This window comes from Cetorhinus maximus, chromosome 17 (assembly GCF_964194155.1).
Source record: "Cetorhinus maximus chromosome 17, sCetMax3.hap1.1, whole genome shotgun sequence".
Taxonomy (NCBI): Eukaryota; Metazoa; Chordata; class Chondrichthyes; order Lamniformes; family Cetorhinidae; genus Cetorhinus; species Cetorhinus maximus.
In genome coordinates this window covers 19,768,245-20,001,613 of record NC_135895.1, presented here as the reverse complement: position 1 = coordinate 20,001,613, position 233,369 = coordinate 19,768,245, and the positions used below count along the sequence as shown (strand labels likewise).

At 45.1% G+C, this 233,369-nt stretch overlaps 3 protein-coding genes and 1 non-coding gene across 6 annotated transcripts; 2 read left to right on the top strand and 2 right to left on the bottom strand.

The window, feature by feature from the left end:
* Positions 1–8,255: 8,255 nt before the first annotated feature.
* On the bottom strand, positions 8,256–119,547 carry LOC144692729 (very-long-chain enoyl-CoA reductase-like). 3 transcript variants are annotated; one of them, XM_078561813.1, is made up of 13 exons: positions 119,415–119,547; positions 59,558–59,608; positions 59,117–59,168; positions 55,571–55,615; positions 39,397–39,500; positions 35,266–35,381; positions 31,445–31,550; positions 23,917–23,989; positions 23,782–23,825; positions 13,619–13,676; positions 11,085–11,173; positions 9,096–9,141; positions 8,256–8,970 (listed from the first exon to the last, which is right to left on the bottom strand). In XM_078561813.1, exons 1-13 carry the CDS (start codon positions 119,436–119,438, stop codon positions 8,843–8,845), a joined length of 936 nt encoding a protein of 311 aa, XP_078417939.1. In that variant the 5' UTR covers positions 119,439–119,547; the 3' UTR covers positions 8,256–8,842. The 3 variants fall into 3 exon arrangements, with proteins under 3 accessions (XP_078417939.1, XP_078417940.1, XP_078417938.1); XM_078561814.1 differs by lacking the exon at positions 119,415–119,547 and adding an exon at positions 76,498–76,515; XM_078561812.1 differs by lacking the exon at positions 119,415–119,547 and having other exon boundaries at positions 59,558–59,822.
* A 12,109-nt stretch (positions 119,548–131,656) lies between these two features.
* gclm (glutamate-cysteine ligase, modifier subunit) lies at positions 131,657–156,456 on the top strand. The gene is made up of 7 exons (XM_078560808.1): positions 131,657–131,834; positions 131,998–132,063; positions 139,468–139,552; positions 141,831–141,887; positions 148,140–148,342; positions 151,429–151,543; positions 154,648–156,456. The coding sequence occupies exons 1-7, from the start codon at positions 131,700–131,702 to the stop codon at positions 154,815–154,817; spliced, it is 831 nt and encodes a 276-aa protein (XP_078416934.1). The 5' UTR covers positions 131,657–131,699; the 3' UTR covers positions 154,818–156,456.
* Positions 156,457–159,311: 2,855 nt separating this feature from the next.
* Positions 159,312–178,351, top strand: dnttip2 (deoxynucleotidyltransferase, terminal, interacting protein 2). Its single transcript, XM_078560807.1, has 8 exons — positions 159,312–159,434; positions 164,560–165,044; positions 165,171–165,413; positions 169,011–169,149; positions 174,317–174,412; positions 174,598–174,762; positions 175,453–175,562; positions 177,292–178,351. Exons 1-8 carry the CDS (start codon positions 159,378–159,380, stop codon positions 177,383–177,385), a joined length of 1,389 nt encoding a protein of 462 aa, XP_078416933.1. The 5' UTR covers positions 159,312–159,377; the 3' UTR covers positions 177,386–178,351.
* Positions 178,352–188,653: 10,302 nt separating this feature from the next.
* On the bottom strand, positions 188,654–188,742 carry trnar-ucu (transfer RNA arginine (anticodon UCU)). The gene is given in 2 exon segments: positions 188,654–188,689; positions 188,706–188,742. It is a non-coding gene; the product is annotated as a tRNA-Arg (tRNA).
* Between the last annotated feature and the right edge of the window lie 44,627 nt (positions 188,743–233,369).

Genomic DNA, 233,369 nt, shown 5'->3' with positions numbered 1-233,369 from the left:
CGATCCTAGACTTTCCTCTCCCGCTCCCCAGCCCATCTTCCTCTCCCAAAAACAGCTGGACCTTCCTCTGCACCCCCTTGACCATCATCCGTTGCGAGCAGACCCTCAACGGTGACTTCCCAACTTCCGCGAGCTGCTTCGCAGTGGAGCCATGTCCGTGAGAATCCACCCAGCATGTCATGGACGTATCCCCCAGAGTCTCGTTGCTGTCGGGCTCCAGCACCTTCTGCTCCTCAGATGTCGATGATGTGAGCAAGGCCCTGGCGGTAATCCCGGCTTCTGCGCGTCACACTTGTCAAGACGTGTTCTGCACTGGCCGTGCAATCACTCCGACGTGGGCGGACAATCCATCAGGGGGCTGGGAGACGATTCCGACGAGCTGGCCTTAATAATGATGTGCTGATGTATTGCAATGAGGTTCCCAACACCCGATGGCAGGAAACACGGTCCCCCCCATCAACGGGCTGAGCAGACAATCGCAAGTTGGTTTCACCACCTCTCGCCATATTGTCCGCCCATGCCGCTGAGCACGCCCTATGCCAGCGGCCATGGAAGATTCCGCCAGTAGTCTGTCATACCTACAGGTCAACTGAACATCCTGATGTGAATAAAAAACTGCTTTGAATCTTTGTGAAGCTCCTCCTTTTCAGGCACGTTGTTTTTCCAAGTTTTGTAACTAAGTAAGTTCTGAGCTTTTGAAAAATTATAACAAAGTGTAATATATAGATATTTATTCTCTTTTTAAAATGTTTGTCCATTTGCAACTGATAGCTGATCTCACGTGCCTCCCTATCCCATGAGATTGGTATATAGCCACCCATATACCTAGCTTTCCCACTTAAACACATAGCGCTTCCCAATTTAACCCTCTTCTATTCCTGTGCCTCCTTTACCATGCTCAATTAGTAGCACATTCACCTCTGAGTTAGGAGGATGAGGATTTAAGTCCCACTCCAGAGACTCGCACACAAAAACCCAAGCTGACGCTCTAGTGCGTTGCTGAGGAAGTTTTGCACTGTTGGAATTGCAGCCTTATTAATTAAACCAATTAAACCAAACTGGCATTAAACCAAGGCCCTATCTGCCTGCTCAGTAGATGTAAAAGATCCCATGGTACTTATGTCAAAGAAGAGCAGGTGAGTTCTCCCCAGAGTACTGGTTAATATTTATCCTTCAATCAATATCACAAAAACAGTGAATCTGGTTATTATACATTCCTGTTTGGGAGAGTTTGCTGTGTGGACTTTGACTGCCAGGTTTTCTACATTACAACAGTGACTACACTTCCAAAAAAAGTATTTCATTGGCTGTAAAGCACTTTGAAACCGCCTGAATTTGTGTAAGGTGCTACATTTGCACGTTAAAATGCAATTATTTCTAAATGCTAAATGCAATTATTTCTCTTTTGTTTAGTTTTTTCTTCGCCAGTAACTGGTATATTCTCAGCAGCTGCTGCCCCCATCCCCCAGTATCCAAGAACTAAATTACTCATGGGTCAGATTTTATTCATAATACAATAAATATACTGGAAACCTTGAAATACTTCTGAATTTATTATTAGTATACCTATCAGAGGGGACAGGCCATTGATAGCAAGATGGGAACCTGAATGTTTAAGGAATCGTTACAAATGCAACAGAAATCAGAGATTTTCCAGAATTAGCTTATTGAACCTATTCATTACGTATATTTGTATATTTACTGGGTATCCAGCAACTGTGTAGTTTGTCCAGAGATGGGGTAACGCTGCCACGTTAGCTCTTGGCTTCTTCTTAAATAACATGGGGCAGGATTTTAAGTCTCGTGGGCAGGTGCATGTCCGACCTGATCGGGCGTAAAACAGCACACGGTGACATCGGGCGAGCGTCCCGGAGTCACTTCCCGGCGAAATCACACACACAATATTTCGGGGCACACGAGAGTTGTCAGCGTGCCCGCCGACAACTAAGAGGCCTAGGAAGGTCCTTAATCAATTAATTAAAAGCAAAATTTCGCTGCCCGTCCAACCTTACGGGGTTGGCGGGCAGGTGAGTCGGCCAGGCGGCCTTTGGATTTTTTATGAAACCTCATCAGCTTTCCAACAGGAATTAAAAAAAGAGTAAAAATTTTTAGACATCATTTTTAGTATGCCCCTGTTCACATGACCGAGTCATAGGCGGGGACATGTTTCTCTCATCTTCAAAATCTTTATTCCTGTTTGCACAAATCCTCAGCTCCCTGAGGCAGCTCCCTGCTTTCAGTGCACGCTTCCCCGCGCATGGGCAGACTTAGCGCTCCCCTTCCTCCAGCCCCCACCCCGGCAGCGCTGAATTTCTCAACGCACATTTCACGCAGACTGGCTGTTAATTGGCCAGCCCACGTGAAATCGCGGGCGGGGGCCAATCGCGGGCGGGGGCCAATCGCGGTCAGGGGCCAATCGCGGGCGGTGGGCCATTTCGCGGCTGCTCCCAGGCCCGCCCACCCGAGGACCGGAAGATCCTGCCCATGGGGCTCATTGTGTCGAGTCAGCTCTGACACCCTGCAAACTCCCTGTCGATTTCAGTCAGGTCTGAAGCTAGTTTGCCATCTGTTTCCTGAACTAATTTGACAGCTTTGCTCTGCATTTGTTTAACTTCACACTTCTCCAGCCAAGTTGGGTCCCATTTCTAATCGGCATCAAGTGACCTCTGCACATGTGCAGACAGTTTTGGTCTTATCTGTGGTACTGCCAGCTCCAGATGACTGAGCAACAATGATCAATACCATAGGTTGGCATCTTTTGGAAAGAAGGGAAGAGAGTTAAAGAGGGAAGAAGTGACCACGGTTTCCTCAACTGCTGATCTCCAGACGAAGACAAAAGTTGGGATCTTATGAGGCCCCCGAGGCAGGTTTGGAGACGGGGCTGGGAGGAAATAGAAAAGATCCTTGTCGGCTTGAAGCATTCCTGCCTTCAGTCGATCTTGCCAGATGCAGAGTCATACCGCGCCGCAGTGGTGGGTAACCAATACATTGTAATTGGGAGGCTAATGAAGGGAATGGGGAAGACTCTGTTGGGATCTTCCCAGCATCAGAGAGGCCTCCTGCTGATTGTTGAGCCTGGCAGCTCAGTGGAGGGAGCCACCCGATTGCAGCCAGAGTGGCCATCAGAGCTGGAGGTCCCGTGCTCCAGTGAGGGGGCCATGGGCAGGAAAGGCCGCACCCTTGGCCCAAACAAATCCACTCGGCTACAAGCGGCCAACTGGCATCAGCCCTCACCAGTTTTAAAGTTGACGCACGCCTCCAAGGCCACCTCCATGTTGAGGCGCCCTCGCACTCTCCTCGCTGCATGAACATCACCCACCTCTCCTGGTGGAGGTGGCGGCCTTCCAAAGCTGCAGGTCCTCTGATTGGCCAATTAATTGGCCACCTCTGGGAAGATTGCACAGGAGGGCTGACAGACCATCGAGGTCAGAACTCATGTTTATCCTCAATGGAAGAATATTTGCAAAGGCAGTAAGATTTCGCACAAAACGTTTTCTGATCAACTATGATGGCACCCCCTCCGCACACCCCATCCCTCAACTACTCATCTTAGATAACTAGGATATGGGCCATTTACACTCAGTCCATCTCCACGAGCCATACAAACTCTTTCTCTAAATTATAGCAAGTGTTCTTGAATATTTATATGCGGGTTGTGCAACATATGTTTGTGTTCTACCAGGGCCATTGAGCTCCTGACCTCATTACAGCCTTGGTTCGAACATGAACAAGAGATCTGAACTCCCGAGGTGAAGTGAGAGTGACTGCCCTTGATATCAAGGCAGCACGTGACCGAGTGTGGCATCAAGGGGCCCTGGCAAAACTGGAGCCAATGGGAATCGGTGGGGGGGATCTCGCTGCTGTTTGAAGTCATACCTAGCACAAAGGAAGATGGTTGTGGTTGTTGGAGGCCAATCATCACAGTCCCAGGACATTGTTGCTGGCATTTCTCAGGGTAGTGTCCTAGGCCCATCTTCAGCTCCTCCATTAATGACCTTCCTTCCATCATAAGGTCAGAAGGGATGTTCGCTGATGATTGCACAATGTTCAGTATCATTCACAACTCCTCAGATACTGAAGCAGCCCATGTACAAGTGCAGCAAGACATGGATAATATCCAAGTTTGGGCTGACAAGTGGCAAGTAACATTCACACCACACAAGTGCCAGACAATGACCATCTCCAACAAGAGAGAATCCAACCATTGCCCCTTGACATTCAATGGCATTACCATCGTTGAATCCCTTACTATCCAAAATCCTTGGGGGTGGGGGGGGGGTTACCATTGACCAGAAACTGAACTGGACATGCCATATAAATACTTTGGCTACAAGAAAGAGAGTGTAAACTCTGAGGCGAGTAACTCAACTCCTGACTCCCAAATCCTGTCCACCAGAGACAAAGCACAAGTCAGGAATGTGATGGAATACTCTCTACTTGCCTGGATGAGTGCAGCTCCAACAACACTCAAGCAGCTCGACAGCATCCAGGACAAACCAGCCCGCTTGTCCAGCACCCCATCCACCACCTTAAACATTCACTCCCTCCACCACTGATGCACAGTAACAGCAGTGTGTACTATATACAAGATGGATTGCAGCAACTCACCAAGGGTCCTTCGACAGCACCTTCCAAACCTGTGACCTCTACCACCTAGAAGGACAAGGGCAGCAGACACACAGGAACACCACCACCTGCAAGATCCCCCACAAGCCAAACACCATCCTAACTTGGAACTATATTGGCGTTCTTTCACTGTCACTGGATCAAAATCTTGGTACTCCCTTCTGAACAGCACTGTGGGTGTACCCACGCCAGATGGGCTGCAGAAGTTCAAGAAGGCAGCTCACCCCCACATTCTCAAAGGATGGGCAACAAATGCTGGCCTTGCCAGCAACATCCGTATCCCATGAAAGAATATAAAAAAATGTGACAGGTCTTCACTATTCAGTGTTACAAAGTTCTGTTGGAAGTATTTATTGTGCCTGTCTCCAACTGTGTCGTCAAGTGAGAGTCGGGAATGACAGGATAATACTATTCGCTCAAAATCCCACCTCAGTTGTCTGACACTATGCAGGAAATCCTTGCATTGTATAATGCCTTTCATGACCTCAGGAAGTCCCAGCGTGGCTTACAGGTTATGAAGTGCATTTAAAATATAGTCAATGTTGCTATATGTTGGCAATTTGTGCACCACAAGATCCCACAAACAGCAATGAGATAAATGTTCAGATAATCTGTTTTATCCAGTGTTATTGGTTGAGGGATTGATGTTGGCCGGAATATTGGAAGAACTACCCTTTTCTTCAAGCAACGCCCTGGATCAACTGGCCTCAGTTTAAAGTCTCATCTGAAAGATGGCACCTCCAACAATGCAGTACCCCCTCCGAGCCACACTGAAACCTCAGCTTAGATTCAGAACTCACTTTGCCGGAATGGGGCTTGAACTCATGACCTGGTGACTTGAGTGGTAAGGATGTTCCCACCAACACAAGCTTGACACCTGCAGGTGTAACACACGTGTCAGGATACGATCCTGGTGGGAGTGAAACAGTGTATTATTTAAAATACTTCTTTCTGTACAGCAATTGGTTGCAAAAACATTGGGAAGGTAGTAATTTTGACATGCCTTTGCTGCAATTACCTGTAAAAGATCTTCAGCCCCTTGCATTGCAGCAAGACCTGTGCAACCAGCCACCGTGGGGCCTGTAACAAAGGGGGCTGAGTGGTAGTTCTGCTCCTGCTTCTTCTTTTTCTGCTTTTAGCCTCTTCCATTTTACTTGGAGTTGTCACAATGCTGCCTGATCACCCTTCACCATCGCCTGTTAGTCATTCATTCCTCTTCCAATCCCACTGTGTTTGAGTCCCTCGCTATCACATCTTTCCATCTGCTGTTAGGCCTTCCTCTTCTACTTCTTCCTCGCAGTCCCATCTCCATCCCTCGCCTCACCATATTTCCTCTCTCTCTCCTTGGTCATCCTCCAGATGACCATACCATTTCTACTTGGCCACTTTCTTCGATGCTCCCACAATCTTCACTGACCCCCTGATGCGCTAATTCCTGATTTTGCCCATTCTCGTTACTCCGCGCATCCATCTCAGCATTCACATCCCATTAGTATTCAGTCACTCTTCCTCTTTCCTTGATGTTGTTCTAGTTTCTGCATTATTCTGCATTATATAACAAGACTGGTCTCAGAATGTCTTATACATGCTTCCTTTCAGTTTCAGCAATACTTTTCTATCACATAAAACTCCATTTTTTCCAATTACTCCAACTAGCGCTACTCAGTTGTTTCATTTCCATTTCCACACTTCCATCTTCTGCCACCACTGACCCCAGTTACTTGAACCTACTCACATTTTCCAAGTCTTCACGAATAATCTTTCCACCTTCACTCTGATCCTATTCCCTGGGCCAGTCCATAAATTGGGTCTTTGGTCTACTGATCTTTATACCCCCTGTCTTCCAGTGCTTTTCTCCAGTTCTCCATATACTCAGTCATGTTCTCATCATCCTCATCACATAGCTCAATGTCATCTGCAAACATTATTGTTCAGGGGACTGGTGCAGACAAGTCAGTTTGTATTGGTGATCCACGACATGATCTTATCAGGTGGCGTAGAAGGCTCAAGGGGCTAAATGGCCTACTCCTGCTTCTAATTTATATGTATGTTCAGTGCCAGTCTCAAGCCCGGATAAATAGGGAGGGCAAACAGCAGGCAGAGGTTTTTCAAAATTGCTACTTTCCCAATGCTTTTGCAACCAATTGTCCAACTGTTGTACAGAATGAAGTCTCTTAAAAAGTACACTACCTCACTCTCGCCAGGACATATCCTGACACATGTGTTACATCTGCAGGTGTCAACCTTGCGTTGGTGGGAACATCCTTACCACTCAGTCACCAGGTCATGGGTTCAAGTCCCACTCCAGCAAAGCGAGTTCCTGATCTAAGCTGAGGTTTCAGTGCGGTTCTGAGGGAGTTGGTGGTGCCGTCTTTTAGATGAGACATTAAACTGAGGCTATTTCATCTATGACATTATTGGAAGAAGAAAAGGGTAGTTCTTCCAACGTTCCGGCCAACATCAATCCCTCAACCGCCCACCAAATCCAAATGATGGTTGATAGGAATGGGCGAAGTTCTGCATCACTCCCAATTTGCCCTGATGAGGCCTGGAGAGAAATTTCTAGGGTTGGGTGTTCGCTAAAGTCCCTTCACATATAGCTACAAAGTGGACTAACTCCCTCCTGGATCATGGACCCAAGTACCCCTTGTACTCCACTAAGAACAAGATCTTGAGAGGTTTCTTCGATGGGCAAAAAGCATTAGGCACTGAGGGGGCTCCTCCCTAAGACAGGATTTATGTTTAACAAAATGACTCACCCAGCCAGCTTGCTTTCCAGCCGTCAAACCAGCAGAATTTGTCGGTACTACCAAAAAATATGATGCTCACAATGTTTGGTGTCGCAAATTTGAAACATTCACCATTAGCGCCCTCCCAGTTCAACTATAAAACTCTGCCACTTACCATCGGATGAGGTGTTAAACCAAGGTAGCATCTGCCCTCTCCGGTGGGTGTAAAGGGTCCTGTGGCCCTAATACGAGGAAGAGTTGAGGAGTTCTCCCTCCTGTGCAATATTTATCCCTCAACCAAGAATAAAGAGACTATCTGGCCATTATCAAAAAAATTGCCCTTGGTGAGAACTTGCCGTTTGCAAATTGGTTGCTGTATCTCCTACATTACAACAGTGATTACACTACAAAAGTAGTTGATTGGCTGTAAAGCACTTCCTGGATATCCTGAGGTTGTGAAAGGTGCTATATAAATGCAAGTCTTTCTTTATGTGCACATTTAACTGGATGGTATTGACTATACATGTATTACCAGGCCATAACTGCAGCAACTCACCAAGGTTCCTTCGACAGCCCCTTTCAAACCCGCGACCTCTACCACCTAGAAGGACAAGGTCAGCAGATGCCTGGAAACGCCGCCACCTGCAAATTCCCCTCCAAGCCCCACGGCACCCGGACGTGGAACTATATCGCCGTTCCTTCGCTGTCACTGGGTCAAAATCTTTGAATCCTTTTCCTAACAGCACTGTGGGTGTGCCTACACCACATGGACTGCAGCGGTTCGAGAAGACAGCTCACCACCACCTTCTGAAGGGCAATTAGGAATGGGCAATAAAAATGCCAGCCCAGCCAGCAACACCCACGCCCGCGAATAGAATAAATAAAGCGAGCACGAGAACATCTCATTTCTTCCTTTATTTGGCACTTATGGCTTTGAAAAGAGGAGAAAACATTTCAGCTAAACTTTTTATTCAGAGACAAACAGTGTTAGCAAAGGATCTGCAAAATAACACGCATAGGCTTGCCCTTAATTTGTTGTCAGCATCTGTGTATATAAAGTCTCAGTAACAGTGAAGTTCTCCATCTCTACACTCAGTCAACAGCAAACATGCTTAGCAGACAGTAAAGGATCAAAGGCTGTGATTGTGCAGCGTGAGAAGTGATTAAACATTTGAGCACCACCGCAAGGCAAAGTTAATGTAAGATAATGAGGGAGGTTCGAGCCTTGGATCGACCTGGTTTATAATGCAACGGTGAAGAATAATAAGATAACCAACCAACAATGTTCTTGAGTTGGGGGAGTGTGCTACAAGCAGAGACCTGAGTCAATAACACAGTCGTGAGCAGTTTAATTTGGCGGTCCCATGCTGAAGATTGACATGCATTGAAAGCCCTGGTACAGAATGTCAGTACGTCGAAAAGGTTCAGAATTTCTGCCAAGGAGGCTTTGTTCCTTTTGCTGCTCTATGGCTTCAAATTGTGCTACATTATAGCAAAAAAGGAATTATTGGCATGCGGAAGGTGGGGTAATCCTTAAACTCTTTCAGGTACATGTGGTGCTTGCCTTTAGCCCAAACGGTCATTTGGAAGAAACCTATCAGGGTAAAGAGACCAACTGAAAGGCAAAGTAAAGAAAAGGTTAAATGGCAATTGCGTACATGTATTTAGAAGCTCTTCTTCTGCGCGTGTGTTGAATTTTTTTTACAAGGAAATTCAAACTACTGCCATATAATGTCTTACCTGGAAGACACTGCGTCATTATAGTAAAACCAATCCAGGATCCCACCTGTAGATCAACAAGCAAAGGAAGATGATCATGATTTGAATCGTGACTATTAGCCAGTTTTAGGTCTTTGCTTTGAACTGCAATATAGCAGGTTGCATAGTCAAAAACATCATTGTAGTGTTCTTCCTTGTTAGGGCCAAATCCGTGTAAAATAACTAAAAGTGAATTAATCTGTTCCTCAGAGTTTTAGTTTGCATTAAGTGCGGCATCCATGGTTAAAGCAAGTGATTATTATTAGCGATCTGGTCATGGGATTCAGGTGTTGACATAACAAAGAAAATTCTTAAGGGAACATTTTCTCCCCTTCACTACACATAAGAGGGCAGACAAACAATTCCAGCCAGATTCCTGACCAGCTCACTCAGCTGCCAGCCCCAGTCTGATAGACGGATGTGATAGAAGCAACAAGTTTGAGGGCAGGATTTTCGAATCCTGCCGAGATCAGGGGCAGAGGCGGAACGGTGTCTGAAAATGCCGGCGACGGCTAGCGTGCCAGCTTCCCGACACTGTTCCCGGCACCAGCCGTTGTGGGGGGAAAGGCCGGCTCAGGGGGCACAACAAGACAGGCAGCCGATTGGGCTTATTAAACGCCTTGCTAGCTGAGGTTTAGAAAGGCCAACTGGAATTTCCCAGTTTCCTGACGTGACACGGAGGGGGTACGTTCAAATACCTGGGGGTGGTGGGGGGGCACCCAGTGGGAACATCCTTACCACTCAGCCAGTGCTGCACACAGACTTACAGACCCTCTCTGCCTGCCTGGGCACAAAGGCCATCCTGTTGAGGGAATCCACCCCTCCCTCTCCCCCCTGCAACACATGGTGGCCTAGCTGCTGGATCTTTTATTATTTAAAGTTTTTTTAAAAGTTGGTGCACAGCGCCACCCCCCCATGTTGAAGTGCTCTCTTAGTTACTTAGGGCGGAATTTTCGCCAGCAGGGTTTTAACACACCCGCCGAAGTCAGTGGGCCTCTGAACGGCTCGCCCCACCGCGGTGGGGGCCACATAATCCCACCCTTCATCTGCACAGCAGCCTGCTACTCCTCTCCAGATGGAAGGCCTCTGATTGGGCCTCCAGCTTTGACAACCCGCCTGCGACCCTTAACCGGACAGTGAACTGTCTTCATGCCAATCATGCCAATCCTAAAGAATGGCCGTTTGGGGCAGGGGGAGGGGCGGGGCCCGGAAAATCCCGGCTCCTGTTTTCCCACTCCCAAAGTAAACATTCAGCCCCAAGATTCAGGAAGGTGAACCCGTTTATGCGAATCACGCTTCAAACACCCGGGCATCGCTGGTATTTTTTTTTTAAATACAGCTTTTGAGGTATAATTACTTAAAGTCTTCACTATTTTCCGAAGAGAGGCTGAGAGGTGCAGTATCACCAGAAACCCACGGGGTTTCTGATATCATTGATGCAGTGTTACAGAGTTCTGCCCCGAATGCAGGCAAATTCTACATCCAGCATGTTAGATGATAAGGGGTGTTAAGAGGGAAATTAATACTGTCAAACCCTGCAGCAGTGCAGTCTAATGCAGGAATTGATGTAATTACTGAAAAAAGAGGTGTGACCAATTAGGGTCAAGCTGCCTAGTCTAAATTTCAAACAATGCTTGGCAGTTAACTTTCAGTCACCATCACTGGTGCATTCTCCAAGGCAACGTCTCTACCAATCAGAATCCACTTGCCAACCAATCGGCACTCTCTTCACATACAGTATAAATTGTTGTTTTCCCCTTATATTGGTGTTCTTGCAAAGGGTCTTGATGGGTGCAAGACAAAAAGCTTTGGCATGTCTCTTTTTTCAGCAATACTTAAGTTCTGTGCTACCAAACAGGAACTTAAGCAGGAACTTACATTCAATAAAGGTTATTTGAGAGGTGCGCTGTTAGTTTCATGCAACATCTGCGCAGGCTGTAAGTGTGTGAGCGCTCCCAACAGCAAACATACCTCGTAGGTGTAATTGGGGCAGGACACAAAGAAAAACAACCAAGTGAAAGGATTCTTCGTTGGGTAAGGAATCTTGCGAATCTTGGCTCCTGTGATGGGGTGGGGGGAGAAAAATAGGCACATGCTCATCATAAATAGGGATAATGTCCAAACATAAGGGATTGTCTCCTCGCCCTGAGACCTTGAACAGGCTCCCCGTGTGACGTACGCTCCACCCTCACATTAGGCTTAAGATTTTGATAAGCTGGCTTAGGTAACAATCTTTTTAAATCCCTGTAATGTGAATTAGAGAAAACAGGAGCCAGTGATTACAAGAATCTAAAAAAAGAAACAGAACAGGCTGTGAGGAGCAAGCAGACCCAGAAAGAGAATACAACAGGACAAATTAATATCAACTTAAGTAGTTAAGACTTCATTTTTGAAAATGTTCTACTCTTGACAGCTGGTCCCTACAACATTCTGTCAAAAGGTACAAGATACCTATTGACGACCTTTCTGAGCAAGGGGGATAATGGGAATTGGTCGTATGGTGTCGGTGTTGTCTATACTGTAAAGTGCACGTACAGGATCAGAAGATTATTTTTTTCCCTTTCTGGATTTTGAACCCGGTTGTCAGGATCAAATGGGTGTTTTCACTCAGTGATTTTCCCCCAAATTTCCCCCAATTAGCGGCCAGAGGGCAGGCTCGCCGTCCAAATAAGGATGGTGGGTGGGCTCTCGAAACTGAAGGGCCAATCAGAAGCGTTTCAGCTTGAAAGAGGACAGCAGGACGTCATGGAGGTAAGTGAGGGAGAGGGCACTTCAAAATGGAGGCGTCCTCTCTCCAACTCTTTAAAATTTGAACTTAGGTTTAAAATAATTTCAAATCTAAAATGGCCTTTACAGCCGGGCCACGAGGACCATCTCCACAGACCGGCCTGTGGCTGCTGCTGCTGCACCCAGGTAGGCTGGGGAAGGCAGTGGGGAGGACCTCTAAGCCTCAGTGAAGCTCCAATTCCCACCGGTCTGTCACCGAGACATCGCCTGCAGTCGGCTGAACTGATTCCCACTGCCTTTGGGAACGTGCAGGCTGACTTGAAAATCCCACTCCTTTAATTGGCCTTAAGGTGGCCTTTAAGTGTCTTAATGGAGCACCCTATCGGCCTCCCATACCCCCCCTTCATATTCCACATCTGGAAAAATGGCCTGGGGCAGGATGGAGCCAGTGGCGTGGCATTCTGTGTCCACCCACTTCAGTTCCTGCCCCTGGCTAGGGCTAAACGTCCAGCCCTATGAGGTCCATCCTAAATGTCAGCCATGTTTCAGTGGGGACGATCTTGCCTCTAAGCCAGAATGTTATGGGTTTAAGTGCTGGCTGGGTTTTCGGCAGTGGCTGAAAAACAGCCCCACCAGTCGGCCTGCTGCTTTCCCAGCAAAATGCTGCCTCCAGGCCATTTGTTCAGAAGGCGGGATTGGGGCCAGCAAGGATGGCCGACTAGGCTTGTTCAGAGCCTAAACAATTCCCATTAAAGGGACCACGAGTGGAATTTTCCAATCAGCTTCCAGTTTCCCACATTGGTTTAGGTACCTGTCGGTGGGACCCCAGCAGCAGACCTGGGAATCAATGTGGCAGGTCCAGAGGCCTTCCCTCCCTGCCTGGGTGTGAGTCCAGCCACAGGCCACCTTTACAGGGATTCCTGTCCCCACTCCCCACACCCTCCACAGTGGTGGCCTGGCTGCAAGATCCATTTTTTTTAATGAAATATTTCAAAATGTTAGAGGGGGTGCCTCCACCTTGAAGCACTTGCCATCCATTAAAGTTTGCTGCTCTTCTGAAGCTGGAAGGCATCTGATTGGCCCGTTGGCTTCAAGAGCCCACCCACTGTCTTTAACTGGACAGAGAAGCAGTCTTCGTGCCAATTAAGGGGATGCCCCCATGAAGATCTCAATGAGTGGCTGCTTCCACCCCACCCACCACCTTGTGTTTCCCACCCTCAGAGTGAAAATCCAGCCCTAGGTCTTGAGGACATAAACCAGGCTCATCCTTTGGAGCTGCCTTTTTGGTGGGATGATAAACCAAGCCCCATCTGCCTGCTCAGGTGGGCGCAAAGGGTTCAACATCAGTATTCCAAAACGAACAGGGGAGTTGCCCTAATGACCTGACCAACACTTGTTCCTCAACCACCAGCAGAAACTGGTGATTTATCTCACTACTGTCTGTGGGGCTTCGCTGTGTGAATATTGTCACATTTGGTATCTACAACAGTAATTAAATGGCTGTTAAGTGCACTGGGACATTCTAAGGATTTGAAAGGCACATTATACATCAAAATTATTTCACCCTAGTTGTTCTGTTTCTGCTGTTCCCATTCTTCTAGCAGAACATTGAACATACAAACCACTTCCTAATAGAATTGTGCAGAGAAGTTACATGTAGGGTGAGGTGGAGTGAACTTTGAAAAGGTGATATTTTCTAACTTAACCTCTTGACAGGAACACATTGTTGGAAATAGGTCACCACCAGAAAAGCAACAGGAGGTTAGAGAGGTGCTTACCCTCTGAGCGCAGGTTCCTCAAGGCTATATGGATCGAGAAATTTCCAACTTCACATACCTACAATGATGCATAAATCACCATGATATAGTCACTGTCTGATCATAGTCTACAAAACATACAATTTCAGAAGTTCTAACAGTCCATTAGCTGTACCAGAGTGACAGCTTCATTGTCCCGTTTGAAATGTGAATTTATTTTTAATTTCCAAGGGTTGTCTGTTTCTAAAGGTGATAAATACTGCCAGGCCATTGCATTCAGGCTAAGACCAGTCCAATTTATTAAAAGTAAATTAATTACACAGAAGCTAAAAACCACAGTAAAATACTAAGAGCTCAAATAATGATAAATGACAGTTGATGAATCAGTCCGTGGGCATTCAAATATCTTCTTTAGATTATATCTCTAACACAGTGCAATAATCTACTAGATTTTCTGAAGGGTAGACTTGCCCTAGACTCCCTTACATGATGCTTGGATGTGTGTGATGCTACATTCTCACTTACTGCATGGATTTGAACCGTCCACTTTAAAATTCATTAAAATTAGAGGAAAGGATGCTATATCTATTCCACAAATCAACAGATCCCTGAATACAGAACTGTTATTCAGACCTGTTGAAGGTATATTCATTATCCAGCATAATCTGATGAAATGACATTTACATTTTGCCCAGGCTTCGTATAACTATTGACGCCCTTACTACATGCAATCCAGTTATCTGTCAAACATAGCTTTTAGCATCTTTAGTTCCTTCACTGTCACTGGGTCAACATCCTGGAACTCCCTTCCTCACAGCGCTGTGAGTGTCCCTAAAACACATGGACTGCAATGTTTCAAGAAGGTACCACACACCAACTTCTCAAGGGAAATTAGGGATGAGCAATAAATGCTGGCCTAGCCAGCAACGCCCACATCCCATGAGTAAATATATAAAAAAAACAATCCTGGTTAATCTAACCACTTGCATCTGGCAGGTTTCTGGGCATCCAGCCCTTATGTGTATCATGGCAAGTGAAGACTCAATTTCTATCCCTTGGCTATTTATTAAAAAAATACTCACGCATTACTCTGAAACAATGGTTTTGTGTAATATATACACTACAGGTGATTTCTCTACTTAAGGTATGATGAGGCTCAGTTAACCTCCCTATATAGTAAAGTGTCTTCAGCACAGGAGAAGCAGCTCATTGGTGAGTAGCTGGTGAGTCTTTATCTATATATGTAGTAAGTTTATTAGTCTAAGAAATAGAGACATGGCAAGGCAACTCAGACACATGGATTGCACATCCTGTTCCATGTGGAATTCCAGGTCACTTCTCTGTCCTGGATAACCAGAGGCACAGGGAGTGTTGCCTGCTATGACAGCTTGAGGAGCTCATCCATGAAGCTGAGAGCTTCATGGAAAGCATGCTTAGAGATCTGATCACCCCACAGCAGAGAGGGAGTGGGTGACTGTCAGGAAATCGGTAAGGATCAGGCAGGTAGTGCAAGAGTCCCCCAGAATGCATCTCACTCTCCAACCAGTACTGGTGAGAGTGATGGTTCATCTAGGGAGTGCTTCAAGAGCCAAGTCTATGACACCAGCTGCACAGGGAGGCAGGAGGAAGGTTGGAAAAGCCCAAGTGATAGGGAATTTGATAGAATAGACAGCTGTTTCTTCAGCTGCAGACGTGAATTCAGTGTGTTATGTTGCCTCCTTGATGCCAGGGTCAAAGATGTCACTGAGCAGCTGCAGAGCACTCTGAGAACCGAGTGTAAACCGCTAGCCATATAGTCCATATCGGCACCAATAATAAAGATAGAAAGAGGGATGAGTTTAGGAAGCTAGGAAGGAAACTAGCAAGCAGGACATCAAAGGTAATAGTAATTTCCAGAACACTCTTGCTACCGCACAAAAAGGGGATTTATGTACGGAGGCAGAGGAATAGCTGAGGTATTAAATGAACACCTTTGCATCCATCTTTACCAAGAAAGAAGATGCTGCCCAAGTTGTGGTGAAAGAGGAAGTAGTTGAGACACTGGATGGGTGAAAAATTGATACGGAGGAGGCATTAGATATGTTGTCTGTATTTAAAGATGATAAGTCACCAGGACCAGATGAGATGCATCCAAGGATACTGAGGGAAGTAAGGGTGGAATTTGTGGAAGCATTGGCCTTAATTTTCCAGTTCTCCTTAGAGAGAGTGGCAGTGTCAAAGGACTGGAGAATTGCAAATGTTACACCTTTGTTCCAAAAACAGTGTAGGAATAAGTCCAACAACTATAGGCCAGTCAGTTTAACCTCAGTGGTGGGGAAGCTTTTAAAAATGATAATTCGGGACAAAGTCAACAGTCACTTGGACAAGCATGAATTAATTAAGCTAAGCCAGTACAGATTTGTTAAGGGCAAATTGTGTTTAGCTAACTTGCTTGAGTTTTCTGCTGAGGTAACAGGGAGGGTGAGTAAGGATAAAGTGGTTGATGTAGTACATGGATTTCCAAAAGGCACTTGATAAAGTGCCACATAACAGGCTTGTGAGTAAAATTAGAACTCATAGAATAAAAGGCATAGTAAGCAGCACAAAATTGGCTGAGCGACAGGAAACACAAAGTAGAGGTGAATGGTTGTTTTTTTCAAACTAGAGGAATGGGATTCCCCAGAGGTCACCATTAAGACCCCTGCTTTTCTTATTATATGTTAATTGGGTGTACAGGGCACAATTTCAAAATTTGCAGATGACACAAAACTTGGAAGTATTATGAAGTGTGAGGATGATAGCATTAAACTTCAAACTCCCTTCCTAACAGCACTGTGGGTGTATCTGCACCACAGGGACTGTAGCTGTTCAAGAAGACAACTCACCACCACCTTCTCAAGGGCAAGTAGGGATGGGCAATAAATGCTGGCCCAGCCAGTGACCCCCACATGCTGTAAGTTAATGAAAGAAAAGGTCACCAATAGGCTGATGGAATGGGTAGACAAGTGGCAGATGAAATTCAATGAAGAGAAGTGTGAAGCAATTCATTTTGGAAGGAAGAACGCAGAGAGACAATATGAAAATGAAGGATGCAACTCTAAAGAGGGTGCAGGAGAAGAGGAACCTGGGGGTATGCGTGCAGGTGACAGGGCAGATTGAGAAAGTGGTTAAAAAGGTATACAGGATCCTGGGCTTTATAAATAGAGGCATAGAGTACAAAAGCATGGAAGTCCTGATAAATCTGTATAAAACCCTGGTTTGGCCTCAGTTGGAGTATTGTGTCTAGTCCTAGACACCATGCTTTAGGAAAGATGTGAAGGCATTAGAGAGGGTACAGGAAAGATTCATGAAAATGGCTCCAAGGATGAGGAACTTCAGTTATGTGGATGAACTGGGGAACATAAGAACATAAGAACTAGGAGCAGGAGTAGGCAATTCAGCCCCTCGAGCCTGCCCCGCCATTCAATACAATCATGGCTGATCTCATTTTAGCCTCAACTCCAATTTCCCACCCTCTCCCCATAACCTTTCAACCCATTACTAATTAAAAACCTGTCTATCTCCTCCTTAAACTTATTCAGTGTCCCGGCATCCACTGCACTCTGAGGTAGTGAATACCGCAGATTCACGGCCCTTTGAGAAAAGTAATTCCTCCTCATCTCTGATTTAAGTCTACCACCCCTTAGCCTAAAACTATGGCCTCTCGTTCTAGAATGCCCCACAAGGGGAAACATCCGCTCCACGTCTACTTTGTCTATCCCCTTTAGCATCTTATATACCTCCATTAGATCTCCTCTCATCCTTCTAAACTCTAGCGAGTATAGGCCTAAACTACTCAATCTCTCCTCATAAGACAAGCCCCACATCTCTGGAATCAATCTAGTGAACCTCCTCTGAACCGCCTCCAATGCAACTACATCCTTCCTCAAGTAAGGGGACCAAAACTGTGCACAGTACACCAGGTGCGGTCTCACCAATGCCTTGTACAGTTGTACTCTATTCTTTTAGCAATAAATGCCAAAATTCCATTTGTCTTCCTTATTACCTGCTGTACCTGCATACTAGCTTTCAGCGATTCATGCACGAGGACATCCAGATCCCTCTGCACTGAAGCATTCTGAAGTTTCTCTCCATTTAAATAATAAGTCGCCATTTTATTCTTCTGACCAAAATGGATAACCTCACACTTATCCACGTTAAACTCCGTCTGCCAAATTTTGGCCCGTTCACCTAACCTGTCCATATCCATTTGTAAATTTCTTATTTCTTCATTGCAACTTCCTTTCCCACCTATTTATTTGGGGCAGCTGAGGCCGCTGTCCTCGGAGAAGACAAGGTTGAGCCAGAGGAGATTTGAGGTGTTCGTAAACATTAAGGGTTTGGGCAGAGTAGATAGGGAGAAACTGTCCCATGGGGGAAGAATTGAGAACTGGAGGACACTGATTGAAAGTGTTTGGCAGATGAAGCAATGGTGACATGAGGGAAAACATTTTTATGCAGCGAATAGTTAGGATCTGGAATGCCTGAGCGTGTGGTAGAGGCAGATTAAATCGTGGCTTTCAAAAGAGAATTGGATAATTTCCTGAGGAGAAAAGATTTGCAGGACTATGGGGATGAGGCGGGGGAGTGGGACTAAGGGTGGAATCATCCCAGATTTGCACAAAGTGCAGTAGCGGGCGGGAAAAAAGGACATTTTACCCAAGGCTGCAATGGCGGGTTTTCAGGCCATATCGTCCCATCCCTGGCGCATCCTGCCTCATTAATAATGCATTCCCAGATCCGCCTCTGATTCGCCCTCCCTGCCGTCTCCACAGGCCTTCAGTAATCCGGGCGCCATGTTTAAAGGGTGACCCTGCACAGAGCCAGCACTCTCTTAAGCATCAGAAGCTTCTGCAAAGTCATGGCTGCCAAAGGGAGGAGACATGCTGCCCCCATATTTAGTGAGGTCTCCCTCGGGCACCTACTGGAGGCAGTGGAGGTCCGCCATGAAGTCGTCTACCCCCGCTCTGGCCGAAGACCAGCAAGCAAGGTCACCAATCCAGCATGGGAAGCGGTGACAGCGGTGGTCAGCGCCAATGCCCTGCAGAAGAGGACAGCCATCCAGTGCCAAAAGAGGATGAATAGTCTCCTCTATTCCGCCAGGATAAGTCACTCTTCTCATCACTCTTAACTCACACACTCACAAACCCATCATCACTCACTGCCAGTTCAAGGGACATCAGCACTCACTCTCTCACACCCACCTTCATCTTCCCTGTGGATCGTGTCCTTATCATGTCCTTGGCACCACTCACCACCCACACATGCCAGCTATCCTTCTCATCTGGCCTGGCAGGCATCCCACTTACATTCTCCATCTGTATTCATGCAGGACAAGCTAGCACACAACAAAAAGGAGAGGTTGCAGACTGGTGGAGGAACGCCCGACATCAAGGTCCTCACAGACTTTGAAAATAGAGTCATCCAGTTGGCCGGTGATGATCTGGAACGTTCCTGTGCTGATGGTGAGGTCGGCGGTGCTCAACCAAGTGAGGATCCAGCAGTGCAGCATCCATCAGACAGCCAAACCGTGAATGATGTGTCCTCTTTCACAGGCCACTGCCATGCACTAATTATCTCTCCTTGCTTTCGCAGGCACATCTGGGAAACAGCAAAGGGGCCCAGGAGCCAGGTCCTCGACTCAAGCCCCGAAGACGCCTTGGAAAAAGAATCTGATGACACCCTAATTGAAGACCCATCACAGCGCTCACCCACACCCTCCACCAGCACAGAGACACACACCTTGGTGGGACCTAGTTCTAGGGTAGCCTCGGGGGTCACAATCTGCTGAGCACATTGCACTGTCTGATCCACAGCAGGCAGTGGCAGGGGCTTCCCAGTTTTCCAGCTCTCGGGGAACTGCTGGTGGCCAGAAATCTTATGAGTCTGAGGCAGGTGAGGAGCATCTGGACTCGGTCATGTTGCTGGAGCTGCAAAGGCAAGCTCGGGAACATCAGGAAGGGATGTCCGCTGCACTCCTCAGATTGCAAGGCACAATGGACGAGGCCACCCACCTTCTGTCTGTGGTGATAGCGCTGGCATGTCAATGCACCAAGGTCAACACTGGTAGGATGGTGACTACCATGGAGACCTTGATCCAGGGCATTGCTCCTGCACTGCTGCGTGGGTTGAGCTCCATCTCCTACACCATGGTTGGCCTTCAACAGTCTGTACGCGAGAGGGGTGCAGGGCAGCTCGATCTCACTCCAGCTACCCTTTCTCCTCAAGGAGTCAGCCAGGGGCCCTTGGGCACCCATAAGGAGGAGGATCAGCAGGTGCACACCCCGGGGCCATCTACCCAGGTGACTCTGGGACTGTCCAGCCCGTCCCAATCCCCTCTTCCTGTCACCTCAGCAGCTCCAGCTCCACCGGCTAAGGAGGGTGTCACTGCCACACAGCAGGACCCCGAAAGCAGGCTGGGGCCCTCCAGGTCTCAGCCCTCCAGAGGACGCCCACCAAGCTCATCACAGACAGGGCGCCGCAGTCAGCAGGCTGCCTCCACCTCTGCTGTGGATATCCAGGGAGCACCAAGACATAGCGGCAGGGTTAGGAAGGTTAAGAAGATGTAGTTGCACAGCTGGGGCATGGGTGTTAATCACTTGTACTCAATGTTCACTATTGTAAATAAACTCCCAAGAATGTCTCCCTGCCTATGGCTCCTTGTTATGATGAGCAGTGTTCATGTCACTCAAATGTGAAACCTTGATTCCTGCACAAGATAAAGGCAGGTGTCTCAGTCCAGGGCCACTTCCCTGTGCAGTGTGTAACCTTCAGACCAAAGAGATGATCCGGCTTCACACTCACTGGACACATTACTGACGCCTGCACCTCGATGGTGCTGGTCATTGCTGCCAGAATGTCGTGGGCAGGCGCCACAGAGTTCTCTCATTCTCTCTGTATGCTCTCAGCACTTTTAAGATGGGGCTGGCCCCCATCTCTTCAGCATCTGTGACCGGGGATGGTGTGTTCCTGAAGGGGACAGGTGCTAAAGGCTGGCAAAAGATCAGGTGCATTTAAAATTTCATGGGCTGGATCTCCATTATATGACTGATCACAGAGCACAAGTGAGATGACCTCGGCCAGACAGGAGTCAGACATTCACAGAGGCAATGTGAAGATCTATGGAGTGTCCTCACTGCATGTCACCATAGTCCTCTGGGAATCTAGTGACTATTAGGGCCTCTGCTGCATCTCCATGACATGAGCCTGAGCACTGATAGTATGTGCACTACCATCAACCACACAGGAGTCAAACATTTGCAGATGCAAGGGGAAGGTATCAGGACTGTCCTCACTGCATCTTGTCATGAACCCTTATGAAGTTTGCGGCTATGAGGGCCTCCCGAGTGCGTCTGTCTCTTCTGGCCAGTGCGATGGCCTCATCGCCGGCATTCTGGCCTTTGAGGACCTCATCACCACCATCCCCTTTGTTGTCCTCCTCATCAGAGGAGATGTGCAGCTCCTCCATCCCGTCTTGAGCCAGGTCCTAGCCCTTGTTCCAGCACCAGGTTATGGAGTGTGCAGCAAGCGACGATGAAGTGCGACACACTCTGGGGACTGTATTGCAGTGCTCCACTAGACCTGTCCAGACACTGGAATCTCATTTTCAAAATGTCTATTGTTTGCTCCACCCAAGTCCGGATCACGGCATAAGCCTCGTTATACCGTCGCTCTGCTGCAGTCTGAGGCCGCCGCACGAATGTTATCAGCCACACCCTCTGTGGGCAGCCCTTGTCCCCAAGGAACCAACCCTGCAGCCTCTCTGGACCCTGGAAGATGTCAGGGACCTGAGACCTGCTAAGGATGTAGGAGTCGTGGGCACTCCCTGGGATTCGTGCGCAGACCTGCAGGATGGGTTTGTGGTGGTCACACACCAGCTGAACATTCAGCGAGTGGAAGCCCTTGTGGTTGATGTAGCTGTCTGCTTGTTGCCATGGAGATCTAAGCACCACGTGAGTGCAGCCGATGGCAACCTGCACCTGTGGAAAACCTGAGATCTACCCAAATCCCAGTGCTCTTACTTCCTGATCCAAGGCAAAATGCACAAAGTTCTGTGTCTTCGCGAAGATGGTGTCCGTGATCTCCTGGATACATTTGTTCATGGAGGCTTGTGAGATCCCGCACGGATCACCTGTGGAACCCTGGAAGGAGCCACTGGTGTAGAAATTGAGCACCATGGTCACTTTCACGGCCACTGGCAATGGGTGCCCTCCATGTCCCCGTGGTGCCAAATCCTGCAGCAGGTGGCCTTTGTGACCAACCAGTTCCCTAGACATGTGCAGTCTTCAGCAACACTGGTTCTCAGTCATCTGCAGGAATGATAGGCGGTGTCTATAGACCCTGCGTCTAGCGAGGAGCCTACAAGCAACAGCACATTGTGGATCTTCAGCTGCGTGTGCAGCAGGCCCTGCCGCCCCTTCATCTTGACGGAGGTGCTCCTCCCTTTGCCGACCCAGGCACCTCCACCGCTCTCTTCTTCTTCCCTGCTCCCTGTAAGCCATGAGGCATATCCTAACTCACCAGGCTCCATGATCCTGATGTTCCCCTCCTGCAGGATCAAAGAGAGAGATGCATGGGTTAGCATATGTGCCCTAAGAACCTCTCTTGGTTAAGTCTGAAGGCCCCTTCATGCATGCAGTAGTGTGCTGGCCAGTGTGTAGTGCACTCATTGGCTGTCTGAAACCCCACCAACCTCCGCCCCACTCCACTTGACCGATTGGCAGCAGCTTCGGCCACTGGACTGTATGCTGTGCTCTCAGCTCAGACGCAGGCATTCTAACCTGCACTGCAAGGCTGCCCTGTTAGCTTGAACCATAATGGATAGTGGTCCAAACCTTAATAAAGACGTTGCAAGGGCCTGTGAGCGCTTCCACCAGTGACTGCGCCATGGTTATCTTCGCAAGGGGATTGTACAACTTTCCCAGTCGGTCAATTGTTCTGCTGTCCCCAAAAATGCACATTAATTTGCAGCCTGTGCCTGAGGGGTGAAAAGTTCTGGAGCATTTAGTGTCATTTTCATGCTTTTGCGCTGCTTGAGTGGGCAGAAAAGCTTCAGAGGCTCCAGGCATGTCAATGGAGCTGCAGCTGAACGGGTCTCAGCTGTGGAAGAATGCTCACTTTTGACAAGCTTTTCCAAGCGCACGGCCACTCCCCTCACCCCCAACCCCCAACATGTGCTTGTGTACTTCCTTCAGTCTGTGCTGCCTTATAATTAGATGCAAATGTATTAAAATGATGTTCCCGTCCTGTGGCAGTGGGCAACGCGGCCCACCATTGACGGGTGGAGCGGACGATCTCAGACTGGTTTCACGACAGCTTCTCGCCATACTGTCTCCCCCCCCTCCCCCACTCCCCACTCCCCACGCACCCCCCCCCCTGCCCCCCACTCCCCCCCCCCCCCCCCCCCCGCCCGCCATGACGCCCGACACTAACGGGGCCGGAAAATTCCGGCCTAAGTGCGTTGCTCCTGCAGAGAGCCAGCACAGAAACGGCAAGCCGAATGGCCTCTTTTTGTGCTGTAACCATTCTATGATTCTATAATTCTGTCACGTTTGGCCTCAGTGGAGGTTTTGGCTCAGGAGGTGAGAAAAAAAATCAGTCAAGGTGTTCACTCCCAATCACGAGCTTAGTGACGCCTGCCCGCCGGTTGCAACTTTGGCTGCGAGTCTGTGCAGACGGCTTGTTGACACTTCCTCACTATAAAGAGTGAGCACTGATGAATGTCAAGCAGACTACCTTTAGCCATGGAGAGAGCTCTCAGGAGAGGAAACTGATCTGCTTCTTCTGCCCTGACAAACTCCAACCACCGCTGCCCATGAGCAGAAAGATTTCCACAATAAAATCTTAAAACTTAAGAGTGAAGGAGACATGTTGAATTTCCTCATCCTGAGCAACAGAAAACTTCCCCCGCACTTTTGTACCCCTGTTACATGGGGATAAGTCTAATCACTCTGTATGATAATCATTACATGGCCTGTGTCAGTATAATTAACCATTGATTCCCCTTGCGTCTGACAGCTCAAATTAGGTAATAATTAACTGCGGATAACAAGGTCTCATCGCTTTACACATTGTTTAATTTCATTGCTAATGTGACATGTCCGATTTGAAACATATGGCAATGCAGGTAAGGTAAACGGTTCACAATAGAGGTTAACATGACCTACCAGGAAAGTATATAGAGCCAGATGGACTTGTTGGTCACCGTATACTGTAAAAGCCAGAAAACCAAATCAGGATAAAACACAACTGAAGAATGGATTATTGTCAGTTTGCAGCAGGCACAATATTCTGTTACTTACAGGGAGGTGTGTACAGTGGGTGGTTGATGAAATAAGCCAGCCACACCGTGAAACCCCAATAGTAGAAACAGTTCTGTGAAGGCAAAAGCAAACATTCAGACTAGTGGACAGCATCATCCTAAGCGAGTAAGATCAGTGTTTTTACAGTGTTATTCAGGCTGCAGTTTCTGAGGATCCAAAAGTCTTTTTGCACCAGCTCTACTGACAGGTAAGCTGAATCAGAAGCAACTTTGCCAACATAGTGAGAGAAATCTTGTTGGAAAGATTTCAAGTAACTTTACCAAGTGCCTCTCCGTGGTTATTCTAACAGGACTAGACAGGGTAGATGCGGGAAGGATGTTCCCGACGGTGGAGGAGTCATAGAAACATAGAAACTAGGAGCAGGAGTAGGCCATTCGGCCCTTCAAGCCTGCTCCGCCATTCATTATGATCATGGCTGATCATCCAGCTCAATAGCCTACTCCCGCTTTCTCCCCATACCCTTTGATCCCTTTCGCCCCTAGCTCCTTCTTGAAAACATACAATGTTTTGGTCTCAACTACTTTCTGTGATAACGAATTCCACAGGCTCACCACTCACTGGGTGAAGAAATTTCTCCTCATCTTAGTCCTAAATGGTCTACCCCATATCCTCAGACTGTGACCCCTGGTTCTGGACTCCCCCACCATTGGGAACATCCTTCCTGCATCTACCCTGTCTAGTCTTGTTAGAATTTTATAGGTTTCTATCTGAACTCCAGCGAATATAATCCTAATCAACTCAATCTCTCCTCATAAGTCAGTCCTGCCATCCCAGGAATCAGTCTGGTAAACCTTCGCTGCACTCCTTTTATAGCAAGTACATCCTTCCTCAGATAAGGAGACCAAAACTGCACACAATATTCCAGCTGTGGTCTCACCAAGGTCCTGTACAATTTCAGCAAGACATCCCTGTTCCTGTACTCGAATCCTCTGGCTATGAAGGCCAACATACCATTTGCCTTCTTTACCGCCTGCTGCACCTGCATGCTTATCTTCAGCGACCGGTGTACAAGGACACCCAGGTCTCGTTGCACATTCCCCTCTCTCAATTTATAGCCGTTCAGATAATAACCTGCCTTCCTGTTTTTGCTACCAAAATGGATAACCTCACATTTATCCACATTATACTGCATCTGCCATGTATTTGCCCACTCACTCAGCTTGTCCAAATCACACTGAAGCATCTCTGCATCCTCCTCACAGCTCACCCTCCCACCCAGCTTTGTGTTATCTGCAAATTCGGAGAAATTACATTTAATTCCCTCATCTAAATCATTAATATATATTGTGAATAACTGGGGTCCCAGCACCGATCCCTGCGGTACCCCACTAGTCACTGCCTGCCATTCGGAAAAAGACCCGTTTATTCCTACTCTTTGTTTCCTGCCTGCCAACCAGTTTTCTATCCATCTCAATACACTACCCCAATCCCACGCGCTTTAATCTTACACGCCAATCTCTTATGTGGGACTTTGTCAAAAGCCTTCTGAAAGTCCAAATAAACCACATCCACTGGCTCCCCCTCATCAACTCTACTAGTTACATCCTCGAAAAATTCCAGTAGATTTGTCAAGCACAATTTCACTTTCGTAAATCCATGCTGACTCTGTCCGATTCTGCCACTGTTTTCCACGTGCTCAGCTATTAAATCTTTTATAATGAACTCTAGAATTTTCCCCACTACCGCCCTCAGGCTGACTGGTCTATAATTCCCTGTTTTCTCTCTGCCTCCCTTTTTAAATAGTGGGGTTACATTAGCTACCCTCCAATCTGTAGGAACTGTTCCAGAGTCTATAGAATCTCGGAAGATGACCACCAATGCATCCACTATTTCTAGGGCCACTTCCTTAAATACTCTGGGATGTAGATTATCAGGCCCCGGGGATTTATCGGCCTTCAATCCCATCAATTTCCCCAACACCATTTCCCTACTGATACTGATTTCTTTCAGTTCCTCCCTCTCACTAAACCCTGTGTTCCCCAACATTCCTGGAATGTTATTAGTGTCCTCCTTTGTGAAGACAGAACCAAAGTATGTATTTAGTTGGTCAGCCATTTCTTTGTTCCCCATTACAAATTCCCCTGTTTCTGACTGTAAGGGACCTACATTTGTCTTCACCAATCTTTTTCTCTTCACACACCTATAGAAACTTTTACAGTCAGTTTTTATGTTCCCTGCAAGCTTACTCTCGTACTCTATTTTCCTCTTCTTAATCAATCCCTTGGTCCTCCTTTGCTGAATTCTAAAGTGCTCCCAATCCTCAGGTCTGTTGTTTTTTCTGGCCAATTTGTATGCCTCTTCCTTGCATCTAATACTATCTCTAATTTCCCTTGTAAGCCATGGTTTGGCCACCTTTCCTGTTTTACTTTTGCGCCAGACAGGAATAAACAATTGTTGCAGTTCACCCATGCGCACTTTGAATATTTACCATTGCCTATCCACCATCATCCCTTCAAGTAACATTTCCCAATCCATCATAGCCAAATCGTGCCTCATACCATCGTAGTTTCCTTTATTAAGATTCAGGGCCCAAGTCTCAGAATCAACTACGTCACTCTCCATCTTGATGAAGAATTCTATCATATTATGGGCACTCATCCCCAAGGGGCCTCGAACAACTAGATTGCCAATTATCCCTTTCTAATTACACAATACCCAGTCTAGGATGGCCTGTTCTCTCGTTGGTTCCTCAACGTATTGGTCCAGAAAAACATCCCGTATACACTCCAGGAATTCCTCCTCTATGGTATTGTTACTAATTTGATTTGCCCAATCTATATCCACATTAAAGTCACCCATAATTACAGATGTTCCTTTATTACATGTGTCTCTAATTTCCTGTTTAATGCCATTGCCAACATCACCACGACAGTTTGGGGGTCTATATACAACCCCCACTAATGTTTGTTGCCCCTTAGTGTTTCTCAGCACTACCCATACAGATTCCACATCGTCGGAGCTAATATCTTTCCTCACGATTGCGTTAATTTCCTCTTTAACCAGCAATGCAACTCCATCACCTTTTCCTTTTTGTCCGTCCTTCCTAAATACTGAATACCCCTGATATTCAGTTCCCATCCCTGGTCACCCTGCAGCCATGTCTCCGTAATCCCGACTATATCATGCCTGCTTACATCTATTTGCACGGTTAATTCATCTACTTTATTGCGAATGCTCCTCGCGTTAAGGCACAAAGCCTTAAGGCTTGTCTTTTTAACATTACTTGTCCCATTCCCACTATTTTTCACTGAGGCCCTGTTTGATTCTTGCCCTTGATTTCTCTGACTGTCACTTTTTTTATTCCACTTTCTGTCTTCTGTTCTTGTCTTTGATTCCCCTTCCTCTGACTCCTTGCATAGCTTCCCATCCCCCTGCCATTTTAGTTTAAACCCTCCCCAACCACTCTAGCAAATGTTCCCCCTAGGACATCAGTCCCGGTCCTGCCCAGGTGTAACCAGTTTGTACTGGTCCCACCTCCCCCAGAACCAGTCCCAATGCTCCAGGAGTCCAGAACCAGGGGGTCAGAGTCTGACGATACGGGGTAGACCATTTAGGACTGAGATGAGGAGAAATTTCTTCACTCAGAGAGTGGTGAGCCTGTTGAATTCGTTACCACAGAAAGTAGTTGAGGCCAAAACATTGTATGTTTTCAAGAAGGAGTTAGATATAGCTCTTGGGGCAAAAGGGATCACAGGATATGGGGAGAAAGTGAGAGCAGGCTATTGAGTTGGATGATCAGCCAAGATCATAATGAATGGCGGAGCAGGCTCGAAGGGCCGAATGGCCTACTCCTGCTCCTAGTTTCTATGTCTCTATGCTAAGAACGTCCAACAAAAACTGTCATTTCTAGATAGGTTTAAATTTATGATGTTGCTAATCTTCATTTATGATTCATAACCACACAGTCCCAGGGTATTACATTCTGAAAGTTTATTTCCATTAAAGCAAAAGTGGATCTAAGTGTTGTGTGTTTTAGTTGGCTCAGTTTCCCTTATAATAATGGCTATTCCGGTACTTATCTCGCTTGAACAGAATCGGGCTGTTTTCCATTTTGCCTTTGTCCTGCCATATCAGCAATGTAAGTGCTTGATGTTCGAGTTGATGACCTCATATTGGGTTATTTGAGACCCACAAGAACGGCTCAGCATCCCATCTCCTAAACCGCCTCCTCACTAAAACCAGTTTCTATTTAGGAGTCAGCTTTGCTTCAATTGGCAGCAAGCTTGCCTCCGAATCACAAAGTTCTAGGTTCATGCTCCTCTCCAGGAGTTGAGCAGAAAAGTTAAGGCTGACACTCCAGTGCAGCACTGAGGGAGGGCTGCACTGTTGGAGGTTCTGTCTTTCAGGTGAGACATTAAGCTGAGGGCCCATCCGCCTGCATGGGTGGGTGTAAAAGATCCCAAGGCACTATTTTGAAGTCGGAGTTGTCCCCAGTATCTGGGCCCAATAGTTATCCCTCAAAATGCATCACAAAAAGCAGATTGTCTGTTTGTGGGAGCTCGCTGAGCGCAAATTAGCTGCTGCAGATCCTGCATTACAGTAGGGACTGCACTTCAAGAAGGTCTCCACTGGCTGTGAAGCACTTTGAGACGTGCAGTGGTTGTGAGAAGCGCTATATAAATCCAAGTCATTTTTTTTAAACATGACTAGTTCTCTCGTAACTGAATGACCTAAAATTGTTCACTCACTCTCATCCGCTCGGAATATTACTCCAAAACTTTGCCCCAAAATTGTTTCCACGGAGAGAATGTTCCCCCGGTTGGGGGGGGTTGTGCGGGCAAGTGTGGGCGGGGCGCAGACCCGATCGGGTCCTCGCCGCCATTTTACATGGGCGGGCCAATTAAGGCCCGTCCAGTGTGACGCGCGCCTGGAAGCGCTGAGCATTCCCTGTGTAGGCCGGGGGGGCGGTGGGGGCGGGGGGGGGGGTCAGGATTGTGCTCTTTTGTGCATGCACACAAAAGAGCGCAGAAATCTCCCTGAGGCACAGCGCTGCCTCAGGGAGATAAGTTTTAAGTTTTAAAAATTTTAATAAAGAAGAAAAAAAACATTTAAGACATGTCCCCTCATGTGACAGTGTCACACGAGCTGGGACATGTCAATGAACTTTAATGAAAAAATTTATTTAATATATAAACCCTTCATGAAACCTCATCCCGCCCGTGGATGAGGTTTCATGATAAGTACGAAGGCCGCCTGGGCTCTTCGCCTGCCGCCAACCTTAAGGTTGGACGGGCAGCTTTCTCAATAGCCTTAATTAGCTCATTAATGGCCTTAACAGGCCTTTCACAGTTTGGCGGGCGTGCAGCCAACTCGGCTGCGCACCCACCGACCTGAAAATCTACATGGCGCGCGGTGATGTCGGGACGCACGCCCGATGTCACCCTGCGTCATTTTACACCTCGGCAACAGGGCCCCGCCTCCGCTCGCTGAGCCGAAAATTCTCCCCCGTGTAATATGGGAACGGGGGAGGCCGTTCTGCCCCTCGAACCTGTTTTCGCCATTCAGTGAGATCATGGCCAACCTGTATCTCAACTCCATCGATCGACCTTAGTTCCGTCACGTTTAGGACACTTGCGAAACTAAATTCTATCAATACCAGTTTGGAAATTTCCAATTGGCTCCCAGCCCCACCAGTTTTTTGGGTGCTGGGAATTTTCCGATTTCCACGAACATTTGTGTGAGGAAGTGATTACTGGCATCACCCCTGAAAGGTCCAGCTCCAATTTTATGATTATGCCCCCTTGCTCTGGACTCAATACCCAATCAATTCCTTCAATCATCTCGAACACTTTATAAAGGCCTCGTATCAATTCTATTCATTGAGTGAATGCAGACAATGGTCAGGAGTTTGTCGTGCTGGGGGGTGGGGGATCTTCACCACCGGTCAGAGAACCAGCAGGGAACCCCCATCAGTTCCATGGGAGACACCTGACGGAATCAAGTGCCCTTCAGGGCCTTAACTGACCATCATCGGGCCTTCCCCGGATTGTGGACCCTGGCAATGGGAAGCTCACCTCCCCCGCACCCTGTTGAGATCTGCCAGTCTTGCAATGGGTGCCAGGTCATTGTTGCCACCAGCGCCAAGCAGGAGCAGTGGCTGCTGCTGGCACTGCACCCACCCTAGGCGCAGGGTCACAGGGGAACCCCAGGCCACAGGTGAGTGAAGGAGAGATGGGGTTGCAGGAGGGTTGGGAGGTAGTGGGGGGAAGGGGTCGGAGGTAAGGCCTAGGGATCGTTGGTTGGTTTTCAGCAGCCATCACCCCCTCCCAGATATTGGTCCCTCAATCGGACACAGGTTGCCTGATAGTGAACGACCTCCTGCCCCACGCCAGGTGGCCACTGACACACCCAACAGGTTTTGTTGGGCCTTCCTAGGGCGTCTTCCATTTAATCCCTGAGTCATCACTAAATTGGGTTAGGCTCAGGGATAATGTGTATCAATTAGGCCCATTGATGAGCCTAACTGACATCCCGCCTCCAGCGGCCGGGAACCCCAGGTCAGTCCCTTCCCTTCTCCGACTTAATGATGGAAGGTTTACCCCACCGCTGGGAGACTGATACAGGGCCTCTCTCCCACGATTAAGTGGGCCCAGTCACCATGGTTCCCACCGTGATGAGTTGCATAAAATCCAGCCCATTGTAACTGACTCTGTCTATCTGCTTGAGTGATTCCAGCAACTTCTTTTCAGATTTAGGAAGACCCCCCCCGAGTGAGAAAGTAGAATATGGCGCTAATCTGGTTCTCAAAGGCCCTCGCATGTGACCCACGTAGTTCCCAACATTGGCTGCCATTACAGAGGTCCAAACTTACTTGATGACAATTTGGTCTACATGCAAATAGAATTCATGTTTTGTTTCCTTTAGACACAACAAAGCCAATGTAGTTATGCACAATTCTCTTTCATCTTCTGAAGTTGGCCTCATGAGGAAAGCTTGGACAGGCTGGGCCTGTATCCATTGGATTGAGGTCGAGAGGTGACCTTATTGAAACACATAATATCCTGAGGGGACTTGACAGGGGGGATGCTGAAAGGAGGTTTCCCCTAGTGGGAGAGACTGGAACTAGGGAACCCAGATTGAAAATAAGGGGTCTCCCATTTAAGACAGAGATGAGGAGAATTTTTTTCTCTTTCCCAGAGTTGTGAATCTTTGGAACTCTCTTCCCCAGAGAAGAGTGGAGGCAGGGTCATCGAATATTTTTAAGGCAGAGGTAGATAAATTCTTGACTAACAAAGGTGTCAAAGGATATCAAGGGGGTAGGTGGGATTGTGGGTTTGAGGCCACAATCAGATCAGCCATGATCTTAATAGATGGTGGAGCAGGTTCAGAGAGGGCAAATGGCCTACTCCTGCACCTAATTTGTATGTTCGTATTTTGAAGGTATTGCTTCCGCGCTCACGCTCCAATAAGGATGCCGTATTTCTAAATACACAGATTCATGGAGAAACGTTTTGAGTTTACGTTGTAGTAAGGGATCATTGCAGGTCAATAGCTTGGAGGCACTTACCTTAACAGTGTTGCGAAGAGGCATTGTACCATGAGAGAAGCGATGCACAAAGAGAGTTTCAATCAACCTTTTGACATAATGGAAAGAGTGGCAAAACCCTGCCAAGCTGGAAAAGACAAGGAACAAAGTTATCCAGCAACAGACAGAAAAACTCCAGTGACTGCCCGGCACCTCCTGCTATTGGCCCCTCCCAGCATGTGAGGAACTCCCTTGCCAGGTTATTATAGGTCTGGCTTTTACCAATTCTGACGAAAGGCCAATAATCAAGAACTTGAGGGGGAATTTTAACTCCCAAAAAACAGGGTGGGGGTTTGGGTCAGGTGTTAACATTAATAACATCTCCAAGCCATCTCGAACCCGCCCACTTCCAGGACGGGTAGCGGGTAACCAACCCACTCCCAGGAGGCAGGTTGGTCATTTAAATATTATAATGAGGCTGCGCGCCTCAAGCCTTCTCAAGGGTAATTAGGGAGGGACAATAAATGCCGGCCTTGTCAGCGGCACTGACATCCCACGAGCAAATCAAAGATAAATGTATTCACCATTGTAAACTTACCCCTGCCTGGCCAGCTTCCCTGACTGCAATATAACCCTCCTGCTCCCTCCCTCCCAGTCTCTGACCTAATGGCTGGGTCTTTAACCCTTTCTCTGTCCACATTGCCTTGACCTGTGGAGTGTTTCCAGCATTTTCTGTTTTCATTTCGGATTTCCTTTTCCTTTTCCTTTTCCTTTTGGTAGATATCGAAAGTAGTCTAATTAGAGCCAAAATACAAACTGACAGAAGGTTTCAGATGGAAGTGCTTACACTACTATCTTAAACGTAAGAATATGTAAATGTGGCGTGAAAGCTGACTTCACCCAAGACCATGTTGGTAAATTGCCTTTTTGCCCCGAAAGCTTCTTAAATTGGAACTCCTCACGATGGAGGATTCAGATTGGATTACCATCATCGGTGCTGACCCCTCCCCCACGATTCTTTAACCTCACCCGTGTGTGCAAATATCTGTTCCCTCGGCTGAGCTGGTCATTTTCACACAGGTTGGAGGCAGTCCCTTGTTGATCACTCCTGATCAACTCCGCAGCTCAGATGGCAGCACTTTTGCCTCTTGAGTCACCACCTTGTGGGCTCAGGCCACGCTCCGGAGACGTGAGGACAAAATCTGGCCGACACCCCAGTGCTGCACCTTTGGAGGTGCTACCTTTCCCACCACAGCATAAACCGAGGCCCTCTCTACTCCCTCGGTTGGATGTAAAGGATCCCATGGCACTATTCAAAGAACAGCAGGACAATTCTCCCTGTGTCCCAGTCTATGCAGACGTCTGGGAAAAACCACCACCCGCAAGTTCCCCTCCAAGCCATACATCATCCTGACTTGGAACGATGTCACCGTTCCTTCACCGTCGCTGGGTCAAAATGCTGCAAGTCCCTCTTCAACAGCACCATGGGTTGTACCTACACCACAGGGACTGCAACAAGCAAGAAGGCAGCTCACCTTCACCTTCTAAAGGGAGATTAGGAATGGACAATAAAGGCTGGCCTAGCTAGCGGCACTAACATCCCATGAATGAATATATATTTTAAAAATTTATCTCTCAGCCAACATTGCTAAGAAACAGGTGATCTGGTCATTATCACATTGCTGTTTGTGGGAGCTTGCTGTGCATAAATTGGTTCCTACATTACAGCAGTGATTAGATTCCAGACTACCTCATTGTCTATGGGATGTCCTGAGGTCATGGTCAACATTTTAACTGTAAGCCTTTCTTTTCTTCAGTAGTTTCAGTCAATTTTAAGGGTACCCCCAATTGTTGCTGTTTTTTTTAAAGGAGCCTGAGATCGACATCACCCACCGCGCAAACATCACCCGAATTCCACCAGGTGGGTTAAATCAGTGATACAGATACAGTTCCCGCAGCCTAAAATCCCAAAGGAGGCTCTTGAGTTGAATACCCTAGAAAGCTTTTACACACAGTCAGACATCACTCGTGACAAAGCAAGATGTGACAGGTTTGTGTGCTGTTGGTTCGAGGTCATAGCGTTAGCCAGGACATCACTGTTATGCAGTCATAGAGGCCAACAGCACAGAAAAAGGCCCTTCGGCCCATCAAGTCTGTGCCGGTCAAACAAGCACCCAACTATTCTAATTCCATTTTCCAACACTAGGCACATAGCCTTGTATGCCAAGGCATCGCAAGTTCACATCCAAATACTTCTTAAATGTTATGAGGGTTTCTGCCTCTACCACCCTTTCAGACAGTGAGTTCCAGATTCCCACCACCCTCTGGGTGAAAAAATTCTTCCTCACATCCCCTCTAAACCTCCAGCCCCTTACCTTAAATCTATGTCCCCTGGTTATTGATCCCTCCACCAAGGGGAAAAGCTCCTTCCTGTCTACCCTATCTATGCTCCTCATAATTTTATACACCTCAATCATGTCCCCTCTCAATCTCCTCTGCTCCAGGGAAAATAACCCCAGTCTATCCAATCGCTCCTCATAATTAAAACTCTCCAGCCCAGGCAACATCCTGGTAAATCTCCTCTGCACTCTCTCTAGTGCAACCACATCCTTCCAGAACTGCACGCAGTACTCTAACTGTGGCCTAACCAGCATTTTATACAGTTCCAGCATAACCTCCCTGCTGTTATATTCTATGCCTCAGCTAATAAAGGCAAGTATCCCATGTGCCTTCTTAACCACCTTATCTAACGGTCCCGCTACCTTAAGGGACCGGTGGACATGCACACCAAGGTCCTTCTGATCCTCAGTACTTCCCAGGGTCCTACCATTCATCGTGTATTCCCATGCCTTGTTTGTGCTGCCCAAGTGCATCACCTCACACTTATCCAGATTAACTTCCATTTGCCACTGATCAGCCCATCTGATCAGCCCATCTATATCCTCCTGTAATCTAAGGCTATCTTCCTCACTATTTACTACCCCACCAATTTTCGTGTCATCCACGAACTTACTGATCAACCCTCCTACATTCAAGTCTAAATTGTTTATATATACCACAAACAGCAAGGGACCCAACACTGATCCCTGTGGAACCCCACTGGACACAGGCATCCAGTCACAAAAACACCCCTCGACCATCACCCTCTGCTTCCTGCCACTCAGCCAATTCTGGATCCAATTTGCCAAATTGCCTTGGATCCCATGGGCTCTTATCTTCGTTATCAGTCTCCCATACGGGACCTTATCAAAAGCCTTGCTGAAGTCCAAGTAATCTACATCAAACGCATTGCCCTCATTCTTCAAAACCGCCCTGGGATGTTTCCTGTCCTGAACCCAGAACATATGGGGAGATTCGCAGTTTAACATTTCATCTCAAGAATTGCACCCCTGACAATGTGGCACCCTCTCAGTGTTGGACTGGAATACCAGTTTAGATTATGAGCTCAGCTGATGAACTCATACATGGCCCTGAATGGCAACTGGAGTATGTCCACCACTCGATGTCACAGAGAAACTTGCATTTATAATCGCTCCCTTAATGTAGTAAAACATCCCAAAACACTTCACAGGAGTGTAATGAGACAACAATAAACACTGAGCTGAAGGAGACAGGACAAAAACTAGGTCACAGGCATTTTAAGGAATATCTCCAGAGAGGAGAGAGTGGCTGAGAGGTTCAGGGAGGGAGTTCCAGAGCTTAGGGACTAGATGGTAAAAGGCACAGGCACCAACGTTGGGGTGAAGGAGCTTATGAAAGCCTATTAAATCCGCAGTCAAACTCAGGTGATTTGTAGGATTCCACTATGCTGGAGCTTGGTGTCGGTTAAGTTAATACCAAGCATCCAAAACTTGTTTACTTACTGCACCACAGTGTGAGGGCTGCTGGTAAATTCATCCTTTTCTTCATAGATAAATGGCAGGCGAGAATAGAAGAGCAGGTAGATAAAGAGCGGACCTGCGTATTCAGTCAGGAACACCTACAGTCAAAGGGCAACACACAGATACATACAGATGGCAGCTTAACATGATGATTGGATAAGATACAAAATAGACACAAGACAAGGGAGTCGAGGGTTAATGGAGGGGGGTGGGGGCAGACAGGTGAGTGGAGTTGAGACCACAATCAGATCAGCCATGATCTTATCAAATGGTGGAGCAGGCTCGAAGGGCTAAATAGCCTCCTCCTGCTCCAAAGTCCTATGTTCCTATGTTAAATTTTGCTTTTCCTTCAATTCCTGCCATGTGCCATTATTGATATGAGAGCCCAGACTGTGAGTATTATCTGACCTGTTGGCAAGGCATTATTAAAGCTGCATCCAATTCTATCCACTCCCGTCATTTACACACTGATATTACCCACTGATGATCATTGGATTGAAATCAGGAGTGAAACCTCAGGGAATATTCCCCCCTTCCTTAGTCAGATGGCACTGAAGTCAATGATAGTGCCTTTCAGTGCCCTGAGTTTGGCCAGGTTTTTGAGACCATAATATATGACAGAGTGAAATACTCATCTGGAAAGACTTGTGCTAATGAAAGCCAGCCAATGTGGATTGAAAGCCCCTACCTACCCTTGGTGAGAGCAAGGATTAGAGATTGGATCTGTTGTAATACGCCTTTAAGGGATTGCAGCATGACATCACTAGAAGGGAAGCATGTCATGTGATCCAGTCTTGGTTTCACTTTTGCCTGTGAGTAGAACACAGCACACACAGCTCAGCTGCTGGTGTCTTCAAGCTTTCTACTTTTGGATAAATGTTCCCATGTGCCCAGTCTCAATAAATGAACCCATTATGTGTTTACCCAATCCCTTATGAGTGATTGCTGCCTTTATACCATTATAAAAACATGACAAGATCAAGCCAGAATTCTCCACCCCCACTTGGGACAAGGATTCTGCTCCTAAACTGAGGAACTCCCCATTCCATTGAACAAGGATTTAGGGTCTGGGTGGGCACTAAACCCACAACAACCTCACCACCCCCACACATCCCTATCCGACCCATCACCACTCAGGTAGTTTCCTGCCCCTTCCACTTCTCTCCAATTCATCCTCAACCCTATTCCCATTCTCTGCTCTTTTCCAGCCTTCAGGCTGCCCAGTCTCATACAGAGGAACAGAAGGAGGCCATTCAGCCCTTGAGTCTGTCCTGCCATTTAATGGCATCATGGCTGATCAGTGACTTACATGCTCCATTGCTCCATATCCCTTAATATCTTTGGTTATCAAAGATCTAACAATCTTTGATTTAAAATTGACAATCGACCCAATATCAACTCACAGAAGAAAGTTCCAAACTTCTACCAACATTTGTGTGTACAAGTGTTTCTCAGTTTCACTCTTGACAGATCTGGCTCTAACTTTTAGGCTATACTCTCTAGACCTAGACTCCCCAACCGACAAAAATTATTTCTCTCTATCCTATCAATTCCTCTTAATATCTTAAACTCCGATCAAATTACCCTTTAATCTCCTAGACTCCAGGGAATACAACCCTAGTTTGTGTCATCACTCATCATAATCTAACCTTCGAAGTCCAGGTATCTTTCTAGTAAATCTGTGCTGCAATCCCTCCATGGCCAATATATCTTTCCTAAGGTGTAGTGCCCAGAACTGAACATAGTACTTCAGGTGATCTGCTGTGTACAGTGTGGGAACATGAGAATATGCGGTGTTTACTTGTCATTGCAGGGTCTGGCCACAGGGTGACACTCTCAACCACAAAACTGCCCTTCTGGGCTCCCACTCTCCACCATATTATTAAATGTAATTTATTAAATGTAATTTTCAGACACTTCCCAGACCTCCTCGCTCCAGGGGCCCTCACTCAGAACATGTCCATTCAAGGTGATTATTTTCATTATTTTTCACATGGTGGAATGTTACTTTTAAATAGACTTTCACATTTGCTTTAATTCACTGAGAATTGGCACCCCACTGCCTTTAACCCCAGTGATAAATAATTGTAGCCCCAAACTCCTCAGCAGAGCTATATCACACTCAGGTACTAAGTCTCAGCCCAATAACAAGAATTATGATAAAAGAAATACCCCTCTCATCCCTGGCATTGCGCTGCAGGTAAGCTGCACTGAGGTAAACTTTCTTCCTCATTCTCCCTTCCCATCCCACTATCCACCTCTTCCTTATTTCTTTTACCATTTCATCCCCTCACCTCTCTTCACTTGCATCCTCTTCTTCCCCCGTTCCCCACCTTCTCTTCCTTTCACCCTTGCCCCTTCACTCTATCTCCTGTCTTCTTCTCTATTCCTGTCTTTTTTCTTCTCCCCTTCCCCTTCCCTCTCCCTGTCCTCTGCTTCGTCCAGAACCTTGTAAGTTCCTTGTTTTCAAGTACCTGTCCCAATGCTTTTTTATATATTATTCGGAGAATCAACTTCCACCACCATTACAGCTCGAGATCTTCAGCCAATGAATTGTTTTTTTTGCTGTCACTCTGCCCAGATTCACATTCCCTGCCCAGATTCACATTCCCTGCCCACATTCACACTCCCTGCCCAGATTCACATTCCCTGCCCAGCTTCACATTCCCTGCCCAGCTTCACATTCCCTGCCCACATTCACACTCCCTGCCCACATTCACACTCCCTGCCCACATTCACACTCCCTGCCCAGATTCACATTCCCTGCCCACATTCACAGTCCCTGCCCAGCAGATGCAGATATTGAACATGGAGCCATCGATGTTCCTGCTGGATAAAGGAACCGCTCTAGTTCCTGCCATTGAACAGGAACAGAAACTCAGCAGCCACTCTGTCCGCTGGTGTGTGCGCAGTACCTCCTGCCTCTAACATAATTGTTGTACATCCATTGTTAACCTCCCGCATTGTCCACTTCTCATCGCTGCTCCCTCCCCCTCTTCATTCCTCCCCATCGCTGCTCCCTCCCGCTCTCCATTCCTCCCCATCGCTGCTCCCTCCCCCTCTCCATTCCTCCCCATCGCTGCTCCCTCCCCCTCTTCATTCCTCCCCATCGCTGCTCCCTCCCGCTCTCCATTCCTCCCCATCGCTGCTCCCTCCCGCTCTCCATTCCTCCCCATCGCTGCTCCCTCCCGCTCTCCATTCCTCCCCATCGCTGCTTCCTCCCAGTCTCCATTCCTCCCCATCGCTGCTCCCTCCCCCTCTCCATTCCTCCCCATCGCTGCTCCCTCCCACTCTCCATTCCTCCCCATCGCTGCTCCCTCCCGCTCTCCATTCCTCCCCATCACTGCTCCCTCCCACTCTCCATTCCTCCCCATCGCTGCTCCCTCCTCCTCTTCATTCCTCCCCATCGCTGCTCCCTCCCGCTCTCCATTCCTCCCCATCGCTGCTCCCTCCCCCTCTCCATTCCTCCCCATCGCTGCTCCCTCCTGCTCTCCATTCCTCCCCATCGCTGCTCCCTCCCCCTCTTCATTCCTCCCCATCGCTGCTCCCTCCCCCTCTCCATTCCTCCCCATCGCTCCTCCCTCCCGCTCTCCATTCCTCCCCATCGCTGCTTCCTCCCAGTCTCCATTCCTCCCCATCGCTGCTCCCTCCCGCTCTCCATTCCTCCCCATCGCTCCTCCCTCCCGCTCTCCATTCCTCCCCATCGCTGCTCCCTCCCGCTCTCCATTCCTCCCCATCGCTCCTCCCTTCCCCACTCCTTCCCTTTGTTGCTCCCTCACTCCTGCTCACCGCCCCCTTCTGCCCCCCCCAGCATTCCCTCCTGCCCTCCCAGTCCCCACCTGCCCCCACTCGCTTGGCTGCTCGCCACTCCCTCTCTCTTCCCGTTCCCGCTCCTGCTCGCCACTCCCATCCAGCGGTAGGGAGCAGGAGGGAGCAGTGAGGGGACCGGCCAGCAGGAGGCAGTGGTGAAGGGACTAGGACAGAGGGGTGAAGGCAGCGACAAGCAGGAGTGGTGGGGCTTGGGAGGGAGCAGTGAGCAGGGGCAGTCAAGAGCAGGAAGAATGTGGTGTACTCTCTTCTACCTTTGTTAGATCAGCCTAAAGGAATACTCACCGTGGTCCAGCCCACTTGTGGACCCAAATCTTTGAAGTAGAATGTCGCAGTTGTGCCAACTGGGAGGGTCTGTAGGATTTCTTCATCCCGCACACACTTTCCCTCTGTGGAATAAACCGACATCAGAGAGAGAGAGAGAGAGAGAGGTGTTCAGGCGCTATAGAAAAGCACTGAATGAGCAGAATGGGAATCAAACTGAAACTATTCAGAAAGTAAACTTCTAGCGACCTGGCTGGATCTGAACCCAGGTTCCAGAGGGGGGAAAGACCAGGGCTCAATGTCCCTTTACTACCCCAGTCCTGCTTAATTTGAGCATAAAAATAAGATTGAATATTTGAATATAAAAACAAGGGTATCTTCTTGGTATCTAAAGGCACTCTAGTTGTCTGAGAGAATGCGACGCTCGGCAGTACAGGAGGATTAATGTACACTCGGGCCCGTGGCTAGTAAAGAGATTTATGCCCATGGAGGCTGCCTGTCATGGCAAATTTAGCAGAAATAGCAAAAAAAATCCCAGGTCCTGTGCCCACACACGGCATTTCCTATTTTTTGTGGGGCAGGGCTGGGTTTGTGCATGTGTATTTTATGGAGGCATTTAAATCATCAGCAGCCTCCACTGAAGTGAGGTTTTGATAGGCCAGGAGTGTGAAACTGGTGTGTGCAGATTAGATCAGGTATGAGCTGGTCTGAACTTCATCGATTCATTTGGATAGCCAGGACAGCACTCCTTTAAGAGGTAAGGTACCCATTTGAATATGGTCCCGGCACATCTTTGGAAGAAGTAAGGCACCTTTTGGGAGAGGTAAGGCACCCTTTGGGAAGAGAAAGCACTCTTTTGTATTGTTAAAAGTGAACATAATTGCGTGTAAAAAGTGCATTAACTCATTGGAACTGTCAAAGCTGTCAAAGAAGTGTCAAGTTGTCAAAGAACTGTCAAAGTTATCAACGAACTGCCAAAGCTCATTGGAATGGTCAAAGCTGTCAATGGATTTAACTCTGCTGGGCTTTAAATTTAAAAAAAAATAAGGTCTGGAGTTTTAAAAAAGTCAGTGCTTAATATTTCAACCCGTCTGTTGACATAAGCCCGAGGGTTATCATTATAGGATTTGTGCTGCAATGACTGCTTTTACAAACTAACATTATCACATTAATTGAGCAGATTGATTGACATCTCCAAATGGTTATAGAATAGAAATGTTTGTTTTCATAGGAGATTAGTTGAAGGAATTTCTATGTATTGATTCTTTTTATCAATGAGTTTTTCTGTTTAAAATAGTGACATCATGAATAGACACGTAACTTTATTTTATGTCAGCATAGCTCCTGAGGTTTACCAATGGTGGATACTAGATGAGTTGGCATGGAGGGGGTAAGGGCAAAGGGTAGTGTGTGGGGGACATGGGTTGGTTTGAATTGGCACAAAGTTGTCATAGGGGCTACAAGGGGCCATAGGATGTGTGGTGCATAGGGGATATGAGGGCCATTGGGTTGGGTAGAGGGGCATAGGGAGTATGAGGGGCCATGGGGGGTGGCTGGGGGGGCATGAGATGGCATAGGTTGGCACGGATGGGGGCATGGGGAGTGTGTGGAGGAGATGAGAGGGTAAGGGGTGAGGGATAAAGGGCTGTTTTTTGTTTGAATCATTTTTTAAAAATTAAATACAACAAATTAAATTCAGCACAGAGGCAGGCCTTTCGCCCAGCCTGTCTTAGCAACCGGCTGCCTCCACACTCATTCTGGGGGTGGCCGACCCGACTTCTAATCCAGCCCACACCGTGCCCTACCACTGCCTCCCCCCCACCACCTCCATCACCCTCTCCACCCCCCCCTTCCACCCCCCCACCTCCATCCCCACCCCCCCACCCCCCTGCCGCCCCCCCCACGCCCCCCACCCCCCCCACCGTTCTCCCCCCACCACCCCCCAGCCCTGAATGAAGATTGGAACTGTGGGCTGCCATTTTTGCGAGCTGGGAATTCGCCTGTTTCTACGCGCCCAACCCAGGGGTGAAATTCTGGGCCTTTAAAGTGTATTCCAGCTCCACCCGAGGGTGAGCAAGTTTACCACATGAGGAGTTGGTTGTGGTCTGTATAGAGTTCACTACTCTCAGTGCTATGGTTAAGGATGTGGCATTCAGCTGGTGCTGCCACTCCTGGGGGCAAAATTTTACAACAGGGGGATTTCACGTTCCCACTGCAGCCAATGGGATTTAGAATGTCTCGCCGCATTTTACAGCCCCCTCCCCACCAAAACGTTCTGTCCTTGGTCACCATATAAAACCTGGTGCGTTTGGACGTTGGACATAAGAAAGGATCAGGTTTCCCTTCATGCCAGGATAGGCTGTCAACACTCACTGTCAAAGCTCACACTAAAAATGGTCATGCATACCTAACTCAGCTTGTCAAAGCATTGCAACATGCCTGTTATTGAGCTACTGAGGTAACACCCAATTTTCGGAGGAGATAGTGGCGTGGTGGCAATGTCACTGGACTAGTAACACTCTGGGGAATGTGGGTTCAAATCAAATTTAAACTCAATTAATAAATCTGGTATTATAAGGCTAGTCTCAGTAATGATGACCATGAAACGATCATCGGTTGTCGTAAAAACCCATCTGGTTCACTAATGTCTTGTAGGGAAGGAAATCTGCTGTCCTTACCCGGTCTGGCCTACATGTGACTCCAGACCCATAGCAATGTCCCTTAACTCTTAACTGCTCCCTGAAATGACCTAGCAAGGTCAGTTCAAGGGCAATTAGGGATGGGCAACAAATGCTGGCCTTGCCAGCGACACCCACATCCCATGAAAGAATAAAGAAATACTCACGGTGGAAACCTGGTAAAAACGCATCAGTGGAAAGAAATGAAATTCTGATTAAATTGCAGTATCTTCCCTGCTGGGCCGTCTTTGACACTAAATCAGAAAAGGGTAAAATAAGCCATTCTACATTTGTGGCCAGAAGGGGTTTCTAGTATAACTTTACTGCGTTCCTCTTTCCTGAGTCCTGGCTCAGCAGAGATGCAGTTAACACTCTGGAGAGTCACACAGACTCGAAACGTTAACTCTGTTCCTCTCTCTGCAGAGGCTGTCAGACCCGCTGTGTTTTTCCAGCATTTTCTGTTTTTATTACAGCTAACACAGTTTGGAACAGTGATAAACCCAGGCCTGAATGTTCACATAGGCATAGAGGATCCCCATCTCCATGAAAATGCCGGCAGACGCCCGAATCTGGAAGTCCCATTCCCTAAGCCGGCCTCTGCCATTTTTGCGGGTGGGAGAATGGGGGGTGGCAAGGGTTCTAAGTTGTACACCAGCTGCCCATAGAAACCAGCAGCTGCCTCCAATCGCGTGACTTCAGTGCAGTAGGTGTCTGGGGAGCGACCTGTGGGAGGAGGGCCGCAGGGCCAGCAGGAAGTCCAAGGAGTTAGGGGCTGCAGAAGACGCCACTATCCTGCTGCCAGGGTTCACAGGCGGCGAAGCAGCTACCTGAATATGTCCAAGGTGCAGTGTCGAAGGAGACTCTGCCTCCCAAGGGAGAGCCTGACCTCCATTTGTCAGATGATCGTCCCTGAGATCAGCTGTGAATGTGAGGGTGGACACCCCATGCCAGTGGCTCTGAAGGTCACAGTGGCCCTCAAATTCTATGTCTCCGGCTCTTTCCAGGGCTCAGTGGGGAATCTGTGTGGAGTCTCCCAATCAGCTGTCCACAGTTGTGTCAAGCTGGTGACAGATCCTCTGTTCAGGTGGGTATTGACTTTCATTCATTTCCATACGGACGAGGCCAGCCAGGCTGAGCAAACCAGAGGCTTTGCAGCTGCTTCCCCCGCGTCCAGGGTGCCATTGACTGCACACATGTGACCATCAAGGCGCCAGCGGGTCAACCGGGAACCTTCATCAACAGGAAGGGATTCCACTCCAGATAATGTGTGATCACAGGATGCAGATTCTGCAAGTCTGTGCAAGGTACCCTGGCACTCCCAGGTGCCGAGGCTCTTCAGTGCTCCAGCCCGACTGGATGGATGGCTGCTGGGTAACAGGGTCTACCCCTTGAAAAGGCGGCTCATGACACCTCTCCGCCATCCAAGAACAGAAGCAGAGCAGCGTTATAATAGGAGTCATGCCTCCACAAGGGCATGATAGAGAGAACCATAGGTCTTCTGAAGATTCGTTTCCAATGCCTGGACTGTTCAGAGGAGCACTACAATACCACCCCCCAAGCGGGTGTCACTGATAGCAGTTTCATGCTGCGCTCTGCACAATCTGGCACTAGCAAGGGGGGACCCACTGGAGGATGAGGATCTTGACGTAGCTCCACAGGCCACAGATGATGAATACACTAGTGAGTCCGAAGAGGAGCACAGTGAGGAGAATGCTGAGGGCGCGGAGGCAGATCTCTGTAACCTCCAGGGAGGCAGGGACACCTTGATCCAACGCTCCTTTAGCCAGGCTGCCAAATAAGTGCTACCACCTCATACCATGGCTGCCGCCTCCATTCCTGGATATCTGAAATGATCCTTTCCTTTGACCCCAAAGTCCACTCAGTGCCTGTGCAATTAGGTTTAGAGCCACCCACGTCCAGCATTACACACTGGCGTACCCTGCACCATATCAAATGATAAAGGTGAAACATACTCAGGCTGTTACGACAAAAGAAAATTTATCTAATTTTAACAGTCCAAACAAATTAACAGAACCTTCTCTGGTCTTCAACCCCAGACCAGTACAGATAAAACATTGCACAACAGGAGATCACCTGTCTTATGCTCATGGTGCCTTAAACTTATGTTTGCGAGTGTTACGTCTTGGTGCCCCCGCCTCACTGGCAGCAGCATTGGAGACAGGCTACTGACTCTACTGTCCTGTTGGCCTTATGACTTAGATGGTCGTCCTCTGGCCAGTGGAGCCTGGGAGGGAGCGACCAGTGCCATAGCTGGCATCTCCCCAGTCATCGCAGCCTCATCAGATTCCACGTTCACTGGCAGAGGGGCAGAGGAGCTGCTCCCATCATCCAGAGCGCCCTGAGAGGAGCCCACAGAGAGGACAGGCAGCTCGTGTGATAACATGAGGTCGCTCTGGACCTCCCTGCACAACATTGATGGATGGGCGCCTAGCTGGAATACTGGGTACCTCATCCTTCTCCTGCACTGGCACTGACCTACCTGAGGTCTGAGCGCAACCCCAGGCACCACTCATTCTGTCCCTGGAGCTGCCTCTCCAGGAGAGTCACACTCTCCCAATGGAGGAAGCAGTGCGCTCACCCAAGACATTCAAAGCACTGCTTATGCTCCTTATGGACTCCTCCATCATGGAGACCATGGAACACAGACCCTCATGGATCTCTGCCAGATCCTCCCACACATCTCACTGGACATGCAGCATCTGCCCCCTAATGGACGACTCCAGAGGCTCATCATCAGCCTTCGACTGAGCATCGTCCAGGTCCCCAGCAGCCTTCTGACTGCCGGCGCCCTGGGAATCTCCTCCATCTGCACCTCAAGCGATTGTGAAGTGCCCTCACAAATGTGCACCAAGACACTAGCCGCCACTCTAATGCCCACTGATGTGCTGGTATCTATATTGGTGCCTGCTTCAGAGAGCGGGTGTGGCACAGGTGCAAATGACACTCGGTGGTCCTCTGGTGTCAGGGGTGGCCCTTCGGGGTCTGGAGAGCGAACGGCTGCTGGCAAACCTAAAAGGGAGAAGAAGGACATGTCGTTAGTTACAATCATCAGACTGTCACTGAGCATGTCAGGCACCCTGGTGAGACAACGGAGATCTGCATCATGGCACCCTTGTCCTCCAATGATCAATGGGGACTCCAGATTCGAGGTTCCCATCAATGAAGAGACTACACTAGAATGGTTGCACAATCTGAAACTCTCATCTCTGTGCACTGCACTCTTACCTCTGTCTGGCACCCCGGCCTCTCCACGCCCGGATGCACACGGGGCCTGCTGGCTCTCAAGTTCCAAGGTATCTTGCTCATATCTCGAAAGGATTAGGAGGCTAGCGGGGCCTCCGCTGGTCCGTGACCTTTCTATATTGTTGTGGGCCGTCTTCTCCTGAAACAACAGAGGAGCATTGGTGAGTCCGCTCTGTACCTGCAGCGCCATTGCAGCCTGGCCAACCCCAGCTGAGGAACACCTGGCAGGGCACATCTGACTTGTGGACCTCGTGCCACAAGGGACTCGGTGCAAGCAGCCAGGGCTCACCCCCTTGGCCAGCTTCGGCATGACTGACAGTTTGGCACTCAGACTCCAGCACCCCTGAGGTCCATGGGGGGGGGTGGCCAGGCCTTAACACAACTGCGCACTGACCCGTGCCAACAGGGTATTCACCCTTCCTGCGCAGCAGGTCATTGAAGTGCTTATGGCACTGGAACCAGGAATGCTGCACCACGCCACAGCTGCTGACCAATGCTGCCACCTTCTCCCATGACCTCTTGATGAAGGAAGCGGTAGCTTCCTCCTCCCATCCCTGGGGACAAGGGTGTCCCTCCTGGCAGCCGCCTCCTCCAGCAGGACGGTGAGGCACTCAGAGAAGCAGGGGGCTAAATGCCCACCCAACCTGCCCTCCCGCCTGCCGTGTCCAGCAGCACTTGAGTCCATAGTGTCGGCTGAGGGGACGCCCTCTGTGGCAGTCTTCCAGGGCCTGCCTGGGCCACTTTTAAACTGGCCGCCGGGTTGCCATTGGACCCGGCGGCCGACAGGCCCCGAGCCCCCACTCAGCCCTTCCCGGCCAGTCCGGAGCCGTGTTTCACGCTGGGCAGGCCTGAATTGGCCCATCAGCAGGAAAGCGCAGTCGGGGCCCAATTGGAGAAGGAGGCCTGTTTCGCAGCCACTCCCAGGCTCACCCACTGCACCCGACGAAGGGGAAATCCTGCCCTGTATGTTTTTTCTTTCAATTTGATACTATCCTTAATTTCCTTGGTTAACCATGGTTGGTTTATCCCCTTCCCACAATCCTTCTTCCTCACTTTGACATATATTCGTTCTGAGTCATAAACTATTTTCTTAAACGTCTGCCTTTGTTCATCAACTATCTTTTCTGTTAAACTTCTTTCCCAGTCCACTCCAGCCAACTCTGCCTTCATTCCTTTGTAATTACCCTTATTTAAGTTCAGCACAGTTGTTTCCGGCCCAAGTTTCTCACTCTCAAACTGAATGCTAAATTCTACCATGTTATGGTCACTGTTTCCTAGGGGATCTTTTACTCTGAAATCATTTTTTAAACCTGCCTCATTACACATTACCAGATCCAAAATAGCCTGACCCCTGGTTGGATCCACAACATATTGTTCATAACTGTCCCGAATATATTCTATGAATTCGTGCTCATGGCTACCTCTGCCAATTTTATTTTTCCAATCTACATGAAGATTAACATCACCCATCATTAATGTACTGCCTTTTTTACATGCCCGCATTATTTCTGGATTTATTCTCTGTCCTACAGTATAGCTACTGTCAGGGGTCTATAGACTACTCCCACCAGTGTCTTCTTCCCTTTGTTATTTCTTACCTCCACCCATATGGATTCTACATCTTCCAATCCAAGATCATTTCTTGCTATCGTACTTATTCCATCTCGTACTAACAAAGCTACCCCACCACCCTTTCAAAAAGCCGCATACCCCTGAATATTTAGTCCCCTGCTTTGATCTCCTTGTAACCATGTCTCTGTAATGGCTTTAACAACATACCCATTAACCTCTATTTGTGCTCTTAATTCATTTATTTTGTTCCAAATACTATGTACATTTAAGTAAAGAGCCATTCATTTTGCCTTTTTACCATTTTTTTCCCCTTTGACCCTATTTGCTGCTGTTTTTTATGTCCCTGTCCCTTCCTATCACATTCTGGGTATCATTCCTAAATAGCTGCCCTGCATTGCTGCCATATCCTTTTCTTTGTAAGCCCACGTATCCCATCTCCAGAACCCTCCCCCACTTTATTTAGTTTAAAGCCCTCTCTACAGCCCTAGTTATTCGATTCGCCAAGACATTAGTCCCAGCATCGTTTAAGTGAAGCCTGTCCCACCGGAACGGCTCCCTTCTATCCCATTACTGGTGCTAGTGCCCCATGAACTGAAACCCATTCCTCCCACACCAATGTCTCAGCCACGCATTTAACTCCTTGACTTTATTTACCCTATGCCAGTGTGCCCATGGCTCAGGTAGAAATCCTGAGATTATTACCTTGGGGGTTCTGCTTTTTAATTTAGCTCCTAACTGTTCAAATTCTTTCAGCAGAACCTCCTTTCTTGTCCTATCGATGTCGTTGGTACCAACGTGGGCGACGACAACTGGATCCCTCCCCTCCTACTCCAAGTTTCTCTCCAGCCCTGAGGAGATGTCCTTAATCCTGGCACCGGGCAGGCAACACATCCTTTGGGATTCATGCTTACGGCTGCAGAGAACAGTATCTATCCCCCTAATTATACTGTCCCCTGCCACTACTACATCCCTATTTCCTCCCCTCAATTGAATGGCTCCCTGTACCATAGTGTCGTGGTCAGTTCGCTCATCCTCCCTGCAGCTCTAGTCCACACAGCTTACAAGAACCTCTTAACTGTTGGACAATTGCAGGGGCCAAGGCTCTTCAAACACTATTCCTTGGTCTCCATAGCTGCCTCACCTGTAGTCACCTTCCTGTCCCTGATCACAGACCAAATTTGAATTCCCTAATCTGAGGGGTGTGACCATCTCCTGGAGCAAAGTGTCCAGGTAACTTTCCCCCTCTCTGATGTGGTGCAATGTCTGCAGCTCGGACTCCAGTTCCTCAACTCGGATCCAAAGTTCCTCGAGCTGCAAACACTTTCTACAGATGTGCTCTGGGTCACCTTGGTGTCCAGCAGCTCCCACATGCTGCAGCAGCAACACCTCACCCATCCTGCCATCACTATCGTATTTAATTGAATTTATTAATTAATTACTCTAATATCCCTGCTCTTTACACTTGAAGAATCCCCTGCTTTTTACACTTTATTGATATTATTTTTTTACACACCAGTATCACTCTTATACTTAAGAAGCTATTTTTAAGAAAATGGGAGAAAAAAGACTAGAGACCTAAACACAAACTAAAGACCTTACTTTTACTTTAAAGACCAGAAATACTCACCAATCCTATTCACCAATCAGCTGCTTTTCCTGCACTAGCATCACGTTGTGGTTCGTGATGTCACTCCGCCGCTGGTCTGACTGCAGGTAGGCCTATCGATCCACGCCTTTTAACCTCTCCCACTCACGTCTCACTCAAAATATACTATTTTGAGCCTTAGGAATAGAATAAACCTTAACTACTTACCAGATACTCACCAATTAACCAGCTTCTTCTCCTGTAGCAGAGCAGGAATCAATTCCTGGAGGCTGAAAAGGTTTAGGCAGAAGCAATCAAACACGTCTTTCCCTTCCCCCGCTTAACCCCCCTGAAGTGCTCAACTCCGGCACTCTATTGTAAGTCGCACTAAGTTGGCTACTTATATATGCTCCTAACACAAAAGGCCTAGCTGAGTCACTTAATGAGGGTCCAGCTTCAGCTCCCTCTTAATTAAGCTGCTCTTTCACTGGAACCTTTGAAAAAACCCTGCTTAAGGCTGGCAACTACAGAGTTTAAACTGTAGATTTCAGTTTAATGCCAACTACAAACTAAATTAGGTTTGTACAAAATAAAAACTTAGACTTTCTTACCCAACAACTGCACGCAGTCTTCAGTCAGCATAGGGGTATGAATGGCCTTGGGGTGGGTAGAGGGGCATAGGGTGGCATAGGGGGTTTGAGAGGCCATGAGGGGATAGGTAGAGGGGCATAGGGTGGTACAGGGGTAGAGTCATGGGTGGGTGGGTGGGGGCATGAGGTGACATGGGTTAGCACGGATGGGGCATGGAGAGTGTGGGGGGAGCCTGGGGGGTGAGGGCTGGAATGCTGGTTTTTGTTTTGTTTATCTTTTTAAATAACTTCACCAAAGAGCAGGAGCACAGAGCAGGCAGTCCGACCAGACTGCCTCCACACCTGGCAGCCTCTGCACTTGTTCCGGGGGCGATGGACATGACTTCTAATCCAGCCCGAGCCCCTGGAATGAAAATCTGACCTTCCGAGTATCTTTTTCCCAGGTGAAGTGGAAAGATCCGGGAAATATCCCAATCTGTGTTTTCTGGTTTGTGTGACACAATGTTCTATGGTGTTAACCCATTGAACCAGTACAGGAGCCAGTTGACAAGCACTTTGAAGCACATGAACATTTTCTGAGGGTTGGTAGGACGTGGGAGGCCCAGCCAGAATGTGTGACAGAAGCAGAATGGCTTTTAAAAGGGCAATAGATAAATATTTGAAAATGCAAAACAAAAACGCAGAAGGGTTTGGAGAAAAGGCACACAAAAGGCAGTAAGTACACGCTCTCTGTGTGTGGTGTTAGTTGTAGCTTAGTTGCTAGAATTCTCACCTCCACGTCAGAAGGTTGTGGGTTCAAGTCCCACCCCAGAGCCTTGAACACAAAAATCTAAGTTGACTCTGCAGTACTGAGGGAGGGCTGCACTGTCAGAGTTGCCATCTTTCTGATAAGGTGTTAAATCAGGCTTGTCCAACCTTTTGCTTGAGGGGCCACATTTCAAAATTTTTCTCACTCAGGGAGCCAATGAACAAGTTTCAGAAAGATAAAGTTTGGCACAATATCAAACATGAATTTTTTTTTAAATGGAGATATGAAGAAACAAATTTCTGAGCAAAAAAACAGTGGGTAATAATTAAAGATGAGTATTAGAGCGTAATAGAGTGAGAGGCGTGTGTCCAGTTCACAACCTCAGGGTACTCACCCACTTGGCCTCACCACTGTGAGAGCGGATGAGAGAGCATGATGGTGTGTGTGGGTGAGGGTGAATGAGAACCGTGAGACTGGGAGCGAGCCAGACTTATGGACACACATACACACACTCCCTCTCCTCTTCTCACACCACCTCTCCCCTTTCCCCAACCACCACTCTCTCTACCCCCACTCTCTCTACCCCCTTACACTCACTCACCCCCCAACACACTCACCCCCCCCCACATGCTCTCAATCCCCCACACACTCTCTCACCGCCCCCCCCACACTCTCCCAAACTCCCCACAATCTCTCACCCCTCACACTCTCTCACACTACCCCCATACTCTGTCAACGCTCTCACAGTCTCTCACCACCCCCCACACTCTCCCAAACTCCCCACAATCTCTCACCCCTCGCGCTCTCTCATTTCTTCTCACACCCTCTTCCCCCCTCACACTTTCTCACACCCCGCCCCATACTCTGTCAACGCTCTCACAGTCTCTCACCCCCCCACCACACTCTCTACCGCCTCTCACACTCTCTACACCCCCTTCGCACTCTCTTCCCCCCTCTCAAACACCCAACCCTCCTCTCACACTCTCTATTCCCCCTCACTCGCAACCCCCCCCCCTCACACTCTCTTCCCACCCCCCACATTCTATTCCCTTCCTCACACTCTCTCCTCTCCCTCTCTGTTGCCCCCTTCCTCTCTCTCTCTCTCTGTCTCACAGTCCCAGTCACTCAATGACTCAAATGCCAGTGGGCCCTGCTCTGGCCTGCCTGGCCCTGAGCTGGCTGCTTTATGCCCTGCTCAGATCCAGCTGGGCGCACTCTGGACGCCTGAGCCCCACTCCCTGCAGAATCTTCTATTCAAACTTGCCTGTTTGACCAGCATTTTGAAAACTTGCTCCGGGGGCTGCATTGTGGGGCTTTGTGGGCCACACCAAGCCACAGGATGTATGTTGGACAAGCCTGCATTAAACTGAGGCCCCATCTGCCTGTTCTGGTGGATGTACAAGAACTCCTGGGATTGTTTTGCATAGGGCAGGGGACTTCTCCCTGTTGTCCTGGCCAATATTTACCCCTCAATCCACACCATACCAAAAAAAAAGATCTGGTCATTGTCACATTGCTGATTTTGGGAGTTGCTGTGTGCAAATTGGCTGCTGCATTTCCTATGTTAACAACTGTGACTACTGTTCAAAAATACTTCATTGGCTGCAAAGCGCTTTGAGAGAGTGTGAAAAACAGCCATCCAGCAGTGCGTGCATGTATGAATATATATGTAGGTTTACGTATGTATGTGGAGGACAACTGTGATGCCCCCACAGTTAAATAGGCTCCTGCTACTCACTGTTAAGCCATGCACGTGAATGGCAGACATTTAAACATGGTATTGGAGAGTGGGCCCCAAACGCCTCCAGGAGAGGATGTGAGGGCCCCAAAAATCCGAGGGCCCCCAAGCCCTGAGCCTATCAGAGTTTGTGGGCTAATGTTTCACTGTGCCGTACACAGTTGGAGCAAAGTGGGTGGTCGATGGATGTGCAACTCAATCCGTATTAGTTTCAGCCCAGTGACCAGAACCTCAATGTCACATCCACTAGACGCCATACATGCCCTTGCAAGCGGATTCTTTCAGCAGGAAGCATTTCTGAAATTCCAGGACTATTAAGGTGGATAAACAGTGCATGGTATTTGTGAGTCAGTTGCGAGTCAGTAAGGCACCATTGTTCAATCCCTTCATCCCCTGCAAATTTTAAAAAGAAAGCCAAATTGTCGATTCAGCTGAATGAAATGGCCGGGGTCCAAGCGAAGGCGCCAGTCGCTGAAATTGTGTTTGCACCAACTGAAATGAGGAGGAATTGCTTCTCTCGGGAGGCCATTAGGCTTTGGAATTCTCTACCCCGGAGTCCAGCGGAGGCTGGGTCATTGGATATATTCAAGGAAGAGGAAGACAGATTTTTGATCTCCAAGAGAGTCCTAGGTTATGGGTGGGGGAGGCAGGAAAATGGAGTTAGGGCCACAATCAAATCAGCCTTGATCTTGTTGAATGATGGAGGGGGCTCGAAGGGCCGAATGATCGACTCCTGCTCCCACTTCTTATGTCCCTGTGTAAATGATAGCGACTAAATTAACCCATTTAGGGATGGAACAGATGTGCCAACATCTCCTCCAATCAGCACCACTAAAGATGACATACGTAGAATCAGACAGCACAGAAGGCAGCCATTCGGCCCACCAGGTCTGTGCCAGCTCTTTGAAAAAGTCTCACTTTCCTGCTCTTTCCGCATAGCCCTGAAAATGTTTCCTTTTTAACCGTATACCTGATTCCCTTTCGAAAGTTGCTACCGAACATTCTAATAAATTCAAATTGCTGGAGAACACAAGTAACAGTGTTAGTCTTAAAGCATTATTTGTTGATGTAATGGGTTCACTGATATTGTGCTTGTGGCCTTTCAACATGGTCTGTCATTCCAGATCTTGCCTGCATCACAGAATCACAGAATCACAGTGCAGATGAGGCCCTTCGGCCCATCAAGTCTGCACCGACACATGAGAAACACCTGACCTACCTACCTAATCCCATTTACCAGCACTTGGCCCATAGCCTTGAATGTTATGACGTACCAAGTGCTCATCCAGGTACTTTTTAAAGGATGTGAGGCAACCCGCCTCCACCACCCTCCCAGGCAGTGCATTCCAGACCGTCACCACCCTCTGGGTAAAAAGGTTTTTCCTCACATCCCCTCTAAACCCTCCTGCCCCTCACCTTGAACTTTTGTCCCCTCATGACTGACCCTTCAACTAAGGGGAACAGCTGCTCCCTATCCACCCTGTCCATGCCCCTCATAATCTTGTACACCTCGATCAGGTCGCCCCTCAGTCTTCTCTGCTCCAACGAAAACAACCCAAGTCTATCCAACCTCTCTTCATAACTTAAATGTTTCATCCCAGGCAACATCCTGGTGAATCTCCTCTGCACCCCCTCCAGTGCAATCACATCCTTCCTAACACGTGGCGACCAGAACTGCACACAGTACTCCAGCTGTGGCCTCACCAAGATTCTATACAATTCCAACTTGACCTCCCTACTTTTGTAATCTATGCCTCGATTGATAAAGGCAAATGTCCCATATGCCTTTTTCACCACGTCACTAACATGCCCCTCCGCCTTCAGAGATCTATGGACACACACGCCAAGGTCCCTTTGTTCCTCAGAACTTCCTAGTGTCATGCCGTTCATTGAATACTTCCTTGTCAAATTACTCCTTCCAAAGTGTATCACCTCACACTTTTCAGGGTTAAATTCCATCTGCCACTTATCTGCCCATTTGACCACCCCGTCTATATCTTCCTGTAGCCCAAGACACTCAACCTCACTGTTAACCACCCGGCCAATCTTTGTGAAGTATTCACATGAAGTAAATCTCCTTCGGAGAGTTCCAGTTGTAAAAGAATACAGACATTAACATTCCTCCTCCTGAATTTCCAGTCATTAGCTCCTTGTGGGGTCTTGCTGTTTGCAAAGTTGACTGTCACTGAGCGCACATTACAACAGTGGGTACACGCCAAAGCCAAAGCACTTGATTGGATGTTAAAGTGTTTTGAGATGTCCTGAGGTTGTGAAAGGCGCTATATAAATGCAGGTCTGTCTTTCTCTTATTTCAGGTTTGTATGAAATCAGACAAAGCATTAAAAAAAAACCTCTGTATAATTTACCTGAAACAGCCCTAAACAAATGATCAAAGTGAAAGGAAAGGCTGTTAAGATAGTTTGGTTTGTTGCAAATCGGTCCTTGGATGTTCTTGAATCTATGATTTCTCTGTGCAAAGAATCAGGATATTGCCCTGCTTGGAGCAGCTAGCCCAGGAGGAATAAACAATTTGGACCAGTATTTCATTCAGTTTTTACTGGTGTTCCATTTTAAGGTATACAAGACCAGTTCGGACCAGTATGCTAAATTCCAGTTTTTTCCTTCTGGGAGGGCTTCCCAAACTGGGGGTCACGAGATGAGATTCTGGGGTCACGAGCTGCAAGGCAGCAATGGCTGCCCTAGAGCTCTGTCTGGGTATAACAGCTGTGAGGCCCCTTCCAATCCTCACTTTCTTTTCAATGGTGGGGGTGGCCTAAATGACTGATGTTTGAGACCTGATTCCTGCTCCAGTTAAATGGTAGGTTTTTAAAAATTCTTTTCTTATATATTTATTGGATGTGGGCATCACTGGCTAGGCCAGCATTTATTGCCCATCCCTAATTCAGAGAGCATTTAAGAGTCAACCACATTGCTATGAGCTAGGAGTCACATGTAGGCCAGACCAGGTAAGGGCAGCAGATTTCCTTCCCTAAAGGACACTAGTGAGCCAGATGGGTTTTTACAACAATTGATGCATGGTTATCAATTTTTATTCAATTTAAATTCCCCCACATGCCTTGACAGGATTTGAACCCAGGTCCCCAGACCATCATCCTGGGTCTCTGGATTACTAGTCCAGCAACAATACCACTACGCCATCAGCTCCCCCTGAAGATTTCACTTCACCACAGCCACCACACCGCCCTTCCAACCAATCCCGCTCACACGTCTCCCACAGAGGGTCTGAGGGGTATTACGAGATCCAATCTTACCTTGTCACCGGGCAGAGGTCAAGTCCTGACTGGCCTCAGGAGATTCCACGTATGCACGGATCAGTCCTGCGTTTTAGAGTTCTTTGGGCCAAGGTCAAAGGCCCAGAGAAAAACAACAGTGTGAAAAACCAGATCATGTGACCCAGGAGCGGGGCACCATTCCAGAGAGGAGTCCCACACAGGGGACAAGGAGAGATCCCGGGGAGAGAGGGGACCGGGGAAGGAACCACCAGGAGGAGGAGACTACCCATAGGAACCACCGGGGAAAGGAGCGAAGAAAGAAGTTCCAAGCATTAAAAAAGCTGCAGTTGGCAGGCTCCAAGTGACGAGGGCTTGGGAGAAATCCTGAGGAGCTGAAAAGGCAGCAGAAGATCGGTGCTGTCTTCGGGGCAAGGGTAACCCTTTGGAGCAATGCAGTCCTGCTCGTCACGGCTGGAGAGCTAAAGCTCTGCTTGTGAGTTGGTGCTGGGGTGCAGACTCAGAAATCCAGGGGAATGGAGTCTCAGGAGACGGGATTGAAACCCTGTGAGGTGAGCAGTCGTTGAGGCATTCTGAGTCAGGGTGATATTTGGAGGGAATTCCAAGGCTAGGTCTTCGAAAGGGAAGAGTGAAGACTTGCAATTCCTCTTAAGAGTTAGTTCCTCATAATTTAGTTAACCATATCTGAACTAACATTGTAAAAGCTGGATAATTCTAAATACAATAAATAAATGCAGTTTAAGTTTGTACATAGCAACAAGGTACTTACTGGGATCTAATCTGATGGACTGCCTTGCTGGGTACCACTGAGGGTCTGAAAAGGAAATGCAAAAATAGGATTTATCTGTTCTTGTAAGATGTTGCGAGTTTGGGAATAGATTGATTCCAGATCAAGGAGTCTACATTTCCCATTGGAACATGATTCTGATCAGGACCACAGTGCAATCGGACTCTTGTCTGCCCAAACTCACCTATGTCAATTTGCCATGTTTTCCAGGGTCAGCAATATTTGCATAATCGGAGTAAACATTGAAAGAGGCTGTAATTTCCCGGTCCAAGAAATGAGGAATATCAAGAACCTGCTGTGCCCTCTGTGGGCTTTTTCTGTAATGCCCAGGAGCTCTAGCTGCCCATTTTATACCCACTCCCTTGCTCATGTCCAATAGCCTTACACATTTTCCCCTTTCAATTAATTATCCAATTCCCTTTAGGAAGCTATTATTGAATCTGCTTTCAGACAGGACATTCTGGATTATAAAAACTCGCTGTGTAAAAAAAAATTCTCCTCATCTCTCTTCTGGTGATTTTGACAATTATCTTAAATCTGTGTCTCCTGGTTACTGACCCTCTCGCAAATGGAAACATTTCCTCCCCATGTACTCTATCAAAACCCCCCACAATTTTGAGCACTTCTATTAAATCTTCCCTTAACCTTTTATGTTCAAAAGAGAACAATCCTAGTTTCACTAGTCGTTCCACATAGTTAAGTGTCTCATCCCTAGTCTCATCTAGTAAATACCCTTCTAACCTTCTCCAATACTTTGACATTCTTCCCAAAGTGTGGCTCCCTAAATTGTCCACTACATTCCAACTGAGACCAAACCAATGAGCTATAGCGGTTTTGCACAACTTCCTTGCTTTTATACTCTGTGCTTCTGTTTAGAAAGACAAGGGTCCCACGTGCTTTTTTAAACAGCCAACTCAACTTGCCCTTCTGCCCTCAAAGATCTGTGTACATACACCTTACACCTTTGGTCCCTCTGTTACTCCATCCCTTTAAAATGCTAATATTTAGTTTCTATGGCCTCACTTCATCCTTCTTTACAGAATGCACCGCTTCACACTTCTCTGCATTAAATTTAATTTACCATGTGTCTGCCCATATCACCAGCCTGCCTACGTCCTTCTGACATCTGTACTATCCTACAAAACAGCATAAGAAATAGAAACAGGAGTAGACTACACGGCCTCTTGAGCCTGCTCCACCATTTATTATGATATGGTTGATCTTGGGCTTCAACTCCATTTTCCCACCCGTTCCCCATTCCCCTTAATTCCCTGAGAGATCAAAAATCTGTCTATCCCAGCCTTAAATGTATCCAATGATAGAGCATTCACAACCCTCTGGAGTAGAGAATTCCAAAGATTCACAGCCCTTTGAGTGAAGAAATTTGTCCCCATCTCAGTCCAAAATGACCGGCCCCTTACCCTGAGATAGTGCCCCCATGTTGTAGATTCCCCGACCAATGGAAATGATCTCTCAGCATCCACCCTATCAAGCCCATTCAGAATTTTGTAGGTTTCAATGAGATCACCTCTCCTTCTAAATTCCAGAGAAGATAAGCCCAATTTACTCAGCCTCTCATCCTAGGACAATACCCTCAACCCAAGGACCAATTTAGTGAACCTTCACTGTGCTGCCTCCAGTGCAAGTATATCCTTTCTTAAATGTAGAGACCAAAGCTCCATACAGTATTCCAGACGTGGTCTCACCAAAATCCTGTACAACTGCAGCCAAGACTTCTTTATTCTTGTTCTCCAATCCTCTTGCAATAAAGGCCAACATGCCATTTGCGTTCCTAATTGCCTCTGCACCTGCCTACTAACTTTCCCCATTCCCTGTGACAGCTTCACCTCACTGTTCCTTTTCACTGTTCACTACTTCTCTGAATTTTGTGCCATCTGCAAACTTTGAAATTGTATCCTGTGTAGCCACGCCCAGGTCATTAATACACATAATCAAAAAGAGCAGCGCTCTTAATGCCAATCCCTGGTAGACTTTTAAGGTTACCTACTCTTTTTTGGCCATAACCAGTCTCACCTTGCTTTGACTGTTCTTTTACTGTTTATATGTTTATGAAGGATGTTCTGTTTTATGTTACTCATTAACCTATTCTCTTACACACTCTCAGCCCCTCATATTTCCTCTTTCAAATCGTCTCTCCATTTTCTGCATTACGCTTCATTCTCCACTTTACTATGAACTTGACATTTATCACAAGCCTCTACTTTCTGTTTCATTTTAATCTCTACAGGCTGAATTTTCCAGGGGACATTGAAGGTCCCAACACCAGAACTAAAACCGGGAGGCGAGCCTGCTCTGCAGGCAGTGGGACCCAGAGGCTGCATGCAGCTACCAGGGCACCTTCCATTGAGGACCGGGTGGCACCCCCAAACCACCTCCCCCACCCCCCCCCCCCCGCTCACTCGCCACTACCCGCGCTACAGGAGCTGCTAGCCCAATCAGAGGGCCAGTAGCTCAGCAGCGCCATCGCTAGCATTGGCCATTGCTGAGGCTGCAGCTGCAGCATGAGGGCATATTGATGGTGAGGCACTCTCAAAGAGCAGATAGGTTTTTTCTGCGGAGTAGCCATGGCCAGGCAGGTAGGCTCCTGCAATTGGTGTGGGGGTGTCACAGTGCGCTGCTAGCGCTGTTGCCACGGGGACACCCATTGCCACCTTAGGGACCCTTTGTGGGGCCATGGAGTGCCCTTAAAGGTTCCCCCAAATCCTCCCCCCCGCCCCAAGAACCCACTGGAAGGCTGCCCAGGGTTTACCTGACAATCCCTCCCCACGCAGTGGTGGACCCTCCCGAAATGCCCACAGGAGCAGGAAGTGGCACTTAATTGACCACTTAAGTGGCTGAACTGGGCAGCCACGAAGACAAGATTCCCACCACTGCCAATGTGCCCTGGTGGCAGGAATACATCGGGCTCCCCTCCCAACGCCTTTCTCCACCTTATTGCCAGCCCTCCTAGCTGTCTCCCAACTCGCCACAATGGGCAGGGGAATTCAGCCCTGCATCTTTAGCCATGAAGGGAGCTCTAACCGTGAGTGTCTTTCTTATCCCCATCATAGAAATGTGTCAGGTCTGCACCCAATCTTCCTCCTTTCTGAAGCCCTGCCATTGCTGATTTACTGTTTTACCTCTGTTTGTTTCCCTGCATTCTAGCTATCAAATTTCACTGAGCACATCCTCCTAATAACCATTGTTAAATTTATCCCTAAGGGCAGCTGGTGGAGCGAGGAATAAATAGATCAGATCCAGGAATTGTCACCAGTCCAAAAGGATTTGTATGTAACGATTTACAACCTCCCAGGACTTTTGCTTTACAAACCACCTCAATTTCATGTAGCAAGGGGAAGGAATATCTGGATTAAGAATAACAATGTAGCAAAACATTAAACTGAGTTTTGACAGAAAGAAAATAAAGCAATGGATAAAGTAAAAACAAAAATAGGCAAATTAATTCAAATACGACAAGGATGCTGTCATTGGGATTTCTAGAAAGTCTTCTCGAATGCTTTTACTTACATGACCTATGGAACATGGATTTTATTTCACCAACCGTGGCATTTGGCTCCACCTAAATACAATGCAAAGAAAATGCAGTCAGTAGCTCTACATACTACAAATTCGAAGCAGAAAGGGAATCTGACAATTGCAATGCAGATTTCAGGAGAAAGAGCCTTAAAATGTGCAGTACTAAGGACATAATCGTTCATTAATGTGACATTCTGATGCTCAGAGGCGCAACAGCAGCTAAATAAATTCCACTGCCCCGCAACAAAAGTCAGGATTTTTCAACAGCACCTAATCCGGGTTTCATTCTTTGTGACATAGTTTAATGTGCGTCAAGTAAGTCATTTCAAAAGCATTCCTTCACATCAATTAATCACTTACAAAATCAATTGTACAACGGTTATAACCATACATGAGGGAATTTTTTTTAAAAGGTAATGTTTACAATCTCACCTTGTCGAGGAAGCAGAGCTGCTCCTTGGTCTTGGCATCAAGGATTTCCACCTCAAAGAAAACAAAAGATTTTGCTTTTTTAGTTGTGGTTGAGGATTCCCTTGCTTGCTGCGTGATAGTAGCAGTGACTGCTTTCTTCTTTAAACTGGTCGCACTAAACACAGTTGTTAAGTCTATCGTCTGCATTGGTGCCATTGCTTTTCAGTGCGCACACGAATAAAACCTAAATGTTGCACAAAGAATTCAGAAGGCACCTAGCAGCACAAAAGTGGCAAACACGCATGTCCCTGTCATTTCCAGACGGTAATAAGTGTAAAGAGGCATCATGACAGGAGCATGACAGAACAACCCAACTGATGGAAATGGCCTTGTAACTTAATACTCCAGAAAGGCTACTCTATCAGACTCGGTTATAACTGAGCAGCTCCTTATGTTTTAATCCAGTGTTTCACTCATCCTTCAAACTGATGGCTTGTAATAGTTACAGAAAACTAGATCACCAAAAAAAATGTTATCTGGCAAACACTTTGAATGTAAAACCTTCAGTTGAAAGCACCATATGTGGGAGCAAAGCAGTGTAACTGGACCAGCATACCATTCATTTCAAAATACCTCACATTGCCGGTGAGTGTGCCTGCATGAATATCGTACATACATATCAACACATTTTTCTGTGCATTATACAAACAAACTGATGCTTTATGTAAGGTTTGCTAACTGCCCCTTTACCAGGACGCCCATGAACTAGTGTTACGACCCTAGACCGAACTCCCAAATTTTGGTACAATCTCGTTGTGACCCCCAAATTTTGTTGCCGGTTAGGAACCAGTAATCTATTTTGTTGTTAAAGACGACGAAATTTGACATCCCAGTAATTCATAAACAAGACAAAGCCACAACATTTCACAGTTTTAAACAAACAGAAGAAATTTTACTATACGAAAGTCAGCAAAGCAAACAATCAACTCATTCTGTCGCATACTCTAACATCCAGCATTAACATGAGGTAAACATGAATTAACAGACAAACTGTGGTCAGGCACACCACAAACTGCACGTTAAATGGCAGACATAAACAAGACAGATTTCACAAATTTCCTAAGTAACCCACCCAAACGTCAGTGAGTCACAAAAATTCTTCAAAGTCTGTCTTCCTCACGAGGGATTTCAGCTCTTCTCTTTTGAGGATCTAGCCTTAGATTTCCTTCAACTGCAGCTCCAACTCAGACTGCCCCAACAACTGCTCACCTCCTAGTTGCTCAATCTCTCCACTGAAGACCATGTCCCACTGGATTCATAAGGCTGCACCCCAGCATCTAGTTAGCAGCATAATTCCAGCCCTAGCTACACTGAGCAGAGCCCCACTGCCCACGGGCTTTCCTTTGCCTCAACTGTCAGCTTCACGGAGCTATCACTACCTCCCCCACCAACCCCAGGCTTCTCTGAGCCCCAGCTCTCTCAGCAGCACAAAGCCAATGGCAGCACTTCAGCTGCACGGAGCCAACCCTCCTCTCCATCTGCTCCCAATGGGATGCTGTTCACTCTGCCCCCTTGAACCGATCTGTGTGACCTGTTAATATTTCCTATTAGGGCTCCACCCCAGTTCTTAGGCATGGTCCAATGGGTCCAAGTTGGGTACATTCTGTGCCTTAAATATTACAACCCGCGGTCAGCCGAATGTTGTGAAATTACAGGTGTGAAATTACCATTAATCCAGACCAAAAACACTGAGATAAAAACCCAAAAATAAAGATACATCGCACATTAGTTTGTAAAATCCAGAGAATTTGGGATTGAGGATGAGTTTACATCTGGTAAAATGAAACGGGAGCATTATATTTGAAAGAATTTTTTTTTAATATTTAAAAATGACCAAGGAAAATATCTGATTCTCATGTTTACTTGGCTTTGAGATTTTTGAAAGCCATTTTCTAAAGGGACCCTGGAATAACTCTTACAGAAACCCGTGAATGTGAAATGTCGGTAGAAGCAATGCACCCTAGTCCAATGTGAGAAGCAGACCCAAATTCAATCCTGTTTTACAACAGTGATGTTATTTAGTGCTCAACAGCAACTTGGATTTCTATAGCACCTTTAGAGTAGTAAATCATCCACTGGCACTTCACAGGAGCGTTAAGAGACAAAATGTGATACCAAGCCACATGATGAGATACCAGGACAGGTAACCAAGATCTTGATTAAGGAGGTAGGTTTTAAGAAGCACCTCAAAGTAGAAGAGAGAGCAAGGAAGGCGGAGAGGTTTATGGAGGGAATTCCAGGGTTTGCAGCCTGGGCAGCTGAAAGCATACACTGAAAACTTCAAAGATCCAGTAGATTTCACCATGAGAAGAGAACATTTTTTCAAAAGATAAATTAGTTGGAAAATTAAAGTCTTTTCAGTGTACTTTTTGACTTTGAGCAATAATGTAACACAGCCGATGTTGTTTCTGTTGCCAGTTTTACATCTCTCCTGACTTTTCATTTCTGTTCACTTCCATGGAAATGAAAATTGGCAGCGATGCATATCGGACTGCTGAATCAATTTCACTCATTTTGGGATTGAGTTCATGGTTTTGACAGAATCCACCGAAAAGATGTCAGAACAGTATTTGCACACATGATGTAGGGAGTGAACAATACAATCAGTATTACAAAGAAGTACCTTTCTAGCACATGCTCCTAGTTTATGTAGTGGCTTTTATCTGACCTTGTGATGTGGGCCCTGCTTACAAGGCACCTTCCCCAGCTGATAAGCTGTCTACTAGCAATTATTTTTACAACTCCAAGGGCTGTGAGACCCCCTTAGGAGGGTGTTAGGACCCAACCACAGAATGTGGACTAGTGTCAACCTGCCTGGGGAAGGGGCACAGGCTTTTATACCTGAAAGGCATCAGTGAAACAGTTGGGTTTTTACAATGTTCAATTTACAGCCTTCAATGTTTTTCTTTGTGAGGTCCTGGCCTACAAATTGCCAGATTGGAATAGTTTGTATCTGAAGTCATAAATCTCTGGGTTGTTAGTCCACTGTCATAACCACAAAGGCCCTGTATGCCTGGAGGGCAAATGCCAAGGTCTGTAAACCAGGAATAACTGCAGTAGCCCAAAACACAAAGTTAATTGAAACTCTGCGACTGTATAAATGTGAGATAACTTTGCTGCCTTGAGGCAAAGTGAATGCCCTGATCCAAATATTATTTGTGCCACCTGGCCATAAATGGAATAGCTTTACAGTACTATATAACCATTAATAGATTGGATGGATTGGCAAAGCAGCCTGCTTGATTGGCACCCCATCTACCACCTTCAATATTCACTCCCTGCACCACCGACACACAGTAGCAGCAGTGTGTACTATCTACAAGACAAACTGCAGCAACTCACCAAGGCTCCTTGACAGCACTTTCCAAACTTGTGACTTCTACCACCTAGAAGGACAAGGGCAGCAAATGCATGGGAATACCACCACCTCCAAGTTCCCCTCCAAGCCACACAGCTTCCTGACTTGGAAATATATCGCCATTCCTTTACTGTCACTGAGTCAAAATCCTGGAACTCCCTTCCTTCCAGCACTGTGAATGTACCTACACCACACAGACTGCAGTGGTTCAAGAAGGCAGCTCACCACCACCTCAATGGTAACTAAGGATGGGTCATAAATGTTGGCCTAGCCAGAGACACCAATACCCTGTGATTTCTGGGGCTGTTTTCTTTAGAGAAGACTGAGAGGAGATTTGATAGAGGTGTTCAAAATCATGAGGAGCCTGGACGGAATATATAGGGAGAAACTGTTCCCATTGGCAGAAGGGCTGAGAACCAAAGGAGACCCACTTAAGGATTTAACCAATTGGTGAAAGAACCAGAGCTGGACTGAGGAAAAACTTATCTTCACAGCAGGTGGAGGTTAGGAATGCACTGCCTGAGTGTGGTGGAGGCAGATTCAATGGTGGCTTTTGAAAGGGAATTGGATAATTATCTTAAGAGAAAATAGTTGCAGGACTATGGGAAAGTGCGGGAGAGTGGGATGAGGCGAGATGCTCTTACAGAGAGCTGGCACGGACACAATGGGACGATGGCCTCATCCAGTGCTCTAACTTCTCTCTGATTCTATCATTAATATATCATTATGGTAATACACTACCACAAATATAGTCTGACTATACTACACAACTAGAAGTGATAGTATTATAATACAGCAATGTTGTTCCCAACAAGATGCGCCTGTCTGCAGCTGTGCAGCAGTCTGGAATGTACTGCACAACTTCCTTCCATATTAAATACTGTGCCTGCAAAACTTAAAGGTATCACACAATGACAAAACAGACCACACACAACAGTGCGATACAACTACCAATACAGTTCTTATTGTGGCATTATTACTGCATAGTAATGAATGCAAAAGCATTACATAGCCATGAGCATATCAGTGACACATTGGCATAAACACATTAGCATTGTAGTACTAAACAGTCACAAATATGATAGTATTACAGTACAGAGCAGCAAATATGTTAGTATTGCAGTTCCAGATAGCTAGGAATATAACAGCTTGTAATTTAACACACCGCACAAAGACAGTAGTATTACAAGTCCACCCATACAGTTGCATCACAGTATTAGAGGCAAACTGAATGATCCAAGAGTGAGGAAAACATTCATTAATAACAAAGGACAGGTTTGGGATGAACTTTCTTTGTGGCGAGCAGAGGGTCGGTGCTTGGTGTCTATAATAGTGACCCTTATTTAACTGCAACATTTTAAGCACAGAGTGTACCAATCCTTGGGATATCAGGTACGAGGCACCAAGTACAGGGTGGATTGGACTAAGTGCTCTCCATTGATATATTGTATGATGGTATTGTATATATGGATGTAAATACAACAGCTTTTGTTATCACCATTGTCTTGCTATTTAAACTTGTGACTGCGGTTTCAGTTCCATTGTACGCTGGTGTGTGAACGGCTGGTGGGGCTAACTTTTAAATTTGCTCTTTTTCATAAATGTTCAACACAGGTCTTCAAAGTTGTACTGTAAATAGGTAGCTGTATAGTAAGTAGATTTGAGGGAATACATCTGAACTCCAGAAGTGAGGTGAGAGTGACTGCCCTAGACATCAAGACAGCATTTGACAGAGTGTGGCAAAACTGGAGTTATTGGGAATCAGGGGGAAAACTCTCCGTTGGTTGGAGTCAAACCTAACACAAACGAAGATGGTTGTGGTTGTTGCAGGTCAATCATCTCAGTTCCAGGACATCACTGCAGGAGTTCCTCAGGGTAGTGTCCCTCGGCCCAATCATCTTCAGGTTCTTCATCAATGACCTTCCTTCCATCATAAGGTCAGAAGTAGGGATGTTCGCTGATGATTGCACAATATTCAGCACCATTCTCAACTCCTCAGATATTGAAGCAGTCCTTGCCCATATGCAGCAAGATCTGGACAATATCCAGGCTTGGGCTGACAAGTGGCAAGTAACATTCACGCCACACAAGTGCCAGGCAATGACCATCTCCAACAAGAGAGAATCTAAACATCACCTCTTGACATTCAATTGCATTGCCATCTCTGAATCCCCCCACAATCAACATCCTGGGGGCTACCATTGACCAGAAACGGAATTGGACTAGCCATATAAATACTATGGCTACAAGAGCAGGTCAGAGGCTAGGAATCCTGTGGTGAGTAACTCACCTCCTAACTCCCCAAAGCCTGTCCACCATCTACAAGGCACAAGTCAGGAGTGTGATGGAATAATCGCCACTTGTCTGGATGAGTCCAAAAACACTCAAGCTTGAAAGTATCCAGGACAAAGCAGCCCACTTGATTGGCACCACACCCACAAACATTCACTCCCTCCACCACCGACGCACAGTGGCAGCAGTGTGTACCATCTACAAGGTGCGCTGCAGTAACTCACCAAACCTCTTTAGATAACCCCTTCCAAACCCATGAGCATTACCATCTAGAAGGACAAGAGCAGCAGATAGATGGGAACACCACCACCTGGAAGTTCCATTGCAAGCCACTCACCACCCTGACTTGGAAATATATCCCCATTCCTTCACTGTTGCAGGGTCAAAATCCTGGAACTCCCTTCCTAACAGCACTGTGGATGTACCCACACCACATGGACTGCAGCGGTTCAAGAAGACAGCTTACGATCACCTTCTCAAGGGCAATTAGGGGTGGGCAATAAATGCTGCCCTAGCCAGCGATGCCCACATCCTATGACAGAATTTTTAAAAATTGTTAAGTTGTGTCTAATTTAAGATATAACTGAATTTTTTTTTATTTCATTCACAGGGTGTGGGCGTCCAGGTGTCAAGCTTCTTGAGTATTATGGGAGCTACACTCATCCAGGCAAATGGAGAATATTTCCTCACACTCCTGACTGTGCCTTGTAGATAGTGGACAGGCTTTGGGGAGTCAGGATGTGAGTTACTCGTTGCACAATTCCTAGTCTCTGACCTGCTCTTGTAGCCACAGTATTTATATGGCTAGTCCAGTTCAGTTTCTGGTCAATGGTAAACCCCAGGATATTGATAGTGGGGTATTCAGTGATGGCAATGCCATTGAACATCAAGGGGCAATGGTTGGATTCTCTCTTGTTGGAGATGGTCATTGCCTGATACTTGTGTGGCACGAATGTTACTTGCCACTTGTCAGCCCAAGCCCGGATATTGTGCATTTGGGCATGGACTGCTTCGGTATCTGAGGAATCGTGAATGGTGGTTAACATTGTGCAATCATCAGCAAACATCTCCACTTCTGACCTTATGATGGAAGGAAGGTCATGGATGAAGCAGTTGAAGATGGTTGGGCCAAGAACACTACTCTGAGGAACTCCTGCAGTGATGTCCTGGAGCTGAGATGACTGACCTCCAACAACCATAACCACCTTCCTTTGTGCTAGGTATGACTCCAGCCAGCGGAGAGTTTTCCCCCATTGATTTCAGTTTTGCTAGGGCTCCTTGATGCCACACTCTGTCAAATGTGGCCTTGACATCAGGGCAGTCACTCTCACCTCACCTCGGGAGTTCAGCTCTTTTCTCCATGTTTGAATCAAGGCTGTAATGAGGTCAAGAGCTGAATGGCCCGGTGGAACCCAAACTGGGCATCAGTGAGCAGGTTATTGCTAAGCAAGTGCCGCTTGAAAGCATTGTTGATTACCCCTTCCATTACTTTACTGATGATCGAGAGTAGACTGATGGGGCGGTAATTGGCCAGGTTGGATTTGTCCTGCTCTTCGTGCACACAAGACATACCTGGGCAATTTTCCACATAGCCCGGGTAGACGCCAGTGTTGTAGCTGTACTGGAACAGCTTGGCTAGGGTGCAGCAAGTTCTGAAGCACAAGTCTTCAGTACTATTGCTAGAATATTGTCAGGGCCCATAGCCTTTGCAGTATCCAGTGCCATTCAGCCATTTCTTGATATCACGTGGAGTGAATTGAATTGGCCGAAGACTGGCATCTGTGATGCTGGGGATCCCCGGAGGAGGCCAAAATGGATCATCCACTCAGCACTTCTGGCTGAAGATTGTTGCAAATGCTCCAGCCTTATCTTTTGCACTGATGTGCTGGGCTCCTCCATCATTGAGGATGGGGATATTTGTGGAGCCTCCACCTTGTGTAGCACAATACCATTGTACTTATGTCAGTGTAGTATTGTAATACTGTCATATTTATGACGATTAATACTGTAATACTGCTGATGATACCAATGGTACCGAAACAGTCAGGTTCAACCAAGAGTTTATTAATAATTTACCCTTTCCTGGTCTAAAGGGAGTTTACTGCCAGTAACCTGATGGACCTCATGTCCCCCAGGGCTGTTTCTTATCGTAACCCTCCTTATACATGTTAACAACAATAGCTTCCATTTATATGGCACCAGCTACAAGACACAAGTCATGAGTTTGATGGAACACTCTCCACTGGCCTGGATGAGTGCAGTCCCAATAACAGTCAAGAAGCTCAACACCATCCAAGACATTGGGATGAAAGCAAAATACTGCGGATGCCGGAATTCTGAAATAAAAACAAGGAATGCTGGAAAAACTCAGCAGGTCTGGCAGCATCTGTGGAGAGAGAAATAGAGTTAATGTGAAATCATACGGACTCGAAATGTTAACTTTGTTTCTCTCTCCACAGATACTGCCAGACATGCTGAGTTTTTCCAGCACTTACTGTTTTTATTACCATCCAAGACAATGTAGCTTGCTTGACTGGCACTCCATCCACCATCTTAAACATATACTCCCTCCACCACCAGTACACAGTGTACTACCTACAAGTTGCCCTGCAGCAAATTGCCAAGGCTGCTTTGATAAGGTCCTTGTGAATCCATGAACCTCGACCACCTAGAAGGACAGGGCAGCAGGCACATGGGAACACCATTGCCTACAAGCTCCCCTCCAAGTCACACCCCTACCTAACTTGGAACTATATCACTGTTCTTTCACTGTTGGCTGGGTCAAAATCCTGGAATTCCCTCCCTAACAACACTGTGCATGTACCAACGCCATATGCACAGCCGTGGTTCAAGAATGTGGCTCACTATCATCTTCTCAAGCGCAATTAGGGATAGGCAATAAATGCTGGCCTAGCAATGCTTAGCTCCCAAGAAAGAATTTTTAAAAATCCTTTAACACAGTAAAATAGCCCGAGGAGCTTCGTGGGATTGTTATCACACAAAGTTTGTCAAAATAGAAATTCAGGAGCTGATGTAACAGATTTGATGTGTGAAATTATCCAGACTCCTATGCTATTTTATTTTAATCCAATTTTAACCTCAGTTTGCAGCACAGGGCATTCGAGGTCCCAAGCAAGGTCTGTGTTTGGAGGACGAAAGCTTGAATAATGCGAATACAGAGACACAGGGGTACAAAAGCAACAGGTGCTCTTCGATACACATGCATGTCAGGCTTATTAAAGGGTTGGTGTTAACCAGTACGCAAATGCTTGCTTAGGAGTTAGTCTTTAATTCTATTGATGGTTGCACACCCAATATGTTATAACTGACTATTCTCTCTACAGTTATTCACTGCCCTACTGTGCATTTTCAGAATTTTCTCTTCTTATGTCCAGCTCCACAGTTATGAGGAATGGCAGCTCTAAGGCAGTTTAGTTTTGCTCCTCTGCCATCACGAATGTCATTGGTTTGTCTCTTTCAGTGTGCTCACCATCATTGTTAGCCTTTGTCTTTTTGTTTGTGTCTGTGTTTTTGCCAAGGTTTTCTTTTACAGCTGTATCTATTTTCTCTGCACCTGCTTCTAGCACTGACTCACTCCAAATAGATTCCAGCTAAAGTTTCACCCTTTATCTTTCAGAGACAGTCATGATCGGTACCTTTGTGATATCGAATACTCCTCTTGCTACTGCTTTTGTTATTTCATGTTGTTGCTCCTCTCCCTCATATGCCACCACATGTACACTCTTAAGCTCTCTCCAACATAAGATTGAATCTACACCACAACTGTTCCTTGTCATCCTTCATCACATCTGATAATTTAAGATAAAAATGTTAAAGTAGCAAGAAAAGGAAACTCAAGCAACCCTTGAATGGGAGCCAATACTCACTATCTGTTCCTGTCTACTTTTCTCTGAATTTCTGTCTCCAAATGTCACGTTTTACTGGATTTGCATTATTCCCCCTCTTACCTCATGCTTTCTGACTTTGCACAACCTTTCCTTCATAATGGCCTTAGCTTCAGCTCCCAGACAACCACCTCAACAAAAGTCCAAGCTTGATATGACATTGAGCTTTTCTTCCTCCACATTTCCTCCAACCACGTTGTTCCCCAAATGCAAATGTTCCCTGAACAACATCCTTTATGTGGAGGAGAGAGCGGAGCAGGGGCAAGTTCTGAACCAATTCAACCAGACAGGATTTCTACTGTTTCTCTCTTATCCCCCAAGCTACACAAACAGGACTGTCTTGACAGCCTGTTCCTGCCCTCTGAGCCAATTCTTGGCTTGGTTCAATCCTATCCAACCCTGTCCATTTTCTAGCCCACCATCCCCGGCCCTGCATATCCATGACTCCTCTGATGGATTCTGCCACTTTATGAGCATAGGAATGAGTAGTCCATTTAGCCACTCAATTCTGTTTCATCATTCAATAAGACCATAGTTTACTACAACCTAACTCCATACTCTCACCTTTGCTCCTTATCCCTTAATATCTTTGGTTAATAAAAATCAATCACTCTCAGTTTTCAAAATAACAATTGATCTAACATCAATTGACTTTTGTGGCAGAGAGTTCCAAAATCCTATCACCCTTTGTGCGTAGAAGTGTTTGTACACCCTTGTTTAAAAAAGGTTGTAAGGATAAGCCCAGCAATTACGGACCAGTCAGTTTAACTTCAGTGGTGGGGAAGCTTCTAGAAACAATTATTCAGGAAAGAATTAGTAGTCATATGGAAAAATGTGGGTTGATTAGGAAGAGCCAGCATGAATTTCTAAAGGGGGAATCATATTTAATTGATTTGCTGGAGTTTTTTGAAGAGGTAACAGAGAAGGTAGATGAGGGTAATGCTGTTGATGTGGACTTTCAAAAGGCATTCGATACAGTGCCACAAAACAGACTTGTGAGAAAAGTTATAGCTCATGGAATAAAAGGGACAGTAGCAACATGGATACAAAATTGGCTGAGTAATAGGAAGCAGAGAATAATGGTCAATGGATGTTTTTCGGGCTGGAGGAAGGTTTGTAGTGGAGTTCCCCAAGGGTCAGTATTGGGAACCTTGCTTTTCCTGATGTATATTAATGATCTAGATCTTGATATGCAGGGGACAATTTCAAAGTTTGCAGATGATACAAAACTTAGAATCATTGTAAACTGTGAGGAGGACAGTATAGAACTTCAAAAGCACACGGACAAGTTGGTGGAGGGGGCAGATGGGTGGCAGAGAAGTGTGAGGTGATGCATTTTGGTGGGAAGAACGAGGAGAGAAAATATAAAATAAGTGGTACAATTCTTAAGGGGGTGCAGGAGCAGAGATACCTGAGTGTATATGTGCATAGATCATTGAATGTGGCAGGACAGGTGGAGAGAGCAGTTAAGCATACAGTATCCTGGGCTTTATTAATTTGGACATAGAGTACAGGAGCAGGGAGGTTATGGTCACCTTATATAAGAGACAAGTTGGAGTATTGTGTACAGTTCTAGGTGCCACACTATACAAAGGATGTGAACACATTGGAGAGGGTGCAGAAGAGGTTTACAAAAATGGCTCCAGGGATGAGAAACTTGAGTTACGAAGATAGATTGGAGAGGTTCTCCTTGGAGAAGAGAAGGCTAAGAGGAGATTTGATAGAGGTGTTCAAAATCGTGAAGGGATTGGATGGAGTAGATAGGGAGAAGCTGTTCCTGCTCGTAAAAGGGTCAAGAATGAGAGGGCACAGATTTAAAGTGATATGCAAAAGAAGCAAATAAGATGCAAGAGAAAACTTTTTCACACAGCGAGTGGTTCGAGTCTAGAATGCACTGCCTGGAAGTGTGTTGGAGGCAGGTTCAATTGAGGCATTCAAGAGGGCATTAAATGATTATTTGAATGGAAACAATGTGCAGGGGTATGGGGAAAAGGCAGGAGAATGGCACTAAATCATAATGCTCATTTGGAGAGCTGGCGCAGACACGATGGGCAGAATGGCCTCCTTCTGCACCATAACAATTCTGTGATTCTGTAATTGCACTACTGAAAGGTCGGGCTGGAATTTTCCAACCCCTCATGCTGGTGGGATCTTCCGGTCCTGCCGATGTGAATGGGGAATTCAATGGCTTCCCGGACCTGCCGCAGGAGAACCCACCGCGGGGAGGGGCTGGGAAATACCGGCTTCCGACTCTTCATTTTTAGACTATGTCCCTGTCCTAGATTTCCCAACCAGCAAAAATAGTTTCTCTCTATCTACCCTTTCAGTTCCTCTTAATATTCTGAAAACATTGATCAAATCACCCCTTAGCCATTTACATTCAGGCAATACAATCTCTGTTAGTGTAATCTCTCCTTGGACTCCCCTTGGAGTCCAGATATCATTCTGATAAATCTGCATTACACTCTCTCCAAGGTCAATATACCCAGTTCCGAAGAAGAGTCATATTGGACTCAAAACATTAACTCTGTTTCCCCCTTCACGAATGCTGCCAGACCTGCTAAGTTTTTCCAGCATTTTCTGTTTATGTTTCAATATACCCTTCCTAAGGTGTGGTGCCCAACACAACCACAGGAGTATTTAAACCAGGCTGAAACTTGACTTCAACTCTCTTTATATATAAAGGCCAGCATTCCATTTGTCTTTTTGATTATTTTCTGTACCTGTTCATGACATTTTAATGATCCATGTAGCTGGATCATTTTTCCACTGTTTCTAGCTTTTCACCATCTAGATAGAACCTTGTTCTATTCTTTTTAGATCCAAATTTTACATTTGCCTACATTGAAATTTATTTGGCCAAGTTTTGCGCATTCATTTAATCTATTAATACCTCTTTGTAATTTTATGCTTCTAGCGACACTGTTTATAATGTCACCTATCTTTGTGTCATTGTCAAATTTTGATATATGGCTTTCTATCCCTTCACCTAAGTTATTAATAAGTACAATGAATAGTTGAGGCTCCAACACAGATCCTTGCATCAGATCACTAGTCACGTCTTGCCAATTAGAGTACCCGTCCATTACAAATGGCTCTCACTCAGCTAAAAATTTTCAAGGTGTTCAGCCACAACCCTGTCCACAAGGCACAAGTCATGAGTGTGATGGAATACTCTCCATTTGCCTGGATGAGTGAAGCTCCAATAACACTCAAGAAGCTCAACACTATCCAGGACAAAGTAGTCTGATTCATCACACCCCATCCACCAACTTAATCACTCATTCCCTCCACCACCGAGGCACAGTAACAGCAGTGTGTACTATATGCAAGATGCATTGCAGCAATTCACCAATGCTCCTTCCACAGCCGTTCTCAAATGTATAACCTCTAACGCCTAGAAGGACAAGGGCAGCAGATACATGAGAACACCCCCTGCAAGTTCCCCTCCAAGACACTCACCATCCTGACTTGAAACTGAATCATCATTCCTTCACTGTCACTGGATCAAAATCCTGGAACTCCCTCCCTAACAGCACTGGGGGTGCACCTGCACCACATGGACTGCAGCAGTTTAAGAAGGCGGCTTACCATCAACTTCACAAGGGCAATTAGGGATATGCCAGAAATGTTGGCCTTACAATTGACACTCATGGAATAATTTTTTTTAAAACTCCAGTCTTAGTTACAGACTCCAGCAATTTTCCAACAGATACTTACTGGGCTGTAATTCCCTGGCTTCTTTCTCTCACTTTCCCTAAGTAGCAGAGTGCTTTTACCATTTAACAATTTTAGCTTCTCCTGCTCTAACTTCCTCCTTTTCATTATAGATCAACAATCCCTCTGCATCTTCATTCCTCACTACATGGTCTTAGGACTCTCTGATTCTTCCTTGAAGAGTAGACCAGCCAATCTTCATCCATTCTGCCTGGTCACGTTTTCGCCTTCTTTTGAACTCCACTCACTTGCCACAGATAAAATGGCGTTGCTATGCAAACTAACATTTTGGTTGCCTGTCTTTTTGAAGTATATGTGGGACACTCTGTCAGGCCCTAGCTTCCTCCAACCTTACTCAACTGATGTTGAGGGTGGCCCGCCATTGAGACGCCCTCTCTCTGGAGCGGCAGCCTCAGCAATGGCCACCTCTAAAGGTGGTGCTACTGAAGCTGCTGAGCTGCCAGTCCTCTGATTGGCTGGCAGTCCTTGGGGGTGGCCCCAGCACAGCCTCTTAATTGCCGTTACTTGCAATATGTCACCATGGGTCCCGCTGCCTACTGAAGAAACCTCTTGCTTTCAGCCCACGCTATGTGACTTGTTGGTAAGCAGCAAAATTCAGCCCATGTTTCAAATTCTCACTCAATCCTCCCCTTTACCTGGTCCATCTCATCGCAAATACTCTGTTAATTTGACTCCTGAGCTACCTCACAGCACACACTGTTCCAAGTCTGAGATGTTCTCTGTTCTAGCATCGTAACAATTCTGTAATTCAGTAATTCTCCTCCAAAAATACAGAATGTAACATTATACATGTCTGCTTCCTACCTACCAACCAAGTGTCCCAGCAGTAATAAAAATAGAAAATGCTGGAAAAACTCAGCAGGTCTGGCAGCATCTGTGGAGAGAGAAACAGAGTTAATGTTTCAAGCCCATAGGACTCAAAATTCCTGTGCAGTGGCTCTGAAGAAGAGCCATATGGACTCGAAACATTGGGAAGAATTTTCCCCCTGTTGGGGGGGAAGTGCAGGAGCGGGCGCAGGCAGGTGCACCTCCGATCGGTGCCCCCAATCAGGGGTGCGCCGCCATTTTACGTGGGCGGGCCAATTAAGGCTCGCCCAGTGTGACTTCCGCCAGGAAGTGCTATGCGCTCCCTGTGCGGGCAGGGGGGGTGGGATTCCCTCAGCTGAGAGTGCGCTATTTCATGCTCTAAGTGCTGCCTCAGGGAGATTGGTGCCAAATTTAAAAATGGTAAAGGTGCACAAACAAAATTTCCCGAACATGTCCCCTCATGTGACAGTGTCACATGAGTTGGGCATGTCCATCACTTTAAATCAAACATTTATTAAATTTTTAAAAAACCTACATTCCACCCATGGGTAAGGTTTCATGCTTCTTCTGAAGCCCGCCAGGGCTCCCAGCCTGCCCACCAACCTTAAGGTAGGACAGGCAGGTCCATTAATTATGTCAATTACTTTTTCAATGGCCTCAATTGGCCATTGGCAGGTCGGCGGGCGCACAGCTGATTCAGCTGCACCCCCACCAACCTAAAAATTGAAATGACGCGGGGTGACATCGGGAGTTCCACCTGACATCATCCCGCGTCATTTTACACATCGGCGAGTGGGCCCCGCCCCCCGCTCGCCAACCTAAAGATTCTGGTTATTAACTCTGTTTCTCTCTCTGCCTATAGATCAGAGGGGGAAAGCCTGATGGTGCAGTCTAACGGGCATAGATCGGAGGAGAAGAACTGGATGGTATAGTCTGAGGGGCATAGATAGGAGGGGGAGGGCTTGATGGCACAGCCTGCGGGACATACATTGGCACTTTAAATCCGGGGGCAGAATCTTCAGGTCGGTGAGCAGGGGCGGGGCCCACTCGCCGACACGTAAAATGACATGTGGTGACGTCAGGCGTGTGTCCCGATGTCATCGCGCGTCATTCAGATCTTGAGTTCGGCGGGTGTGCACTGGAGTCGGCTGTGCGCACGCCAAACCGTCAAAGGCCTATTAAGGCCATTTAAACAACAATTAAACTAATAAACTGAGCTGCCCATCCAACCTTAAGGTTGGCGGGCAGGTCAAGAGCCCAGGTGGCCTTTGCAGTTATCATTAAACCTCAACCACAGGCAGGATGAGGTTTCATGCAGGTTTTTAAAGTTTAATAAAATTTTTAAATAAAATTCATTGACATGTCCCAGCTCATGTGGCACTGTCACATGAGGGGACATATCTTAAACATTCTTTTGTCTTCGTTAACATTTTCAAAAATCAAACTGATCTCCCTGAGGTAGCTCTGTACCTCATGGAGATTTCTGCACTCTTTCGTGCGCATGCCCTTCCGGGTGCGCATCATGCTGGGCAGGCCTTAATTGGTCCCCCACCCACGTAAAATGGCAGCGCGCAGCCGATCGCGGGCAGTGATTGGCTATGCGCCCGCCCACGGCCGCTCCTGTCCAATCCCCCCACAATGGGGAGAAAATTCTCCCCCAGGCCAGGGTTATGAAGCCAGTGAAAGGGCTAAAATCAGGCCCAGGAAAATCACAAACCTCCTATTATTGGACGCGTGAGTGGTGAAGAAGCAGCATTAAGGGAGGCATCTGCAGTCACCAGAGGCACCATTATCAGAGATGCAGAAGCAGCGAAACCACAACATTATCGGGCGGGGCCTGTACATCGCTTCCCTAATTGGCCAGGAAGCTAGCCCCTTCCGCCCCACTCGGGAATCATGCCAACTTCCCATTCCGCTGGCGGGATCCCTGTCGCCTGGATTAAATCCCCTCCCAGTGTGTGGTTTTCAGGCTGTGTGCAGAAACATCCTGCACCACAACAACGAAAGCAAAAATACCGAGGGTGTTGGAAATCGGAAGCAAAAACCGAACCTGCTGGAAAACACTCAGTGTTGTAGAGGGAATTCTTTACATGTCTCAATGATGAGACTTATTTATTCATTGGATGTGGGTGTCACTGGCTAGGTCAGCATTTATTGCCCATCGCCTAAATGCCCTCTGAGCAAAGACAATTAAGAGTCAACCACTTTGCTGTGGGTCTGGAGTCACATGTAGGCCAGACCAGGTGAGGACAGCAGATTTCCTTCCCCAAAGGACATTAGTGAACCAGATAGGTTTTTACAACAATCAGCAATGGTTTCATAGTCATCATCAGACTTTTAATTCCAGATTGTTTTTTGTTGAATTCAAATTTCACCATCTGCCAGGGTGGGATTCAAACCCAGGACCCCAAAGCATTACCCTGGGTATCTGGAATACCAGTCCAGTGACAATGCCACTATGCCACCACCTCCCTTGAGATTTATATAATCAAACATAAACCTTTTATTGTCAACCTTTAGCTATTTACAGATCCCAGGTTATTGTCATGCATGGTGCTTTTACCTCCATGCAGGGCTGGTTCCCAGGTGTTCTCTCCAGGCTGTTCTCTCAGTCTATTACCATGTGACTCTATACATCATACCTTGGGTGCTGCTATTCTCCAGCCCCACATTAACCCTTGCTCTGCTGAGCTCCTTTACATTACAATGGCATGTAGGCACATACAACATCATACAACACTCAGCAGGTGAGGCAGCCTCTGTGGAGAGAAGGACAGAGATACATTTCTCAGGTGGTTGACCTTTTGTCAGAACTGTACCACGATGAGGGTCACATAAATCCAAGATTGAACTAAAAGCAGCATCATCAGCAATTCTTGAAGCTTCTGTTCTCAGCCTGTGCTTGTTGTTGTTAAAGCTGAGCTCTGCTGAGCTGAATCAGCGGGGATACCATCCAATTAATCCAGATCTGATACCAGTGAGGCACAAAAGGGCAGTGTGAATGCTGTGTATAGAATCAACAGAGTCACTCAGCAGAGAAGGAGACCATTCAACCCATTGTGCCTGTGCTGGCTCTTGAGCTTTTAATCATGACCAGCTCTTTCCCCACAGCTCTGCAATTTTTTTTCCTTTTTGAGTATATTTACAATTTAGAAAATGATTAATGAATTCGCTTCCACCACTCTCTCAGGCACTCCATTCCAGATTATAACAATGAGGAAAGACTGTGTTTCCTCATCTCGTCCTAGCTTTTATCACAATTATCTTAACTTATCTGTGTCCTCTGGTGACTGACCCTTACACCTTGAAACAATTTCTCCCTATCTACCTGATCAAAACCCCTGATAATTTTAAACACCTCTATTAAATATTAAAGGAAAAAGGCATATGGGAGAGACAATTGCCTTTATCAATCGAGGCATAGATTACAAAAGTAGGGAGGTCAAGTTGGAATTGTATAGAATCTTGGTGAGGCCACAGCTGGAGTACTGTGTGCAGTTCTGGTCGCCACATTATAGGAAGGATGTGTTTGCACTGGAGGGGGTGCAGAGGAGATTCACCAGGATGTTGCCTGCGATGAAACATTTAAGTTATGAAGAGAGGTTGGATAGACTTGGGTTGTTTTCGTTGGAGCAGAGAAGACTGAGGGGCGACCTGACCGAGGTGTACAAGATTATGAGGGGCATGGACAGGGCGGATAGGAAGCAGCTGTTCCCCTTAGTTGAAGGGTCAGTCATGAGGGGACAAAAGTTCAAGGTGAGGGGCAGGAGGTTTAGGGGGGATGTGAAGAAAAACTTTTTTACCCAGAGGGTGGTGACAGTCTGGAATGCACTGCCTGGGAGGGTGGTGGAGGCGGGTTGCCTCACATCCTTTAAAAAGTAACTGGATGAGCACTTGGAATGTCATAACATTCAAGGCTATGAGCCAAGTGCTGGTAAATGGGATTAGGTAGGTAGGTCAGGTGTTTCTCACGTGTCGGTGCAGACTCGATGGGCCAAAGGGCCTCTTCTGCACTGTGTGATTCTGTGATTCTGTGATTAAATCTCCCTTAACCTTCTCTGCTCCAAGGAGAACAGCCCCAGCTTCTGCAGTCTCTCCACATAACTGAAATCCTTCATCCCTGGTACCCTTCCAACAAACCTCCTCTGCCACCTCTACAAGGCCTTGACATCCTTCCTAAAGTGCGATGCCTGGAATTGAACACAATGGGTGGAATCTTAACAGTCCCAGGGAGGTTGGGTTGAAGCGGGGACTGGGAGGAAGGTAGAATGGGAGGGCATTGGTTCAAAGGGCAGCAGCTGTGGTGAGTAGACATTTTGGGCTGAATTTCCCCCTACCATTGGAGGGGAAGTTGACGGGCGGGCGCGTACAGGCGCGCTTCCGATCGGGGCCCCTGATTGGAGGCGCAGCGCCATTTTACGTGGGCGGGCCAATTAAGGTTGGACGGGCAGGCCCTTTAATTACTTAATTGACCCTGTTAATGGCCTCAATTGGCCATTGACAGGTCGGTGGGCGCACAGCTGATTTGGCTGCGCTCCCGCCTTCCTGAAAATTTAAATCGGGCGCGGTGACGTTGGGAGTTCCCCCTGACGTCACCGTGCGTCATTCTACGTGTCGGCGAGCAGGCCCCGCCCCCGCTCGCCGACTCGTAAAATTCTGCTCTTTGAATACATAAGTGTCAACTTTTGGGCAGATAGAGGGCACCCAGATTTTGCAGATGGGCTGTCCACTAAGGCAAAAGTCTAGCAGGTGCCTGGAGACTTCTGGCCTGTGGGGAGGGATGGGGTGGGCCTGAGGCCTTCTATACTTATACCCCAAACCACACCCCCATTCCCCCCCAACACCACTGGAGCAGCAGGGAACAGCAGGCGACAGGTCGCAGGTCAAGGTCATTAATATATATCAAAAAGAGCAGTGAACCTAATACCGCCCCTTTGGGGAACACCACTACATACCTGAACCTGATAGCAAGCCATTTAAGATGATTTTAGGGCAGGTGGCCAAAAGCTTGCTCAACGAGATAGGTTTAAAAGAGCATCTTAAAGGAGGAGAGAGAGGCAGAGATGTGTAGGGAGGGAATTCCAGAGCTTAAGGCCTTGGCAGCTGAAGGCACAGAGTGTTAGTGGTTGAAACAGCCCATGCATAGAGCATCTTACTTGTCATATGGGCAATAATGAAGATAATGAATGGATAACTGTTGTGTACGTGTGGGTGGGATGTGTAGCGTCACCACCATGTGGATGTGCAAGTGCATCGTTCCATGGGTAGCTCTCGATGATTTTACTTTTCAATGATTTCCTTCTACAGGGTATCTCCGTGGGGCTGCACTCATAACCATTTCAGACAACTGATCTGGAGTGTGTGAGTCAGATTCATATCAATCACAGGGTTCCCCTTCAAGATGTGCGATTCAAAGAATGGGATCATTTAACATCGGCCTCAAAAAGCCCCTGTGTATCCCTTTACTAAGTATTAATGAACTGGATGAACTAACAGGGAATTCACTTGGCCCCTGTCAGTTATTGATAAAACAACCTTGGTATCGGACCGCTGCACATTGAGAGGGCTCAAATGAACTCAAGATGTGTTGCATTGCTACTGTCTTTCACTGAGTACATGTTTAATGCTGGAGAATATTTATAATGAACCATTTTTATGTTATTGAATATCCATCTGTACGCAAACACTAAGAACTTTAACCCCATTGTCCTTTATTAAACTATTTTCTTATTGGACCGACACTGAGGACAGCATTTTGTCCTTTATGGTCAGTAAATCTGATTCTTTTGGATATGACATTAGACCAAATCTGCCTCATTGGGTGGATCTAAAAGATCCCACAGTATTACTTTGAAGAAGAGCAGGGGACTCATCCCCGGTGTCCTGGCCAATATTTACCCCTCAATCAACATCACAAAAAACAGATTATCTGATCATTATCACATTGCTGTTTTTGGGAGTTTGCTGAGTGCAAATTGGCTCCCATATTTCCTACAATAGTAGCTACACTTCAAAAGTTCCTCATTAGTTGTAAAGTGCTTGGAGACATCCAATTGTTGTGAAAAGCACTATATAAAAGCAAATCTGTCTTTCTTTGTTAAATGGCAAAGATGTGGGAAGGGCGTGAAGGGATATTTATTTGATGTTTAAAAAGCTATCCTCCTTGTTTGCTTTGTGATAATACTCTATTCCCCTCAATCAGCCCAAGTTCCATTTGACTTAAATTATTTGTTGTGTGCGACTGTTACACCTTTATTTAACCTTTTCGATCATCCCTGGGAGGCAATGTTGCTGGGGTCAGCTGCTCAGTATGGTTGCCAACTGTGATTAAAAGTATTCCTGGAGGTTTCACCACATGATTTTCCCCAATGCTCCAGCCATTAGTTGGCCAACTTATCATCCTTGTAATGCACTGCCTTCCTACACCAATTGGAAAGCACAAAGACTCATTACCCAATTGGATGATGCTTGACTGTCAGTCAAGTTGCCTTTTATTTCCCCCATTTTCTATATTTTTATATCTGGTAAAGAGAAATGTTCAATGGAAATGACAAAAAAAAATAATTTTTAATACCCCTGTGATTTTTCTCCACACAGCAGTATCTAGGAGATTGATCTTCAATTCCTGGAGATTCCAGGCCAATCCTAGAGGGTTGGCAGCCCTACTGCTGAGGTGTGGACCCTGCTGAGCAGTGAGCTAGATGCTCTCTGTCCACTTCCCTCAGGGTGAGATTATTCACTTTGCTTTGGGTGCCTCTCCTCATGCAGCTCAGCTGAGAGTCGGTGAAGCTCCTTAGTCAAACATACATCTTTACACTGCATGCCAGAGGAAAAGATCAATAAAATGTAATTAGATCTAGTGAGCAGTCACACAACCATTGATTCATTATAATCAATTACCCAAAGAAACTGCCTCACAACTGCTTGAGGTTAACCTTTTTAACCTCCCCAGCCTGCTTGTCTCAGCATTTTCTATTATTTCAGAATCAGATGAGGCAAGGGAATTCTTCATATCGCGTTCTCTCAGAATTTCTGTTCCACACTGCCCCCACTGACCATTCATCGGCAGGCCTTCAGAAATATTACCCTCATCCCCCCAAGGCACGAACAGACAGGAAGCAGGGGAAAGGAAAGGACTTGCATTTATAATCACATCTTTCACAGCCTCAGGATGTTGTAAATCGCTTTGAAGATGCAGAAAATTTGGATTTATTTTAAAGTGCCAGCCAGGACCAGCAGCTAGGGTGCCAAACGCATACACAGACAATCACAGCCTTACATGAAAGCTAAAAACTTGTACAAAGGGCTCAGCTGTAAATTTGCAATTAGGAAATGGGAGACACACACGGGCGGGGACACGGGATGACTCGATCAAGAAATGGGGAAGGCCATTTAACACCGTCTGATAGCCTTGAACCACATCCAGTCAGCCTCCCGTAAGCCTTTTGTATAGAACAAACATACGTTCTTTGCTGTCCCCAAAAGGACAATATTCAGTCTCTGCACTGCAATTACTGTACAGCAACACAATTAGCAGCCCACCAGGGGGTCGTTGTGCTGTGGCCTTTGTCTAACGAATACCATTAAGTTGTCCACCAATATCCATTACAAGCCTACCGACTCCCACAGCTACCTCGACTACAACTCCTCACACCCCGTTTCCTGTAAGGACTCCATCCCATTCTCTCAGTTCCTTCGCCTCCATCGCATCTGTTCTGATGATGCTACTTTCAAAAACAGTTCCTCTGACATGTCCTCCTTCTTCCTTAACCGAGGTTTTCCACCCACAGTTGTTGACAGGGCCCTCAACCGTGTCTGGCCCATCTCCCGCGCATCCGCCCTCATGCCTTCTCCTCCCTCCCAGAAACATGATAGGGTCCCCCTTGTCCTCACTTATCACCCCACCAGCCTCCGCATTCAAAGGATCATCCTCCGCCATTTCCGCCAACTCCAGCATGATGCCAGCACCAAACACATCTTCCCTTCACCACCCCTGGCGGCATTCCGTAGGGATCGTTCCCTCCGTGACACCCTGGTCCACTCCTCCATCACCCCTTACTCCTCAACCCCCTCCTACAGCACCTCCCCATGCGAACGCAAGATATGCAACACCTGCCCCTTCACTTCCTCTCTCCTCACCATCCAAGGGCCTAAACACAGTGAAGCAGCATTTCACTTGCACTTCCCTCAACTTCAGTCTACTGCATTCGTTGCTCCCAATGCAGTTTCCTCTACATTGGAGAGACCAAACGCAGACTGGGTGACCGCTTTGCAGAACACCTTCGGTCTGTCCACAAGCATCACCCAGACCTCCCTGTCGCTTGCCATTTTAACACTCCACCCTGCTCTCATGCCTACATGTCTGTCCTTGGCTTGCTGCATTGTTCCAGTGATGCTCAACACAAACTGGAGGAACAGCACCTCATCTTCCGACTAGGCACTTTACAGCCTTCCGGACTGAATATTGAGTTCAACAATTTTAGATCTTGAACTCCCTCCTCCATCCCCACCCCCTTTCCATTTCTTCCCCCTCCTTTTTGTTTTTTCCAATAATTTATATAGATTTTTCTTTTCCCACCTATTGCCATTATTTTTAAATGTATTCCACCCATCATTTATCTATACCTTTTATGCCCTTTTAGTCTTATTTCACCCCACCCCCACTAGAGCTATCTGTACCTTGCTTGTCCTGCTATCCACTCTTAATTAGCACATTCCTTTAGATAATATCACCACCTTCAACACCTCTTTGTTCTTTTGACTGTGACATCTTTTGGTTATCTCCTCCTATCACTGCTTGCTTGTCCCAACAACCACCCCTCCCCCTTCTCCCCCACCACCCCCCCCACCCCCCACCTCCCCCCCCCCCCCCCGCCCCCCCCCCCAAACCAGCTTATATTTCACCCCTCTCCTATTTTTACTCAGTTCTGTTGAAGGGTCATGAGGACTCAAAACGTCAACTGTCCTCTTCTCCGCCGATGCTGCCAGACCTGCTGCGTTTTTCCAGGTATTTCTGTTTCTGTTTTTGTTTTATTACCATTAAGTTGTAACTGAGAGTAAAAAATATATAAACTCTGTTCATTTGAACCTCAGTGGAGAAGCGCCTGGACTGCCCAGCGTTAGCTCCCCGCATGCGTAATAAAAGAACCACTTGAATATTGCATCTGGACTCCGAGCGCTGAAATTTTGTACCAGAGTATTCCCCGGACCTTTCAGCTTTACAGCCAATGAAGTGTAATACAGGAACAATATAAGGAGGCCCTCAGTGCTGAGTTTCCATTGGGCTCACTAATAGCTGTGATAAAAGGGGCTGTAACAATCACGCACAACATATAATTTAAAACAAATGGAATTTGGGCTGATTTCAGGCTCTGTCTGGGCTATAGAGATGAGAAATTCAGTCAGCGTTCCTGGCCAAGATTATTGCCTACTGACCTTTGCTGATTTTGCATGTGTGTGTATCAGATAGGTGCTGTCAAGATTGGTTGTGGGGCTTCTGTCCTGTCCTCTGCCCCCATGCTCCTGCTCACTGTCAAGAATGAATAGCTAATGAGGGTGAGGTACCAAAAGACACTTGTCGTGTGGCTGAATTTTCCTGGCCCTGTGGAGACGGGCTTGGAGGCGACAGGACAGGGGAAGTAGCAGGGATGGCACCACCCCCCACCCCCCCCACCCCCCCTCCACCCATCACGCTTTCCTGCCTCCGTGCTGGTTTCCCTGGGGCGCGCTGCTGGAGGGCCATCAGCGCTTCCTCTCACTGACCCCAGGAGTGAGTCTCAAGCCACGGGCAAAACCATCCCTGTGGATGAGGCTTCCCTTCCGCACTGACGGCCCTAACAACCGTGTGGGCCTTCTTTAATTTTCAATTTTCAGCAGCCTTCCGAGGGTGACTCTATTTTGAGGCGCCCCCATGCTCGCCTTGCTGCCCAAGCGGTGCCCACCTCTCCCTGTGGGGCTGCCGACTGGCCTGTGCCACTGGGCCTCCTGCCTCGGGAACTCACCCGCCATCCTCTCCTTAACTGGACAGCCAATGTGGAGCTGCCCAACCGGCGGGAAACTTGACCACAGGCGCGGGCTCAGGACCTGCAGCAGGTTCCTGAAAACTTATCCTAGGGTGCCTGTCCATCCGTATCTCAGCACGTGTGAGAATAATGCTTTGGCAAGGGCTGTGCCCACCCAGGGAAGGAGAGCAGGTGAGAAAAGTGGCAATGAAAATAAACCCAAGATTAGCTAAGGAATCGTAATAAAACTCTGCCCTAAATAACTGTAGCTTACTGAAGAAGTATTCCCATATGTTCGTGGGCTGTGACATTCTTGAACTATAACATGCTGCCCTGGTCCATTTAAATTAATCTAGTGGAATTTTCTAGAAGTTTTCTAAAAGCCCATACAAGGGAATCCTTTCTCCAGGTGGTCATCAGCTTTATCACTGATATTCCAGATTCACTTTTACTCTTGCTGCTATTACACAAGAAATACCAGCAGTACCACCGGCAGTGTGGTCAAAGGAGGCTTTTATACAAGCCCTCAGTCGTCAGCCATGGTTTAGTTGGTAGTTCAAGTCAGAAGGTTGCGGTTTCAAATCTGACTTTGGTGTCTTGAGTGTGAAGTCTAGTTTGGGAATCCAGTGTATTACTGAGGGTATTCTGAACTCCCAGAGGTGCCTCTCTGTAAAGGAGATATTAAACTGATGCTCTGTTTACCCTCAGGTGGACATAAACAACTGCAGCACTATTTCAGAGCTAAGGAGCTCCCTCTGATGCCCTGGCTAATATTTATCGCTAAAACAGATGATCTGGTCATTAACACATTGCTGTTGTTGGGATCTTGGTGTGCTCAAGTTAATGATTGCACTATATCACAGCTCTTCATCAGCTGTAAAGCACTTTGGGATGTCCTGTGGTCATGAAAGGTGCCATGCGAATGCAAGTATTGTTCTTAATGCTATGTGCATGCAGGTGCCCATTCCATTTAAAGTTTATTACCGCTTCAGAGTTTCAGAATGATACTTTGTCACTCTATTGGGGTGATGTGGGGTGATTGGGGGAGAGAGGAGTTCTGGACTGCACTGCAGGTGGGAGAAAGAAAATTTGAGGTGTTGCTTTGATACTTTCCTAATGGCAATCAATCTCTCCTTCCCATGCGGCGAGAAAGATGGAATTTGTTTATCTTGAGGGCTGGTAGCCCTGCCTTATGCCAACTAAGAAACAGCAAGTACGACACAGCACACATAAATACATCAACACTGACTGAAAACCTTTCTCCAACAGCACTTCCCACTGTGTCTCTTGAAATCATTACAGAAGTAGCTGTAATAGTGCAGAGTGACAGCACTCCTTCATCGTGGAACACTTTCGTTACGAATAACAATTCCTGTCAGGAGGTACTCCATGGAAAGTGATACATTAGAGCAGGAGGGTGTCAAAATGGTAGACACTAGGCCATAGGACCATTTGCAGCTCCAGAGGCCTCCAGACTTTGGGGTCCATGTGGTTGTTTCTGTTTGAATCTCACAGGCCTCGAGGTTCTGAAAGAGCTGCTTTTAGCGTTGTTGCCTCATGGATGGATAACTCCTAGCCCAGAGGGCCAAAATCCTTTAGGTTTAACTCTCTGAAATATAGACTTATTAGTGAGCATAGATTTCAACTCTTTACACAGTTCCTGCAACGAATTCTTCCCAGTACAGCCCCTGAAGCTTAGATTAGAGAAACAATTTTAGGTACTATAATATACCAAAATAGTTATAAATGGTGGTTGGGGTTTTCATAGAATCCTATGAAACATAAATAGGCCATTCAGCCCATTGTGCCTGTGCTCACTCTTTGGCAGCACTGTCCACTTTAGTCTCATTCCCCTGCTTTTTCACCATATCCCTGTAAATTAGTTCTCTGCAAGCACATGTCCAGTTGTCTTTTGAAAGTTCTGTTTCCACCATTCTTTCAGGTTCATGGTTTCAGATCTTAAGGGGAGGCGGTGGAATAGTGGTATTGTCACTAGACTGGTAATCTCTGGGGTAATGCTCTGGGGACCTGGGTTTGAATTCCAGGTGGTGGAATTTAAATCCAATAAAAATCTGGAATTAAAAGTCTGATGATGACCATTGCCAATTAATTGTTGTAAAAACCCATCTGGTTCACTAAGGCCCTTTAGGGAAGGAAATCTGTTGTCCTTACCTGGTCTGGCCTACATATGACTCCAGACCCACAGCAATGCGGTTGCATCTTAATGCCCTCTAAACAAGGGCAATTTGGGATGGGCAATAAATGCTGGCCTAGCCAGCGATGCCCACATCCCACGAATGAATTTTAAAAAACATAACAACACTCTGCTGTGTGCTGCAGCAGCCTAAGAGCAACAACCAATTCCCACTCTCCACCCCCTTATTCTACTTACAGCAAAATCATGGAGCTGACTGCTGGGGAGGCAGGGGTGGAAAAGTCCAGTTGTTGTTATGTTGAAAGTCCAGTTGAGATTCAGTAACGCTGATAAATCATGAGGTTGCTTAACAATATGGCCCTTAGAAACTATAGGATCCCGCCTGCCCCCTCCCCCCCCTCGGCCACTAATCCCCATCCTCACTCGTCTGTTGTAACATTGGCACAGAATGCTAGAAATTCAGAGTAAATATATTCACGCTGTTTCTCATGGCTCTCTTACCAACAATATGCAGGACATAATTAAAGCAGGTGAACCCATTGAGAAAATTCACCTTCCCGATAGGATCAGTTTTGATGGAATATACTGTAAAGGACTCAGTCCATCTTGGAAGTCAAACTCAAAGCCCACAGTATGTGTATCAATCAGAACATAAACAGAATTACCTGGAAAAACTCAGCAGGTCTGGCAGCATCGGCGGAGAAGAAAAGAGTTGACGTTTCGATCAGAACATGTTTGGCCAAACAAGGTGGCTATATCTTTCATTGTGCAGAAGAGGCCTTGCATAGAGATACAAGAAGCAGAAACTATTGTCGCTGGCATTATTGTGCAACCACTTTAACACGCTGATATCAACTTTGCTCTGCCATTACAATGGAGGTGTAACCTGTTTGAAATAATCTGGCAAACTCCTTGGCTGAAGTAGCAGAAAGAGGAATTTGAGACGAGTGCATGAAACATGTGTATGATAGCCTCACCCTTCTCAGAGTACTGAAATAATCAACAGGGGCTCATTGGACTGTTTGACTGGAGCACAATGCTGAATTCACACTCTGGCCTGGGAGAGATAATGGTCTCAAAGATGAGAGACCCCCTCCCTCCAGAGCTAAAAGTGCTTACTGAAGGCTTATTGCTGCACTTAGGCATACCTTAATGGTGCCTGTACAAGTTTATTGCTTCTTCTATTTCTACCTGCATGGCAACTGCTCTTATCACTGACAGCCCTTTATTGCCCTTTCATTGAAGCCAAAGGGCTAAATGTTCGATAAGGACCAGAATAGACAAGGGGATCTTAATCTGTGCTGGTTGAAACTAATGAAGGCAGTGCACAATCTCCCTGCTGCCTGCTCAATTACATGATATTGGCATGCAGCCCAATGCTAAATTTACTGCTGACTGGCTGGACGCTGGGTCCCAAGATCATGCAAGGTTAGCACCAATTAAAATTTGCCTGCACTTCTTAAAACCAGCCTTCACCTCTTTAAGAAGAGGCGTTGGCTGCAGGAGCGCTTTCAACAGGCTGGGAAATACATTAGCAGGAATAACTCCAAGTAATGGTGCATCAGGACAGAGGAAGAGCTCCTAGGTTCTCAGATGAAGCATTGGAGAACCTTAGCGCTGCAGTATAAAGGGCTGACAAATGGGATATGCTAATATATGACGTAGATGATGATGTATCACTGACATCAGTTAATCATGTATAGACTTGAGAGAGAGAGGTTAGAACACCATGCTCAGGAGCAAAAGCCTACTCTGTAGCCTGTTTAGATGTAGTACTAATAAACAAGTATCAAACAAGAACGCAAATAGCTGGAAAAACTCAGCAGGTCTGACAGCATCTGCGGAGAGGAACACAGTTAGCATTTCGAGTCCGTATGACTCTTTATCAAAACTAAGGAAATATAGAAATGAGGTGAAATATAAGCTGATTGAGGGGGGTGGGACAGATAGAGCTGGATAGAGGGTCAGTGATAGGTAGAGGCAAAGAAGACATTGCCAAAGATGTCATAGACAAAAGGCTTTCCGCAAGGATGGTTCCCTCCGGGACACCCTGGTCCACTCCTCCATCACTCCCTACACCTCAACCCCCTCCCACGGCACCTTTCCATGCAACCACAGAAGGTGCAACACCTGCCCCTTTACTTCCCCCCTCCTCACCATCCAAGGGCCAAAACACTCCTTTTAAGTGAAGCGGCATTTCACTTGCACTTCCCTCAATTTTGTCTACTGCATTCGCTGCTCCCAATGTGGTTTCCTCTACATTGGAGACACCAAACGCAGACTGGGTGACTGCCTTCGGAACACCTTTGGTCTGTCCGCAAGCATGACCCAGACCTCCCTGTCACTTGCCATTTCAACAAACCACCCTGCTCTCATGCCCACATGTTCGTCCTTGGCCTGCTGCAATGTTCCAGTGAAGCTCAATGCAAACTGGAGGAACAGCACCTCATCTTCTGACTAGGCACTTTACAGTCTTCCGGACTTAACATTAAGTTCAACAACTTCAGATCATGCCCTCCATCCCCACCCCCTTTCCGATTCCCCTTTTTCCTATAATTTATAATTTTTTTAATATATTTTCCTTTTCCCACCTATTTTTAAATTTATTTTGATCTATCGTTTTATCTTCACCTTTTAGCCAATTTCGATCCCTTCCCCCCACCCCACCCCCACTAGGGCCATCTGTCACTTGCTTGTCCTGCTTTCTACCCTTAATGTCACCATTAGCACATTCCTTAGATAATATCACCACTGTCAACACCTCTTTGTCCTTTTGTCTATGACATCTTTGGCAATCTCTTCTTTGCCTCCACCTATCACTGGCCCTCTATCCAGCTCTACCTGTCCCACCCCTCTCTACCAGCTTATATTTCACCTCATTTCTATTTTTCCTTAGTTCTGATGAAGAGTCATACGGACTCGAAACGTTAACTGTGTTCCTCTCCGCAGATGCCGTCAGACCTGCTGAGTTTTTCCAGCTATTTTTGTTTTTGTTTCAGATTGCCAGCATCCGCAGTATTTTGCTTTTATCAAACAAGAGTTTGACTACAGTCTGCCTAGTAACCAAGTACCACACCTATAGAGTCCACAGATATGAAGGACCATCTCAGAACAAGTGCAGTACATTGAAAAGAGGAAAGAGGTTAGTTCTCTGCAGGAGGCCCTCTTGACAGACACAGCAAAGGCAGTAGAAGCAGGCAACTGCAGGGATGAGTGCCAGGAATGTGGCCCCCGAGGACCCAGATACAGTGCCAGGAGAAGTTCCATGATATCACACGTGTGTTCAAGGTCAGTGAATGGGTTTTCAAATACCATATTGCTCAGTGCGCCACACACCCATCACTCACCTATCAACAATCTCTAGCAATTAGGACTCGTGTCTAACATTCTAGTGTTCCACTTGACCCTCACACATTTGCCACTGCTGTAAACCTCACACCCATACTTCACAGCTTCCAAATACTGCCAGCTATTCAACTCTTACTGGCACATCATGCAAACACATTGCAACTCACTGACACATTTCCCATTCCTGTGCAGGGTAAGGTGGACCATAATAGGTGGTCCCTATAGTAAAATGGCAGGGGACTGACACGACATGACCTCCGTGCAGGAGATGGTGCTAACTCCCACAATTGGAGTAGTTGTCACTGAGGCAACGCCAAACAGCATTGCTGAAACCATCCAGGATGTCGGTTTGTTCCTGCCTTATGCACCATGGCAAATCCCACTTCACCTCCATCCCGCAATATGGTATGATATATAAGCTGCAGATGGTCAGATGGTCTCACCACACACCCCTTGCTTTGCACCCCGCCCCACCCCTCCATCCTCCTCCCCTTAAGCCAAACAAAATGGTGCAGTCCAAAACTTGGCCCTCAAAACCAAGAGCTGCTTGATCCTCCCTGGCCTCCTGCAGTCTCCCCCACTGAAATTCTGCAGCCTTCCACCAGCCAAAATGCAGCCACTGGGATTGCACTGCATAGGAACAAAAAGTCAGGAAAAGGCATTAAGGGAATGCACAAGGGTGATTTGTGAGTTCTGTATGTTTTACTGGATGCGTTGTGGACAAAGTTGGTTTGAAGTTGTTGCTTTGTGGTGACTTTTATTTCAGGATTTTCAAGAGGAAACAGCGGTGGTCCATAACAAAGAGATGGTAAGGTGGGGAAATGTGGAGTAATAGGGATCTGGAGATTCATTCAGGGCAACAGGAGCCTGATGGTAATGTGCACGGAACAGTTCATTCGGGTTGTGTCTGTGCCGGCTGCTTCCTCCTGCTCCTCCTCGTGAGGTGGTGGCTGAAGCCCTCTGCCTAGTACTATACCTTCCTAATAGCCAGGTTGTGGAAAATGCAACAGGCCACACACTCCAGTAAGTAACTCCCCTCAGCAGTCCGGAAAGTGAAACCGTTGCTTTGGAATGCCAATGGTCCACTCACTGATGTTCCCGATTGCAGCATGACTGCCATGGTACAAGCGCTGGCCAAATATGGGCTGGTTCCAAGGGGAAGTCATTAGCCAGATGTAAAGTGGGTAACCTTGTCACCAAGGAGCCATCCTCTGGTTTGATATGGTGGCTTGAAAATGGTAGGAATAACTGACTGTGCAGGCTGACGGCATTAGCCAACATGCTGTTCTGGGCGAGGTTGCACACCAACTGCCAGCTGAGTGAGTTGCACCCCTTGTGGTTCCAGTATATCTCCGTATTGAGATTTGGCACCCATGGGGCCATGTTGTCTGTATTTGATGCATCACGAGGAAGCCTGGTGTCCTGGCAAAGTCAAGTGCAGGCTCCTCCTGCTTCTCTCTGTTTAGAGAGAAGACAATGAAGTTCCCGCTCCTGGGATACCAGAGCTCTGTGACCTCCCAAATCCAGAGATGGATGGTGAACTTCGATGGTTGACAATGTCTCCTGTTCTAGCTGACGTAAAAATTGCGGGCCATGGCCACCTTTATGGCCACTGGTAGTGACATCCTCACTCTGTCCTGTGTCTGCAGGTCTGGCTCCAAGAGATGGTACAGTTCTGTGATCACTTCTTTGGTGAAGCATAGATGCTGAATACACTCGTGCTGCCTTAAAGGTGGAGTTAGGAGAAGTGCTCCCCGAAGACCCTAGGTGGGTCTGCTGCTCAAAGACCTTCTCCACTTCCTCCTCCTCCTCTCTCTGCAAGTCGCTTGTCTTCGCTGCTACCTCTGCTCAATCTCCCTCCAATGCTGCAGCCCAAGGGAGCTGCAGCTATAATCCCATGACTGGGAGCAAGTGTAGTGTTCAGGGGTCTTTCAGAAGCACATAACTCCACCCAAACGCCCAGCCCCAGTCTCTTCTGACTGAAACAGTTTCCCTCAACTCCTCCAACAAAGCAGTACTTCCACTAACTCTGCAACAGCAGTCAAAACCACTTCGCCTGCAAGTTAGATGGTGATGCCTTTAGGTTGCGCTGGTGAAGGGGTGGGCCCTCAAGCTGCTGAATGCCTGTTAGGGCAAGAGTTAACAGGAGCAATGCGGTCCAAAATGGCAGCTTAGGTGCCAAATCAGCATGAGACACTGACTGCTACCATGACCTGCCACTCTGTATATCCCCGGCACAGACATGCAATGCCCGCGCTATCGCCCTCCACAATATGGTGATCAGACGGGGCCACATCACAAGTACATGAATGTGGCTTTCCATCCAATTTTCAGTTCGACCGGATTCCTGTAACGTTGAAACCATCGGCATTTCAGAACCGAACTTTGCGGAAATGCTGCACTGGTTGCTGAAAGAGTGCTCAAGAATACAGCTCCATTGATTAGACGGAGACCAGCACATTTGCTAAACGTGACACATGAAACCATGGGTTTATGTTGAACAAATCCAATACAGACTCATGGAGCCAGTCACACACACTCAAGCACTGGAGCTGCATTAAGAGCAAGTGAATGCAGTGGCCCCCAGAATCATTAGTGATGACCTTTTAAAACAACTGCAGTGGTATTTTGTGTGACTACCCCTCCCCCAAACCAGCTGCTCATGTTGTTTATGTAGCGTATAGCTATATCCTGGTCTTCCTCATATGGTATGCTCCATTTCTACGACTTCATTAACTCTTCGACTCTCTGCTGGAAGGTTTCCCATAGGATGATTGGTTTTGTTTTCAACTTGAAAGCAGCAATAATATTACAGTAATAAAACAAGGAAAAAAAATTAGAAATCAACAATGGAATTATTTCACATCTGTTCTCCCCACCATTCAATTTTGTTCTTTTTTATTCTCCAGCTCTTTTATGTGGCTCGGTATAGTACTTCTACTTCTGAGTTCGAAGGTAGTGGGTTCAGGTACCACTCCTGAGACTTGAACTTATAGGTCAGGTCGACAATCCAGGGCAGTACGATTTCAAAGAAGAGAAGAGCAGACATGCCTGTGTCCTGGCCAATATTCACCCCTCAAGCAACATCATTAACACAGATGAACTCTGTTCCTCTCTCTATAGATGCTTCCTGACCTGCTTGAGTATTTCTAGTATCTCCTGTTTTACCACTAAATAGACTACCTGCTCATTATCACATTGCTGATTGAGGGATCTTGCTGTTTGCAAATTGGCTACCACATTTTCTGCATTGCAACAGTGACTATACTTCAAAAGTGACTGTAAAGTGCTTTGGAATGTTGCAAAAGGCACAATATAAATGAAAGTCTTAATTTTCCATTATTTTTAGAGAAAAGAGCTTTAAAACATTTTAAGCTGAAAATAAAAGCATAGAATATTTTGCTCTCTTTGCTCAATATATTCAAGCCCAATCTTTTTTGTAAACTTAAAAATTCACGCATATTTTGATTTCTCTGGCTTTAAGTTCACACAATCTCTTTGGACATGTGGCAAGTTTTTTAAGAAAAAGGTTTTGTTAGCTGACAGGATGTTTCTTCCAACCAGTTGAAAGCCTGGATTCTAAAGTTTGCCCCGAATGATTCTTGACAATAATAACAACAACTTTTACCTATAGAACCCCTTTTAACTTGGTAACATGTCCTAAAACATTTAAAAGAACGTTATCAAGTAAAATTTTACACCGAGCCACATAAGGAGATATTAAGCCAGGGGGCTAAAAGCGTGGTCAAAGTGACAAGTTTTAAGGAGGGGAAAGAAGTGGAGGAGGGGTTAAGGGAGGAAACTCCATAGCTTGGGGCCTAGGCAACAGAGGCAACAATAACTTGCATTTATATAACACCTTTAATGTAATAAAATGTCCCAAGGTCCTCTGCAGGTGCATTGTAAGAACATAAGAATTCCGAGTAAGAGTAGGCCATTCAGCCCCTCCAGACTGCTCCACCTTTTAATAAGATCGTGGTTGATCTGATTGTGATCTCAACTCCACTTTCCTGCCTCCACGCCATAACCCACACAAGCCACGTAAAGATGTTGCTATGATAGAGCCAAGGCAGCTGAAGGCACAGCTGCCAGTGTTGGTGTAATAAAAATTGCGGATGCGCAAGAAACCAGAATTGGAAGACGCAGAGATTTTGGAGGATAGTAGAACTATTTAGATGCTGAAAGGTTGTTTCCCCTTGTGGGGGAGTCTAGGACCAGAGGGCATAACCTCAAAGTAAGGGGTCGCCCGTTTAAAACAGAGATGAGGAGGAATTTCTTCTCTCAGAAGGTAGTTAATCTTGGAATTCTTTACCGCAGAGGGCTGTAGAGGCTGGGCTGTTAAGTGTATTCAAGGCTGAGATAGGCTAATTTTTAATCAGTAAGGGAATCAAGGGTTATGGGAAAAAGGCAGGAAAGTGGAGTTGAGGATTATCAGAGCTGCCATGATCTCATTGAATGGCGGAGCAGACTCGATGGGCCAAATGGCCTACCTCTGCTCCTATGTCTTATGGTCTTATGGAGGAGTTTCCTGATGAAGGGAAGAGCTTGAAGAAATTGGAAAACAAAAATGAAGGGAATTTTAAAATTGAGGCATAGCTGGACCTGGCACCAATGTAGGCCAGCAAGCATTAGGGTGATGGGTGTCTCAACAGTGCATGCTTTGGAAAAATGTAGAATCACTGACAGCAATTTCTGGACCTCCACATTATTCTGTGCACGTGCAGACTCCAGAAGTTGCTGTCAGCTCCAATGGAGGAACGACAGGAAACACTGACAGTTTTGCCATCATTACCACTGCAAAATACAGGTACAGTGTATCAAAAGCCAGAGTGGCCGAAAACAAGACACTTTTATAATGCTCCATACATCAATTTTAACTGAGTAAAATGAAAAGAATTAAACAGCTGGACAACTTGGCTTGGCACTGCTTTGGTGCGGTGTGGCTCCAGGCTAGTTACTGGCTTTGCCACTTCACGCGCCACTCTATCTCACACTCCAAGCGACTCTTGACACCACCTGACCAAACTTGACCCGAATTGCTCACAGCCCAAACTGCCAGACCCGAAACCCAGCAATATGTGAAATCCAGCACAGCCTTGGTCCCAAGGTTGCTGTATTTCTATTTGAGAGAGTGAAAGGCTTAATTGAAAGTGAGGTCTAAGCTGTTATGTATTTGGAGTTCTTTTGCCTTTCAACTGCTCCATTTAGTTTCAGATTACTCTCCCTGTGGAGGCCCTAAAGTCCCAGATATCAGTCAGTGCTTATATCAGGCCTGGGAAATGTTTACCCCAGCTATTGGCTCTATCCAATGAATTCAAGAATGTTTCTTGCCTCTGGAAGACAGCAGAATAACTTTACGCTAGAACTTGCTTTAGCTTTTAATTGACAAACAAATTTACTAAACAGTAATAGAACAAGCAAACAGGAGTAGCAACACAAGGTGTATATTTACTGTAGTTGTTAAGTTTAACTAGCTCCTCAATGCAATATAAACAACAAATAGTTTACAACTTCTGTTATAAGTTACGCTCTCATTAATTTTCTTTCACAGTGGCTCCTTTGTTCTTCTTTACCCATCAACTAGGGAAGCTAAAAACAAAAAGCTAAAAGCTACTGCGGATGCTGGAAATCCAAAACAAAAACAGAATTACCTGGAAAAACTCAGCAGGTCTGGCAGCATCGGTGGAGAAGAAAACAGTTGACGTTTCGAGTCCTCACGACCCTTCAGCAGAACTGAAGTATAGTTAGGAGAGAGGTGAAATATAAGCTGGTCTAAGGTGGGGGGCGGGGGGAGAGAGAAGTTGAGGGTGGGGTCATTGTAGGGATAAGCAAGCAGTGATAGGAGCAGATAATCAAAAGATGTCACAGACAAAGGGATCAAAGAGGTGTTGAAGGTGGTGATATTATCTAAGAAAAGTGCTAATTAAGAATGGATGGCAGGACACTCAAGGTACAGCTCTAGTGGGGGTGGGGTGGACAGACTAACAAACTATTAGTTGTAGATTTAAAAATAATGGAAAAAGGTGGGAAAAGAAGAATCTATATAAATTATTGAAAAAAAGGGGGGAGGGGGAAGAAACGGGGTCGGGATGGGGGGAGGGGGAGTTTAAGATCTAAAGTTGTTGAATTCAATATTCAGCCCGAAAGGCTGTAAAGTGCCTAGTTGGAAGATGAGGTACTGTTCCTCCAGTTTGCGTTGGGCTTCACTGGAACAATGCAGCAAGCCAAGGATAGACATGTGGGCAAGAGAACAGGGTGGAGTGTTAAAATGGCAAGCGACAGGGAGGTTTGGGTCTTTCTTGCGGACAGACCGCAGGTGTTCCGCAAAGCGGTCGCCCAGTTTGCGTTTGGTCTCTCCAATGTAGAGGAGACCGCATTGGAAGCAACGAATGCAGTAGACTAAGTTAGGGGAAATGCAAGTGAAATGCTACTTCACTTGAAAGGAGTGTTTGGGCCCTTGGACGGTGAGGAGAGAGGAAGTGAAGGGGCAGGTGTTGCATCTTCTGCGTGGGCATGGGGAGGTGCCATAGGTGGGGGTTGAGGAGTAGGGGGTGATGGAGGAGTGGACCAGGGTGTCCCGGAGGGAACGATCCCTACGGAATCCCGCTAGGGGGGGTGAAGGGAAGATGTGTTTGGTGGTGGCATCATGCTGGAGTTGGCGGAAATGGCGGAGGATGATCCTTTGAATGCGGAGGCTGGTGGGGTGATAAGTGAGGACAAGGGGGACCCTATCATGTTTCTGGGAAGGAGGAGAAGGCGTGAGGGTGGATGCGCGGGATATGAGCCGGACACGGTTGAGGGCCCTGTCAACGACCGTGGGTGGAAAACCTCAGTTAAGGAAGAAGGAGGACATGTCAGAGGAACTGTTTTTGAAGGTAGCGTCATCAGAACAGATGCGACGGAGGCGAAGGAACTGCCTTAACTAATCACTGGAAGAGAAGTGGCAGTCAACTAATGCTCTTCCTTGGCGCTTTCTGACAGATTCCAGTTCCCTTTGAAGGCTCCAATGAAAAATAGACTGGTTGATAAATACCTTAAAGTTACCCGATAATACCAAACTGGTTTTAAACAACTGTCCGTTCAATTCAAAAGGAGCTGCTAATCAATTATATAGCTGGACAAATCACACTGTATGATTGCATATGAACTGAGCGTCTGCCTCTTGTGGGTTCTGAAAAAAAACAGTTAATTATAGTAACAGAATGATGTGGGGCATTCTCCTGTGAGTGAAACCAGTTTTTAAAGCCTTTACGCACGTGGCAATTAAATAGGACAATACAAAGCTAAATCTCAGGCTTTTTACTGTAAAGTAATACGTAGTGACTGTGCAATGTCCCTGTGTCTTAGGTTTCATCAAAAGTCCTGTTGTAATCCTTCATCCTATCTTAAAGCCCTCAGAACAAAGTGACCACAGCTTGTTGTAGCGATGACAAACTCCATAGCCAACGCAGACTTCAACGTACAGCAATCATTTATACGTACAGAAATAATCTAACCATTAATTATGATATCAAGTAACAGCTGAGCTGGAGTGAGCTACAGGCTGTAATGCAATCTCTGGGTTCAAATGATTTTCACAAAGTGCAAGCTTAGCTTTTCTGTTTATGAAATCTTCAGATACTTTGATCATGTTTAATCCTTGTAACATATTCGAACTACAACCTCTTTTCTTGGCAAGGTATGACTATCACTGGGCTAAGTGCTACAGTGACAAGGGGGTAAGGTTTCCCTTTGTGTGCTCAATATAGAAACACCGTGAACATGTTTATAAGGAAAAGGTTACAGCTTTCATTTTGCTATAAATAGGAAACAGAGAAAATTGTCCCCATGGGCAGATTCTTCGGGTCGGTGAGCGGGGCGGGGGGGGCGGGGGGGGGGCCCACACGTCGAAGCGGAAAATGACGCACGGCGACATCGGGCACATCATTCCGATCTTCAGTTCAGCGGGCACGCAGCCGACTCTGTCAAAGGCCTATTAAGGCCATTTATCAACTAACTGAAGTACTTGTCAGGGCTGCCCGTCCAACCTTAAGGTTGGCGGGGCAGGCAAAGGGCCCAGGCGGCCTTCGCATTTTTCATGGAACATCATCATCCACGGGCGGGATGAGCTTTCATGAAGGGTTTATAACTTTATTAAGATTCATAGACGTGACCCAGTTCACGTGACACTGCCACATGAGGGGACATGTCTGAATAATTGTTTTTATTCTTTTTTTCCATTTTGCACAATCAAATTAATCTCCCTGGGGCAGCTCAGACTCTCCCTCCTCCCCCCGGGGCCGCACAGGTAGCGCTGAGCGCTTCTGGATGCACATCCTGCTAGGCCCGCCCATGTAAAATGGCGGCGCGCAGCCAATCACAGGTGGCGATCGGCTCTGCACCTGTCCCCCCCACTCAGCCCGCCCAACGGGGAGAAAATTCCCCCCCCATGTGTGTGTTCGTTTGTGTATGTATATGGTAACAATCTAAAGACATGTTACAGATTACAAAGTAAAAACCATAACAAATATATTTTCTGAGTAAAAAAAAAATCAAACCATGAGTTCTGCATAAGGGGAGTTAGAAATTCAGCAGCGTCCAGGTGTCTCATCCACAGGGTGCTACCAGCCCATGCTCAAATGAGGGGATCCAAAGAACACAGGGTTTTGGGCCTCAGACCTCATTACTGTGCAGAAGGCGCAGCAATAGAGACCCGCCCAGGTTTGTGCGCAATCTCCAGCTATGTGATTGGGTAAAATCACAGGGGCCTGGAGTGCAATTGGAGGTGGGGGGTGGTGGTGGTGCGTGGTGGACTGTAGCTAGGAGATCGGGAAAGGAAATCGCAGGAGTCTGCAGTGTTGTTGGGGGGGGGTCCTCAGTGTGTGATCGGGGATGGTTAGAAGGTCGAGGCCAAGGCTATCAGTCTCTGACATGGATCAAGTAATGCAGACATCACTTAGATCTTTGAGCCAAACAATGACATAATCCAGGAGGTGCCAATGCTTTGACCTAGGATACCTCCATGTGGTTTTCTATTTGCTCTTCTGGCTGAAGAGGGTGTTTGCTAAAATGAGTCTGTGCTGAGCAGGACGACGCCATTTGCACTGGCTTTTCCCACTCTGTTCTCCCCAATAGTTCTGCTCCAAACACTGGAGTCGCAGCCAACCCCGGCATTAAAGTCCCCCAAAGGGAGGATCTTTTCTTCTTTTTTGTGGCAGTGTGGACTCTGGTGTCAGCATTAAATACTGCCTAGATGGAAAACTCTTTAATCTCAATCACCTCAGTGCCAAAACCAAACTGACCACCATAAATATACATGATCTGCAGTTTGCAGATAACTGCAGTGTCAATTGCCCACTCTGCCTCAGATTTGCAAACCACTCTCGATCTCCTCAATTCTGCCTGAAAGTTGAATGTTGCCAAAACAAAACTCATACCTGGTCAGTCGAATATTCCACCTCCCATATCTGATGAAGGAGACACTCTGGAGTATGTTGAGCGCTTCCCATACCTTGGCAGCCACCTCTGCTAAAAGGCCAGCATTGACAAGGAGATCCAACACTGGACCAGCTGTGCCAGCTCAGCCCTCTACAAACTACGGCAGTGAATACTTGACAATAAAGACCTCCACAGCTCAATGCACATCCTAGTGTACAGAGCTGTTGTCGTCACTACCCTCCTGTACTGCCATGAGACCTGGATTGTCTTTCAGTGACACATAAGAGCGCTAAAGAAATGCCACCGCCTTATCCACCAAATTCAATGGGAGGACCGTCAATCAACTGTTTGTGTCCTTCTTGAATCCAGCTCCACAAGCTTTCAGGCAAAACTCCTGCAAAATCAACTTTGATGGACTAGGCAACAGTATCCCTATGGCCAAAAACCATATCCCCCTCCAGGTCCTGTTCCTAACTCTCAAATGGCCAGCATTCCAGGGGGCGGACAAAGAAACTGATTCATAGACACTCCGAAGGTCTCCTTGAAGCGCAGCAGCATTGACGTTAATGACTGGAAGGAGCTCGCTACCAATCGTCCAGAATGGCGACAACTTGTCCATCAAGCTGCACCACACTTAGGCCGGGATTTTCCGGCCCTGTTACAGGTGGGGCCCACTGTGGGCGAAGCGACGCCCCAGCCAGAAGTTCATTGACTTGCGGCGGGATCAGAAGATCGCGACGGCGGGCGGGTGTGGAAAATCCCACCATTTAAGTCACAACATCTTAACGATGAGCCAGAGATGTGGCAGAGAAGGAAAGAAAAGGAAGCAAATCCTGTACTCCTGATCTCACTACCACATGTGCCCAAAGATCTGTAGGTCAAGAATCGACCTGTTCAATCACATGAAGACCCATGGTATCCATACTCGACCCTGAGTAGACGTCATCCTCGAATTGAGGCACAGCCATTGACAATGGATATTGTACACTGACCTATTGATCCTCACTCAGCTCTGTGATTATTCTTCACCTCCACTCAGACACAATTGTCAATGTAAACAAAAGACCAATTTTTTTTCACCGCCAAGTAGGGAAGGTGGCTCTCAACCTCATTATACTGTATAAACGCTCCTGGATTTCTTTATAATTCCAAACTTAGTCAAATCACAAATTAACTTAATGATTACATTTGTTTAATGGCATCTCAACATCATGCAGCACTTAATATTTTGTGTGTTTATTTGTTTCACTTAAGACACACTCATTCTGGAATGTATTACACTTTCTAATTTAACTCATTCAAATCCTATGGCATTACTGCTAGGTCAAATCGATGGAGTTATAGGCAGGCAGACCTTTGCGGAAGGTGGCAGAGATGTTGCAATGGGCTGGATTCCAACAGCAAGGCAAAAAGTTAGAAATGTGTAGAGTAGAATTGCAAATGGTAAAGTGAAAGCCAAACCAAGGAACAGAAAACATAGGGGACATACACCACTGCCCACCCCCCAGAAGTTACTCCAGAAAATAAATGTTGCACACTGAATTTCATTTCCTGCATCAAACACTTCTCAATTTGCTGCAACCCTTTACCTTTATTTTGTCACTACAATATAACAGAGCAATAATGGGGACAGCTGCAGCTTAACTTGTGTCAAGGTCACGTCCACTGCATTTTTTATAGGCCAGTCATGCAGGGTGTCAGTTTTCGCAGAGAAACAGACTGAATTGCACAAAGCGGTCCCAAAACACCGATAAATCTGATGTGGTTAAAAGAAATGTAACTTTCTATGTTGCCTTGAAGCGGTGGCCTTTGTCAGAGACTTTATTCAAGGGCATTTTTCAGTTGCCTGCTGTTTGATTGAGTTATCTGCTTTTTGAGGACGATGTCAGCTTCCTGAAGCTGCTTGTCAGCTCTTCCAAGCTTCGTAAATTGCTGCGTGCCATTAAAGGTTTATACATTTATACAGTATAGGAGCTGTCACTGAGACTCAGCCTGGAAAATTTTAATTGACAGTGTGACCAACTATAAAATCATCTAAAACAAAAACAGAATTACCTGGAAAAACTCAGCAGGTCTGGCAGCATCGGTGGAGAAGAAATCAGTTAACGTTTCGAGTCTTCTTCATGAAGACTCGAAACGTTAACTGATTTCTTCTCCACCGATGCTGCCAGACCTGCTGAGTTTTTCCAGGTAATTCTGTTTTTGTTTTGGATTTCCAGCATCCGCAGTAGCTTTTAGCTTTTTGTTTTTACAAAATCATCTACGCCAGTGCACAGATGTTGACTGTCCCACCCCAGCTGGGATCAGCTGTTCATCTGCTGGTTCTTTGGAGTAGTTAATGGTATGGAATAATACTCAACTGTAACTGAAGCAAGTCTATTATAAATCACCTGAGTTATGCATGTCCTCATTCTATTGCACATGGTATTCCATGCACTGATCACCATTGAACACCCTCTGTATGTTTCACAATATTTATGTTTGGTAATTATACGTTCTCCATGATAAGGTATTTTTAAAATATTTTTGCTCTGGTATGGTTACTGTTTATCAACCTTTTCAATTGTAGTTTTGAAGATATTTTGTACTTATTTTAGTGCTATTGTTGAGTATGCACCATTTGTTGAATATTTTTAATCTAGACACTAAAGAAAAGTATTTCAGCCCCAATTCTCTAGAGTGGGACTGGAGCCCATAATTTTCTGACTCAAAGGTAAGAGTGCCAACCACTAAGCTACAGCTGACACCTAAACCGATAAAGAGCATTGGTATGTAAAGGTATACAGTGAAGGTCTTGGGGCACAGTGGTAGCATTCCTGTGTCAGGTTGGGTCATTGAGTTTACTCAAGGCTGGGTTAGATAGATTTTTTTAAAGACAGAGTTAAAGCCAAAGTTATGAGGGGCAGGCAGAAAAGAGTTGAGACCACAATCAGAACAGACATGATCTTATCACATGGCGGAGCAGGCTTGAAGGGCTGAATGGCCTACTCCTGCTCCTAAGTTCCTATGTTCTACCATTTAATTAGGTCATGGCTAATCTGTAACTTAACTCCAACTACCCACTACATAACCTTTAATACCCTTGCCTAACAAAAATCTATCAATCTCAGTGTTGACATCTTCAACGGACCACCCAGACGCAACAGCATTTTGAAGCAGAGTTCCAGATTTCCACTACGTGTGAAGGAGTGCTTTCTGACACCCCTCACAGCCTAGCTCTAATTTGAAGGTTATGCCTCCTTGCTCTTGATTCTCACATCAAAGGAAATAATTTCTCCGGGCAGGATTTTCCGGTCCTGCCCACCGTGGGAATTGACACGGGCAGGACAGAAAATTTGACAGACCAGCAAAAGATCTGTTGATTCAGGAGGGAATTCCCAGTCCCAAGGCGAGTAGGACCGGAAAATCCCACCCTCTCTATCCACCCTTTAAATCTAGTAATCATTTTAAACATCTCGATTAATTATCCTTTGATCTTCCATATTCAAAGAAGTACAGCCTGCGTTAACAGGGCTCATAATTTAACCCTTTTAGCGCCAGAATCATTCTTGTGAATCTTCAACGCGCCCATCATTCCTGAGGTGCAGCATGCAGGACTGAATGCAGTACTCCAGAAGGGGTCTCACCAAAGCTCTGTATTTGTACCTCAGTCCTCTTGAGGGAAAGGCCAACATTTCATGAGACTTTTTAATTATTTTGGGACATGGAGTCAAGGCGGGTGAAGAAAGTTGCAGTGCAGATCAGGGCCACTCAGCTCCTGACCTCATTAAAGCCTTGGTTCAAACATGGATAAAAGAGCTGAACTCCAGAGGTGAGTTGAGAGTGACTGTCCTTGACACCAAGGCAGCATTTGACCGAGTGTGGCAACAAGGAGCCCTAGCAAAACTGAAGTCAATGGGAATCAGGGGGAAAACTTTCCACTGGTTGGAGTCATGCCTAGCACAAAGGAAGATGGTTGTATTTGTTAGAGGTCAATCATCTCGGTCCTCGGACATCACTGCAGGAGTTCCTCAGGGTAGTGTCCTAGGCCCAAGCATCTTCAGCTGCTTCATCAATGACCTTCCCTCCATCGTAAGGTCAGAAGTGGGGATGTTCGCTGATGATTGCACAATGTTCAGCATCATTCGCAACTCCTCAGATTCTGAACCAGTCCATGTTCATATGCAGCAAGACCTGGACAATATTCAAGCTTAGGCTAATAAATGGCAAGTAACATTTGTGCCAAAGAAGTGCCAGGCAATGACAATCTCCAACAAGAGAGAATCTAACCAGCTCCCCTTGACTTTCAAGGGTATTACCATTGCTGAATCCCCCACTGTCAACATCCTGGGGACTACTATATAGAAACAGAACTGGACCAGCCAAATAAATACCGTGGCAAGCAAAAGCATGTCAGAGGCTGAGAATTCAGCAGTGAGTAACTCACCTCCTGACTCCCCAAAGCCTGTCCACCATCTACAAGGCACATGTCAGGAATGTGATAGAATACTCTCCGCTTGCCTAGATGAGTGCAGTTCCAACAATACTCAAGATGCTTGCACCGCCCAGGACAAAGCGGCCTGCTTGATTGGCACCCCATCCGCCACCTTCAACATTAACTCTCTCCACCATCAATGCACAGTGGCAGCACTGTGTACCATCTACAAGATGCACTGCAGCACCTCACCAGACTCTTTCGACAGCACCTTCCAAACCTGCAGCATCTACCATCTAGAACAAAGGCAGCAGATGCATGGGAACACCGCCACCTACAAGTCCCCCTCCAAGCCACACACCATCCTGACTTGGAAATACATTGTCGTTCCTTCACTATCGCTGGGTCAAAATCTTGGAACTCTCTCCCTAACAGCACTGTGGGTGCTACAACACATGGACTGCTGTGGTTCAAGAAGGCAGCTCAGCACCACCTTCTCAAGGGCAATTAGGGATGGGCAATAAATGATGGTCCAGCCAACAATGCCCCCCTCCCATGAATGAATAATATTTTAAAAAATCAACCATGATCTAATTGAATGGAGGAACAGGCTCAAGGGACTGAATGGCCTATTCCCATTCCTAATGTTCCCAACAAGACGAAGGTGCTGAAATAACAGTTCTGTATATTCGATTCCAGTTGATTGAAGAATAAACTCAGACCCTGGCAAGGTGCAGGAGATGGAGCTATCTAAAAGAGGCGTCAACATCTTCATTCATTTCAACTGGTTATTAAAGCAGAGAGAATCAGTATGGTTTTTAAGCATGAAACATTTGGCCTGAATCAGAAGTGCCTTTGTCTCTAAGGCTGTTACAGAGCAGAGCCTTTTGTAGATATGTGAGGGTGTTAAAAGCAATTGATTATCAAAGAGATGTGATCATAGTAGAGAAGACCTGACGTAAAAGAGTTACTGAGAACGAACTTACTGCTGAATTTGAAAATACCTTTGCTTATTATAGATCCAAATCTGGCTATAGATTTATAAACTGCCTCACAGCGCAATGAAAGCTGTGTCAGTAGATTCTTTCAGCATGTCCAGTTTCTGTTACAGGCAGTTCTAGGAATTAGAATCCTTACTTTTGAATGGGTTTCAAACAACCTCCCCAGACTCTAGGGGGGATTCCAGAGAACCCCTGAGCTCATCAGATTTCCGAATTTGACCACATTTGTTGGCTTATTTCTGTTGTAGTATATCTAGATTTAAAATATGTCTGGATGCCTTTTTTGTCAAATTTTTCCATTAGCAATTTCTCTGTCAACCTTTAGAATGGAAAAACCCCCGAGTGGACTTGTTATTGTGTAAATACACCTCTCCCTGGTGGAGACACTGGTCAGAAAAGACGCTTATTTTATTATGTACTTTTATATAATTTTTGTTCCCTGCTAGACCCCGGAAAGTGAATGGCTCCTGGAAGAATACAGGGAAAGTGAAGACTTAATTGTCACCAAGCAGCCAGGCTCTGGTGCGTTGTGGCAGCTCAAAGGTGGGAAGCTACGTGTTCACCAGCATGTGGCTCTGTGCATGGTCGCCCACCAACTGCATGTTGAGGGAATGGAACCTTTTGTGGTTCCATTGAAGGCGGGCACCTGCAGAGCCATCTGCATGCAGTTAGTGGCTCCCTGTACTCCTAACCCTGGCAAAGCTCCATGCACACCCCTCCTGCTTCATTCTGTTTAGAGTGAAGACTATAAAGACCTTCCCACTCTCTTTGTGTACAGGGCCTCAGTGCCCACCCTGATGCAGCAATGCAGGGTGAACTGAGAAATGTCGGTGATGAAGCCAGTTCCAGCCTGGAAGGATCCTGAGGCAGAGAAATTTAGAGCGACGGTGATCTTGATGCCCACTGACAGCACCACCTTTACCCTGCCCTGCTGCTGCAGGTCCGGTTCAAGGAGGTGGTACAGTCCAGTGATCACATCCTTGGTGAATGTATGCAGGTATATCGCGGGCAGGATTTTTCCTATGGTGGGCAGGTTGGGCGGGAGCGGGCGGGGGCAGGCGCAGCACCGATCACCGGCCGCGATCAGCTCCGCACCAACATTTTACACAGGCAGCTAATACACAACTAGTAACGCTCAGCGCTATCTGTGCAGGCGGGGGGAGGAAGGAGAGTCAAGGCCAGTGCTCTTTCACGCAAATATGTTTTTAGCTTGGCAGCTGATTCTTCTAAACTTAATTGATGTTCCACATTGTTCAAATATCTGAAGGTATGTTCCCCAATTACTGTAGTGGAAACTCCTGTGTCCACTTCCATTTTAACAGGTTTGCCATTTACTTTCATTGTGATAAATATTGGTTCTGTCTTACCAACTTTCAGATTAAACAACGAGTAAATGTCTGAATTTGTTGTTTCAGGTTCTTCTACTTTGTAGATTTCTTTGGGCTTCTTCTTTTGTTTACAAGCCTGCTTGGATCTTTCTTTGCACTGTCTCATCATATGTCCATTTCTGTGACAATAGTAGCATTCGATTTTTTCAAACAGCCAACCGCTAAATAACTGATTGTTTCAACCTCTATTAAAACTATTCTTTGATTTCGCTGCAAAGTTATTTTTCTTTATTCTTCAGCTAGAGGGGGTTGTTTCCCGCTTCTTGGCAGAGTCTCGCATTTTCCAAGCCTCTTTCGGCTGATGTGGAGGACGGCACCATTTTGCGCACCCTATATTGCTCTTTGTGCACGAAAGAGCGCAGCAATCTCTCTGAGGCAAGGAATGGATATTAAAAAGATTGAATAAATGATTTAAGCATTTATTTAAACATGTTCCCTCATGTGGCTGTGTCACATGAGTTGGGAGATGTTTTTATATTTATGACAATTTATTTATTTATTTATTTAATAAAAGCTTCAGGAAGCCTCTTCCCGCTCATGGATGAGGTTTCCTGAAAAATGTGAAGGCCGCCTGGGCGATTTGCCTGCCCGCCAACCACAGGCAGTCCTGACAATCACTTTAATTAGTTTATTAATGGCCTTAACAGGCCGTTGACAGTCCGGCGGGCACGCAGCCAACTCCGGTGTGCGCCCGCTGAACTAAAGGCAGGAATGACGGGTGGTGACGTCAGGCCGCCCCACCCCCGCACGCCGAACAGAAGATTCTGCCCTTAAGATCCTGAGGGAACTTAACAGGGCAGATACCAGGAGGATGTTTCCACTCGTGGGGGAGACTAGAGCTAGGAGACACGGTATAAGAATAAGAAGTCTCCCTTTTAAGACTGAGATGAGAATTTTTTTCTCTCGGTTGGGCTTGGGGTCATTCGTGTTTGGAATTCTCTTCCCCAGAGAGCAGTGGAGGCTGGGTCATTGAGTGTATTCAAGGATGAGTTAGATAGATTTTTGATAGTCAACGGTTATGGGGGTGAGACGGGAAAGTGGAATTGGGACCACAACCAGATCAGCCATGGTCTTATCGAATGGTCGAGCAGGCTCAAAGTGCCAATGGGCCTCCTCCTGCTCCTAAATCCTATGTTCCTATCTTCCTGTAAATCATAGCCACCTCAGACACTTCTCCTGATTCAGGTGAAGGTGGGACAAGTGCTCTTTGAATGCCCTAGGTGAGTAGGACCAGTCGAGAGCCCTCCTTGCCCTCCCTGTGTGAACGGCTTCCCTTGTCTGTGCCCTGTGCTCTATCTCCCTGTCATGCTGCAGCCAAAGAGGGAATGCAACTTATAGCCCTCTTGAGTGAGGGCAAGCTTCCTGCTCAGGGGCCTTTAAACTTCACTCAACTCCTTACCAAGGTCCAGCACCACTCCCATCTCACTCCAACAACTTGTGTGAGCTCCTCCAACAACACAGGACACAATGCTTCCACTAACTCTGGAGCAGCAGCAAAAAAAGTCAAAAAGCACCTTGCCTGAAGATGACCATGCTGATGCCTTTAGATAGTGCTAGTGGGGGTGGCCCTCGTGCAGCTGAAGAATGTTTAAGAGGGGACATTAGTACAGCCTGCAAGATCCAAAATGACATGTTGAGCACCAGATTAGCATCATACCCTGAGTGATGTCACCATCTACCCACTCTGCATATGTCCAGTGCACGCATTGCATAAGCAGGCTATCATGCCTCCACACACGGTGATCCACAAGGGCCATGCCAGAAGGAGCTGACAGCAGATCCACAGCCATTTTTACCCCATCTGGGCCTCTGAAGCACCAAAATCAGCACTGCAAAGCCCAATTTTGCCGCCAAACTTTTCAGGACAGGAGGAGGGGAAAAAAGCCATTGCCAAAAGGAGAACAGAGAATGGGTGGCCAGAAAGAAGTGCAACACTGCCCCAAGCAATAGATTTATGTGACTGTGTGGCAGCACCTTGATAGACATATTAATGACAACATAAAATAGAAGATTGCAAGCCAGAGGCAAAACATAAACATTCTGCTCTATTGAAATGTTTTAATATTGATTCATGAATGGCTGACAACTATAAATTGTAACAAAATAAACAATCTGCAGTGCATTAAATCAGTCATTTTAATGTGACAATGGTTACATTACAGTTTAAATTGCAGAGGTTAATGGATTTTTTTTATTCATTCATGGGATGTGGGCTTCGCTGGCTGGGCCAGCATTTATTGCCCATCCCTAGATGCCTTTGAGAAGGTGGTGGTGAGCTGCCTTCTTGAACCGCTGCAGTCCATGTGGTGTAGGAACAATCACAGTGCTGTTAGGAAGGAAATCCCAGGATTTTGACCCAGCGACAGTGAAGCAACAGCGAAATATTTCCAAGTCAGGATGGTGAGTGACTTGGAGGGGAACTTCTAGATGGTGGTGTTCCCATCTATCTGCTGCCCTTGTCCTTCTAGGTTGTAGTGGTTGTGAGTTTGGAAGGTGCTGTCGAAAGAGCCTTGGTGAAGTCCTGCAGTGCGTCTTGTAGGCAGTACACACTGCTGCTACTATGTCGGTGGAGGGAGTGAATGTTTGTGGATGTGTTGCCAATCAAGCAGGCTGCTTTGTCCTGAGTGGTGTCAAGCTTCTTGAGTGTTGTGGGAGCTGCACTCATCCAAGCAAGTGGGGAGTATTCCATCACACTCCTGACTTGTGGCTTGTAGATGGCAGACAGGCTTTGGGAAGTCAGGAGGTGGGTTACTCATTGCACTATTCCTAGCCTCTGACCTGCTCTTGTAGTCACAGTATTTATATGGCTAGTCCAGCTCAGTTTCTGGTCAATGGTAAACCCCAGGATATTGATAGTGGGGTATTCAGTGATGGCAATGCCATTGAACATCAAGGGGCAATGGTTGGATTATCTCTTGTTGGAGATGGTCATTGCCTGACACTTGTGTGGTGCGAATGTTACTTGTCACTTGTCAGCCCAAGCCTGGATATTGTCCAGGCCTCGCTGCATTTGGACATAGACTGCTTCAGTATCTCAGGATACTGAAACAGTCTATGTATTATTGTAGCAATTATGGTTTTATTTAGTTTGAAATGTACCTTTAAGAATAATACTTGTTAGGCAAGATCATCCGATCTGTAGTAACCAATAGAAGAGTAGTGCGGGCTACCTCAGCAGTCAGTGTAGAGTTAGAGTTAGAGTTGAAAGCACACATGTACTTTCTGCTGAGTATATTGTAAATAAACTTAATGTTTCCGCCCAAGAAGTGTCTGCAGATCATCTCTATCATTAATAGTACAGCTCAGCCACCCTACAACAAACTGACAGTGAGGATAAAACAGGATTTAACAGAAATAATCAAGATGAAAAGAAATAGGCACTGTACCTTGCCCAGTGATTGTAAGTCTGAAGCTCCTTTAGAATTGAAGAGGTTATCCCCTCTCAAAGTGCCACAATTGGGAGAGTTAATCCTTTTGAATCAGCCACAGCTGATTGGACTCAATACGTAGAACGCCTCACGTTCTTTTTTAACGAACGGGGTTATGGGGAAAGAGAAGAGGCGAGCGATCCTCTTGAGTATTTGTGGGAGAAAAACCTACAGTCTGATTCGAAGTTTAACAGCACCCAGTGCCCCAGATTCAAAGAATTTAGATGAATTGGTAGACCTCATGAAGGGTCACTTTCAACTCAAGCCCTCAGTCACGACGCAGAGGTTCAGGTTTAATTCGCAAAATATAGTCCCAGGTGAGACAATTGCCTGCTATGTGGAAAATTTGAAGTAGCTAATGGAACTTTGTGAGTTCGGTACGATTCTGAACGATACACTCAGAGATCATTTGGTGTGTGGTGTGAAAGAAGACACTATTCAGAAAAGATTACTATCCAAGGCGAATCTGGATTTCAAGAAGGCGCAGAGATAGCGCTGGCCATGGAAAGCACAGTAAGAGATTCAAAAGCAATACAGGGTGTCTAAAATGGCACCGCCCTCCACATCGGGCAGGAAACCTCAGCCAAAAGAGGCATAGAAAATGCGAAGCTCCACCGAGAAGCGAGGAACAGCCCACACTAGCTGAAGAATAAAGAAAAATAACTTAGCAGCGAAATCAAAGAATAATTTTAATAGAGGTTGAAACAATCAGTCTTCTGGCAATTGGCAGTTTAAAAAAATCAAATGCCACTATTGTCATAGAACTGGACATATGATGAGGCAGTGCAAGGAAAGATTCAAGCAGGCTTGTAAACAAAAGAAGAAGCCCAATGAAATCTACAAGAAGAGCCTGAAACAACGAATTCAGACATTTACTCGTTGTTTAATCTGAAAGTTGGAAAGACAGAACCAGTATTTGTCACAATGAAAGTAAATGGCAAACCTGTTGGACTGGAAGTGGACACAGGAGTTTCCACTGCAGGAATTGGGGAACATACCTTCAGATATTTGAATAATGTGGAACATCAGTTAAGTTTAAAAGAAACAGCCACCAAGCTAAAACCATATACAGGTGAAGACATTCAAGTAAAAGGCATAAGCAGAGTAACTGTCCATTATGGAAGCCAATCACCAAAGCTACCCTGGTGGTAGCAGGTGAAGGACCAAGCCTCTTGGGGTGAAATTGGTTAAAGGAGATTAAGTTAGAATGGGCTGAAATTTTCCAGTTGAGAGCAAGTGGGCTACCAGAGTTACTTACAAAGTACATCACTGTCTTTAAGGACGAACTGGGGAAGATCCAAGGCCTGGAAGCCAAGATTCATATCGACCCGGAAGCAACCCCTCGCTTCATGAAGACGAGACCGGTGCCACATGCCCTGTGAGAAAAAGTCAACATTGAACTGAACAGACCAGAGAAACTGGGCGTTATACAACCTGTTCAGCTCTCAGAATGGGCAGCACCCATAGTCCCGGTCCTTAAGCCCAACCAAAGCGTCCGAATTTGTGGAGACTACAAATTGACGGTTAATAAAGTAGCTAAGCTACACAGGCACTCCATTACAAAAATTGAAGACCTCTATGCCAAACTAGCAAGGGGGACAACGTACACAAAGCTTGACATGAGTCATGCTTATCAACAACAAGAGTTGGATAATGCCTCCCGGGAATTTGTCACAATTAATGCCCATAAAGCGTTGTACCAATATATACAATTGCCTTTCGGTGTCTCTTCCACTTGTGCCACCTTTCAGAGAACAATGGAAAGCTTACTGCAGGGACTGCCTCAGGTTGTAGTCTATTTAGAAAATGTATTGGTGACAGGATTCACTAAAAAAGAGCATTTGGCAAACTTAGAAGAAGTCTTAAAACAGTTCTTGCAAGCTGGAGCACATTTAAAGAAAGAGAAGTGTGCGTTCCAAGCAAGGGAGGTAATCTATTTGGGTCACCAGGTAGGTTCACAGGGCCTCCACCCAGTTGAGGAGAAAGTGAGAACCATAAGATAATCACCTGCGCCAAAGGGCACCTCAGAGCTCAAATCATTCCTAGGAATGATCAACTACTATGGCCGTTCTTGCCTAATTTGTCTACAGCGCTGGCCCCCTGCATTCTCTACTCAAAAAGAACCAACATTGGTCTTGGGAGGTGCCCCAGAAAGAAGCTTTCATAAAGGTGAAGCAATTGTTGCACTCATCCAATCTATTAGTGCAATATGACCAGACAAAAGAATTGGTGCTGACATGTGACGCATCTCCCTATGGAGTGGGAGCAGTGCTCTCTCATCGAATGGACGATGGCACGGAACAGCCAATAGGTTATGTATCAAGAACACTCACCACAGTGGAAAAGGGATACTCGCAGATAGAAAAAGAGAGGCCTGTCCATCATCTTTTGTTTCAAGAAGTTTCACCAGTACGTACACGGCCGCTATTTTACAATTGTTTCAGACCACAAACCATTGTTAGGCTTATTTAGTGAGGACAAGGCTATACCACCGATAACCTCAGCAAAAATAAAATGATGAGCTTTAATTCTGGCAGGATACGAATACACTTTCATACAGAGGCCTGGCAATCAAATCACAAATGCTGATGCCCTTAGTCATTTGCCTTTACAAGAAAATGATGAGCATGTCCCAGTTCCACAGGAACTTGTTTTACTGTTAAATTTCTTAGATTCCTCACCAGTATGTGCTCAACAGATCAGAGACTGGACCAGCTGGGACCCAATCCTATCTCAAGATGTACGAGTACAAGTGCTACGTAGTTGATCACAGGAGCCCGTGCCTGATGAAATGAAACCGTACTTCAACAAAAGACATGAAATAATCAGCCAGGATGGCACCTTATTGTGGGGAGCATGAGTGATAGTTCCTCCAAAGGGAGTGGAACCACTTTTAATTGAACTACACAGAATTTCCCGAATGAAGACCATAGCACGCGGCTACCTATGGTGCCCGGAGATAGATGGTGAAATAGAGAGTTTAGTGAAGCACTGTGTGCAATGTCAGCAACTGCAAAAGTTGCCAGTGACAGCTCCATTACACCCATGGGAGTGGCCAGGTAGACCCTGGGTACCACTGCACATTGACTACATTGGACCTTTCCTGAGAACAAAGTTTCTGCTCATTGTTGATGCCCATTCAAAATGGTTGGGCGTACATGAGGTGAAGTCATCAACGTCGGCCGCTACAATTGAGAAACTACGTCAGAGTTTTGCCATTCACGGACTACCAGAAGTAGTCATTTCCAATAACAACACACGGCATTTATGAGTGCTGAGGTTCAACGGTTTATCTGCCTCAATAGTATCACCCATGTGAAAACTGCACCATACCACCCTTCCTCAAATGGACTGGCTGAAAGGGTGGTTCAAACATTAAAGGCAGGCATGAAAAAGCTAACTGGCAACTCCTTGGCAACCAAGCTGGCACACTTTCTTTTTCATTACAGGACTACTCCTCACACAACAACAGGTGTCATACCTGCGGAGTTATTGTTGAAACACCGTCTCAGGATGAGATTGAACTTAATAATGCCGAATTTAGGGGGGAAGGGGGAAGGGGGAAAGGAGTCAGGGAAGCCAGAAAACTAGACATGACTGGCATAATCGCGAGAGGAAATTTACCCTGGGAGAGCAGGTATACCTGAAAAACTTTGGGGAAGGACCAAAGTGGTTACTGGGTGAAATGAGTGCAGTGACTGGACCTCTTTCTTACCACATGGTGGTGGAAGGTCAAATCACCCATAAACATGTCAACTATTTAAGGAAGAGAGAGACAAATCACCAAGATATGGTTCCACCAGTGATCATGACTGGGTCTGTGTTTCCTGTTGAGGATACTCAACACAGGACAAATATGTCTGATGTTCCTGTAAGAGTTGAGGATACAGAACTGCAAGTGCCCACCAAAGCACCTGATGTTCAGGAAACTCCGGAAAAGGAAGTTCCTGACCAAGAATCTGAAGTTGTGGAGCTGCGACGTTCCACTCGTACCAGGAAATAGCTGAAAGACTGAATTTGTAAATTCCTTACCTAGTGTAAATATTGTGTTGTCTTGAAAAATATGTACTTGTATATATAATATGTACAGCTGAGTTAAAGGGGGAGGAATGTAGTAATTATTGTTTTATTTAGTGTGAAATGTACCTTTAAGAATAATACTTGTTAGGCAAGATCATATGATCTGTAGTAACAATAGGAGAGTAGTGCAGGCTATGTCATTAGCCAGTGTAGAGTTGGAGTTGAAAACACATGCGTAGTTGCTGCTGAGTACATTGTAAATAAACTTAGTGGCCGGGCTTTTCCAGTCATTGGGTGGGCTCAGCAGGGGCAAGCGGGCCCTGACCATGATTTCAGGCTGGCTGGCCAATTAACGGCCAGCCAGCATGAATCACACACTGCAGGGCGGAGGTTCGCACAGTAAAAGCTCCCCGAGGCACAAAGCTGCCGCAGGGAGCTGAAGATTTTCCAAATAAACAATAAAGAATTTTAAAATGTTTTTAAAAATGTCCCCGCTTATGTGACTGCGTCACATGAGCAGGGACATGTTAGAGATGGGTGCAAAAAGTTTTTTTAAAATCACTGGACGAAACTTCATCCCGCCCGTGGATGAGGTTTCACCAAAAATGCAAAGGCCGCTTGGCGTTTTTGCCCACCGGCCAACTGAACAGTTGGACAGGCAGCGAAAAATTTAGATCAGTTAGTTCATTAAGGGCCTTAATAGGCTGCTTAATTGTCGGCAGGCACACTGCCAACTCCCGTGCACGCCCGCTGACTGAAATATCGCGCGAGGGTGCAATGATGTCAGGACGCTCGCCCGAGTCATCGCACGTCATTTTACGCTAATTTGGGTCGGGCACACACCCGCCCGATGAGCGCAATATTCTGCCCAATGTTTCCACCCAAGAAGTATCTGCAGGTCAACTCTATCATTAATAGCACAACCTGGCCACCCTACAACAGATATATATATATATAATATAGATATATATGTGTGTGTGTATTATTAAATAGTATAGTAGCCAGAAATTGATTCTGGTGGTTGCCCTCGTTGTAGAAACAAACATGGAAAATTTCTACTGAGCATCAACCAACAACAGACTCCCTGGAGTGTGATGTACACTATGAGGGTTATAGTTCATAAAACTTTGAAGTACTGTGACCATCACAAGGTTGTTGCAAAAGTGAATAGAGTTAAGATACATAGTTACAACAAATAAGTAGAAAACTAGAAATGCAATCATCGCTTCTACAAGGCCTTGACTTGTCTAAATGTAGAATATTGTATCTAACTTTGATGCCCTCAAATGGCAGGATAATGAAACATGGTACAAGAGGGCCACTCGGTTGATACATAGTTTAATGACTCTTGGTTATCAGGCTTAAAGAATGGGCTATTTTTTACTCTGGGAAAACAGAGACTTGAAAGGAAAATGATTTATGCCTCTTAACAGTTATATGCTGTCCAATTGGAATTGTTTTTGAGTGTAGCGAGGAAGGGGGGGAACTAGGGAAGCATCAATACAAAGGATGAAAACATGGACAGGTTATTACTCTTCACAGTCATTGACCCTGGAACAGGTTGCCAGTATACCTGATGAGAATGGATTTGATCCAGGCAAAAGGAAGCTGGGTGAGTTCCTGTGAGTGAAAGACATCTCAGGTTATGGATGACTGGCGATTTGGCTGGCATTAGTCAGCATTATCTCTTGGCTGTTGCTTGATTACCATTAGGACTTTGAACCTAAAAGGAATAGAATGATTTCTGGACTCCAAGGGTTAAATTATGAGGAGAGATTACACAAACTGTTGTGTTCCTGGTCTGGTTCCCTCATAAGTTAAGAAGTGATTTGCTTGAAGTTTTCAAGATATTAAGGGAAACAGACAGGGCAGATGGAGAGAAATTATGTCCAAAACCAAAGTGTTAAACTTCTGATAGCCAGTTGGTGAAGGAGGAGACCAGAAGTCAATCTTTATTCAGTTTTAGATTTATTCACAAAGTGAGACATTACAAATGTATAACTCCTAACTCTACAATTGCCCACCAGTGTCAATAAGTGTCGCTTTATATGTGGACAAGTAATTATCCAATGAATGCTCCCCACAAACCTTAATTTATACAATTAACATAAAGATAAAACTTAGAGTCAGGCCTTTTGGGAGTGAAATTAAGACTGACATTAGAAACACACCACGGGCAAGATTTTCTGGCCCCAACACTGGTCGGCATCGTCGCAGGCGGGACGGGAAAATTTGGAGAGCTGTTAAAAGTCAACGGCTCTCCAAATTTTCCCATCCCAGCCGTGACGGTGCCCATCAGTGTCGGGACCAGAAAACCCCAGCCTTAGACTCTTCCACAAATGGCAATTGATGCTAGATCAATTGTTAGTTTTAAATCTGAGATTGATAGATTTTTGTTGACCAAATATGTTAAGGATATGAGGAAAAGAAGGTATACAGAGCTAGTTTGCAAATCAGCCATGATCTCATTGAAAGGCTGAAGAGGTTAAATAGCCCATTCCCATTGCTATGTTGCATGAGAACATGTGAGGACCCAACCACAATAGATTATCCAATGGCCAATGTCTCAAACTCCATTGCAGCACAAGCAGAAACCACCCAATGCCTGAGGTCATAAAATCTCAGCTTGTTGTCATACAAACCCAGTTTGGCGCCATGCAGGCTTAGATTGTAACCATGCCTGTGGATACCAATGCTCAAAGGGGCTTCATGCAAGCTCTCACAGCCATCCAGCAGATGACTAGAATTGTTGAGGCATCACCCCAGAGGACCTCCAATGGCTTCGTGGAGCACGGACCTGCTCTCCTCTCTCAGGATGACAGCTTTCATGTCCTGGTCACTGCCACTCCACCAGTGCTCATGCTGCTGCTTCTCAGCCAGCCAGCCCAGACTGCTGCAGCCAATTTGCAGTCCAAAGCTTGGTGTTCTAATGCCAAAGCTGCTGCAGATGTACTGCAAGGTGATCTTCAGTCACCCCCAATGAAAGTTAGCAGCCTTCCACCAGTTCTGCTGCAGCCACTGGGGTAGCACTGTGTAGGAGCACTAGGACAGGCAAAGGCAGCCACAAGACATGAACTACTGGAATACATAAAGGTGGTTATTTGACTTTCCTATGGAATATTGGAAGATTTGTTGGATGAAGTTGGTCTTGAATGGTTATTTTATGGTGGCTTTTATTTCAATTTTATGGCCAACAGGATGCTATAATGGTCTGTAACAGAGGGATGGTAAAGTATGTGACGATTGGACAGTGGGGATTTGTGTTCAGTGGAACTGTAGCTGAGTAAGGTGAACATGGACCGTTCAGCTGGAAAGGAGGTGTTCTGATTGCGTCCTATCTTCCTCCTCCTCCTCCTCCTCTTCCTAGGATGAGGTTTCCATTATTAAATAAAATAAAAATAAAAATCTGTGGGCAGCTTTTTTATCATCTGTATATATTCAGGTGACTGATTGTGATGCTTGGACATTTGTTTCCTGATTTTCAAAACTTTATTTCATGGTTTTCGGGCCTGCAGCTCCCTGAGGCAGCTCTCTGCCTTCAGAGAGCTTTATCTCAGCACTTGGCCATGCCCATAGAAACATTATTGCCCGCCCTCCTCCTGCACCCCGCCCACCCCAGCAGTGCACAACTTTTCAGCACGTGTGGTGGGGGCCGATTGTGATCGGTGGGTCCGTTTCCCGATCGGTCCCGGGCCCGCCAATCCCGCCCGCCCGCCAAGCTGAAAATTCAGGCCAATGTTACTGATCTCACCTTGAAAACTTTCAAACACATTTACTTTTATTTAGTTAATTAGATAAATGCAGCTTTTATCTGTATCATGTAATTCATCATATATTGTATGATGTACTGGGACAACGGAGAGTTAATTGCTGTAATTAAATATATCAATCTGTTTCCACTGACAGAAGGGTTAGTAACTAGAGAACACAGAGTTAAGATGTTGCACAAAAGGCTCGGAGGTGAGATGAGGGAAATTGTTTTTAGTCAGCTAGTAATTATAATCGAGAATGCACTGCCCAAAAGGGTGGTAGAAAGAAATTCAACAGTAACTTTCAAAAGGGAATTGGATAAGAACTTAAAGATCAAATTGCGGGGCTAGGAGTAAATGGCAAGGCACTGGGACTAATTGGATAGCTCTTTCAGAGAACTGGCACAGGCATGATAGGTCAAATGCCCCCTGTCAATGCTGGATGGATCCATGATTCTATAATGTATAAAGTACTCGGACTGCTGACAGAGTTAACAGTGGAGATAATGATCTATATTGTCTAAAGTTGGAGACTCTGGAACGAGAGTTAAAGACTGTAATTTAATCTGACAGTTATAAAGCAGTCCTGATGCAATTTTGGAGTCCTTATTTAAGTAGGGATATACTTGCATTGGCGGCAGTTCAAAGAAGGTTCATTAGGTTGATTCTTGGGATGAAGGAGTTGTTTTACGAGGAATGGTTGAGCAGGTTGGGCCTATACACATTGGAGTTTAGAAGAATGAGAGGTGAGGTGTGAAGCGATTCATTTTGGTAGGGAGAACAAGGAGAGGCAATATAAAATAATTCTAAAGGAGGTGCAGGAACAGAGGACCCATGGGGTATATGTGCAAATATTTTTGAAGGCGGCAGGACATGTTGAAAAAGTGATGAATAAAACATACAGGATCCTGGACTTTATAAATAGGGCCATAGAGTACAAAAGCAAGGAAGTTATGATAAACCAGCCTTGGTTCAGCCTCAACTGGTGTATTGCGTCCAATTCTGGGCACCACACTATTGGAAGGATGTGAAGGCATTCGAGAATTCTAAAAAGATTCGTGAGAATAGTTCCAGAGATGCAGAACTTCAGTTATGAAGATAGATTAGAGAAGCCGGGCTGTTCCCCTTGGAGAAGAGAAATTCGGTGAGGAGTTTGATAGAGGGTTTCAAAATAATGAGGGGTCTGGACTTTGTAGATAGGGAGAAACTGTTCCCATTAACAGAACGGTCAAGAATCAGAGGACACCCGATTTAAGATGATTGGAAAAAGAAGCAATGGCAACATAAGGAAAAACTTTTTTTACACAGCGAGCTGTTAGGAACTGGAATGCACTACCTGGGAGTATGGTAGAGGCAGATTTAATCGAGGCCTTTAAAAGGGAATTTGACAATTATCTGAAACAAAATGTGCAGGGCTACAGGGAAAAGACAGGGAGTGGTACTAGGTGGATTGCTGTTCTGGAGAGTTGGCCACTCTATAATTCAATCTAATTGAAACACATGCATAGGACCACCACCACCTGCAAGTTCCCCTCCAAGCCACACACCATCGTGTCTTGGAACTATATCGTTGTTCCTTCACTGCCGCTGGATCAAATTCCTGGAACATCCTCCCTAACAGCACAGTGGGTGTACCTACATCAAATGGACTGTAGTGGTTCAAGAAGGTGGCTCACCACCTTCTCAAGGGCAATTAGGGAAGGCCAATAAATGCTGGCCCAGCCAGCAACACCCACATCCCGTGAACTAATAAATTTAAAAAGTATAAAATTCTGAGCGGCCTTGACAGGGTGGGTGCTGAAAGGATATTTCCCCTCGTGGAGGAATCTAGAACTAGGAGGTGTAGTTTCAGAAAAAGGGGTCACCCATTTAGAAGGGGCATGAGGAGGACCTTCTCTCAGAGGGTCATGAATCTTTGGAATTCTCTACCCCAGAGAGCTGCGTCATTGAATATATTCAAGACTGAGATGGACAGATTTTTGAACTCTGGGGGAGTCAAGAGTTATGGGGAACAGAAAGGAAATTGGAGTTGAGGCCAAGATCAGGTCATCCATGATCTTAATGAATGGAGGAACAGGCTTGAGAGACCAAATGACCTACCCCAGCTCCTTTCCTTATGCTCTAAAGCTGCTTCACTCTGTCCAATTCCAATATCATTGGAATCCTTTATCTGAATGACAAACCTAGTAACTCCTTTCATATTAGCCAACGTCTGTATTTTCCCATGAATACATTGTTGGTGATTATAACATGTTCTAAAATCTATCATCCTCAGTTTAACCCTCTTGCATAAAGCTAGATTTTTCAGTGGAATTCAGGATTTGTAACTGTGGGAAAAGATATGTTTATTAAATTGGTGGCATCCAGGGGTGGTACTTTGCACTTCAAGAGGCACCACTAATACGGACACTAACACAAGTCAAGCAATGCAGACACCGAATGGACACAAGTGACACTGACACCTCCAAGCAGAAATAAAGTGCTGTGGATCACATGGTTTATTTTTTGAACTCATTTGTTGTACAGTAAAGGAGCAACTAATTACAATTAGTGTGTGGTAGCACTGAGAACACCAAGGTATACAGCCTAGCCTACTACCACATATGCTACCTATATACAGCCTAGCCTGCTACCATATGTACTACTTGTAGCCACAGCATTAAACGATCCCACAGCAATAAACGCCTTACGTGGATCTAGTGTCCCTGTATTTTCTTGTACAAATTTTTTTCAATATTACCGTTTCAGGAAAACATTTTCGCATTTTGCACCGATATCTCGTTAACCCATTCCCTACCTCGAAGAAGGTCACCCGGCTCATTGTCGCAGGAGCTTCCGAGCGTTAGGCGCCGCTCACTGTGTAATCTCCGGAGCAGCTCCGATCTCCGATGCTCTCAGCTCACTGACAGCTCAGATTCAGCTCAGCAGCAGCTTGACAGTGGACGGTCCCTCGACCATCTCTCCCCCCTCCCCACCCCCCCACCACGGGCTCTGGGGAAACTCTATCCAGGGTGGAGCTAAGAACGAAATGTGACTTTTGGCCAAGAATGGGAGCATCTCCCACATCCAAGTCTCAATGACTCCACGGGAATTTAGCGCAGACTTCGATTGCCATTACTCCACACCAGGGAAAGTACTTTTCAGTGGTTGGTTAGAATAGCAGCTGTGTGACTCGCAGCTCCTAGGGGTCAATTTCCTTTCCATTTTAACCCCTTTCGTCTCTTGATCGTGGCGATTGCATTGCCATCTGACAACACATTGGGATGTGCTGTGATCTGCAGTCCAACTGTGCTCAGTCCATAAAAACAAAAAGCTAAAAGCTACTGCGGATGCTGGAAATCCAAAACAAAAACAGAATTACCTGGAAAAACTCAGCAGGTCTGGCAGCCAGACCTGCTGAGTTTTTCCAGGTAATTCTGTTTTTGTTTTGTGCTCAGTCCATGTTGATCAATGGATTTGAGTGACAGTCCACACAAAGGTATAAATACGAATTGAAGGTAAAGTTAGCCCCAGTCGTTTATCCCACTAGAGCCTTCATTTCTCAAACATGAAGTGCTCTGTAACTGCAGATGAGGCAACAAGGTAGGAAATTCTGGAAATACTCAGCAGGTCAGGCAGCATCTGTAGAGAGAGAAACCAGGATAAGGTTTCAGGGTGGTGACCTTTCATCTAAACTTGGAAATGTTAGAAATGTAATAGGTTTTAAGCAAGTGAAAGTGGGGACGTGGGGTGGGGTGGGAGGATGATTGGAAAAGGAATAAAAGGGAAAGGTACGTGACAGGGTGTAAGACGAGAGATAATTATGGATAAGGATAGGTCTGGTCCTCGAGTTGAGATTCTAAATTGGAGAAAGGCCAATTTTGTGGAAATGAGAAAGGATCTAGGAAGAGTGGATTGGCATAAGTTGTTTTCTGGCAAGGATGTGTTCAGTAAGTGGAAGGCATTCAAAGGCGAAATTTTGAGAGTGCAGAGTTTGCATGTTCCTGTCAGGATTAAAGGCAAAGTTAACAGGCATAGGGAACCTTGGTTTTCAAGGGATATTGGCGATCTGGTTAAGAAGAAGAGAGAGGTGTATAGCAGGTATAGGCAACAAGGAGCAAATGAGGTACTTGTAGAGTATAGAAAATGTAAGAAAATACTAAAGAAGGAAATCAGGAAGGCGAAAAGAAGACATGAGGTTGCTTTGGCAGATAATGTGAAGGTAAACCCGAAGGGTTTCTACAAGTATATTAAGAGTAAAAGGATAGTAAGGGACACAATTGGTCCCCTTGAAGATCAGAGTGGTCGTCTATGTGTGGAGCCTCACGAGATGGGGGAGATCTTAAACAGTTTTTTTGCATCAGTATTTACTCAGGAAACTGGCATAGTGCATAAGGAAGGAAGGGAAACAAGCAGTAATGTCATGGAACATATAGAGATTAAAGAGGAGGAGGTGCTTGCTGCCTTATAGCGAATAAAGGTAGATAAATCCCCCGGGCCTGACATGATATTCCCTCGGACCTTGAGGGAGACTAGTGTAGAAATTGCAGGGGCCCTGGCAGAAATATTTAAAATGTCCTTAGCCACGGGTGAGGTGCCGGAGGATTGGAGGGTAGCTCATGTTGTTCCGTTGTTTAAAAAAGGCTCCAAAAGTAAACCAGGTAATTACAGGCCAGTGAGCCTGATGTCAGTAGTAGGTAAATTATTGGAAGGTGTTCTGAGAGATCGGATATACAATTATTTGGACAGCCAAGGGCTGATTAAGGATAGTCAGCATGGCTTTGTGCGTGGTAGGTCGTGTTTAACGAACCTTGTAGAGTTTTTCGAGGAGGTTACCAAGAAAGTAGATGAAGGAAAGGCTGTGGATGTTGTCTACGTGGACTTTAGTAAGGCCTTTGACAAGGTCCCACATGGGAGGTTAGTTCAGAAGATTCAGACACTTGGTATCCATGGAGAGGTTGTAAACTGGGTTCGAAATTGGCTGTGTGGGAGAAGACAGAGAGTGGTAGTGGATGATTGCTTCTCAGACTGGAGGCCTGTGACTAGTGGTGTGCCTCAGGGATCTGTGCTGGGACCATTGTTGTTTGTTGTCTATATCAATGATCTGGATGATAATGTGGTAGATTGGATCAGCAAGTTTGCTGATGACACTAAGATTGGAGGCGTTGTGGACAGCGAGGAGGCTTTCAGAGCTTGCAGAGGGATCTGGACCAACTGGAAAAGTGGGCCAGAAAATGGCAGATGGAATTTAATGCAGAAAAGTGTGAGGTGTTGCATTTTGGAAGGACAAACCAAGGTAGGACATACACAGTAAATGGTAGGGCACTGTGGAGTGCGGAGGAACAAAGGGATCTGGGAGTTCAGATACATAATTCCCTGAAAGTGGCATCACAGGTAGACAGGGTTGTAAAGAAAGCTTTTGGCATACTGGCCTTCATAAATCAAAGTATTGAGTATAGGAGTTGGGATGTTATGGTGAGGTTGTATAAGACATTGGTGAGGCCAACTTTGGAGTATTGTGTGCAGTTCTGGTCGCCTAACTACAGGAAGAATATCAGTAAGATTGAAAGAGTGCAGAGAATATTTACTAGGATGTTGCCGGGTCTTCAGGAGTTGAGTTACAGGGAAAGATTAAACAGGTTAGGACTTTATTCCTTGGAGCGTAGAAGAATGAGGGGAGACTTGATAGAAGTTTACAAAATTATGAGGGGTATAGACAGAGTAAATGCGAGTAGGCTCTTTCCACTTAGATTAGGAGAAATAAACATGAGAGGACATGGCTTTAGGGTGAAAGGGGAAAGGTTTAGGGGGAACATTAGGGGGAACTTCTTCACTCAGAGAGTGGTGAGAGTGTGGAATGAGCTGCCATCTGACGTGGTAAATGTGGGCTCACTCTTAAGTTTTAAGAATAAATTGGATAGATACATGGATGGGAGAGGTCTGGAGGGTTATGGACTGGGTGCAGGTCAATGGGACTGGTGGAATAATATTTTGGCACATACTAGAAGGGCCAAATGGCATGTTTTTCTGTGCTGTAGTGTTCTATGGTTCTATGGTTCTATTAAATGTCAATAAGATTGGTGGTACAGGTCGAAAGGGAATGGTAATGAGGTAAGTACCTCAAGCAGTGTTGTTCTCCAATAAGATTTCAATGTGGCAAATCAGGACACCATATTCGCTGCATGATACAAAATACATGCAATATTAATAGTTCAAATGTGCCATCTTTTGAAATTAGTTTTGACGTTTTAAACCGTCAGCAACCAAGACTGACACGCTCACTGTCACAGCCAGGAGAACAGCTTGAAAACGGTTTTGCGATCCAACTGTTCTGCAAAGCAAGTCTGCTGTATACACTCTCAAAGGGTGGTGACAATCTGTTAACTAAAGTGCTCTGTTCCTGATTGTGTGCTCCAGTTTATTTCAAACAAAACACATTTCTTGAAGAGTAAACTGACCCTATTTTGTCAGAACTGATACATTAGGAGTCTCAGGGAGGGAAAGAAATCGACAAATCTCCACATATTAGCTCCTGTGCTCTGACTCTTGCCATGCCTACACTATGGTGCCTGCCGTTTCCAAACACATTGGATAGTTAATAGATCTTTGCTCTTGGCCAACCTCCTGTAATCTCTCCTTTCACACCAATAGCGCCCTATCCCTTTCAATCACGAATTTCAATAGTTCCACAGTATTAAGATGAAGGCTGAACACAGTGGGATGCTGCTGCTTGCAAAAGTTGCCCATTGGCAGCCAGCCTTGCAGCACTGCCTGTCACTCCCATACCACAACTGTTTTGCGAAAACCACCAGATACCAGCTGAACAAAACCAAGTTATTTAGTTAGCATTCCCTTGTGCCGTTAGGTTCCCCAAGAAAATTTTGCGAGCGATCGGACCACCGTCCTTCCAAAGGCCAGCTCTGCTTTTGCAGTTCTTCACAGGACACAGATCTAAATGCATAATTATTTAGAACCATTCAGAGAGAACAGGGACAGAGAAGGTAACATACAGCAGACGATTTTTCTCGTTGCATTGAGTAAGTGGCCCTTCAGCTTCCAGGTCACCAGCAACCTGACAAACTATATTCTGATAAACATAGTCACGGTTTGATATGGGACTCCCGTCTCACAGTGACATGGTTGATTCTTCCTTGCTCATTTAGAGACGGATGGCAAATAGCGATCTAATTGAGTGACACCCATACTCATAACCACCGCTGTAATTTTAACACAACTTCAGTATGGTGTTGCTCTAAAAATGATCAGCATCAACTCACCACATGTCTATGGCCGATTGTGTGTAGTCAGCCTTGGGATAGGTAAGGGGCTAACGGTTAGAAATTAGAAGGTGACTTAGGGGAAACTTTGAGGTTGAAACCACTGAAAATCGGTGTCAAACCAGGAGCATGAGCTAATTAAAATAAGAACAAAAAGTGCTGGAAAAGCTCAGCATGCCTGGCAGCATTTGTGGAGAGAGAAACAGAGTTAACCTTTCGAGGCCAATATGACTCTTCTTCGGAACTGAGCTAACACGAACCAACTGTTTGCGTTCCTATATTTACCTTCCTATTGTGCATTTGATCCGTTTGTAAAGCGACTGCATTGCAAAACGAGGAGAGAAGGCAGACCATTCAATTCATGCTCAGACCAGTGGTGACATTTTATATATGGAACATGCTTGAGCTAATGACTTCATGAATGTGTGTAATGCTGTCACATTTGCAGTTTGCAGGCATGATGACATCAGCAAATGACACAGGAGCAGCACATTTACTGACCCCAGGGAGACCCAGTTAAAAACAAACAAGCTTTTCTAATTCCCTGATTAGAGTTATACAGCAGCTCAATTTTAATGTGGTCATATACTATGTGATCCACCTTCTTGAACTGCTATATTCCATGTGGTGTAGGTACACCCACAGTACTGTTAGGAAGTGAGTTCCAGGGTTTGATCCAGTCATGTTGAAGGAATGGTGGAATTTTTCCAAGTCAGGGTGATGTGTGGCTTGGAGGGGAACTTGCAGGTGTTGGTGTTCATTTGCTGCCCTTATCCTTCTGTGTGGCATAGGTCGGTGATTTGGAAAGTGCTGTCAAAGGATCCTTGGTGAGTTGCTGCAGTGCACCTCATAGATGGTACACACTGCTCCCACTGTGCACCAGTGGTGAAGGGAGTGAATGTTTATGATGGTGGTTGGATGCCAATCAAGCAGGCTGTTGGAGGAATCAGAAGTTATAAATATTCAGTGATCTACATAATTTTACACACATCATATTCCCTGCTGTAAAGGGGCATCTTCATCTGTACAAAAGCAATAAGCTGACACCAAAACAAAAATTGCTGGAAAAACTCAGCAGGTCTGAAGGCGTCTGTGGAGAGAAAGACAGAGTTAACGTTTCGAGTCCGTATGACTCTTCATCAGGACTTCAATAAACTGTGGATGCTGTTAATCTGGTATAAAAGCAGAAAATGCTTGTGATACTCAGCAGGTCATACAGCATCTGTGGAGAGAAACAGACTGAAAGAGAGAGAGGAAGAATATACAGCACTTTTCACGACTACCAGATGTCTCAAAACACTTTACAGCCAATGAAGTATTTTAAAAGACAGAAACAAAAATTGCTGGAAAAACTCAGCATGTCTGACAGCATCTGTGGAAAGAAAGACGGAGTTAATATTTTGAGTCCATATGACTCTTCTTCAGAACTAAAGAGAAGTAAAAATTTGGTGAAATATATACTGTTTAAGGGGAATGGGACAGGTGAAGCTGGATACAAGTTCAGTGATATGTGGAGGCAAAGGAAAAATTGCGAAAGATGTCATAAACAAAAGGTCGAAGGGGTGTTGATGGTGGTGATACTGGCTAAAGGAGGTGCTAATAATGACATTAAGAGTAGAAAGGATGAGCAAGTGACAGATGGCCCTAGGTGGGGGTGGGGTGGGGGGAGGGGACTGTATGGGAGAAAAGATCAAAATAGACTAGAAGGTGGGGACACTGAATGGAAACAGATTTTAAAAATAATAATAATAGAAATAGGTGAAAAAAATATATATATATAAATTTAAAAATAAATAGTTGGAAAAAGGGGAGCAAAAAGGGGTGAGGATGGAGGAGAGAGTTCATGATCTGAAGTTGTTGAACTCAATATTCAGTCCGGAAGGCTGTAAAGTGCCTAATCGGAAGATGAGGTGCTGTTCCTCCAGTTTGCGTTGAGCTTCACTGGAACATTGCAACAGGCCAAGGACGGACATGTGGGCACGAGAGCAGGGTGGTGTGTTGAAATAGCAAGTGTCAGGAAGGTCTGGGTCATGCTTGCAGACAGACCAAATGTGTTCCGCAAAGCAGTCACCCAGTCTGCGTTTGGTCTCTCCAATGTAGAGGAGGCTGCATTGGGAGTAGCGAATGCAGTAGACCAAATTGAGGGAAGTGCAAGTGAAATGCTGCTTCACTTGAAAGGAGTGTTTGGGCCCTTGGACGGTGAGAAGAGGGGAAGTAAAGGGGCAGGTGTTGCACCTTCTGCAGTTGCATGGGAAGGTGCCGTGGGAGGGGGTTTGAGGTGTTGGGGGTGATAGAGGAGTTGTCCAGGATGTCCCAGAGGGAACAGTCCTTATGGAATACCGAGAGGGGTGATGAAGGGAAGATGTGTTTGGTGGTGGCATCATGCTGGAGTTGATGGAACTGGTGGAGGATGATCCTTTGAATGCGGAGGCTGGTGGGGTGAAAAGTGAGGACAAAGGTGACCCTATTGTGGTTCTGGGAGGGAGAGGAAGGTGTGAGGGCAGAGGCATGGGAGATGGGTCAGACATGGTTGAGGGCCCTGTCAACCACTGTGGGTGGGAAATCTCAGTTAGGGAAGAAGGAAGACATGTCAGAAGCGCTGTTTTGGAAAGTGGCATCATTGGAATAGATGCAACAGAGGCAAAGGAACTGAGAGAATGGGATGGAGTCCTTACAGGAAGCAGCGTGTGATGAGTTGTAGTCGAGGTAGCTGTGGGAGTCAGTGGGCTTGTAATGAATATTGATGGACAGTCTATCACCATCACTTGCCTCTCCGGGACAAGTATTTTCAAAGTCACTGCTGTAATATAGGAAACATGGGAGACAATATTGTGCGCAGAAAATTCCCACAAACAGCAATGTGAAAACGACAGGATAATCTGTTCTTATGATGTTGATTGGGGGATAAATTTTGGCCAGGACGATGGGAATAATTCTCCTGCTGTCCTTCAAAATAGTTGGTCCCTTTACATCCAAAAAGCAGGCAGGTGGGGCTTTAGTTTAATGTCTCCCCCAAAAAAATGGCACCCCCAACAGTGCAGCACTTCCTCAGTACGGCACTGGACTGTCAATCTTGAATTTGGTGCTCAAGCATTCAAGCGAGAAACAGAATGAACGTTTCAGATTCATGACATTTCAACAGAACTGGGAAAAATGAGAAATGTAATATGTTTAAAAAAGTGAAATGGTGGGAAAAGAACAGACGGGAAGGTCTGTGATAGAAGTAAAATACTGCAGATGCTGGAAATCTGAAATAAAAACAGAAAATACTGGAAAAATCCCTTGGCATGCTGCAATGTTCCAGTGAAGCCCAGCGCAAACTGGAGGAACAGCAACTCTTCTTCCGATTAGGAACTTTACAGTCCTTCAGGCTTAACATTGAGTTCAACAACTTCAGACCATAAACTTTCTCCTCCATCTTTACCCCTTTAAAAAAATTTTTAAATTCTTTAAACTTTTGATGGCCCACAGCAGCTTGTGGATGCCCATTCTTGAGTTGCTAGATCTGTTCAATATCTAACCCATTTAGAATGGTGGTTGTGCCACACAATATGATAGAGGGCATCCTCAATGTGAAGATGGGACTTCACCTCCACAAGGACAGTGCGATTGTCACTCCTACCGATGCTGCCATGGACAGATGCATCTGCAGCAGGCAGATTGCTGAGGATAAGGTCAAGTATGTCTTTCCCTCTTGTTGGTTCCCTCACCACCTGCCGCAGACCCAGTCTAACAGCATTGTCCTTTATGACTCAGCCAGCTCGGTCAGTAGTGGTGCTACTGAGCCACTCTTGGTGATGGACATTGAAGACCCCCACCCAGAGTACATTCAGTGCTTCCTCCAAGTGGTGTTTAACATGGGGAAGTGCTAACTCATCAGCTGAGGGGCGACAGTATGTGGTAATCAACAGGAGGTTTCCTTCCCTGTGTTTGACCAGGTGCAATGAGACTTCATGGGGTTCAGATTCGATATTTAGGACTCCCAGGGCAACTCCCCCCTGACTGTATACCACTGTGCTGTAACCTCTGCTGGGTTTGTACTGCTGGTGGGACAGGACATACCCAGTCATGATGATGGAGGTGTCTGGGACATTATCTGTAAGGTACGATTCTGAGAGTATGACTATGTCAGGCTGTTGCTTGACTCATCTGTGAGACAACTCTCCCAATTTTGGCACTAGCCCCCAGATGTTAGTAAGGAGTTCTTTGCAGGGTCAACAGGGCTGATCTGAACATAGAGCTTCTGCCTCCAAGACAGGGATAGAACCCACCATGCCACAGGACTTCCCTCAAAAACAACAAAAGAGCGTAAAAGAGAGATCATACATTTCTTCATTATTAGTGATATATTAATATCACTAATAATATTAGTGGATTTCATATGTTACAAACACGAAAGAATAACTATATACCCTTCAACCAGGGGTCTTTTCAAATGATGAAGTGTAGGAAGTTCTTTAAATTCATGAGAACAAGAAAATATTAGCTTATATTAATGCTACAGTAACCCTGCCAATTAGCCTACATCTCAAGTGCAAGCTTACTTGTTAACTTAAGAATCAAAAGTCCAACCATAAAGTTTGGGACTTTATTTGGATAGTCAATAAATAATAACAACAACAACGTGTATTTAAATAACACCTTTAACATAGTAACACATCCCAAGACACTTCACAAGGGCATTATCAAACAAAATTAGACACCGAACCACATAAGGCGATATTGGAGCAGATGGGCAAAAAACTTAGTCAAAGGCATAGGTTTTAGAGAGTATTAAAGGAGGGAAGAGAGGTAGAGAGGTGGAGGTGTTTAGGGAGGGAATTCCAGAGCTTAGGGCTTGACAAGTAAAGGCACAGGTGGAGAGATTAAAATTAGAATGTTCAAGAAGCCAGAATTGGAGGAGCACAAATATCATGCAGAGTTGTAGGGCTGCAGAGAATACAGAGATAAGAGAGGTGAGGGCATGGACGGATCGAAAGCAAGGGTGTAGTAAGTCAGCAGGCACAGGGATGATAGGTGAATATGGTAGCAGAGTTTGGATGACCTTAAGTTTATGGAAGGTAGAATGTGGGAGACCTGCATGGAGTACACTGGAATAGCTAGACCTAGAGGTATGACTGAGGGTTTCAGCAGCAGATGAGTTTAGGCAAAGTTGGAATTGGTTGATGTTACAAAGTAGGGAATAGGCAGCCTTAGTGATGGTTGTGGATATATGGCTGGCAGCTCATCTCTGGGTCAAATAGTTGCAAAGGTGGTTGTGAGCAGTCTGATTCAGCCTCTGACAATTGCCAGATAGAGAAATGGAGTTTGTGGCAGGGACTGAAGACAATGGCTTGCCAATAGTTAATTGGAGGAAATTTCTGCTCATCCAGTACTGGGATGTCGGAGACGCGCTCTGACCATTTAAGGACAGTATTGAGGTTAAGAGAGGTGGTGGTAAGGAAAAGCTGGACATCATCGGCATATTTGTGAAAACTGACACTGTGTTTTTGGATGATGTCACCAAGAGGCAGCAAGTAGATGGAAAATAGCAGTGGGGCCAAGGATAGATCCTTGGGGGACACCAAAGGAGATGATACAGGAACAGGAAGAGAAGCCAGTGCAGCTAATTCCCTGGGTACAAATGGATAGCTAAGAATGAAACCTACAGGAGCGTGCAGTCCCACCCAGCTGGATGATGGAGGAGAGATTTTGGATGGTGATGGTGTGGTCAAGTGTGTCAAAGACTGCAGACAGGCCAAGAAGGACGATGAAGAATAATTTACCTTTGTGACAGCTACACAAGTTCTCATTTGAACTTGGATAAATAGGATCGCAGCCATAAAATGTGTAACTTCTTTGTAGAATATGACAAAGATGAATGTTTCCATGTAAAACAACACCTTGTTTCAAGTTTTAACATAGCCATAAAAAGGGCATGATTAAGAGGCCTTCCAACCTCACTTTCTTTGGCACTGATCTCCTTACCACATAAACAGGTAATGAAATAGTCCTTCACCGTTTGTTGCCTTTGGTTCTGTCCCTAGCTGCTTTGGATTTCATTTGAATATTAGTGCTTTAGGTCACTTCAAAGTCACATTGCCTCAGAAGAGCCAGATAGACATAAGTTGTCTTATATTGACTCACACACCATCATGAAACATATCCATATAAATGCCATCGAACTGGCAACATAATTTATGGAACAGTCGTTTAATCTTCATCTAGATGTTAATTCTGCTCAATATCTTGGACCAACCTCTACTCTGCTATATCTATCAATGGGCCCAAGAATTCTGTGAAATCTTAGGTTACGTTCAAGCTGCCAGGATGGCTTTGGAAGGTGACTACAAATATTGCAGATCAAATGAAATGTTCTCCTAAACCAAAACAAGGATAATTAAACTGTCACCAGGATAGGAAATTAGCTGTGTGCTAATTAATATAGCCATCAGGTATACTGTCTGAAGGTTTCCAATTTAGATATGGGTACGACTTTTACATGTGCTTGATTTATCAATTTCCTCTCCATCCATACAATTTAAACAACCAATGTCTCTCATTACTGATACAGGCTCCAATTCCTGCAACAGCTGATGTAAACAGGTAGTAGCAGAGTTACAGGTACAGGTACAGGGGTGAGAAAAGCACTGGTGCACGATATCCTGTGGAGATACTTGGATGGCAGTGCGGCAGGGGGCGGGGCTAAATGTCACTGCAGTGGGCGTGGAAAATAACACAGGGGCGTGGCTAGTGGCGGCAGGGCGGGGCTAAATGACACTGCAGAGGGCGCGGAAAATAACACAGGGGCGTGGCTAGTGGCGGAAGGGCGGGGCTAAATGACACTGCAGAGGGCGTGGAAAATAACACAGGGGCGTGGCTAGTGGCGGAAGGGCGGGGCTAAATGACACTGCAGAGGGCGTGGAAAATAACACAGGGGCGTGGCTAGTGGCGGAGGAGTCGGGATAAATGTCACTGTAGTGGGCGGGGCTAGGGATGAGGGCTGTGGCTGAAGGCACTGGTGTGGGCGCTAGTGACGCAGGGGGCGATATACTTATGAGGGAGGGTGTAAGGCTAATTGGGGTAGGAGCTAGTGCTGACATTTTTGAGGCTGGAAATGTAGGTGCAGTGACGTAGTTTGGGGGCGGGACGGCGATGGGGTGATTGTGGACGGGGTAGTGAACTGTTTGGGCGGTGACGGTGTTGGGGGCGGGGCGGAAGGGTGGCGAGCTATTTGGGGCGTGACGGGAGGGCGGTGACGGCGTTGGGACGGGAGGGGTGACCTCGTTGGGGGCGGGACGGGAGGGCGGTGAAGGCGTTGGAAACGGGACGGGAGGGCGGTGACGGCGTTGGGGGGCGGGGGTGATGGCGTTGGGGGGCGGTGCGGGAGGGCGGTGACGGCGTTGGGGGCGGGGCGGAGTGACGGCATTGGGGTGGGGTTACGGCGTTGGGGGCGGGGCGGGGGTGACGGCGTTGGGGGCGGGGCGGGGGTGACGGCGTTGGGGGCGGGGCGGGGGTGACGGCGTTGGGGGGTGGGCGGGGGTGACGGCGTTGGGGGGAGGGCGGGGGTGACGGCGTTGGGGGGAGGGCGGGGGTGACGGCGTTGGGGGGAGGGCGGGGGTGACGGCGTTGGGGGGAGGGCGGGGGTGACGGCGTTGGGGGGAGGGCGGGGGTGACGGCGTTGGTGGGCAGGGCGGGATGGCCGTGACGACATTGGGGGCGGGGCGGGAGGGCCGTGACGGCATTGGGGCGGGGCGGTGACGGCTTTGGGGGCGGGGCGGGAGGGGAGGGCGGTGTTGGGGGGCGGGGCGCCGACTCGGTTCTGAGGGGAACAGGGGTGTTCCGCCATGTCTGGTTGCGAGATGCAGATGGAAGGCGGCAAGCAGCTGTTCGCTCAGGCCTCGGCCGTCTCCATCCACACCGGCAACATCGTTAACTGGAGCCGGCTAAAGAAGAAATGCCCGACCTCGCCCAGCGAGGAGGTGAGCTGGAAGCGGGGGGGGAGCCGAGGCCGCGCCGCAGCTCAGGCCGCGGGGGAGGGGGGGGAAAGTTCCTGCTGAGCGGCGCTGCTGTCGGCTTGTAGCAGGCCCGGCCTTGGGGTCCCGGCCTTACCCCTCACTCACTCACTCACTGTCTCTCTTGCAGTTACAGGATTGTATTCGGGAGACTCTGGAGAAATGGTGTTCTCAGGTCAGCCCTGAGTTGCTGAAGGTGAGTGAGCAGTGTCTATACACTCAGTACTGGCTGGTTACATAACGCCGGGAAATGGCCATTGCTGACTGCTTTTTGAGGACCCGCGGGGGGCGGGTAGTTTGCAGTAAAAACCACCTCCTTGCAGAGGATGATCCGGCACAGAAGGAAACCATTCGGCACATAGTGCCTGCCTTCTGAAAGGATTATCTAATTAGCCTCACATATGGACATTCGCCCCAGCGGTGCATACATTGTACATACCTGGGTATGGCTAGGTTCAGGATTTTTTTTAGTGTAACAAGCTAGTGGGAAGACTGGTTGCAGTTGAGATGTCAGTCGTGGCTTAGTAGCACTCAGCACTTAGAAGGTTGTCAGAAAACCCATTGCAGGACCCGAGCAGAGAAAAAAAAATCAAGCCTGACATTCTGGTGCAGTACTGAGGGACTGCTGCACTGTTGGAAGTGCCATCTTTCGGATGAGACATTAAAACCAAGGTAAAAGCAAAATGCTGTGGAAATCTGAAATAAGAACAGAAAATGCTGGAAAAACACAGCAGGCCTGGCAACATCTGTGGAGCGAGAAGTAGAGTTAACGTTTGGAGTCTGTATGACTGACTGTCCTTCAGACTCTTCTGAAGGAGAATCATGCAGACTCGAAACATTAACTCTGTTTCTCTCTCCACAGATACTGCCAGATGTGAATTTGTCCAGCATTTTCTGTTTTTGGTTTATATTAAAACCAAGGCCCTGTGTTCCCCTGTAGATGGGCATAAAAATTCCTGTGGCACTATTTTGAAGACCGGGGTATTTTTTTCCAGTTGTCCTGGTCAATATTTATCACTCAATCAAAATCAAGAAAGCAGAATTATCTGGTCATTATCACATTGTTGTTTGTAGGGGTTTGTTGTGTATAAATCGGCTGTTTTTTCTTCTATGTTACAATAGTGATTACCTTTTCAAAAAAAAATCCATTAGCCCTACAGTGTTTTGGAATGTCCTGTGATTGTGAAAGGTGCTATTATATATACAAGTATGTCTTCAAAGAGAAGCAAAGAGGGATGATGAGGAAAGACTGGCAGGCAACATAAAGGGGAATCCCAGAGTCGGCATGTAAATAGTAAGACGGTGGTAAAAGAAGTAGGGCCAATTAGGGACCAAAAAGAGGATTTACACTTGGAGGCAGGGGGCATGGCGGAGATGTTAAATGAATACTTTGCATCTATTTTTACCAAGGAAGCAGGTGCTACTACGGCCATGGTGACAGGCGAAAACTCTTGTCACTAGAAGGTTTCAAAATTGATAAAGAGGAAGTGTTGGATAAACTGTCGGTTGTTAAAGTTGACATAGCACCAGGACCAGATGAGATGCATCCAAGGATATTGTAGGGAATAAGAGTGGAAATTGCAGGGCACTAGCCATAATCTTTCAGTCTTCCCTAGACTCGGGAGAATTGCAAACATTACATCCTTGTTCAAAAAAAGGTTGTAAGTGTAAGCCCAACAATTACATACCTGTCATTTTAGCTTCAGTGGTGAGGAAGCTTCTAAAAGCAGTTATTCGGGATAGAATTAGTAGTCACATGGAAAAATATGAGTTGATTTTGAAGAGCCAGTGTGGATTTCTAAAGGGGAAATAATGTTTAACTAACTTGCTGGAGTTTTTTGAAGAGGTAACAGAGTAGATGAGGATAATGCTGTTGATGTGGTGTACATGGACTTTCAAAAGACATTCGATACAGTGCCACACAACAGACTTGTGAGATAAGTTATAGCTCATGGAATAAAAAGGACAGTAGCAACATGGATACAAAATTGGCTGAGTAATAGGAAACAGAGGGTAATGGTCAATGGATATTTTTCAGGCTGGAGGAAGGTTTGTGTTGGGGTTCCCCAGGGGTTGGTATTGGGACCCTTGCTTTTCCTGATGTATATTAATGATCTAGATCTTGGTATGTGGGGCACAATTTCAAAGTTGGCAAATGATACAAAACTTGAAAGCATTGTAAACTGTGAGGCGGACGGTATAGAACTTCAAAAGGACATAGACAAGTTGATGGAGTGGGCAGATAGGTGGCAGATGGAGTTCCGTGCAGAGAAGTGTGAGGTGATGTACTTTGATGGGAAGAACATGGAGAGACAATATAAAATAAGGGGTATAATTCTTAAGGGGGTGCAGGAGCAGAGGGACCTGGGTGTATATGTGCATAGATCATTGAAGGTGGCAGGACAGGTGGAGAGAGCAGTTCATAAAGCATGCAGTATCCTGGGATCCTGGGCTTTATTAATAGGGGCATAAGAGTACAAGAGCAAGGAGGTTATGCTCACCTTATACAAGAGACTAGTTACACTTCAGCTAGAGTATTGTGTACAGTCCTGGGTGCCACATTATGGGAAGGATGTGAAGTCATTGGAGAGAGTTCTAAAGAGGCTTACAAGAATGGTTCCAGGGACGAGAAACTTCAGTTATGAAAATAGTTTGGAGAAGTTGGGACTGTTCTCCTTGGAGAGGAGAAGGCTAAGAGGAGATTTGATAGAGGTGTTCAAAATCATGAGGGAGCTAGGTAGAGAAGATAGGGAAAAATTGTTCCCACTCGCAAAAGGATCGAGAACAACAGGGCTCAGATTTAAAGTGATTTGCAAAAGAAGCAATGTGATATGAGAAAAAAACTTTTTCACACAGCGAGTGGTTCGGGTCTGGAATGCACTGTATGGAAGTGTGGTGGAGGCAGGTTTAATCAAGGCATTCAAGAGAGTCTCAAGAGAATGGCACTGAGTCATAATGCTCATTTGGAGAGCCAGTGCAGACACAATGGGCCGATTGGCCTCCTTCTGCACTGTAACAATTATGTGATTCTATTAATGTATAAATACTATTTTTCTTACTGTTACGTTTTAAAGTCAGTGCCACTTGAAAGTAGTTTTTTCTCCACTCTGTGATTTTACATTTCTCTTTTGAGATGCTTCTAGCCCCATTCTGATACTTGGGCATAATGTGTGAATCTCCAAATGTACCAATAGGTTTCTATTTCCCTCTACAAACTTGAAATACAATCTTAAAGATGTCTTTTTTTTGGTTTTCCTCTCTACGTCAAAACTATTTTAAAAATTCTTTCACCGGATGTGGGTGTGCTTGCTGGGCGAACATTTGTTGCCTATCCCTAATTGCTCTTGAGAAATTAGATAGGGGAGTCTCCTTTTGGAGATTCACTTCCTTTTTAAAAACAAAATTAAACATGTTAAACAGATACACACTAAAATATTGCAGGTTTGGTGCTAGATTTATCAGTGTTATTTCTCTCCTAATAATTTCAGGGTTAACACACTGTAATACACCAGCAGTTTATGGAACACTGTTCGTGTCTCAGTCATGCTTGTCAGTAGGTTATTGTAATTTGATGGGTTGTGAATTTTCTTTATTTTTGTAGCAGATTTTTATTTATTATGCTGTTGCTGAAGGTTGTGGGTCCAAGTTTTACTTCATAATTTGAGTTCATAATCTAGACTGACTTTAGTGCAGTAATGAAAGAATGCTGTGTTGTCAGAGGCGCTGTCCAGTGGTTCCGACGGGCATTACAAATTCCATGGCACCATTTTGAATTTAATTGCAACATTCTCCTAGAATTTTGGTTCAGGTTTAACCTCTGGAAACAGATCAACTGGTCGTTCATTTTATTAGCTGTTTGTGGGACCTTGTTTACTGCACTTCATTGGATGCTTAGTTCTTTGGGAAGTCCTATTATGCTATATAAATGGAACTGATGTATTTCTGTCCTGCCTCTGTCAATAGTAGGCAGTGCCGTAGGTGCGTGGATATTGACTCTCCTGGTTAACTCTAACCAAGGTGATCTATGACAAAGTTGCTTGATGAAATGAGAGAACACACATGGAGTGCTGTATCCCCCTATATTCTCTCTCCACATGGTGGCAGTTCTCCTAAGTAAGCCAGAGCAGGAGTGTCCAAGCTGTCTGGGTTCCTGACATGAACCTTGGCAGGCATGAGTAAATCAACACTTCCATTAAATAGCATATATGTTAAATTACAAGGTGACAGAAATTTTAGTGTTCTGACGTAGGATTCATCTACCCCATGAGGTGCCATCACTACGAGCCCAATCCAAAGCCCTATGCCCATGACATTCAGATAGCAAGTAAAAGTATAGGTTGTCTGGGAAAACTCAGCAGGTCTGACAGCATCTGCGGAGAGGAACACAGTTAACGTTTCGAGTCCGTATGACTCTTCAACAGAACTAAGGAAAAATAGAAAAGAGGTGAAATATAAGCTGGTTTAAGCGGGTTGGGACAAGTAGAGCTGGATAGAGGGCCAGTGATAGGTGAAGATAACCAAAAGATGTCATGGTCAAAGAGGTGTTGAAGCTGGTGATATTATCTAAGGAATGTGATAATAAAGGTACAGATAGCCCTAGTGGGGGTGGGGTGGGGGGAAGGGATCGAAAAAGGCTAAAAGACAAAGATAAAACAATGGATGGAAATACATTTAAAAATAATGGAAATAGGTGGGAAAAGAAAAATCTATATAAATTATTGGAAAAAAGGGGGATCGGAAAGGGGGTGGGGATGGAGGAGAGAGTTCATGATCTAAAATTGTTGAACTCAATATTCAGACCTCCCTGTCGCTTGCCATTTCAACACTCCACCCTGCTCTCATGCCCACATGTCCGTCCTTGGCCTGCTGTATTGTTCCAGTGAAGCTCAACACAAACTGGAGGAACAGCACCTCATCTTCCGACTAGGCACTTTACCGGACTGAATATTGAGTTCAACAATTTTGATCATGAACTTTCTCCTCCGTCCCCACCCCCTTTCCGATCCCCCTTTCTTCCAGTAATTTATATAGATTTTTCTTTTCCCACCTATTTCCATTATTTTTAAATGTATTTCCATCCATTGTTTTATCTTTGCCTTTTAGCCTATTTCGATCCCTTCCCCCCACCCCACCCCCACTAGGGCTATCCGTACCTTTAATATCACCAGCTTCAACACCTCTTTGTCCTTTTGTCTATGACATCTTTTGGCTATCTCCACCTATCACTGGCCCTCTATCCAGCTCTACTTGTCCCACCGCCCCCCCCACCCCAAACCAGCTTATATTTCACCTCTTTTCTATTTTTCCTTAGTTCTGTTGAAGAGTCGTACGGACTCGAAACGTTAACTGTGTTCCTCTCCGCTGATGCTGTCAGACCTGCTGATTTTTTCCAGGTATTTTTGTTTTTGTTTTGGATTTCCAGCATCCGCAGTTTTTTGCTTTTATCTAGGTTGTCTGGATCCCGGGCCTGGAAAGCAAGTATTAGTAGGTTATTCATTTGTATGTGTTACAAGAGAAGCTTGGTCTTTCTCTTCACATTTGCACCTTTTAACAAAATAGCAATGGTTGGAGCTTTTAGTTTAACACCCTGAGACCACTTGTGTTCCCAGTCCCACCCTACCTGAATTCAGCTAACTCTGAATGCAGAGGCAATTCCTGGGTTCTGCATGTCTTGATGGCTCAGTAACGCAATGGATAATGCATTTAAAGATTTAATTTTTCAAACAATGCAGTAATTGCGAATTATTTTCCACTGCCTATGCCTTGTGTGTTATGGCACCTACGCTTGTGAATTGGCTGGAGGAACGATGTTCAATGAGATATATATACTCTGTTAAAAACAGAATTGATCGGTGAATTACAACAGTGATTTTCAGCATTTTCTTTTCACTGATTTTTTTTTTCCCTCCACTTTTGATTAACCTAGTAATGCGAGTGATATGTGCTTTGCAAAATAGATCTGTGATTAACTTGCTACTGCATTGTTTTGGTATGCTGTGTTCAATGAACAGTGACAAAAGCTTTCGATGGGTTCAAAGTTTAGAAATGTCTAAGAAGCAGCTGGAAAATATTGTTGGTTGTGTCCAGGAGGACGACTTACTCTGGGAAGTTCTTTGCATTATTTGTTGGCTGACAAGGCCAGCATTTATTGCTAGCCCTTGATTGCCCTGAGCAAGTAGTGGTGAGTCACCACCATGAACCGCTGCAGTCTGTGTATTGAAGGCACATCTATAGTTCTCTCAGGGAGGGTATTCCAGGATTTTGACGCAGTGACAATGAAGGAATGTCAATACACTTCCAATAAAAACAAAAAGTGCTTGAAATACTCAGTGGGTCTGGCAGTATTTGTGGAGGGAGAAACAGAGTTAACATTTCAAATCTGTGGCTTTTTATCGGACCACATGAACCTTTCTGATGAAAGGTCACAGATTTAGGGAGATGGTGGCGTAGTGGCAATGTCACTGGACTAGTGATCCAGAAATCCAGCTGGTGGGATTTGAATTCAATCAATAAATCTGGAATTGAAAACTAGTCTCAGTAATGGTGACTATGAAACTATCGATTGTTGTAAAAACCTATCTGGTTCACTAATGTCCTTTAGGGAAGGAAATCTGCTATCCTTACCTGGCCTACATGTGACTCCAGACCCATAGCAATGTGGTTGACTCTCAACTGCCCACTGAAATGACCTAGCGAGCCACCCAGTTCAAGGGCAATTAGGGATGGACAACAGATGCTGGCCTAGCCAGCGATGCCCACATCCCATGAAAGAATATGAAAAAAAGCACTTCAGCTGCCACCACAGTGTGTCAGTGGTGGATGGAGTGCCATGATGTATTTTGTACTATTGTTGTACATTTTGTACTATTATTGCAAAGATATGTTGTACTGATCTAAGTAAACAGCTGTTCTGTATGTTCATTCACTGTGAAACAGGTCTTGTATTAAGCCTTAACTTAGCATGTTGGTTCAGTGTGGCTCAGAGAGACTCAAGTACAAAATGCATATGTCTAGTTCAGTTGCCAATATTGCATTACCTTCGTCCCCTCCAGGGCCAAGCATTTGTAAAAACAGATATTGGGAAATTACTTAAATTGCACGAAACTAAATTACATAGACGTTTATGGAAGTGATTGATACTTTCCCACATTCAGTGACAATTGGAAGCCCCAGTTTGTAACATGCACCCAAATTACTGCTCTCGTTACATATGAACATATGAATTAGGAGCAGGAGTAGGTTGAGATTGAATATATCCCTATGTACATACAAGATGCTGCAGCTTCCAACCCGACTGCAGCTGTGGTTTCATTTTGTTTGTACGAGTAGTAATAGAACCAAATTCCTATGGGAAAGACAGTTAACTTTCAAAAGGAAAGATGCATATTTGCAAAGCTAACTAGTTGTATTGTAAGTAGCACATCCTTCACCCTTTCCAGGAAGAAATGATCACGAGGACTTTGATCAGTTTATCAACTTTAGCCTACACATATTTGCAGTGAGCAGCTACAAGTGGCAGAAAGCATTATCAGCAGCAAAGTTGTTTCATGGGTGTTTCGAATCTCCAAATTTCAGTGTCTTCCTTTTTTCTTTGTTGCAGGAGCCGCCTGCTACGCTGGAGTGTACTATAACTCAGGATGTAGACTCAATAAGCCCTGAGGAGAGAGAGGAAGTAAAAGTGTCAGGTAATGAAGAAGGGTACAGGCTCTGATATTTATGGAGATTGCAAGGGTGCATGTCAGTGGCTTGGAATGCAGAGGTCCTGCTTAATTCAATTCAATGCAAGAACTCGTTAGAATTTTTTAAAATTCCAGTTCGTATCCCATGGCCGGCCAGATTAAGAGGCTGCCAGGTGGAAAAATCTGTAGTGCGAGGCAGCTGCTGAGAACAGTCTGTGGCAATCGAGAAGGATGGGAATCAGTGGGGAGCATTCAAACTGAAGGAGACATTGTGGTGGGATGGGAAATGGGGTAAGATTTTGTTTTGGGCGGGGAGGGGGGGCTCTGGAGGTGAGCACTTCTCATGATTCTGAACAATGCTGGAAAAGCCCTTACCTGCTTGATGTGGCAGCGCCCTCCTTTCTTTAAGTTTCCTGAGCCCCAGAAAATTTAATCCACGGTTGTTGAATTGAAATGGTTGTCAGATCTAAGGGTTGCAGCCTTGTAAGTGTATTAAAATCACTAACCCACCTCTCCAGCCCCAAAGCCATCACGATTAAACTAGAAGTAAGAACAATCATGGTGTAAAAACAGAAAATGCTGGAAAAACTCCAGATCTGGCGGCATCTGTAGAGAGACAGTTAACGTTCTGAGTCCAATGAGACTTCTTGTCATGGTGGGTTGGGGCCATGTCTCATGGTTCTACCAATTCATTCCACTGTGCTCCCTCCCTGACCATATCTTGTCCATCAAGGTTTGGGGGAGCTTAAAATTCTCTCGTAAGGTGTTTTGGAGACGGCAACTTTTTCTTTTCTCTTTTCTTTCTCCCCCTCCCTCAATTCTTTGTCCCTTTCACTAGATTATTTCATCCTCAGTAAAAGAGCAGCATGGCTGAACTTGCCAACTTTGTAGATGTTGTCAGAGAAAGAACTACCCTAGTAGCTCTTCATTTACTCCAATCGTGATGTATCTGTGTTTTAATAACTACTGAGACATTCAAATGAAAGCTAAATAAACACGAGAGAAAGGAGGTTTAGGATAAATTGACAGGGTGAGGTGGTGGGAGGAGGCTTGTGTGGAACATAGCAGCATGGACCTGCTGGATAGAATGGTCCTATCTGTGTAATTGATGTGAAAAATATATAACACCTCTTCCATTATCCTTTCAGTGCTAACTTCCTCTTTAGGCTTTTCCCATGTTACGTGGGGTCATCTCAATACTGGTTGATCACCCTTCATGTCAGCCATCATTTGTTTTGGATTTGGTGGTGATTTTACGGCCGGATGTCTTTCCTGCTGCTAACCTTCCCCTTTATCTGGGCTAAGAAATAGTAACAATACACACTGGCTTGCCTGCACCAATAGCTGGGTTCTTCTGTGGCCAATAAGCCCTGGAGTGGGGCTTGAACTCTGGTACTTCCAGTTCAGAGGCATGAGCACAATTAACTGCGCCACTCAGATTTTCTTTCCAGTACTAATCCTGAATCTATGCTCCGCATCATCAATTCACTGACTGGGTGAAACCTTTCACTTATTACCCTCTTAAGCTGTATCACAATCTTTAACACTAGAATTAGATCTCCCCTTAGTCTCTCCTGACCCAAATTGAGCAGTTCAAGTTTTTCAAGTATCATTATAACTTAGATTTTGATATTTGTCTAGTGAATCTGTTTCCATTCTTCAATAAGCATGGTTCCCAGCAGTGGCATAACCAATGTACTGTACAGCTTCATTGCTTTTATATTCAATGTCCCTGTACAATCAAATACATTTTCCCTTTTTATGTCTTTTCAGCTTTCAATATGTGTCTACGCCATTGGACCTCTGTTCTGCATTTCATTGAGACTTTCACTATCTAGGGTATCTTTGCATTCTTTGTTCTTTCCCCTAAGGCTTACCTCTCTGTTAAACTGCATTTTCAATGTAAGAGCGCCTGTTCCAAGTTGCAGTTAATAAAAGATTCTGACTTCCAGTGTCCCAATCAGTAAAGTGGAAGCAAACACTGGCAACTTCATCTATAACAAAAATACAACATTAAACCAGGAATTAAATGTTCAATGGGTGCTGAGTAGAGCTGTGACCTGCAGGTGGACCTTCCGTTTTATGTGAATTTTTTGCACTTAAAATATTTTGAGGCGAGTTCTTGACTGTTTTGCTGTCTTTACATTTGTCAGTATGTTCATTATATGTGCTTTTAGTACTTTCATTTGCTGTGTGCAATCTTTTGCAAACTAAAATAAAAACAGTTATCAGGAACCTTATCTGTTGCATTAGTCAATCACATGCGTTTTTTTTTTGCATGCAGCAAAGCTTTTTCTAAGTGACCCTGACTCCTCGGGCATCAAGGATGCTGTGGAAAAAGGTAAGTGCCAGAATTGAGGTATTTTGATTTTTGTTTGCTCTTCAATGTACTTTGTTATATTTGCATCATTTTTAAATGTATATTCAACATGTTTAGAAATAATCTAACCACAATGTTAGTCAGTGGGCATTTGTTCAAATGATCTATCAGCTTAGTAATGATGAGTACAGTGACGTAGAGAATCCATGGTATCATGTTTTTATACAATAGTTTTGGGTTGTTATAGCTGTAGATGCAACTGCTCCTAGCCATATGGGCTTTCACTGCTCTGCTGCCAATCTCTAGATCAAATTTCACTTTTTAAAAGAAAATTGGCAAACACAACACAACCATCACAAGGATTATCAGGGATAGTCAGCATGGTTTTGTTAGGGGAAGGTTGTGTCTTATTAATTTAATCAAATTTTTTGAAGAAATAACAAGGAGGATTGATGAGGGTAGTGCAGTGAATGTTGTCTACATGGATTTTAGCAAGGCATTTGACTAGGTCCCACATGGCAGACTGGTCAGAAAAGTAAAAGCCCATTGGATACAGGGAAATGCGGTGAGTTGGATTCATAATTGGCTCAGCGACAGGAAACAAAGGGTAATGGTTAATGGATGTTTTTGCAAAACTGTTTCCAGTGATGTTCCACAGAGCTCGGTGTTGGTTCCCTTGCTGTTTATTGTATATATTAATGATTTGGACTGAAATGTGGATGGCATGATTAGGAAATTTGCAGTTGACATAAAAACTGGCCGTGTAGTTGATGGAGGAAAGGATAGCTATTGTCTCCAGAATGATATCAATGGTTTGGTTGAATGGGTGGAAAAGTGGCAGATAGAATTCAATCCAGAGAAGTGTGAGGTAATGCATTTGAGGAGGACAAACAAAGCTAGGGAATACACAATAAATACGAAGTTATTGGGAGGGGTAGAGGAAGTGAGAGACCTTGGTGTGCATGTCTACAAGTCCCTGAAAGTGGCAGGAATGGTGGATAAAATGGTAAAGAAAGCTCATGGAATGCTTACCTTTATTGGACGAGGTATAGAATACGAAAGCAGGGATGTAATGATGGAACTGTATAAAGTGCTGGTTAGGCCACAGCTGGAATTTTGTGTACAGTTCTGGTTGCCACATTACAGGAAGGACATAATTGCTCCAGAGAGAGTACAGAGGCGATTCACAAGAATGATGCCAGGGCTTGAAAATTGCAGCTATGAGGAAAGATTGGTTAGGCTGGTGTTGTTTTTCTTGGAACTGAGAAGGGTGAGGGGTGACCTGGTTGAGGTGTACAAAATTATGAGGGGCCTCAATAGGGTAGACAGGGATGCCCTGTTTCCTATAGAGGAGAGGGCAATTACCAAGGGGGCACAGATTTAAGGAGATTGGTAGAAGGATTAGAGGAGACATGAGGAAAAACATTTTCACCCAGAGGGTGGTGAGTGTTTGGAATGCACTGCCTGGTTTGGTGGTGAAGGCACAAGCCATCAACTCATTTAAAAGGCACCTGGATTTGCACTTAATGTGCTATAACCTGCAAGGCTACCGATCGGATGCTGGAAGGCAGAGTTAAAATGGGCAGCTAGTTTTTTTTATTTTTTGGATGGCACAGACATAATGGGCTGAATGGCCCACTTCTGTGTTGTAACTTTTCAATGGTTCTATGGTTCTATCTCAATCCAAACAATTAACTACACAACTTATCTAGTGTATTTATAGAAAAGATTCATTATTGTAAAGGAGCATCTTTTCAAATAACAAACATACCAACCTCTGAAATTTCATTTCGTTCCCATGTATTCAACAGGGTACAACAGATCAATATTAGTTAGTCTACCATTTGTTCTGATGGTAATATGCTTCCCAAATTTTAAATAGTTAATTAGCCAACATGGAATATTACATTGATATTTTTTCATTCACATTTAAGTGACTAGTGAACCCAACTATAAGAAATACTTGATAAACTTTGTCACTTGCATTATGGTCAGGTCCATTCGTTGTTTGAATTTGATATAGTGAGAAGTTCCATGAGACCTCACAATATCCAGACAAGACAGTTCATCTTAAGCGTATGTTACGATAGAAAATCCTTCTTTCTCAATATATACAAGATTTTTTTTTAAGTTGGCATAAACACAGTGCATCATTGAATATTTTAAATATATTAGGAGAAAAAATTCCTCCTATGAAAAGGTTTAAAATGGTGTGTATGCCTTTTGGGAGGAATTTCCTAGGCAGACCTTTCATGAGTGAGTGATATTCCATAGGCCCTATAGTCATATGCCCTAATCATTGTGAATTAACAATGGCATGAAAGGTGCTATATAAAAACAAGTTCTAATTTAAATCAGCCTGTGAACTCAAAATGATTACGCCTCATATGCTGTACATCTCGTATCATGTAAAAACTAGTCTGTTCTGTCTGTAAGTAAAAAGAATTTCTGTAAATACTCAGCAGATGTGACAGCATGTGTGGAGAGAGAAAAAGAGTTTGTGTTTCAGGTCTATGACCTTTCAATGGAACTGGCAAAATTTAGAGATGAAATAGGGTTTAAGCAAATACATAGTGAAAGGGCAGGAGAAGAATAAAAGGGAAGACCTACAATACAGTGCAGGAGTCAAAAGAATTTTTTTCTTCAAGGGCTCTTTTTGAGGAAAAGAAATGCCTGGCATAATTTTCTCGAGGGCTACTTTTTGATTTTGGGGGCTGCTTTATGGTTTTCGGGGGCTCCTTTTCCATTTTAACTAATTTCTTTATTAGGTGGTACCAGATAACGCACAGCAAGCTCCCACGAGCAGAAAATTGATAACCAGATATTCTGTTTTTGGGATGTTGCTCTCCCAAGTGGGATGGTGAGGAGGGGAATAAATCTGGGGAGATCTTGGTGATGCTACCGTCCTTTCACCTCATGACCTATGTTTAAACCTGGCTATGTTTAAACCTATGGCTTATGAGAGAGACACTCTCCTTTCCCTTTGCTGGCTTAAAGGATACCACATGAAACAACTTTTCATTGGGCCTGGGGGCCCACCCGGTCTACAAATACAGCCCCAAATTGCCAACCTCAGTCTGACAGGCCATGTGAATGGCTGGTGAGTAAAATGGAAAGTCACATTGTGCCATCGGATAGTCATCTTCATTTTGCACAGGGTGGCCCCAAGTCCACTTATCTAAAATTTGTTTATTGATGGAAAGCCTTTTCTGTTTTTGGTCCATCCTGTGAGGTTTCTATGGCCTCAAAAAGCATTAGCATTATGAACAATTTTTCAGTGACTATTCAAAATGCTGTGGAACAGACATGAGTATTTCAGAAGTAATTGAAGCAACATCTCCGGCAACTTGCCCCAGTGTTGTAGCATCCCAGACAACCTGCATCATGTCTGCCACACAGCATCCAAGAAGCATAACCTGCTCTGTTGACAGCTGTGTCTCTCCTTTTGCAACTGAGAAGGGAAACTTTCAAAGTCGAAGGCTGCAGCTGCCAAAGAAAATGTTTGGCTAGTGATGGGAAGAGAAGGTAATCCCACACCATCTATCGCCAACTCGCTTTTGAACGGGTGACACAACATTAAAATGTGTCATTCCCCCCCCTACCCACCCTGCCAAACCAAAGGCTGAGGGAGCCAGTCCCAGTTCCCCCAACAAGCTCCTTCTGCCCCAGGCCTGAAGAAGCAAAAAAAAAAATTCTGTTTCCAATGATTCCCTCGCCTCTAGGTGCTGGACATGAATGCTGCACCAGGCCTTGACACCCCGTGTGCAACTTACACAGAAGAGTGACTGACGCATTAAACCAAAATTGGAGTTGATAGAAACAAAGTAGTTTTATAAGTTTAACAAAAAAACCTAGAGCTACATGTGACACAGTGAAAACATAACCTGTCATGATCTGTTCTTCATGCCTCATTACTGGTTTCCAGCCACCACCTTCCTTCCTCTCATCGTCCAGCAGCTGGTTGAAAAAATTGGTGACAGCACAGCTGAAAGTTTCCTGCATGGCGGCAGCAGGACCAACCAGAATATCTGCTCTTCGACCTCCAATTATAGGTTCCTTCCCTCTTTCCCTTGCTGTTCCTCCAATCATAAATTCTGTTTCTGGAGGAGCAGCAAAAGAGGGAGAGAAGGAATCTGTCATTGGAGGAGTGGAACAGCGAGCGTGCGAGAGGAGGAGCAGTTCCTCACATATTCTCTCTCTCTCATGCTCACTACTGCTCCAGTCAGAATACCTGGGCTGACCTTTCAATAATTTGAATTTTCACCCCTGTCTGATTTTTCGCAGGCTATTTGTGATTTTTCTAGGGCAAATTTGCCTGTGTATTTTGAACCCTGATGGGGTGGAATGCAGGAGAAATGAAATGAAAAAAAGGTTGATTTTTTTTAAAAATTCATTTACGGAATATGGGCATCACTGGCGAGGCCAGCATTTATTGCCCACCCTTAATTGCCCTTGAGAATGTGCTGTGGTAATGTAGAGAGAAATACATAACGTTTCAGGTCAATGACCTTTCAACAGAACTGGAAACATTTACGGATGCTGTAAGACTTGTTGAGTATTTCCAGCATTTTCTGTTTTTATTTCAGAATTCCAGCATCCGTAGTGTGTTTTGCTCTGCTCTCTGTGTTCAGGAGCTGTGTTCATTTTTATGTACAGGGATCAGGTGATTGCAGTATTTAAATATTTATGTCTCTATCATTTTGTCTGTAATATCATTCTGTGCTAACGCAGTAATGTTGTCTGTTGCAAATGTAAACACTGTGCTTGGAACAGGCACTGAACCTGGCTTGGGAATATTCAAACCGCAAATGGTTTACTACTGTTGCTGAGGTCATTCCAAATAATGTGTGCTTTTTGGCATCTTTTAAATCGTTGAACTAATATAATCTGTGAGAACATATTCCATAGGTAACAATTAAAAAACCTAGGAACAACTGCGAGCCATCTGTCTACTTGAGTTCAATTGGCTCTCAGTTTATAATTCACATTTGAGAGCTGAGATTTGGCCACAGCCTTGAAATCACACTGATGTTTGTGATTACTACGTAGAGTAAGCACGAGATAGCTTTAAACAGTTGGGATCTCTTCGCAATGTGCTAGCTGAAAGGCGCATTCATTGATTTGCGATGATATTCAAACAGAAGGACCAAAATTGTGGTGACGTTTGCAGTTAACCAACTAGTAAAAATCTATTGCAGGATGATTTTCTAAAACCGAACAAAACTGCATGTTCTAAGCAAGATCTTCTTGAAATGAGTTCTTGGAGAAAATGTTCTATTTATGACTGACTTGCAGGTGCAGTTGACCTTTGAAACATTCTTCTATGAAGGACACAATTAAGGTGTCCTGAAGAATGGAGATACTAACAGCAGGTAACAATACCGCAGGCACTGCTACTGGTTCCCATGATCATATTTTGCCAGATTACAAGAACAGGGCCAGGTAGCTCCAGTGCCTCTTGGCTTCGGTGCACTTTTAAGTCTTTATTTGCCTGCTCCCTGTAATATTCACTTGTCATAGCTGTCTTTTTTTGTGTGAAGGAGGATACAACTTGACTGTGTATTTTTTGGTTCTTAATGGTTTGCACTCCTTTCTTTTTAAAAAGTTAACTCGCAGTGTACCCTGTGTTGATAGTTTAACAAAGCTAGGAGTTTGCTACAGGCAACATGCATGATCTCATTCGGCAGCATACCAGTGAGCCAGTCCACTTCCATGTCTTTTATTTGAAATAACTAGTTTTCCTAAAAGTGGCTTTCAGTGGGATAGTGAGATTATGTTTGTATACTAGTAAAAGACATCAGCCAGTTAATGTGCCAGTCTCCGTAAAAATGTAAAGTTTTTAATGCCCTAAAGATACATGAATGTGTTTGAATTTAAATTTGATCATTTGTGGCATTTGTTAATGACCACACAGCTGTTAAAAGGTGCCTGCTGTCACTACATTCTTATTAGTCTTCTGCCAAACTGCAAATATACAATGAAATTGCCAGTGTCCTTTGAAATTATTTTCCACTATTGTCCAAACTTTCAACATGTTGACCCTTGGGTCTTTTTTCCCCCTCCAGAGATTAGTGCTAGTTTTAAGTTATACGGTAAGCTTCCTCATGAAGGCCAGCAATCTTCTATTCTACTGAAAGTGTTTTTCAAATGTTACCGTTTTCGAATTCTATTTTTTGTTTTTACTAGCTATCTGATTTAGAGGAGAAAAAAGGTACTCATTAACATTCAAATGTTGTTGCCCAGGAAATAACCCGCATTTTGTATTTAATGCAGCTTGTTCTGCGCTTGCAGTATCACAGCTGGACTCTGTGATTATTGCTCCTCCTCCACTTGAAGACGGAACTAGTCTTTCTCTCTCGCACCTGCAACCATATTGGGAAGAACTGGAAACTCTTGTTCAAAGTCAAAGCATTGTAGCAATTGGTACATCTGATTTGGACAAAGTACTTTTAGAGCAACTCTATCAGTGGGCTCAGGTAATAGCAGGTTGAGATATTCTTCGATAAAGTTCTCTCCGATGTTCCCTCTAAGCTGATTGGGTGCGCAGCCATACTGCAATCTGGAATGTACTGCACAGTGCAATAAACAGGTCGTGAACGACAATGAAAAATTAGATTGAACGTTGGTCTGTCTGTAGATATGAAGACTATTGAATTTGCTGCTGCCTTTTAAAAAATCCCATCATTTGGGTTTATTAGGAATACCCCTGTATTCTTGCTTTTATGATTCAGTGATGGCATTAAAATTGTACAAAGTGGGTTGAGTTGGGGACATTGACCAGGATTTCTATTCCTGGCTCCCATCCAGTGATCCATGCTGTAAGTGTGTGTGCGAACGCTGGGCAATGATAGGATCAGCTTGGCTCAGTTCTCCCAGGTTTAATTCTTAATCTGAGTAGAATTAATTGATCTCAACTGGTATACCAAATGAAGGAGCTGCCATTGACCTCAGTGTCCCAATAACACTACAGTGGGAGGAAAAAGTGGCCAAGGTTCTTGCTCTTGATAGTTATCCAGTGCCTTGTGCTGAAAGATGTGTTCGTAGTTATAGGGTGCGAACATGGGATAATGGGAGGAGCAGGTCATTTGACCCTTCGAGCATGCTCTGCCATCCAAATAGACCATTTTCCTGCACTTTCCCCATATCCCCTCATGTCTTTAATATCTAGAAATCTGTCAATTTCTGTCTTGAGCATGCTCAATGACTGAGCCTCCACATCCTTCTAGGGTAGAGAATTCCATAGGTTCATCACCCTCAGTGAAGAAATTCTTCCTCATTTCAGTCATAAATGGCCGACCCCTTATTCTGAGACTGTCCCCTGGTTCTAGCACCCCCACCCAGTGGAAACATCCTTCCTGCATCTACAGCCTTGACAAACTTGTTGGAGTTTTCTGAGGATGTTACCTGTAGCGTAAGGTACAAGGGAGAACCGGTGGATGTGGTGTATTTGGATTTTCAGAAGGCTTTTGATAAGGTCCCACACAGGTGGTTAGTAAACAATCAGAGCACATGGGATTGAGGGTAATATACTGGTACGGATTGAGAATTGGTTAACAGACAGAAAACAGAGAGCAGGAATAAACAGATCATTCTCAAGATGGCAGGCTGTTACTAGTAGGGTATCACAAGGATAGTGCTGGGGCCACAGCTGTTCACAATCTAAATGATTTGGATGTAGGGACCAAATGTAATATTTCTAAATTTGCTGATGACACAAAAATGGTGGGAATGTAAGTTTTGAGGAGAATGCATGGAGGCTTCTAAGGGATTTGGACAGGCTAAGTGAATGGGAAAAACATGGCAGATGGAATATAATGTGAACAAGTGGGAAGTTATCCACCAGTAGAAAAAACAGAAAGGCAGAGTATTTCCTAAATGGTGAGAAGTTGGGAAGTATTGATGCTCAAATGGACCTGGGTATCCTTGTTCATGAGTCATTAAAAGCTAGCATGTGGGTGCAGCAAGCAATTAGGAAGGCAAATGGTATGTTAACCTTCATCACGAGGGGATTTGAGTACAGGAGTAAATTATCTTGTTGCAATTGTATAGAGCCTCTGTGAGACCGCACCTGGAGTATTGTTTACGGCTTTGGTCTCCTTATCTAAGGAAGGATACATTTACCATAGAGGGAGTGCAATGGAGGTTCACCAGACTAATCCATGGGATGGCGGGATTGGCTTACGGGGAAACACTGAGGAAACTGGGTCTGTATTTTCTAGAGTTTTGAAGGATTAGAGGTGATCTCATTGAAACTTACAAAATTCTTACAGGGTCTGACAGGGTAGATGTAGATGGGATGTTGCCCCTGACTGGTGAGTCTAGAACCAGGGGACACAGTCTCAGAATAAGAGGTAGACCATTTAAGACTAAGATGAGGATGAATTTCTTCACTCAGAGGGTGGTGAATCTTTGGAATTCTGTACCCCGGAGGGCTGTGGAAGCTCAATCATTGAGCGTGGATCCTAATGACATCAGGGGATATGGGGAATAACACAGGAAAGTGGCATTGAGGTAGATGATCACCCATGATCTAGTTGAATGGGTGGAGCAGGCTCGATGGGCCGAATGGCCCACTGCTCCTGTGTCCCTATGTACCCAGTCAAGCCCTGTAAGAATTTTGTATGCTTCAATGAGATCACTTCTCATTCTTCTAAATTTTAGAGAATACAGGCCCAGTCTCCTCAATCTTTCTTCATAGGACGATCCTGCCATCCCATTGATCAGTCTGGTGAACCTTTGCACTATCTCTGTGGCAAATAAATCCTTCCTTGAGTAAGGAGACCAAAACTGTGCAGTCTCACCAAGGCTCCTTTTACTCCTGTACTTAAATCTTCTTGCAATAAAGGCCAACATACCATTAGCCTTCCTATTGCCTGCTGGACCTGCATGTTAGCTTTCAGTGACTTATATACAAGGACACCCAGGTCATCAACACTTTCCAATGTCTTAACATTTAACAAATACTCTGCATTTCTGTTTTTCCTACCAAAGTGGAAAACTTCACATTTTTCCACATTATATTCCATCTGCCATGTTCTTGCCCACTCACTTAGCCTGTCTAAATCCCCTTGAAACCTCTTTGCACGCTCCTCACAACTTACATTTCCATCTAGTTTTGTGTCATCAGCAAACTTGGAAATATTACATTTGGTCCCCACATCCTAATCATTGATATGGATTGTGAATAGCTGGGGCCCCAAGCACAGTAGGATTAAATTTGTCCATGATATCCCCAAACGAAAAACCTCTAATTCATTGGACTCATGCTGGAGGATGGCAATTCTCAACAAGAAATGGTTTAGAAATGCTTCACTTTCAGAAGGGCGGGTGTTTGGAGATTGACTGTACAAAAATATTATCTCCATTTGTGATTTTGTAACTTATAAATGCTATACTTAAACTCCCATTTTCTGTTTATTTATCGTTATGTTTTTTGGTTTTGATTCGAAACTACAAGCAGTGCAACTCAACTGCAAATAGTTTGGTGCACTGGAGTTCAAAAATTGCATCAGTGTGTTTATCTAGTGTTGCCCTTAACTGTTCGTTTTTCCCCCATTTCTAGGTGAAACCTAGCAGCAACCAGGTAAATTTAGCTTCCTGTTGTGTGATGCCACCAGAGCTTACTGCCTTTGCTAAGGAATATGACATACAGTTACTGACTCACAGTGACCCTAAAGGTGAGATGAGTGTGTGTGTGTGTGTGTAAGAATCTGTGTACAGCTGATGTGCAGACTCTATAATAAATGCTTGGGGCAGAACTTTGCCCTTGGCGTGTGGGCTCGGTGGGGGTGGTCGGGCCCACAATCGGGCCCGGAAGGCAAATTCACACAGGCAGGCCAATCAAGGCCCTCCCAGCATGAGACGTGAGCAGCACTGCTGAGCGCTGCCTGTGCGGGCAGGGGGAGGAGTGCAAGGTGGCAAACGTGACCTTGGCGCATGCGTGCGAGTGCACGCTACATGATCTCCCTGAGGCAGAGAGCTGCCTCGGGGAGATGAAGATATATCAAAAAAAAATTTAAAAATAAAAATGTGACTCTGTCACATGAGCAGGGGCATGTTAGTAATGAAAAAATAAAGTTTTTATTTGCTTTTGGAAACCTCATTCCAACCATGGATGAGGTTTCCAAAAAAGTGCAAAGGCCGCTTGGCATTTTCCCCTGCCTGCCAACTGTAAGGTTGGACAGGCAGCGAAAAGTTTCTTTTAATTTACTTGTTAATGACCTTAATAGGCCTTTTAATTGTCGGCGGGCGCGCTGCGGACTCTGGCGTATGCCTGTCGACCGAAATATTGCGTGAGTGTGCGATGACGTTGGGACGCATGCCCGTCGTCATTTTAGGCGTGCGCCCACCTGCTGAGCTAAAAATTTTACCCTTGGTGTGAGGGATAGGAACTAGTTGTAGCTTGCCCTTGAGGGTTAGTGGGGTCCTGCTGGATCAGTTCCTATCTCCACTGCCATTTCTTTTGTCCTATCATGAAATTGGTAATACAGCAGGGATGTGTTCTACTGATGTCCTCTCTAGACTTGGCTAAATAATCACTACACAGCCCAGGGAGTGTCTGTGTAGTGTTTAATTATCAGGAACATCACCGCTGAACTTAGACCTTTTCCTCAGCAGGCATCCACATGTATATACCAGGAACCCAGACTGAATATTCTCTCCAGAATCTTTTCAGCATTATAAGAACATAAGATAAGAACTAGGAGCAGGAATAGGCAATTCAGCCCCTCGAGCCTGCCCCGCCATTCAATACAGTCATGGCTGATCTCATTTCGGCCTCAACACCAGTTTCCTGCCCTCTCCCCATAACCTTTCAATCCATTACTAATTAAAAACCTGTCTATCTCCTTAAATTTATTCAGCGTCCCAGCATCCACTGCACTCTGAGGTAGTGAATTCCACAGATTCATGACCCTTTGAGAAAAGTAACTCCTCCTTATCTGATTTAAATCTACCACCCCTTAGCCTAAAACTATGGCCCCTCGCTCTAGAATGCCCCACAAGGGGAAACATCCGCTCCACATCTACTTTGTCTATCCACTTTAGCATCTTATATACCTCCATTAGATCTCCTCTCATCCTTCTAAACTCTAGCAAGTATAGGCCTAAACTGCTCAATCTCTCCTCATAAGACAAGCCCCGCAACTCTGGAATCAATCTAGTGAACCTCCTCTGAACCGCCTCCGATGCAACTACATCCTTCCTCAAGTAAGGGGACCAAAACTGTGCACAGTACTCCAGGTGCGGTCTCACCAATGCCTTGTACAGTTGCAACAACACTTCCCTATTTTTATACTCTATTCCTTTAGCAATAAATGCCAAAATTCCATTTGCCTTCCTTATTACCTGCTGTACCTGTATACTAGCTTTTAGCGATTCATGCACGAGGACACCCAGATCCCTCTGCATTGAAACATTCTGAAGTTTCTCTCCATTTAAGTAATAAGTCACCTTTTTATTCTTCCGACCAAAATGGATAACCTCACACTTATCCATGTTAAACTCCATCTGCCAAATGTTGGCCCATTTACCTAACCTGTCCATATCCCTTTGTAAATTTCTTATTTCTTCATTGCAACTTACTTTCCCACCTATTTTGGTGTCATCTGCAAATTTAGCTTTGGTACCTTCTATCCCTGAATCCAAGTCATTAATATAGATTGTAAATAGTTGGATCAAACCCTGTGACACCCCACTAGTTACAGCTTGCCATCCAGAAAAAAACCCATTTATCCTGACTCTCTGCTTTCTGTTGGTTAGCCAATCCTCTATCCAAGCTAATATATTACCCCTAACTCCGTGTGATCTTATCTTGTGTATTAATCTTTTGTGCGGCACCTTATCAAAGGCCTTCTGGAAGTCCAGACATACTACATCTACAGGATCCCCATTACCCACTTTGCTTGTCACATCTTCAAAGAACTCTAGCAAATTAGTCAAACACGATTTACTCTTCATAAAACCATGCTGACTCTGATGGATTGGATTTTGACTTTCCAAGTGCCCCATTACTACTTCCTTAATAATGGATTCCAACAATTTCCCAACAACAGACGTTAAACTAACTGGTCTACAGTTTCCTACTTTCTGCCTCCCCCCCTTTTTGAATAAGGGCGTTATATTAGCATTTTTCCAACACACTGGAACCTTTCCAGAATCCAGGGAATTTTGGAATATTATAGCCAATGCATCCACTATCTCCGCTGCCACTTCCTTTAAGACCCTGGGATGTTGGTAATCAGGTCCTGGGGACTTGTCACCCTTTAATCCCAATAGTTTGTTCAGTACTTTTTCTCTAGTGATGGTGATTGTTCTAAGTTCCTCCTTCTCTATACCCTCTGCACTACCTGTTACTGTTGGAATGCTGTGTCTTTCCAACTGTGTTAAACTGCATGTTCTAGTGGCTCAGCTGGATTTCAAGATGCCTTAGTACAAAGAAATGCACCAACCAATTCCACTAAAAATAAAGATCATTTACTACATTCCTTTAGTGATATTTTGCCTGCACAATAGCAGCTTCACCACCACCGCCTCTAGGGCAACTGGAATTGGACAATAAATGCTGACCTTGCTATTAACGCCCATATCCTAAGAATTTTTTTTTTAAACAATAGCCACCACATTAAATTGCTACATTTCAAGTTCTTCGCAAGTGAAGCAGTTTGGATTGTTTTCAGATACTTAGAAAGGCATTATGGAAGTTTTTTTTTATTTTCTAAAGCACCGAGCTGACCGTTTTAAATAACCCTGTACTAAATGTCTTATTTCTTTTTTCTTTAAGAACTGATACCCATGTTAAGTTTTCAAGAGGCTGTGATTGCCAGCATTCAAGACAATCTGGCATATGAATGGATAACGAAGTGGGTGCTGCGCTATTCAGTAATTGTTAAAAGCAGAGGAATTATTAAATCCAAGGGCTACCTCGTATATGCTAAAAGAATTAATTACTAGGATCGTCTTTGACGAGAAGCCAGCTGATTTGAATAGCACTTTTATAAACCCAATTTATGCATGATACGCAAAGGAAGAAATCTTAGAAGCTGCACTGTTGACCAAATGCCTTTTGATCCTTTTTGATGATTTATTACTGGGTCCAAGATAAATTGCAAAAGGAAAAAAAAATTCAGAGTTGAAAAGAATGCATTGTAAAAGCAGATTGTGTTTTTCATACTCTATGCTGTTTCTACCTGTTGATTTAACTGGCTGTTCTGTTAAATTCCTTTTTTTCTTTTAAGTACTTTTGGTTTAAAAATATGTGAAGAGTGCATTTACTTTTTGTAGTTCATATATTTTTTTTGGGAACAAGACATGGGTACTTGTTCAAAAGACACTAACAAATAATAACAACAAAAACTTCAGACAGGTGCAGATCACAATTTACCCAAACAAGCATCAGGCTGAATCCTTGATGAGTTAGATGTGCTGTTGGCAAATGCCTAAGTCATTGCTATTTATGCAGCTAAACTTTTTCTATTTTCAAGTAGTTACTGTAAGTAGCTACTGCTTCTAACATTACAAAATGTTGGTTATGGTAATGTTTTTAAAAAATAACATTTTATCTTTTTTGAAGAATTGCTGCTGTGTATCAAGAAAACCTTGATGTACAGTTACTGGTATTTGTGATGGAATGAAACATTTCCAACTCCCACCTGCTTCTATCATTCTCCACTGTCTTCAGATCAGCTAAGAGAAGGATGTGTTTGAATATGTGGATTCCAATGGTATGCAAAGGATAGACAAGTGGACTCTGCTGCTTACTGAAGCAAGCCCACAGAATAACATCAGCCCAGTCTGGTTGGTTTTCAGCAAATCACTGACGACTCTTGTATATTTTATTCATGCCAAAAGGATTACTAATTTTTGTAGTTTAACTTAAATAAAAGTTAAGACAGCATATTGCTTTATTATGTGAGAACATAGCATCACTAAAGGTTGTTGCGTTCCCTGCCACAGCATTATTGTACTGTGATGCAGTCATTTGATAATTGGTGAGTTTGGTGTTTAGGTTGGCTGACGTGGATGTTATGAAGCAGCGGAGTACAGAGCAAAGTTGGTTGTCAAGCAGTACATCACACTGAGTGGGGCTGAACAGTAGTAGTGGAGATTTCTTTGGGGCTCCTTTTTGTTGGCAGAAGTACAGTGCTGCTGTCCACTTGTAATTGGTGGGATGGATGACACTATAACATGCCGCCATCTTTCTGTACACATGAGTGCATCACGTGAGCCACTTTCAAAAATAATTAAACCACAAATAAAGTGATATCAACCTACATGTTCATCTACTGGCTGTTCTTGAAGAAAGTCTTGACCATAAATCATGGGTATGCCACTCTGGAGCATTATCCTTAGCAAAAGTTGACAAATTGTAACTTGGGGCCACTTTTGGCCATAACTTATTGCTTTTTTTTAAACTATCAACTTTGTGCTTAACATGTTTAGGCTGAAGTACTGTATAAGCTTGAATGTATAGTAGTTCTAATGAAATGGTACATATCTGGAAATAGTAAATCTATGATAAAATGTTATATTTTGTTTACTTGGCTATGTAATGGATTTGAGGTGATTTGCACATTAAAAGTGTTGATCTAAATGCCTCAGTGATTTTTCTGTTTATTCCATGTGTTCTGCCTTTGCATTAAGTTCAGAAACACATTTTTTAAAGGAATCTATATGTAGTGGCTGCAGTTCTGCACTATTGCTCATGCTTAGGTGAAGGACATGCTGTTTTATCATCAAAGTGTTCTTAGTGTGACGAATAGTGTTAACAGTAAGTCAGGTTGACACATTTGTGATGTGGAGATTGTGAAACAGGCTTTTAATATAGATGTATAATATTTGACCACCTGTACATGCGTCAGCTGAGCTTTACATTCTTCACACTTGTCTTGAGAGCATGGAAAGACTAAATGCCAGTTTGTCATGATGCAGGTGTAAGGCTTCTCGGCGGATTTAAGAATGTGAATAATTGCTTTTCCCCACTTCATAAGTAAACGGTTGATATGTAAGGATGGCAAATTGAAGTTCAGGTATTCTGATACCTGTAATACATATCACTTCCATTTGGAAACATCATGGAATTAGAACTGATCAAGATTTCTGTTTGAGTTATAAAAAGATACCTCCTCGTTTGAGTCAGTAAATCCACTGAGAGGTGGCTTTTTATAGAAATAAGTAAAATACTAAATAATAAATTCAAAACTTAAATATGACCAAGGAGCGCAGTTTAAAAATTGTGAAAGATGTTTAGGGCAGATATCAGGAAGAACCTCTTCATAAAAAGTGATTGATGAAAATTAGAAATGGTAGAGAGAGACCAAAACCTTAGATTCATTCAAGCAACAAATGTGATAGGGAGAATATTGTTTTCTTAAAGTTCTAGATTGATGAGCTAAAATTCGAGATTGATGTTCCCTCATCGATAACAATCGTAAACAATTGTCATTTTTCCTTATCATTTTCTCCCTGCTTTCTTACCTGAAGGTACTGATCCTGGTTGGGGGGTATGGATAATTGGTTCCCTCTGGTATCTTACCCCCAGCTCAGAATATAGATTGGCTATTGTCGTCATCAGCGGTCCCTCGGAATCGAGGATGACGCCCGTCAGATTTGGTGAGACTTCAGATGACTGAGGAGCCCAATTCTGGGTCCACGTGTTCTTCCACAGTGGGGGCACGTTGTTGTGCAGGGGAGTGGAAATCACAGCCATGGGTTGGCTTCCTTCTCCTCCCTCTGGCACTGCTGTTCCACCCCGCTGTCGAGTTGCTGAGCCTTGAAGTGGCTCTTTGCACTGATGGACCAAGTGGTGTCATGCCGAGCAATCGCATTATTCTCCTCCCAGTCAATGGTGTTAATGCCTCCGTGCTTTAGGGCAATCTTGAGCATATCCTTATACCTTTTCCTTTGCCCACTCTTTGAGCGTTGGCCACTGGAGAGCTGCGAGAAGAGAACCTGCTGAAGGAAGCGGTTTTCGGGCATCCGGGCTCAATGGCCTGTCCATTGGAGTTGGTTCCAAGGAATCAGCGCTATTTTATTTACCTACAGAACAGAAGCTGCATTTAACAAAATTACTTCCTGAAATTCTCGAGACTTTAGATGTGAAATATGAATGCAAGCATAACTCAATTTTGCAAATTTGGGGAATTTAACTGTAAACCTGTCCTCCAAATGGTAGATTTATACTTTATATATAGTACACCGCTTTATTAATGCACTTATCTGTTATTGATAAAGGGACTGATTTTCAAGAAGATTTTAGGAAATAGAAGCTGCAACATATTGAAAACCTAGTCTCACTTTCATGATTTATGCTGACATTCCAGCTACAAAGTTTTGTCACAATTTGACACTCATTATCTCTTTTAAATCTCTAGTTTATTCATTCATTATAGCATAAATGCCCTTGTCATCACCACATTTGAGCAAATGTAGACCTAATCATTTCAAAATCTGATTCATTTGTTGAATTGAATTTTAAATTGTCAATCTTCAAATCCTTGTGAAGCCAACCGGCTCTGTCTCAGAACCTCGTTTAGCTTATACTGCCTTTCGGTATTCGATAAACCCCTCAATCTGGCCTTTTGTGTATCCTGCCTCCTCTTTGCCCTACAATTTCTAGTGGATTCTTCAGCTGCCTCAGTTTTATTTATGACATCCCTAAACCTCTGGTATCTCAATTTTCTCACTTTAAAAAAAAATGCCTTCTCAAAATCTTCCCTTTTGGTCATGGTTTGACCTTTGTATCTTTTAATGTTTTTTTTTAATTCTATCTCCCCTGCCCCTCGCAAAGCTGCGTGGAAAGTTCTGTGCATTACATGTGCAAAATAAATCTGTGCTGTTGCAGTTGTCAAATATGTTCTGTGTTTGTTTCTTAATCATTCCATCTTAAAGTGCACAACCCCACCTAATGTTTTCAGTCCATGCGCAACAACGTGGGTTTAATCATCAGATCGACCTTCCAGTTCATTGTCTGTTCTGGACCATCACCTACATTATTGATGTACCTCATTGCTTGTCACCCTGTTACATATTTTGCACCATTAAAAATTAAGGAATGAAAAAGCAAATTATTACAAGCCTAGAGGGGGAAAGAAAAACAGACTATACGTCAGGCCAATCGGCATTCAGGGCGAGAAGAGCCGGTCAGTGTCTGAGCTCAGCCATCTGCAAACAGAGGATGGAGCTGCATTCACTGTCCAAACCAGGGCTGCAGTGTGTGTCCCAGGGACAGACACAATGTTAAATGGAAAGGTTTGAAACAGCCTATGGCTGCTGATGATCTCAAACTGAATGACCGACATCAATATATTATTTGTTATGTGTGTGTGTATATATAAAGGACTGCTAGTCATCCTCTCTGGGCTGATCTGAACAGTGCGGACTGTTCGAACTCGGTACCAATCGGACGCGATGCCGAGGCGGTGGTGCCTGGTTCGAGGCAACACTGGGCGGAAGTACCTGGGGGAAAGCCTCGGTGTGGCACCGGGCGGAAGTGGTGCGCCGAGGGGCTGCGAGATGGTGCAGACGCGGAGCGGCAGGCAGACCCAGGCCGGCAAGGTGAAAGCTGAGGAGGTAGGTCACTCACTCACTCCCTCCCGGCTGGTGTTGATGGCAAGAGGCCGGCGAAACGGGAGCCGGGAGCCTAAAGCTTCTCTCCCGCCGGGGGCTGGGGACACGTGTGATTGGGGGTGGGGTGGGTGTTGGTGGAAAGATGGTCCCGTGAGTCCCTGGGCGTGAAGAGGGCCCGAGTCTGAGGGATTGAGTGCCTGTGGATAGGGAGGCAAGAGGTTATGGGGAGGGCAGTGAATTGAGTGGGGCGGGTGGGTGCAGTTACAGGCCTAAATCACCATGGATACGCTGTGCAATGCGGAGGATATTCCATTTAAAGGAATAGTCAGAGGGCTGGAACCAAGCTGAGGCGCTCCAAAGAGGAGAAGATGCCAGAGGAGTTGGAAAGAGTAGAAGCATAACCCGGTGCTGATGAGAGCACCATTACTGCAGCAGTTCGGGCTGGGGAGGTGGTGGAAGCTGTAGTCAGCCGAGAAGGATTTGATACAGACCCAGGCGTTGTCATCCCTGAGCCATGTTTCAGTCCAAGCCAGTAGCAGGTTGGTGTAATCGCCCACAGTATGGGTGTGGATGTCAATAAAGTTTTGTTTGCAAGTTAACAGACACTTTTGAGGGCAACGTGGAGATGCTGCAGTGATGATCAGCTAGTCCAGGGATGATTATGGAGTTTGCCAAGATTAGGGCTCCCTTCCTCCAACATGCTGGCTGGAAAGTGAGGCCAATGCAACAGTTGAATTTTCTGTTCCTATAGAGGTGGTGCCTCAATGTGCACTTCAGCAAATGCTGAGAGGCATAGAGTATAACCGTGGACTCATTCAAGGATGGCAGAGGCAAAATACCCATGGAATTTGGTGGAGAAGGAGAGGAGAGAATGAAAAATGGATGATACAGGAAAGAAGGGCCTGAGGGGACAAAAAACAGAGATAGGAATGATGGACTTGGATCCGGAGTGACAGCTAAAATGCAGATGTGAATGGACACAGTCATTTCAGGTTATACATGAGTGGTACAGACTGGACAGACTAATTCCATGTTCCAGCTCTTGGTCCATAGCCTGTAGGTTGCAGCACTTCAAGTGCGTATCCAGGTACTTTTTAAATGTTATGAGGATTTTTGCCTCTAACACCCTTTCAAACATTGAGTTCCTGATCCCCACCACTCTCTGAGTGAAAAAAAGTTCCCCTCAAATACTCTATAAACCTCCGGCCTCTCTCATAATTATGACCCTCGACCAAGGAGAATTTGACCTCCCTATCCCTCTGTCTAGACACCTCAAAATTTTATACACTTCAATTAGATTTCCCCTAGCTGCCTCTGTTGCTAAGAAAATAGCCCCAGCCTATCAAATTTTTCCTCCTAATCAAAACACTCCAGTCCAAGCATCATCCTCATAAATCTAAGATAAAAGCAAAAAACTGCTTAAAAACAAAAATAAAAATACCTGGAAAAACTCAGCAGGTCTGACAGCATCTGTGGAGAGGAACACAGTTGACATTTCGAGTCCGTATGACTCTTCAACAGAACTGAGTAAAAATAGAAAAGAGGTGAAATATAAGCTAGTTTTTAGTTCACAATCTAAAATTGTTGAACTCAATATTCAGTCCGGAAGGCTGTAAAGTGCCTATTAGGAAGATGAGGTGCTGTTCCTCCAGCTTGCATTGAGCTTCACTGGAACAATGCAGCAGGCCAAGGACGGACATGTGGGCATGAGAACAGGGTGGAGTGTTGAAATGGCAAGCGACAGGGAAGTCTGGGTCATGCTTGAGGACAGACCAAAGGTGTTCCGCAAAGCGGTCACCCAGTCTGCGTTTGGTCTCCCCAATGTAGAGGAAACCGCATTGGGAGCAGCGAATGCAGTAGACTAAATTGAGGGAAGTGCAAGTGAAATGCTGCTTCACTTGAAAGGAGTGTTTGGGCCCTTGGACAGTGAGGAGAGGGGAAGTAAAGGGGCAGGTGTTGCACCTTCTGCAGTTGCATGGGAAGGTGCTGTGGGAGGGGGTTGAGATGTTGGGGGTGATGGAGGAGTGGACCAGGGTGACCCGGGTGGAACGATCCTTGCGGAATGCCGCTAGGGGGGTGAAGGGAAGATGTATTGGGTGGTGGTATCATGCTGGAGTTGGCGGAAATGGCGGAGGATGATCTTTTGAATGCGGAGGCTGGTGGAGTGATAAGTGAGGACAAGGGGGACCCTATCATGGTTCTGGGAGGGAGAGGAAGGTGTGAGGGCGGATGCGCGGGAGATGGGCCAGACACGGTTGAGGGCCCTCTCAACCACTGTGGGTGGAAAACCTTGGTTAAGGAAGAAGGAAGACATGTCAGAGGAACTGTTTTTGAAAGTGGCATCGTCAGAACAGATGCGACGGAGGCGAAGGAACTGAGAGAATGGGATGGAGTCCTTACAGGAAGCGGGGTGTGAGGAGCTGTAGTCGAGGTAGCTGTGGGAGTTGGTAGGCTTGTAATGAATATTGGTGGACAGTCTATCACCAGAAATTGAGACAGAGAGGTCAAGTAAGGGAAGGGAAGTGTCAGAGATGGACCATGTGAAAATGATGGAGGGGTGGAAATTGGAAGCAAAATTAATAAAATTTTTCCAGGTCCAGACGAGAGCATGAAGCAGCACCGAAGCAATCGGCGATGTACCGGAGAAAGAGTTGTGGGAGGGGGCCGGAGTAGGACTGGAACAAGGAATGTTCCACATACCCCATAAAGAGACAGGCATAGCTGGGGCCCATGCGGGTACCCATAGCCACACCTTTTATTTGGAGGAAGTGAGATGAGTCTAAGGAGAAATTGTTCAGTGAGGGAACAAGTTCAGCCAGACGTAGGAGAGTAGTGGTGGATGGGGATTGTTCGGGCCTCTGTTCGAGGAAGAAGTGGAGAGCCATCAGACCATCCCGGTGGGGGATGGAAGTGTAGAGGGATTGGACGTCCATGGTGAAGAGGAGGCGGTTGGGGCCAGGGATCTGGAAATTGTTGATTTGATGTAGGGTGTCAGAGGAATCACGGATGTAGGTGGGAAGGGACTGGACAAGGGCAGAGAGAATGGAGTCAAGATAGCAAGAAATGAGTTCCGTGGGGCAGCAACAGGCTGACACAATCGGTCTGCCGGGACAGTCCTGTTTGTGGATTTTGGGTAGGAGGTAGAAGCGGGCCGTCCGAGGTTGGGAGGCTATGAGGTTGGAAGCTGTGGAAGGAAGATCTCCAGAGGAGATGAGGTCAGTAACAGTCCTGGAAACAATGGCTTGATGTTCAGTGGTGGGAAATCTCCCCTGTACCCTTTCTAGTGCAATCACATCTTTCCTACAGAGCAGTGATCAGAACAACATACAGCACTCCAGCTGTGGCCTAACCAATGTCTCATACAGTTCTAGCATAACCTCACCGCTCTTATGCTCTAGGCCCTGGTTAATAAAGGCGAGTATCCTGTATACTAGCTTGACCACCTTATCTATCTGTCTAAACACCTTCAGGGATTTGTGGACATGCACTACAAGGTTCCTCTGACCTTCTCAGAATCCAACCATTAAATGTGTATTCCTTTGTCTTGTTAGCCTTCCCCAACCTCACACTTCTCCAGATTAAACTCCATTTTCCACTGTAATGTCCACCTGGCTAGTCCATTGATACCTTCCTGCAGTCTACATCCTTCTTCTTCATTATCAACCATAGGGCCAACTTCATCTGTGAACTTATTGATCATACAAGTCAATAATAATCATACACTCAAGTCCAAATTATGGATGTAGATCACAAAAGGCAAGGGGCCTAGCACTGAGCCCTGCAGAACTCCACTGGAAACAGACTTACTGTCACAAAAACACCTGTCGACTATTGCCTTTTGCTTCCTGCCTCTGAGCCAATTTTGGATCCAACTTTGCTTTGGGCTTTGCTTTCATGACCAGTCTGGGACCTTATCAAAAGTCTTGTAAAATCCATAAAAACTACATCAAATGCATTACCCTAATCACCCTCCCCTTGTCACCCCCTCAAAAAAAATCGATCATGCTAGTCAGACTTAATTTTCTCTTAACAAATCCATGCTGACTGTCGTTGATTAATCCGTGTCTTTCTAAATGGAGATTTATCCTGTCCCTCAGAATGTTTTCCAACAATTTTACCATGGTCAAGTTTAGGCTGACTGGTCTGTAATTACTCGGTTCGTTCATCTCTCCCTTTTTTAAAGAATGGTACAACGTTGCAGTCTTCCAGTCCTCCAGCATCACACCTGTAGCCGGAGAGGTTTGGAAAATGAAGGTCATTTCTTTTCTTGCGTCCCTTAACAGCCTTTGATACATTTAGTCCTGGGGGATTTATTTGCATTCAAAGGTGTTAAACCTCTTATTACTTCCTGTCTTACTATGTTAATTTCATCTAATATTTCACACTCCTCCACCTGGATTGCAAGGCCTATATTATCCCTCTCTTTTGTGAAAAAGACACACAAAATATTCATCAAGAACCATACCCATGTTCTCCACCTTAACACATGGATTACCTTTTGGCTGTCTAGGAGGCCCTACTCTTTCTTTAGTTATCTCTTGATCTTGATTTATATTAAAAAAAATCTTTGGGTTTTCCTTAATTTTACCTGCCAGTACCTTTTCATACCCTCTCTTTGCTTTCCTAATTTCCTTCTTAATTTCACCTCTGCGATTTTTATCCTTCTCTAGGTTTTCTGCAGTAATGGGCTCTTGGTATGCATCATAAGCTTCCATTTTTTTCTTTCATCTTCCTTAACTTCAGGGATTGAATGTGTAACGGCACCAATCCCTGATCTGCATGGCTTGATATTCTGTCAGCTCTGCAAACTGTTTCTTGTTCATTTCATTCCGAGAGTTAGTTTCTGCCCTCAGCTTCTCACTAGCTAAAGTTTTCTCAGTTTCCTGATAAATAATCTGGCTCTTAAAACCTAACGTTTCAGGAATTGCAGTTTCAGGCTTAGAAGCAAGACTGTTAGTCATCAACCCAAACAATTCTTCACGAACATGGTCTTTCTGGCAAGATGCAAAAATGTTTGGAATGAAGAAACATTCCAAAGAAAGAGCCAATAAAAACAATTTCTGTTGCATGCTTATCAATCATCTACCAGCCTTACTGTAAAAATCAAAAACACATTTTTTTTTTTTAGGAGGCAGAATCTAGGTTAAGGACGCCCGTTAATCGAAGAAGGACCAGGAGCAGCAGATTTGAAACTCAGTCAGAAAGCATTACTGAATCTCAACCTGAAGAACAAAAGATTGTTGGAGAGCAACAGATCGTCCAGGCTGAATCGCAGCCCTGTCCAGAGCAGCCAATAGAACTGATTGAAAGGTTGGAAGAGAATGACCAGTGCTCAGAGAGCAACATTATAGAAAGTAATCCGGAAACAGAAAAGGAAAAGCCAAATGAAACAGAAATTCATGAAATTAATCTGATTGAAATAGATGGAGAGAAAAATTTAGATTATGAAACCCAAAGTGCCACTCCAGCCACTATCTGTTTGCTGCTTAGTAGTGATGAAGACAAAGGAACCTTGGAGGATGGTGACATTGACATGTTGTTGGAAGAATCCAACACTGATGTAATATCTGAACCTGGTGTTTCATCTGACACCTCTGCCATTCCTCCTGACACCTCTGCCATTCCTCCTGACACCTCTGCCATTCCTCCTGACACCTCTGCCATTCCTCCTGACACCTCTGCCATTCCTCCTGACACCTCTGCCATTCCTCCTGACACCTCTGCCATTCCTCCTGACACAACAGGAAGCCCGTTGGCAAATGGTGGGGAGCTGTTTGTGATTGACAAGCAACCCGGAATAGATCAAGATAGAAAATATTACTTAGACTTGAGTGAAAAGGAGGAGAGTGGAGAAGAACAAGAGGAAAGCAGTGAAAGTGAAGAAGAACCTAGTGTCAGAGACGAATCGGAGAAAGAGGGAGATGATGATGATTTTATCGATGAAGATGAAGACGATGATATTTTGAAAACCAAGTCTAGTTTGTGAGTAAAGCAATAGTTTTTCTGTCATTTGTAAAGTGTTTTTTTCAAAGCAACAAGTGCTGGAAATAATCAGCATGTCAGGTGGCATCTGGGGAGAGAAACCGAGTTAACATTTTGGTTCGATGGCCTTCCATCAGAACTGGCAAAAGTTGAGATATAGCAGTTTTTAAGCAAGTACAGAGGCAGGGAAAGGAGGGAAGGGAAAAAGAAGTAGAGCAAAGACCTGTGAGAAGTAGGCCTAGAGGAGATATAAATGGGAATTGCCACCAATGTTTATTTCTTGTCGCATTATCCTCTCCTTTTGCCTGCATGTTGCACCAGCATCGCGTTTGTTATTTAATCTCTCCTTCCTTCCACCTACCACAGACCTTCCCTTTTCCACTACCTCTCCCCACCCCTACAAACTTTCCCCACCTCTGTACTTATTTAAAACCTATTACGTCTCTTAACTCTTTCCAGATCTGATGAAAGGTCACCAGCCTGAAACGTTAGCTCTGTTTCTGGTTTCACAGATACTGCCAGACCTGAGTTTTTCCAGGATTATCATTTTTTTCAGATTTCAGATGTTAGAAGTATTTTGCTTTTGTATTTTACCAACACTCTTCAGACAATGAAATACTTTTGAAAATTAAATAGATAAATGGAAGTAGTAAACCTGTTTACATAAAAGCTTTGGGAGTGCCAAAAAATTTCCCTGACACCGCACTTTCTATAAAGCATCACCAACTATACCTATTGCAGTTGCATCTGTCCATGAGATTGTAGGACAGTATAGGTAGGAGTGACTACCTCACAGTCCTTGTGAAGACGAAGTCCTGTCTTCACATTGAGCATAGCCCCCCATAGTGTTGTGTGTGGCACTACAACATTGCTAAATGGGATAGACTCAGAACAGATCTAGCAGCTCAAAACTAGGTAACCACGGGACACTGCGGGCCATCAGCAGCAGAATTATATTCAATCACAACCTGTATCTTCATGGCCTGGCATAACCCCCACTCTACCATTACCATCAAGCCAAGAGATCAACTCTGGCTCAATGAAGAGTACAGGAGGGCATGTGGAACAACAGCAGACAAACCCATCTGGTTCACTAATGCCCTTCAAGGAATGAAATCTGCCGTCCTTACCTGGCCTACATGTGACTCCAGACCCACAGCAATGTGGTTGACTCTTAAATGGCCTCTGAACAAGGGCAATTAGGGATGGGCAATAGATGCTTGCCTAGCCAGTGATGCCCACATCCCATGAATAAATTTTTAAAAACCTAAAAATTAGGTCACAACCTGGTGAAGCTACAAACATAACTACTGCATGCCAAATAGCAAAAGCAGCATGTTATAGACAGAGCTAAGTGATCCCACAACCAATGGATCAGATCTAAGCTCTGCAGTCCCCCCACATCCAGTCTTGAATGGTGGTGGGCAAATAAACAAATTAACAGGAGGAAGAGGATCTATGAATATCCCCATCCTCAATGATGATGGAGCCCAGCACATCAGTGCAAAAGACTAAACATGCAACCATCTTCAGCCCATCTCAGCCTCCTCCTGAGGTCCCCAGTATCGCAGATTCCAATTTTCAACCAATTCGATTTACTCCACACGATATCAAGAAATGGCTGATGGTAGTGGATCCTGCAAAGACAAGAGGTCCTGACAACGTTCCAGCAACAGTACTAAAGGCCTGTGCCCTGGAACTAGCCACGCCCCTAGCCAAGTTGTTCCAGTACAGCTACAACACTAGCATCTACCCAGCAATGTGGAAAACTGCTCAAGTGTATCCTGTCCACAAAAAGCAGACAAATCCAATACATCTGCCTCCTCTCAATCATCAGCAGAGCGATGGAAGATGTCGTCGACAGTGCTAACAAACGGCACTTAATCAGCATTCCTCAGGGTAGTGTCCTAGGCCCAACCAACTTCAGCTGCTGCATCAATGACCTTCCTTCCATCATAAGGTCAGGAGTGGGGATGATCAGTACCATTCTCAAATGCACAGACACTGAAGCAGTCCATGCCCATATGCAGCAAGACCTGGGCAACAGTCAGGCTTAGACTGATAAGTGACAACATTTGCTCCACGCAAGTGCCAGACAGTGACCAACTCCAACAGTAGCGAATCTATCCATCTGCCTGTGGCATTCAATCTACCCATCTCCCCATACCATCACTGAATCCCCCAGCATCCTGGGGTTACCATTGGACCAGAACTTGACCTGGGCTAGCCATATAAATACTGTGGCTACAAAAGCCGGTCAGAGACTGTGAATTCTGAGGCGAGTAACTCACCTCCTGACTGTCCAGAGCCTGTCCACCATATACAAGGCACTAATCAGGAGTGTGATGGAATACTCTCCACTTGCCTGGATGAGTGCAGCTCCAACAATACTGAATAAGCTCGACACCATTCAGGACAAAGCAGCCTGCTTGATTGGCACCCCATCTACTGCCCTAAACATTCACTCCCTCCACCACCAGCACATCATGGTATCTCTCTACCACCTAGCAGGACAGGGCAGCAGATGTATGAGAACCCCACGCTTGCACATTCCCCTCCAAACCACACAGCATCCTGATTTGGAACTGTATCGATGTTCTCTTACCAGCAGCAATGTGGCTGTACCTGTACCAGATGGGCTGCAGCAGTTCAAGAAGGTGGCTCAATACCACCTTCTCAAAAGCAATTAGGGATGGGCAACAAATGCTGGCTTTGACAGAGATGCCCACATCCCATGAAAGAATAAAAACAAAATGAGTGTACAAGTGTCACCTTTCCATGCCACTGAGAGTTTTGTATCACTTGCCCCACACTCCCTCCGGCTGTTGTACCCATGTAACCCTTTCCCTGTTAATTCAGTCGTCTTGTCATGTACTAAATGTTTCCTTTATATCTACCATAAAACAACCAGAGGGAATAACATTGGAAGAAATATATAAGTTTACTTGGTGTAGAGTCGCAGATGGAATGTAAAATAGCATTTAACCAGTGAATGTCACCTAAACCTGAACTTTCAGGCCTCAGCAGAGCTGTTCATTGGAACTAAACAGAACTTGGTTTTGAAAAAATGGAAACTATCCTGACATCTAGCTGGCATCTTTTAGATTGGCAGCAAGAATGCTACAAATCGCCAGTTAGGATGAAGGAGCCAGACAAGAGTTTCTGCTTCCCATCCCTATTCACCTGAATGGACATAGTGAGGATAGGATTACGTATAGTTGTGATTCCCTCCACCCACCCCCAAACACCATAGCCCACTAGCTTTCCAGCACTCAGTCTTGCCTCAGAGGTGTGCAGTGGGTATTTGGGCGATGTACCAGAGGGTGCCTGACTCCATGTAATCGTACTGCTGGGAAGAATCGCCAAGTTCACTCGGAGCATGTAGAAAATTGCTGAGAAGAGAGGAAATAATTATTGCTACCTTTTCAGTGTAAGAGTAAAGTGTAACCAGAATGCCGAAAGCATGGCTTGTTCTTCAGTATTAACCCACACTGTATAGCCCTAATGTCGAAAATCTGTGTTGGAATGTTTTAAAGTTCACAGCTCAAGTATGTTGGATGATTTATCAGATTAATGGAATTTTTTTTTATATTCCAGAATCGAATCATCAAGCAGTATTGATCCAGGACTAAGTCTGAAGGAACTAGGTGGCCTGTACATAAGCTTCGATCCTGACAAGCAGGGCCCCAATTCAAAAGCCTTTAAAAAGCTAAAGGAGCAAAAGAAAAATGATGAGGTAAGACACTTGGGTGCATTCTGACCTGTTTCCCATCCTTGGTTTAATGCCAACCCACTGTTGTCAATGCAGGTATCAGCAAGTCAAGCATGTGTTTTTTTTTTAAATTTATGCTGTGTCAAACTTGAATGACCAGCACAATTTAGGATACTGTTTTTCTGACCCAGGTTTGTGTGTGTGGAGAGCATTTTGGGCTGTGCAACACAATTATGATGGCTACAGTTCTGTTACTGAAGTGATGATTTAAGATTATTGCTCAGGAAGCATGTATGTTGGGCATAAACGTATTAGTTGAAATGATTTTTTAAAAATTTATGAATGTTAAGCATTCAAACAGGGCAAAGTGCAGAGTTTGGGGCAACAAAACATCCAGAACCTTGAGAATTACAGTGTCTAATACAGAAACAGGCCATTTTGCCTAACTAGTCCATGCCAGTGTTTATGCTCCACACAAGTCTTGTCAGATCCTACCTCATCTCACCCTGTCAGTTTAACCTATTCCTTTGCCCCTTGTGTGTTTAACTAACTTGTCCTTAAATGCACCTATGCTACATGGTGCAAGGGCTGGTGGATTTTAAGGTTTTGGGGCAGAAATACAAGCAGGAGAGATGTGAAGAAGAACGTTTTTACACTGTGAGTGGTAATGACCTGGAACTCGCTGCCTATGACGGTGGTAATGGAGAATATCGTGATTTTAAAAGTAAACTGGATGGGCACTTGAGAGAAATAAACTTGCAGAACTGAGGGGGAATGCTACTGATTAGATTGCCCTACAGAGAGCTGGCATGGACTTGATGGGCCGAATGGCCACCTCCTGTGCTGTTATGATTCTGACTTCTACTCGCCTGAACTACTTGTGGTAGAGAGTTCCACATTCTAACCACTTTCCATTTCCCACCGAATTTCTTCTTGTATTTACTAATAACTATCTTATATTTATGGCTCCTAGTGGAAGCAAAGTAGGTTTGTAGTTACAGAGGGTCAGATTGGTCAAGGTTAGGCATTTTAAGGAATGGGGAGATGATGGTGGGTTTGATAGGGGTAGGGAACATTGACTGAGCCACCACAGTATCTGAGAATCGCGGCAATGTGCCTGAGTCAGCAATTGGTGGAAATACATGATTGAAGACCTTCAGCCAGTGTTTCCCTCTAATTTCCCTTCACTTTGTGGCCTGTTTGTTGCATTCTGCAGTTCCTTTACGATTGTCACGCACAAGCAAATCTTAAAGGGATCTCTTGTGCGCGACCTGTTTATCCCTGGTGCATTAAGCTCTGGACTGCGGCATAGCCACTCACTCACACAGCTTAGAGTACACAGGAATGTTGCCTTCAGCCACATTTATTGCTGTGGGAAGCGCTTGCAGTCTTATGCATTACTGACAATTGTCTCCTACAAAGAAGGCCCAATTATCACAGCTCAGGGGTGATGTGAGTTCAGTAGGAACGGTAACATTGTGGTTATATTACTGGGCTAGTAATTTAGAGGCCCAGACTAATGATCTGGAAGCACGGGTTCAAATTCCACCACAGCAGCTGGAGAATTTAAACTCAGTTAATTAAATAAATCTGGAATTAAAAACTAGCATCAGTTATAGTTAACCGTGTAACTGCTGGGTTCTTGTAAAAAACCCATCTGGCTCACTAATGTTATGCACTAAGGTGATGTACTTGGCAGGTGGGATAAGGAGAGATAATATGGACTCAATGGCACAGTTCTAAACAGTGTGCAGGTACAGCGGGACCTGGGTGTGCATGTGCAGAGATCTTTGGTAGCAAGACATACTGAGATAATGGTTAGGAAGGCATATGGAATTTTGGGCTTTATAAATAGAGGTATTGAGTACAAAAGCAGGGATGTTACGCTGAATCTTTTATAAAGCTCTGGTTAGGCCACAACTGAGTATTGTGTCCACTCCTGGTCACCACACTTCAGGAAGGATGTGACGATCCTTGAGAAGGTGCAGAGGAGAATGACCAGAATGGTCCCTGAGTTTGCAACTTTAGCTACAAGGTTACATTGGAGAAACTGGGTTATTTGTGGAGCAAATGAGATTGAGGAAAGATTTGATGGAAGAATACAAGATTATGACAGGTTTGGATAAGGTTGACTTGGGAAAACTGTTCCCCTTAGCTGATAGTACAGGGGCTGTGAGACACCAATTTAAGGTTTTGGGCAAGAGGTGCAGGGGGAATGTGAGGAACATTTTTTACACAGCAAATTATAATGACCTGGAACACTCTGCCCAGAAGCCGAATCGGTCAATGATTTCAAAAGGAAAGTGAGTGGACACTTGAAGAAATTAAAGTTGCAGGGCTGTGTGGATAGAGTGGAGGAATGAGACTGACTGGGTTGCTTCATGGACAGCTGGCATGGACTTTATGGGCTGAGTGACCTCCTTCTGTGCCTTAAACAACTTCATGACTCTGTGCTTCAGGGAAGAAAATTGGCCATCCTCACCCACCATTATATCTAACTCAAGACCCACAACAATGTTTTTGACTCATAACTGCCCTCTGAAATGACCTAGCAAGCTGCTTAGTTGTCAGAAAGGCATCTCTCCAACACCTAAGGGCAATTAGGGATGGGCAATAATGTGCCACAAGTGATAGGCAGAGCTAAGCGATCCCACAACCAATGGATCAGATCTAAGCTGTGCAGTCCTGCCACATCCAGTCGTGAATGGCGGTGGACAATTAAACAACTCACTGGAATAGGAGGCTCCACAAATATCCCCATCCTCAATGATGGAGGAGCCCAGCACATCAGTGCACAAGATAAGGTTGAGGCATTTGCTACAATCTTCAGCCAGAAGTGCCAAGTAGATGATCCATCTCAGGAGGTCTCCAGAATCACAGATGCCAGCCTTCAGCCAATTTGATTCACTCCACGTAATATCAAGAAAGGGCTGAAGGCACTGGATATTGGAAAGGCTATGGGCCCTTATGATATTTTGGCAATAGTACTGAAGACTGAGTGCTCAAAACTTGTTGCACCCCTAGCCAAGCTGTTCTAGTACAGCTACAGCACCAGCATCTAACCGGCTATGTGGAAAATTGCCCAATATGCCCTGTACTCAAAAAGCAGGACAAATCCAATGCAGCCAATTACCTCCCCATCAGCCTCCTCTTGATCATCAGTAAAGTAATGGAAGGGGCCATCAACAGTGCTATCAAGCGGCACTTGCTTAGCAATAACCTCACTGACGCCCAGTTTGATTTTCGCCAAGGCCACTCAGCTCCTGACCTCAATACAACCTTGGTTCAAACATGAACAAAAAAGCTGAACTCCTGAGGTGAGGTGAGAGTGACTGCCCTTGACATCAAGGCCACATTTGACTGAGTGTGGCATCAAGGAGCCCTAGCAAAACTGGAGTCAATGGAAATCAGGGGAAAACTCTCTGCTGGGTTGGAGTCATACCTAGCACAAAGGAAGATGGTTGTAGTTGTTGGAGGTCAGTCATCTCAGCTCCAGACATCACTACAGGAGTTCCTCAGGGCAGTGTCCTCAGCTTAACCGTCTTCAGCTGCTTCATCAATGACCCTCCTTCCATCATAAGATCAGAAGTGGGGATGTTCGCTGATGATTACACAATGTTCAGCACCATTCGCGACTCCTCAGATACTGAAGCAGTCTATGCCCAAATGCAGCAAGACCTGGACAATATCCAGGCTTGGGCTGATAAGTGGCAAGTAACATTCGTGCCATACAAGTGTCAGGCAATGACCATTTCCAACAAGAAAGAATCCACCCATCACCCCTTGATGTTCAATGACATTACCATCACTGAACCCCCCACTATCAACATCCTGAGGGTTACCATTGACCAGAAACTGAACTGGACTAGCCATATAAATACTATGACTATAAGAGCAGGTCAGAGGCTAGGAATCGTGCAAAGAGTAACTCACCTCCTGACTCCCCAAAGCCTGTCCACCATCTACAAGGCCAGGAGTGTGATGAAATACTCTCCACTTGCCTGGATGAGTGCAGCTCCCACAACACTCAAGAAACTTGACACCGTCCAGGACAAAACAGTCCGCTTGATTGGCACCACATCCGCAAACATTCACTACCTCCACCACCAACGCACAGTAGCAGCAGTATGTACCATCAACAAGATGCACTGCAGGAATTCACCAAGGCTCCTTCGACAGCACCTTCCAAACCCATGGCCACTACCATCTAGAAGGACAAAGGCAGCGGATAGATGGGAACACCACCACCGGAAGCTCCCCTCAAAGTCACTCACTATCCTGTCTTGGAACTATATTGTCGTTCCTTCACTGTCACTGGGTCAAAGTCCTGGAACTCCATTCCTAACAGCATTGTGGATATACCTACTCAAGGGCAACTAGGGATAGGCAATAAATGCTGGCCTAGCCAGCGAAGCCCACATCACGTGAATGAATAAAAAAACACTGGCCTTGCCAACAAGCCCACATCCATGAATGTTGAGATGAGTATTTTTAAAAATTCAAACATGCCTGAGTGGCACCAGCAGAATGTGATTTTTAGCTTATTCGTTTTATTTATGTTTACCTTTTTTAATACAAAAGCTGTTTTGCCCAACCCAAACCATTATTCAAAGCAAAGACAAAAATGGCACCCACTTTGAAGTCTTGTTACCAGCTAAATGAAATAAATTAATTTCCACAGTAGCGTAGAAGTCATTTTATATATAATGGAGGGCTAGGTCAGGTATAATAATAAATGACTGTAATAGATTGGTACATTGATTCATTAATACAATTCAGCTTGAGCATTTGCCTCGATCACCATGTGGTGTCTTTGGTTAGAAGGGTGCGGGCGCGGTAGGGATTGGTCTCAATTATTAAGTTCACCCTTCACCTCCCCTCCATGACTGCCAACACTCTATGCCTAGGGTCATAAATGGTCATTTGGACAAAGTACAAGAGGATGTGGAACTATACTGAAGAATCTCTAGCCCCTTCAGGAGGTGCAAGGGAACAATTTGATTTTCTTTTTAATGTTCTGTACCTGACTGAACAGGACGTTAAGATATGTGGTAGGGATCATGGCCAGGTATTGGTTGGAGGAGCAGTTAGATGCCTGGTAATAATACTCATTGCGTTTGGTATTTGAAAAATTAATAGGCATTTCTGGAAGAACATTTCTGTAATTTGATGTTTCTGTTCTGTTCCTTAGCTGTTGGCAAATACCATTCTGACACCAGAATTTGAAAAACAGGAATGTGTTCCACCTTTAAAAGAGTCTATTCGTCAGCTGAAGAAAAAGCACCGGGTACGTATGGTTACCATGGCATTACAGTGATTTCCATTTAGCCATAGCTTGTGCATTCTGTATTTCCCTGATAATATTATTGTATTTAGTAAACAAGAATAAACCTCTAAGTAAAATGAACCTATCTCTGTAGAACTTTCATGCCTTTATTATCCTGCCTTTATTTTGAACTCTTGCACATTTAGGAAGAACGTGCAAAGACAACGGGGGATGGCTGGTACAACATGAAGGCTCCTGATCTAACGGATGAGATGAAGAATGATCTGAGGGCACTGAAAATGAGGGCTGCAATCAATCCCAAACGTTTCTATAAGAAGAATGACCGTGAAGGCTTCCCTAAGTATTTCCAGGTATGTATCAACAGATGAGCTGTGCTATGTAATGTGATTCATTTCGCTATTAGCTTTATGCAGTCAGGTTGTAATATGTGGCAATAAATAAAGTTGGTCTTGCAGGTACATTAAACTGCTCAGACTTATAAAACATTGGACAGGCATTGTGGAAAATCCAGAACTACATATTGATATCCATACTCTCAGTTTGAGAAGTCACAATAGAGGGAGAGATGCAGGTAGTTTTAGAGAAATTATCTCTTATTCATTGCCGAGCCTACCTGGAAATGTGAAATGCAGAGACAGACAGCTTGAACCATGAAGCTGGGCATTGAGCCTAAAATTATTTACAGTGCCTAAACAGAATAAGCCTTATGCTAGACACTGAAGAAAAGTGTCCCACACTGTTGTGAAGCAAGTGATTGTGAAGAAAATGAAGGGTCTAATTATAGTATTAACTACGATATAGGAAATTAACGTCAGTGTTTCAAAGTATTTTGTGTTGCCTTGGTATAAAAGCACCTCCATAGACTGGAGCTGAGCTGTAGATACTAGCAAGTCCTAGCTTTGATCCTCCATGTGTTAAATTAGACCACTTTACTCAGTACCAGTTCTGTCATTATTATTTGCTCCAGCAGTGTGACTTCTAAAATGTATCTTTTATGATAGCCCGAGTATATTATTATTCTTATCCATCTTTCTTTGTAGGTTGGAAAAGTTCTGGACAACCCAGTAGACTTCTATCACTCCCGCATTCCTAAGAAACAAAGAAAGCGGACAATGGTGGAGGAGCTTCTGGCAGATGTTGAATTCCGACGGTATGTTTTTTCATTTACATATGAAGAGGAGGAGGCCATTCAGTCTTCTCTCTTGAAAAAAGAAGGCCAAAGGGTGACCTAATAGAGGTCTTAAAATTCTGAAAGGTTTTAATAAGAGTTGATACAGCAAGAATGTTTCCTTTTGGGGGGTGGTGGGAAGAGCATAACTAGAAGACATCAATATAAGATAGTCACCAAGAAATCCAATAGGGAATTCAGTAGAAACTTCCTCACCCAAAGAATGGTGAGAATGTGGAACTCACTACCACAGGCAGTGGTCGAATTGAATGGTATAGATGCATTTGAGGGGAAGCTAGACAAGCATATGAGGGAGAAAGGAATAGAGGGTTACAATGATGGGTTTGAATGAGGAAAAAAGGAAGCTCAAGTGCAGCATAAACACCACATGAACTGGTTGGGCCGAATGGCCTGTTTCTGTGTCATGTATCTTATGTAATCCTATGAAATCTGAAATAAAAACAGAAAATGCTAGAATACTCAAGTCAGGCAGCTTCTGTAGAGAGAAACAGTCTTAACATCTGATGACCTTTCATATAAGTATGCAGTATTTTGTTCACTTTCGAATCCCAATCCCCTTGAGATAAAGGCCAATATTTGCATAACCGTAAAGGCTTTTTGGACCTAGGTACTAACCTTTGCTGAGTTGTGCATTTGGATACTGCATCTGTCTGCTCTGCTACAGCTTCTAATCTTTCAGGAAAATATTCCAATTTGTCTTTTAGATCCAGAGTGCATGGCATCATACTTCACGACATTGAATTCCATTATCCATAGTTGCCCACTCACTTAATCTTATGTCCCTTTGTAAGTTCCTGCTCCCATCCACATGGATTTACTGTACCTCCTGAGTTAACACCATCAACAAGATTGTATATAATGCTCCACTCATCAATTTCATTAATATATGGTGAGATGTGGTACCCAGTATGGACCCCTGCGGAACAGCACTTGCTGCATCCTACCAATTGGAGAACTTTACTTTGACTCACTGTACCCTATCTCCCACCTAAGTACAAACACCATGCCACAAGGTTACTTCAAGTTCCGTGCGCTTCATTTTTGCTAATGATCTGTTGCATGGAACCTAATCAACTGCTTTCTATAAGTCCATATAGACAGCATCCCTATTCAGCATGCTAGCGACATCCAAAAGGTAAATCAACTAGATTAGTGAGATATATTATCAATCTTTGAAAATAATTTTGGATGCAGGAATGAAGAATACTTTAAAAGTACAAATTCCCTTCACTTTCAGACTTAGTAGTTTATGCTTTTTGATGTTCCCCTTGCCTCAGGTTTATTCTACATCTGAAGGTAGTGGTGTGACATGGTTTCAGGCTGCCCTGTAGTGCCTCGCCAAAATTCAACATTTTTTTGTGTGATCTGTGTGTATCGGCAAGCCAGTCAACTATGATAGCTTCTGCAGGCAAACACTGATACTGATCGGATTTCCCAGAGAGTAAAATCCTGCCTTTGTGTGCCCCTTCCCAGGAGTGATTTTTGTTTTTTACCCTCCCTAACCGTTCTGCATTCAGGATGAGTTTGGCTTTGGTCAGATTTTTAAGCAACACTATAAAAAGGAGACTGTGTATAATGCCTTAATAACTCTTAAGTAGCTAGGAGACTAGCTTACATGTAGATGATGTATTACTTTTAACTAATATATTGCAAGTGAAGATGATTGCAAAGTGTGTGTTTGTTTTTTCAGGTATAACAAGAGAAAATATCAGCAGATCATAACAGAGAAGGCAGCGCTTGTTGCAGGCAAAAAGAATCGCAAGAAGATGAAATTTAAAAAATAAATTCTGAAGAAAAACTGAACAAGTGCCTCATTCTAGATATTCTTAAAGTCACAATGAGTCATTATCGCATAGGAGGGCATTCAGCCCGTCAAATCCATGCCGGCTCTCTGTAGAGCAGTTCGATTCCCCTGTTATATCCTCGTAGCCCTGCAAATTTATTTCCCTCAAGTGCCCTTTTAATTTCCCATTGAAATAATTTATCATCACTGCTTCTACCACCCTCGTCAGCATCCGAGTTCCAGATCATTACCACTCGCTGCGTAAAATAGGGATTCTTCACATCTCTTGCCCAAAACCTTAAATCTTTCCACAAAGTCATAAATAAAGTGTTTAAACAGTTCTGAGTGCCACCAACTACTCTCTCCTCCCCTATTCATAAATGCAAGTTAGCTTATTTGGCTAAACACAATTAAGAGAATGAAAGAACTGTTCAGCTGTGCTGAGATATGTATCGTGGAAGATATTCTATCTTCAATGAACCAGTCTATTTGAGAATTTGATTTTTAATCAAATCATGTAATTATTTATGAGTTTGTAAAAGTGACTATGCTTTGTGCATCAGTGTTCAATAGGTATTGAATGCAGACTTGCAAGAATATGATTCTTATAATGTTTACATATTGAAGTCCTGATAACTTTGTCTGTGTGACTGGATTTTTGAGCTAAGAATGCTTTTTTAAACTTGGCTCGAATTAGAAATTGTTTATTATACTATATTATGCACCCTCTGAAATTCATAAGGATAAAATTGTAGTTTCTGAGGTTATAGTGGAAAATACTTTCTAATTTGTACACGTAAATTATGTCTAGTTTAACCAATTGATAGCTTGCCTACTAGCAGAAATAATGCACCTAGCAGATTTCACCAAGTGGGCTCTTAATTTTACTGATCATTAATAAAAAGATTTATTTTTTCTTCCTCTCACTTGTGCTGTTATACAAGCAAAATAAAAATGCCAAAATGTTCTCGAGCTGCAGTCTTTGGTCTGTTTGAGGAATAAAGAATCACATGTGGTCTTCAGTCTACCCTTAATTCAAAGTTGTGTATTTGTAATTAGCTGTTAAATTAACCTCCTGAATTGACTTATTACTTTATTCATCCTACTGGATAATTTTAAATTTTTGAGTGAAAAATAACTTCAAATTAACCAGAGTAAACTGAAGTTGGCACAGACAGGTTATGGGGAGAGAGAGGATATTTTTTGGCATTTTGTAAACTTTTTAGGAGTATGAAATTGTAAACCTGATATATATCTATGAAATGGAGAAAACATACCTTTCTCTGGGCAGATTTATCCACTTCCTTGCAGTTAAAAGCCAGTTTTAGACCACCAGACATAGGAGCAGAAATTAGGCCATTCGGCCCATCGAGTCTGCTCCGCCATTCAATAATGACTGATGAGTTTCTCAACCCCATTCTCAAGTTTTGAAGCATACAGAAAAAGATATCTGTAGTAAAAGATGTGTAGACAGTACAAACTCAAGTAATTTAGTATTAAGAATGCCTAATCATGCAGTCATTCCTTTGTCACAAAATAGTACTTTATTTTGGAAAATATATGCCCTTTAAAGACTTCAGACTACAGCTGCACCTCACTATCATGAACCCTTCTGGGATCAGCAGCAAAATTGTTACATCGGGGTGTTCACTATATAGGGCTTTGTGATTTGCTGTATCAAAAAAATGCAGAAATGACCAATTTAAGTTGATCATTTTATTCTGCTTTTTCAAAAAAAAATTGCATCAATTAATAATATTTGTTCTTTTCTCAATGTATGCTGTTTCTATCATAACCAGTCCAAACACATCCTGAGTTCCAGTTAATTAAATTTTACACAGTTTCAATTACCTTTCTGAACTCATCCAATGAATGGTTAACTGGTTCTGTGTCTTCCATGTCCTTGTCACTGGATGTTTCCTCATCCTTTCCCCAACTCGATGTCCTCATCCTTCATAAGTGCTTGTCGGGATTTGGCTTTCTTCAAGTTCAGTTTTCAGTTATTTAGTTTCTGAAATTCCTCATTCCCTCCTACCACGTACCTCTCTAACAGATTCCACCCCCATCTGAACACCATTCTCTGCAGATATTCTAGCATGTTTAAAGCAGTTCAGAACACGTGTTTCTGACACCAACTATTCTTTGTGTGTGAAGAGCGTTGCTTGCAGAATATCCACCTGAAATTTTTTATAACCACTATTGCTGTCAGAATTTGTGTGGCCCTTCCAGTCTGTAATCGGGATGTTTGTTTGTAAGGTGTGCAGTGATTTTCCTAAATTTAAAATAAATTCCAGCAGCAGGCTTTTTGGTGATTTTAAAAATAAAGGTTATTTATTATCTCACACTTGACCCAGATGTTTAAAATGCAATGTCTTAATCAATTGTCTCACTCACTTTCGCTCACACAAAGATTACATACAGATGAAGTTAAAGCTGTAATTATAAAAATGGAATTTATAACTCAGTCTCTATGCCAATACGGGCCTGATGTCATCTTAGTTGAGTTGATCTTTTAGTTGGAGTGAAGGTCTTTTGGAAACAAAGGGTTCTCATGAAGTTGCGATGCCTCTTGTAGATGAATAGCCAGGAGATTCGTTCTCAGGTGGACTTGGAAACTGGTCTAGTACAGTACTTTGGCTGCATTAGAAAGCTGTCAGCTATGATGGTTCAGATGTTTCTGGTGTTTTAGATATTTCTCTGTTAGATTTGCTTTATTCGGGGTATTTTAAACTGCAGTCCCTGAAGTTTCAATCAAATGAATGCAGGGTTAACACTTCCTGGGTCCAGATCACTACAATATGATAGCAGTTGACAATGGTCATTCCCTCTTATCTCCACCCCAACTTGAGCTCAAATATTCTCTTTTGTTCAATATGGCACTTGGAAACCAACAGTTTAGAGAGTCTGTATTCCTCAAACACTGGTTCACCGTTAAACAATAAGATGTTTAAACTTCACAGGTGGCTGCAAAGTGCCCTTATTCAGGTCCATGTTTAACTGAATATTGGCCACAGAATTGAATGCTGTCCACAGTTTAAATGCCACTTTAACAGGCTTTGTGCCCACTTTAAGTATGATCTTCCAGACCATAATATCCAATATCTTCACACTTGTACTGAGCATGACACTACTGTTAATGCACTCAATAATCTCCCTCAGTAGGAACTATCTGTACCAAGATTTGAAACAAAGAATGAATGCCCTGGTCTATAGGGTATAGATTACCTGTTGCGCTGTGTGTGCAAGATAGTTGCTTTCTGTTTTGGCATTTCCTCTTCATCAGTAGCAAACTTAATTATCCCTCTGATAAAAACAAAAAACTGCGGATGCTGGAAACCCAAAACAAAAACAGAATTACCTGGAAAAACTCAGCAGTTCTGGCAGCATCGGCGGAGAAGAACAAAGTTGACGTTTCGAGTCCTCATGACCCTTCAACAGAACTGAGTAAAATTAGGAGAGGGGTGAAATATAAGCTGGTTTAAGGTGTGGGTGGGGAGGAGGGGGGGAGAATTTCATCATTACATTTCACCCCTCTCCTAATTTTACTCAGTTCTGTTGAAGGGTCATGAGGACTCGAAACATCAACTTTGTTCTTCTCCGCCGATGCTGCCAGACCTGCTGAGTTTTTCCAGGTAATTCTGTTTTTGTTTTAATTATCCCTCTGTTGACTCAAAAGTTTGCATTAGTGTGCTTTGCTAAGCTGAGTTCTTGGCAACTTGTGGTGTGTGGTTTTCCTTTATGGTCCAGATCATCGATGATTTGAAAGTCTTGTTTTCAGAGTTAAAAACAATCTCTTGTTACCATCTTCACATGCATTGCTTTGTTGCAGTTGCCTCTTCTCACTAGTTGCAATTTGTGTGTAGGGGGGCAGATCATTTTATCAGACAACAATTGCATATGTCATGCAGGGTTTTCACTCCTGTAATAAGTTACCATTCAATTAGCCTTAGCTTGAATTTCATCATTAGATCCAGGTTGATCCTGCTAAAGTGGTTAGTAGTCGGCCTGATTTCTATTGGAAAAGAAATTCAACTTTGCGTTGGGATCATTAAAACCAGGGGCTCGCTACAGTAAAAATTATTTTGTAATTTTGGTGGTAATAAATACAAAAATATTTTTTTGGTTTCATTGTTTATTTGATAAGTTTTAACGTGGGGTGCATTGCAGACAAAATTAGTGTCAGCAAAATGGATACGAACTGAAAAATTACAAGAATTGTGCTTTCCAAATTAATCTTTCATTCTGAATTATGTTCATCTACATCCCTTTATGTTTTTCTTCAATAATTGATTCAATTTCTCATCCCCAGCAAAATTAAAATATAAGTCAACAGGCTGAACGAGAACAGAACTTGCCATTACTTTGGTGGTCCAACTAGCTGCATAAAGCAATGTATCAAGTTTGATGAACTTATTAGAGTTCTTTAAGGATGTAGCAAACAGGATGGATAAAGGGGAACCAGTAGATGTAATGTATTTGCATTTCCAAAAGGGATAAGCTGCCACATAAAGGTTACTGAACTAGATAAGAGCATATGGTGTTCGGAGTGTTATATTAGCGTGGACAGCGGACTGATTAACTAACAGGAAACAGAGAGTTGGGATAAATGGGTCATTTTCAGGTTGGCAAACTAACTAGTGGAGTGCTGCAGCATGACTTGGATGAAGGGACCAATTATTGTAGCCAAATTTGCTGACAATGATACAATAATAGGTAGGAATGCAAGTTATGAGGATACAAAGAGTCTGCAAAGGGATATATAGATAGGCTAAGTGGGCAAAAATTTGGCAGATGGCGTAAAATGTGGGAAAATGTGAGGTTGTCCACTTTGATAGGAAGAATAGAAATGCAGAGTATTATTTAAATGGAGAGAGATGTTGTGATGCAGAGGGACATAGGTGTCCTTGTACATGAATCACAAGTCAGCACGCAGGTACAGCAAATAACTAAGAAGACAAATAGAATGTTGATCTTTATTGCAAGGGAGATGGAGTATAAAAGTAGGGATGTCTTGCTACAGCTGTAGAGAGCATTGGTGAGACCCCACCTGGAGTACTGTGTACAGTTTTGGTTGGGTGTTATGCCTAGTAAAGGTATGTCATATTCACAACTTTAAACAAGGGCTGTTCGGTATAGAATTCTCTGGAATTGCCTTTTATTTTTAAAAATGGACATTAAAAGGCTGTTAAGGTGGCTGCCAAGGGTCAGGTGACATTTGCAATTCTGCACAGACTATCTCAAGTCTCTGGAAAGTTTATAATTGATTGACCATGGGTGGGGTGCTCCTTTGAATGGACATACCAAGGCGAAAACCATCTGCGGAATTCACACCTATTGTTTGTAAACTCATCCAAAACTCAAAATCAATGTACTTCCAGACTCCCTGTCTCTGAAGTCGAAGCAACAAAGTGAGCTGTAACGAAACCAGTATTGATCATGTGATCAAAACCATCTTCAAACAACAAATCTTTTACTCCAGGAACCAGAAATAAACCAGTCAGTCTCTGAACAACAACTGAAGAGGCAGCAGCAGAAAGGGCAGCAATGCCTTTAAAAACTGAAGACTGCAATAGATTAAGGTCTCCCAGCCTGTTCCTTTTCAAGTCCACTAGTACAGATAACCGACCTTCTGGTAAGAAGGCTACAAGGAACTAACTTTGTGACCTGCTGAAAATCCATCTCTTCAAGGGAATCCTGCAACAATTCTGACATATGGCTCCAGCTGTTGAATTCCCCTAAATTACCCATCAGAAGTGAAACACCTTCTTCACCGGGCCAGCAACATTTGGTTTTCCTAAGACAAGCCAAACACATGAAGTTTGAAAAAGACAAAATACTTCTGATGCTGGAAATCTAAAACAAAAACAGAAAATGCTGGGAAAACTCAGCAGGTCTAACAGCATCTGTGGATAGAAAAACAGAGTCAATGTTTCGAGTCCGTATGACCCTTCTTCAGAGGTTACAGGTATTTCCGGGACATACAATGCTCCTTGGACTGTTGTTCTCAATGCATCCTGAGATCCACCCTCAGTGCCATGCACCGCCATATGAACACACTCAACCTCTCCCTCCAGCAGCACCAATTCATCCTATCTCAAGGTTGCCCTTGTCCCCAGTTTCATTTTATTCTTCGTCTCATCCAACACCTTAACAAGAAACTTTTTCTCTTCCTTTCAGGTGCTAAGGAATGCAAGCTCCACAACTCATTGATACCCATGCCAATCCAGGAGCCTCCACCCCTTCCTGTCCCTCTGACCCCATCCCATCTTCTAATCCCAGCCCTTGCCATGTATTCAACATGCCCTCTGACCTTCCCCTCTCTGATGCTGAACGTTCTGTACTCAGCGAAGGACTCAGTTTCATACACTATGCCCTTAATGAATTTTGGGCTCGACATGATCCTGAACTCTTCTTCCGCCGCCTTCGTCTCTGTGCTCGCTCTTTTGAGCAGGAGTCCTCTCCCTGTTCCACGGATCCTTTCACCCACCTCCAGTATTCTCCCTCCACCTGAAGCCCTCCCTCTGGCCTCTTGATCTTTTCATTGAGAACTGCCGGCGTGACATCGGCTGTCTCAATTTCTCTGCTGCTGTCACCCACTCTAACCTGTCTCTTTCTGAACTTGCTGCACTGTGTTCCCTCAGGTCAAGCCCTGACTTTATTATCAAACCTGCCGACAAGGGTGATGCTGTTGTTATCTGGCGTCTCGCAGAGGCTGAGCGCCAACTCTCAGTCACTTCTTCCTACTACCAAGCCATTGTTTCCAGGATTGTCACTGACCTCATCTCCTCTAGAAATATTCCCTCCACAGCTTCCAACCTCATAGTCTCCCAACCCCGGACAGCCCACTTCTAACCCCTCCCCAAAATCCACAAACAGGACTATCCCAGTAGACCAATCGTGCCAGCCTGTTCCTGCCCTATGGAACTCATTTCTTCCTATCTTGACTCCGTTCTCTCTCCCCTTGTCCAGTCTCTTCCCACCTACATCCGCGATTCCCATGTGAATAAATAATCCTCTTTATTTAAATTTACAAAAGCTTGCTGCTCATCATTCAAACTGACCACACACTCAGGAGTTAAGAAATTCACACATCTTCCTTTTCAAAAACACACTGATTGCAGACATTAAGGAAAAGGAATTGGGATTTCAGTTTTCTCACATCCCTGTCCATAACACCTTATTTAAGGAGGGACATACCAATACTGGTGGCAGTTCAGAAAAGATTCACTAGGGTGCTTCCTGGGATGAAGGGGTTGTGTTATGAGAAAAGATTGAGCAAGTTGAGTCTTTATTCATTGAAGTTTAAAAGGATGAGAGATAATCTTATTGAAACATAAGATTCTAAGAGGGCTTTACAAGGTAGATGCTGAGAGGATGTTTGACCTCATGGAGGAATCTAGAACTAGGAGGCATAGTTTCAAAATAAGGGGTGTTCCATTTAGGATGGATATGAGGAGGAATTTCTTCTCTCAGAGGGCCATTAGTGCTCAGAATTCTCTCCCCCCAGTAAGCAGTGGTGGCTGGTTCATTGAATATATTCAAGGTTGTGTTAGGCAGATTTTTGATTGACAAGGGAGTCAAGGGTTATGGGGGGCAGGCAGGAGAGTGAAGTAAAGGCCACATCAGATCAGCCATGACCTTATGAATGATAGAATGGGCTCGATGGGCCAAATGGCCTACTCCTGCTCCCATTCCTTATGTTCTTAAGTCAGAGGAAGATGTAGCTAATGTTCCATCTAAGGTGTACACATGGTGGATGCTGAGCAACACAGATGTTGCTGTGTAGGCCGCTCACTCATAAGTGTCAACAATAACAACTAATATTTATATAGTGCCTTTAATGTAATGAAACACCCCCAGGAGTATTATAATACAAAGTATGACACTGAGACATATGGAAATACTAGGTCAGATGGTCAAAAGCTTGGTCTTGGTTTTAAGAAGCATCTTAAAGGAGGAAAGCAAGTGCAGAGACAGAAAGGTGTAGGGAGGGAAATCCAGAGTTTAGAGCCTAGGCTGCTGAAGGCACAGCCATTTAACCCATCGAGCCCATTCTGCCAGTCAGTAAGATCATGGCTGATCTCATGTGACCTTAACTCCACCTTCCTGCTTGTCCCCAGTAATCCTTAACTCCCAATTAAAATTGGGGATGCTCGAGAAGCCAGAATTAGAGGAGTACAGATAGCCTGGAGGGTTCTAGGCTGAAGTAGATTACAGAGATAGGGAGGGGTGAGGCCCTGGAGGGATTTGAAAACAAGGATGAGAATTTTAAAATCATTTTAAGACATTGTTTGACTGGGAGCTAATGTAGGTCAGTGAGCACAGGGTTATAGGGGAACGGGACTTTCTGTGAGTTAAGACTTGGGCAGCAGAGTTCTGGATGTCCTCAAGTTTACAGAGGGTAGAATATGAGAGACCAGCCAGGAGTATGTTGGAATAGTCAAATCTCGAAGAAAGAAAGGCATGAACGAGGGTCTGAGCAGCAGATGAGCTGAGGCAGGGGTTTAGTCAGGTGAAGTTCTGGAAGTGGAAATAGGTGGTCTTAGTGATAGCACGAATAAGGTTGAAACTCATCTCAGAATCAAAAAAGACAAGGTTGCAAACAAACTGGCCTATTCTCAGGCTTTTGCCAGGGAGAGGGATGGAGTCAGTAGCAAGGGAACGGAAACAAAAACAGAAACAGAAATACCTGGAAGAACTCAGCAGGTCTGGCAGCATCGGCGGAGAAGAGCACAGTTGACGTTTCGAGTCCTCATGACCCTTCAACAGAACTAAGTAAAAATAGGAAAGGGGTAAAATGCTTATATCTCACCCCTTTCCTATTTTTACTTAGTTCTGTTGAAGGGCCATGAGGACTCGAAACGTCAACTGTGCTCTTCTCCGCCGATGCTGCCAGACCTGCTGAGTTTTTCCAGGTATTTCTGTTTTTGTTTTGGATTTCCAGCATCCGCAGTTTTTTGTTTTTAGCAAGGGAACGGAGTTTGGAGTGGGGACCAAAAACGATGGCTTCAGTCTTCCCAATATTTAATCGGAGGAAATTTCTGCTCATTCAGTCCTGGATATTGGATAAGCAGCCTGATAATTTAGCAACAGTGGAGGAGTCGAGAGAAGTGGTGGTGAGGTAGGGCTGAGTGTCATCAGTGCACATGTGAAAACTATCACTGTGCCTTCTGATGTTGTTGTTGAGGGACAGAACGTTGATGAGAAATAGGAGTGGGGACACCAGAGGTAACGGTGTGGGAGCAGAGAAAGAAGCCACTGCGAGTGATAAGAAGGAACCAGGCGAGAGCACTCCCAACCAGCTGGATGGTGGAGAGCTGTTGGAGGAGGATAGTGTGGTCAACCGTGTCAAAGGCTGCAGACAGGTTGAGAAGGATGAGAAGGGAAAGTTTACCTTTGTCACAGTCACATAGGATGTCATTTGTGGTTTTGATAAGAGCTGTTTTGGTGCTGTGGCAGGACAGAAACCTGATTGGAGGGATTCAAACATGGAGTTCTGGGTAAGATGGGAACAGACTTGGCAGGTGCCAACGCGTTCAAGGACTCTGGAGTGGAAAGGGAGTTGGAGATGGGATGGTAGTTTACAAGGAAGGAGGGTTGTTGCTTTGAGGAGAGGGGTGATAACAACAGATTTAAAGAGGAGAGGGATAACACCTGAAGAGAGAAAACCATTTGCAGTATTGGCTAATATGGGGGCCAGGAGGGGAAGTTGGGTGATCAGCGGTTTAGTGGGAATAGGATTGAGGGAACAGGAGATGGATCTCATGGACAAGATGAGCTCAGGGAAGAAGTAGGAGAAAAACTAAAAAAATATGTGAATTCAGGGCTAGGGCAGGGGGGAATGTCATAGGAAGTTTAGCCAGGTGAGCTGGTGGAAGGGAGGGACACAGCTGGTGTAGGCCGCTCACATGTTTTCTTGCTTAAGACAAGATGAACCTGCATGTGTGGCTGCTGATCTAAAGGTACTGCGTATTGAAATGAACAGGCCTCACACAAGAAGATTTGAGGGAATGTGACCAAACCGTGCCGTGCCCTGGTCAGAATGCCCCCTGGGTATTGCATCCAGTTCAGGCTGATGGGAGCTATTCAGAAACACGGTGGAGGCCGTGATTTCTCATGTCAGCTGCCTGAGTTAGGAGGAGAAGATTGGGGAAACCTTGGCTATTCGACTGAGGGAGGAGGGACCTGAGATGTGATGTAGAGACATCCAAGCTAATTAACGGAATCACTAAGGAAATGGGGATATACAACCAGCCCGACAACTTGTGAATGTGGAACTGAGCCACAGACTATGCAACACCTCTAGAGGAACCCTGCACTGTTACAGATCTTGCCGAATTCAACAACAAGGCGCAAAAATGTGTCCAGTTCTGGCTGGGCCGTGTATAGACTGTCCGTGGACACCATAAGAAGGAGAAGATTAACAGAATGGAGAAGGTGAATATGGAATATTGCTTAAACAGCAAGAGGGCAAGGGCTGAAGCTGATAAAGGGTAAATTTTGGACAAATGTCAAGAAATTATTTTCAAAACCAAGATTAACTTCCAGGAAGAGTAGTAAAGATGGTGCCATTCCTCAAGAGGCAGCTGGCTGTTTAATGGAGATTTTATTTTTTTTTAATTTAGTTTTTAGCAATGGAGATTGTAGGTGCGTTGGAACTGATCTTTAGCCGAGTGACCTCTCTCACGGGTACAGTCACTGTATTTTGGAGATTATCCAGTTTTCATAGCAAATGCTGACTCAGCACATTACTTATTGCTCCCTCAGGGCAAGGCAAGTGGCTGATTTACATTTGCAGTAAAGCCGGAGCGTGTTTAACTTATCACCAGCAATCAACAGATTAAATATACACGGTCTGAGACTACCTATTTCCGCTCAGATTTATTTCTGATGTGCCATGGCAGAGTAAAACTTTGTTTTTTTGAAAAAGTTTTGTTTTTGTTTTAAATCACGAAGCCCGGTAGCGAGTTTAGGATGGTAAACAAAACCTCTCAAACTCTTTATTGCAGTTTCCAACTAACAAGTCTAATGAGCAATGGAGATATCGCCCCGCGTCACTTCAACTTTAAAACTGTTTTATCATGAAACGGGGGTGAGAACACTTCAATCTTTTCCTGTTTTCCCTCCCTCCTCCCCAACAGCTTCGGCTCCCGTTCCACTCGAAAGGAACCGGATTTCGCCCCCTCTCCAAAAGTGGAGTTGACTTTCAGTTTCGAGCCGGTTTGAATTTCGGACCAGCGGAGCTTTGCGCTCGTCAAAATGAAAGGAACGACTCCGCCGGGACTCGAACCCGGAACCTTTGAATGTCTTAAGCAATCAACTAGAAGTCCAATGCGCTATCCATTGCGCCACGGAGCCACCTGTTGGCCTTCCCCCGAAGCTCTACATGACACCAAATTACTGGGAAGTTCTTTTTTTCCCTTTGCTTTACACTGTGTTGCTGCAGGAAATTGTAACCTTTCCATAGATACAATCTTTGCAACATTATTTGGAGCCAGACACACCAGTTTAGTTTAAGGAGTTGCTTCCTCTCTGTGGGATTGACTCAAGATTTATTAGAAAGTGCTGATTGGATGATTGTAAAAACAAAAAGCTACTGCGGATGCTGGAAATCCAAAACAAAAACAGAATTACCTGGAAAAACTCAGCAGGTCTGGCAGCATCGGTGGAGAAGAAATCAGTTGACGTTTCGAGCCTTCACGGCCCTTCGGCAGAACTTTTAGCATAGGCTAAAAGATGTGGATAAAACAATGAAATTTATTTTGATCCTTGCTCCCACACCGTCCCCTCTCCCCACCACACCCCCACTAGGGCCATCTGTCACTGGTTCATGCTGCTTTCTACTCTTAATGTCACCATTAGCACCTCCTTTAGCCAGTATCATCACCATCAACGCCCCTTCGACCTTTTGTTTATGACATCTTTTGCAATCTCTCCTTTGCCTCCACTGGCCTTCTATCCAGCTTCACCTGTCCCACCCCCCCATAAACAGTACATATTTCACCACATTTCTACTTCTCTTTAGTTCTGAAGAAGAGTCATCTGGACTCGAAACATTAACCCTTTCTCTCCACAGATGCTGTCAGACCTGCTGAGTTTTTCCAGCAATTTTTGGTTTTGTTTCCTTTGTCCTTGGTCGGCTGGACAAGGGAAACAATCTATTTACCTTATTATAATCCTTCTTAATTCTCTATCAGGAATAACAATATGGTAATAATAATTCATTAAATAAGTTATAATTAATTTAATAATTATTGTTATAATAATAATAATCTAACCTTCTTAGATCTAGTCAAAAAGGCCCAAATCTCTCAAGTCCCTCTTCACAACTATAACAATAAAAACCTTGCTGTCCTTTATTTAGTGATGACAAACAAAACCTGAAGAGAGATATTTTTTATTTCAAAACAAATAGGAAGCTCTTAGTGAGAGTGGATATTTATAGGGCTAAGATGGGTTCACTAGTGACAAGGGAATATGAGGATATAGAGAACAAAAATCATTAGGAAAGAAGACAAAATCATTAATTGAAAGGCTTGCATTTTTTAGTGCTTGTCACAACATCTCAAAACGTTTTACACCCAATTAAGTAGGTTTTGACATCTAGACACCATTGTAATGTAGGAAACATGACAGCCAGTTTACACATAACAGGCCTCCAAAAGCAACAATGAGATAATAGCCAGATAATTTGTTTTGAGTGATGTCGGGTGAGGGATAAATATTAACGTGAACACCAGGGAGACCTCCACTGCTATTCTTCAAAATGGAGCCATGGGATCTTTTATGTCCACCAGAGAGGGCAGACAGGGCATCAGGTTAACATCGCTTCCAAAGGATAGCACCTGTAGCCCTGCAACACAGGGTTGGCTCAAGGTTTATTAGCGCCCCTGCAAATTGAATTTCAAGGCCCTGAAGACTTTTTAGCCATTTTCATGAGTGCAGGATGAGTGCAGCTGCCACAACACTCAAGAAGCTTGACACCATCCAGGACAAAGCAGCCCGCTTGATTGGAACCCCTTCCACCAACATTCACTCGCTCCACCACCGATACACAGTGGCAGCAGTGTGTACCATCTACAAGATGCACTGCAGCGACTTACCAAGCCTCTTTAGACAGCAGCTTCCAAACACACAACCACTACCATCTAGAAGGACATGGGCAGCAGACACATGTGAACACCACCACCTGGAAGTTCCCCTCCAAGCAACTCACCATCCTGACTTGTAAATATATCACCATTTCTTCACTGTCGCTGGGTCAAAATCCTGGAACACCCTCCCTAACAGCACTGTGGGTGTACCTACACTACATGGACTGCAGCGGTTCAAGAAGGCAGCTCACCACCACCTTCTCAAGGGCAATTAGGGATGGGTAGTAAATGCTGGCCTAACCGGTGACACCCAGTCCCATGAATGAATAAAAAAAACAGATCTGGCATAACATCCTGCAACTAGTTAGTGTTGATAAATCTAACTGTTTGCACTGGGGACCTTACATCTTCAGCAAATATTGCATTTGCAATTTCTAATTTACTCAGTAAGTGGTAGCCGTTAATATCACTGCTTTCATGATACCTTAGCATATCCTCTAACTTTAAGGTAGCGGGACAGGTAAATAAGGTGGTTAAGAAGGCATATGGGGTACTTGCCTTTATTAGCCGAGGCATAGAATATAAGAGCAGGGAGGTTATGCTGGGACTGTATAAAACGCTGGTTAGGCCACAGCTGGAGTATTGTGTGCAGTTCTGGAATTCTCATTATAGGAAGGATGTGATTGCACTAGAGAGAGTGCAGAGGAGATTTACCAGGATGTTGCCTGGGCTGGAGAGTTTTAGTTATGAGGAGAGATTGGATAGACTGGGGTTATTTTCCCTGGAGCAGAGGAGATTGAGGGGGGACATGATTGAGGTGTATAAAATGATGAGGGGTATAGATAGGGTAGACAGGAAGGAACTTTTCCCCTTGGTGGAGGGATCAATGAACAGGGGGCATAGATTTAAGGTAAGGGGCAGGAAGTTTAGAGGGGATGTGAGGAAGAATTTTTTCACCCAGAGGGTGATGGGAATCTGGAACTCACTGCCTGAAAGGGTGATAGAGGCAAAAACCCTCATAACATTTAAGAAGTATTTGGATGTGCACTTGCAATGCCATGGCATACAAGGCTATGGGCCTAGCGCTGGAAAATGGGATTAGAGTAGTTAGGTCCTTGTTTGACCGGCGCAGACCCGATGGGCTGAAGGGCCTTTTTCTGTGCTGTAGACCTCAATGACTCTATGACATGCACCCATCAGTTCATTTTTACCCGGCAAATCTTTAAGGTTACTTAAAAATCCCCATCATTTATTGAAAATTTGTAACTGTTCGAATCTTTCTGCTAGAGACATTATGGCTGTGTCTACTATAATATTAAACACATGAATTTCAAACAAGCTTCAGGAACTTTGTCAACACTCTCATACTCAAATTACCTTTTCTTGTGCCTTACTTTACTCTTGCACTTTAAAAAATTGGCTCTACCTCTGGTTCTGCAGCTAATTCTTTTGCCAATGTTAATGCCTTTTTATAACCATTTGCACAATAATCAGTTAAGTAATCTGTGACACTACTCATTAATGAAACTGCGGTTTACAGTGGTGCTCTGCATAGTTTTGCTGTCAACATTCATTCTGAGTAAGATATCACACCAGAAACTCATAATAACTAAACATTTGAAATCTTCTACTTGTAATATAAGAGTTCCCGCTTCATGTCACATTACAGGATACCCCCTCCTCTTTTACCTCCTTCCCTGTCTTGCCTGAAGACCCTATATCCTGGAATATTGAGCTGTCAATCCTGCCCCTCTCTCAACCATGTCTCTGTGACAGCAATGACATCATACTTCCATGTGTTAATTTGTCCCCTCAACTCATCTGCCTTATTCGTCAGACTCCTTGCATTAAAATAAATACCATCCAACAGTGCCAAACTCCCTTGTGCCTTAACTGGCCTATAATTTCTATGCCTCCCAGGCTCACATGCTCATTCTTCTAATTTTGGCTGTGCAGCTCCCCCTGCTGAACCTCCTCTCAGAATCCCATCCCCTGCCAAGTTAGTTTGAACCCTCCCCAACAGCACTAGCAAACCTCCCCACACGGATGTTGGTCCCATTCCGGTTCAGGTGCAACCCGTCTGCTTTGTACAGGCCCCACCGCTGCCAGAAATGGTCCCAATGTCCCAGAAATCTAAAGCCCTCCCTCCTGCACGATCTCTCCAGTCACACATTCATCTGGACTAACCTCCTATTTCTATACTCACTATTAGTGCGTGTGGCACCAGAAGTAATCCAGAGATTACTACCTTTGAGGTCCTGTTTTTTAACCTGCTTCCTAGCTCCCTAAATTCTGCTTGCAGGACCTCAGCCCTCTTTCTGCCTATGTCATTGGTATCAATATGTACCACATCTCTGTCTGTTTGCCCTCCCCCTTTAGAATGCCCTGCAGCTGTTCAGTGACATCCTTGACCCTGGCACCAGGGAGGCAACATACCATCCTGGAGTCACGTCTACGGCTGCAGAAACGCCTGTCTGTTCCCCTTACTATCGAGTCTCCTACCACTATTGCTCTTTCCCTCTTTTTCCTCCCCCCCCACCACCCCCCCCTCCCCCACCATGCAACTGAGCTGCTCACAGTGCCATGAGCGTGGCTGCACTCCCCAGAGGAACCGTCACTCTCATCCTTTTCCAACACAGAAAAATGGTTCTCAAGCGAGATGCACCCTGGGGATTTCCTGACTACCTGCCTGACACCTTTCTTCTGACTGATGGTCACCCATTCCCTCTCTGTCTGCACTTCTATAAGCTGTGGGGTGACCATGTCTAAAAACGTGCTATCCACGAAACTCTCAGCCTCGTGGATGCACCTCAGCCTCCAGCTGCTGCTCAAGCTCCGAAACTCGGAGCTGAAGTAGCTGCAGCTGGTGGCATTTCCTGCACACGTGGTCGGTCAGAATGCAAGGAGCGTCTAGGACTTCCCACATGTTGCAGGCGGTACATAACACGGGACTGAGCTGCCCTGCCATGCCTCTCGTTGAAAAAAAAACCCTTACTTTAAGTTAAATATAGTAAAGAAAAGTTAAATTATTTATGTACTTTAAATAAAAACTAGAACTCTTACCTTTCCTTAGCTTAATCTATTTTAAACTGGAGAAAAACTGGAGAAAAACATTTACCCACTACTCACCAATCAGCTCTTACCTTTGTGCTGATGTCACTTTTTGAAGCTTCCCTATACTTGCGCTGCCACTCTCTCGTGATGTCACTGTTGTTATTTTCAACAAAAACTGACTACAGGACACTCTTCCCAGACTGCTTCACCTCGATGCTGACTGCAGGACACTCTTCCCAGACTGTTTCACTGCGATGCTGACTGCAGGACACTCTTCCCAGGCTGCTTCACCGCGATGCTGTCTGCAAGACACTCTTCCCAGGCTGCTTCACCATGATGCTGACTGCATGACACTCTTCCCAGGCTGCTTCACCACGATGCTGACTGCAGGACACTCTTCTTTTTATTTGTTGATTTTCTCTCCCTCCCTCTCTCCACTTTTTGGCACCCCTCAGCACACTGCGCCCTGGGCGACCACCCGGTTAGCAGGGCCATGAGCTCACCCTGTTGCAGCACTCCCTCAGTACTGAACTGTAGTATCAGCCTAAATTTTGTGCTCAAGTCTCTAGAGTGTGATTTGAACCCATAACCATCTAACTCAAAGGCAGGAGTGCTAACCATTGACCTTGATGACATGTTAAAATGCAAAAACAATAGTGTTCTAACACATGCAGCTTGCCATACAAAGTTGATATTTTGTCGACTGAAGTTTTTTTTGATTTCTAGAGATGTATAAGTCAGTACAGTGTAACAAATGTCAGGATTTCCACTTCAATGGATTTGATGACAAAACTCATTTGTTTATCAGTTGAGCGATGCTAAGCAATAAGATTATAAGATCATATGAAATAAGAGCCTGAATGGGCCATTCAGCCCATCGAGCCTGCTCCACCATTCAATAAGACCATGGTTGATCTGATTGTGGCGTTAACTCCACTTTCCTGTCTGTCCCCCATAACCCTCAACTCCCTTGTAGATCAAATAAATTCAATGGCCCAGCCTCCACTGCTCACTGGGGAAGAGAGTTCCAAACATTAGCAACCTTCTGAGAGAAGAGATTTCTCCTAATCTCCGTCCTAAATGGGGGACCCCTTATTTTGAAACTGTGGCCTCTAGTTCTAGATTCCCCCAAAAAATGGAAATATCTTTTCAGTGTCTACCCTGTCTAGCCACCTCAGAATCTTATCTCAGAATCTCTCATACTTCTAAACTTCAATGTGCACAGGCCAAACCTGCTCAACCTTTCCTCATAACACCGCCATCCCTTCATCCCAGGAATCCCATGATGGGAAGGGCCTACTTACCTTTGCAGAGCGGTCAGTAACTAGGGGGCATAGATTTAAAGTGATTGGTAGAAGGATTAGAGAGAAGATTTTTTTTTCACCCAGAGGGTGGCAGAGGCCTGGAACTCACTTCCTGAAAGGGTAGTTGAGGCAGAAACCCTCAATTCATTTAAAAGGCGTCTGGATATGCACCTCAAGTGCTGTAACCTGCAAGGCTACGGACCAAACATAAGAAGGCAGGATTTTAGCTGGGTGGCTCGTTTCTTGGCCGGCACAGACACAATGGATCAAATGGCCTCTTTCTGTACCATAAATTTTCTATGATTTCTATGAATCAGTCTAGTGAACCTTTAAAGGGAAACTAGATACGCACCCAAGGGAGAAAGGAATACAACTATAACAAATTGCAATAATATGGTGCCTTTAATGTAGCAAAATGCTTCAAAATGCTTCACAGGAGCATTAACAAACAAAATTTAGCCTGAGTCAAATAAAGGGATATTGGACAGCTCAAAGAAGCAGGTTTTAAAGAGCAGCTTAAAGGATGAGAAAGAGGCAGAGAGGGAGCGGGGTTTAGGGAGGGAATTTCAAAGCTTAGGGCCTAGTTGGCTGAAGGCATGGCCGCCAACGGGATGCTCAAGAGGTCAGAATTGGAGGAGGGTAGGTACCTCAGAGGGTTTCAGGGTTGGAGCAGATTACAGAGGTAGGGAGGGTGGAGCCATGGAGGGATTTGCAAACAAGGACGAGAGTTTTAAATAAAAGCAAAACACTGCGAATGCTGGGAATCTGAAATAAAAACAGAAAGTGCTGGAAAAACTCAGCAGATCTGGCAGCGTCTGTGGAAAGAGAAATAGAGTTAATGTTTTGAGTCCAATATGACTCACTTCGTGAGCTCTGAGAATTTTAAAATGAAGGCACCTCCATCATCCAAGTCACTCACCATCCTGACCTGGAAATATATCGCCGTTCCTTCATTGTCGCTGGGTCAAAATCCTGGAACTCCCTCCCTAACAGCACTGTGGGTGTACCTACACCACATGGACTGCAGCGGATCAAGAAGGCAGCTCACCATCACCTTCTCAAGGTCAATTAGTGATGGGCAATAAATGCTGGACCAGCCAGCAAAGCCCACCCACATCCCGTAAATGAATATAAAAAAAAACAGGAGCCAATGTAGATCAGCGAGCATAGGGGTGATGGTTGAACAGGAACTAAGCTTTGGAATTCCCTCCCTAAGCCTCTCTATCTCCCTGCATCTTTCTCATTCTTTTTAGCTGCTCTTTAAAACCTGCTTCTTTGAGCAAGCTTTTACTCATCTGCTCAATATCTCTTTAATTGGCTCAGGGCCAATTTTGTTTGATAATGTTCCTGTGAAGCATTTTGGGACTCGTCTATGGAATAGAGGGTTAGGCTGATAGGATCAGATGAAGAGAGGTGGGTGGAAGCTTATGTGGAGCATAAACCAGTTGGGCTGAATGGCCTATTCTGTGCTGTGTATTTAAGCAATTGTATGTGATTAATTGAATACTTCATAGCAGATATCTTTGTAATGCCTCGTCAAACCTGCTCATGGCCTCTTCAAGCTGTATAGCTCAGTAGGTCTCCGGTATAATTTTTCTGAGTTGAATTAGCTAATCTCAGCCTGGGCTCTCAACTGGCTGTGGTCAACTGGCCTGAGCACTCCTTACCAAGGAAAAATCAGCCAGGGTTCCTACCTCTAGTGATATCTAGTGACAACTACTGGAAAGTCTGTGCCTGTGCAGATTTGTGGTGCTAGCACAAGCTTGTCCAACGTCAGCCCGCAGGCCAGATGTGGCCCGCAAAGCCCCCCAATGTGGCCCCCCCGGAGGTAGTTTTCAAAATGCTGGGAAGTGGAGTGGAAGACTCTGGAAGAAACTACTCCTCCAATCACAGGCCGCTTCTCTCCCGCGTTTGCTGCTGATAGGCTCACGGGCAGCAGCAAGTGTGCTGTGGAATAAAGGGGGTGTTGGCGGGGGGAGGGAGAGAAAGAGGATGCCAGGCCAGGTCGGGGAGGAGAGAGAGGCTGCCTGTTGGGGGAGCGAGAGAGGGGCTGTCGGCTTGGGGAGGAGACTGCCGTGCAGTGCCGAGCCAGGTGGGGGAGGAGGCTGGCTGCTGGGCCAGAATAGGCTGACGCGATACCGCAGGTGGGATGGGGTGGTGTGTGTGGTGAGACTGAAGCAGCTGGCTGCCTGGAGTTGTGGGGGAGAGAGTGACTGAGTGAGTGAGTGTGGGGGGAGAGAGTGTGAGTGAGTGTGTGGGGGAGAGTGTGTGTGTGTGTGTGTGTGTTTGTGGGGAGAGAGTGTGTGAGTGTGTGTGTGTGTGTGTGTGTGGGGAGAGAGAGTGTGTGTGTGTGTGTGGGAGAGAGTGTGTGTGTGTGTGAGTGTGTGTGTGTTTGTGGGGAGAGAGTGTGTGTGTGTGTGTGTGTGTGTGGGGAGAGAGTGTGTGTGTGTGTGTGTGTGTGTGGAGGGGGAAGAGAGTGTGTGTGTGAGTGTGTGGGAGAGAGTGTGTGTGTGAGTGTGTGGGAGAGAGTGTGTGTGTGTGTGTGGGAGAGAGTGTGTGTGTGAGTGTGTGGGAGAGAGTGTGTGTGTGAGTGTGTGGGAGAGAGTGTGTGTTTGTGTGTGTGGGAGAGAGTGTGTGTGTGGGAGAGAGTGTGTGTTTGTGTGTGTGGGAGAGAGTGTGTGTGTGTGTGTGTGGGAGAGTGTGTGTGTGTGAGTGTGTGGGAGAGAGTGTGTGTGTGAGTGTGTGGGAGAGAGTGTGTGTTTGTGTGTGTGGGAGAGAGTGTGTGTGTGTTTGTGTGTGTGGGAGAGAGTGTGTGTGTGTGTCTGGCTCACTTGCAGTCTCAGGATTCCGACTCACCCTCACCCCCACACTCCAACACACAATCACACCCAATTGAAAGAGAAAACATACAATGTTGCAAAGGTTAGTGGTAAGCCAGAGGATTGGGAAAGTTTTAAAAATCAACAAAAGATGACCAAAAATAATAAAGAGGGGGAAGAAATAAACTTTGAAGGTAAACTAGCAAGTAATATAAAAATGGACAATAAAAGCTTCTTTAAATATATAAAAAGGAAGAGAAGCCAAAGTGAACATAGGCCTCTAAGAGAATGAGACTGGAGAAATAATAATAGGAAACCAGGAAATGGCAGAGGAGTTGAATAAATACTTTGCATTAGTCTTCACGGTAGAAAACGCTAATAGCATTCCAAAAATACTAAATAATCAAGGGGCAAAAGGGGGGGGCGAGGAAATAAATACAATAACTATCACTAGAGAAAAAGTACTAGGGAAACTAATGGGGCTAAAGGCCATTAAGTCCCCTGGACCTGATGGGTTGCATCCTAGGACATTAAAGGAAATAACTACAGAGATAGTAAATGCACTTGTAGTAATCTTCCAAGAATCCTTAGATTCTGAAAAAGTCCCAGAGGATCGGAAAACTGTCAATGTATCATCCTTATTCAAAAAGGGAGGGAGACAAAAAACAGGTAACTATAGGCCAGTTAGCTTAACATCCATCATTGGGAAAATGTTAGTCTATTGTAAAGGATGTAACAGCAAAGCATTTAGAAATGCATAATATAATCAAACAGTCAGCATGGCTTCATGAAGGGGAAATCATGCCTGACAAATTTATTAGAATTCTTTGAGGAGGTAACAAGCAGGACAGATGAAGGTGAACAAGTAGATATAATATATTTGGATTTCCAAAAGGCACTCAATAAGGTACCACATATAAGGCTACTTAATAAGATAGGAGCCCATGGTGTTGGGGGTAGTATATTAGCACAGATAGAGGATTGGCTAACTAATAGAAGACAAAGAGTTGGGATAAGGGGGGCATTTTCAGGATGGTATCCTGTAACTAGTGAAGTGCCAGAGGGATCAGTGCTGGGGCCACAATTATTTACAATATATATTAATGATTTGGATGAGGGAAGTGAATGTACTATTGCCAAGTTTGTGGTGGGAAGACAAGCGGTGAGGATGACACAAAGAGTCTATAGAGGGATATAGACAGATTAAGTGAGTGGGAAAAAACTTAACGGATGGAATATGATGTGCGAAAATATGAGGTTATGCACTTTGGCAGGAAGAATAGAGGAGTTGAATATTATTTAAATGGAGAAAGACTGCAGAAAACTGCAGCACAGAGGGTTTTGGGGTCCTCATGCATGAATCACAAAAAACTAGCATATAAGTTCAGCAGATAATAGGGAAAGCAAATGGTATGTTGGCCTTTATCTCAAAGGGAATGGAGCATAAACATAGGGAAGTCTTGCTAAAACTAGACAAAGCACTAGTTAGGCCACACCGAGAATACCGTGAACAGTTTTGGTCCCCTTACCTAAGGAAAGATATACTGGCATTGAAGGCAATCCAGAGAAGGTTCACTAGGTTGATCCTGGGTATGGAGGGATTTTCTTATGAGGAGAGTTTGCATAGGTTGTGCCTGTACTCATTGGAGTTTAGAAGAATGAGAGGCAACCTTATTGAAACATATAAGATTCTTAGGGGGCTTGACAGGGTAGATGCTGAGAGGTTGTTTCCCCTTGTGAGAGTCTAGGACCAGAGGGCAGAATCTCAGAGTAAGCCTATTTAAGACAGAGATGATGGGGAGTTTCTTCTCTCAGAGGGTAGTGAATCTGTGGAATTCTTTACCGCAGAGGGCTGTAGAGGCTGGGTCTTTAATTATATTCAAGGCTGAGATAGACAGATTTTTAATCAGTGAGGGAATCAAGGGTTATGGGGAAAAGGCAGGAAAGTGGAGTTGAGGATTATCAGATCAGCCATAAATAATCTCATTGAATGGAGAAGCAGACTTGATGGGCTAAATGGCCTACTTCTGCTCCTATGTGTTCTGGTCTTATGGTCACAGTGAGTGAAAGTGTGTGAGTGAGCATCAAGAGACTGGGAGTGTGCCAGACAAACAGACTCTGTCCTTCTCACACTCTAATGGTGATCTTTATTAATTACTCCTTTCTAATGATCAATTTATTGCTTCGACATTGCTTTATTTTCACTCAGCAAGTTGTTTCTTTTCTTCTTACCTCAACTTTATTTTGAAATTAACATTTCATACGGTGACAGACCTTATCTTTCTGATCGGCTCCTTGAGTGAGGAGAAAATGGGAATGTGACCTCCCCTCCCCCCCTCCCCCCCCAAGTGGAAAGGTTGGACAAGCCTGTAGCTAACAGAATTGGGCCTGGCTGTCAAATAGGTGAAATTCATGGCTGCACATAAAATGACACCAATATTTCTGGTAAGAATGGAAATGATGACGTAGATCCCTCGTCAATTACTGCTGTAAGTGGCTGGCTTTAAATTTATGCATATAATTTGTGTTGTATTATTATAACTATCCTCTCCATTTTGCTGGAGAAATAATCAGTCTGTATTATATAAATGTCTTTCACGCACTGCATTTTACTCCCTAAGGCTTCGGATGTCAGCAATGAGCTGCTCAGTCACAGCCAGAAAGCTGATTCCCTGTGTACCCTGTGCCAAGGGTATCACCACCTGTGAGCTGGAGCTTTGTAGCTCACCCCTCTGTCCTGTGGAGTGGCAAGTGGTTGAGGGGAAGACAGTGGTGTTACTGCTGCTCCTGCTGATGCTAGTGGTTTTATTGCTCCTCCTGCTAGTGCTAGTGGTGTTACTGCTGCTCCTGTTAGTGCTAGTGGTGTTACTGCTGCTCTTGCTGGTGCTAGTAGTGTTACTGCTGCTCTTGCTGGTGCTAGTGGTGTTACTGCTGCTCTTGCTGGTGCTAGTGGTGTTACTGCTGCTCCTGTTAGTGCTAGTGGTGTTACTGCTAGTCCTGCTAGTGCTAGTGGTGTTACTGCTAGTCCTGCTAGTGCTAGTGGTGTTACTGCAAGTCCTGTTAGTGCTAGTGGTGTTACTGCTGCTCTTGCTGGTGCTAGCAGTGTTACTGATGCTCCTGTTAGTGCTAGTGGTGTTACTGCTAGTCCTGCTGATGCACCCACTCTGCATCCTCCCTCCATTTGACCCAGGATTGTAAAGTCCCAAGGAGCTTCACAAATGGAAATAGATGGGAAAAAGGATGACAAGATTAGGAGGGGTGGCCAAAGGTCTGATTACCCAGGATCGTCATCCTGCTCCCCCTCCCCAGTCAGGAAACCCCACCCCCTCCCTAAATCCTTCCATTCCTATCCCTACCTTTAAAAGCATCTCAAAAAGTCATCGTTGTAATCAGACCTTTGGCCACCCCTCCTAATCTTGGCATCCTTTTTACCGTCTATTTCCATTTGTGAAGCTCCTTGGGACTTTACAGTAAAGACATTATGGAAATGCAGGTTTTTGTTTAGAATTATGGCAGAGCAGATATATGCCAGGTGAAAGAATTCAGTTTTATTGGCAGACTAGTTGAGGCTATTTTTAAAATGCTGTTGGTTTGCTGATTTTACAGAACATGCTGCCAAGGTCCAAAGGCCCAATAAGATTGAAATTCATTTGCCCTTCGAGTCTGATTTAAATTTGTATGTGTAATGATTTTTTCCAATTCTCCCACTAGGGGTCACTGCTTGATCTAACTTGTTGTTAGTAAAAAGCATCAGTTTGTAAAGAGGGCAGGGATCGCCCACTCTGACCTCCATTACCTGGTGTTTATACTGGATGCAAATGTAATGAATAGCAGTGATCGCAGGAGCTGCACATGTCTCCTACCTGTCTCTGCATTCGTTATGCTGAGGATTGAAGGGTGATTCGTGCTTTTGCTTCTTTGTCCTTTCATGTTTATATGGAAGAGCCACTTCTCCAGGAAGTGATTCCGCTATGTGTTAAGTCAGCTGATACTCCGAATCTGTCCCATTAAATACTATGCAAAACAACTCAGAGGTCGGACTGTAACCTGTGAGGGGGACATAAAGAGGCTGCAAAGAGATATAGACAGGTTAAGTGAGTGGGCAACAAAATGGCAGATTAGGTATAATGTGGGTAATTGATATTATTCACTTTGGTCATGAGAATAGAAAAGGTGCATATTTTTATAAGGTGTGAAACTTCTAAACATTGATGTTCAGAGACTTTGGTGTTTTTTTTATATTTGTTCATGGGATGTGGGTGTCGCTGACTGGGCCAGCATTTATTGCCCATTCCTAGTTGCCCTTGAGAAGGTGGTGGTGAGCTGCCTTCTTGAACCGCTGCAGTCCATGTGGTGTAGGTACACCCACAGTGCTGTTAGGGAAGGATATCCAGGATTTTGACTCAGCAACAGTGAAGGAACGGTGATATATTTCCAAGTCAGGATGCTATGTGGATTGGAGGGGAACTTCCAGGTGGTGGTGTTCCCTTGTATCTGCTGCCCTTGTCCTTCTAGATGCTAACGGTCGTGGGTTTGGAAGGTGCTGTCTGAGGAGTCTTGCTGAGTTCCTGCAGTGTACCAGTGCTGCCACTGTGCATTGATGGTGAAGGGACTGAATGTTTTTTGTGGGTGGGGTACCAATCAAGTGCTTTGTCCTGAATGGTGTTGGGCTTCTTGAGTGTTGTCGGAGCTGCACCAGGCAAGTGGAGAGTATTCTTGTGTCCTGTAGATGGTGGACAGGCTTTGGGGAGTCAGGAATTGAGTTACTTGCCGCAGGATTCCTAGCCTCTGACCTGCTCTTGTAGCCACATTTATAGTAGTATTTATATGGCTAGTCCAGTTCAGTTTCTGGTCAATTGTAACCCCCAGGGTGTTGATAGTGGGGAATTCAGTGATGGTAATGCCGTTGAATATCTAGTGGCGATGGTTAGACTCTCTCTTGTTGGAGATGGTCATTGTCTGACACTTGTGTGGCGCGAATGTTACTTGCCACATGTCAACCCCAGCCTGGATATTGTCCAGGTCTTGCTGCATTTGGACATGGGCTGCTTCAGTATCTGAGGAGTCGCAAATGGTGCTGAAAATTGTGCAATCATCAGCGAACATCCCCACTTCTGACCTTATGATGAAAGGAAGGCCATTAATGAAGCAACTAAAGATGGCTGGGCCGAGGACACTACCCTGAGGAACTCCTGAAGTGATGTCCTGGAACTGTGACGATATACCTCCAACGACCATGTACTTGGTTGTACTCTTACGAGGAACATGGAAAGTTAGCATGCAGGTACAGCAAGTAATTAGGAAGGCAAATGACATGATGGCCTTTACTGCAAGGCAATTGGAGTACAAGAATAAGGAAGCCTTAAAATTAAGGCTTTGGTGAGACCACCCCTGGAATACTGTGCATAGTTTTGGTCTCCATTTTTAAGGAAGGATATACCTGCATTGCAGGTGGCAGGTGGCACAGCAAAGGTTCAATAGATTAGTTCCTGGGATGAGAGGGTGGTCCTATGATGAAAGGCTGACTAAATTGGGCCTATAGTCTCTGGAATTTGGAAGAGACTGAGGTGATCTTGTTTAAACATTCAAGATCCAGCACTGGGCTGGGTTTAACGCTTCCCCATTGGTGGGTTTGAAGGCTGGGTGCTCGTTAAATCCAGTGGGCAGTCAGCCCACTGCCTACCCACCTGGCCTTGCCCCCACCGGAATGTTACCAGCAGCGGGAGTGGCCTCAGGCAGCCCACCACACAGAGGGCCAATTGAGACTCTTGAGTGGGCAATTGATTCCCACTTAAGGGCCTCCTCCTGCTACTGCTGGGGTTAAACCAGCAGCAGGAGAGGCCCACACCAAATGGGCAGCCCAGCAAGCTTTCCTATGTGGGCTGGGAGTGTCTCTCCTTAACTGGTCCCCGGGCCCATCGGAGGACCCCACCAAAATGTAACCCCCCCTCAGTTTCTCTTCACCCACAGCCTCTCAAACCCTGACCCCCAACCCTCTCGCCAATCTCTCCAGCCAACTCCTAAAAACACAAAGTTCCCATCCATCATGGCTTTCATTGCCCAAGTGCAGTACCAGTAGTGGCCACCACTCCCACTGGCGCTACTGGTACTGGAAAGAGACTCCGGTCTCTGATTGGCTGACAGCTGTCTGAGGTGGGACTTCCTGTCCCTGAGGGCAGAAATCCCACCTCCAACCTATTAATGGCTAATTGGCCATGAAATTACTGCAGGGTAGCCATTCTTCCCCTGGGTGGGCTCCGTTTTGACTTTTTAGCCACAGGTGGGAGGACCACAGCCCGCTGAGAGGTTGTTTCCCCTGGCTGGCTAATCTAGAATATGGAAGCACAATCTCGGGATAAGGAGTCAATAATTTAGGACTGAGATGAGGAAACATTTCTTCACTCAGAGGGTTATGACTCTTTGGAATTCTCTACCCCAGAGGGTTGTGGATGCACCATCGTTGAATATATTTAAGGCTGAGATGGATGGATTTTTGGTATCTCAGGGAATCAACAGAAAAGGGGAGTGGCCGGGAAAGCGGAGTGAAGGTTGAAGATCAGCCATGATCGTATTTAATGACGGAGCAGGCTCAAGAGCTGAATAGCATACTGCGACTGCTATTTCTTCTGTTCTTAAAATGCTTATGAAACACCATCACCACCTCCAAAATTCCCCTCCAAATCACATGCCATCCCGACTTGGACATGTGTCACTGCCATTCCTTCGTTGCTAGGTCAAAATCCTGGAACTCCCTGTCAAAGAGTTTTGTGGGAGCACCTTCACCTCACCAACTAAGGTAAGGAGTTAATGCCTTCAGAGGAGATGAAGAGGGGAGGAAGCTCGGGGAAAGAATGTGATTGACGCTGAGCAGAATTGTAAAACAGGAAAATTCAATAGGGCTTAATTATCCTTTATCTGAAATATAACAATCAGTGCTGGCAATTCAGTGTGTGCAATCCCTGCATAACAGCAGAACTGACAATGGCCTGATCTCGTGGTGCTTTTAAGGCACACAAAGAGGGATCCACAGTACAATAGTTTCTATGAGGTAAAGAATTTCTTCAGAAATTAAATGGTACTTTATTTGAATTCCAGCTTTTATCATCACGCATGGAGTCCCTTTGGGGCCTGGGTCCTGGCCTTGAGAGTCCATCCTTCAGTAAGGATGTATAGACAGTATATTAAGACAGTGATGGATTTTACACTAATTCTGAGCGGTTAATTCTAAGGTAGCAGAGATACTTTTCACCGTTAAATATGATCTACGTCTGAAAACGCAACAATGAACTTTTAAACTCGATCCTCCCGTGGAGCTTTGAGGGGGCTGTCAGAGTCATTCAACCCGTGTATTCGCCGACTCTCTTTTACTGCACTTTGTTACCAGGCCTTGTGTGACAGTTTCTCAGAGGTGATGGAGATGATTTTTGACAATGGTTTCCATGCCTTGTGAAATGCGAGCAAAGCATTTTCTAAGCAGAAGTTCCCATGGTCAGCATCATCAATAGATTTCTACTCTCCAGGTTCCAGGGAACCATGGATCCCTCTTTTATGAGTCAGTGCCTTCAGGAGGGGAGAAAAGGAACGAGGTGAGAACTAGCTATAAAATTCCTCACCCGATCTGTTACTTGATGGCAACTAAATATTTTTATATTTTTATTTATTCCAGAATCGTAGAAATTTATAGTACGGAAGCAGGACATTGAGACTGTGCTGTCTCTTTCAAAGGGCAGTTGTGCTCAATCGCATATCACAGCTTTCCGTCCGTAACTCTGTGGTATCTCATTGTCAAGGACTTTTAAAATATTTATGCAATCAGCTTCCACCACCTTTTTTCTGGAATATAGAAATTCTCTTGAGTTTAGAAGAATGAGAGGTGATCTCATTGAAGGGTACAAAAATCTTACAGGGCTTGACAGGGTAGATGCAGGAAGGATGTTTCAGTCATGGTCTCATTGAATGGAGGAGCAGACTCGATGGGCCGAATGGCCTACTTCTGCTTCCATGTCTTATGGTCTTGGGGAGTGGGGGAGGTCCAGAACCGGGGACACAGTCTCAGAATAAAGAGCAGGCCATTTAGGACTGAGATGAGGAGGAATTTCTTCACTCAGAGGGTATTGAATCTTTGGAATTCTCTACCCAGGAGGGCTGTGGACGCTCAGTCATTGAGTATGTTCAAAGCAGAGGTCGATAGATTTCTAGATACCAAGGACACCAAGGGGTATGGGGATAGTGTGGAAAGATGGTGAGAAGAGCAGCCATTATCTAGTTAAATGGCAGAGCCGGCTCGAGGGGCCGAACGGCGTACTCTGCTCCTGTGTTCTTCTAGAACGTTCCAGACCCTGACAATTCAATGAGTGAAAAAAATCCTCATCTCCCCTCTAGATAGTTTGTCAATGATTTCAAATCTGTGATCTCTGGTTATTAATCCACTCACCAGAGTGAATAGCCTTTCTGTCTCTGTTCGCTGTTGTGAAAATCTGGTTCATAATTCATTGCTTTAGAATATAACTTTTGGTTTGGGGATTGGAACTTTTCAATGTAAGTTAAATGGTAAACAAACCTAAGGCAATTAGCAATCAAAAGGTTGGGGCCATGTTGGCTTCAGTGGTCAGAACTAGAAAGGTAAGATCATAAACAGCAGGCAGCTTGCTCTTAGCTTTGTAATGGTGCCAGTAAGTCTGGGAAACATTGTCTTGTATACAGGACATTAGAAAGCAGGACTGATGATTGTCCAGTCTTTGTTAGGGATGTAAGTTATTCATATGGTTTCCCAGAATTAAAGAAAGCTTTGGAATTAAAAGGTAGTTAATTTGCATTTCTACCTGTTAACAGGCCTTGTGTATCATGTTGCCATGGAAATGAGTAATTTAGGGTGGAGCTTTGGTTGGAATTCTGGGAAGTTGCCTGTGGGATTTTTCCAGAAGGTCTTTGGCAATTGGAGCTGAAAGCATCCAAGTTGGTGGGTATAAGCCCTGAGTTCAGCTGGCAATTTCAGCTTTGCTGTAGTGTAGACTGCATCTTACCAGATTGAGAGAGCCGACAGGATAGCCAGCCAGGCCTGCACTTTAAGCAGAGAAAATACCAATATCATCATTCACTGCATGGAATTTGAGTGGGGCTCTATCTCAGTTTGGATTTTGTGAGGGTAAAAAGCAGCTGGAGCATTTTGTCTTGCAGCTAGTGAAAGAAATCTACAGTGGACCTCACGGACCCTTGTGGAAGAAAGCAGTCAGCAGGGCTAGCTTTGAAAACTATGGGAAGGCAGTTGGATATCTTCCAGCAGCCTGCACAAGGAGCTGAGGCATCCAGTGTCATGAGCCTATAAAGAAAAGGTGGAGGATCGCTTAGCCAAAAAGCTAATGGAAGTACCCTCATAGAATCTTACCTCAGAGGACAGCTGAAAGGAGAATTAAAGTGAATTCCAGAGGGCTGTGGCATACTTCTGTGTTGGTCCCTAGAGAAGTGAATGTACCTTCAAGATGGCTGTAATGTATAAGGGAATTCTTAGGAGGGAAGTAAAAAGGAAAACTGAGTTCATAATATACATAGTTGTAAACTTTGGTTTTGAGTTAATTGTGGTTACTTTGTTTAATTATTTTTGATATACAATTAAGTTTGTTCTTGTTTAAAAAACTGGTGCAGTTATGTTGGTTAATTACTGGGTGCTCAGATTTCTCTTTAAACATTAATGGTCCCTAATAGGATTGTAACACTATCAAAACCTCTCATTTTGAAATCCTGCATGAGGCCGTCTCTTAATCATCTCTGTTCCAAGCAGTACAGTCTTAACTTTTCCAACCACACCTCATAATTGTAGTTTCTTTTTGTGGCTTTTTCAATTTTCTCTGAATTTTTTTCTCCTAGAGGTACTGACTCTGCTGGGATATTGTTCCACAGGGGCCAGTAAAGTTCCTAAGTGACGAACTGGGCAGTAAACGTTTGCAGGGTTCAGCTGAGGGGCTCCTGTGGAGTCTGACTCTCTGTGCATCCAGCTTTCACACACGTGCATTCTTCAGCAGGGTCACCCAACAGAATCCCCTGCAGCAATCCTAGCTCATGTCTTTCCGCTCCATAGCCTGCATACATAAAGGTAAACAGAAACCCTGGCTGAAATCAGTGAACTCCCACAAACCAGTGAATAAGCCTGGGCCATTCTGGATATTGTCATAACATTGTCATGTGCAGTGCTGTACCTTGCTCCCCTGTCATCAATTCATGCAATCTTTCAATCCCGCTGGAGCACTTATTGAAAATGAGTCAGAGACTGAAAATATACAATACCTTTTAAGTGTGAGTGTTTGTTCCCTGGACTTCAATAGACTGCATGAGTTATGTTGGCAAACCAGCAATAGATGGCAATGCATCACCTTAGGATTTATATATCCAACTGATATCAATCCTCCCATTATATAATCATCAGTCCTGCTTGCTAATGTCCTGTCTGTGACAATACGAATTCACATGTCTCTCTCTCTCTCTCTCTCCTCACATTGGGCTGGATTTTCACTGAGTCGCAATGACTCCGGAGCCCTTTAAAAATGAGGGTCGGGTCCTGATTCCGGGTTCCCGACTCCATTGCCAGGTTTCCGATTTTCAGGAGTGCTTTTTAAGGGCACGAGCTGGCTTGGGTCACGGGCACGCACCCTGCACTCCCGGCCTGGCTGGCTCCTTTGCAGGTATAGGCATGTCCTAGTCCTTTGTAATTTTCATAGTGTCAGGCCAGCTTTTCTAAAAGTCGTGGTTCACGGCACCTCAGAGGTATCATGAACCTTAATCCCCATGAAGGAACCTTTTGAAAGGTAAGTTCAAAATGTCCTCTTCATGCCCCATGCCCCAAGGTATGCCCCCCAAACAATCGCTATAGCTCCTCATGCCCCCCCATGCCAAGCAATGGCAATTCCATGCTCATTCACCCAGTAAACACTGTATATAAGCAATGAAGCCAAAAGTGACAATAGGAAGTGTAAGAAAAGCTTTAATTCATTGATAACTTTCCACTTCCTGAAAAAAAACTCCTTGTTACTACAGTCCAATAGAAGTGTCAATTATCTAGACCCTTTAAAGTATCAATAGCTAAAACTGCAAGCACCTGTGTAAATGAACACTGTGAAATTGACAACATAGATTAGACAGCCAGAGCTTTCAATCAAGCAATGTCTTCCCTGGGACTTAGGTGTTTCAACAGGCTAATGGATTTTGAGGCTCTCTGTCATGCCTCATTATGTATTCTTGGGGTTGTTTGGGGGGGGCGTAGCCTGGCACGGGGGTCATGAGGGGCCATAGGGAGTAGGCGGAACCACATGAGGTGGCATGGTTGGGGCATAGGGAGTTGACAGAATGTGAGGGGTGAGGGCTGGAGGGCCTTTCTATTTTATGATAACAGCGACCAAGTCCCAAAGCACCGAAGCAAGCCTTTTAAACAACATGCCTTGGTACCCGGCAGCCCCTTGTCTGTCTTTGAGCTTCTTCCAGAATCAGCTGGCCCATCTGCAGCCCGCAACTGCCTCCCCACAATGAAAACCCTGTCATTGCTAACACTTTATCCCGGGGCGGGCGATCCAAGCTGGGAATTTTCCCAACTCGCACTAACCACCTTGGTCCATTGACTCAGAGCGATGTTTGTTGGAAATTAATAACAGCTACTAAATGGAGGGTACAGAACTTATGGGACAAAATTGCTCTTTGCAGTGTTAGAATATAAATGTCTCAATGTGTTGTTAGGGAATTACTATCTGCTTATTTTATGGTTTGTTACTGTAACGGAGGAATTTGATGTGAAGGTCAGGGTCTTTGTATGCCCTTGTTCCAACCTGACAATTCGTTGAATTGAGGATTAATTCCACTTACCCAAAAAACAGGAAATGCATGTTTTTTTCCCCAACATTTAGATTGTACCAATGAAAACCTGTTCTCAGAAATCATCCAATTCAAACCATTCTGTTTTCAATTTGTTAATAAGGCCTTTATTATGAAGAGAGACAGGTATTTGGGTAAAATTTCTCTTTTAAAGGAAAATGGTAAATGCCTGTACTTTTAATTTGGACTTAAAAGAAAGACTTGCATTTACATAGCACCTTTCATGATCTCAGGACGTCCCAATGAAGCCCTTTTGAAGTGTAGTAACTGTTGTAAGGAAGGAAATGCAGCAGCCAATTTATACAAAACAAGCACCCAAAGCTACGCGATAATAACCAGATAATCTGATTTTTTGTGGGATTGAGGGATAAATATTGGCCAGGACACCAGGGATAACCCTGATGAAAGGTCATTGACCTGAAATATTAATTCTGTTTCTCGCCACAGATGCTGCCGTTTGAACTGAGTATTTCCACATTTTCTGTTTTTGTTTCAGCTTTGCAGCATCCACAGTATTTTGCTTTGGCGAATCACTTCCCTGTTGTCCTTGAAAATAGTGTCATGGGATCACTTACGTGTACCTGAGAGGGCGGATGGCACTTCGGTTTTAACACCTCACCTGAAAGGCAACACGGCTGACAGTGCAGCACTCCCTCGGTACTGTCCCGGAGCGTCAGCCTAGATTTTTTGTGTTCAAACCCTGGAGTGGGACTTGAATCCACAATTCTCTGACACAGAGGTGGGAATGTTACCAACTGAGCCACAGCTGATGTAAAATCATATTTATCAGTACATTTATATATGTGTGTGTCTATGTCTATACATATATGTATATGTGTGTGTGTGTTTATAGAGCAGGGGTGGGGAGCCTTTTTCTTATGACGGGCCATTCACACATAGACAAAATCAGTCGGGGGCCATACGCACACAGGGCAGAATTTTACAGCCCCGTTTCGGCGGGGACGGGGCTGTAAAATTCGGCGGGGACATTCTAAACCGTTGGCTTCAGCGGGAAGGTAAAATCCTGCGGCCGTAAAATTCCGCCCATAAAAGCCAACAGCGTAGGTGGGGCTTTAATACACACATTGTCAAGTTGTAATCTGCTGATTTCAGCTCTTCCCACAGAACAGCAGCCATAGTCGAAGATAATGTTTCTCAGCATTCCTAGTGTCATTCTTTTGTGTAAATGAGATGGCAAGTTTCCCAACCCAAAAGACTAACACTGTCCTAAAGTTCACCCGAGACTTAAAATCGTTTTCACGCACCATCGTGGTCAGCCACAGAGACAAATGAGCAGTCATTCTGTCATGATGAGTTTGTACAGATCTCAATAAAAATAGCCTCTGAGACAACAACAACAAAAAAAAAAGTCATTTAGGCAATGGAAAGATCTAGTACTGTATTCAGACTTTTGTTAGAATCATATCTCTCAAGACTGAAATTTTATTTTACAAAATGGGAGGATTTGGCATTAATCTGGACCTGTGGATGCTAACCTAGGATTTTCTTTAAAAGGTCATAAGTTCACCTTGGAACTGTCAACAAGCAGGCCCCTTCCAAGAAATCACCTGACCTGTGTGGCACTTGAGAAGGAGTTGTTTGTTTGAACTGCAAAGTACTTTAATTAATGAAAGGCTGGGAGACAAAAAGGCAATCACATGGGAGAGAGGGAAAAAAACTCAAGGTGTGAACCTGCTTGGTTTTGAAGGCCGTCTTGTTGGAGAACAAGCTGAGGAAGGAAGGCTACCTTGATTGGCTCCCTCTCTCTACCTTGCCTAAAAATGTGTGTGGCTATCAACCTGTAGCCAGAGAAACCTCATCTGAGCGTAACTCACCATCCTGACTTGGAAATATGTCGTCGTTCCTTCACTGTCGCTGGGTCAAAATCCTGCAACTCCCTTCCTAACAGCACCTCGGGTGTACCTACACCACATGGACTGCAGCGGTTCAAGAAGGCAGCTCACCCCACCATCTCAAGGGCAACCAGGGATGGGCAATAAATGCTGGCCCAGCCAGCGAAGCCTGCATCTCATGAATGAATAAAAAAAACTAGTCTGCATTTGGACCCGCAAAGTTGGACCAGTTGGTGAGAACTTGCAGACATCCACTGGGACCAGTGGCCCATCTGCACACAAGAGAACTCCAGATTGACTGCGTTGAGACCCTGCAGACTTTATCCTTTAATTTATAATGCCCTTCCTCCAAAGCCCATCTCTGCAGAGAGATTCTATCTGTTTGTCCTTTCTTCGTCTGTGTGTGTGTGTGTGTGTGTGTGTGTGCTGGGGGAATTCTTTAGGAAGAGATAGACAGTTATACTTCCCGATTACAACTGTGTGTTAACTTGTTAAAAGAAGTTTTGTTTTAAAATATATCAATCATTGAGTTTTTGAAAGAAGCCTGGTCAGTCTCTTTTCTTCTGGGTACTAGAAGTATAGGTACACAACTGGCCATTTTGGTGTGAAAATTAAACATTTAAATTAATGGTATGGCTCGTGGAGTATTGGAGCTTGATAATTCACAAACTCCTCTCATCCCGGTAGTAACACTCTACACAAAGCATCTGAGCTAATTTCAATTTTTAGAAATCTTGCTGCGGGCCAGATGAAATTGAGCAACGGGCCAGATCCGGTCCATGGTTCCCCACCCCTGATATAGAGGAAGTGTACTGAAGACTATATATACATATCTGTGTATGTGTATATGTGGATGAAGTGTACTGAAAAAAAGATATATATCTGCCAAGAAAGGAGCTTATGAAAATAATTGAATGTCTATGGAATTTGTATTTATTTATTTCTGTACAATTCACACACAACACAAAATGATCATGGTCACAGCATTTATGACAATTGCGAGATTCAAATACATTAGTGTGTATGGATTGTTGTTACAGTACTGTATATGTTTGTATGGGAGGGGGCGATCGTAAGCATTTGCTTGAAGCTAGCTTGGAAACTAATTGGAAAGAAAACACACATATTTTGGTTTCACTAATACTATTTCTTTTTCTCTAAGTTAGGGGGTCAGGATGTACCCAGCCCTGGCCTTAAGGCCTGGTCATTATTTACGAATGTTTCGGGAGTGAAAGTATTGATTCACCTTTGCTCACGTTTTCTGGCAGTTATCAGGTTCACAGATCCCACCTGCTTTGGCTTCATCTTACAACGTTCCAGTCAGGTAAAGGGCCATTTCTGATAAATGATGCCTCCTCATGTTCTATACTCTGTTCCAAAGAGGAGAGCGGCATCAGAAGGAGCAGTTTTATCTTTCAGTAATCATGACTTGTATCTATTCACACAGATACCTGAAGTTTTTCCTTGATTCTTAGATCAGACCAGTTCAACACAAATGAAAAGGTTTGTCTTGGCTTCTTTCTATATCCAATATGTTCTTTCGTAATATTAATTATTAGCACATACGAAACATGCACCTGATTGTACGTGAAATGTTTTGAGTGCCGAAGAAATGGAATAGTGGTTTAGACATGTAACAGAGCACCCTTTCATGCATGTACACATCAAAGCATCACCAGCACAGGGACACAGTGTGCTACTAATGTCAAATTTTCACTGCTGTCATGGATAATAATCTGTTTAACGACATGTTCGATGGCCTAAGTAAGATGATTTGTTCATTGAGGGTTATTACTTTTTGAGGTTACTGACTACTTTGCAATGGAAAGATCTTTTTAAGGTTAGTTCTTAAAATTACCATTGTTAAATTTAGCTAAACTTAAGTGTTATACTTCAGGAAGCCAATAGTGAAGGATAGAAATGGTGCCAATCTTTACACTTTTCTGAAGATTTATTTACATAAATAGACATTACAAGCATAAACCTCCTCATCCAACAAGCACAGTTTCAGTCTGTTCCTATTTCTTGGAGCACAAGTGAACTCCTAGTTAATGCAATTAACTTCCATACAATTAAATACAATTATTATTCAATTAACAAGCTGTGGCTCAGTCAGCAACACTCTTGCTTCTGAGTCACATGGTTGGGGGTTTAAGACCCTCAACAGAGGCTTGAGCACAGAAACCTAGGCTGACCCTCCCGTTCAGTGCAGTACTCAGGGATTGCTGCACTGTCGGAACTTCCTTCTTTCAGATAAAATGATAAACTGAGGTCCAGTCTGTCCTTTCAGGTGGGTACTAAATATCCCATGGCACTATTTTAAAGAGGACATCTCTGATGTCTTTGCCAGTATTTATCTCTCAATCAACATCACAAAAAAAAACACAGATGACCTAGTCATTATCACATTGCTGTTTGTGGGAGCTTGCTGTGTGCAAATTCTCATCAGATTTCTTACTTTACAACCATGGCTACATTTCAAAAATACTTCACTGGCTGTTAAGAACTTTGGGATGTCCTAAGGTTGGGAAAGGTGCTACATAAATGCAGTTTTTCTTTTTGAGCTCTCAAGGTACTAAGCCTTGAGGTACCCCACTTAACAATTCTCCCCCTGATACAAGTACTCATTGTTCCCTATCTTTCAGCCAGTTTCTTATTGATTCCCAGGGCTTTCCCCAAATTACAACAGCTTTAAGTTTGATAAAAAGCCTTTCTTGTGGAACTTCCTGAAAGTGTTGCTTCCCTAGCTAGATCTAAAACAATAAAATAACGCTGTTAGTAGTCTTTAACTTGTAGCATTACGTATGATTCCAATGCATTGAAATTTTTGATTAGAAAGCACACATGCGTTAGAACCTCAGTATTACTTATACAAAGACAGCTTACATTTATAATTTTAAATTTATAACTTAAATTGTAATGTTGGGCCAAATGGGCCAACAACAAATTGCAGTTGTTGTTCAGGTCAGTGGTTCATCAAGTGGAAGCAGGGGTACTGGCTCCCTCAGCCCTGCCTATGAGGCCCACCTTTGGGTTTGAGGTCTAGGTGATAACTCACAATTACAAGCTGAAATTCTTCATTTGTCCTCTTCCTTGGGTTTGGGGCAGGGGTGGGGGAGTGTTGTGTAGATAGCCTCATCTCTGTTTCTAGCTCCCTCCATCAGTATTCCCAGCATCTTTCAGTGGGCAGACAGCTGACATAAATTTAAAGTATTTGGTAGAAGGATTAGAGGGGAGTTGAGGAGTACATTTTATCCCCCAGAGGGTGGTGGGGGTTTGGAACTCACTGTCTGAGGGATGGTAGCGATAGAAACCCTTATTGCATTTTTGGAAAAAAAAACACTTGGGTAGGCTCTTGAAGTGCTGTAACCAACAGGGCCAAGGGCCAAGAGCTGGAAAGTGAAATTGGGCTGGAAAACTCTTCACCAGCATGAACACGATGGGCTGAGTGATCTCCTACTGTGCTGTAATTTTCTTTCCCTATTCTACATCTATGATTCTATACAGCCTTTGTGGTGTCCTGTCCTTAAGGGAGCTCCCCCTGAACCTAGAAACCTTGGTGGGAGGGGGAGTGCTGGAGGTTCTGGGTGGGGAGAGAAATTCCACCTGGAATGTTGCCCTGTGGCTTTTCCACCTCCAGTTGTATCACCAATTTTACATGAATCTTTCTGCCCTACGCTGGAGGTACTGATTCATTCTGGGGTAAGATTCTAAAGCCCTGGTACCTCACCCAAGTGGCCTCTTATCAGGCATCAGCAAATTATTTGTTCCAAATAACTGCAGTTTACTGTGTCCTTCCTCAACATCTGCATGCCTGATCTTTTCCAGTGGAGGTCACTGGGCGACAGTCAGGAATGAAAACCCTGCCTGAAATATTTTCTTAACCCGGGGCTGGTGTGGGTTGGGGGGGTGGGGATGGTGGAAGGGTGGATGTTGAAAGCAATTTTAACACCACGGAACCTGGGACGTTGAGGTTGAAAGAGTAACGTCAGAATGGGAGCCTCAATCTCTGATGTTTTACTGCCATTTTAATATGCAAGAGTGTTTGGAATTGCTAAATAAGTGCCAAGGATGTAAGAGATATGAAGCTCGTGGTATCACTGGCTGTAAATTGGGTGTCAGTTTTTATTGTAACCAGTTCACAGTAAATGCATTTATGTAGCTTATAAATCCCAAGTTATTGCTTAGCTCATTAGTGTGAGAGCTTTTAGTGGCTTGAGGCACTGACACACTTCATTTTACAGGATAATAAACCGTTTTGTAGAAGGAAGAGTATATGGGCAATTACAAAGCATTCTGAATGTTCCTGTCACTGCGCTCAGGGTTTTGATCTATGAGGATATCAAGTATATGGTTCCAGCTTTATAGTCTGGCAATTGGATGTAATCAGTTTTAAAATGGCAACTGACTTTCCAAATCAAGCTGTATTCAGAATTGCAGGTTATTGTCTGGTTTGCTGGCTTCCAGCTAACTGAAATATGAGGCTAACTTACCTTGTCATTGGCTCAGGTGCAAGAGGCAAGGGAAATACTTTACTGGCAATGTTTAAGCATTCAAAACTGACTGGCATCCATTTTTAAACAGATAACAGTCCACTCAAATCTCTCTGGCTCTAACAGTATGCTGACACCATTAACACAGAAGGTATCCAAAGTCCCAATGCTCAATGTTGAAGAACTTAATTGTTTTTAGGGCTGATTTCGCCGTCTTGTCAAAACTAGATCAGCCTCATTCCCTTTATTGTAAAACCAATATTTAAGTTTGGATGTGTTGGGTGTGTTTGAATCTACACTGGCTGAGTGGGGCGTAATGGTCTTTTCCAGTCCAGCTCATTCCTGTGATCCTATATTTCAAATTGAAGAATTTCACTACAGAATTTGTCCAGTGAGGAATTTAAAGCAATGTGACCCTGAACATTTTTAGCGGGGCGAGTTGGAAGAGGAGGCAGTTGGGTTTACTCAGCCTTACCGGGTAATCTCAGTGATGGTAATTCCAGGAATTTTCTACCTTTTGAACATGAAGTTGGTGATGGACACAGCCAAAAATCCAGATAATAACGATTTTGTAATAAAAAGGCTTATGAAAGCCTTTCTTTTAAATGCGACGTTAACTCCCCTCCCCATGCGGTATTATCTGTGCTCTCCTCAGCAAGCACTAACCTGGAAACATTCCACTGGGTAAATCTGTGGGCTGTTCCTGGAGTAACTGCAGAAATACCATCGGGCCCTCTGTTCTGAAGCACTGAGGTGGTTGGATTGCTCTTCCTCAACAATGGATGTGAGAATACTTTTAACCCTTTGAACGAAGGGAATGGAACACAATAAATAGCAAGACCATAACGCTGGGTGGTTGAGACTGTTGATCTCCACATCTTACAGAAAAGACTGCATTGTTGCACATGATTTGCATTTTCCAGCAGGTAAATCCAGGCCTGACAGTCCAAGAAGGAAAAACCAGTTCAAAATTTTCAAATCCCAGCAAGAATCAGTAATACTGGCACCCGTAATACTGGAGTTCAATTTTAAGGTATACAAGACCAGTTCAGACAGGCTTTATATGTTTCCCAGTGCAGTCACAGATTTATTTATTTCGATTTGAAGGTAAACCTTTTCCCTTCTTCCCCCGCCTCCCAAACCACCACTCCTCAGGGATGGGAGTGGGGAAGGACCAGGCCTGCGGCCTTGCAGTGTTGATTGCTGGGAGGTATGTGGCCTGTGTTTCAATCTCCTCATTGCTTTCATCCCAGTACAAGCTGCCTGGAATCTCCCCGCAGTGGCGTAGTTGTGACCGATTGCTCCATTACATAATGGGTCAAATCCTGCACTTGGTGACATTGGCAGGTAGGTCAGTCACACTCTGTGCTCTGTTGCCCTGTGTCCTAACCCTCACCAGGTCCCGTTCACCCATCACCCGTTACCTCTTTGACAAAGATTTTAGTCGGATGTCTCTAAACCTACTGTCTCCTGCTTTGGCCCTATGTCGGTTTTTCTTTGATTACGTTTCTGTGAAGTGCTGTGGGACTTTTTTTTACTTCATTAAAGGCGCTTTACGCAAGTTCTTGTTGAAAGGATGAGCTGCATAAATGAAGGAAAGAAGTCAGAGGAATATAGGAAAGAATCCTCGTGGCGTCTGGCGAAGAGAACCAAGATCTACCTCATGACTTCAGGAAGGAACATAGTGGATTGTGTAGTCAGGGTTTAATGTAGGCATAGGACATCGATAAAATCATCCAGGACAAGGCCGTAGATGGGAAAGGTCTTGTGCTCAATTGTGCAAACGCTCTGGAGGGTAAAAAGACAAGCTTGCTGTTGGAGGTGCGTTGGAGAATAATGAAGTGGAAGATATAGGTAGGATGGAAAGAAGGTGAGAAGGTGAAAGAACGATAAAACATTTTGCTTGTGGAATATAACTGATGTGAGGACAGGTCCAGCACATTTTTCTGAGGAAGTTTGGCGGCTGCTGTTAAGCAACGAAACAGAATGTAGGACAATGATTTATTTTATTCATTGGATGTGGGCATCGCTGGCTAGGCCAGCATTTATTGCCCTGTTCAGAGGGCATTTAAGAGTCAACCACATTGCTGTGGGTCTGGAGTCACATGTAGGCCAGACCAGGTAAGGGCAGCAGATCTTTTTCCCTATAGGACATTAGTGAACCAGATGGGTTTTTATGACAATCTGCAACGGTTTTGTGGTCATCATCATCATCATCATCATCATCAGACTTTTAATTGCAGATTTTTATTGAATTCAAATTTCACCATCTGCCATGGTGGGATTTGAACCCAGGTTCCCAGAGAATGACCCTGGGTCCACTATGCCACCACCTCCCCATTTATTGTAGCTTTTGCCTGGCATTAAGATTGATGTTTTGTATCAAATTCGTAATGCATTTAAACTCCATATCATTGATTCAGGCACCACTGTCCCCTAATCCTTCTGCAAGACAATGGCAGCATTAAAAAATAATGAGGATTGAAGTTACTGATATGGAAAACAGATGTATTTTCCATTGGTCTTCTACTGAAGACGATTGGCATCAGCGACTGTAACAAGGACACTGGAGGCCTCTGTGTATTTTCCTCCAGAGCCACAGCACTTGTTTACAGTACCATCAGAAAACCTGCACTTTGACCAAGCTGATGTCTGGACCTACTCTAAACATTGTTCTTGCACAGTGAGCCAGTACAGGCTTGATGGGCCAAATAGCCTCCTTCTGTGCTGTTCCTGTTCTATGATTTCGGTCTATGAAATGGAACTGGCAAACTGTGGGTGCCAAATCAGTGTCCTGTGCGCTTGGCAGATTCAGGCCAGCCCAGAGGTACTAACTCTGCAGATCCCATTTTGAAGCCATTAACACCCAGTTAGCGCCAATATCGACAAGTTAGAATCAAGCCCACAGTGTGCAGGACGGATGTTAAGAAGTTGAATTTTGGCTTCCCCCCCTTGGAAACTGAATGGTGCCCCATAGCAGACACCACTGGATGTGTCAGGAGAAACTCTGGGGATTAAAGTATTAACACACGGTGATGTTCCCCGTCACAACAGGAAACTTTAATAAAAAGAGATACAAACATACAGAGGAAGGGCTGGATGACCAGAACAACGATAAGTAATCAGAACAATAAGTTGAGGGGGAGTAGCAGGTTCCACTCCATAAGCTCTGCTTTGAGATGCTTCAAAATAAGCTCACACTGAGGGACATGGATATTTATCCTACGGTCTATTTCAATTTTTCCCCTCTCGACCTGTCTTGGAGGCTTTTGACTCCTGGCAGCGGCCCAGCTCCTGACTATCAGGTTCCCTCTGGCATCTTGTCCGAGTGGCACGTGTGAGCCTTGCTGGTGGGCGTCAGCAGGCTATTTGGCCACAGCAGGCATCACCATTGAGCCCGATTGTTGCCCTCTCCCCACAGTCCGCACATGTACACACACTCCTGAGACTGCCTAGCACAGCAACTCAGTGAATAAACTCATCTTTTGCCAGTTACTGTGCTAACTGCTAACAAATATTTTTAGATTCATTCACATTTAGCAGATTTTAGACCATGGTCCTGTCGATGAGTTATCTAGAGTGATGTGAAATAGATGCCAGTTTGTGCAGTTACACCAACATGCTTTTAAGATTCAGATTTTTACAACAACTTTCATTCACATAGTGCCCTTAATGTAATAAAAACTCCCAAAGGCTCTTCACAAGAGCGTTATAAAACAAAATTTGACACCAACCCAATAGGGAGATATTAGGCCTGATAGTTAAAAGCTTGTTTGAAAAGGTAGGTTTTAAGAAGCATCTTAAAGGAGGAAAGAGAGGCGGAGAAATTCAGGGAGGGAATTCCGGAGCCTAGGATCCCACCAGCTGCATGCACAGCCACCAATGGTGGAGTGATTAAAATTGGGGATGCTCAAGAGGCCAGAGTTAAATGAATGCAGATATCTCGGGCTGGAGAAGATTACAGAGATAACAATGTTGGGAAACAAAGAAATAGCTCAATGGCTTGCAGGAATCTGCTTGTGAAATGAGAAATCAGCCCCTTATGCTAGGAGCCGCGTCAGAGTCTCTCAAGCCTTTCGTGGTGTTTCAAAAAACCCAACCCCTCGCTAAACGACTTACCCTTAGAGATGTCTGCAGTAAATGTACATGTAAACTTGGGGAAGATTCAAATGAGTGGGTATAGGGAGATTTATTGTTGGTTGCTAAAATTTTTCCCCTTTTATAGTGCATTTCATTATTCTTATGGAGAGGTGAACATGAAATCTAAAACAAATAGTCATGTTAAACACCAGTGTTTAACTTTTATAAGAGAGACTGAGACTTCATTGTTTTACAGAAGGTTGTAAATGACAATCTGTTTTATTACTGTGCCATGTGTTTTGTTAAGTGTTGTCTCAATGCTCAGCATTCTAACTGGAATAGTTCCAATTTAACGATGTGGGCTGAATGACAAGAACCACCACAAGAGGGTGGGAATTCCTCTGTTGCTTCGTCTTCCTTGTCGTGAATGTGGGTTGTGCAGATTTCTTCTGCACAGTAATTCTAGTAAAAATGTTCGTTTGCTCTAAAGTGCAACCCAGAGGCCACACGCTACCCACAAGCCCTGGCATTCTGACCCGTGAACCCCCGGGCAACCCAGACCTATTTGGACTTGTGTTTCTAACACGCCGTTCTGTCTTGTTTGAACACTTTGGGCCCAGGGAGTTGGAAATAAATAGCAGTCCTGGACAACGTTGCCTGATCGGTGCATTAATTCTAAAGTCAAATGCAGGCATTCATTTGTATCAGCAAGGCACAGATCAATGGGACCATGGATTTAAACTGTGTACATTTGACCAGTCCTCCTCCTCCATAGTACACACACCTGTATCCTATACGGACAAAGGCCTTGGACAGCCTTGTTGGAGAAGAATATGTTTACTATTCCATTATATGCACCATCCTCAGAAGAAAACCTTCACAAACACATTTATACATAGCAACCAGAGGAATTCTCAACCCTTCCCCCACAGAGGAGCAGTTCCTAAGTAATTCATCTCTGAAAATTAGCATAATGATAAGGTATGATGAAGTGTTTTGACACAGTGCATTTTACTGGGATTTCTATGCATCTGACATGGGAACAATGTACCTATCAGGCAAGTCTCCGCGGTTTCATTTTTGCTATTCCTCATGTTACTTTGGCCAAGGACTTTATTCTGTCCTGTGACCTTAAGTGTAAAGAACTGGTTTTGTAAAACCACAATCAGATTTTTTTTTAAATTAAGCAAATGAGTTATAATCCCTTTTTTGCTTCCAGTTAGAAGGAGGTTAGGCTGCCTCGCCCAGAAGGCTGGATGTACAAAACAGGAATCTCCACAGAATTACTCCCGTTCTATCATAATAGCACAGAGCTACTTGCATGCTAAACAGCGGAAACAGCATGCAATACACAGAGCTGAGCAATCCCATAACCAACGGGTCAGATCAAATAGAAACAAAAAGTGCTGGAAAAACTAGGCAGGTCTGGCAGCATTTGTGGAGAGAGAAACAGAGTTAACGTTTTGAGTACAATATGACCCTTCTTCAGAACTTTTGGGTCAGATCAAAGCTCTGGAGCTCTGCCACATCCAGTCGTGAATGGCGATGGTCAATTAAATAACTAACCGGGAGAGGAGGCTGCCAAAACATGCCCATCCTCAATGATGGGGGAGCCCAGCACATCAGCGCAAAACACAAGGCTGAAGCATTTGCAACAATCTTCGTTAGAAATGTGAGGGGATTTGTTTTTATTCGTTCATGGGACGTGGGCATTGCTGGCTATACCAACATTTATTGCTCATCCCTAATTGCCTTTGAGAAGGTGCTAGTGAGCTGCCTTCTGGAATCGCTGCAGTCCATGTGGTGTTGGTATACCCACAGTGCTGTTAGGGAGGGAGTTCCAGGATTTTGGTCCAGAGACAGTGAAGGAACGGTGATATATTTCCAAGTCAGGATGGTGAGTGGCTTTGAGGGGAACTTGGCCTCTCGGCCTCCTCCTGAGGTCCCCAACATAACAGATGCCAATCTTCAGCCAGTTCAATTCACTCCACTTGTTATCAAGAAGTGGCTGAAGGCACTGGATACTGCAAGGGCGACGGGACCTGATTGCATTCCAGCAATATTACTGAAGACTTGTGCTCTATAACTAGCCACACACTTAACCAAGTTGTTCCAGTATAGCTACAATACTGTCATCTATCCAACAATGTGGAAAATTGCCCAGGTATGTCCAGTGCACAAAAAGCAGGACAAATCTTGGCAATTTTCTCGTGACCATCAGCAAAGTGAGGGAAAGTGTTTTCAACAGTGCTATCAAACAGCACTTACAAACAATAACCTGCTCACTGACGCTCAGTTTGGGTTTCACCAGGGCCATTTAGTTCCAGACCTTATGACAGCCTTGGTCCAAACAAGGACAAAAGAGCTGAATTCTTGGGGTGAGATGAGAGTGACTGCCCTTGACATCAAGGCAGGATTTGACCAAGTGTGGCTTCAAGGAGCGCTAGCAAAATTGAAGTCAATCAGAATCGGGGAAAACTCTCCGCTGGGTGTAGTCATACCAAGCACAAAGAAAAACGGTTGTGGTAGTTGTAGGTCAATCATCTCAGCCTCAGAACACCGCTGCAGGAGCTCCTCAGGATAGTATCCTAGGACCAGCCATCTTCAGCTTCTTCAATAACCTTCCCTCTATCATCAAGTCAGAAGTGGGGATGTTCGCTGATAATTGCACAATATTCAGCATCATTTGCGACTCCTCAGATACTGAAGCAGTCTGTGTCTGCATGCAGCAAGACCTGGACAACATTCAGGCTTGGGCTGTTAAGTGGCAAGTAACATTCACGCCACAAAAGTGCCAGATAATGAGGAATCCAACAAAAGAGAATCTATTAACCTCCCTTGATATTCAACGGCATTATCATTGCTCAATCCATCACCAACAACATCCTGGGGGTTATTATTGACCAGAAATTAAATGTGGCCACCAGAGCAGGTCAGAGGCTGGGGATTCAGCAGTAAGTAACTCACCTCCTGACTCCCCAAACCACCATCTACAAGGCACAGGTTTGGATTATGATGGAATATTCTACACTTGTCTGGATGTGTGTGGTTCCAACAACACTCAAGGAGCTTGACATCATCCAGGACAAAGCAGCCCACTTGATCGGCATCCTAACCACCAGCTTAAACATTCTCTCTTCCACCACTAGCGCATAGTAACAGCAGTGTGTACCATCTCCAAAATATACAGCAGTAACTCACCAAGGCTCCTTCGACAGCACCTTCCAAACCCACGACCACTGCCACCTAGAAGGACAAGGGCAGCAAGCACAGGCTGGGATGGGCAAAAAATGCTGGCTTGGCCAGCGATGCCCACATCCCATGAATGAATTAAAAAAAACATGGGAACACCACCACCTGCAAGTTCCCCTCCAAGTCACTCACCACCCTGACTTGGAAATATATTGCCATTCCTTTACTGTCGCTGGGTCAAAATCCTGGAACTCCCTCCCTAACAGCACTGTGGGTGTACCTACACCACATGGACTGCAGCGGTTCAAGAAGGCACCATCTTCTGAAGGGTGCTTAATGATGGGCAATAAATACTGGCCTAGCCAGCGACACCCACACCCCATGAATGAATAAACAGAAAATAGTTTCGCCTGAGGTGACGTGGAAATCACATTTACATGTAGTTGGCTGTACACGAGTTATGCCAGCAGAACAGGAGCAGCTCTGAGGCAATCCCCATATTATAATCTGATTAATGCAATAAGAAGTGATCCCATCCAATCGGATTGATATTTTCCCATGTGGGAAATTGGGGAGGGTGAGACATGCAATGCTAGAGTGTTACTGTGTGGGGATCAAAGTGAACCAATATAGTCTTCACTTCTTAGCAACCTGTAACTAAAAGAGTTTCTGATCTTTACACCCGACACTTTATATGCTTGTTTCTGCAGCAAGAGCACTGTTACAGGCAAACTTGTGCAGGGATGTAAGAAGCTCCAAATCATTTCCACTTTCTAGAGCTTAAGGTCTCTGGTTTGCTGGTGGCACATGAAAATCATTGATTTTCTTCACATTCCTGTGCGGGCCGCAGTGTACTCCACTGGTTTTACTTGTTCTGGTTTGTGAATTTCAAGGACTTTTATTCAACAGTTTACAGATCACCACCTTTGTGAATTACTTTGTGTGTTAATGTTCTCCTGTTCATCTGATGATGGGAGTTTAATAATTTATCCTCAGTTTCCCAGCATGTTACCCTCCACGATGCATCCTCCTTTCTTCAGACCTGTCCCGTTTTAATTCTCTTCCAACTCTCTGCTTCAGTTTCTTACTCCCATTGTCCACCTCCATTCAGTTCTTTTTTTTCTGTAGACAAGAAGGACAAGTAAATAGCACATACGTGTGTTAGAAGTAAGACCCCTTTCCGTGTGGAACCCTGTACACACATTGTCATAGTGGTACACTATGAAACACAAACCACTTGTGACACTGCCAACATAGTAGTGTCAGCAACCTTGCTGAGTGCGATGCAACTTGGGTTATTGTCTGCAATACACTGGGTGCTAGCCTGTTTCTTTATGTGTGAATTGAGGCCACACAGATAACTTTTAATTAAGATAAAAGCAAAAAAACTGCGGATGCTGGAAATCCAAAACAAAAATAAAAATACCTGGAAAAACTCAGCAGGTCTGGCAGCATCTGCGGAGAGGAACACAGTTAACATTTCGGGTCCGTATGACTCTTCAACAGAACTAAGTAAAAATATTTTTAAAAAGGTGAAATATAAGCTGGTTTAAGGGGGTATAGGACAGGTGGAGCTGGATAGAGGGCCAGTGATAGATGGAGATAACCAAAAGATGTCATAGACAAAAGGACAAAGAGGTGTTGAAGGTGGTGATATTATCTAAGGAATGTGCTAATTAAGGGTAGAAAGCAGGACAAGCAAGGTACAGAGAGCCCTAGTGGGGGTGGGGTGGGGTGAAGGGAAGGGATCGAAATAGGCTAAAAGGTAGAGATAATGGATGGGAATACATTTTAAAATAATGGAAATAGGTGGGAAAAGAAAAATCTATATAAATTATTGGAAAAAAAAGGGGGATCGGAAAAGGGGTGGGGATGGAGGAGAGAGTTCATGATCTAAAATTGTTGAACTCAATATTCAGTCCGGAAGGCTGTAAAGTGCCTAGTCGGAAGATGAGGTGCTGTTCCTCCAGTTTTAATTAATTTAATTAAACTTTTAATTAACAAAGTAAAACAAGAATGCCTGTGATGGCTCTGTAGGTTCTTTGATGGCTCATTACCTACCATGATATTGAATGACACAGATCAGAAGGTCCCAGGTTCAATTCCCAATTTGCGCTAAGTTTGCTAGTGTCAGCCAGACTGGCTTAATGCTAGCATGAAGGGAAGTCAGTCAGATTTGCTACGCCTGATTCCTATCCGATGGTCACAAAGCATGTGGTTGTTGGCCAGTTTTCAATGTAGAAACAGGAGGAAGCCATTCCACCTCTTGAGTATGGCTGATCTTCATGTACCTTGCTTCAGACCCTTACTATGAGAAAGCTATCAATCTTGAAAGCTTCAACTGACCCAGCATCCATACATTTTGGTGGGTGGTGGGGGTTGTCTCAGAAGACATTGTGTGTCTTACTCTCGTGAGAGAACTGGCTGGGGCAAAGATCTTTCCTTAAAATGACTTTTATTTACATAACTATATACAAGATTACCGTACATCAGGACAGAGCTACTGCTCCTCTCAAGTTCTTCACACTCATCTCTCACTAAGTGACATCATTATGACATAGCTCCTTATGCACATGCTCAGTAGCTGTTATTAGTATGGTGTTAGTGTTAACCCTTGCCTCTGCTGGGAAATTTCCAGATTTCAACCACCTTTTGTGTGAAAAATCTTTTCCTGCTTCCACTCCCAATGTATTAGCTCTAATTTTAAGGTTACATCCCTTCATTCTGGATTCCTCCACCAGAGAAAGTAGTTTACCTGCGTACACCTATTGAATCTTTTTAACATTTTTAAACATCTCGATCATGCAGCCGGTGAAATTACCTTCCTGTAATGACTAACAGAGATCAGGAGAGGAGAGCGGCCACTCCTGTAAGGTATTAAGGGGCAACCAGTCCCTGTAGATCCACTCTAGGAAGGATCTGTGCCTTCAGGATGAAGGAGGGATAATGTGGAGAGATAAGGAGACAGTGGCGTAATGCCACTGGACTAGTAACCCAGAGGCCCAGGCTAATCATCTGAGGACACAGATTCAAATCCCACCATGGCAGCTGGTGGAATTTAAATTCAGTTAATAAAACCTGGAATTGAAAGCTAGTCTCAGTAATGGTGACCATGAAACCATCATTGATTGCCGTTAAAAACCCATCTGGCTCACTAAGGAAATCTGCCATCCTTACCCCAGTCTGGCCTACATGTGACTCCAGATCCACAGCAATGTGGTTGACACTCAACTGCCCTCTGAAATGGCCTAGCAAGCCACTCAGTTCATTTAGGGATGAGCAACATACGCTGGCCTTATCAGTCATGCCTACATCTCATAAAAGAATAAAGGAAAAAAAAAATGAAAGTACACAGAATGACTAGGCTTTGGGCAATGTTCACTTGTGAGTCACCCAGCATGAAAGCAGTTGTCCCTGTCTAGCTCTGACTCAGAGTTATTATAAATTCAAGCTACACAGAGGAAGCTGGACCCCTGAAGACCTGTCCTAGTTTCCTGACTCCTGTTTGTTTTCAATAGCTCAATTTAAAATCCGGAGAAAAAAAAAATCACAGGAAACATGGTTTTACGGAGCATCACAGGCAACTGCTGGGAAGCTGCTCTTAGTGGATCATCAATTATAATCGAAGGCAACAGCAGTCAGAAAGATGTCACCCTGTTTTCTTGGCGGTTTTCTCTGGGGAGCAATAAGATACTTCTGTCTTGCTCCCTTGAACCTTTCTGATTAATTAATCAAGGTCAGACAGAAGAAACAAATTGTCACTTCCATTGTTCTGGCTTTTTAAAAATTCAGTGTTGTACATCACTTGGGCTGTTGCCCTGAATGAAAATTCCCACGACATAATCACAAAACACTTTAACAAATTAGCAACATTGCTCATTGTTGATTTGTCGATGTTCCGTTTACTATCCATTCTAAACCTCATTTTGCTGCAATGCATTTGTTGGATGTTCTGTATTGACTTAAACTGACATCAGCTGGAGTTACGCAGTTGGGTGCCACTATTGGTCTCTTGCAGTAGGAAGTGGAGTTGGAGGTGGTTGGGGGGGCGGGGGGGGTAAATCAGCTGGGGTTCCTGTCCCAGATCACTACGCAGTGCCTGACACCCCTATTAAAAGCGAAATTGGGAACTGGGCTGGCCGATCCTTTGTCCCCTTCACTGTCAGGTCATACTCCTGAAAGTGCTGGGGATATGGTTCGCAGGGCCCAAGGCATGCGTTAGAAACTGGAAAAAGCGAGTAGCTACACTCAAACAAAAATGGGCATGTGGGAGGGACGCTCCCTCTCCATTGCGGTCGTCAGGTGTGAGGCACTCTCGGTGTTGCTGTATAGGGTGCAGGTCTGGCCATTCCTTACTCCTGTGAGGCGGTAATCACCTGAGCCATCTTTTGCTTTATCTGGAAGAGAAAAATGGACCTTGTTTGCAGGGATACAATGTACAAACCTCTAATTAAAGGGGGAAAAAACATGCCCAACATCGTCCTCATCCTGATGGCCACCTTTGTGTGCGGCTGCATCAAGCGGTGTGTAGACCCTCGGTACGCAAACACCAAGTATCACTGCATGCTGAGGTTCTACCTGTCCCCGGTGTTACGAAGGATGGGTCAGGCCACGCTGCCATGGAATGTGCCAAGTAGTTGTACCGTGCCGTACCACGTGTCCCTCGTGGTAAAATTTATGCGGAGAAACACCTTTGGCAACAAGTCCATCGGGCAGTGGTCAGCATGTAATGTCCTAGAGGCCCTGCGGGAAAAGGAGATGGTGGATCCTGTCGGAAGATTCCCTGAGCAGATTGTCGAAGTTATTTGGTGGAATGCTTCATTGGCAGAACTTTCAAACAAGCAGCAAGACGTAGCTGGGCTGGTGGTGAGAAAGGCCCTCCCCGTCAGATCCTTCCTACACACCAGGAGTCTCACCACCTCTGCACGATGCCCTCGAGGTGGCTGTGGTGGGGAAGAGACCGTTGTTCACCTCCTTGTGGAATGTGCCTTTATAAAGCAGGTCTGGAGAGGGAGGCAGTGGTTTTTGTCGAGGTTCATCCTGGGCAGTTCCGTGACACAGGACTCTGTGCTGTACATGGACACTCACCGAGACAAACATCAACTGCAACTGGAGGATCATCAACTCGGTGAAAGATGCTCTTTGGTCTGCCCGAAACTTGTTGGTCTTCCAGTGCAAAGAGTTGTCCCTGACCGAGTGTTGCAGACTGGCACATTTTAAAGTCGAGGACTATGTGCTGAGGAATGCACTAAAGCTTGGGGCAGCCGCCACAGAGGCGCAATGGGGAAAGGTCTCTGTCGTCTTTCAATCATAATGCACCAAGGGGCTGGGAATTGTATAGACTCCTCGGGCTGTGTGACGCACATTGAATGTATACAGTAAATATTACAGGTATCACAATTGCATTGAAGCACCTCAGAGTGCAACATGATCTATGTAGATAATTTGCACTTTTTGTGATGGTCATTTTGAAATGTTTTGTGATGTTCTTTTAGATATTTTATGAATAAAGTATACTTTTGCAAAAAAAAATGTGAAATGTAAATATTAAATGTAGAAATAATGTGTAATTATAAGCGTAGTGAGGCACCTCATGTAGAGTACCTCGCTTAACATTGATCCATTCAACCTTTTATCATTATAATGTCACCAATGCAATAGGGAGGATATATTCTCTTAAAGTCACGACGTTCATTATAACCTTGTTCCTGACCACTCAACAACCACATTACAGCCTGCTCACCACTCCGCCCGCCGCTCCGCCCACCGCTCCCTCACTCTGCCTCCGCCTCGCTCAGTGCCTCACTCTCACTCTGCCTCCACCTCGCTCAGTGCCTCAATCTCACTCTGCCTCCACCTCGCTCACTGCCTCACTCTCACTCTGCTTCCGCCTCACTCACTGCCTCACTCTCACTCTGCCTCCGCCTCACTCACTGCCTCACTCTCACTCTGCCTCCGCCTCGCTCACTGCCTCACTCTCACTCTGCCTCCGCCTCACTCACTGCCTCACTCTCACTCTGCCTCCACCTCGCTCACTGCCTCACTCTCACCCTGCCTCCGCCTTGCTCAGTGCCTCACTCGCACTCTGCCTCCGCCTCGCTCACTGCCTCACTCTCACTCTGCCTCCACCTCGCTCAGTGCCTCACTCGCACTCTGCCTCCGCCTCGCTCACTGCCTCACCCACACTCTGCCTCTGCCTCACTCACTGCCTCACTCTCACTCTGCCTCCACCTCGCTCACTGCCTCACTCTCACTCTGCCTCCGCCTCACTCACTGCCTCACTCTCACTCTGCCTCCGCCTCGCTCACTGCCTCACTCTCACTCTGCCTCCACCTCGCTCACTGCCTCACTCTCACTCTGCCTCCACCTCGCTCACTGCCTCACTCTCACTCTGCCTCCACCTCGCTCACTGCCTCACTCTCACTCTGCTCCTGCCCCGATTGGTGCCTTGCTACAAATGTCCAAATGAGCCATTGATTCACTGTTTCCACATCAACATAACTGGGACTGGGGTGAGTCTCACTAGAGATCAGGGAGAGTGTCACTAGGGGTCAGGGAGGGAGTCACTGGGGATTGGGGTAGACATTGGCTGGGGTTCAGGGAGAGAGTCGATGGGGATCAGGAAGGGAGTCACTGGGGAACCGGGGAGAGACTCGGTGGGGATTGGGGAGAGAGTCGATGGGGATCGGGGAGAGAGTCACTGGGGCTCGGGGAGGGAGTCACTGGAGATCAGGGGAGAGAGTCACTAGGGATTGGGGAGGGAGTCACTGGAGATTAGGGGAAAGAGTCATTAGGGATTGGGGAGGGAGTCACTGAGATCAGGGAGAGAGTCACTAGGGATCGAGGAGGGAGTCACTGGAGATCAGGGGAGAGAGACACTGGGGATCGGGGAGAGAGAGACACTGGGGATCGGGGAGAGAGAGACACTGGGGATCGGGGAGAGAGATACTGGGAATCGGGGAGAGAGAGACACTGGGGATCGGGGAGAGAGAGACACTGGGGATCGGGGAGAGAGAGACACTGGGGATCGGGGAGAGAGACACTGGGGGTCAGGGGAGAGACTTGGTGGGGATCAGGGAGTCACTGGGAATTGGGTAGAGTGTCACTGGGAATCAGGGAAAAGAGTCTAAGGATCGTGGGAGGGTATCATTGAGGAACGCAAGTCCAAAACTGATTTGCTTAATGTTGCTTCTCTTAAAGTTGCACTCTTAAAGAATGTACCTAGGACATTAAATGCGGGATTACCGTACTGAAAGAAATTGAACTGTACTGCACTTTACCTAACAGTTCAAATTTAACATTATATAACGTACTTTTACAAATTTTATGAACAAAGTGTGTTTTTGGAAAAACAAATGGATGCGCATGGAGTGATGACCGAGTGGGCTCTGAGGGGTCTCATTCCACCTCTCTGACCCACACTGATAACCATGGTCCAGCCTCTCGGATGAGATGATAAACCGAGGAGACCTCTGCCCTCCCAAGGTGGATGTTAAAGGTTGATGCCAATCACAAGAGTTATCCCCATGGCCGTGGCCAATATCAATCCGTCAACCAACGACGATTAAAGAGAAGGCCCAGACGATATGATCCTTCTCACGACGCTGCTTGTGGGAGATTGCTGTGCTCAAACTGGCTGCTGCATTTCCTGCACTTCAGAAAGTACTTAATTGTCTGTAAAGCGCTTTGGGATGTCGTGAGGTCATGAAAGGCGCTACGGAAATGCAATTTATTTTTTACATTGAAAATCAGGCCAAGGAACTGAAACACGAGGAGGGACCCAGGGCCCATAGTAGAGCAGGGCATTGGGGTAGGGGAACTCTGCTGAGAAACTGCAATCGCCAAAACACAAAACGTGCTCACATTTTTTAAAAAAAAATACACGATCTAGAATTTAAATATTTACTTAGCATCCTGCCCATGAAAAGAACTCCACCTAATGTCTGGCTGCTGTAATAATATGAGGTGGACGATTACTACAGTTTATCATGCAAAAACAGGATAGCCGAAAACAGTGCCAGAGAAACAGTGGGCCTGTTTGGAGGGAGTTAGAATACGAACAGGATACAAAACAAGCAGAAAAAAATAAATACCATTGGACATGACGGGAGCCGTTTGGGAAATGCACTGATGTTACAGCACAGTCAACTGGTTCTGAACTGGTAGTGCCATTCTTCTCAATGGACTGAATCTATCCACTCGCTGTAATTAAAGTCACAAAAGTGCAAGTTGGAATCAGAAACCCATCATTTACAACCAATTTACTTCATGCCAGTTAAAAAGCAGAACTTTAACTTTCTCCTTCCATTCCATCTCCCTCATCTCAGCCTTTCAGTTCCATCCTAATGGCCAGGTAATATTTTTTAGTAATATTGGCCTCGGCATCTGCTTTTCTTCAAACAGCGACACGGGAGCCTTGACATCAACCCCAAGGCAGGCGGGCCTCAGTTTAATGCCCCGTTGGAAAGAAAGCACCTTCAACAGTGCAGCATTCCCGCAGTAAAGTGTTGAAGTGTTACCTTGGATGATGTGTTCGAGTTGTGGAGTGGAACTTGAAGCCAGTCTTCTGACTCAGGGTGTGTATTACCTGTGCCAAGGCTAATACAGAGACACATATCATGTACATAGTATCTGAACATATGCATTCACATGGCTAAACTGGACCACGACACTAAATCAGGCTTGTCCAGCGTCCAGCCTGTGGCCGGATGCGGCCGGCAATGCCCCTCTCCGCAGCCAGTTTTCAAAAGTCTGGTCAAACAGGTGAGCTTCAATGGAAGATTCTGCATGAGGGAGATACACAGTCTCTGTTTGGAGGAGCAGCGAACATCGGTGTTGGTGGGTGTGCTGAGGGCTGCTGGGCCGAGAGAAGCAAAGGCATGGCAGGGGTGGAGCCCGGGGAGCTGACCAACGGCCAGGCTGGAGCCCAGGGAGCTGAGCAACGGCCGGGCTGGAGCCCGGGGAGCTGAGCAACGGCCAGGCTGGAGCCCAGGGTGCCGGGTACGTTGGGCCCACAGAGGGTGATGTTTTGGCGGCCCATGGAGGAGACGATGCCGTGGTGAGGATCTGGGAGCCAGAGTGTGTGTGTGTGTGTGTGTGGCCGGAGTGTGGGAGAGTGTATGTGTGGGAGTTAGAGTTTGTGTGTGTGGGAATGAGAGTGTGTGTGTGTGTGGGAGTGAGAGTGTGTGTGTGTGTGGGAGTGAGAGTGTGTGTGTGTGGGAGTGAGAGTGTGTGGGAGTGAGAGTGTGTGGGAGTGAGAGTGTGTGTGTGTGGGAGTGAGAGTGTGTGTGTGTGGGAGTGAGAGTGTGTGTGTGTGGGAGTGAGAGTGTGTGTGTGTGGGAGTGAGAGTGTGTGTGTGTGGGAGTGAGAATGTGTGTGTGTGGGAGTGACAGTGTGTGTGTGTGGGAGTGAGAGTGTGTGTGTGTGGGAATGAGAGTGTGTGTGTGTGGGAATGAGAGTGTGTGTGTGTGGGAGTGAGTGTGTGTGTGGGGGAGTGAGAGTGTGTGTGAGTGAGAGTGTGTGTGTGGGGGAGTGAGAGTGTGTGTGTGTGGGAGTGAGAGTGTGTGTGTGTGGGAGTGAGAATGTGTGTGTGTGGGAGTGAGAGTGTGTGTGTGTGGGAGTGAGATTGTGTGTGTGTGGGAGTGAGAGTGTGTGTGTGTGGGAGTGAGAGTGTGAGTGTGTGGGAGTGAGAGTATATGTGTGGGGGAGTGAGAGTGTGTGTGTGTGTGGGAGTGAGAGTGTGTGTGTGGGAATGAGAGTGTGTGTGTGTGTGTGGGAATGAGAGTGTGTGTGTGTGGGAATGAGAGTGTGTGTGTGTGGGAATGAGAGTGTGTGTGTGTGGGAGTGAGTGTGTGTGTGGGGGAGTGAGAGTGTGTGTGAGTGAGAGTGTGTGTGTGGGGGAGTGAGAGTGTGTGTGTGTGGGAGTGAGAGTGTGTGTGTGTGGGAGTGAGAATGTGTGTGTGTGGGAGTGAGAGTGTATGTGTGTGGGAGTGAGAGTGTGTGTGTGTGGGAGTGAGAGTGTGTGTGTGTGGGAGTGAGAGTGTGTGTGTGTGGGAGTGAGAGTGTGAGTGTGTGGGAGTGAGAGTATATGTGTGGGGGAGTGAGAGTGTGTGTGTGTGTGGGAGTGAGAGTGTGTGTGTGGGAATGAGAGTGTGTGTGTGTGTGGGAGTGAGAGTGTGTGTGTGTGGGAGTGAGAGTGTGTGGGAGTGAGAGTGTGTGTGTGTGGGAGTGAGAGTATGTG

What these genes read in the sequence shown, in the direction of transcription:
- gclm (XM_078560808.1), top strand. Translation starts at nt 131,700, where the DNA reads ATGTCTGGTTGCGAGATGCAGATGGAAGGCGGCAAGCAGCTGTTCGCT. An exon ending in TCAGCCCTGAGTTGCTGAAG is followed by an intron (nt 132,064 to 139,467) that starts GTGAGTGAGCAG and finishes TCTTTGTTGCAG; the next exon opens with GAGCCGCCTGCTACGCTGGA. An exon ending in GACTCACAGTGACCCTAAAG is followed by an intron (nt 151,544 to 154,647) that starts GTGAGATGAGTG and finishes TTTTTCTTTAAG; the next exon opens with AACTGATACCCATGTTAAGT.
- LOC144692729 (XM_078561812.1), bottom strand. Translation starts at nt 59,752, where the DNA reads ATGGCACCAATGCAGACGATAGACTTAACAACTGTGTTTAGTGCGACC. An exon ending in CACAAGTGGGCTGGACCACG is followed by an intron (nt 35,382 to 39,396) that starts GTGAGTATTCCT and finishes CTTTGACTGTAG; the next exon opens with GTGTTCCTGACTGAATACGC. An exon ending in CCCACTGTACACACCTCCCT is followed by an intron (nt 23,826 to 23,916) that starts GTAAGTAACAGA and finishes TGGCTTTTACAG; the next exon opens with TATACGGTGACCAACAAGTC.
- dnttip2 (XM_078560807.1), top strand. Translation starts at nt 159,378, where the DNA reads ATGGTGCAGACGCGGAGCGGCAGGCAGACCCAGGCCGGCAAGGTGAAA. An exon ending in AGCAAAAGAAAAATGATGAG is followed by an intron (nt 169,150 to 174,316) that starts GTAAGACACTTG and finishes TCTGTTCCTTAG; the next exon opens with CTGTTGGCAAATACCATTCT. An exon ending in AGCTGAAGAAAAAGCACCGG is followed by an intron (nt 174,413 to 174,597) that starts GTACGTATGGTT and finishes TTGCACATTTAG; the next exon opens with GAAGAACGTGCAAAGACAAC.